Below are 257,818 nucleotides of genomic sequence, written 5' to 3'. Positions count from 1 at the left end.
CGTCCTTGGCCTAAGGAGGTGTAGCGTAGCTCCCTGGGTGCACTTAGAAGACCAGCTTTCTGGCAGGACAGCCACTCCGGCCCCCCATCAGTCCTCCAGGCTGCTGTGTAAGGTGACAACCACCCCAGTTCGCCCAGGACCGGAAAGTCCATTTCCCAGGAAACCCCTCAGTCCTGCCCAAATGGGGACAGTTGGTCACCCATTTCTGCGAGTGGCTCTGAAAGTTTGTTCTCACCCACTTGTGGTAGGTCGGGGGCAGCCTTGAACATGCCATCCGGTGCTCAGGGGATCGCCCGAGGATGAACGGTTTTGAGCGTTATGGAGAAGCTGCTTCCAATCGGCTGCCTTCTAAAGCAGGGATAAGAGCATCCCCGCTGGGGCACATCCCTGGGGAATCCACACACACATTCTAACCCGACCTCTAGTCACTTGGAGAGGCAGGCAGATCCCACCCACCCGTCGCTAGGACCAGGAGGCCAGGCGCCCTCCGCCACAGCCTCGCAGCTTTCCAAGGGAAGCAGCCACCGCTGGCTCCAGCTCTCCACCCCCAGACACCGCTCCTTCTGAACTTTTGCTGGGACGTGCCGAGGTCACCCCAGGCAGGAGGGTTGGCTAAATCCTAGCAGCTGCTCTCAGATACCTTCACATAGAAAATGTCGGGTTCCAAGAGACTTCACAGACCAGCAAAGTGTGCCCCCGCTCCCTTTTGCCACAGTCACTTGTCAGTCAGCATTGGGATGATCCGGGATGCTTCAGCCCTAGCTCTCTGTGCAGTCTCCAATCTGGGCGGACAGACGCACAGGTGCCTCTAAGGGACCAGGGGTAAAACCCAGGCCTAACCTAGCCACTGGGGACCATGCCATGAAGTCTGGACTAGGGAGATGGCACGGTGCGAGAACTTGGGGTCTGCTGTGCGGGAGCCTCCCCTAGCCCCTCACTGTGCTGTGTGCTCGAGGAGGTGGGGCAGAGAGTCGCACCTCATCCCCCCGCTGTCTGTAGCGTCCCTGCTCAAGCATGAGGACCCAAGCTGTGAGCTGCGGCAGGGGCTTGTGCCAACTGGCCTTTGCAGTCCATCTTTTCTAGAAAAAGCATCTCTGGCTCACAGTGCAACAACTGGTTTGCGGTGGGTGGGTGTTCTGTACGCAGGGCAGCTTCGCCTCGCCGGATCACACGCATCTGCAAGTGTCCCGGCATCAGAGCCCCTTTAAAGCAAAGAGGGGGCAGTGGTCCTGATGGCCTGGTGCTAACGAGGTGGACCCTCCTGCTGCTGCTGCTTTTACACTTAAAAAACGCCAACGGCGACAGGAAATGTATCGGTAATGATGAGAATTCTGTCCAGTGGGAAAGGCCCTGGTGTGTACTTGAAGGATCCACTGGCTTTCAGAGAAAAAGTTCAGGAGCCAGCTTCTTAGTTGGAAGTCTAGCCAGCTTCTTAGTTGGAAGTCTAGCCAGCTTTGGGACCTCCCTGGGAAGGGGTGGGGGGCTGACTTAGTGGAAGACAGTGGAGCAAGGAGAGTTTAGGACACCCCATCCCCCCAAACAGAGCAAAACTGAAGTTTACCCACAAATCCGCTCTTCCTGGAAAATCTGTAAAGAGGAAATAGCCCTTCTCAATTGTACTCTCATGATACAGGTCATTGAAATGAACCAAGAAATAAAATGAAGAAAATCCAACCATGGAGAAGGTGGTATTGGCTGGGCTTTGTTTGGTCCCCATGTCCCCACCCTTTCTAAAGATTCTAGACTGGTTTCGTCTCATGTGAACCTTGATGGCGGCTCCCAGTTTGGGCATAGGGGAAACCTCGGTGATTTCCCAGGGCACAATTTAAGAACCGAGTAGGAAGACCAGAGTAGGATGTTGGGTGGGAGGCCGTGGCAGGGCCTTAGAGGAGCCGGAATCTGCACCCACCCCTGTGTCAGGGTCTCCCTTCCCTCCAGACTCTCCCCTCCCCCTGCGCAGTTGGCGAAGGTGGAGGGGGGTTGTGGCGAGGGGAGGTAGTGACAAACTCGTGACCAGAAGACAGAGGGGCCCATGCCCACGGAAGAGCACCAAAGAAAAGCACTATGTGGAGATTGTTTTATTTTCTAATAATGATAATATGGCTGGAATGGCTTCTTAAGATGTATATATTTTTTAAAATGGCGGTCCCTCATTGCATCACCCACCTGTACGTACTTCCACCTCTGTATATGTTCTCCCAAACACCCTAGGATGCTTCCATCCGGGTCCCATGTATCTGGAATCTAATAAATAAGGAACGGCCTATCGGAGAGTTTCTTCACACATTATCGTTGCTGGCTGGCTGTCCCCTGGACAGCACTGCCCTCAAGTCTCAGGTTGATGCTAGAAGAGACCGTCAGGAGAACCACCTCAGCCTCAGAGTCCTCTGGGGATTCAAGTGAGCATTAAAATGTGTATTCAGCAGCAAAACTCAGGAACGTAACTTGAGCAGCGTGATACAGGTCTGAGAACCACTTCTGCTTCTTTTCAGACTTTTAGTATTAATGGTGAGGCCCTTTATTATTTTCATTAATGTCAGAGAAATGGAGCATCAAGTATATGTGAACCAAAAACATTTCATTGCCTTAGGATTTTGAAATGCATCTGTGTATGCATGCACATGACGCAGACAGTGCAGAAAGCCCACGTGTTGTACCAGGACACACTGAGGACCTGTGAGAGGCAGAAGGGAGGACCTGAAAGAAATCGAGAGGACTATATCAGGATTTTTTTTGTTGCAAGTTAAAGACACCAGAGCTTATAAGGCTTACGGGGCTTATTGCCTTGGATATATGTGAAGTCTAAAAGTGGATCAGGCTTCAGGCAGGGTTTGATCCAGAGGTTCACAAAATCAGTAGGGCTCTGGCTCTACATTTGTGATTCTCTCAGTTCTGCCCTCTTCTGTCTGTATGCTTTGTCCTCAAACTAGACTCTTTCACAGTAGCAAGAAGGCTGCCAGATTTTTATTTAGCATCATGGGGAGACAGAAAAAAATCTCTTCCTACAACCATGGAAAATATCTGAGAGATTCATTCTAAATCCCAGCGGCTTTTGTGCCTATCCGTTAATGGACCACTGTGACCACCTGGGGGTGGGACCAGTCCCACACATCAGTCTAGCTGCTGCACAAAAAGGGTTAGGTTGAAAGTCTAGGAGGTGACCAACCAATCATGATGCCCACAGAACCCACACACCTAGACACCTCAAGGTCTGGTCAACTTTCAGTGGGCTCTTTGTAGGTTTCCTGAAGCTCTTGGAAGAGAAGATCCACATGGCAGTCTTTGAACTCAATACCTGGCAAGTCTTGTGCATTTGATACGTAAACTGTTTGTGGGAATGAAAGTACCTGGTCTGTGGGTTATTTTAGGTAAATTCCCAATTCACCTACATCTGGTGCATGTGTACATGTGTGTACACAAACACACAGCTGGTATTCATGCTACTACCTTAAGAAAAAATAATTAGGAAAGAGTCAACCAGAGCATCATATAATGCAATCAGAATAGAAATTTTTATTGGACTCTCTATTTTAGGATTTTCTGTACCACGTCTTCGATTTGTCTAGATAATTGTGATCAGACTAGCTAATAGCTCATTTTTTCAAAGACTTAACCCTTATCCATTTCTTTATCTCTCTTTGTTCGTTCTCCAAATATTCCCCCCTTCATGTTAGCAAAAGAATTGAAGCTTCAAAGAAAGGGGAAAAAACACAACTGAGGGTCATTCATTCATTCAACAAATATTTACTGAGGGTCTGCCCTGTGCCAGGGCAGAGAGACTAGACTATATCAGTAAAGAGAACAAGCACAGTCTCTGTCTTCATGGACACACAGTCTAGTGGGAGAAAGAGAGAGACAATGAGCACAATAAATAACCAGATTATATAGTTTGTTAGAATGTGATAAGTTCCATGAGGGGAAAAAGCAGGATACGGGGGATCAAGAATGGGGGGGTTGGGATATAATTTTAAAAGGAGGGACTTCCCTGGTGGTCTAGTGGTTAAGACTCCATGCTCCCAATGCAGGGGGCCCCGGGCTCAATCCCTGGTCAGGGAACTAGATCCAGCATGCTGCAACTAAAGATTCCACAGCTAAGACCCAGCGCAGCCAAATAAATAAATTAATTAAAAAAACAATTTTTAGGGCTTCCCTGGTGGCGCAGTGGTTGAGAGGCCACCTGCCGATGCAGGGGACACGGGTTCGTGCCCCCGTCTGGGAGGATCCCACGTGCCGTGGAGCAGCTGGGCCCGTGAGCCATGGCCGCTGAGCCTGCACGTCCGGAGCCTGTGCTCCGCAACGGGAGAGGCCACAACAGTGAGAGGCCCGCGTACCGCAAAAACAAACAAACAAACACAAAAAAATTTTTTAAAGGAGTGGTCAGAGCAGCCTCAATGAGACTGTTTCATTGAACAGTAAGTTGAAAAAGTGAGGGTCATGTGAGTGTCTGGAGGAAAAGTTCTCCAAGTAGAGGGATCAGCCCGTACAAAGTCCCTGAGGTAGGAGTATGCCTGGTGCGTTCAGTGAACATCAAGGGAACAAGTGTGGCCGAAGTGGAATTGGTAACGTGAGGGGGAGTGGGGAAATCACAAGGGGGCTTGAGGCCACAGTAAGTGTGGCTTTCACTTTAAGTGGAAGATTTTGAATAAAGGAGTCCTATGATCTCATGTCTCAATGGGAGCCTTTGGCTGATGTGTTAATACCAGGCCATAGAAGGACAAGGATGGAAGCAGGGAGACCAATTAGGAGACCACAGGTAAGGTGACAGTGGGTTAGACCGGGGTCAGGGAAGAGCAGGGGTTAAGAAGTGCTTGAGTCCTGGATCAGTTTCGAAACCACCAGGATCTGCTGATAGATTGGATGTGGAATGTGAGGGAAAAAAGGAGACATAGGGGATTTCAAAGATTTTGGCCCCAACAACTGGTCTAGTGTTGTCATCCACTGAGGTGGGAAGACTCAGAGAAGGCAGCTCTGGGAGCCAGAGGGGGGGAATCAACTGTGTTACGTTTGAGAAGCTATTGAAAGTCCAGAGGAGACACCAAGAAGACAGCAGGTGTGGGGCCTGCTAAATGGGGGCCAGGGAATGAGAGCATCCCTAGAGAGCAGATGTTAGCACTGACCATCTTCAGCGGCTGTGGATTCCTTCTCACATCCAGCCAACAGCAGCCGTTGCTCTCTAAGCCAGTAAAGTAGATTCATCCTAGAAACACAGATTTTTGGAACAGAAGGGGCTTAGCAACTACCGTTTTATATCCCCATTTGACAGTTGTGAGAAATGAGCCTAAACTCTAACCTCACCCTTGATTCTCAAAAACAGTGCGGGGTGCTGGACTCAGGCATGCACAGCTGCTTGACTTGATTTAGACCAGAAGTTCTCAAATGGGGACGACTTTGTCCCCAGGGGTACACTGGCAACGTCTGGAGACATCTTTTGCTGTCACAAAGGGGGGCGCTACTGGCATCTAGTGGGTGGAGACCAGGCCCCACAACAAAGGATAATCTGACCTCAAATGCCAACAGCATTGAGGTTGAAAAACCCTAATTTACACACATTCTGGGCATTATCAAGGAAACCCCCCACTCTGAGTTCCAGGGAACAGAATTTGGGGGTGTCAACCCACCTTACCAAGCCCCTCCCACCACTAGATGCCACCTCTGCCTCACCTGGTCTCGCTCTGACCCCGACACATCTGTCGGGGGCAGACGTCCCACGCTCTACGTGAACGATTCCTACTTGGACTCAACCTAGCGGTACGAGGAGAGAGGGGTCCGGTACTGCAGTCAGGCCGATCTGGTTTCCTTTTACATGTAAACTTTTGGTTTGGGGAAGCAAGATCACACCTGTGGCTTCCTGTCTGGAAGAAGTGGAGAGCCTTGCTGGCAAACCCTGTGCTCCCTGTTTAAGGTGCTGAGAATGAAGGTGCCTCCACCTCCTCTAGGCCTCCAGTGGCCCTCCCATGACTGTCCCTACAAGTTCAGCTCCATCTGTGAGTTCTTTCTCATCATTTCCCTCGCTGGCCTGGGATGGGCAGGGAACCTGGGGCTTAGCCTTTCAAGATCCCGTGTCTGATGGTCAGATGCCAAGCCTTCTTCTCTACAGGAGACCTTTTTTTCCAATTTACTTTTTCCAGGAAGTTGGTCTCACTTCTGCAGTCATCCCCCCGTTCTCAGACCAAATGCCCAGCCCATCTGTGCAAAGATCCCATTGGCAGCTGTTTCAAGTCAAAACGAGGGCACTGTGGCTCTCAGTTGGGTACTGAAGAGTCTCCCCACCTCCCCTGCGGAGAAGAAGAAACACCAGAACCTCCCGTCACTTCCTCCCACACACGCACATGACAAGCCCTACAGTCAAGCTTGGAGCAAGGCTGGGACAGGGGCTGGCATAAAGGAGAGAAGACTCCGGAGCAACCCATGGGCCACACAGACTGCACTAGACCCCGTTCTCAAGGCCCCTCATTAAATACATGTTCCAGGTAAAGCCGCAATACCACATTCAATGCCCAGCTGGTCCCTTCCAAAGAAACAACAGTCCAGCAACCACAAAATAACTAAAAGTGACTGTAGTCTTACCCTTAGCATACGCTTAACACCACCAGTGGGATGTTAAATTATCAATGTACAGCAAAGCTCCATCAGGAACCTCTTTTTACATCTCTCTCCCAGGCAGCACCTGCTCCTGGAAATCTCTCTTGTGCATCTCCATACTGTCCCAGCTCCCCCTAACTCAGTCTTCTGGGCGCCCCTTCTCAGCTGCCCCATCCCTGATTCGGCTCTTTGCTACCTAGATCAGCTCAGCCTCCCCAGCTTCTCTCCACTCTTCTGCACAAGCTAAAGAGGAGTTAGAAGCTGATCCAGGAAGCAAAATCTCTTCTTGAGCAGAGGGTGTGTGGTGGGGGCAGTAGAAGAAGACTGAAAACCTCACCACCTCATATATTTTATTTTGCCTCTAATGCAAATTCACTTCACCCCCAAAGGAGCAGATGCTACCTGGAATCCCAGAGAGCTGTCCCTTACCTGCCCCGAGGCTCTGTCGTGCAGACTGCCACAGAACCAGGACGTGCCCATCCAGGAACCCACCTCCAGGCTCAAAGGCTGGCAGCTGTTTTAGGGAAACACCCAGAAAGACAAATCTTTTCTGATCCAGGATGTGCTGTCTCTTCCCAGTAAGCCCTCTTTTTCCTTGCTAATTCTAGTCACTTTGGCCTGCTCTCTTTACTCATACTTTCATCACCCGGCATGGGGCTAGATCTGGGGGTATGGTGAGGGCTCCTGATTTAGCAGAGAAGATAGACGGCGAACTAGCGGTTTATGAGGCCATCTTATCCAGGAGACTTTCAGCAACATATGGGCATGTGTAACAGGGCAACCAACCTGGTGTTTGGGGGAGTGGGGTTTGTGTAAGTAACCATCTTTTGGGAGCAGGTGGAGGCTGAGACCTGTAGGAGAGGAGGAAGCCAGGTGAGCCTTGGGGAGAGAATTTCCAGAATAGAGAGAGGAGAGACACACACACACAGAGGATGACGTGCTCCAGGCTTGCTCAAGAAACTGGAAGAAGACCATTTGATTGGTTGGTCGGTGGCAGAGGGGTGGAAGAGGAGAGAAGGCTGGAAGTCAGAGGGGCCAGACTGCGTAGGGATTGGTCAGCCTTGTTGAGGACATTGCTCTCTATCCCAGAACAAATGGGAAAGGCTGGCAGAGTTTTAAAGAGGGAAGGGACATAGTCAGATCCGTCTCTCCCACCTAGAGATAGTGGGTCAAGCTTTCTGTCCTCCATGGACTGGCTCCGGTCATGAAGCACAGGTTTTGGGTTCAGACCGGCCTAGGCTCAGAAGTCCCTGCTCTGCCCTCACTGGCCAAGGCCAGGCCCCTCCCTTTCCATCTGCACAATGGAGCTTACCATACCCTGTAAAGATGCTAACAAGTTACATATTCGCGGGACCCCAGCTACATCCCAGACACTTTACACGTATTATCCCATTCGTTCCTCATGATGCGTGTTTGACACGAATGCTGCTGTCTTCCTTTGATGGGTGACTAAAGCTCAGAAAGGTTAACCAACTTGCATAAGGTCACAGAGCTCAAATGTGAATCCAGATCTGTATGAGTTCAATTAAACTCTCTTCTCTTAACCACCACACCATATTTCAGACTAATTATTTAAGGGCCAGGCACATAGTAGGCACTCAGCAAGTGTCCGTTCCTTTCCCAGATCTCCTCCCACAGCAGGGGGCCACGTGGCCTCACAGGAGCCACCCCAAGCCACAGATGTCTGCTCCCACCCCTGCCAGGGCCAGCTCGCCGCCCATCCAGGTCAGCTCATGTGCACGACCGCAAAGGGGCCTCTGGAGGGGGTCTTGCTGTGCCAGTTAAGTGACTTTACCCAAAGTCATGCCACTTGCAGGTAGCTGGGGTGACGCCGCTGGCCTTCAGACCACATTACTGGGGACAAAATTCCAGGATCTCCATACCTTATTCTTACCCACTTGTCTTTGAAAAATTTCAGCCTTGCCTCATGGGCCAATATTGTGATGACATTTCTGTCATCATCTGAAAGGTCCCTGGATGGACTCATTAAGAGGAAAAGCCTCAGTTATATGCTACCAGAGGTCAGAGCTTAGATAGAAGGGATCCTCTGTCCCCATATAAAACACGGAGGATCGTAGGGTACCCTGGGAGGTGGAGGTAGACAGGGATGCCTGGCGCAGGTACTTTGTGTCCCTCAAACCATGTCTGGTAGGTGGTTGGTTCTGCCTAAGGTCACTTTCTTAGTCACAGGTCTCCTGCAGAGTGGACATGGGGAGGGGGTACAAGTGTCCAGCACAGAGGAGGGGATGGGCGATCCCTGCCTGTCCCTGGCCAGGTCCTACGCCCTCTTCATCCTACAGCACGTGTAACCCCCTGCTCCACACTGAGATCACTACCGTGAGGGTGGGGTGGGTGTGGGGAGTGAGTAGGAGGCCAGTAGAGGAGAGGGACCTGAGACAGATGTGAAAAGCTGGCCAACAGAAAAAGAGAGAGAGAGAATTTGACTCAGAGGCAATGTGCCTGGAAGGAGACAAAGCTTCCCCAGCTTCCTCTGGAAATTGCTTTGTTTAAAATGCAAAGTGCAGATGTGTTTAGATGACATCTTAGCATCCATCACCCTATGCAAATACAGACCCTGGGGAAGAGGAGGCCCTGTAAGTCACTCGGATCCCCTAATCGAGTGCGTGTGGTGACGGCAGGCCGCGGGAGCAGCACAAGGGTGGGTGACAGCTCACCACCCAGGAGAGGGGCTGGATAAGGGGGTGGGAGGAGGGAGCCCAGCCCTGGGCATGGGGTCGGGGTGTCGGTGGATCCCCAGCAGTAGGGATGAGCTTCGCCACCTGCGCACACCGCCCACCCCCCGCCCCAGGCGAGCTGCTCTTGGATGGGGATGCGGGGCGTGGGATGCTGCTGCAGGTGATAGAAGGACAGAGCTCTAAACAAGGAGCTGACAGGCTCAGGGACAGTGAATTAAATCCTTATGGGTGAGCGGGGAGGATGCCCCTTGCCTGAACACTCTGCCCCGGGAAAACTGGGGAAATCGAAGGCCTGGTTAGGGGTGGGGTGGAGCTCTTAAACTCAAACCCACCATCTGATATCTCAGCCAATCACCGTACCTGCTCTTCATCATGGTGTTCCAGGCTCAGCTTGTATAACTTCAGTGAAAAAACTTAGCCTGGCAGGATTACCAGGTAAAATCCTAGATGCTCAGTTAAATTTGAATTTCAGATAAATAAGGAATAATTTTCTAGTATAAGCATGCCCAAAATATTGCATGAGATTTTTGTCGTTTACCTGAAATTCAAATGTAACTCGGTGTCCTGTATTTTTACTTGTTAAATCTGGCAACCCTACAGCCTGGACGATCCATTCCATTTCTGCACATATCTAATCACTAAGTCATGGGTTGAGCCCACCTCTGCCTTCTTGTTATTTCTACACATCCCAGCCCATCCCGGTTCTTCCTTCCAGACCACATGCAACAACTTTACTTCCTTCCCTTTATCTTTCACAGGTTCCCCCCACTTCCCCCCACCCATAAACATCCTGCACTCCCAACCCCATCTTAGCCTCTGCCTGTGGTCCTCAACCCTGGGGAAAACCGCTCCGCTTTGCTGTGAGCTCCACTCCAAACACACTGTCTTCGATATTCATTCCTCTACTCAACAACTGTTTGTTGAGTTCATGCTATGAGTCTGACACATGGGTAGACACTGAGGATCCAGTAGTAAAAAAGACAATTGTGGTCTCTGCTTCACTGGGGCTTCCATGCTACTTGGGTTAGACAGATTTTTTAAAAAAGAAGCAGCAGCAGCTAATAAAGTAATTATAAGTGTGAGGGATAGAAAGGAATAAGGAAGCTGAGATGGAGAACTATGGGATGAGGAGGAAAGCTACTTTAGGTGGGATTATTGGGGAGGGTCACTCTGAAGAGATGACATTAAAGCCAAGCTCTGAAAGATGAGACAATGTTAACTGTGCAGAGTGAGTGGAAGTATGTTCTAAATAGTGAAAACAGCATGTGCAAAGGCCCTGGGGTAAGAATGAATCTCAGCAGTGGGGCTTAATGTTAGCCAACTCTTTCATTGCCCAGAACTTTTATTTTATATTTATATTTTTTATTTTATTTTTTTATTTTTTTTTGCGGTATGCGGGCCTCTCACTGTTGTGGCCTCTCCCGTTGCGGAGCACAGGCCCCGGATGCACAGGCCCAGAGGCCATGGCTCACGGGCCCAGCCACTCCGTGGCATGTGGGATCTTCCTGGACCAGGGCACAAACCCACGTCCCCTGCATCGGCAGGCGGACTCTCAACCACTGCGCCACCAGGGAAGCCCTATATTTTTATCTTCAGTGGATATTCTGACTTCCAGTATTCTTAAGATCCCAAGCCAATCTCATCCTTTAGCAGGTGACCTCACCTCCTGATTCACTAAGAAGATGGAGGCAACACACTTCCTTTTATCACCAAGTTTCCTCCCGTGGTCACACACCAATTTCTTCCTTTCCTTTGTTCTTGAAATCTGTTCTGACTTCCCTCCATAGCCAGCCCTCCCCCCAGCCCCTTTGGGGCCTTTGCTTCATCAATTATTTCCTCTGTCTTGTACTTTCAACCTTGCCCATTCCACTGGCTCCTCCTCTTTCACCTTCAAACTAGCTCAAACTTGATAGCTCCTCTTCCAGCTGTGACTTTCATCTCTTCCTTTGTGCTCTTAGCTGTTCTGTTCTGAAGATATTGATGTCTTCATTGTTTCCCTCCTGATTCACTCCTCACGCATGCCTTCTGTCTTCTGCCATCTTCCACCCAATGGCCTCTGCTCTTTGAAAGGCAATCAGTACCGCCTTTCCCAGACTTCCTAAACATGTGGTTCTTCTCCCTCACCCTCTGCACAGGTCTGTGTTCTGCTGCCTGGGACATCATGTTATTTCCTTGCTTGAATGCAAGGTCCTTGAAGTCAGGGACTTGTCTTATGTTCTACCACCCAAAGCCCCAAGCACATTACTCTGCCCAGAGGAATCGCTCAGTACATATTTATGAGTTGAATTCAATTGGGGTGTCTCTTGGGACACTTCTGGGAACAAATGTGAGAGAATTTCCTCTGGGGTAAATGTGAGAGGGCTCCCCTCAGTGGCAGAATGAGGAGGTTGGATTGGAGATGGGGGTGGGGAGAGAGAGGGAAGGAAGGGGGAACAGGCAGAGGGTGCCAGCTTTTATAAGAGGATGATCAATGATAGCAGCGCTGGGAACAAAACCAAACATCTTTCATGCTGTCAGAGCAATGAAGCCAACACATTCCAAGACGCGGGCACCTGGCAGTGCCTTGCTTTCGGAACAGGCACAGACTCTCAGTCCCCTTCTGCTCGTCTTCCTTGGGGTGTCTTCTGAAACTGGGGGGAGATGTGTATCCTGGGGTTGGTGAGATGGAAGGAAGTCAACCTGAGCCAGCTGTCCTCTTCAACGTCCCCTTCCCGGGCAGTAGTGGTCTCATGTGACCCTACTGGTCCTTTCCTTGCCTGGGGTCAACCAGATGGTGTTGGCTCCCATGCGTGTTGCAGGGCATTTGTCCCACCCTCTTTATGGAGCACTAAAATATTAAAGTAAAAATGCTCCAAGAATAAGCAAACTGAAACCACCTGCTGGGGGTGATGAGAAGATCCCAGAGACTTAACTGTGGCATATTTTCTTCCTTTGTCCACAGTAGGGTGTGAAGTGGAAGAAGTCGTGCTCTGACCGTCAAGAAACCTGCCTGGATTCGGGGTCTGGCTTTGCCATGGAAAAGTTATTTCACCTCTCTGAGTCTTGATTTCCTAATCCCTAACTTGTTGGGTTGAGTAAATGAACCCCGAGTTACCTTCCTATTTTCTTATTCTGTTATTCCTTGTGCAACTCAGCAGTGGGCATCTGTGGTGTTCTCAACCCATTTCTGTCTTTATGATAACAGCACCCCACTTCACCATTCCCTTTCCACATAGTCCCGGCCAGGCTGTCAACCATCCTGCCCTCCCCAACAAGGGGTGGGGCCAGGATCCAAACTCGGCCAATCAGACTCTGGGACAGGGTCACGTGTCGGCAGCCCCCCCAAGGGACCTGCCGTGGGTCCAGCTACCCAGCTGCCCCAGTTCCTGCCCTGCCTGAGGTCAGATTGTCCAGCTCTTCAGCTCTTCAAACTCTCCAGTGTTGCTCCAATAAAATCCCTTTTTCTCCAGGGTCAATGTCTGGTGTTTATAATCAGTGACCTTGATGATAAATTGTTAGAATCCTGAATCCAGGATCAGAAAGTGACTGGAGATGGCAGATTGAATTGTCAGTAAAGCTGTCTCTCAGCTGGGGAGAATTTTAATAGAGAAAGAGGGAGTAATCTTGTTAAGTTTTACTGTCTGCTCCTGAGAGAAAAGGGTGCCTATTCAGCAAGTGGGGATCCCTTGGAGAATTCTGAGAAAACGCTGAGGCTCCCTGAGAGAATGCCATATATGCCAGTGTCTTTTGGCATTTCCCACCGAGGGTATTCCTCTGTGCCTGAGCCCAGACATGGGTGCACCTGTGACCTGAATGATGCTTCCAACAGGCCAGTCCAGGTAAGTCAGCAGTTCACATAAGCTCAGCAACTGCCCCTGACCCAACACTGCCCAATAGCATTTAACAAGTCAACAAGGAAGGAGCCACTGAGTGCCCTCCATGGGCTTATAGAGCTGGCCTTACAAGAAGCCCTGAACAAGTGTGCTGTCGAACGTCTGAAACCTTAGGTAGCTGGAAGGAAAAGAACTGGAGCAAGAGTGGAGGTCAGGGACTTCATCTTTGCTAAATGGATTTGAGTATAAGAATGATGAAGGGGGCTTCCCTGGTGGCGCAGTGGTTGAGTCCGCCTGCGGATGCAGGGGACACGGGTTCGTGCCCCGGTCCGGGAAGATCCCACATGCCGCGGAGCAGCTGGGCTCGTGAGCCATGGCCGCTGAGCCTGCGCATCCGGAGCCTGTGCTCCGCAATGGGAGAGGCCACAACAGTGAGAGGCCCGCGTACCGCAAAAAAAAAAAAAAAAAAAAAAAAGAATGATGAAGGGAGATCACCCGGCCACCTAGGGAGCAGACCTGAAAAGGAACTCTATTTTGGACTTTCTAGTTCTTCCCTACAGGACAGTGTTTCTCAAAGTGTGATTATGAAACATTTTCTCATGGCGCTTGGACATTTAAAACATCTTTATTGGGACTTCCCTGGCTGTCCAGTGGTTAAGACTCTGCACTTCCAATTCAGGGAACACGGGTTCGATCCCTGGTCAGGGAACAAAGATCCCACATGCCACATGGTGTGGCCAAAAAAGAAATTTTATTTTTAAACTTTGTTTTGCTTTATTTTATTTTAATGTGTATTAGACAAAATATTACTAACCTATCCAAATACGATCTACAGATATTTTGCTTAGGAAGAAGCTAAGGTAGGTCCATAAGGCTAGAAGTGAGTTCGTCTGAATAAAGATATCAAGTAGGTAACAGTATAAGTGGGATATGAATTTGGTGACCTTTGCGAAGGTGGAGCTGGAGTAACTGCAGTGGGGCAGCACTTGTGTAAGAGAAGCTCTGAGCCTCCCCCCACTTCCTGCCCCGCCCCCTCGCCACCTCCAGCCAACGTCTCTGCCTCTGCGTGGCTGGGTGAGGAACTATCTTGAGTCTGTGAGCTCCTCCAGGCACGGGCTAGGCTTCGTTCACATTGACTCCTCTGTGTCTAGTGCACAGCCAGCAAATAGGAAGTACTGACAGATGGAATAATAGTTTTATGCCCTGCCTTGCTCTAGAAAACAATTAAAGCAGACGACACAGAGTAGACGTGCACAGAAACAAAGCATGACACAAATTCTAGCCCTTTTTCACAGCACGCTTATCCTGTCCAACTGGTCAACCAATCCCAACCACTCGATAAGTAGCTTAAAACCACCCCTTCTGTCTACTGCCATCCATCCCCATTGCTACTGCCCGGGTCAGGCCACCAATATTTCTCACCTGCAATATTGTTTGTTGCTATCGCCTGACTACTGTCCCTGTCTCCAGTCTTACCACATCTAAGCCATTTTTTTCACCCAACAGCCAATGGATTGTTTCCAAAATGCAGCTCCACCCCCTGATGGCTTCCTGCTGCTCACAGGTTGAACTCACAGTCTTTAGAATAATAGACAAGGCCTTTCGTGACCTGGCCTCTGTCTAGCTCTCCAACATTATCTCTTACCAATTGCATTCCCTACCCCACTCCTCAGCCATATTGTAGTTTTCCCTGAAAGCACCATGCGTCTGGGCCTTTGCACACACCACTCCCTCTGCTTGAAATGCCCTTCCCTTTCTTCTTCTGCCTTACTCCTCCTCAATCCTCAGGATCCACTGAAGCTTCTCCTCCTTCAAGAAGCCAGCCCAGACTTTTCAATTTGGATTTCATGTTCCCACAGCACCTGCCCTTACTTATCCTAGTACTTACAATAATGAGTCCCAGTTGTTTGTTTGTCCACCTGACTCATAAATCCTCAAAGTCTTTGAAGGCAGGATCCATGGCTTATTCACCTTTTTCTAAAAATTTATTTATTTATTTTTGGCTGTGTTGGGTCTTTGTTGCTGTGCGCCGGCTTTCTCTAGTTGCGGCGAGCGGGGGCTACTCTTCGTTGCGGTGCACGGGCTTCTCATTGCGGTGGCTTCTCGTGTTGCGGATCACGGGCTGTAGGCGCGTGGGGTTCAGTAGTTGTGGCACGTGGGCTCAGTAGTTCTGGCTCACGGGCTCTAGAGCGCAGGCTCAGTAGTTGTGGCGCACAGGCTTAGTTGCTCCGCAGCATGTGGGATCTTCCCAGACCAGGGCTCAAACCTGTGTCCCCTGCATTGACAGGCAGATTCTTAACCACTGTGCCACCAGGGAAGCCCAGCTTATTCACTTTTATATCTCCAGAACCCAGCCCAATGATGGACTGAAAATAGGCCCTCAGCAAATATTTGACAACTGAGCAGCTGATGGCCACAGTCCTGGGAAAGCTCATGACAAAGGGGCTTGGAACCATGGAGCTTCTTAAACTCATTAGTGCTATCCACCAAGTAGTTCTAACTTCCCACCTGCTCAGCACACAGTAGGATTGCACTCCCTGGCCCCCCTGTAGCCCCCCACATGGTGGGGACCATGTGATTATTCTGGTCAATGAGTTATAAGCAGAATTACCAAGAGTCACTTTTAGGCTGAAGCATTTAATGCCAGAGCTCTCCCTCCCTCTGCTCTGAAAACCTGCAATGATCCAGATGGTGGCTTCTCCATCAGTCGGAATCCTAGAGTGCCTACAGTGCCAAGTAGAGCCCCCGCTGACCTGTGATTAACGTGTGGGATAAATGAGAATAAGCCTTTGTTACAGTAAGTTTCTGATTTTTTTTTGTTTAACCAGCATTACCTATCACAACTAACACAGCCATGTAGCCCCTGGGGCCCAAAGGACTTAATCTAAACTATATTCTATCCTTCTATCTTCATTCTGGTCTAGTTCACTGCTCATGCTGACCCTTGCCTAACCAGCCCCCTCTCACCCAGAAACAAGAAGGAAGGAAGGAAGGAAGGGGGGAGGGAAGGGAGGGAGGAAGGAAGGAAAGCCATCATACCATTAACCAGGAACCCAGCTGAATGGCCACTTGGGAGATATGGCCTCAAGCACTGTGAAGTCCAGGGCTTCCCTGGTGGCGCAGTGGTTGAGAGTCCGCCTGCCGATGCAGGGGACACAGGTTCGTGCCCCGGTCCGGGAAGATCCCACATGCCGTGGAGTGGCTGGGCCCGTGAGCCATGGCTGCTGAGCCTGCGCGTCCGGAGCCTGTGCTCCGCAACGGGAGAGGCCACAACAGTGAGAGGCCCGCGTACTGCCAAAAAAAAAAAAAAAAAAAAGAACTGTGAAGTCCATAGTAAGTTCACCGCCATGAAGACAGCCCAGCCCACCCTCAGACAGCAAAGGGGGAGCTGGGTAGTTTTCCTCTCTGTTCTCTATATAGCCAGTTATTTGGGGATCCTTAAAACTCACAGTGCGTTTACCCTCTAAATCTGACCCTCGTCCCGCTCCTAACTCATATGTACCCTGAGGCACCCTTTATAGGTAGGTATACACACCCTGAGGGGGGAGGAGGTCACAACTCACACAATATCACACCCATGCCACCTACCAGCTTGCCTTCAGCCAGTGTCCATACCACTCACAGCTCACAAAATGTCCCTCTGCTAGTTCCCACCCTGTTCTTTCTTTTGTAATATTTATTTATTTTGTCTGTGCCAGGTCTTAGTTGCAGCATGTGGGATCTTCACTGCAGCGTGCGTTATCTTTTAGTTGCAGCATGTGGACTTCTTAGTTGCGGCATTTGGGATCTAGTTCACCGACCAGGGATGGAACCTGGGCCCCTTGTATTGGGAGCGTGGAATCTTACCCACTGGACCACCAGGGAAATCCTGGGCTGTCTGTTCTTGAACACATTGGTATCATGGTTCCCCAGATACCAATGCCATCAGCCACACATGTAGGGAGTTATGGTTGGGCACCATCTTGTTCTAGCCTCTGAGTCCTGGGGTCCTGATGTGAGGTCCTGTGCTTCCCTGGCAGGGGGGTATGCACAGCATATAAAACCATGTATATGCTAGGCCTTCTCTCATACCCATTAAGCCCAATTAGAATGCCAATGCATAATCGTATTATTCTAATGCCCCATGTAATGATTAAGAATAATGGTGATTTCCACTTCCCTTCCCCTTTCTTCCCCTATCTCCTCTTCCTCTCCTCCCACAGAAAGGCTACATGTTTGCCTCTTTATGAATTTTCGCTTGACTTTCTTCTTTCCCCTGGGGACTGGGAAGATGTTGGCTGGGTGATGATGGTGATGCTCATCCCATTCTGGCATTTTCGTCACTGGCTTCTCAGTGCCAGTTACAGAACATGGCATCAAAGGTTGCTGATGGGGATGGGGACAGGACCGAGAGGAGGAGAGTGACGTTGACGGGGTGTACACATTGGGAGTTGCTCTCCTGGACATTTGCTCACTTAGTTTTCATGGCAACCAAGGGTAAATGATATTATAACTATCATGAGGACTGTCCAAGCTGGGGAACATTGGACCTGCAAGGTGGGTATGAGAGGGCAAAGCAGAGGAGAGAAAAGGGAGGAGAATGGAGCTGAATTGCTCTTCCCAGAGCCCTCCCCCTGCAGCATCACACACACACACACGCACACGCACACGCACACACAACCACCACGTGTAGAAAGTTCTTCCACCCAAGCCCTGATCGCTTGTTTGCACAGACTTACCCAGATTTGCTGGGTGAAAGTGGTAAACTCTTTGAGATCTGGGAGTCTGAAGATTCACTTCCTCAAATAGGTGGCTTCCTGTCTTCAAAATGTCCATCCTATATCCAGCCTGGAAATAGGATGATCCTGGAAAGTCCACTGTCAATGTAAGATGCACCTCCTTGGTGTGGGGTAAAGAACATGGACTCTGGAATCAGAAGGATCTGGGAAAGTCTCTTAGCCTCTCTGAGCCTCAGTTTTTCTATACTTAAAATGGGAATGATCATGCTTACCTCATCAGACTGATGGCTCACACAGAGTGCCTAGCACATAGTAGGTACTTAATAAAATATTAATTGGAGGTAAACTGAGTCTTTATTCATATGAAATGTATTACTTAACTTTAGTTTTTAAAAGATAGTTTCATTGGGTATAGATCTTAGGTTGACATTTTGAAGATAATATCATCACTGTCTTCTAGTTTCCATTAGTGCTATTGATAAGTGAGCCACCACCCAGTTGCAGTTCCTTTTTAAGTGATCTGTCTTTTCTCTCTGGCTTTTTTTTTTTTTTTTTGGCTGCATTGGGTCTTTGTTGCTGTGCACAGGCTTTCTCTAGTTGCGGCGAGGGGCCTACTCTTCGTTGTGGTGCGCGGGCTTCTCGTTGTGATGGCTTCTCTTGTTGCAGAGCACAGGCTCTAGGCACTCGGGCTTCAGTAATTGTGGCACGCGGGCTCAGTAGTTGTGGCTCACAGGCTCTAGAGCGCAGGCTCAGCAGTTGTGGCGCACGGGCTTAGTTGCTCCGCGGCATGTGGGATCTTCCCGGACCAGGGCTTGAACCCGTGTCCCCTGCATTGGCAGGCAGATCCTTAACCACTGCGCCACCAGGGAAGCCCTCTCTGGCTATTTTTTACATCCCTTTTTCTTTGATGTTTTGCAATTTTACTCTGATGTATTTGGAATGAATGTGTTTTGATTTATTATGCTTAGAGTTTATTGGACATCCAGGATGTGAGGATGTCTTTCAACAACTCCGGGAAATCCTCAGGCATTATTTCATCAAGCATTGGCTCTTCATTCTGCTTCTCTCCTTTTGGGACTCAAAACAGGCGTATCTTAGATCTTCTCACTCCACCCTCCATGCCTCTTTAACATCTCTTTCATATTTTACATGTCTTTGTCTCTTTGAACTAAATTCTGGAAAATGTTTAAATCTATCTTTCATATTATTAGTATTTTTCTCTTCAGTTGTGTCTAATTTTTTGTTTGATCCTTTCATTGACATTCTAAGTTTAATTATTATGTTCCCACTTCTACAAGTTCCTTTTGTTTTATTTCCAGCTATTTAAGTTGTTCTTTATATTCTCATACTCCTTGCTCTTACTTCAAACTTATTTCTCTAGATATATTTGTGGTAGGCAGAATAACGGCGTCCCAAAGATGCCCATGTCCTAATTCCTGGGGGGTTACGTTATATAACAAAGGAGAATTAAGGGTAGGCATGTTTATGGGAGGTCTGTTTCTGTTTTGTAAAAATTATGTTCTATTGATCCATGTGTCTATCCATCTGCCAAATTCCATACAGTTTTGATTACTGTAGAACTGCTGTTAATTCTTCTTTAAACATTTGATAGAACGCTCCAGTGAAGCTTTCTGGGCCAGGAGTCTCTAATATGGGAGTTTTTAAATTACAAATTCAATTTCTTCAAAAGTATAGGATTATTCAAATTACTTACTTCATATTGGGTGAGCTGTGGTAGTTGGTATTTTTTGAGGAATAAGTTCATTTCATCTAAGTTGTCAAATTTATGTGTAGAATTGTTTGTAGTATCCTTTTACTTAAAAAAAATATCTGCAGCGTCTATAGTGTTACCCCTTGTTTCATTTCTGATACTGGTAATTTGCATTTTCTCTTCTTATTCTTTGTCAGTCTTGCTAGAGGTTTGTCAATTTTATTGATATTTTTGAAGAACCAGCTCTGTTTTCCATTGATTTAAATTTTTTGCCTGTTTTTAATTTCACTGATTTGGGGTCTCATCTTTCTTATTTCCTTGCTTTGCATTTATTTTGATCTTATTTTTCTAAGATCTTGAGGTGGGAGCTTAGATTATTGATTTAAGACTCTTCCTCTTTTCTGGTATAAGCACTTAATGTTATAAATTTCCTTCTCAACATAGCTTTAGCTACAAAACCACAAGTTTTAACCACTTTCATTCAGTTTGATTTTTTTAAAATTTCCCTTTAGACTTTCCTCTTTGACCTATAGATTACATGGAATTGCATGGAATTGTAATGTTTCATTTCCAAATATTTGGAGATTTTTCTATTATATTTCTGTTATTGATTTCTAGTTTGATTCCATTTTGGTCAGATAAACCACCCTGAATGACTCCAGCTCTTTTCAATTTGTTGAGATTTAGTTTATGGCCCCAAATATGATCTGTCTTGATATATGTTCCATGGGCACTTGAAAAGAATGTGTATTCTGCTTTGTGGAGTGGAGTGGATTAGATTCTATTGGTTTATGGTGTTGTCAAATTTCTCTATACTCTTGCTGGTTTTCTGTTTAGTTCTATCAATTACTAAGAGAGGGGTATTGAAGTCTCCAACATTAATTATGGATTTCCCTATGTCTCCTTCCAGTTTTATCAACTTTTGCATTTTTATCAATATTTTGCAGCTCTGTTGTTTGGTGCATACACCTTTAGGATTGCTAGGTGTTCTTAGTGGATTGACACTTTTATCATTATGTAAAGTACTTCTTTGTCACCAATAGTTTTCTTTGCTCTGAAATTTACTTTGTCTGTTATTGATATAGACATTTCTCTTTTCTCCAGATTTGTATTTGCAAGACATATCTTTTCCATCCTTTTACTTTCAACCTACCTATATTGTTACATATAAAGTGAATATCTTGTAGATGGCATATAGTTGGTGTCATGGACTGAATGTTTGGGTCCCCCCTCCAAATTTATATGTCAAAACCCTATTCCAATGTGATGATATCTGGAGGTGGGGCTTTTTGGAGGTAATGAGGTTATGAATAAGATTAGGGCCTCTGTAAGAAGAGGCCAGAGAGCTAGCTAGCTCTCTCTGCCTTTTGAGGATAAAAGAAGTCAGATGTCTGCAACTCAGAAGAGGCAACCCAACCATGCTGGCACCCTGATCTTGGACGGCCAGCCTCCAAAACTGGAGAAATAAACTTCTGTTGTTTACGTCACCAAATTTATGGTATTTTGTTATAGTAGCTTGAGCTAAGACAGCTGGGTCATGTTATTTTATCCGCTCTTTTTTATTTTTTATTTTTTTTAATTTTATTTATTTATTTTTGGCTGAGCTGGGTCTTCGTCACTGTGCATGGGCTTTCTATAGTTGCGGTGAGCGGGTGCTACTCTTCATTGCGGTGCACAGGCTTCTCACTGTGGTGGATTCTCTTGTTGCAGAGTGCGGGCTCTAGGCACACGGGCATCAGTAGTTGTAGCACTCGGGCTCAGTAGTTGTGGCCTGCAGGCCCTAGAGTGCGTGGGCTTCAGTGGTTGTGGTACATGTGCTCTAGAGCACACAGACTTCAGTAGTTGTGGTGCACGGGCTCAGTAGTTGAGGTGCGTGGTAATTGCGGCTTGTGGGCTCTAGAGCACGGGCTCAGTAGTTGTGGCACATAGACTAGGGATTGAACCCGTGTCCCCTGCATTAGCAGGCAGATTCTTAACCACTGGACCACAGGGAAGTCCCCATTCTCTTTTAAGTAGTATCTTTGAGTCATTTATATTTAATATAATTATAGATATGCTAGAGGTTTTTTTCTTTGTGTTCTCTCTGTGTTTTGTTTCTGTATTTTCTTTTTCCTGACTTCCTCTGGGTTCCTTGAACAATTTTTAGAATTTCATTTTTATTCATCTACTTTTTGATTATTTCTCTTTGTATTGCTTTGTTAATGGTTGCTCTAGAGATTACATTATATGTACGAATCACAATCTACTGGTATCATCATTTTATAAGTTCAAATGAATTGTAGAAACTTTACTCCCCTTTATATTCCTTTACCCTCCTCTATTATGTAATTTTCTTAAATATTTCTTCTACACAATTTAGAGTCACATCAGACTGTGTTATAATTTTTCTTCAACTGTCAAATGTAATTTAGAAAAACTAAGAGAAGGAAGGTCTGTTGTATTTACCCAAATTTCTGCTTACTGTATTCTCTCTTTCTTCCTTGTGTTTCAAAGTTCCTTCTTTTATTCTTTCTGCTTAACTAAATTCCCTTAGTCATTCTTTCAAGGTTAGCTCTAATGGCAATGACGTATCTCAGCTTTCCTTCTTCTGGGAATGTCCTGATTTCCTCCTTTACTCCTGGAGGATATTTTTTCTGGTTATAGGATTCTTGGTTGATGGTGCTTTTCTTTGAGCACTTGAAAACTGTTGTGCCACCTCCTTCTGGCCCCATGGCTTCTAATGAAAAACCTGCTGCTATTTAAATTATTTTTCACCTATAAGTAAGGTGTCATTTCTCTTGTTGCTTTCAAGATTTTTTCTTTGTCATTAGTTTTCAAAAGTTTGACTATCATGTGTGTTGATGTGGATTTCTTTAGGTTCATCCTGTTTGTGATTTGCTTAACTTTTGAACCTGTAGGTTTATGTCTTTTGTCAAATTTGGGGAGTTTTCAGCATTATTTCGTTGAGTACTTTTCAACCACACCCTCCTTCTCTCCTTCTAGAACTCTGATGACACAAATGTTAGATCTTTTGTTATAGTCCAAAGATTCCTGTGACTGTTCATTTTTAAAGTCTATTGTTGTTCTATTTTCAAGTTTACTGATTCTTTCCTCTGCCCTCTCCACTCTGCTACTGAGCCCATCCATTGAATTTTGTCCTTTTTTTTAATTTTGGTTATTGAACTTTTCAGTTCTAAAATGTCCACTTTTTTAATTTATATTTTCTATTACTTTTCTGAGACTGTTTCTCTTTCATTTATTCCAAGCATGTTTGTTACTTATTGAAGCCTTTTAATGATAGCTGCTTTAAAATCTTTGTCATCTAATTCTAACATCTCTGTCATCTTGACACTGACATCTATTGATTGTCTTCTTCTTTTCAGTTTGAGATCTTCCTGAACCTTGGTATGATAATTTTTCATTAAAACTTGGTATTATATTATGAAACTCTGGATCTTATTTAAGCCTTCTCTTTTAGCTACTTTTCTTTTGACTCCACTCCAGCAGGGAGTGAGGGGGTGCAGCCTTGTACTGCTAGGTGAGGGTAGAAGACAGTGCTTCTTTTTTTTTTTTTTTTTTTCCTTGCAGTACGCGGGCCTCTCACTGTTGTGGCCTCTCCCGTTGAGGAGCACAGGCTCTGGAGGTGCAGGCTCAGCGGCCATGGCTCACGGGCCCAGCTGCTTGGCGGCATGTGGGATCTTCCCGGACCGGGGCACGAACCCGCATCCCCTGCACCGGCAGGCAGACTCTCAACCACTGCGCCACCAGGGAAGCCCGAAGACAGTGCTTCTTATTACTCCTGGGTGGGGGGGTGGGAGCTCTGGCTCCTCACCAGCCGTCCACTGACACCTCCCTGGCTGGGAGGAGTAGGAGTGCCTCGTTACTGCTCTCCATGTGGCCTCACTGACACCACAGAGTGAGGGAGTGGCCTCATTACCAACTGATGGGGTAAAATTCCCAGCTCCCTACATGGCCTTCTCCGACACTACCCTGAGGGGCAGGGTACCTCATCACAACCTGGCAAGGATGGAAACCTAGGCTTCGCACTTTGTCTTTGCTGCTGGGAGGGGATGTGGCCTCATTTTTTTCGGTGGTATTTGGCTAGAGTAGTTATCGTCTGTAAGTTTTCTGTCTTGCCTTTCCTGATCCTTTGGATGGGGAGAGCAGGCTTTTGTCTGGGCTTTTAAAAATCTCTGCTTATTGGTGTTTCATGTTGCGAGCTTCTTCAGCTTCAATTTGGGGGCTTATGAGGCAAAAAGAAAACACAGAGAATGCACCAGCATGTTGTTCCTTGGGCCTCGACATCCCTACCTGGTCTTCCATCTTCTCTTCACCTTTCAGAGCCTTTTACTGGTTGTTTTATACGGAATGTCCAGGGTTTCTAGTTTTACTTAGTGGAAGTAATAGGGGAAAGTATGTCTATTCCAGCTTCCCAGAGGCAAAAGTCCCACTGCATGACTTTTAAAATTAGAAAAAACAGTGAGTGTATACGGGTGTGTGTGTGCCTGTGTCAGTGTGTTTGGGAGTATTAGGATACAGACACATTGGCCCTCCCTGGCATCCAGTGGTTAAGACCTCACGCTTCCACTGCAGGGGCCAGGGGTTCACTCCCTGCTTGGTGAACTAAGATTCTGCCTGACACTTGGCGCAGCCAAAAAAAATTTTTTTTAATTAAAAAAAAAAAGACACAGGCACATCAAGGTTCATTGTCAGCCTCTTGGTTAGCTGCCAGGCACTGTACTGGCACTACAGGGACAGAACAAAATAAGGCACAACTCCAGCCTCAAGGAGCTCAGCCTGGAGGGTTGAAGCGAGCACATAGGTAAGTAAGTACAATACCTGTTACACTTGCTGTGATGGAAATAGGCCCAGGTAAAGAGATCTGGTCAAATTCTCCTGGGGCCTGGCTTCATGGAGGAGGAGATGCTTGAGCTGAGTCCCCTGGAGCTCCTGGCCCATCCCTAGAAATGGCCCTTTCTTGGCAGGTCAAGGTGGGGACATCAAAGCTGTGGGAGTGGGGAGCAGGTGAGAGCAAGGATAGCAAAATAGTTTAGAGCAGCACTTCTTAAATTTTCATGTGCATGTGAATCACCAGGGCATCTTGTTAAAATGCAGATTCTTATTCAGTAGGTCTGGAATAGGACCCAAGATTCTGCATTTCTAACAAGCTCTCAAGTGATGCCCGTGGTGCTACCAGTCCACGGACCACACTTTGAGTAACAAGGGTACAATATGGACTTTGGAGTCAGACAGTGTTCAAATACCAGCTCTGGCTCCAACTAACTAACTAGGCACGTCGCTAAACACCCCCCTCAGTTTCTGCATTTGTAAAATGAAGACAGCGTAGCTCCTGCCCTATCGGGTTATAGTAAGGACTGTATGAACAGTGCCTGGTACACAGTCAGCACACAGTGAAGTGGTGGGAACCAGGCTCTTCGGTTCTGCAGCCGTCCCCTGGCCCTGATCACTGGTTACACGAGGCTGCTGGGACTCTATGGGCCTGGTGATGGCACGTGCAGGGTTAATGCTCGGGCTCTTGCCCAGAGACAAATGTTTTGTGTTGCGGAGTTGCTGCTGGGAAGGAAAAGGAGGGGGGAAAGAAGGCCCCTTTTTTATTATTCTGAGGTGCATTTTAATTTGCACAAGCGGCGTTGTGTCTGTGATGGATGACACAGAGGGAAAAATTACAGCCCAGCAAGCCTGGCAAAGGGGGAAAAAAATAAAAGAGATCAAGCAAGGATTAAAAACAGCCCACTGTGATGCTGCAACCCCATCAGGGGCTGGGGGCTGGGGAGGCTAGAAAGGGAGGCTGGGGAGGCCAGAAGGGATGCCTGGGAAGGAAAGTGCCAGGCGGAGCCAGTCTTTGGCAAACTGAGAATTTGTGGGAAGTTTGCTTTTTGTGCCTCTGGCTTCCCCTTTCTGAATTTGATTCTCCCCTCCATGGCACTGCCACCATCTCTGGGTCATCCAACTAGGAACTTTGGGGGGAACCTCTTTGATCTCTTCTCCCATTAACAAAACGCAGGAACCTTGGAGCCTCCTTTCTTCTGCGGGTGTTATACATCATTGCAACACACAAGGGCAGAACCAGAGCAGCCAAGGGTTAGGGATCTAAATGAGGCAGCTCATGTCCTAATTGCTTAGAGCAGATCACTGATGGCTGCACTGAAAGGAGTTACAGACATTCTTCTCCTTGGCAACTGCAGGCAGTAGTTCAGAGCATGAGTTCTGGAATAGGATTCAGAGACCTGGGTTTGAAACCTGACTTTTCTACTTCATAGCTGTGTGACGTTGGGCAAGTTACTTAACGTCTCTGTGTGTCTGTTTCTTTAACTCTCGAATAGAGATAAAATTATACCTACCTCGTGAGGACTATTGTGAAGATCAAATAAAATAGTGAGATACTTCTGCCCTGGAAAAAAATCGGTCAAGCAAGATTCAGGGGGGGTGGGAATTCCCTGGAGGCCTGGTGGTTAGGACTCCGTGCTCTCACTGCCGAGGGCCTGGGTTCAATCCCTGGTCAGGGAACTAAGATCCTATAAGCCTCGAGGGACAGCCAAAAAAAAAAAAAAATTCTGGGGGGTGAGTAGAGTTAGGAAGGGCAGCGATCCTAGCAATAAAACTGGCTGTCCCCAGTGCAGACAGGCAGCCAACACTCACCTTCAAGACTCTCAGGAAGGAGACCTCGAAATACGCCTGATCCAATAACTAACCTACGTCTATCCTCACGTCAGGGCAGTTTCCTCTCTACAAGTTCTTGGAGGTGGGGGAGTATCTGGCCATTGTCTTCTGTCTAATATCCCCCGCTGAACTAAGGGAGGGTGCCTGCCCTCTTTCCTTTCAGGAGTGAAATTCAAGCAAATCTAAAACTTCTCTATGCAAGACAGCCACTCCACAGCCTGGTGCCTCTTCGCCAGGAGAGCTGCTGGGCAGGAAAACAGAGGTGATGTTTCTTACAGGCAGCTCACCTAACGTTGATGGTGCAAGAATAAGGACACCTTAGAAGTTGTAAGGGACCCTCACGGAACACCCCTCCTGCAAAGAGCAGCTCTACTCCAGGGCTAGATGCCTCTCACATCCTCACTCACTTATCAATGATCCAAATAGCTAACATTTGTTGAATACCTTCCCTGGTGGCGCAGAGGTTAAGAATCCACCTGCCAATGCAGGAGACACGGGTTCGAGCCCTGGCCCGGGAAGATCCCACATGTCGCGGAGCAACTAAGCCCGTGAGCCACAACTACTGAGCCCGCGTGCCACAACTACTGAAGCCCGTGCACCTAGAGCCCGTGCTCCGCAATAACAGAAGCCACTGCAATGAGAAGCCCGCACACCGCAACGAAGAGTAGCCCCTACTCGCCACAACTAGAGAAAGCCCGTGCACAGCAAGGAAGACTCAACACAGCCAAAAATAAAATAAATTAATTAATTTTTAAAAATCTCTAAAATAAATTTTAAAAATATAAGCACTATATATATACATATATGTATATATATTCAATTAATCCTCCAAACAATCTAAGAGGTATGTGTTGTTATTATCTGCCTTTTAAGGAAACAAGAGAAGTTGAGAATCTTGCCCAAGATCACAAAACCTAGACGCACCAGAGCGAGGATCCATACTCAGATAGTCTAGCTTCAGAGCCAAGCGTTCTGGACCTCTGCTATAACACACAAAGGCGCGCAGGACACCAGCAAACCCTCCTGGGCGTACGCGAGTGTTGTAAGTTATTTTTCTCTAGCTGAGGTGCATCTGTACTGTGAATACCAACATTGGAGAGTTGATCTGAGCGCTTTGGACGGTATGGGTTAGGGTGGGACACAAGTTGCTGGCACGAGTGCCCAGAGGGTGCAGCAGTTACCAAGAAAGATAATGCTTTCTGGAACACGTGAGAACTTTGCTTTGTGCATATATAAGAGGGCACAGACAGGGCAAAAATACTCAATCAAGTGACTGCAAAATCAATAATTGGATGCTTTTAGAGACTCTGAGACCTTTCTTCTCCTGTCTTCCTAGTCTAATGTGGGTCGCCATTATTATTATATGGTGTTCTTTTGACTTTTCTTCTACACTTGGCTCCAGGGGGCCCCATGCTTTCGTCCCATTCTGACTCAGCCCCCATGTGGAGTCTGGATTTGGGGGAAGGCTTAGGACCACAGGGAAGAGTCTCAAAGGAATGTGCTTTGAGTTGGAGCATAACGCCCCATTTGCAAACACTTTCCTGCCAGTGCCCTTTGTCACCTGTGGGACAGCAAGGGGGGAATCAGCTGGAGTTAGATGAGCCAGGTTAGAGTCTTGCTCTGCTGTGTGACCTCTTTGAGCCTCAATTTTCTGTGTGGGATAATACTTATTCCTTCTGCCTCAGAGATTATTAAAAGAGCTAAACAAGGTTAGTGATGATTGTTATTAGCTGTGGTCCTATCACCTTATGTCTAATTAGCCATGGAGGATGACCTCCTGTGGGGTATCAATGCTAAGGACCTCACCTAGAATCTCTCCACTGTAAACAACTTTGTGGAGTCTGAAATTCTACCATTAGTGATGTACTTGTTTGGATCTATCTTCATTCTTTATTAGTATGAATCCTTTGGGAGTGGTGATACCTTCAGTTTTATCAGGTTATCCCTTAGAGAAATGGTTCTTAATATTTCTGAAATTAAGACCAGACCTTCTTTGAGGGTCTGATGAAATCTATAGATGTTCTGTCCAGAAACATGCACAAATTTGGGGGGAGGCAGTGTCATAAATCAGCTTCCCTGCCTTGTCAGAGTACATTCTGTCAGGAGCTTGGCTACAATGGATATCTGCTCTTCATGCCTGCCCTGCATCCCCATCCTCTCTTTTTGGTAATAGCCTCTTACTTCCCCTTGGGGACCAATTGCAACAGAGAGTACCAATTTTCCCAAACACACTGGTGACTTCTCACTGTGAGCACTTGCCAGAGGGCTCTCTGTCCCCAGAAGCATGCTTAGCCCACGTGCACGGAGCAGGTAAGACGTGCTGGGGAGTTAATGTCCCCAGGAACAATCCTCAACTAAAGATAAATTGTGCAGTGGTGGGTAAATGCCCCACCTCCTCAGCCCTCGGGTGTGACAACTTCAAACCTGCTTCCACACAGTCTCCCAAGGGCCTCGGTGGAGCTGAGCCCCAGTTGCCCATCATGTAACCTGCCTGTTAATGCACTTCAATTGTTTCTCCCTGTCTCCGTTTCCCATGCCCCTAATGATGCTTTCTGGGACCACCTCCCAATTAAAACACCTGCACTCAGACCCTTGTCTCAGGGTCTTTGGGGGAACCCAGCCAAAGAATTCACTTGTTCACCATCCTTTGTTCATGCATTTCAGGTGGAGCTGACTCAAGGCAGGGGCTAGGGTCATCCCTGTGACTTCTGCTGATAGCGTATGGAAAAGGGGACAGCCTTTTTCACTGGGGTCACTGGCCACAAAGACCAGGAAGGCCTGCAGCTACCAGATTCAGCCTCATCACCAAGTAGAGAAAGACCAAGGCCAAGAAGGCTGAGAGAAGGTGGGAGGGATGAAAGCACCCAGGTCCCAGCTCCGCAAGAAAGCACACCTACCCGTGGACCTTTCCATGACATGAGCTGATAAAACCCTTAGTTTGCTTACAATGCTGTGCTTCTCATGACTCCAGCGGAGGTGACTGTCTTCAAAGGACACCGGGAGTTTCTTGTGCTGTCTCACTGGGTCTGCCGCTTCCAAGGTGGCCGAGTGCACAAAAACCGCGACAGCCCAGCAGCCCCTGGAGAGAGAAGCACATTCTTCCTCGTCACCACTGAACAGTGCATCTCTGATCAAGACAAGAGAGGGCTCACCTCCCTGGATTGTGATTCTGTGGCCCTGGGCTTGCTGTCCCCCCGGACCTGTCTGTCTCCTCCCCAGTGGGTCCCCAGCCTAGAGAGCAGGGCAACTCTCCTTGTCTGCAGGCCTAGCGGTGGGAGCTCTATGGAGACAAAGTGGAGGTACTGCGGCCCAGGGCACTGGGCCTGGCTAGTTCGGGGCTAACCTGTGTCGGATCTGCATTGGCTGCCTCCACCTCCACCCTAACCCTCCTTTCCATTAGGGTATGAAGATAAAGAACTTAGCACCGTGCCCCGAACATAACGAGGCTTTAATAAGTGGTAGCTATTACTGCTGTTACTACAATATTGCTACTACTATTGTTATTTTCACTGCCCCTCTTTGGGTCAGGTCCTTAGCACCTTTGGATTTTGGCAACAGCTTCCTAAATTTATCTTGTCACCCCGGTATTCCCTCCTTTTCACATACAAATTCTGTACTGGGAGCCTTTGTCCCTCCCTGACTGGGCCCTATTCTTCCTTTCTAGCACTTGTTTCCTCATCCATCTTTCCCTGAATACACTGGCCCCTCAACTCTTGCTCATGCAGTTCTGCCTGCCTGGACTGTCTCTCATATCTTCCTGTCAAAATTCTGCCAGTTCTTCCAGGTAACATCAATAATCTTCCCCTCTGTGTTAGTCAGGTTGGCCTCAGTAACAAATAGCCCCCAGATCTCGGTGACATGTGGGTTCATAGGAAAGGGTTCTTTCTCACGTACGTCGTATGTTCATCACAGAGAACGATAGCCTCTGCTCCACGTCACCCTCACAGGAGACGCTGGCTGCAAGGCTCCATCATCTTGAAGGTATAGTCACTGGGTGTCGCCCATTCCACCCAGCTGGTGAGTGGAAGCCATGCGACATGGTCTCAGCCCCTTGCCTGTGACTGATTCAGGGACAAGGCTGGGCTAATGTCAGCCAGTGAGATGTGGGGAGAGGCTTGCTTGGGGATCACGGGAAAAGAACTTCAGTCTCACCAGACGGCCACACAAAGCTAGTCTGTTCGAGAACAAAGCCACGCCGCTCCCTAGCGGGCATTGCATTCATTTCCTGAGACTTCTGTAACAAATGACCACAAACCGGTGGCTTAGAAAAAATAGAAATGTATTCTCTTACAGTTCAGAGGCCAGAAGTCCAACATCAAGGCACTGGCAGGATTGGAAGGCTCTAGGGGAGAATCCTCCTTGCCTCTTCCAGCTTCCGGTGGCTCCAGCCGTTCCTTGGCTTGTGGCTGAATAATTCAGTCTGTGCCTCTGTCTTCACGTGGCCTTCTCCTCTGTGCCTAAGTCCTCTTCTGTCTGCTACAAGGATAATTGTCATTGGATTTAGGACTCAGCAGGCCAATCCAGGATGATCTCATCCCAAGATCCCTAACTTAATTACATCTGAAAAGACCCTTTTTCCAAATAAGGTCATATTCACAGGTTCTGGGGCATAGACATATCTTTTGGGGGGCCACCATTCACCCCATCCCAGCCATTTTCCAATCTGGAGGAAAGCCAGCCTGAGGACAACACTAACATGTGGGAGAGGGCAGAGCCAACAAATGGCAAAGAAACAAAGCCAGAGCCCTGATCGCTCTGTGCCTGAAGCTAACCCTACCTCTCTACTTCCTCCATGTGAGATAAGTTTCTTTGTTGTTCAAGGCAGAGTTTCTATTACTTGCATCCCTTGCAGCTTCGACCACCTGTGTGTGTCCCCATCCCTCGGGGATCTTGCTAGACATTCATCTGGACTCAGATTTCTCCTGCTAGTGGACCTTGTTTCTTCAGGTCTTGGGCATCTGCTGCACAGCACACACTGTTTCCTGGGGGTAATTCTGTCCTTTTCATGTCTCTCGGGTTTCCCACCCTCCCCTGTTTGTGTCACTCTGGCTGAATTATACACGCAGCTTTAATTGATCAGCCAGTAACTTTTCCTTCATTGAGACCATCAATGTAATCAGGCACCCACTTCTGCTCAGCTCGCCTCCGCCAGCAGCAGCCCGGTCCTGGCCCCTCGCCCCTCCTGTTTGTGGCTCCCATTCATCACACCTTTGTTTATAGCCTTTCAGCGTAACCCCATCCCAGAGATGTTCCCTGTCCATGCCAATTTAAATTAATTTTGCCAGTCAGATTTCATGAGACACTGAATCAAAAGCTTTTCTAAAAATCAAAAAGCACTAAATCTTCAGTGGACACTCTTCCCACTAATATTACAAATTAGTTAGAATAAAAAAAGGGTTATGGTTTCCCGGCATGACTTCTGCGTAAACCTGCCAGCACAGTTTATGGCTCAGGCCTCTGTTGCCCTCCAGCTGCTTACTGGATTTTCTACTCATAAAACTTATCGTAAATTTTTAATCATAAAATTTGTTCTGTGGCTTGCCTACAAACGGAACTTACGGCTTCCCTGGGGGGGGGGGGGGAATTGCTGGAATCGGTTTTCTTCCTGTTTTTCAAGCCCAGTCCCATGTTCTTCCTCTCTACACCATCTCCCATGGTTCACTCTCTTTTTGAAAGTAAATGTCAAGAGTTCCTTAAGTTCATTAGCTAATTCTGGCCAGACCTTTAGTTTATGTGCTCTGATTTATGCATCTTCCTAGATTTAATTTTTCTAAGTGACCCTTTACCTGTTTTTTATTGTGACTTACTAATTGCACCCATTTCCTAACTTTATTTTTCTTATTAAAGACAGATTTTAGGGCTTCCCTGGTGGCTCAGTGGTTGAGAGTCCGCCTGCCGATGCAGGGGACACGGGTTCGTGCCCCGGTCCAGGAGGATCCCATGTGCCGCAGAGCGGCTAGGCCGGTGAGCCATGGCCGCTGAGTCTGTGCATCCGGAGCCTGTGCTCCGCAATGGGAGAGGCCACAGCAGTGAGAGGCCCGCGTACCGCAAAAAAAAGGACAGATTTTAATAGGTGGTTCATTTCTCAGTCACTTAAGGGTCCTGATTAATTTCACTCACCTCCCAGTCATTCAGGAAAGGATCACCTTTCTTGCTAATATTTCTTTGTCCCTGACGGGACAGGTCTGGAGTTTGTACTTAAGTGGCAAGTAGATGCCTGGGTACAGGCACGGGGGTCTGGTTCAAATTCTGCCTCCACCACTTCTAGGTTACAGGATGTTACTTGAATTCCTCGTGTCTAGTTTCCTCATCAATCAAAGGAGGACAGCGGAATCTACTCTAAAACCTCATGGTGGGACTCAGTGAGACAGTGCAAGTAGGCTAGTTCCTGGCACATAGTAAGTGCTTAGTAAACGCTAACTGTGCTTTTTGGGAGAGGCGCTTTTCCATCCAGATAGTCTCATCTAATTCATTCTTTTCTAAGCAACTTCTGTTTCTAGTATTCTGCCAGGTTGAAGAGGGGGTGGTTACAGAGCTAAATACTATGACCTTGCTTCCAATCCAGGTTCTTTTCTTGATAGCACGCTACTTACCTCCTAGCTCCCAAAGCCTTAGTTCTAAGCCTTCCAGCTGAGGAGAATTCCAGGACAAAGAGACAACTTTGAACTCTTGAGCCCATGGGAGCCCACCCACCCTATCCTTCATGGGCACCAAGCTGGTGTACATTCTTGAGTCCACTGACCCTCTAAGCCAGGGCTTCTCAACCTTGGCTGCACTCTAGAATCACCTGGGGAATTTAAAAGAATCCTGATGCTCAGAGCATATCCCAGACCCAAACAATCAGAATCTCTGGGTTGGGACCCAGGCCTTGGTATTTCTGAAAGCTTTCCGGGCAATGCCAACATGCAGCCACAGCTGAAAAACTCTCTCACACTAGTGCTCTCAAGCTCTGGAGTAAATCAGAATCACCTGGAAGACTTGTTAAACCTCAAATTGCCGGGTCCATCCCAGGTTTTCAGTAGTTCTGGAATGGGGCCCAAGGATTACATATCTAATGAGTTCCCAGGCGCTGCCCCTGCTGGACCACACTTTGAGAACCGATGCTCTAGCTGGCCTCACTCAAGTCTCACCCAATCATGCAGATACTACTGGGCGCCCAAAACACTGTGCATCTCCCTTCTGTGTCACCCCTCCCTCATGAGAGCCCTCCCCCCATAGCTCCATACAGATCCTGTACGTGCAGGAAGAGAGGACTTTAATAAAATAGGAGACATGAGGAAATTCGGCCTCAGATAAATAGGATTGATTATGAAATGAAAGGGCAGAGGGCAGAAGAGTTAATTAACTTGAATGTCTGTGTCACTTATTTAATATATCCCTTCAGTAGTAAGAGGTGATTTTCATCCTGTGACCGGCAGCTTTGGTCACAGCCGAGGGAGACAGGCCACTTTGGAAAAACCTGCTCTCAATCAGATCTGCCACTTCTGACTGTGGGATTGTGGCCAAGCTGCTAACGGCTCAGTTTCCCACTCTGAAAACAGGGCTATAATGATACTTGCTTCTGGTAGAGTCGTAAGGCTGAGATTAAGTAACATTTGAAAGCGCCTATTCAATAAATGGTAGCTATCATTATTACTGCTATTACTCCCATATGATTATTCTTGGCTTTGCTGCTGTCAGTGCCCCTTAGGTAAAGATTCTCAGCAACGAATTATGCTTACAGTTTAGTGTAGGGAACCTTTCTCTCGTCTGATTAGCCAGGGCACTTCTATTGGTTAACAACAGCTGCTGTGTTTACCAAGGAAACTCAGGACCCGATTCTGTGACGTTTTGACAATCGTCTTTGGACAAAGTTCTCTGGTATAAGTCTGTCACCCTTCTTTACTTACCTTGGTCTCATTCCTTACCACTAGCTAATTTTGTCTCCCCACTGGCTTCTCAGATCCCCCAAAAGAAGTCTTGCAATTCTCTGCTGTGTCTCACTGGATGGCCACTCAGTCATGTTTGATGGTGGATGGATGTGACATCTAAATGAATATGAATGACCTAAAGTCCTGCGGAGCAATGAGTGATTTAAAAGCAATAAATTATTAAATGCCCAGAAAACACAAGGAGTCTGGGTCTCACTGGACTCATCTGTGAGATGGAATCAATTCTACTTTAACTAACATCCGACAAGAACAGGAAAGTCAATAGTGAAGAGAATAGAACATAGGGAATCCTGAGTTCAAATTCTAGATCTACCAGTTCCCTCCTTTCTTTCTTTTTATTGGGCAGGGTCTTCAACCTCACTAAGCCTTGAGTTCCTCAGGTGTAAAGTGAAATTAATGATGTCTCCATTGCAGGCTGCTGTGGCAAGAGGATATGACACGTGTGGGTACACCTGGCATAGAGCCTTTCCCCTTGGCTGTTCAAGTACTCTTGACTCTACCCTGCCTTGTAAAGATTTAGTTCCAGCCGCCCTGCAGCTTCTACGGACCCAGGCCTGGTGGGGGCGGGGACGGGATGGGCCGCAGAGGGGAGGCAAGACACCACAGCATTTAAGGAGGCCCCGACTCTCAGGGTTATGCAAGTGCATGGTCAGCCCCTGAGAGTCAGCGCCTCCTTATATGTTGCTCCCTAGATGCTTTGCTTGCAGCAACTTAGTCTCCACCTGGGTCTCCTGCATGACTTTTTGTATCTCCGTACCCCATACACAATTTAATTTAAATGACCAACATGAAACTGGCTTGGAATCCCCTTTGGGGTTCTCAGAACTGCTGGAATCTGGGCTTCCCTGGTGGCGCAGTGGTTGAGAGTCCGCCTGCCGATGCAGGGGATACGGGTTCGTGCCCCAGTCCAGGAAGATCCCACATGCCTCGGAGCGGCTGGGCCCATGAGCCATGGACGCTGAGCCTGCGCGTCCACAACAGTGAGAGGCCCGTGTACCGCAAAAAAAAAAACCCCACAAAACCTGCTGGAATCTGTAGTTTTCAAATCTAATCAAAACAGATGGTGAAGCGCTGATGCTAGGTCAGTATGCAAAAGCCCTTGGGCGGTGGGGCTGGATCCCTGTCCCCGTGCAGCTGCTGGAGGACACATGCCGTGACTCCCAGACCCACCCGAACAGAGCTGGGCACCTTCCACAATCCATCCCCTACTTAGCTCATCAAGTCTGGACCTCTCTGACCTCCGTGAGGTAGGAAGGACAGTTAGGGTTCTCCCAGTTTAAGCAATTAGGAGGTGGGGGAATGAGTGATTCTCCTAAGGTGACAAAGCAGATTAGGTTCGAAGCACTGGCTAGACCAGTATTTCTCAAAGCAGAGTCCGAGGTCACCAGGGGTACTTGTCCAAGTCCAGATTTCTGGGCCTGGGCGATACCCTAGACCTCCCAATTCGGTCTCTGGAGGTGGGGTTGGAATGGGTAGAGAAGCTTGTGGAGGTCCTAACTCCTCTGACTTCTGTGTTTTGGTCCCATGTCAGCCATCACACCACATATCTGAGTGTCCAGGAGGGAGTGACGCTTCAACCCACGTGTAGCACGTGTGTGTGCCATGGTGCTGCTTGGTATAGAGTTAAGTTCGTTGCTCGTAGTAGCCAAGCATTCATTTTCACAGTATTGGGAAAAATATATAACTGTCACTTCAAGCACATAAGTTCATGAATTTTTGCTTAGGGTAAAGTTAAGTTTTGAAATCAATTTAAAGTTGATTTTAAGAAAAGACGGCACATGTGGTACTGCAATATGACAACAATCGTGAAAGTGATACAACAATGATTACAGTTTTGGAAACACAACTTTGGGCGATTCTATGTCAGGAGCAGAAGTGAAGCTGGGAGGCAGGACTGCTTCTACAGGGATTTTTAGCGCCCTGCACAGAGACTCTACCTCTGTGCGTCAAACACCGCCAGCAGCCCATAAACAGCATGATAACTATTTACAGCGACCATTGTCATCATGCCAGGTGCCCGGGGACTGTAAAGCTCTCCTCTTAGGGACAATCCATAACCCTTTCCAACAGGTGGTCGGAACCCTAGACTCAAACTCCACCCAGGTCTGAAGACCAGGAAGCAGGCAGAGGATGGTCCCCTATGGGGCAACTTCCAGAGGGCTGAGACCTGCATCCTTCTCACATCTTCCGCAGGCTTTCCCAGCGCCAGTGCTACCTGAGGCGGCTTTTCCCTCCCCTTCCCAAGGGACCACTGCAGAGGGCCTGGTCGGCAGGGGTTTGGGGTTTGGGGAGGGGCTTTGTGCAAGTAAGAGATGACAGAGAGAGGGGAAGAGAGCAAGAGAATGGGGGTGGGGAGGGGAGAGACTGGAGGAGAAAGAAGAAAGGAAAAGTGGGGGAAAAAAGGCATTTGTAAAATTAAATGGCAAGGCCCCATCAGATGGTGTTGGGCAAGGAAAGCATGTTACAGGCAGGAATAATTGGTAATCGGAGCTGATGTGAAGAAGGGATGATTTATGGGAGCATGCAGACAGGGGTGGAATAATTTTTGGAGCAGAACGGGGAACTTACTGAACGCCTGAAACTCAGCTACTTATCCGCTCGTTCTTGTGATGAATTAGCTCTTGTTTAAAGTAACCGTGGCTCCATTCTTCATCCTGATTACTACACTTGATATCTTTCTCTCCCTCTGTTTCCCGCTGACCACTGCCCCCTTACCAGGTTCTGGGTGCAGAGGCACTGGGTTTGTAGAAACTCGTCACCCCTCCTTCTTTTACCCCCACGCCACCCCCATAGCAATATTAACTCTAAATGGCCAAGTCTAAAATCCAGCCACTTGCAATATTACAGAGATTAGGAATGTGCAGAATTAGCAAAGACCTCAGATGCAAGGCTGGCCTGCTTGTGCGTCCTAAATGATGGCGATTCCTCTGCTATCTGATGTGGGAAGTCTCTCTCCTGGCCCGTCTACTGTCCTTAAAAGTGTGAAGTCCCGAGCACACTTCCCACCTGGCTGGAGCACTCCTTTTGGAGATGGAAAGTCTTTTGAGGACCCCGGCAAGCCTCATGAGAGACAAATCAAGACGAACAATGTCCTATACCATGTACCCTTCCTCGCCAACATTTTAAAAAATCAGTTTAGGGGCTTCCCTGGTGGCGCAGTGGTTAAGAATCCGCCTGCCCATGCAGGGGACACGGGTTCGAGCCCTGGTCCGGGAAGATCCCACATGCCGCGGAGCAACTAAGCCCGCGTGCCACAACTACAGAAGCCCATGTGCCTAGAGCCTCTCTCCGCAATAAGAGAAGCCACTGCAATGAGAAGACCGTGCACCGCAACAAAGAGTAGCCCCCGCTCACCACAACCAGAGAAAGCCCGTGCACAGCAACGAAGACCCAACGCAGCCAAAGATAAAAGTAATTAAAATAAATGCATTTATTTTTAAAAAAATCAGTTTAAAATTGATATTGTGCAGAAAGAAGCAGAAAAGAAGCAGTTCTAGGAACAGGTGTAGGTATACCAGTATCACGTTTTTATTATTTAAACTTTTTTTGTTCTTGAATAAATATACAACCCTTAAAGATTTAGCTTCCCATGTGGTCCAGGCTCAACACAAATTTCCATTGGAGAAAAAAGCCAGTCTGACAAAACAGTGATTCATACCAGTTAAATATTTATAGCAGTTGCTTGTGAAAATAACAAAGGGAAAATATTTATCTGATGCTCGGAAAACATTTCTAAGGTGCTCTTGACATCTTTTTCCCTCCGCAACTATCAACTCTACCCGAGAAGTTCTTGACGCTCCTGCGTGTGGCCCCAGGTCAGGTTGCTGCCACGCCCAAGCAGGCTATGCCAGGCAGTGGCCCAGCTCTCTGCTTCTCGTCACTGCCACCCAGCCCTCAAACGCGGCTGCCTCTATTTTCTCTCCCGTTAGTAACTGGACCCCCTCCTCCTCCTCACCACCGGGCCTCACCGTCCCCTCGGTCTCTGCCTTTACCTGCCGCTGGCACCTTTCTTGCCTTCCTTTGGTGGTTCTATCTCAAGTCTGTCGGGATCTTTCCTTTCCCAGCAGACCCCTGGTTCTGTCGGCTTCTGTTCCAAAGTGCCCTCAGCACCGGGGCCTCACAGCCGCTGTCTTCTCTGATTTCTTGACTCCTGCAGCACCTGGGCCCTCAGGTACCTGCACACTCCCTACCTCCAGTTGCCTTTTGGCTCCTGACTCTGGCTTCCATCTTTAAATCCAGCTTCCTGGGGCTCCCTGGAGCTCAAGTCTATGCCTGTTGGTTTGTTCGGCAATGTTTGCTCACATCCAGACTCCAGCTCTCCTGGCTCTGGGTTCCCTCCCCGCCTGGATGATTTCCCGCGGCCTTGGAGGGACACGGGATAGGAGAGGAGACCAGTGTGGCACAGTAGAGAAAAGCTTTGGGTTTGGAATTAGGACACTTAGCATCCAGTCCCAGCTCTGCCACTGATTCTAGGCAGTGGGTTTCCCTCTTTGGGGGATAAAGAAATGAAGTTTCCTCCTGTAGAAATAAAGAGATGGACTAGCTAGTCACGAAGGTCCTTTCCAGTGTCATGGTTAAGAGCATGTGGTCTAGAGTCAGGCTCAGGGTCAAACCCCATTTCTGCCCCTCACTGTTGATCTCTCTGAGCCTCTGTAAAACCGATTTCCTGGGGTTTTATGAGGATTAAATGAGAGACTGAATACAAAGTACTGATCACAGCACCTGGCACTCCGTGAACTCAGCGTTAGCTGCTGATATGATGACGTTAATAATGATGATGACTTACTATCACTCTGTCATTGAGCTAATCTCGGAAGGCTTTCCTTTTCACTTTGGTTTACACAATCAACTCTTTAGAGCGGCACCTCTGTCCTTATTCTGCTTCATCACACTTGTTGAATAAGACCCACTCTCAGACAGCAGCAACTCTCAATTCAGCCAGCAGGGATATCAGAATCGCACGAAGGGAAGAGGAAACAGCCCCCAATAGCAGCTGAGAATCACTCCTGCTTCCCCTATAAAAAAACATCCATCAGAAAGGAGCTGGTTCAGCCTGACGACTGAATCCTCAGCGTAGCCAAACAGGTCCGACACTCTGGGAGATGCCCAGGTTCATCCACCCTCCAGGCCAAGGGGTCCTTCCTGGGCTTTGGGAAGCAAGGTTGGGTGCAGGGCAGGGTGGGGCTGGTCCTGGCCAGCAGAGAATGGAATCAGGAAACTGGAAAGACAGCAAGCAGGGCTGACGCCCAAACTGAGAAGCAGTTAGATGGTCCCACCTGAGTTCAGGAGGCTGGCTAGAGAGATGGAGCCTGGAGAGCTGCTGGCTGGGCTTGTAGAGCATGACTGTGACAATATACCTCATCCCAGGCCTCCTCCAGTCCCCACCAGTGCCGCATTCCGGACCACCTCCCGGACTGAGTGGAAAGCTGGGCTCAGAGGGAGTACGTGCCCTGTGGTGACCTCCCCCCTTCTCCTCCAGCTGGTTGGTGGGGTCCCGGCATGTCTGGTCATTAGGCAGAAATTCCAGAAAGAAGACACTCATCTGGCTCCTTCAGCAGCAGTGGGGACTTGAGCACCCAGTTTCTATCCAGCAACAAAGGTCACTTTCCTTTTTGCTGGAGGTCATCTTACCTGGCTGGGGCTTGAAAATGGGCGGTTCCCCTGAGCTGAGCTCGCAGCCTTTGATTCCTAGAAAGCAGAGCTGATTGTACCCCTCGGGCCCAGTGCGACTCAGCAAGCTCGCACTTCCCCACCTGGGACTCAAAATTCACTTCAGTCCTCCAGGCATCCGTTCCACAGATGGTTACTGAGCACCGGTTATGTGTCAAGCACTTGATAGGAGCTGGAGCTGACTCAGATCCAGGGTTGGAAAGCCAGTGAGCTAACCTACCCTTGGAGACAAAAACCACCCAGAGCACTTGCTGCTCCCCTCTGGGGACAGTAAGCCAATTCCATTAGCTGTGAGCGCTGGAGAGCAGCAAAGGGGCCGTTCTGTTCATTACTGTCGAGTCAGCGATTAGCACAGTGCCTGGAAACGAGAAGGCACTCTGGAGGGGATGCTTCTTCCAAAAGGGTTTGTGGATAGATGGTCCCCAAGTGCCCCAAACCAGATGGCCCACATTTGCAGCTGTTCCTCTCCAGGGTCGCGTGTCAATTCACACGCGCCCATAGATGCCAAGCCAGTCCTGATGTGACCCTTTGTAACAGCGACCCCGAGAGTTTGGATGATGGTGATGATGGTGATGATGGTGATGATGATGATGATGGTGATGTTCCTACTCCAGCTGAGGAAATCGAGACTCAGAGAATTTAAATGACTTGCCCACCGTCAAACCCAGCTTCCAAAGGCTGTCTTCTCAACTGTCAACACAGGGGACGCTATTGAGGAGTTTGGGGTGAGGGTGTGGAGGTTGGAAAAGGAGAGGGAAGGGCAGGAGGAAGAGTTATTACCAGTTTGGGAACTCCACAGCAGGAGGCGGGGCTTCCAGCCTAGACTCAGGAAGAACCTTCGGTGTGTGTGTTTTTGAGAGGGGGCTTCAGGGTGAAGACCTCCGAGCCCTCATCCCTTCGCCGAACAGTCATTCAGCAACTCTGATTGGCTGCCAGCTGGCGCAATGGGGTGGAGGAGGGGTGGGGGTGGGCAAGGTGGAGCCGGGCACTAGCTCTGTGGATTTCCTCCCAGGTGACTGCAAACTGGTTGAGACGGGCTTACAGTAGAGTTCAGGTCCGCCAGGCGGGACCGAGGTGGGGCCACGGACCCATGCTGTGATTGTTCAGTAACCAAACTTCCCTCTTCCCCAGGAGTCCCTGCCTCTTGTAAGGTGAACTGCAGATCTTTAAGTTAATAATTAACTTGTCACAAGCTCATCAATGCCCCATCAAGGGAGTGGCAGAGAGAGAGGGAGGGGAGGCGGGGGAAGGGAAGGGAACCCAGCCCACACCCCAGCCAGCTGTAGCTCCTGTTCACCTGGCCCATAATAAATAGGATGAAAGGCGCTCCTGATAAATGCCCGTGTCAGGGAGAGATTTTACCTTCACTCAGAAACAATGTAATATCTTGGCTATTACCCCAAATAATTCATCAATGTGTAATAGCTTTGTGCAGACCTCAGATAGGAGGGGAGCTGCGCTATCAGAGATGGATGTAGCCTACCTTCGGCTTTTAATTTTTAATGCTCGCAGCCAGCTTTGCATTAAAGGCCAGGTGTCATATAAAGACTTAATGTAAGAGGAGAGTTCATGAATTCTAATCAAGGGAGGCGCACTCCCTGGCTGGCTGCTGTCACCTCCCGCTGTTCTTATTGATCTTGTGTTTTCTCGCCTCCAGTTCTTCTGGCTTTTCTGTCTCCCCTTCCCCCCCTCCACCTCACTCCACCCCATCCCTCTTCACCCTCCCCACCCTGCCGACCTTCCCCACCCCACCCTGGGCTTTCCCCTTCCCAAGTCTCAGCCTTTTCTCCCCCCAGATGAGGGGGCGTGTCTCGGGCTGGGCCAGGGCAGCGAAGATTCTATAATATCTGGACTAGCTCGCAGGATGGCAGAACTCTTTTCCCATTCATCCCATTTTTTATTTATTTATTCATTTCTTTTTCATTCAGTTATCCAAAAAGTAGTTTTGAATACCCACGAGGGGCCAACTCTATGCTTGGCCCCGTGGACAAGGTTAGAGACAAGCAAAGTGGTTTCTGCCCCTTAGAGGGGTGTATAACCTTGCTGGCAAGAGGCTCCCACTGCCAACGTACACGTGTACGTGAGACTTGAGACCGTTACGTGAGATTCAAAGGAAACGCTCAAACGTCGTATCCTCAGTGAGGCCTTCCCTGACCGTCTTTTAAAATTCGTGCACCTAAGCGTGCACACAGACACGCCTGTCCAGCATTCATCGTGCCCGTCTGCACTCTCCTCCAGCGCGCTAACCACCTTCCCCCGCGCTTTGTAAATTGCGTTTATTTTGCTTACGATCTTGTAGCAGGAAGACAAATCTGACTACAGGTTGGATCGGTTTCTTTTACTTTAACCTTTGCTTTCTGCTGCTTTTGTTCTCTAAAAGGATACTGTCTATACACAATGGCCTGCCTCGGGGAACCCTGCCCCTCTGCCGGAATGTAAAACCAAAGTGCCTTTGTTCAGGCAAACATCCCGACCCTGTCCACCAGTGGATGGCTATAAGAAAGAAGAAATGAACACATCCCCTCCCCGAGGCTGGCCGTTCCAGGGGATATTTGCAAAACTTCTGGCCTTTTTACTTTACTTCCTCATCTCCTTCCCCTCTCTGTGCTATAAAAGAAACTGGCCTCCAAGCCCTGATGAAATGGTTATTTTGAGACTTTAGTCGGCCATCTTCCCGAATAAAATCGTGATCCTTGCCTCAGCACCTCATCTCTGATTTGTTGACTTATTGGCCTGAGAGCAGAGCGAGCTTGGGCTTGTAACAATCTGTCTCCTCTTACAAGAGTGTAAGCTCCACGAGGACAGGAACTTTGGCTGTTTTGTTCACTGATATGTCCCTGGTGCATAGAACAGCGCCCGATAGAGAGTAGGTGCTCAGAAAATATTTACTGATGAATTAAGCGACCAAGAGTTGAGCTCAGAGAAGAAAAGTGGTGTCTGTGTGGTGGGAAGGGGAGGCTTCCAGCCCACGGTCACTCCAACTCTTCTGCCCAGTGCCTGTTCTCTGCCCTGGGGATCCTCCTTAAAATGCCCCTGTGGTTCCCCAGACAATCCGCCGCCCTTCCCGCCTGATCCCAGCCTGCCCCTTGGCTGGGCTCCTGGCCCTTCCCTCCGTGTGGCCCTCCACTGGCCCGACTCAGATGAAAGGTTGTCACAGGGTGGGGAGGGCATGGGCACCTGGCCGTGAGCTCCTCAAGGTGGGGGCCGGGCCTCTGCCTCTCTGAGCTCGGAGCACAGGTGCTGGCACGCAGCAGGTGCTCAATTCCAGGCAGGCCAGTTTTTAAGGAGAGATGCATTCCTGGAAAACCTCTCCTAATTTCAAACTCACAGAATTCAAGACCAATTTTCCTATAGAAATAAAGTTAAAAGCTGCATTATTTCAAATTTTGGACAAGCGAAACTTAACTCATATTGTTCGTATTGCCCAGTTTCCGATTTGCTTAAAATTGCAGCTGTGGGACTTCCCTGGTGGCGCAGTGGTTAAGAATCCGCCTGCCAACGCAGGGGACAAGGGTTCGAGCCCTGGTCCGGGAAGATCCCAAGTGCTGCGGAGCAACTAAGCCCATGCGCCACAACTACTGAGCCTGCGCTCTAGAGCCCACGCACCACAACTGCTGAGCCCACGCGCCACAACTACGGAAGCCTGCGAGCCTAGAGCTCGTACTCCGCAACGAGAAGCCACCGCAATGAGAAGCCCGTGTACCACAACGAAGAGTAGCCCCCGCTCGCCGCAACTAGAGAAAGCCGGCACACAGCAACAAAGACCCAACGCAGCCAAAAATAAATAAATAAATGTTCCTTTAAAAAAAAAATGCAGCTGTGTCGAATGTTAAGTCCAGAGGGGGCACATTCCTCCCCATTCTCATTTTGTTCCTGTTGCCTCTTGTGCCAAGGGGCCTCCTTCAACTGTTCCTATGGTCGAGGGTGCGGTTTCCTCCCTATAGTTCCCTTCTCATCCTCTAAGAAGACCCACTGCAAAAGTCTGCCTCCTCCACGAAGCCCTCAGGCACAGTGGGTCCCTCCCTCCTCCGAGCTCTCCAAGAATTTTGCTCCCGCCTTGTTGCCTTCTTCGCAGGCAGTTGAATTGTTAATGAGTTGCTAATGGGTCCTTCCCTACTAATCCTGAGTCAAGGCAGACCCTGTGTCTAAGCATCTCTTTAATCCTTGAATATGAATAAATGAATGATGAATGAATGAATGTGTGCACAGATATTCCCACAGATATTCCCCAAAGCTGAAGATGTAAACTTCCAAGATGAGTTCCTTAGAATCCTTTTTGGAGTTTCAAACAAACAAACAACAAACCACCCAGATTCCTGGACTCCACCCCAACCTTGCTTAGAAAGCCCCTGGGAGATTCTGATAGTCTGGCCGGTGGGAACCACCCACCTGTAACTGGACTCAAGTGGGGCACTTGTTAAAGGCACAGATCCTTGGGCCCCACCCTGAAATCTCTAGGGCGGGGCGTAAACGTTTAACAATCGCCTGCAGGGATTGGAGGACTCTCGGTGGCTAGGAAACACCTCCTGTGCTCTGACGCATCCCCCTCGAGGGCTTCAAAGTGAGACAACACTTCCTCCAGCCCTAGCCAGTCAGTGAGGCCCTTCAGAAGCCCCCAGTGATTTTCTGGTCCGGAAGGGACACTAGTGATCATTCTGTTCCAGGGTTTCTCAGCCTCGGTGCTATTGACGTCTGGGGTCGGATAATTCTCTGTTCCGAGGGTTCTCTTGTGTAGGGTAGGATGTTCAGCGGCATCCCTGACCTCTTCCCACTAGACGCCTGCAGCAACCCCTCCCTCCTCCAGATATGACAACCCCAAAATGTCTCCAAGACATTGCCAAATGTCCCCCGAGGGACAAAATCTTCCCTGGTTAGGAATCATTCCAGTTCTGCCTGGGGCTCAGAAAGGCTAAATTCTCTGCCAAAGAAAAGTGACACAGCTAAGATTTCAGAAAATCATCAGAGAGGCAAACTTTTACCTTACTCTCTAGGGGTCCTTTTGCCTGAGCATGAGAATTAAATTGACATAAGACTGATCAACAGAGAGAAAAGAATACAATGTTACTTAGTAAACATTTTATGTGACATGGGAGCCTTCATAAGGAAGGAAGACCCAAAGAAATGGCAAAACCTCCTTGCTTTTATATCAGGTTGAACAAAGAAGAAATATTTTAACAGGGTCTGGTTGTATAGAATTTTCTTGGTCTCAACTTTTTGTCCTCGGTGATAAGACTATTACTTTCCTTGGTAGAGGGAGAACATTTTTCATGTGGGAGTTTCATCTCCTGCTTTTAAGAAAAAGAAGGAAGGTCAAGAGTTTTCCTTATATTCGCTGTTTTTCAAGTGCTGTTAACTCAAAACAGTCAATATGCCAGAGAGGCATATTTTGGAATGGCATGTTCTGAGCTCCTTCCTAATCAAAAGTAAAAAGAGATTACGTGTAAGGGGAGGCATCACAACATTGTTTATAATGGCAAAAAGCTGGAAGCAGCCAAAGTGACTAAAAACCAGAGTGATTTTTTTCAAAATTTTTGGCACTTTGTAAGATGCAATATTAGGCAGCCATGAAAATACATAGAAAATGATTAAAGGTTAAATGAGAAAAATCAGTTTAAAGTGGGGTGAAGAGCGTGGTCTCAATATTATTTAAAATGTGAAAACAGAAGGACATAGTTTTTGTGCTATTTCACAATGGAAGCGTATTTAATTTTTTCCTGATAACACATTATTGTAGTAAAAAGTTAAAAGCATACAGAGAAAGTGAAAATTCTCCCTATACCCAAGCACAAGGCAAGACAAAAGCGTGAGGGCTCCCCAGGCCAAGTTAGAATTAATACAGGTTATGCTGGTAATCTTCAAGCACACCTTCAACAGAGATTCAGTGGGAATGAGGAGAAGCACGCTTACCGAACAACAACAAAATTTCTATATTTCTATTTCGAAATAAATCATTTATTGAAATGAAGAAAAATGTTTTGTTTTCAATTATGACATATTTGAAACATACAGAATATTATAGAAAACAATACAAATTCTTATGTACCTAATGTTAACTTATTTGCTTTAGAACTTTTAGTTTTTAAGGAATGTTGTAATGTTGTAGATATAGTATAAACCTTGCTCTCTTACCTTTTCTCTCCTACTTGTAGTCAAAAAAAATCAGTATATTGAAGGTGATGTAAATCACCCCTAAGCATGTCTTTACTATACATATGCAATAAACAATTTTGTCTTACAATTAAAAATTACAAATAGTATCAAATTGTTTTGATAGTCTCTTGCAACTTGCTTTTAAACCTTGTGTTTTTTTCATGTTTATAAATATATGGATTTTTTCATATTTATATATATATATGTGGATTCATTGATTTCATTAATTCATTGATTTCAACTGCTAACTAATATGACATTAAATCACTGAACTACAATTTATCTATTTTCCAACTGCTATTTCTGACAGCAACACATGAACTTCCTTATACAGATTTCCTTGTGTATTTGTGGGAGAGTTTTATTTCTAGGGGAGCACTTCTCAAACTTTTTGATCTCAGGAGTCCTTTAGAGTCTTAACAATTATTGAGGACCCTAAGAGCTTTTGTGTAAGAGTGTTATATCTATTAATAAGTATCAGAGCTACCAGTTTAGAAATTAAAACTGAGAATTTAAAAAATAGGTACTCATTAATTAATTTAAAACAATAGTAAACCATTACATGTTAATATAGATAACATATTTTTATGGGAAATAATGTTTTTCAAAATAAATATAGTAAGATGAGTAGCACTGTTTTTCTTTTTTTACAAGTCTAATATCTGTTGCACTACATGGTTTTGGTTGAAGTCTATAAAGGAAATTTGGCCTCGCATATATACATAGTTACAGAAAAGGGAGGAGTAATTTAGTAGCCTTTTCAGATAATTGTGGATACTGTTTGAAAATACACTAAAACTCAACAAACATCATTTCTTAAGGTCAGTTGCAATGTGAAATCTGAAACCGTATCAGTTAACTTTTTGTACATTAAAAGGCAATGATCTATCTTGTACTCTGAGTAGACCTTTTACTCGTGATTTTTGTAGCATAATATGTTGATCATTTGGAAAATATTGGTTCACCAAGTCCTGTAGATCTTCCAGATGTTGACACTTCGTCATACAATAGCAAGAATCTGTTAATATCACCTCTGATCTTATCACAAAAGTCTTTAAGTGTGGGAAGCTGTCACACTCATGGTGACAGACATAAGTTTCCTAAAATTTAAAAGTTCAAATCTTGACATTGGCAATAAATTTAAAGGTTCAAAAATTTATCCTTAATGTGAGAAGCTCACTTTATTTCTGAGAAAATATCTACCAAATAGCCAAGCCTGAATAAACATAGTTTTTTTGTTTGTTTTTGTTTTTTGGGGCCACGCCACGCAGCTTGCAGGGTCTTAGTTCCCCAACCAGGGATTGAACCCAGGGCCTGAGCAGTGAAAACAGTGAGTCCTAACCACTGGACCGCCAGGGGATTCCCCAAGTAACTGTAGTGTGTGAGTTGTGCTTTAAAGGAAAAATAGTGTTCCATGAAAAAACTGGCTAGCTCATCTTTCGACTCAAGATAGTTGCAGGTGTGATTTTCCTCCAGACGTCTGTACTTGTGTATTCAGCAGAAGGGCTTTATGTGCAATTCCCATTTCATCACACAGAATTTTAAAAAGACAAGGACTCTGGGGTCAAGGTTTTTAAAAATTAAAATTTTTACTGCTCTAAGTAGAACATTCTTCAGTGAAACTCTTTTCCCCCTACAAAGTGCATGGCAGTGCAGAATGCAATGATAGCTGGTGTACTTTGGGGCCACTGCGTTGATTCATGCTAAGGTACCAGCAGTCTCATCCACCATGGCTTTTGTACCATCAGCGCAAATGTTAACACAGCAAAAGAGACCAATAACATCTTAATATTATTCTGAAAAAAGTTTTGACCTTGCAGATCCCCTGGCAGCAGCTCAAAGATCCCTAGAGGTCTGGGATTATACTTAGAGAATTGCTACTTTAGGGTATCTAACCAGAAGCTGAATTGCTAGGTGGTTGGATGTACGCATCTCACCTTTACTTGTCACTCTCAAATCGCTCTTCGAGGTGGGTTTATTAACTTTACTCCCACCAGCAATGTGTAAGCATTCTCAGCTCTCCATATCTTGGTCATCACTTAGTGTAATCCAATTTATATTTCGCCAATCCAATGGGTATGAAATAGTATCTCATTTTTGCATTAACCACATCATGGCATTTCAAAGATATTTGGAATGTTTTTTCAAATCAGTTTTTTAATCACTCATACTTAGATGGTGTTTATTGCACTCACTAATAATTGAGGTAATTGACATGGATATAGATATAAAATATAAAGTCTCTTTCAACACACGTTTAAGAGGGTTTTTTTCTCGTTTTCATGTTGGCAAATATTTCCCACTTCTCTTCAATTTCCTTTTGCAATTTCCAAATGAGAGAGCTTCTGGGGAATGCTCATCTAGGGTTTTTAATCATTTATTTCCTGTAAACATTGCCAGCACATATGTGATTTGGTTTCAGAATTGCAGTTGATTACACTGCAGATTTGAGCCCACAGGTCTCAGGGCTGGTGATGCTGCCTATAGTAGTTCCTTGCACCTTACATGTATAAATGTTGAAACGCTCATCATGGGTTTGTAGATGCTGGTAAACTGACTGCGCTAGACTTAGTGAGAAATAGATCAATCTCTGACATAACAACTTTCAGGGGACCTTCCAGGATAAGTTTGACTGTATGTGATTTTTCCTTTACATGTTGATTTCACAAGCTAACCCACATGGAAGAAGCAAGGCCATTCTAAGCAGTCCTGTGTGGGAGCCTGAATTAACAGGCATCAAGTTTCTCGTCTATTTCAGTAAATTCTTTGGTTTGGGTTCTCAGCATTTGTTCATCTAAACTGTGCGTTGGCAAACTTCTCCATAAAAATCCAGATATTAGATATCTTAGGCTGTGTGAGCCACAGAGTCTCTGTTGCGACTACCCCACTCTGTGGAGTAGGGCAAAACAGCCACAGATGATAGGTAAACCGATGGTGTGGCTGTGTTCCAATAAAACTTTATTTACAAAGAGCAGGATAAAACTGTAGCTTGCTGACTCCTGGTCTAGACTGCCTCTTCATCTGGTTCTCTGGACAAAACTTTTGCTAATCCTTTAGTGTCTATGCTTCTCGTATGACAGTCTGTAGTTTACTTTTCATATAAGTGTGCCTGTGTATGTTGTTGAATCTTTAATTTAAAAAAAAAAGTAAATACAACAAGTTGAAAATGAAAAGAACGTGGATAATAAATAAGAACATAAATAGTCTGAGAGAACTTAAAAAACAAAAACCAAACCCATCCAGAGTTTCAAGGCTAATCTCTCTCTCCCTCTCTCTCTCTCTCTCTCTCTTTTATTTTCTTTCCACACCACATGGCATGTGGGATCTTAGCTTCCCGACCAGGGATCTAACCCATGCCCCCTGCAGTGGAAGCGTGGAGTCTTAACCACTGGAGCACCAGGGAATTCCCAAGGCTAATCTCTCTTAAAGTCAACTGATTATGGAGTTTAATCACATCTACACAATATCATCACAGCAAAGCCTACATTAGAGTTCTATGGAGTAACTTGGGACTATAGCCTAGCCAAGTTGACACATCAGAAAAAACATCACAGATACCAAACCCCAAGGCTTCCCGTGGAGCCTGACGTTATTTGCTTCAGACCACATGGCCATGAGCATCTGTGCACACAAGCAGGGAAGATCATCTTGAGTTTGGTTCCTTAAGTTCAGACAGGCTGGACAGACAACTTAGCTTATAGATCAATGCATAGTGAGTTGGCTTGAAAGAAACCTTGGAGGCCTTCAGGGCCTAGAAGAGGGAGTGTGCCCTGCTCAGCTAGGACAAGCCCTTGGGGCCCCTGAGGCTCTGCTTTGGATTCACTAGTGCTTTCCAAACTGTGGGTCACAACCCACGTGTGGACCATAAAATCAATCCAGGGGTGGTTGATCCACACTTTTTTTTTTTTTAAATGAAAAGGAATAAAATAGATGATGGTAGAGTGCATCACACATAATAAAGATAAGTGTTCCAGGGGTGTGTGTGTGTGTGTGTGTGTGTGTGTGTGTCTTTTCCCATAGCACTGACATACTGACAGGCATAAAATGTCATGTATTATATGATTCTTTTTATATGAAATATACAGAACAGGCAAATCTATGGAATCAGAAAGTAAATTTGTGGCTGCCAGGGGCTGGGGGAAGGGGAGAATGGGGAGTGATTACTTAAAGGATAAGATGTCCTTCTGGGGTGATGAGCGTTTCGTAGCTGGAATGAGGTGGTAGTTGCACCACACTGAATGCACTACATGCTGCTGGATTGTACATTTTAAAATGGTCAGTTGTATGTGATATGAATGTCACCTCAATTACTAATAAAAAAAGAAAGAAAGAATCTTAAGTGATACTTGGGGAGGGGAGAGGGAGGCTTCTGTCCTTCCCATGTGCCCTAGGGCTTCCCCCCGCTGACCAAAGACTCCATCCTTGAAGAGTCCTGACTCCACTCCAGCCAAAATGCGACAATAGAAGGTCCTGTTTGCAGAGAAAGAGAACAGGCTTCACCCCCCTCTCGCAGCTCCTGGCACCCTGGGCCTCTGGTCTGGCTGTGTGCCAGCCAGAGCCCTCTGCCCCCATGGGTGGGTGGTACAGCCCTAGAGTGGTTGATAGGCTGCATAGCCCTGAGCTCAGCAAAGGTCCCCGAGGTTCCTCTGATCTCCTTCCGAGGTCAGGCCCCCAGGGGAGGCGCCTCCCGGGTCCCCGCTGGTGACCAGTGGTCTCAGCTCCTCTATTCAGGGTCTCTGGCTGTTGAGTCTGTGGCTAACACGGTGATTCTAAGTGCCGTGTACTACAAATTAATTCATTCCTTTAGGCCTTGCTGTTCTGTAACTGGCTGTCACAGCGATCGCCCCGGGAGCTAATTGAGAGTTGCGATCCGTGGCAGTATTTCCATTAGGGGCATAATGACAGAAGCCGCCGTGCACACACAGATACACATGGAAGCAAAAAACATAGGTACACGTACACTCATGGAAGCTAAACACACACACACACACACACACACAGAGCTGATTAGCCCCAGTTCATTAGCACAGGGACCACTGGGCTGCCCATATTTTAGGAGCCTCTGGGTGAGGATCAAGCCCCTATGACCATGGGACACTGTGGGTGGACCCAAGGCCACTGCCAAGAACACAAGGGCCCTGCTCCACGGCACCGCCCCTCTGCTGTGTCCCGTGTCAAGGCTCCCCAGTGGGCCACGGGGACCTGGGCTCCTCGTTGGCTTCCTCTGACCAGGGGGAGGGGCCGGCAGTGACCACGGCAGACACTCTGAGTGTGTGTGCACAGGCACGTGGTGGCGGTTGGGGTGGATGGACGACGGGATCAATGGTTCTCACTCCAACCAAAGTTCACTGGCGGCCTCTTCGTGGCAGGGAGTGCAGATGCGTGAATGCATGGATTCCTTCAAAAAGTCCTTATTTGGCTGTGAGCCAGGCACCATCCTGGGCACTCAGGGGTTGTCCTAGGTTGGATCTAGGCCCCTCCCCACCCCCCAAGCAGAGCCTAAGATGTGAGCAAGGGGGTTTTGGGGACACAATCCCAGGAAGCCCCGTTGGGGAGTGGGGAGTGAAACTAGGAAGGGAAGGGAGGGGATTTGAGAGCAGCAATGAGCAACTCACCACTGCATGGCTGGGATTGGAGAGAGTATGCACAGTTGTTCCAGGAGCCCCGCATTTACCCTCAGCTCCCAGTGATCAAAAGCGAGGGCTGAGGGGTGCCCCCAGGGGCCTTAGCTCCCTGGCGCTCCCAGTCTAACCCTTGAGCAGACCAAGCGTGCTTCCCTGCCAAGCAAGTCCTCAGGGTCACAGGTACTTGCAGTGAGTACCTGCAGGGTGAGTACATACAGGGCGAGTGCAGACGGGGTGCAGGGGAGAGGGATGAGTGCAGAGGGGACAGCTGAGTGCAGAAAGGAGGGGTGAGTACGGAGGGGAGATTATTAGTGCAGACGGGAGGTGAGTGCAGAGGAAATGTGGGCCACAGCAGTAGTCTTTTTTCTCAGTGGTGCGCAAGGCAGACCCAGTCCCTTTGTTTTTTTTTTGTTTTTTTTTGCCTCTCACAGTTGTGGCCTCTTCCGTTGCGGAGCACAGGCTTCGGACGCGCAGGCTCAGCGGCCGTGGCTCTCGGGCCCAGCCGCTCCACGGCACGTGGGATCCTCCCAGACCGGGGCACAAACCCGCGCCCCCTGCATCTGCAGGCGGACTCCCAACCACTGCGCCACCAGGGAAGCCCTAAGGAGCTTATTTCTAATGAACAAGACCAGGAAGTCAAGTTCAGGAGTCAGGACTCAGTGGCTCAGAGCTGAGCTCTGGCACCCAGTGGAGGAGGGTAGAGGATGTTCTAGCCGTGAGCTCTTCCTCCTGCTGGTGCTCCTCACGGCTCCACCCAGGGGCCTCTATTTCTTACCCTATATCATCTCCTTCAGCCAATCCCCTGCACCCAAAGCTTCAGTTGCCCTGGTAGGCAAGTGACCCCCCCACCTCAGATAACTCTAGTCTGGCCTCTCCTCCAAGTCCCAGTGCTGTGTGTCCAGCTCCCTATCTGACATCTCCACTTGGAAGTTGTGAGGGCACGATACACTAAAGAAGGATAAGACCAGCTCATCATCTCCCCTCCTTCTCAGACACTGGTCACCTTTAATGTTCCCCATTCAGAGTGTGGCAGCCATTGCATTTCTCAGGCTAGAAGCCTAGGATCCAGTCTGGACACCTCCTTTCCCGCATCACTGATGGCCAATCAACACCAAGTCCTATGGATTTTTCCCTCCCGATGCCACCTGTTCTATCTCCACTGCCACCACCTTAATCTAAGCCACTCCCCAGGGAACACAAGATGGGCACTCAGAAAAATCTGCTGATGGAGGCAGGATGCAGACGGGCTTGCACTTCTACGAAGGCTCTCGAGACTATCTACTCTGCCAGGGTGCTGCAGTGACACTCTGGGAGCGTGCCATCCGCTTCTGAATCTGCATGGTTCCAAAGATAAATAAAAAGAAATATTTTCCAAAACTAGATAAATTATAAAACCCAGGCAAGGAGTCTGATAGATCCATTCTATTTTTTTTTTTTAAGATTTTTTGATGTGGTCCATTTTTTTTTTAAGTCTTTAGTGAATTTGTTACAATACTGCTTCTGTTCTTTTTATGTTTTGGTTTTTTGGCCCCGAGGCATGTGGGACCTTAACTCCCTGACCAGGGATTGAACCCGCACCCCCCGCATTGGAAGGCGAAGTCTCAACCACTGGACCGCCAGTGAAGTCCCTGATAGACCCATTCTAGATTAATTGCAATTAATATCCTTCCTTTACTAGCGAGAGAAAATATGACCCAAACTCATGACTTAAGCAAGGGGGAGAGGTGGTGGTGGATTTAATGGCTCAGATAACTAAAAAGGCCAGTAGTAGAGCTTCAGGCGCAGCTTGATCTGGGCACTATTGATACCATCAGAACCCAATTTCTCTCTGCTCGTCTCTTGACTCCACTTTTTCTATATTAGTTCCATTCTTGGAGAAGTCCTGACCTCACATGGCAAAATGGCTGCCAGAGGTCCAGTCCATAGCCTTGTGGGTTCCAAACCAGAAGAAAGAATTCTCCCTTCCTGTACGAGTTCTGGGAATCACTGTAATTGCATTAATTTGGAAAATGTGCCCATCCTGAACCAACCTTTGAGACCAGAGGTATTTAATATGCTGATTGACCAGGCTCTGAAGTCTTGGACAGGGCCCTGTATACCCTGAGAGTAAGGGAGATGGATCCCCAAAAGTGAATCTGAGTGCTGTTTACTCAAAGAAGGGGAATGGAAGCCAAGGGCAGAGGCCACAGACAACAAATCCTCACTATTAATACACACCCAGAATAAGAGGATGTGTTGCCCAGGGCCAGGAGGACCCTTGGATGGAAGGTTGGGGAGGTCAGTCACCGTGAGCCACTAACTATGTGCAGCAGCCACTTGACCAGAGCTCTGGGTCTGCCTCGCTTGATCCAGAGTCCACTGCACAGGTAAGGCCACACCCTGCAGGTATGTGATGCAGGTGTAAGGGTGGGGGTGGGGGAAGCAGAGATTTGGGTCCTTCTTCTTTCTCCAGGATCCCGTTTACGGATCATAGTGCCTCTCACTTGGTGCTCTGGGTTGAACAATGTCTCCCAAAATGCATATCCACCTGGAACCTCAGAATGTGATCTTATTTGGAAATAGGGTCTCTCCATATGTAATTAATTAAAATGAAGTCATACTAGATTAGGGGTACCCTAGATCCAGTGTGACTGGTATCCTTATGAGAAGAAGAGAGGACACACAGACAAACAGACACACAGACACACAGAGAAGAAAAGCCATACAATGATGGAAGCAGATTGGAGTGGTGCATCTACCAGCCAGGGAACACCCAGGGTTGCTGGCAGCCATCAGAAATGAGGAAGCACGGGAAGATTCTTCCCTAGAGCCTTTGGAAAGAACACGACCCCGCTGACACCTTGCTTTCAGACTTCTAGCCTCCAGAACCGTGTGAGAATACATTTCTGTTGATCTAAGCCACCCAGTTTGTGATGTTTTCCCACAGCAGCCTTAGGAATCTAATACACTTGGGCTGACCTTGTTCCATACAACTCCATTCCTTAATACCCACCCTTGCAAGAAACAGATGAAACCCATCATGGACACAAGACATTTGTGTGTGTAGCAAACATTATTGAAAGTTTGGAGGAGTTTTTATTTGGTCACATCAGTGACCTGTGACCTTAAGACACTGGGATGCCCTTTTCCCCAATGTCTTTCCTCCGCCTTCTCCTAGAAAATCAACTTCCTCACTTCATTATGCAGAACAATCTAGTCCCCGTGTCGTCCTCTCCTCTGGGTTCACCTGACCCTCCAAAGCCCACTGCCCTGCTCTGCAAAGACAATTTACTGCAGGACTTGTCTTCAGCAACAGGAAACATGGCAGGTCTTTGGACCTTTCTGTCTTTCTCTTCTCTTTCTCTCACACGTGTCAGCTAGAGGAAGAAAGCAGTAGAGAGATTTATTTCTGTACTCATTTGAATTATTCTTTCTTCCTTGGGAAGCAGAAACAGTACTCTTTTGGTTTTAAGTAGCATTTTTCATCACCAAGCCTGGAAAGGCCATGTCTTCTGCCCATGGTGTATGGGCCACAGTTGACCTTTAATTAGCTTTGGTGACTCTTTATCCAGGTGGACCCACTGCCTTGGTTCAAAATCCCGCCCAGTTTCCAACTGCCACAGATGTGGGCCATCTTCCCAGCTCCTGCTGGAGGCTCTCCTCCCCCATCCATGGCCATTTTGATGGTCAGAACTGACGGACATGTTGAGGGACCTCAGAGTCCATCTAGTGTGGAAACAGAGACCTAAAGAGGAAAGGGACCTGCCTGGGTCACCCAGCAGGTGGTGGAGGAGCTGAGACTAGAGCTGGGTCTCTTGCCTCTTCCAGCCAGTCTGCAGCGGCTGAGGCAGCGAGGCAGGCACTGCTTACCGCCCACAAAGCGCTGCTTGCTAGCTGAGGCTTTCTCCAAATTCCATTTAAACTTGATCTCAAATTCTCTCCATAGGGCCCTGGTTAGAAGGAACATACGCTGCCTCCAAAGTAGCATATACTCAGCATGTGGCAGTAAAATGATAATAGACCATTGCAAGGATGCTATCTTATGTGGTATACAATATACACAATGGAATATTACTCAGCCATCAGAAAGAACGAAAGCATGTCATTTGCAGCAACATGGATGGACCTAGAGATTATCATATTAAATGACGTAAGTCAGACAAAGACAAATATCATACATCACTTATATGTGGAATCTAAAAAAATAATACAAATGAACTTATTTACAAAACAGGAACAGACTCACAGACGTAGAAAGCAAACTTATGATTACCAAAGGGGACAGTGGGGTGGGGCCCGGGCTGGGTAGACAGATTAGGAGTTTGGGATTAACATATACACATCACTATATATAAAATAGGTAAACAGCAAGGTCCTACTGTATAGCACAGGGAACTATACTCAATATCGTATAATAACCTATAATGGAAAAGAATCTGAAAAAGAATATATATTTATATATGTATCACTGAATCACTTTGCTGTACACTTAAAACTAACACAACATTGTAAATTAACTATACTTCAAAAAGATAATACAGTGTGTCCTAAAAAAATGACTTTCCCTGGAAAAAAAGGAATGACATCTTACACATTTAGGTTTACAGAGTCCTTTCCCATAGATCTCAACCAAGGACTATTTTATCCCTCAGAGGACATTCGGCAATGTCTGGAAACATTTTTGGTTTCACAACTGGGAGTTACCATCTACTGGCTAGAGGCCTTAGACACTGATAAACATGCTACAAAGTACAGAACAATACCCACAACAAAGAACGATCTAGTGCAGTGGTTGAGAAGCACTGCCATGGGTCATATCATTATCCTCCTGACAACCTTCTAAGGCAGAACTTCCCAACTCGGGTCCAGGGCTATAAGCATGTTACACACAGCAGATCCTCCTCTTCACCCTTGAGGCATCCAGGTAGGGCTGGGGAGCTCCCCAGTCCCCACTAGCCTCTGGCTGCCTACAGCCTCCTGCTGGGCCCTTGCAAACATGGCCAGAGCTGAGCATAAAAGTGCTTAGCAAGCATTCCTTTAGTCTCCAAAATAGGCAATAGTATCCTTATTACAAAGGTAAGCAAACTGAGACTCAGGAAGCCTGTCAGTTTCAAAGTCACACAATTAGGTGCGGGTTCCAGGACTAGGGAAAAATTAAAGCACAGTTTTTGATGCTCACCATGTAATGTAGGGAATTCATGTCAATTAATTCCTAAAATTCCTGTAAGTAGAACTGGATTCAAACTCAAGCCAGTCCTATTCCAAAGCTTGTGCCTATTTTCCATCATATAATACCCCCTTCCAGGTGTCTCTTCTCGAGATGAGTGGTAGGTCTTATTCCTCTTGTGGCTGAGTTCGGCACAACACCCAGTACACCGTCGGAACTCAAAAAATGCTTATAAATCACTCCTTCCATCATTGGCTTAGGTACCCAGATTCAGGACTACTAGAAACTCCTGAGTTTATTGACATTTCCCAACTGCTCCTCTTGCTAGAACTCTGCCCCCAGCAAGGCTTGTCCTTCCTTTCATTTCAGGCTCCACTCACATCTCTCCTCTTTCAGGACAGCTCCACAAATGAACTCTAGTTACTCATTTTCTCGTCTACCTTGAGCATGTAAGCAGGTGGAGGTTGATAGGTAGAATGGAAAGAGCATGAGGCTGCATGCCAGGAGACCTCTTGGGACCTCTGTTTCTTTTTTATGTTAAGAAAGTTGAAAAGATTATTTATAAGATCCTTTCTGTGGGACAGTGAATAACGGCACCACAAAGATGTCCATATCCTAATCTCCAGGGAATGACCAATTCCTCTAACAGCTAGTTGTTGAGCACTCACCATAGCTGGCCCTGATCTAGATGCAGGAGGAGCAGTGGTGAGCAAGATAAACCCCTGCCCTCGGGGAGCTTGTACCCTAGTTTGGGAGCAGCATTGGTCCTGCTGATGACGATGCTAACACAGAGACATCTGAACAAGGCTTCATGGTCTTCGGGTCTCCTCAATAACCACGTGTGGCAGGCTGTCCCACCTCCTGGGTAGGACGCTGAGGTCCAGGCAGGGAAACCACCAATTTTCTTGCTGGACCCCATGGGTCAGGTCCCCCTCTAGAGGGATACATCATCTAACCAATCAACAGAGTATTTCCGCACAAAAAACCTACCCGAAAATGAGCTCCCAATCCAAAATTACAAAGCACATGGGGAAATAATCCACTATGACTGAAAGTTAGCAGACAGAACAGATGAAATCAGATCCTCAAGAAATTCAGATAAAAAGACTATAGGCACAACTCTGGGCATATACTAAAATCCACTGAACTGTCCTCTTTAAAAGGGTGCATTTTATAGCATGTGAATTATATATCAGTAAACTGTTATTAAAGGAAAAGACCACAGGGTGGAGACCACAATATACATATGTTTAAAATGATTAAAGTCATATTATCTTCCTGTGGGATTATTTAAGAATTAGAGAAAATGTATAATTGGCATAAAACAGTAAGGAGTATTAATTATAGTTATTCAGTGATTATTAATTTATCCTCATTTCCACATTTCCTAAGCTCCTTATCATTAAGTGTACCTGCGATGTGTCCCATTCTACTAGAGCCTTAATACCATATTCCCTCAATTCTAAAATGCCATCAATTGTAACACACATCAATTCAATAAAAGTGTTTTTTTAATAAAGCAATCTATCAAATGTACTTACCGACTGTAAGTTGCACTCTGATTTTGGAAATGTAAAAAAATGTGAAAAACACATTTAAATTTATAGTACCTGATAAAATTATTTGTGGTAATGTGATAATGGATGCTACTGAGTAACTGACTTCATGCTTTATGACTCTAAATCCTAGAGTATCTGAAGGCTGGCAGCTAGAGATTGGCAATGTTAGAGGATGGAGCATAAGACTGTCACAGCCGAGTATGTTTGCCCCCAAGGCAGTGGAGCCCATGGGTCTGAAACAGGAAGGGAAGGACAACGCAGAGGCTCCAAGAGGGAAATTGCTTCCGTAGCAGGTAGGCATGACCTGGCCCAGTGCTGTATCTTCCTACCAAGGACCCTATACGACTCAGTGTTTGGTGTCATCAGTCTTCCTGGAGCTTTTCCTCGCTCCTGGGCCTCAATTTCCCTAACTGTAAAATGGAAATGAACCACATTTTCCAATGGACCACTACCAGTCAAGGTTTACTTGGCTCAAAGTTCGGCAGGATGGAGCTCTGTTTCTTCTTCGCCCCCTCTGTTTCTCCCAGTGAGAGGGGATCTACTCTTCAGGAGAGAGCACTGTGGCTAAGGGTGGTGCCTGTTAAGAAGATATCAGGGATCCACTATTGTCCAGGATTACAAGGCTGGGACTTGTAGGGAGGGCAGAAGGAGAAGAAGGCAAGGGTCAGGGAGACAAAGGAAGAAGGGATTTGCAGATGTCCATCCATGGCTGATTTGGACCTCCCTGAAAGACCATCTAACGGTAGTGATTTAACAGTGGGATTTAATGGTGCACGGAATAAAGCACTGCCACAGAAGTAAGTGTGAAGTTCAAGCCCTTTCACGAAAGATGATGAAGCTGGAAAGCCTAGGCCGTCAAGGCAAGGGTCTTAGTATATGCCAGTGTCTCTCAAACTTCAGAAAACCCACAAACCACCTGAGAAGATTGTTAAAATGCAGATTCGAATTCAGCAGATCAGGGCGGTGCTTGAGATTCTACATTCCTGACAAGCTCCCAGGGAATGCAGATGCTGCTCGTGGTCTAGGAACCACACTTTAGTAACAGTGGCATAGGAGGTACTGCACCAATTGTCATTCATTCACTCATTCATTCAAGCATCCAGCAAATATTTATTGAACACTTACTATATGCCAGGCAATGTTCTAAGTGTGGAGATACCAAGTAGAAAAAAAAAAAAAGACAAAAATCAAAACATAGAGCTTCGATTCTAAATGAACAAATATATGATTGAATCAGTTAATGAGTGGTGGAAACTTGTGGTTTAGTGCAAAATAGTAATGAAGATGCAACAAAACAAAATCTCCCCTGTGATAATTTATCTTGCAAACCCAGGCTCCACTATTTATTCATTAAAGAAGGGGTGGGAGGAGAGAGGGAATCCTGGGCCACTCACCAGCAGAGTGACCTTGGGTGTGTTCCTTAACTTCTCTGGCCTTTTGATTCTTGTAAAGGAGGAGCCTCTTGCAACTTTCCATGATCACTGTGAGGATTAAATCAGAAAATGTACCCAAATGAACCTGGTCCAAAAGCCTGGCACATGGCAGGCACTTGATATATGGTGACTGCTATCATTTTATTATTACTGACCAAAGTGTGAAAGTGCAACTGCCTGGGCCCATGTTTCTCCCCAGTGCCCCACCTGGAGTTCTCCCTCCCCCATCACCCTTGCCTCAGGGAGCCACAAGGCTACCGTGATGAGCTGTGCAGCTTACTGTGAAATGCGTTGCATTTTCTCCCCAGCTGCCTCCTGATTGCAGTATTTACTTTTAATCTCCTGTGCCTCAATGCCCGATAAAAACTTTGTCACATTAGATGGTGACAGATGGGGGAGAGAAGGGGGGTAGCCCTGTGAGGGAGCGCCCAGGCCGCTCAACAATCCTTCACCACGCCAATTACGTCCTTCGGTGCTCCCTGGCGTGGGCACCCATGTCAGAGCAGAGGGAAATGGAAAAGCATAAATAAAGACAAAACCAGGCTCGGCGAGGCTTTAATCTGCAGAATAACATTTCTCATTTGTGTGAAATATCACTGGATTCTCTCCCTATGCTCCGGGGGCACACATGAGTGCACACACACACCAGGAGGGAGACGGGTTCCCAAGCCCCAGTGGTAAGTTAACTGTGTGCAGCGCGCCTCCTCAGAGCTGGGTTAACCCACCCCGTGTCCCTAACTGGGCTGTCAGGGACATCGCTTCTTCATGTTTGCAGGGTGTAGTGGAAGAAGAGAGACGGGAACTGACAGAAAGAGGAATGAAAGTGGTTAAGAAATTATCAGATGAGCGTGGAAGGGAGAAGAAGGGCCAGACAATCAGAATTGGTTCTGCTCTTACAATAATGTATAATTATCTCATAATAATCTATGGGATTGGTGCTTAACACTTTCTAAACCTCTTTCTTTCACGGGTAAACTTCCTGATCCTCAACAATTCTGTGAAGCAATTAAAAATCCTCACATATGTGGAGAGCTTTTCCTATTATGTCTGTTCTCTCTCTCTTTAGGGATGTGTAGCGTTTTGAAGAGTGTGTTAGTGTACCAGAGCAGCTGTGACAAAGTATCACAAACTAGGCGGCTTAAAACAATGGAAATGGGGCTTCCCTGGTGGCGCAGTGGTTGAGGGTCCGCCTGCCAATGCAGGTGACGCGGGTTCGTGCCCCGGTCCGGAAGGGTCCCACATGCCGTGGAGCGGCTGGGCCCGTGAGCCATGGCCGCTGAGCCTGCGCGTCCGGAGCCTGTGCTCTGCAACGGGAGGGGCCACAACAGTGAGAGGCCTGCGTACTGCAAAAAAAAACCAAAAATAACAATAGAAATGTCTTCTCTCATCGTTCTGGAGCCCAGAAGTCTGCAAGCAAGATGTTGGCAGGGCCAGGCTCCATCTGAAGGGCCCAGGGGAGGATACTTCCTTGCCTCTCCCAGCTTCTGGAAGCCACAGACAGTCCTTGGCTTGTGGCAACATAATTCTAATTTCTGCCACCCTCTTCACATGGCCGTCTCTCTGTGTCTGTGTCCAAATTTCCCTCTAAGAGCACCAGTCATATTGGAGTTAGGGCCCACCTTAATGACCTCATCGCAACTTGATTACATCTGCAAAAAAAAAAAAAGTCATATTCCCAGGTGCAGGGTTTAGGACTTAAATGTATCTTTTTAGGGGACAGGATTTGACCCATAACATAGAGGTACAGTGATGGAAAGGCATGTGTTTTGAAAGCAGACAAGCTTGTGATTGACATCAGCCTTAGAGACAGCTGCTGTGTCTTCTGCTGTAAGAGGGGAGAGTCCCCGGGGCCACACTCTTCCACCTGAGACAGTGAGGTCCACTAAAGCCCTCCCGCCCCGCGGCACATGGAAGGCTTCGCGGAGCTGCTCGTGCGCACGCTCAGGAGTCTCCACCTGCCTGCCCATCTCGCACACATTCGCAGCACACATCTGCAGCATCAGGGGGCGAGGGGAGGGGCCTGAGCGCTACTGAAGGAGTTGACAGAGTCCAGAGAGGAAGGCAGAGGCTGTGTCTGAGAGACCCCGTGATGGAAGCCGCAGGGGCAGGGACTGAGGGCTCTTTGAGTATAGTTATGAGTCCCTGGGGCCCGAAATGACCCACTGTACCAGGACATGGTGAGCTGCTGCTGCCCTAGACAACACTTGAAGTAGAACTGGGCGACTGAGAGCTGGACACGAGGAAATCAAACACAAGTACACTGCTAGACACTCCTGGCTATAGGTGTCACCAAAACCCTAGCAGGACAGCTTTGTCAGCTAACCCCTGAACCGCCTGGCTTCATTCTCAACTGCACTGAATGGACACTGGCTCAAGGAGAAGGAAAGGGGGCTGCTGAGGCCTGGCCACTGAAAGGGCAGGAGTGGGCAGCAGGGAACAGGGGATTACAGAGAGCCTGGTGGAGAAAGCCTTATGAGAGAAAGCCCAGGAAGCAGAATTCTAGCAATACCCTAAGGCAAGAAGTGGAGGGGAAAGTCGCAGATGGGGTTATCCCCAAATTGTAAAGCAAGTCTTTTTTTTTTTTTTTTTTGAAGGAAACACACTCTCCTTATGACTTTTGACTGGTTTGTTCTCCTTTTTTTTTTTAAATTAATTAATTTATTTATGGCTGTGTTGGATCTTCATTTCTGTGCGAGGGCTTTCTCTAGTTGCGGCAAGTGGGGGCCACTCTTCATCGCGGTGCGCGGGCCTCTCACTATCGTGGGCTCTCTTGTTGCGGAGCACAGGCTCCAGACGCGCAGGCTCCGCAATTGTGGCTCACGGGCCTACTTGCTCCGCGGCATGTGGGATCCTCCCAGACCAGGGCTCGAACCCGTGTCCCCTGCATCAGCAGGCAGATTCTCAACCACTGCGCCACCAGGGAAGCCCTAAAGCAAGTCTTTGAGAAGATGATTGTCTCACAGATGGAGGATGGGGGTGCGGAGAGGCTGCCGAACGGCACTGTGACAAGAGGAAGATCTCATGCAATGTAATCTTTTTTAAAAATTGAGGTGAAATACACCTAACATAAAACTAACCATTTGAAAGTGTACAATTCCGTGGCTGTTAGTACATTTGCAGGGTTGGGCAACCATCCCCTCTATCTATCCAAATATTTTCATTACCCCCAAAGGAGACTCCACCCCCATTAAGAAGCCACTCAGCATTGCTCCCCGCTCCTCCCCTGGCACCCACTAATCTGGTTTCTCTCTGCATGGGTATTTCGTATAAATGGAACTTCGCAATAGGTGACCTTTGGTGTGGGCTTCTTTCACTTAGCATCTTGAGGTTCATCCACATTGTAGCATGTATCAGTCCTCCGTTCCTTTATACAGCTAAATAATATTCCATTGTGTGGATACACGTTTTGTTTATCCATCATTCCTTGATGGGCATTTGAGTTGTTTCCATCTTTTAGTTACTGGGCATACAATGTAATTTTGATAGGAATTTTGTTAAAGTAGCTGTTTATTCCGGCCAAGTGAATGTTGAAAGAACAGTTACTATGGTTATTATGATTATATTCCAAGTGGGCGTTTACAGTGGTTATTGTATGGAGTAAAATGGAATGAAGGACTTCTAGAGAAATCTCCCTCCCTCCCTCTCACTTCCTCGCTCCCAAAGGTAGGAAAGGAAACAATGAGAACGATCCCTCTCTCAATCTTTCTCACCCTCTTCTTCTCTCCCCTTCTCCTTCTCCTCCCTCTCTGCTCTCATCCATTCATTAATTCAACAAATATTTCTGGGGATCCTGGGCAGCATTGCTAACTCCCAGCTCCAGGTCCCAGGGAATCATGGCCCCAAACTACAGATGCCACTCCGGCTTCTGGTGGCAACTTCCCATTTGCCCTTCAGAGCAGAGAGAGAATGGCTGGCACCTGGACTGGGCTTCCATCCAAAGGGCAGAAAGGGCTCAGTTCAAAAGTTAAAGAGACCTGGGGAACTTCCAAAGGCCCAATTGCTAACACGCACAAGTACCCCAGTGAAGACAGGGTACTTGTCCCCTGGAGGGGCTCCCAAGAGCACCTTGGCCCTGACGCATCCACGGGAGCAATGAAGCCTTCACTCCTTCTGAGGCTGGGGCTGGGGTGGAGGGGAGCAACGGATGGTTCCCTGGACTGGGCCCCTCTTTGTTCTCCATACCTTGGGTGTCTGCATGAGAAGCTGAGAGACAGATATGGAAAGAGACAGAGACAGAGACAGAGACACAGAGAGAGAACCTGATTGACTATTTAGTAAGTTGACAGGGCCTCCAGTGAGAACATAAACCATAAAAAAGGGGGACTCCATAATATTGTTAAACCATATATTTTTATGTTTAACAAAACTACCCACAGTTTATTCTCATGTAGATTCAAGTCTTCTGAAACACTCCTTCTATCGCCTTCATAAGATCCTGCATAAAAGCCACCTTCAGGCTTGGTGTTTGAGCCCACACTTGTGGGGTTCAGTATGAGAGTCCAGACCAAAAACACCCAGGCAGTGTTTCTCCAAGTGTTACCAGTGGAACATGCAATACAATACATGCAAGCTGGGGTGCTTGGGTAAATTTTGGATTCCTGGGTCTCCCGTGAGAAGAGTGCCTCTTTCTTAATGGTGTCCTCCCACCAAAGTCCAAGAATTGGGTCTCCTTGGTTCCAGTTTTTCGGGCTTAAGTCATGTTCCATCCTAAATCAATCGCTATGGACAGAGGTGAGGGTAGGAATGGAACACTCTCTCAGCCAGGACAAGTGGAGAACAAGGGAGGGTGTTTGCAGAGAGACAGATTTTGAGCCCAAGAGGAAACCCTTTCCAACAATGAGAGCTGACCAGTATCTGCTAGGCTATGACTTAAGGAGTGAGCTCCCGCTTACAGGAAGTCCTCGAGCAGAGGCTGATGACCATAAATCAGGTTTGCTACAGAGGGGTTTCTGTATCAGGTAAAAAGCTGGAATAAATGAGGGTCTCGCATTAGTTCTCCACGGCTGCTATAACACATTGCCACGAACTTAGTGGCTTAAAACAACACAGAGGTATTATTTGACAGTTCTATAGGTTAGAAATCTAACATGAATCTCACTAGACTAAAATCCAAATGTCAGCAGGGCTGTGTTCCTTTCTGCAGGCTCCAGAGAGAATCTGTTGTCTTGCCCTTTCCAACTTCTAGGGGCCACCTGCATTCGTTGACTTGTGGTCCCCTTCCTCCATCTTCGAGCAACAGTGGGTTGAGTCCTTCTCCCATCACATCACTCTGACCTCCTCTTCTGCCTCCCTCTTCCACAGTTAAGGACCCTAGTGATTATATTGGGCCCATCCAGATAATCCAGGATAATCTTTGTATTTTAAAGTTGGCTGACTTTTGTAAGTCAGCCTTACTTCATTCCACCAGCAGCCTTACTTCCCTTTTGCCACGTAAGATAATGTATTTCCAGGTTCGTGGGATTAGGACATGGACACTTTTGGGGGCCACTGTTCTGCTTACCGTAGGACCTCTGTGTCCCTTCCCAGCCAGAGATTCGGGGGTCCTATAACTGATTGGATCACTGGGTCTTTTCAAGCAGGACAGAGACTCGGACACAATCGGGCACAACATTAATGCTCTTCAGATCCCTCCAAGAGCACATCACGTGTTGATTGTTTGCTTTGAAACCAGAAGGCGGGTTACACAGTAATTACCTCTTTGTCTATTAGCAGCAATTACACTCCAGTCTGTAGGAGGTCTAGAATGACCGTGGACTCAGCCTCTTTCTCAGAAAATCTATTAACTGTCTAACTAAAGAGCCATTACAGAGCACTTGAAATTACAGAGTTACCTGCCTTAGAAAAGTCCCTGCCATCTTCCAGAGAGGGCAGAGAGGATGAAGCAGCAGGTAGACAGTGGGGGAGGGAGTCTTCTTCCCTTGAATTCTCATGGTCCCATGAAAGTTGGAGCATTCTGAGCCTTGACCCAAAGGCAGTGATATAAAATAAGAGTGGCTCTTCATTGCTACTTCCTGGGTGACAGGCATGGAGCTGGGGCTTTACACACCCCAGAGGCAAGTTCCTGAGGGATGCTACTCCTTCAGGGCCTTCCCAGGCTGAGAGGAACACGCTGAAAACGTGTTTCAAGGACAGAGGGGCATAGGCCTCCAGGGGTCTGAGTGTTAGCTGGGAAAGGCATTCAGGCCTCAGCCTTCCAGAACCATCCCGAGCCAGCCTGCGCCCTTAACAAAGGCAAGGGGGTAGAAACAGCACTGAGCAAGAAAGAAGCTTATTTTTTAAAGCATGCAGTTTGGAACAGAAGAGTGAGGCTGACTGTGGGCTGAAGCCAGGCTCTGGAGCGTCTTGCCTTCTAGGTTAAAATGTTTACTCCATCACCATCAGGAACCATTGAAAGGGTGGGTCAGGACATGGTTGTACCCTTTAGACAGACCTTTCTGTCGACTGTCAGCAAACTTTGTCTGCAGAGGACCAGATAGTAAATATTTTAGGCTTTGCTGGCCATCTGCTCTCTGTCACAACAACTCAGCTCTGCTGTTATAGTGCAAAAACAGCCCGAAACAGTATATAATCAAATGAACTTGGCTCTGTTCCAATAAAACTTTATTTACAAAAGCAGGCTGGGGGTCGGATTTTCCTACGGGCCACAATTTCTCAACCCCTGGTCTAGATGATGGATTTGAAGAATATGTGTATTCTGTGTCCTATAACTCAGGATTCCCACCCACTCTTCTTTTATTCATTGGCATATTTAAATGGATTGTTGGACTGGCTCAAATAACAACAGTGATAGCAATTTATCATATTAATATAACTTTTTACAGTTTACAGATCTCTCTCATATAAACAGTTTCACATGATCCTTACATAAGTTGAGGACATGAAGACTCAGGAAAGTTAAGTGACTTGCTCAGATTTTTAATCTGTTTGAGGCATTTTTAATTCTGTTTGAGATCAGTTTTTTGTTGTTGTTTTTTGTTTTCTTTTCTTTTTTGGTCGCAACGCATGGCATGCGGGATCTTAGTTCCCAGACCAGGGATCGAACCCAGCCCCCTACAGTGGAAGCGCTGTGTCTTAACCACTGGACTGCCAGGGAAGTCCCTGAGATCAGTTTTGCCAAGGGTCACATCTGTCTCCCATTTCCGTATGTTCCTCTTATTAGTAAGAAAATATGAAGGCTGTGGAAGGGAGGGAGATGCAAGAGGGAAGAGATATGGGAACATATGTATATGTATAACTGATTCACTTTGTTATAAAGCAGAAACTAACACACCATTGTAAAGCAATTATACTCCAATAAAAATTTAAAAATAAATAAATAAATTTATTAAAAAAAATAAAAAAAGAAAATATGAAGGCTGATTGAGCAGTTCATACTTTGAGGGTGTATTATGATGGTAGGAACTCCTACCCAAATTCCAAGTTCCAGAGAGCTACCTGAAGAGCAGGATGTGGTGCAGACCCTGGTCTCAAGCATGGGGCTGGGCTGCACGACAGGGAAGGTCTTTGGGACTGTGGCTAGGTCTCATCTCTCCCTCTGCACCAAGCTGAGAGGATGACTCCTTTCTCAGGAGGACAGCAGCTGTATCCAGGAATTCAACTCCTGGCACTGGCTTCAGAAGGCTCATTCACAAGGATGATGTTGACACGGACCAGTTAAAGGAATACCGAATTGAGGAAAGATATGCAGGGAGTGGGAATTTGAGCCATTTCCTGGAGTGTAAGGAATAAGGGAAGCTTGGCATTACAGGCCCAAATTCAAGACAATAACTCCTGCCTAGAGGTTAGAAACCCAGTTCATGATAATGGCTTTTAGTGTGCAAGGGGGAGGGGTCGGCTATTCCAATAATTGGGCTTCCTAACTGACATTTAGTGGGTGTGTCCAGGGAGACTGGCATCCAAAAGCACACAGGATAATCCTGCACAATAAAGATTGTCTCCTACCTCATGTGAATTTTAAAAACTCTACTGGACATTCATGTAATTGAAAAACCTGATTTGAATGATCTGAATCTGAACCTGACACTTTTTTTTAACATGTAAACACAAAGCAATCTTTTGCAAAGTTTTAACATGACCAACCTTTCCAGCAATTCAACTCTTGTAAATCAAGGTGAAATTGGACTCTGTTTTGTTCAGGACTTGCCATGAATTGTTCACTATTTCAGAAAATGAAATCAGAAAATGGGGACACCACTCATAGTATTTCACTCATTTGTAGCATGTATTGGTCTATACTTCCGAATTCACAGTGAATCTACAAATAGGTGCAAGGTTCCAACTCCTCTGTAAAACTCTTAGCTCATATTTTGAAACGATTACAGACTCCCAAAAAGCTGCAAAGATAGTACAGAGAGGTGCCCGATACCCATCACCCAGCTTCCCCCAATGGAAACATTTTACCTAACTATAGTTCAGCAGCAAATTCAGGAAATTGATTGGCACAATACAATTAACTAGACTATACACCTTACTCAGATTTCTCCAACTGACTCTTCCTTTGTGTCATCTAGTGTCATTGTGCGTGGTCATTAATAGATTAAAATACAAATGGTTTTGTTATAAATTATTTATATATTTTTCTATATATGATGCTTAAAGTCACATTATTTTCTTAAATAAACTACTTTTATTTGATTTCTTCCTTGTTCTACACTTAGAACTTATTATTCTTAAAATATGCATTTATATAGGTTATATTATTTGTGGATTGCATTTTACAGTGGTAAAAGAGGCACGAAAACATCTGGCAGAAGAGAGGGATGGGGTTGAAGAATTGAAAGGTTAATGCCATCCAGAGCTCCCTAACCGTCCCTGTCCCCTTGCACTGCTGGGTACCTCATCAATGTGCTTGCTTGGGTATTAACCATTTTTGTGCAAGAGAATTTTAGCCCTTTGCTTCTCCCTCTCTGCCTTAGTCAGCTCAGGCTGCTAGAACAAATACCATAGACTGGGTGGCTTGAATGACAGTTACTTATCTCTCATGGTTCTGAAGGGTGGAAGTCCAAGATGAGGATGCTAGTCTGGGTTCTGATGAGGGTCCCCTTCCTGGCTTGTAGACTGCCTTCTTGCTGTGTCCTCACATGTCAGACAGACAGCTCTGGTCCCTTCCTCTTCTTATATGGGTACTAATCCCATCATGGGAGCTCCAGCCTCATGACCTCTTCTAAACCTAATTACCTCCCAAAGGCCCCAGCTTCTAATACCATTGCACTGGGGATGAGGGCTTCAACATACGAATGGGGATGGGGGGACACAAACATTCAGTCCATAGCACTTTCCTACACTGGTTTAGATTAATTTATCCAACAAACAGGGGAGTCACATTCATTGTAAGACAGGGTGGTATAACTTCCTACAGGGAACACAGAAATGATTAAGTAGGGTTCCTGTTCTCTAGGGATTCACAGCTCGCTGGGGTGTTCAAAGACCCACTCCCTCCCAACCCCAGGATCTGAAGATGAAAATGCAGCAGCACCAACAGGAAGGAGAGTACTTCTCCGGCTCTCCTCCACACCCCTTATCAGCCAAAGGCCATCCAGGTGTTTTCTGGGAGTTCCTAACAGACGTGTCCTGTGGTCTCATTACCAAGCCCTCTGGCCAGCAGGTGGCAAAACCCTTCTGCTTCCACAGCTGGGTGCCGCCCAGGTACCCCCGAGAGCACTTACCCTCACCACCATTGCCTCTGTGGCTTCTGCAAGGGGGCTACGTGGGCACAGACACCAATACTGCTGCTTTTGACCGAACCTACCCTTACAGAGGCTGGCGTAGGCGGTGGGCATCATCCAGGTCTCCCAAAGAACCCGGCACCTTCCAACACCAGGAGCTCCCACCACAGCTACTGCCGCCACATCCTACACCACAGGCCCCCTCCTGTCATGGGCACAGCTGACACAATGTGCCCTGGGGACTCCCAAGTGCCAGAGCCATCTCTGCTGCATGGAGGGGGAAGAATTCCTCTTAGCATCCCCCTACCCCCCAACAGTGCTGGCGTGTGCACCCAATTGCCCAAGGAGATTTGGAGTAAAAACTGTTTTTTGGTGGGGGAGGTGACGGCAGACTTAGAGTCAGAATGCTTGCTTTTGTATCCACATCTGCCCTCTACTGCATGACCTTGGGCAAGAAATTTTCTGAGCCTCAGTTTCCACATCAGAAACACAGGCAAGACAATAGTAACTATGTCATAGGTTTTGTATGAAGATGCATGATAATAATGACTTAAAGAGCATTTCACATGAAACAAGAACTATTCTAAGAGATTGAATCCTCACACCAACTATTATCATTCCCCTTTTACAGATGGGGGAACGAAGACACACAGTAATTAACTTCAGTTGCCAGCAGTCACAGAGCTAACTAACGGCATAGCCAGCATTTGAACCCAGACCTTCCAGTTCCAGAGGTCATGTGCTTAACCTCTGTGCCGCACTGTCCCTCATGGGGGGCCCTGTTCTCAGTGCTTTGCTTGAAAGAACTCACATCTCCTCCCACAATCCTAGGACATAAGAACTGTTATTATGCCCATTTTACAGAGGTGGCAACTGCGGCAAAGAGAGAATAAGCAGGCAGGATACAGGAGATAATGCACTTAAAAGTGTGCAGCACTAATTATATGTTAGCCTACTGTTCTCAGGACTCAGACGTGCCTCCAGGGAGCTGGGTTCGGGAGGCTCTCTGAGGTCTGGGACCTCCCCTGTGCCTCAAACAGCTGAGACAGGCCAAGCATGGTTAGTACTTAGAACACCATCAAGTTCTCATTTATTGATAATTTTCAGATCTCCAACAGGTTTTTGGGGATCCTCTAGAGCCCAAGGGCCTTTGTTTAAACCCTAGTTCTGTCATTTAGTCTTAGTCATGCACACGAAGTATGACCTTTTTGAAATTCCATTTCCACATCAGCTGTGTAGGTAAAACAACACCTGCTACTCAAAGTGTGGTCCATGGACCCGCAGCAACAGTATCACCTGGGAGCTGGACAGAGATGAAGCATCTCAGACTTCACCTCAGATCTGCTGAGTCAGAAAGTCACTTTAGCAAGATGCCTGGGGATTCACGCGCATTGCCACACCCATCCCATAGCACTGTTAGGAGGACGGTGGTAACGATGAATCCCAAATATTTAGACGGGGTAACAGACTCTGAGCAGGTAACAGCTAAGCTTGTCAAAGTGCTTACCATATGCTAAAGTCTTAACATACATTGTTCCACTTAATTCACATGATGTCCCATGAGGTGGTTTTTATAATCTCTGTTTTGCAAAAGAGGAAACCAAGCACAGGAAGGTCATGTGGTTTTCCCACAATCTTATAGCAAGTAAGCGGAGGAGGCAGGTTCCTCCAGAGTCTGCAATATGAACCACAAGGCTGGATGTTTCCAAAGCACTGTCATTAAGTCTCCTAACAATGCTTCCATTAATATAATAATAGTCACTTCCACTAATTGAATCCTTACTACGTGTCAGAGAGTGGGCTCTGTGCATTCATAGGCTATCTGACTCTCAAAAGTCCTGTGAGGAAACAATTTTCATCCCCATCCTAAAACCAAGACACTTAGACCAGAGAGGTTAAATAACATGCCAGTAGTTGCACAGCCAGAAAGTGGTAGAGTCAGGATTCCAACCAGGCAGTCCTGCTTCAAAGCCCAGCTTCTCCACCCACAAACTATGCCGTCTCCTCCTGGCTTCAACCTGTCCTCCTCTGGTTTTAAATTCTGTTTCCACCATAATCTCACGAGATCTGCCCTTACACCCAGGCAATGGGGTCCCTGTCCCCGTACAGTCACTCTTCTCCAGCTGTGCTCCTCCCCATGGGACAAGGAGTCTGGAGCCAAGCCTGTGCCCCTTTGTAGACCATATTCCCCATCCACTTGGCCCTAAATGGCTTCCAGCATCTATGTGGGCCTCTTTCCTGGGTCCACCCTTAGGAGGTGGGTCAAGCTTCCAACGTGCTCACCCCATGCCTGATGGATGGTCAAGAGGCAGCTGTGTGGCACAGAGCCAAAGCTTGGGGTGCCGGCTGGGGTGTCCTTGGGGAGGAGAAGTGGGAGAGCCCTGTACGCTCTCGTTCCAGCCACACAGGGGGGAGCGGGTGGGCTCTCAGGCCTTGCCCTCTGGTTGTGTGCTGCCTATAGTTTCCATCTCCACGCTTTGGTCTTAAGTTCCTGGTTGAGAAGCACTTTGACTTAAACTCCTCTCGACCACCCGGGGCCTAAGCAGGGTGCCGTACCCTCTTTAAGTGCATTGGGCAAACATGAAGCCAAGGGGTCTTGTTGATCTAGCCCCAGTTTCAATTCTGGTTACTAACAGGGTGGGAGACAAGGGGATCCCCAACTGGCCACAGGCCGCCAGTCCCAGCAGATGGGCCACCGGGCAGAGACCCCCCTCAGCCCTCCCAGGCCCTGCCCAGGCAGGAGGAGAGGCAGACGAGGGCACAGCTTGTCAGGATGTGTGAACAATGCAGGGTGGGCATGGGGTGCTTCTCAGAAAGATTATCTCACAGTTCAAACTCGTTAATGAAAGAAATAAATTAACCAAGCTCATTTTTCAGGGAATTCTTGTGTAAACTGGAAATTTTCCAGTCTGTGAGCCCTGTGTCAGGCCCTCCCATAAATCACAGCAAGTAGGCTGTCGGCTTGGCAGAGGGGGAAGGGGCGAGGGGGAGAGCAGCGGAGCAGAGGGGAAGCCAGAGGCTGCCAGGGCAGCCGCGCTGGAAGGACCGTGCTCTCCTGGCACCTTCTCTCTCCACGAAGCGCTGGGAAAAGAAAAAGGAAAAGAAAGGGCAGCACCAACCACAGGGCTTCTGCCAACCCGTCTGCAAACACTCCTAGGTCCCCACACCTCTAACCTGGGAGAGACCCCGAAACAGGTCATTTTTTAATTGAATACGATATTAATTACCGCGTGCACCATTAACAGTTTGTGGGATTTGACTAATTAATGTAATAGTTTTTGAGTCACGCTCATTAAATATGAAAATTACGCTGGTGAAAGGTATTGGTTTCATTATCAATCTTGTATGGACAGGATGGGGGCAGGGACTGCAGACGGGATGGACCCCTGTCTGCCTCTTCTGGCTGTGAAGAGCTGTATTGTGGTTCCACGATTGAGGGGAGCCTGCAAGGGGGCCTAGTGGAGGAGGGAGGGAAGTTGAGCCTGAGGGAAAGTTGGGAGCAAAGTCTCATCAGGCCTGACCCCTGATGAGGTAGTGAAAACCAGATCCCTGCATTCCTTTCCAGCCCAGACTTGTCCAGGTGAAAACCTTCTTAGATTCATTCATTCACTGGGGTACGGTGTGGTGGACACTGGTGGCTCACTGTCTAATACAACGTCCATCCCAACCCCCGCTCTCTTAGCCTGCCTCCATCTCGGGCTAAAAAAGGGAATACTTAGATTCAGAGCCTCCTTTGCAGCTGAGGATGGTCATGTGACACCATGTGGCCAATAAGATTTAAGGGGGAGCAAGATTGAAAGGACGGTTCTGGTGTCACTGTTCCTTGTCTTGTGTTTTTTGAACATGAGGGGAAAGCCAAGAGACATGCAGAGATGCTGGTCCTGATGCTGTTGAGCCCGTGAAGCATCCCCAGAATCATCTACTCTTTGTTCTGGGAGACAAAAATAACCCTCTGTTTACTGAAAACACTGATAATCGTTTTTTCTGTTATTTGCATCTAAAAGTGTTCCTAATGGATACACGTGATACAGGCACTAGGCTGGGTGCTGTGAGAAATTCAAGCAAGCTTACAGTTTAGTCACCATGAAGGGCAAAAGGATAAAAAATTTTAAAATACCTGCCATTCGAGGCAGCCAAGGCCAAGTGCCGGTTGAGTGGCCTCCAAGGGTTGCTCTTCATCTGGGGAGCCCCACTGAGCCTTACTATTACTTACAGCTGGGGCACATCCTGACCCTCCAGTGCCCTGGTTCTCACACATTTAGATCATCACCTGTGGGTACAGCCGCCTGAGGTTTTCAAAGGAAGATGGGTCGCATTGTCCGGGAAACCTCTGTGTATGGTCAGGACAGGAGGTGACTTGGGCTTTGAAGGATGGATGGGATTTCCAACAGCAGAAGTGGGAGAGGGGAGGAGAGGGCTGCCTCCCACGGTGGGTGAGGAAGAGACAGCAAGCAAGGCCCAGAGGTGGGAAAACGAAAGTCCATCTCAAGGGTTGAAAAGTAGCCCCAGTAGGTTACAATGGAAGGAAGAGAGTGTGGGATCCCCACTCTCTGCCCTGATGCAGAGACCAGCAAGGACCTGGAAAAAACCTGATAGTGACTGTGCTCATTTCCTATTATTGCTACAACAAACTACCACAAGCTTAGTGGCTTAAAACAACACGTGTTGGTCATCTCACTGTTCTGGAGGTCAGAAGACCCAAAGGGGCCTTATCAGGCTAAAATCAAGATGTCAGCAAGGCCATGTTCTAGAGGAGAACGCGTTTTCTTGACCTTTCCAGCTTCTAGAGGCTGCCGGCGTTCCTCGGCACGTTCCTTAGAAGAGCTCATGGCCCCTCCCATCTTCAAAGCCAGAAATAACCAGTCAAGTCTTTAGCACATGGAATCACTCCGACACTCACTCTTCTGCTTCTCTCTTCCATAATTTAAGGAACTATGTGATCACCGTGATGGTTAATTTTATGTGTCAGCTTGGCCAGCCCATTTCTTTGGTCAAACACCAGTGCAGACGTTGCTGTGAAAATATTTTTTAGATGTGATTAACATTTAAATCAGCAGACTTGGAGTGGAGCAAGTTACTCTCCATAATGTGGGTGGGCCTCATCCAATCAGTTGAAGACCTTAAAAGCAAAGATGGAGGGCTTCCCTGGTGGCGCAGTGGTTGGGAGTCCGCCTGCCGATGCAGGGGATGTGGGTTCGTGCCCCGGTCTGGGAAGATCCCACATGCCGCGGAGCGGCTGGGCCCGTGAGCCATGGCCATTGGGCCTGCGCGTCCGGAGCCTGTGCTCTGCAACAGGAGAGGCCACAGCAGTGGGAGGCCTGCGTACCGCAAAAAAAAAAAAAAAAAAAAAAACCCTGCCTGGGTTTCCATCCTGCAGATTTCTGACTCAAGACCGCAACATCCACTCTTCCCTGAATCTCCAGCCTGCTGGCCTGCTCTTACATTTCAAACTTGCCTGCCCTCACCACCCTGTGAGCCAATTCCATATATATATTTCCTATACAGTTCTGTTTCTCTGAAGAATCCTGACTGATACGATTACACTGGGTCCACCCAGATAATCCAGGATAATCTTCCTATTTTATTAATTTTATATTTTTAAATTTTGGCCACGCCTCACGGTTCAGCATGTGGGATCTTAATTCCCTAACCAAGGATCGAATCTGCGCCCCCTGCCGTGGAAGCTCGGTGTCTTGACCACTGGACCGTAATCTCCCTATTTTAAAGTCAGCTAATTAGCAACCTAACTCCATCTGCTACCTTTACTCCTTGTTGCCATATAACCTACCATTTTCACAGGTTCTGGGAATGAAGGCATGAACATTTCTGGGGGGGTGGAAGAATTTATTCTGCCTATAGTCAAAATGTAAATAAATAGAGCTTTATTTTCCTCCCATAATAATATGTCTGGAAGTGGAAGTTGAGGCTTGGGGGCATTGCTCTATGACTCAGGCTCTTTATAGCCTTCCATATGTTGGCTTTGGTCATTAAGCTCGCCACCTCATGCTCACAAAACAGCTGCCTCAGCCCCCAACATTATATCCTCATAGCACTATGCCAAGCAGAAAGAGAATAGGCACTACGCCACCTCATGCTCACAAAACAGCTGCCTCAGCCCCCAACATTATATCCTCATAGCACTATGCCAAGCAGGAAGGAAGAGAATAGGCCTTTCGTCCAAGGCAACAAACCTTTCCTGCAGCTTTCCACAAACTCCTTTTTGCATGTACTGATGGGACCCGAGTTACATGGCCATTTCTAACTGCAAAAGACACTGGGAAAGTATGTGACTTTGTATCCTGTATGGAGAGAGGCAGGGGAAACACAGGGGGCTTTGAAATGGCTTTGGGTATCCGTACTGTGATGTCTGCCACACAAGTTCACGCACAGCTTTGCATAGCAGACCTGGGACTGGGCAGGGTCCTGCAGGGGGCTCGTGGCCACTACTCTTCTTCATGATCCTGTCTTAACAAGCAGATTGTCTGCACAAATCAGGGGAGCCTTGTGGTAGGAGCGTGGCTCTCACTGCTGTTTGAACTCGGTCACTTCTTCATCAGTGAAGCAGAGTTGCTCTGAGGATGAATGAGATAAGCTGTGTAGATTTGTTAGGTAGCAGAGCAAGTTACTTTTACCCAGAAATCACAGCCTGGGGGGGCCAGAGGAGATGCAAGAGGAAGACAGGAGACCCAACCCTGGGGCCCCAGCCCACCCATCACAGAATGTGCAGCCCTCCATTTCCAAAATGCTGTCTCCACCGCTTGCAAGTTCTTTATTGGTACTATTGATTATTCTTGTTCATTAATTAGTGTTTGCTGAGTGAAGGAGAGAGACCCATTGGGCCAAAACCTCTTTCAAGCTGCCAGGGGACCCAGAGCAGGGCAGGAGAGATTTCAGCAGGAACAGGAAGGCAAAGGCCCTCGGAGGAAAATCAAAATCCCCTTCACCCAGGGCTCTCTCCTCCCAAGCACCGTGAAGGGAGCTGGGGACCCTGGGCCTGCTGGTGACAGTGACTAACTGCGGGGCAAGCCCGGGGGAGGGGCCAGGCCAGCTCCATTACGTTTGTGGTCCTGGCTTGGCGGGCGGGTTCCCGGGTGAGCTCAGGGGGTGGCTGTGTGCCAGGTGGGGGGCTGGGGGAAGCAGCACCCATGGGGTTGGGTGGGGAGTGTGGGGAGGGAAGGAGGGAGGAGCCAGCGTGTTATAAAACACTAAACCCTGGTTGAAAGGTTGTTTCCTTAATTTTAAAAAAAGAATTAAGGGATGTTGCTTGAGAAAAACAGAGAGGGGGAACTGAAAAAAAGGCGAAGACAGAAGGACAAGGAAGGACAGGAGGGAACAGGAGAGGGGACCAGGAATTAACGAGGCTGGCACCAGATACGGGCGGAAGGTGGGGGGCTGCTCCTCAGAGGTGGGGAAACTTGCTCGGGTCTCAAAGGATGGCTTTGAATTTGGCCTCTCTGACCCCAAAGGCCAAGCTTTTCACCAGGCCACAGGCTGTGGAGGTGGAGGTGGAGAGGGAGGCTCTGGGGACGAAGGGGCCCAGGTGTAACTCACCTGAGTGGGGGAGGAGCTTGGTAGCCCCACGGTGGCCCTCAGGATCACCCTGATCAAATGCCCTTCGTGGGTTGTCTATGATCTGTGGTGACAGCTGCCATCCCTGGTGGAACTGGGGTGCCTCCCCTGCGTCCTTGAGGTATGGCATTGCCTGGAGTTTAAGGGCTGTGACTCTAGAGCCAGACGGCTTGGATCCAAATCCTGGCTCTGCCATTTGAGAAAACTACTTAAATCCTTATGCCTCAGTTTCCTCTTATGGAAAATAAGGGTAATAATGGTTTCCATCTAATAGGGTTGTTATGGGTGTTCAGTGATGTATGTAGTGTGCTCAGAACCAGCATCAAATAAGTACTCAACAAGTTTAGCTGTCATTAGATACTTCTTTACTAACAAAATCCTTATGTTGTTGAGGATGGCAATGTGCCCAGCTAAAAAACTACATTTCCCAGCTTCCCTCACAGTTAGGATACCCCATGAGATGTTAGAGGAGGTCATTGTGCGGGTCTTCCAGGAAACCTCTTTAAAAGGGACTGACTCTTCTGGCAAGCTCATCCTTTCCCCCCTTCTTCATGCCAGGAAGGTGGGTATGATGACCTGAGCTGCAGCAGCCATTCTGCAACCCTGAGGTCCCCTTGAGATAGAAGCCATGCTGTAAGGGTGGTGGAGCAGAAAGGTAAAGGAGCCAGAGACACTGACCACGTCGAGGGACTGGACCTCCTGTCTCCATAAGCCCTTTGCCTGAGAGAAAAACAAACCCTTAACTTGTTTAAACTACTGTAGCTTCAGGTTTCTGTTAATTGCTGCCCCCAAAATCCAAGCTGATACAGATTGAAAAGTTAAATAGATTCTAGAAGAGTTAGAGAAATTTAAACTGATAAATCCAAAATGAGTGATTTGTGGAAAGTGGGTGTGGTTGGGGACATGTCTGGGAGGTTTCAAATAACCTCAGAGGTCCCATGACCTGTCCCTTGCACTAGAGTATCTGTGAGTCCAAGTCAGGGAGTGATTGTCTTATTATTGTCTTTACCAAAGCAATGAGAAAAAAGGTTTTCTAGAAACCAGTGCAGAGCACAAGCTCCTAGACATCAACATCCCATTGTCAGGAAGGGAGGGAAGCCCCCAGAAGACCACCAGAAACAGGACTGTTCAGCAACCTGAGGTCATAGGGGCAGCTACTGATGTTACCCGTCTGCACGGCTCGCTTCGTGCTTCTGAGGATGACATACACTCTAAGCCTTAGAAAGTCTCAAAAGGCCACTGTTGTGTTGGGATGGGGTGAAGGAGGGCCCTAGGATAATTCTCATCTCTAAACCTCTGCAGTTCTCCTATGGGTCCGTGTGCAGCGGGCGTTCCATGTCTGGAATGTCTCATGATCCTTGGGACACAGTGTGTACCACGTTGCATGTGCAGCCCCAGGTGAGATCGGGGGTTCTCGGCTCCTCGGGTCCTGGTCCTCGGGTTGGATGGTGGCCACTTCTTGCAGGAAATAAGGAAGGACTATATCTTCCCAGGGGAGTAGGGGTGGGTTGCTCCCTGCACCACTTCCCCAATCTCAGCTCTTTGAAATGAATGAGAAGAGAAGGCCAAGGGGCCAGGAGAGGCCCCAAACAGGTGTTCCCCGCTCAGACACCTGTGAGGGTGGGCTGAGGAGAAGCTGCATGCGTTGATGTGGTTGTTTGAAAAAAGGACCCCAGATTAGAAAGACGGTAGCACTGAGGTTCCCCATTGGGGCCTGAGGCCAAGGGGCAAGGAGAGGCCAGCACTGGGTGGAGGGCAGCAGTGAAGACCTCCAGAAGCCGGTCAGGGAGGCTCAGGGCTCCCTGTGAGTGTACGCGAAGACTTTGTGGGTCCTGGGCTTCCACGTGCGTTCTGCAGGTCTCTACACATGAGCGTGCTTTCTCATCAGTGAATTTCTTAGTTGACATGGAGTCAAGCGTGTTTGCAAATGTGGGGAAAGTATCTGATTCTCTCGTGGAATCTTGGCTTAGAAGTGGGGTGGAGCCCCAGGGCTAAGGGAGGAGGGGGAACCCCACCGCCACGGAACCGGGAGCCTCCCACACTAGGGCAGAACAGAGATGGTTCATCTCCGCAGAGAACGCCAAGTAGAGATCAAAACCAAGTAGGCTCAGGATGAAGCTATAGGCCAAACTTCCTTGGAGGTATGGGATTTCAGGGGTGGAGGACTCCATGCCTGGAAGAGCCCCCTGAAGCTACTTTCACACAGGACAGCATTCTGAGGACTGCAGTGTCAGGGTGGCTAGAGCCACATCCAGCCCACTCAAGGTTTGTCTCCTCACCAGGAAAGGCTTCTGGGGTCTCTCATTCATTCGTTTAGCCATTCACTTATTCTGTCTACAATTCCTTTGCGGGGCCGTGCACATAATAAATAGTTCACTCTAAGTCATATCTCTCGATTCCTCTGGTGCTCAATTCTAAATTCACTGCCTCCCTTCTTTTGCTGGGGGTCTCTGATCCAGCTTGCTCTGCTGCTTGTTGAACTGCATCCCGGAGGCGCAAGGGCAGCACAGAGCTAGCTAGAGTCAGCCCCTTTGCCTTGCTTCAAAGTCATGGATGCCACCCAGTCCTGGCTACAAAAGTATCATTGAACAAGAGGTCCATTTCTGCCATTTTGGCTCAGGGTCCCAGAATTTCTGCTACACTATTAGGATCTCCTCAAGGGTCTGAAGTTGACCCAAAGTTGTTGAGAGCCTTCATTCCTCTAACACCTACTTTTTAAGTGCTTCCTGAATACCAAGTACTTCACCAGGCATACCTCGGGGACACTGGGGGTTCAGTTCCGGACCACCGCGATAAAGCAAACATAGCAATAAAGTGAGTCAGATGGCTTTTTCGGTTTCCCGGTGCATATAAAAGTTATGTTTACACTATACTGTAGTTCTAGTAAGCGTGCAATAGCATTATGTCTAAAAAACTATGTGCATACCTTTTTTTTTTTTTTTTTTTTGCGGTACGCGGGCCTCTCACTGCCGTGGCCTCTCCCGTTGCGGTGCTCCGGACGCGCAGGCCCAGCGGCCATGGCTCACGGGCCCAGCCGCCCCGCAGCACGCGGGATCCTCCCGGACCGGGGCACGAACCCACGTACCCTGCATCGGCAGGCGGACTCTCAACCACTGCGCCACCAGGGAAGCCCTGTGCATACCTTAATTTTATTTATTTATTTTTTTTTGCTGCTTTTCCAACTTTATTTAGAAAAGCAAATCCAGGTCCCAGTGCCCCAGTGCCCTCCTCCAGCCCAGCCATAATTTAAATAACTTAGAGACAGAGGTGGGGTCAGGTGGGGAGTGGGTGGGAGAGGGAGGGAGGAGAGCCCACTACAGCCGCTGCAGCGCCCGCTTCTTGTCCATCTTTTTCTTGCCTGCCAGCTTCTTATCATGCTCACCCGCGTGCTTCTTGGCCATCGGCCCCTCGGCCCCTCCCCGGGCGTCCAGGAGCCGTGGCGTCGGCGGTGGTGGCCGCAGCCCCGCTGGCCGGGGACCGCCGGCCCCGGCCCTCCCGCCGCTGGGCCCGCCTGCGCCCCGGGGATCTCTGTGAGCAGGCGCGCGCGCCGCCCGCCTCCTCCTTGAGGGCAGACGCGGGGTTAGGGTGGATCAGCAGGCACCTGATGGTCAGCAGCACGTGCCAGATGCCCGGCTCAGCTGTCCAGCCCGTCTTGAGCACGTTGACGCAGATCTCACCGTTGGCGCCCACATTTGGGTGGAAGATCTTGGTCAGGAAGTAGCCCTTGTGTGGGGAGGCAGGGAAGTCCTTCCCCAGCAGGAGTTTCATGCGGAATAGGTCTGCGGTGTATGGGGTCCCCTCAGGGCCCTCGATAGTGACCTGCAGGTCAGTGAGGCCCTCCTCGTTGGGAAAGACCTTGATGCCATCAGGTGGCTCAGCTGTCAGTGTCGTTGCCTCCTTGTACACCAGGCGGATGATGTGGGCGGGGCAGGTTCACGACTGCTGCCGGCCAGGGGCGGGTCCCACTGGCCCCCTTTCTGCGCCCTCCGGCCGCCGGCCGGGGTGGGGGTGGGGTGGGCGCCCAACCGCTGCCGCTGTGGCCCTAGCGGGGCGCCGGTGGCCCTGCTCTGCTTCCCGCTCCCTCCGAGGCCCGCAGTGACCCTTGCCGTCTGCAGCTCCTCCCACCAGCCGCCCACTGGTGCCCGCACTAAGGTACACACCTTAATTTAAAAATACTTTATTGCTAAAATATGCTAGCCATCCTCCGAGCCTTCAGCAAGTCGTAATTTTTTTTGCCGTAGTAACATCAGTGATCACTGATCCCAGATATAATATAATAATGATGAAACAGTTTGAAATATTGTGATAATCACCAAAATGTGACACAAAGACATGAAGTGAGCAAATACTGTTGGAAAAAAATGGTGCCTATAGAGTTGCTCAATACAGGGTTGCCACAAACCTTCAATTTGTTTGAAAAACAAAAGCCACAGTACCTGCCTACAAAGCGCAATAAAGCGAGGTATGCCTGTACATGTAGCTTTTCCTGCTGGGACTTAAGCACCAGAAAATCCACAAGAATGGCTGTATTTCTGAGATACACACGTGGGCAAGGTCTTCAAAATAAAAACAGAACCATGGCACCAAGGTCAGGCTAGGTTTGAATTTTCGTAAGCTCTCCTGGGGAAATAGATGGAGGAACCAGGATGGAAAGCCAAAAAATCCATAGCCAACCTCTACAACAAAATTGGCAAGGAGAAATCCCATGAACACCCAGATATGAGCGGGCGAGGACGAGCACCCGGTAGCATTAGGCCTGTGTAGTATCAGCAACTGTGCCAGAGGGAGCGCAGGCAAGACCAAGTTGCTTCTGATGGCTGGAGCAGCTAGAGACCCTTCAAACCACCAGCAGGTGCTGGCCTGAAAGCGTGACAGGCCAACTTGAAGGAGCAGTGATGCTGGGCGGGGTCTCAGCAGGCCCTGAATAGCAGGGGAGGGTGCCCTGGAGCAGTCTAGACCTCACAACTGTTGAAACTCACAAATGAGAGTTCCTTTTCAGGGCAGAACTGCACACAGAGGAGGGACTACTGGTTGGAGTCTTCAAACTGAGGAGGACTGTGACAGCGGGGGCAAAAGAGAGATAAAGTCTAGAATTCTGCGTGGCTCAAGATGGAAGCCGCTATCCATATATGGCTTTTGACATTTAAGCTAAATAACTTTAAATATTTAGTTCTTTTGTTGCATTTGTCATGTTTCAAATTCTTTGTTTATTTATTTTTAATTAATTTTTTAAAATTTTTATCCAGTTTTTAAAGGTTACTTTCTATTTATAGTTATTCTAAAATGTTGGCTATGTTGTACCCTACATTCTTGAGGCTGTCTTACAGCCAGTAGTTTGTACCAACCCCTCCTCCACCCTATATTACCCTTCCCCCACCACTAGTTTGTTCTCTATATCTGTGAGTCTGCTTCTTCTTTGTTATATTCACTAGTTTGTTCTATTTTTAGATTCCACATATAAGTGATACCATACAGTATTTGTCTTTTCCTGTCTGACTTATTTCACTTAGCATAATGCCCTCAAGTCCATCCACATTCCTGCAAATGGCATAATTTTGTTCTTTTTTATGGCTGAGTAGTATTCCATTGTGTATATATAGATCAACCACGTCTTTTTTATCCATTCATCTGTTGATGGACACAGGTTGTTTCCATATCTTGGCAACTGTAAATAATCCTGCTACGAACGTTGGGGTGCATGTATCTTTTTGAATTCACGTTTTTGGTTTTGGTTTTGGTTTGGATATATACCCAGGAGTGGAATTACAGGGTCGTATGGTCGTATACGTATGGTAGTCCCATTTTTAGTTTTTTGGGTCGTATGGTAGTTCCATTTTTAGTTTTTTGAGAAACCTCCACACTGTTTTCCACAGTGACTGCACCAATTTCCATTCCTACCAACCATGTGCAAGGGTTCCATCATGTTCCTAATTCTTACAGCCACCTGTGGCTGGTGGCTTCCATTTTATGGTTACTGTATAGGACAGCACAGACATAGAACATTTCCATCATCATAGAGAGTTCTACTGGACAGCACTGGAGATAAAAGTCGGGGAGGGAAGCAGAGGTCTCAGAAAGAAAGAGGTCATCTTTTTTTCATTTCAAGAAAACAACCAAAGAGCAAGTTCTTGAGCAGAAAGCTACAAAAGCTATCTTTCCCATATCCCCTTCCTAACAGTTCAGGAACACACAGCTCCCTTAGACAAGGGCAAAGGAAAAGGACTGCAGTCAAATGCCCCCCCAAAGGCCAAGTCACTTATAAGGGAAAGAAAATCAAATTGTCATCAGACTTTCCAACAGCGATACTTTGTGCCAAAAAATTTTTTTAAATAGATCAATATATTAAAGCTATGCCAGGAAAGTAAAAGTGAGTGAAGGATGTTCTACCCAGACAAACTGATAGTCAAGTATAAAGACTGCAGACAAACTTTTGAACATCCAAGAAATCCCCATGAACCCCTCCTAAGGACTTTACTAAAAATGAACTAAGACAATAAAAATGATTGGAGTAATATTGACTAAGGCTGGAGATGAGCATTAAAAATGTAAATATATTTAATATATAGAAACATATGCTTAATATACAAACGTAATTTTATGTTTATATAAATGTATATAAATACAGTCAAATTATCAAAAAAGAGGGAAGAATGTGAAGAGCATTTGAAAACCATAATAAGATATCTGATTACCGTAAAGGTCTTAATCGGGAGTAAAAAGCCATTGCAAAGGGCTTCCCTGGTGGCGCAGTGGATGAGAGTCCGCCTGCCAATGCAGGGGATACGGGTTCGTGCCCCGGTCCAGGAGGATCCCACATGCCGCAGAGCGGCTGGGCCCATGAGCCATGGCCGCTGAGCCTGTGCGTCCGGAGCCTGTGCTCCGCAACGGGAGAGGCCACAACAGTGAGAGGCCCGCATACTGGAAAAAAAAAAAAAAAAAAGCCATTGCAAGGAAAGAATAGTGAGTGGGTCATTCTGCCCTCCCGAATATGTCACCTGGGTGCTGTAACTTCTTTTTTGATGTTCAGTTATCCCAACTGGAAGATGGAGGGAAATAAAACCTTCCTTGCCTAACCTGTAGGGTATGAAAAAGTGGTTGACATTCTGTAAACATCAAATTTTATTAACCTACGACCTGGAAAAAAAAAAATGCATTTACGAGCTGAAGAGACTGGAGGTTTTAGCCAAAATGTGTGAGCGGGAGGAGATGAGGATGCAGCTGAGCTACTCAAGCCTTTTGCTTCTCTCTGGAAGACGCGAGCCCTGGCCACTCATTAGGCTGCTCTGGGTTGCACCAGAAATGCGGAGCCACACCCTAGGGAAGTAAGCCCCCCAGGGACCTTGGAGGAAGCATGCTGCTCTGGAAGGACAGAAAACAAGGCAAGCTGGGGGACAAGGATGGGTGGAAGAGAAAGCCTAAGTCAGAAGATTAGAGACCCAGCTGGCAGGCTTCACTCCTGAGACTGGAAAATCTCGGCTGGAAGGAGAAAATCAAATAGGGGGTAGTCATTTGTTGGGGGCATACATGGGAGTCCCAAGGGTAAGTAGTCCCCACAGACACAGAGGAGGCAACTCTAGCTTTGTGCTGGTTTCAAAGACACACCCCTCCTCCTTCCCTAGCAGGTGGGGACGGATGACCCTCACATGCACCAGCCGAGTCACATCCGCCAAATGCACACCCAAGACATCCAGAGAAATTTGAACTCTGGGTCCCAACCCTCAGGGACCTAGTGATTCTGGGAGCCTCTGAGGCTGAGCTGGTCCCTGACACTTGGTCAAATAAAGTTTGCCCATGGTCCCGTCACTGCTGCTGTGTCCCTGACTCCCTCTCCAAGGAACCCTGCTCTCCATTTGTCAATTTTAAGTGATAATTTCTATTCAATCTGATACATATTATAAGAATATAAACAAATGCCTCTCCCCCTATCGGCACCATAATCACTTTCTTTTATAGCTATCATTTATTACAGGACGACAGATGGCCAGTTCACAGAATTCCAAAGAGGCAACCTGCCGGCCAGTCACCTGGGAACACAGGCACATTTACATTTCTCCAAAACAGATGGGAAAGGGTGGGGGGAAGGAGGCAGATTCCTGTCAAAACTTTGGCGCTTTCCAAAATGTGTTTCTTTTGCTTCTCCCTCTTTCCCTCTGCCTTTCTCGCAGATGGTACATATATCCTCTCGCCCCTTCCAAACCTCCTCACACACCCCATTCATTCTTTTCCCATCAGCGGCAACTGAAACCACCAATATGGCGGCCTTGAGGGGCTGGAGACAGGGTGGGCTCTTGGCAGACCACTTTCTGGGGACTTCCAGGGCCTGCAGCGCAGTATTCCAGCATTCCTTCCTGGCTTGTTATTTGGGATTGAGGCTGAGGTCAGAGGCCAGAGGAGGGTGAGAAGTGGGTCTGCTTCACAGAGGGCAGATGCTGGAGGCTGCCTTCTTCACAGACTACAGAGCAGTGGTTCTTGGCCCTGACAGCACATAAAATCACCTGGAGAGCTTCTAAAAAACATGAAAGCCAGAGCCCCACCCAGAATGATTAAATCAGAAAGCCTGGAGTAGGGGCTTGGCAAGGTGTACAGGTATGGCTGAGAACCCAGTGCTGCAGAGGCAAAGACAAAACAGGAGGTAAGAAGCCATAGAGAAGAGAGACAGCTGTGCGCCAGGCATTGAAAGAGCTGCAAATTTGGAACTTGGTGAAAGGAAGGTCCCTGCTCCTGGCCCAGTGGGATGAATGTAAATAAACTGCTCACTGCAACAGAGAAGGGGAAGAGCTGTGAAGGAGGTGCGTTCAGCATGAGATGGGAGAGAACCCACTGGTGGGAGCCTAGGGACATCTTCCTACAAGTAGCAAATAGAGGAAATAAGAGAATATCTGTATGCCCCCGACGGAGGGAATGATTTCTTAAGACACAGGAGTAAAAATCATAAAGGAAATGATTGTTAGATTTGCCTACATTAAAATCAAGATCTTTTGTTCACCAAAAGATACCATAATGAGAATGAAAAGACAAGCCACCATATGACCCAGCAATCCCACCACTGGGCATATACCCTGAGGAAACCATAATTCAAAAAGAGTCACGTACCACAATGTTCACTGCAGCTCTATTTACAATAGTCCGGAGATGGAAACAACCTAAGTGTCCATCATGGGATGAATGGATAAAGAAGATGTGGCACATATATACAATGGAATATTACTCAGCCATAAAAGGAAACGAAATTGAGCTATTTGCAATGAGGTGGATAGACTAGAGTCTGTCATACAGAGTGAAGTAAGTCGTAAAGAGAAAGACAAATACCATATGCTAACACATATATATGGAATTTAAGAAAAGAAAATGTCATGAAGAACCTAGGGGTAAGACAGGAATAAAGACACAGACCTACTAGAGAATGGACTTGAGGATATGGGGAGGGGGAAGGGTGAGCTGTGACAAAGCGAGAGAGAGGCATGGACATATATACACTACCAAACGTAAGGTAGATAGCTAGTGGGAAGCAGCCGCATAGCACAGGGAGATCAGCTCGGTGCTTTGTGACCACCTAGAGGGGTGGGATAGGGAGACGCAAGAGGGAAGAGATATGGGAACATATGTATATGTATAACTGATTCACTTTGTTATAAAGCAGAAACTAACACACCATTGTAAAGCAATTATACCCCAATAAAGATGTTAAAAAAAAAAAAGAAAAGAAAAGCCACCAACTAGAAGGTATTTGTGACACAGGTCACTAATAGAGGATTAATATCTAGGATACATAAAGAAGGCATAGGACTCAATAGGAAACAACAACCCAAGAAATAATCTGGCAAAGGATATGAAAAGGAAACACACACTAAAGGAAAGAAGAAATGTTCTATAAGCATAAGAGAAAAAAATCACTCATAATCCACAAAATGCAAATTACAACCATAACAAGATACCATTTTACACTCATTAAATTGGCCAAAACTTAAGTCTGACAACAAGTGTTATGAGGATGTTGATGGCACTGGGTGTGTGAATTGGTACAACCACTTTGGAAAAGCCATTCAGTGATATTTACTAAGGCTGAACTCTACCATCCAGCATTCAACTCTCAGTACATCTGCTAAAGAAACTTGCACATGCGCCCCAGAGATGCACATAATGAGAATCTTCACAGCAACATTGACCATAATAGCAAAAACTGGAAACAATCCAAATGTTCATTGACAGAAACATGGGTAAATAAATGTTGGCATAAAGTGGAAAACCACACAACTGTGAAACTAAACAACAGCCATGCATCAACATGGTTGAAATTCAAACGCATAATGTTGACTGAAAACTGCAAATTGCAGAATACATAGAATATAGTTCTACTGGTATAAATATATTGTTCAGGAATGCTTACACACGTGGTAAAATTGTAAATAAAGGCAAGGAATGATTAACACAAACTTCCACGAGATGCGTGCTGTGGACTGAATGTTGGTTTCCCCTCAAAATCCCTGTGTAGAAATTCTAACCTGAAAAGTGATGGGGGCTTTCAGAAGATGTTTAGGTCATGAGGGCAGAGCCCTTGAGAATGGGATTAGTGTCCTCATAAAAGGGAGCCCAGAGAAATGCCTTGCTCCTTCCACCATGTGAGGACACGTGAAAAGATGGCTGTCTACAAACCAGGAAACAGGTTTGTTTTATTTTGTTTTTTGTTTGTTTGTTTGTTTGTTTTGCGATATACGGGCCTTTCCGTGTTGTGGCCTCTCCCGTTGCGGAGCACAGGCTCTGGACGCGCAGGCTCAGCGGCCATGGCTCACGGGCCCAGCCGCTCCGCGGCATGTGGGATCTTCCCGGACCGGGGCACGAACCCGTGTCCGCTGCAACGGCAGGTGGACTCTCAACCACTGCGCCACCAGGGAAGCCCCAGTTATTCTATTTCTTAAGGTGGGTACGTGGGTGTTCATTTTATTATTATTACTTTATACATACGATATATTTCATTTAAAAAATTTGTACTGAAAACAAAAGGAAAATCACATGTAAAACCTCATATTACAGTTGCCCCTCGGTATCCATAGGTGATTGGTTCCAGGACCCCTGTGGATACCAAACCCTAGAATGCTTATATAAAATGGAGAAGAACTGCTGGTTCTCCGTGGTGCCCCACATCTGCAACTATATAAATGTTATTCCTTGTCCCAAAGTTTATCTAAGAAAGTGGCCCAGTGTGACCATTTCTTCCCATAGGAAACATCCACCCCTTAGCTTACTGAAATAGCTTAATGGACCCGTATCAAACACTGGGTGGACATTGTGGCCAATTTCCAGCTGAGAGACAGGGGTCTGGGGTTTGGAAATGGCCCATGATCTGCAGGTCTTTTTAGACCCTCTCTGCATCAGTCAGTCCATAAGCAGCCACCCTCTGAAAACCCCTGGACTAGGTGCCCAGGGAGAGTTGATGGTCAAACCCCACCCCAGTGCATATTATCATCTAATAATGAGGCAGATCAAGTGACCAGTCAAAATAGCCATTAAAGTAAACACCAAGGAGTGACAAACATCGTGCTCTGCTTATTTGTGGGAGTGGGGATGGGGGTGGAGGTGGAGATGTGTACCTGCGCTGATGGTCTGGAAGTTGGAAAAAGTCCCAGGATGATGACTACAGGCACTATAGACAATATTCGTACTTCTCTGGGCCTCAATTTCCTCATGTGTCAAGTGAACAGAGTGGACAAGGGCTACCATTAATGTCCCTTCCAACTTCAGACATTTTGATCCTACATATTTGGGGCTAAATACCCCAATACATATTTAGCAAATCATTTGTTTACACCTAGGCTAGGAGTTCGATTCTCAAGCTAATTGCATAGCTATTTGCATGACTTTGATGCACAGAAATGTAAGGAGAAAGTCAACATGCCTCCATGTTTCCATCAGAGATGGATATTGACCAAGACTAGAACCTGACCTTGACGCCAGCATCTGGGCAAAGAAGAGATTATTGACAGTGGCAGAGTTTGAGGGGATGTGGAGGGATGAAATTCTCAAGAGAGGTCTGTGAAGTACCACAGATGTAGGAAATCTGTAGGGAAAGTGGGGTGTAGGTCTCCTTGCTGCCATTAGGGTATGAAGAAGGTTTGCCAAGGCAGGGATGGTGCAGTGTTTAGTAAACAGGAACCTCCCTGACCGGGGGGGGGGGGGGGGGGGGGGGGGGGTCTCTCACGTTCCTGGACAGGCCTTTGATTCCAGGAGTGTTTGTTGATCCACTAGTCACCAAAGGAGTATTTCTGAGAGAGGGGGCTGAGTCTTGAGGAAGATGATTCCTTCTGTCGTGGACAGGATAGAGCTGAATAGGGAAGGATAGAAGCATGGAAGTTGCAACAGGGGCCAGCTGGGGCAGCTGGCGTGGTGGGGATGGGGGAAGGGGGCCGATTTGAGAGCCACACAAAGAGGACCCCTCCGGGACAGAACCTGTGTATGTTCACCCCATACAAACGGCCCGAAGCCCGGCAGGTGGTCTGTGCTCAACAAATAGATATTGAAGGAGTGAAATCCTGATAATAGCTAACGTATACTGAGAGTTTACTCTTTGACACTGGGCTGAGCCCTTTGCACACATCACCCTGGCAACGGCCTGAGAGTTCAGTGCTGTTCTTATGACCATTTCACAGCGGAGGCTATTGAAGCACACAGTGTGGTTACAGGTGGAGCCGGTTGTGACCTTTTGTCTGATTTCAGAACCTGTGGTCCCTCAACCCCGCTGTTCTTGTTGGGATCTCCTGAGAAGATATTCTAATTACCTTTTTACCTTTTTTTTTTTTTTTTTTTTTTTTAACTTTTGGCTGTGTTGGGTCTTTGCTGTGCGCGGGCTTTCTCTAGTTGTGGCGAGCGGGGGCTATTCTTTGTTGCGGTGCGCGGGCTTCTCATTGTGGTGGCTTCTCGTTGCGGAGCACGGGCTCTAGGCACATGGGCTTCAGTAGTTGTGGTACGTGGGCTCAGTAGTTGTGGCTCGCGGGCTTTAGAGCGCAGGCTCAGAAGCTGTGGCACAGCTGTTGCTCCGTGGCATGTGGGATCTTCCCGGACCAGGGCTTGAACCCGTGTCCCCTGCATTGGCAGGTGGATTCTTAACCACTGCACAGCCCGGGAAGTCCCTCTAATTACCTTTTGACAGATGAAAAGGCTGAGGCACAAGCGGAGTGAGTGGCCTATGGCCATACAGCTACCTAATGACAGAGGGAAAGGCTACGCACGAGATGTTCGACTCCTCTTTTCCTGTTGCCCTGGGCTGCTGGGTGGGGGCACACAGCGTGGACTCAGGCATCTTGTCGGCAAGTTCGGAGCTACCTCATCCCAGGTCATTACCCTGATGGCATCTATAGTGAGAGAAGGAAAGGCATGGAACCAGCCCCGCAGCTCCTGCTCTGTGCTCCCGGGTGGGTTAGGCCCTGTACCTCTCATTTAAGACCTCCAGTAGCTTCAGAATTAATGAATTCTCGCATCTGTTCACAAAGAAGAACACGGACAGCGAGAGGCTCGCAGCTGGTTTGGGCACTGGCAGCTCTGCCCGCCTTCAGAGTCCACGTCCTCCGCGGCACAAGCCTCCTTCCGCAGGTTCAGGCTCAGTGTGGGACACAGGGCTGGGGAGCGGTCAGCCTGCAGACCTCTTTTGTAGACCTGCAGCATCCATTTGTTTTCCTGGTTTCACATGGTGCTCTTAATTTTAGACAAGTGTGACTTGGGGAGGAGGGGAGAGCAGGAGGGAGGCAGAACCTCTGGGCACAAGCATCCCAGTCCAGGGGTGTAGACTTGAGAAAAACCTGGCATTGTGCCCTCTGTGGACCTGGCCCTCCAGACAGTCCCTAGGGGGTTGAAGGTAAGAGATGAAAATTGCTCTGGGTGGGCTTCCCTGGTGGCGCAGTGGTTAAGAATCCACCTGCCAATGCAGGGACACGGGTTCAAGCCCTGGTCCGGGAAGATCCCACATGCCGCGGAGCAACTAAGCCTGTGAGCCACAGCTACTGAGCCTGCGTGGCATAACTACTGAAGCCCACGCGCCTAGAGCCGGTGCTCCACAAGAGAAGCCACCACAATGAGAAGCCCGTGCAGCACAATGAAGACCCAACACAACCAAAAATAAATAAATAAAATACATTTATTAAAAAAAAAAAATTGCCCTGGGTGCCACCTGACTCAGGGAACAGAGGCGGGGTAGTAGCACTGCTCTGGGAAAAACTGACTTCTTTGAACACTTTCTTCCAATTTTTCTAAGCCCATTCTCTTCCTCTGGCTGCATCTCTCTCATCCCTCCTGCTGACCTCAGGTTTGTCTTCCTGAACCATTTCATCCTGACTGGGATGTGATGATTGTTAATCTCCACATTGGTAAACTGAGGGGCTTCGAGCCCTGCCAGGCCCTGACATGCTCTGTCCCAGCCCAGGAACAGTGGGCAGGAGCCAGAGGCCTTGATCCAACGTTCACTTTTGTCCTGACTGGCTGTGTGGCCAGGATGAGTTACTCACAGCCCCAAACTCCAGCTTGCTTTTTATGAGAAGCACATACAGGCACTCCTCAGAGATGTTGTGGGTTTGGTTTCTGACCACCACAATAAAATGAATACTGCAATAAAGTGAGTCACATGAATTTTTTGGTTTCCCTGTAAATATACATAAAAGTTATGTTTACACTATACTGTAGTCTCTTAAGTGTGCAATAGCATTGCGTCTAAAAAACAATGTACGTACCTTCATTAGAAAACACTTTAATTGGGAGGGTAGCATTGACATATATACACCACCAAATGTAAAATAGATAGCTAGCGGGAAGCAGCCGCATAGAACAGGGAGATCAGCTCGGTGCTTTGTGACCACCTGGAGGGGTGGGATAGGGAGGGTGCAAGGGAGATGCAAAAAGGAGGGGATATGGGGATATATGTATATGTATAGCTGATTCACTTTGTTATACAGCAGCAACTAACACAACATTGTAAAGCAATTATACTCTAACAAAGATGTTAAAAAAAAAAAGGAAACACTTTATTGCTAAAAAATGCTAACCATCATCTGAGCCTTCAAAGGATCATGGGAGTAGCATCAAAGATCACTGATCCGGGCTTCCCTGGTGGCACAGTGGTTGAGAGTCCGCCTGCCGATGCAGGGGACATGGGTTTGTGCCCCAGTCCGGGAAGATCCCACGTGCCGCGGAGCAGCTGGGTCCGTGAGCCGTGGCCGCTGAGCCTGCGCGTCCGGAGCCTGTGCTCCGCAACGGGAGAGGCCACAACAGTGAGCGGCCTGCGTACCGCAAAAAAAAAAAAAAAGATCATCGATCCCAGATCATCATAACAAATATAATAATAATGAAACCATTTGAAATATTGTGAGAATTACCAAAATGTGACACAGAGACAGGAAGTGAGCAAATGCTGTTGGAAAAATGGTGCCGATAGACTTGCTTGATGAAGGGCTGGCACAAACCTTCAACTTGGAAAGAACACAGTGTCTGCAGAGTGCAGTAAAGTGAAGAGCAATAAAAAGAGGTGTGCCTGCAATAATAGCACTTTCCTCTATGAAAGAGTGTGAGGGTGAACGACAGAGAACGGCACCCAGGGCTGGCAGAGCCTGTGTTCTCTAAATGCTGGTTAGTGCTGGTATAAGCCCTTGAACTAAAGGGTGAAACCTAAAGAGTGACTTCTTCCAGAGCTATTTAGACCAAAAGCTGGAATCTCTCACCAGAATTTCAGGCATCTGTAAGCAGGCAAGTAAGAGGCAAGGAGAGCTTTTTGGTGACAGTCAATTCACACTGGTTAGCAGCCCTGGCCTGGAGACGGGTAACTATGCGTAATAACAATGGTTAGCACTTAGAAGCACTTCCGCTATGCTGGCACTGTTCAAGGTCAAGGTTCAGCAAACTTCAGACCTGGGCACATGGGGCCCACCATCTGTTTCTGTAACCTTTAGCGAAACACAGTCACACCGTCACGCTTGTGTATTTACGTAGAGTCACAGCTGCTCTCCCACTACATTGGCAGAGTTGAGTAGCTGCGCTAGAGATCATCTGGGCTGCAAAGCCTAAAATAGGTACTATCTGGCCCTTCCCAGAAACAAAATATCTTACCCCTGTTCTAAGAATTTGGCACACTTAATTTAATTTAATCCTTATCATATGTCTAGAAATAGGTGATGGTTGTCCCCCTTTAAAAGATGAAAAACAGGTCAGAGAGACAAAATAACTAGCAATTCATTTCTGAATGTAGGCAACGCAGTGCCAGAATCTGGGATCCTAACACCTACAAGGGGTGGGGCTTCTCTCCCTGGTGGAGTCACCAAAGTTTAGCAAATAAAAATACAGGATACCTGTTCAATTTGAATTTCAGATAAACAACAAACACTTTTTTTAAAGTGTAAGTATAGCCCATGAGATATTTGGGATATACTTATATTAAAAAACTATTCGTTGTTTACCTGAAATCCACATTTAACTGGATTTCTGTATTTCAGCTGGCCATCCCACTGAGGACCCTTGGAGGAAGGAGAGCTCAGCCAGGCCTGGGAAGAAACCAGTGTCCCTGGGGTCTGTTCCTGGGAAGGTCTCTGCCCACAGCCAGATCTCTTCCTGGAAGGCTCAGGGATGGGTCCTCCCACGCATCTCAATCCCTTTGTCCCACAAAGGACAAACCTTTCACAAGGTTCTTGGGGTATCTCAGCGGGCATTGCCATGTTGCTTCAGACTCAAGCAGCCAGAAACAGAGAGAAAAGCTATGGGGGAAAGCATGAAGCCCCTCTCTCCAGTCCAAAGCCGAGCATCACCTCCCTTCCCTAGAAACCTCTGGAATCCTCCTCTCCTTTTCTCCTGTCCTTCTGGCCAAAGGCCCCGCCAGACCCTCTCTCCCCTTGAGATTGCATAGGAGTTTAAGAAAGAGAGAAAAAATATGGCAAGCCAGAGTGACAGCAATCCAAGGCCAGAGGGGGCCAGGGGTGGAGGCAGAAAGAGAGGGATGAGAGGTGGGGGATGGGAGAGGGCCATCTAATTTTTAATAGACGGAGACATAAATGCAACATGATTCACTTTGAACAGGCCACCTGGATTAGATGGAAGTTAATTAAAACAATCCCTCATTTCTCAGCGCTTAAAACTTCTTAAGTCTCACTTGGGGAAGGGTGCGGCAGGACTTTTTATTACTCTTAGATGGCGTTCAGGCCCATAAATACATCTCCTCTTCCTGTGATCCCATTAATCTTGCCGCCTCTCCTGCTCCTCTCTGCCAACAATCAGATCCCAGTAAACAACCTCAAGTGAAATTTGCAACTGTCAGATAAACATTAAAAATGCTTCTCTTGTCCTTTCCCATTGATAGTCCCATTAATATTGTAATGGAACAAAAAGTTATGAAAATGAATGCATGCTGGTTTTGGAAATAAATGATGCCAACCGCTGCTGGGATATAGACACACATGCATATGGATGGGCTCAGAAGATAGTGGATGCTATCCACATCCACAGCAGGGCTGTGTGCCGATAGGACAGGCAACACACTCACCGGGGACCAAGGACAGCCACGCACACCGCTGGGTACACACGTGTCCACACGTGTCAGGACATCTAAATGGAATAAAGGAATTCCACCCCAGAAACTATTGTAGATATATAACTCACCACCTGGCCTTATACAGAGTAAAATATTACGATTTCTCTTTTATCATTGCTTCTCCTCTCCCTTATCTGTTTGCAGTCAGGGGTTGGGATTCTCTCTAAAGATAATAAGATCCCCCGATTGATAAGACTCTCTTGACGTTTCTTCCTCATCTGTTTTCCATGCAGTGGCCTCTTTAATACACATGCATCCTCTCGTGTGTGTGTTTATCTATCTGACGAATGAGGCCTTAAAATCTGAAGGTAGAATACATGGAAACTTTATAAGAAGAAACTTCTTAAAGGAGTATTTAGGTCAAAGATTTATATTTGACGGAGGAGGTGAGTTTGAGTTTTATGTGTATTTAAGTTCACTAGGAGAGTACACAAGAAAGCAACGAAACCAACACACAAAACCCTTGCACCAAGATCTTTTGTTTTGGGTTTTTTTTTTTTTTTTTTTTTTTTTTTTGTGGTACGCGGGCCTCTCACTGTTGTAGCCTCTCCCGTTGCGGAGCACAGGCTCCGGACGCGCAGGCTCAGCGGCCATGGCTCACGGGCCCAGCCGCTCCGCAGCATGTGGGATCTTCCCGGACCGGGGCATGAACCCGTGTCCCCTGCATCGGCAGGCGGACTCTCAACCACTGTGCCACCAGGGAAGCCCCCAGCCATGCTTTTAACCACACACCTCAGCCTAGTGAATTTTTATCCTTCTTCAGGTCCATTCGGGGAAGCCCTCTTGGCCCCTTTGAGTGAGATAAGTCTCTTCACTACGACTCCCCAGAGTGCCTTTCTCTGTTCTTTGCCAACAGCCGACGTGGGTTTCCTCCAGGCTATGAGCTCCACGGTGGTAGGAGCCTGACTCAGAGCACAAGCTCAATAAATATTTGTTGATTGACTAATGGAGTAGTTATTTTAAAAGGAGTTACATAAACTCTCTATCCTGACCTGTAAGTACTTAACTTATGTCATTTGCAGTGAGGAGTAGGGAGACCACTGGCATGTTAAAACACAGACCAAATCTTGGCCATATGCCTGATTCGTAGTGAGACCTAGAGGAGGCCAGCTAAGCTCTCTGGGCCTCAGTTTCCTTATCTGTGTCAGTAAAACAGCATCACATAATGTAACTGCAAAGCAGAGGAAACCAAATGAGATATCCAAACTACTCAACATTCAATAGGATATTATATTAATACACATGAGCTGTATATATGAAAGAGCTAGGAAGGATATAAAAATAATGCAGAATTTCATTAAGTTCTTACTTAGAAAAGAAAACATATACAAAATTGAGAGACAAAGGGGGGAAAAAAAGGAAGATGCCCTCTCTACCACCTAATTGGGAGTTGCTGGCTTTCTGGAATGCGCGTAATATGGATATATGGGTAGCGGACTTCACCACTACCCCCTTTGAGTTGTGGTGGCATTGACATTATAGCAACCGTAAATAAGATTTAGTGCATCCCAAAAGGGGCATGGATCGGAATCCAGGTAGAATCCTGGCGAAATCTCAATCATCAATAACCTCAGCTAACGGGATGTCACTGCTTTCCAAGGGACACACCTTGTTCAACTCCAGGAAAATCTGTAGTTAAGTAAGGAAACGTTTAAGGAAATGAGAATTATATTTTAATATATTTGCATTAGGGAATCTTCAAAAATTTAATATCCTATCTATTTGCAAAATTTAAGGAATTTTTGCCTTTGGGGTGACAACTTTCTACTCCAATTTAAAATGTGTGATTACATAATTGATTTAAGACTTGGGATTTTACATTGTGAAAAATGTAATATTTTACATTTTTGAGTGTTGGAACATTTAAGAGGAGCTATACTCATTTTATTAGTTGAATTTCATAGGTTTTTGGGTTTTCTGAGTACTTGGGAAGGTTTTGTTTGTTAAGTGAGGAAATGGAAGTACTTAAGAAGGAAATAAAATATTACATTTACAAATGCAGTTTTAAATACTCAGAAGTATTTAACAAACTAGGTTTTGAAATGGGGTAAAATCGAATTCAAGAGCCCCTTAAAATGGTTGCTAAAATAAGAATAACAAGATTTGTAAAATGACTTACAAATAAAATAATAAAATGTGTAAACTGATCTTAAAAGACTGCGGAAAAAATCTTGTTACACGTTACAACACGGATGAACCTTGAGGACGTGATGGTAAGTGAAGTAGGCCAGTCACAAAAAGACAAAAATTGTGTGATTCCTCTTATATGAGGTGCCTATAGCAGTCAAATTTATGGAAGCAGAAAATAGATGGGTGGTTACCGGGGGCTGGGAGGAGATGGGAATGGGGAGCCGTTTAATGAGTACAAAGTTTCAGATTTGCAAGATGAAAAAAGTCTGGAGGTCTGTTTTACAACAATGTGAATATACGTAATACTAATAAACTGTACACTTTAAAATGGTGAAGAGGGTAAATTTCATGTTATGTATTTTTTTAAATCACAATAAAAGCAATGGGAAAACACGTATGGAAGAATTGGGGCTTTTAACATATAATTTTAGTTTATTGCACATTAATGTGTAAAACCCTAAATAACTATTTCCTTTATACAAAAGCCACCCTCAAAGGCATAAAAACTTCACACTAACAATCTGTATAATGCAGATAATCATGTATGACAAAATCGCTGTGAGGGTTAGTGGAGATAACATTCAGAACACAGGCCAAAAGAGGTTCTTGTTTTTAGAGGTTGCTACAAACCAAATCAAACGAACAAAAATGAGTCTCTTGGAAGAAACTGAGTCACATGCCCACCCCTGAGCCAGTCACTGTGGTTGGTAGGTCGGCTGATGACCAGTGGTAATTCAGTCACATCTCCTTCCACTGGGGCTGGGGTGGGGTGGGGTAGTTTCCCAGAGGAAAATCAGGGAGTTGTTACAGACGAATGGAGGAAGTTTGCAGGGAAGGCAAGTGCAGCTGACCCCGTGACAACGCCCTTCTCTACCCCTCTGTCCTCATCCTTTATAATGCAGGATTCATCAGAACTCCTAGAGCACCTCCTTTGTATCTTTTAAGTAACTCCTGCTTTTCTTCCCCACTAGAACCCTCTCCAGCTTCACATACATGAAAAAAGGAAGTGAAAGGTACATTTATTGGGGAGTGAACACTTACAAAACACCTACAGGATCGGCAACGTCGTGCCTCAGCTAGCAGGCTATTAATTTACCACCTTCACTATTGAGGCAAAGATATTCTGAGCATATGTGACCTTCCAAGACCAACTGAGCAAATATTTCCATATCCACAAATTTTTGTTTATAAATATATATTTATTGCCTATTTGAACAATTGAGCAAATAAAAGATTGTAGCCCAGAGAAAGGAAATGCTCTTTATTTGAGCATCCTGGAGCATGGAGGAAGGGAGAAGTACCCAGGCAATTCTAGCAGGAATCAGGGCAATTAAGACTGACTGGCTAACACTTGTAATGTACCAGTTACTATTCTAAGCGCTTTACATGTAGGAATCTACTTAATCCTCATGACCACGCTTTGAGTTTTATTATCCCCATTTTATAGATGAGAAGACCTAGTCTCAGACGGCTTAAGGGATGTGATCAGTTACATAATTTGTAGGTGGTAAAGCAACCTGACTCCAGGATCCACACACACACTCTCACCTACTGGGCTAGAAAATTGCAATGATCCTCTGTGTGATGCTAAAAGTACAGTTTAGAGAGATTAAGTGACTGGACTGGCCTACACAGCGGACAAATAAAAACGCTGAGACTTCAGCCCTGGACCCCTCATGATAAGCTCTTGGGCAAGAATGCAAACCCAAGAGTATTGGGTTCTTCAGGGAGGACCAACCATAAAGATGGCTTCTTTTTGCTCATTCTCGATTTGCAAGTCACTCTGCTCCACTCATGAACCCCTATTTTGCCACTTGGTTCAGTTTTGGCCAATTTTCAGAACCCACAGTGACAAAAAGAAAACCACATTACTATTTAATGCAGTGGTTTTTAGCAAGGGCTACTCTCAGAATCACCCGGGGTGATTTATGAATTATTGATGCCAAAGTTCCACCTTAGACCAATAGATCAGAATATCTGGAGCTGGGGGCAGGGGCATCAGTATTTCTTAAAAGCCAACCAGGTGAACTTAATGTGTAGTTAGGGCAGAAAACTACTGATTTAGCCAAACCCAAACACACAGGGGACCCAGAGGATGCTGCAGAACATGTCTTCACTTTCTGCATTAGCTTGCCTTTCCTCCCAAGCAAACTCTGCCCTAGACGGACACCTTGGAGTCTCTTATTCCCAGCTTGTGTCTTTGTTCTCTTCTCTTACCCACCCCGCCTCAACACTCCCCGCCCCCCCCACCCTCCAACCCCCGCCCCCACCGTCAGAGTCCCCGGCTCCATTCTCCGGGGCTAAAGTGCATCTTTACAGAAGGAGATGAATTCACCTTTTAGAGTCTTCAGTGTGAAGCAGCTGTAAGACAGAAAAGCCTTTCTCTTACTAATCCTGACAGATGAGGATGGGCAGGGATGAAGAGGGTAAAGGAGGCAGAGACCGCCATCCTGCTACAATTACAACTGAGAAGTACTGTGAAGGAAAAGTGGAGAACATCGTGAGCAGGACAGCAGGACCACTTGGGGCTGAAAGGCCTTCAGCTCTCTTCTTGGTTCATATTTCTACCTATTAAACCAGACTGTGACACCTAGTCACATATTGTAACTTGGTGGACACTACTGAAGTCACTGGAAACTCTATCAGCTCCTTTTCTCTGTCCCATCCGTTCATATGCTCTTCACCATGTGTTGATGCTGGTTCCCCCTGCCTCCCCCAAATGTGGAGCAGTTTCCATACTATCTATAAAGGGCTATAATTTGAGGGAAAAGTTTTAGAACACTTTCGTCTTTAAGATGAGGTAGGCAAGAATTACACCACAAGGGTGGGACCTTTGGGAGAGATGTAGAAAATAATTCAATGTGCATTTTCTAAGCTTTTACTTGGGGTCAGGCTCTACGATGGAAAGAAGACTCTGGGTCTGTGTCCCTGAATATATCCTATAGAGCAGTCATTCTCAAATACTGTCTTGGGGGTTGCCAGTGATCCAGAAGGGTCTTCCAGATAGACTAATCCTCTGAAGTAGCAAGGACTATGAAATGAGAGTACCTACACTTCTGTTTCTGAAATGGCTGATAACATTGCACTTCATGGGATTCAGTGCCTTTCTTCCCATCTCTCCTTCTAAGCTCCTTTAGCTGTCACTGAAAATATGGATAAAGTAGACAAATGGGGCATATAGCCTCTTGTCAAATAAAGTAGTGTGGGCCCTGAAGAAGTTGGAGAGACATTTCTGCATTATATCCTCAAGCTAGGGCCTTCACAGGTCCTCCTGAAAACTACAGTGATTTCTGCCACATTGCCAGTTTTCTCACTTCCAGTCCCTCAAGAGGTGAAGCTGAAGAAGATGCAGGCTGACCTTGGATAGCTTTAGGAAGTCAGGAGGTTAAATAAGGAGGATTCATATTGTGATTGTTTGTAGAGAGGTTTCTAAGCTTCACAACAACTCTCTGAGATCACTATTCCCATTTTACAGATGTGGAAGAGGCAGGCTCAGTGACCTTAATGACCACGATGAAGTTGTCCTCTGTGAAAAACTGCTAAAAAACTTTAAAAATATATGAAATGGCTGATTTCAGACTTCAGATAACAGGTATCACAGAACCAAGGAAGGAAACAACCACTCTACTTTTCTGCCTGGAAGTATTTTCCAGACCACAGTTCAAAGAGGGAAAACCCAAGCAGAGAACAACGATCTTGTTGAATTGAGGAAACTGAGATTGGAGTTGGAGAAGGTTGAAGTGGCTGGAATTTGAAGGGCAGAGTACCAAAGATAAAGGAGTTATACAGAGAAAGAGCTCCAGATATTTGAGGGTCCTCCTTGAGACTGCTGATCAAAAAGGGCAGGGAGGTGTCCAATTAACATCAGAGACATTCAGTAAAGACCCCAGAAGGGTAACAGCTTAATAATATAGCTAATAGAATAATGGCTACTTTAGATCCATCCTAACAAAGCTTAAAAACAAGTCTAGAAAAAACAAGTTGATCCACAAGTAACTTAAACATCTACCAATAGGGCTTAACTGGTGGCGCAGTGGTTGAGAGTCTGCCTGCCGATGCAGGAGACACAGCGTCGTGCCCTGGTCTGGGAAGATCCCACATGCCACAGAGCGGCTGGGCCCACGAGTCATGGCCGCTGAGACTGCGCGTCTGGAGCCTGTGCTCTGCAATGGGAGAGGCCACAACAGGGAGAGGCCCGCATACCGCAAAAAAACCCAAAAACCCAAAAAACCACAAATCTACCAATACAAACTTCTCTTCTCTTTAAAGGAAGACAATAAAATCCAGACATTAAACAATGTAACATCCAAAGCATCCAGTACCCATTCAGAAATTACTAGGCATTCAAAGAAGCAAGGATGTGACCCATAACCAAGAAAAAGAAAAAAGCCAATAGAAACAGACACAGAAATGAAGAGATGATGGGTTTTAAAAGACTTTAAAATAGCTATTATAGGGGCTTCCCTGGTGGCACAGTTGTTGAGAATCTGCCTCCCAGTGCAGGGGACAGGGGTTCGAGCCCTGGTCTGGGAAGATCCCACATGCCACGGAGCAACTAGGCCTGTGAGCCACAACTGCTGAGCCTGCACGTCTGGAACCTGTGCTGCACAACAAGAGAGGCCGCAATAGTGAGAGGCCTGCGCACCGCGATGAAGAGTGGCCCCCGCTTGCCACAACTAGAGAAAGCCCTCGCACAGAAATGAAGACCCAACACAGCCAAAAATTAATTAATTAATTAAAAAAAAACTCAGAAAAAAATAGCTATTATAAATATCCTCAAATATTTAAAAAGAAAACACGAATATGGAGAGGGAAATGGAAGATATGAAAATGAACTAAATGGAACCTCTAGAACTAAGCAATATATTTGAAATAAAAAATCCATTGGGTGGCCTGTTTAGCAGATTAGATACTTCAGAAGAAAAAAAGGTTATAAAATATAGCAATTAAAGAATTAAAGATTTAAAGATATAGGAGTAGAAACTATATACCCTGAAGCACAGAAAGAAAAAAGTTATATATATACACACATACAGAGCCTTAGTGACCTGTGGGAAAATATCATTTGCAGTCAAATATGTATGCAATTGAAATTCCAAAAGTGGGAAGAGGGAGAAAATGTATTTGAAGAAACAGGGGTCAAAATTTCTCCAAATTTGATGGAAATTATACCTCCACTAATCCAAGAAGCTCAGTGTCTTAGTCAGCTTAGGCCACTATAACAGAATATCACAGACTGGGTGGCTTAAACAATAAACTTTATTTCTCACAGTTCTGGAGGCTGAAAAGTCCAAAATCAAGATGTTGGCAGCCTCAATTCTTGGTGAGGACCCTCTTCCTTGTTTGAAGACAGCTGCCTTCTTGCTGTGTGTTCATATAGCCTTTCCTTGTTGTGTGTGTATGGAGAAAGAAGATCTGGTGTCTTTTCCTCCTCTTACAAGGGTGCTAATTCCATCACTGGGGCTCCATCCTCATGACCTCATCTAAACTTAATTATTTCCCAAAGGCCCCACTCCCTAATTCTATCATATTGGGGGTTAGGGCTTCAACATATGAATCAGGGGAGACACAAGCATTCAGCCTATAACACTCAGTAATCCCCAAGCAGGAGAAACACAATAAATAGCACACTGGGACACCTGTAAGCAACTTTCTGAACATCAGCTATAAAGAGAAAATCTTAAAAGTAGTCAGACAAGAGAGATCTATTACACACAGGGGTATAGAGACAAGAATGACTATAGACTTCTTGTCAGAAACACTAAAAGTCAGAAGGCAATGGTACGACATATTTAAAATGTTGAACAAAAATTGTCAATCTGTAATTTAAATTATATATTCAGTGAAAATATCCTTCAAAAATGAAGAAAAAAATGCTTTTTCACCCAAATAAACACTGATCTATACTGCAAGAAAAGTCAAATGAATTTGTACAGGCCAAAGGAAAATGATATCAGATGAAAACTCAAGAACTATGTGGAAAAAAGAAAATTGCTGGAGGTGGTAAATATTTAGGTAAACATAGAACTCTGTTTTATCTAGTTTTATTTATTTAAAAGATAACTGATTGTTCAGAGAAAGAATAATTCCTTCTTGGGAAATAAAGAAAATAGGAAAGATTGCAAATACAAACAGTTTAATTATCTTTTATTCTTGTCACATTACCTTCTGCTTACCATAGTCTATCCACAATGGATGTGACCAACAGATTATTTTCCTGAAGCCCAGCCCTTAGCATGACACTCCAACCTCAAGCACTATTCAGTCTTTATTACCTCCCCATTAGAAATGTGACAAAGTCTGTAATACTTAACCTAACATTCAAAGCCTTCTGTAATCTGGACTAAAACTGTCCATCCTTGTCTACTGCCTCTGCCCCCCACAAATAATGTGAGTCTTCTCACCTCCCACTCACCAGATACCCCTCCCAGATTCTCATCTTTAAGCCTCTACTGACTTTCTTTTGTCCCTAGCATGTTTCCTGCATGACCCTTCCCACACACACATAATTTTTTCTAACCTATCCCTCCTTTAAGACCAAGCTTAAGTCTGGCATCCCTTCCCACTTTGCCTCACCCTTAGAGTAGCCCTCTGGAAGTGACCTCTCTCTTTCCCAAGGTCATTATTGTCTACAGAAAGACCGTGTGATTTGGAGTCAGATGAACATGAATTCCAGTCCCAACGCCACCACTAAATGGGTGAGACACCTTGAGAACTGGTTTACTTCAATTTCTCCATCTGCAAAATGAGTGGTAATTGTCTTATTGAGGTGTTGTCAGGATTAAAATGAAATGATGGGTGTTAAGTGCCAAACACTTGTAGTAAATATCTAATTATTAATTCATACCCCCGCTTCTCTTTTAAAATACGGGATTCAGAAGTGAATATAGCATCCCAGGAACAGTCAGAATGGCACAGTAGATCAAATGACCCTTGTTTCCTTTATCCTGGATGTTATTTCTATCAGTGCAGGTTAAGATCCCAATGGCTTCATACTGAGCTGACAACCACCTTAATCTTTTTTTCATATTTGCTGCAGCTAAGTCACAGTTTTTCCAGTTCTGCTTGCTCAGTTGATTTTGTTGAAGCCAAGAACTAATTTGTGCCCAATTTCAAGTCATACATGGAATTCCCTCTTGCCTATCCTTTGTCTCTGAGCTCAGACAAGGGAGGCTGCCTGCTGACTTGCAGGGGCGGGGGGGTGGTGGTAAAGGCACTGTCTTGTCTGGGTGTGATCGGTGGTCTTTGCCAAAGGTCTCTGCTATTCTCAAATGTCTCCCCTGCCCAAAGAACCCCTATCTGCTTGGGGTTCTAACCACTGGAGATTTGGGTGTTAGTTGACACAGTAGGTCTTCAGTCCACTTTTCAGATGTAGAGTTTCGAATTTAGAGATGGAAAGAGCCACAGAAGTAATCTAGCTTAACCTTCTCGTTTTACACATAAGGAAACTGACGCCAGTCATGTGCATGGTCTAAGCAGTGGGATTCCTGATTCCAAGTGAGTGGGCTTCTCACTTGGTCAGGGATGACACAAAAGTTTATTCCAGACCGCAGGACTGTCTGTGTTGTTCACCAAAATATATCCAGCACCTGGCACCAATCTTGGCCCTAATAGGCACGTAAACACTTATTGAATGGATAAATGAATATTCCCAACTCTGATCAGTCGGACTGCTAAATTCTGAGGCCACTCACTCACAGGCTTAGCAGAAAAGTGTGTTGTGACCTCTTGGTGATGTCTGTCATCATGCAGCAGGGGGAATTATTACACCCTAGTAATAATTAGTTTACAAGCCATAAAGAGTTCATTTACATCCCAAGGCTCTGAGAGAAAAGCACACAAGCTAGGCACCCTGAAATTTTGGGTTCATGTTTGGGAACCAGGTGTTCCAGCAGTCACGATGAGGGTTGTGCCAGGTAAGCTTGGACCAAGGTTACACTGAGCATCAGTTGCATGTGCGCTGTGTGACCCCAAGAAGTACCACCCATCACCCCTCTTTGCGATTATCTGCAAAGGAGAGATGGTGGCCTGAAGAGCATTTTCTGCATTTTAACTGGGATCAAAACCTTAAGCTGAAGAAGCTTCAGCCAACAAGTCAAAGAGATTCACGTTCAGTCAAGCTTTTGCAAGTACATTAGTTTCCTAGAACTTCCAGAACAAACGACCACCCATGGACTGGCTCAAAACATAACAAATTTATTGTCTCACAGTTCTACAGTCTAGAAGTCCAAAAGCAAAGTGTCATCAGGGCCATGCTCCCTCTGACACTTCCAGGGAAGCCTCCTTCCTTGTCCCTTCCAGCTTCTTGTAGCCCCAGACATTCCTTGGCCGGAGGCAGCATCACTCCAGTTTCTGCCTCCTCCTCACATAGTCATCGTCTCTGTGTGTCCGTGTCTGTGACCCTTCTTCTCTTATCATAAAGGCACCAGCCACATTGGATTAGGGCTCATCCTAATGCAGTATGACCTCACCTTGATAACATCTGCAAAGACCTCATCTCCAAATGAAGTCTCATTTAGAGGTTCTGGGGGTTGGGGACTTCAACATATGTTTCTGTGGGGCACACTTCAATCCGTAACACCAACCCTTCTTGGCCCCGGGACAACTTGGAAGACAGGGAGAAAAGTGCTTGTCAGCTGAGGCAAAGCCCTGCACCTGCACCTGCCTCGACCTCCTTCCAAGTTCTCCAGATAAGGTCCTTTCCAACAGGACCAGTGCCAGGATGTCACAGCTCCTCCCAAGACCTGAAGTCATCGTGATGAGACAGAAGCAGCCCCTGACCCCAAAGCGTTCACCCAGATCCGAGGCTCTCAGACTCTGAAACCTTGGACGAGTGACACAGCATCTCTGACTCAGCTTCTTCCACTGGAAAAGGGGACCTCGGCGTGTTGTTACAGAATTCAATGAAAAGCTGCATTTAAGCTGTTCAGCACAGAGCCTGGAACACAGTAGGTGTGTTTATTGTTTCTAATAGAGTCAGGTTGAGGCTGTGGGCCCAGCCGCCTGCTTCTTCAGCACCACATAAAGAATCCAGAGATGGAAAAGACCTCTGAGGTGATGTGCCCAATTTCATCCCCACAACTAGGGAAAAAAAGGGAGACAAATAAAATGGCCATGTTAACTTATATCCTCGGCATTAATTTTCACAGTTAACTGCTGAACTGACTAAATTCTTTTCTTTTCTTAAGGACTTTTATAAATTCAGACATTAATAAAATCATTAATAAAATCAGACATTCAATTAACAGGAAACTCCAATTGGTAACTGATCGTCTCCTCGATACCTTTCTCTCCCCTCCCACTTTGCAGACTCGCTGGCTCGTCCTGGGCTTGGTCCTGCTGATGTGCTGTTTCCCATTTTCCCCTCTTGTTCCCCCCATGCCTGTCAGTGGCCCCAACAAAAGGCAAAGAAGAACACGGGCTGATTCCATTAACCTCTGTCATTGCTTAAATCTCTTTCTTAATTAACATGAGTTAATATGATTAATCAAAATAATGAGACAAACCTATTAAATTAGGGGGGTTTAAATGACAGAACTTGCAGGAGAAGTAAAAGCAAGAGGAGACATCAGAAGGGCCGGCGGGGAGCGGGGAGTCCAGAGGTGAAGTGGGCAGCAAGCTGACTGTTGGTCCTGTCCAGCCCAGTCCAGCCTCGGGCTGCGGGGAGGGGAAGGTGGAGGACAGGGGAGGAGGCCTGGAGAAATTGCTTTGGGGGAACATGTTCAGTGTTTGCATCCATCTCAGTTAATTATAACCAGTCCCCACACTTTTCTGGGGCCTATCCAGCTCCTTCTTAGCCTCCCCCAGCTTCTGAGTTCTTGGTGTTCCTTCTTGGTGTTAACTCTCCCTGAAATCTCTATCCTCTCTCTCCTGAGGCCAGGCTCTTAGTCAGAATTTCCAAAACCCTAGCTCTGCCTCTCATAGGGTATGAGACTTGGGGAGAGTTATTTTACCTCTCTGAGGCCCAGTGAACCCAGCTACAAGGATAGGAATAATATTCCTGAGCTGGGATTACTGCCGTAAGAATTCAGAGAGAGGCTATGTGACAATGTCTGGCCTGGTGCCAGGCCCACAGAAGACCCGCCCCCCCCCCCCCCCACCGCCCAGGACAAGTTCTTTCTTCCTTCTTCCCCTGTTATAACTGTGAAAATACCTTGAGATTCTGTAGTGCTTTTAAATTCTAAACTTATTTCCATATATAGCATTCTACCAAAAATCTAGGAGATGAGCATTACAGGTGTGAGTTTACAGATCAGTGAGCTTGTGCCAGCATTACTGAGCACCAATTGTGTGTCAGCCCCTGTGCAAGGTCACTCAGATCCAATAAGGGGAAAGGACTCACCTGGGACTTCTTCTAGAACCAGGGTCTCCTAACCCCCAGGCCAATGGGACTTCCATTGCCCCTAAGTGCAAGGGACCAGGGTACCCAGAGCGCCCCCAGAGCTCCTTTATCTCCCGGCCAACCCCGTGCCTCAGGAGAGTCTACCACAGGCCTGCGGCTCTGTGGCCTCCAGCTGGCTCTCCAACGTGGGACATCTGACCTCTGACAGATGATTTGGGCTCATCATCGGAATTTCTTATTCCAGTGAAATTGAGCCCCTGGAACCCCTTCTGTGCTGTCTTCAGTGGTCGATCCTCATGATTCAAAGACAGAAAACTACACACAGACAAGGAAGTTTTCCATGAAGAATCCAGACACCCCTAAAACCTTTAGCCCCACACAGTGATGTGTTAGTAACCCCCCCGCTAAGTCCTTCAAAGGCAGAGGCTGTGTGTGCGTGTGTGTGTGTCCCCTTCCCTGGTCATCCCCTCCCCCAGAGCATCTACTCTATGTCCTGTACAAATGCTCCCAAAACACCAGTGACTGGAACTGTGAGTAGTTGTGTGGTACAAATCCCCAAGCTTGGGTCCCCGGGTGCTGAGTATTCCACAGACATACAAATAAAGGTCCTACAAATTTCACTGAGATTGTCTTCACTGGCATGCCAAAGTCATTCCCATGCCTCCCCTATGATCCCCTTGCTGCCTTCCACTACAGAGTCTGGAAAGCCAGGCACTATGTTTCCCAGTTTCTCTGGCAGCTAGAGGTGGCCATGTGATCAAGTTTTGGCTGTTGAGATGGGTGAACTGCTAGAGGGATCTTAGAGAAACTAACTTTCTTCATCAGAGATAGATGGGTCTGGAGCTGCCTCTTCCTGATTATCTTGGACGTGAATGACCACAGCATCTATTTCATGACCTTGATGCAACACACATCAGGCTAAAAAGCCAACATTCTTGGATGGTAAAGGTAGAAGAACCTGGATGTTTGGTGTCATTTTGAGATTGCAGACCAATCTGAAGTCTGTCTGCATTAGGACTTCTTAATAAGTAAGCCATAAATATCCAAGGTTTACGCCACTTTTGGTTCTCAATTACCTGCAGCTACAAGCATTCCCATCGAACACAAATTCTTAAATTTGTGCTTTAACTTCCATGATTATCTAAGAATTAATGTAAGCATATCCTGGGTCGTCCACCTTATATAAGTGAATACTGTCATGATAGTTTAGTTCTCACGTTTATATTAATCAACAATTTTTTGGTACCAAATAGTACAGGTATCCTTTGCTACCCAAATACTTGCCATTTGAACTCAGGAATTGAATAAAATCCAAAATTTTAAGAATGGGGTTAATATCCTTTGCTCTCTGAACCCTTGGTATTTCTTATCCAAAACTCAGAAACCAAAGAGCTTTGGATAATTCAGCATCACTTACTATATAAAATCTCACTATGTGGATTTTGAAACTGAATAGATTTGGACTGTGAGGAATACTTGCATTTTGTCTTGGGTTGAAGAAAAAAGAATAATGACTAATTTAATATGTAAATGATACATTCATCTAAGTAAAGATCAACTTGTGTTAATTCACTGGGCCTGAACAAACACGGCGTTCGTAGGAATTAGAATAGGAAAGGGATGGAGCGACTGAGTTATTACAGCACAAAAAGAAAAGTAGGCACGTGAGTTCAAAAGAACCTAGAGAGCAACGGTGTGCTGGAACCAGCCTGTTGTGGCTCACGAGAGCCAATTGTTAAATTTTCAGGTATTTTGTGAGCCAGTTGTTAAACACAATGATTATGATGGCATCCAGAGTAAGAATATTTACACCATGGAAATCAGCAAACACCATGAAACAGGCTTTCTTTTCTTGTGGAAGCCAATTTATCAGCACATCACTCTCAGTAACAGTCAATTTCATATTTGCCTTGTGAGCGGCAATTTAGTTTCAGCAAACATCATTATCTAGTCCACTAACTTAATGTGGAATTTTATTGGTTTTACGCCTTTTTGTAGTTCATTTGTAAACTGGGTTTACTTTCACGATTCATATAAAAGACATACACGTAAGGAGTGTACACTTAGTTTTATGTCTGTATATATTTAGGTACTATTATATTAATAAGTTTTAAGTCAAAACTAGGTAGTAGCAAGAAGTTTTTTATTCACTCAAGTGTGAAAAACACTGATCAAAGCCCATTAAAGCTAATAATCCCAGCCTGGCACACAAGGCCCTCTAGGATCTGATCCCAACCTGACTTTCTCCATCTTGAGCTCCCTGCTGCAGCCAAACTGGTCTCTCCTGGTCCCTTCAGTACGTTTCTCAGGGATGTGGCATTTAACTGAGATAATAGAAATGAAAGTACAGCACCGACACTCTACCCCTCTGGCCTCTACACCAACTCCATATGCACTGACTCAGAGTCCTCCTCGCCTATGGAGACGCCTCTCTGATTACTCCAAGGGGAGGTGATTCCTCTCTTCTCTGCACATACCACCAGGTGTGCTTGATTTTGTCAAATGATGCCACTCACCTCCTTGACTAGAGGGGAAGCAGTTGCAGACAGTAAAGTTCTAAGGGTCCTTACAGATCCTTCTGTCAACTCACCTGCACCTCCAAATTTGCTCATCATCTCATACTTCTTTCCCTTCTGTAACATAAGGCAGAAGTTTGCTTATTTCTTTCCAACCAGCTCTTCCGCCAACAGTCCTGAGCACAACGATTCCCACTTCTCCCATCAATTCTCCTTTCTCTGTTTTCGGTCTTTAACTTCTTTCTTTTCTCTGAAAGTTCTCCCTTTATGTTGAGTTTCTGCCAACCCTAAAATAAAATAAAATCCGGTGATATCCATCATTGATGCTTTCAGCACCATTATAGAAAACTCAACTAAAATGGTTGAAACAATCATAAAATGTATTATCTCACATTAATGAGAGGTCTGCATGTAGGACAGTCTCCAGGTATCACTAAGATCAGAGTTCAGCTCTCTGTCCTCAGACTGGCTTCTCTTAAGGTGGTTATATGGTTGCTGGTAGCAGGCATGGCCATTCCTTGATCAGTCTGATTGGACCACAAAGTCAAGTGCCCATCCCTGGACAATAAATAACAGTGGTCAAGGGAATGCCTTGCACTGATGGACTTAAGCTTATGTTCTTGAGCCTATCAATGGCAGAGAGGAATGAGATTACTGTGATTGGCTTAGATTAATCAGTATCCATCCCTGAGACTTTGAGTCAAAAAGGTTGCATCGGGGAAGGATGGAAGCCTTAACAAAGTTGGGGTTCTCTCAGAAAGCAAGAAGTGGGGGAACAGAAGCTTGGAAGACAACCGACAGGTCCATTGTTCCATTTTTCTCACTCCCAGCTACTGCTTTCTCTCTCTTTTTTCTCCTAATCTCCTTTAAGAAGACATTACAGGGCTTCCCTGGTGGTGCAGTGGTTGAGAGTCCGCCTGCCGATGCAGGGAACACGGGTTCGTGCCCTGGTCCGGGAAGATCCCACATGCCGCGGAGCGGCTGGGCCCGTGAGCCACGGCCGCTGAGCCTGCGCGTCCGGAGCCTGTGCTCTGCAGCGGGAGAAGCCACAACAGTGAGAGGCCCGCGTACCGCAAAAAAAAAAAAAGAAGACATTACATTTGCTGTCTTCACTACTCAATGCACTGCAATTCAGTTTCCAATCCGGCCACTCTGCTACAATCTCTCTTGTAAAAGTCACTGGTGTCCTAATTTGGCTGCTCTTTAGGCTTTGACACCTCCACCAACTCCCTTCTTTACCCTCTTTCACCCATCACCCGACTCATAACCTTCAGATGATCAATCCATCCTCTCCCACAACATGCTCCTCATGACTCAGCAATGGTTATTCCACAAACATTTTTTGAGCACCTACCCTATGCCAGTTCAGTATATCCAGCTCATAACACTTTGCAAATTAGTCCTGAATGCATGGTTAAGTCTCCACATTTTTCACCTCCACAACTGCGATAACTTCCCAACTGGTCCCTCCACCTCCCATCTCTCCCCATCAGCAGTCTGTCCTTCTCGCTCACACGTGTGATCTCACCAAATGCAAGGCTGATCATCATAGCCTCCTGCTTCCAGTTCTCCTGCAGGAGAAAGCCTCAAAAACCCAGAATGGCTTTCAAAGCTATGGTAATCGGTCCCACCAACCTCTCCTAGTCTGTAGCCCATCCGTTCCCCTCTTATATTTTAAGCTCTAGGCAGAATGAACTACCCTTTTCCAAACACATGAGCTTTCTTAATTTGGAAGTTTGCTCATGTTCATTTTTTAACTAAAATGTCCTCTTCTACTTTTTCTGCAAGGAAAAACCCTACTCATTTTTCAAGATCCATGTTCCACGTTACATCCACAATGAAGTCTTCTCCAAGGCCAAGTCAAGCACATCCTTTGTGGCCCCAGAGCACTTTGTCTATATCAATAATAAGCCATCCTCAGAGTGTGTTACAGTTAGGTTAATACTCTCGCCGGAAGGGCTGGGTCTAAATCATCATTCTGTACTAAGCACAGGCACCTGGCAATACATGTGCAATATATGCTTGAAGAATTAAACTGAACTAATTATTTCAACCTCTTTATTTTACAGATGGGGAAACTGAGGGGTAGAGAGGAAGTGATTTGCAATAGTCATTCTGTGTATTTAATCACTGTCCTTTTGCTGCAAGTAGAAAAAAAAAGGGAATTTTTTTGGCTCACTGAAATGAAAACTCTCTCTTCAACTTCTGTCTAAAGACTCAAAAAGTATCATAAGACCTGTTTTTTTTAAGCTCTGTTTCCCTCTCTGCTGCCTTCATTCTCTGGTTCTACATGAGAACAAAGTGGCTGCCAACAGTTCCAGCCTAGACTGCTCCACGCCCAACTTTATATCAGTAGAAGAAAGAATGTCTTTTGATGGTCATTTAAGCAAAAGTCCCGACACTTGTTCTGATTATGACTTGAGTCACATGTAATACCACGACTGGTGAGTTGTAGGTCACACGTTCATCCGTGGAGCTGTGGAAAGAACCAATTCCACCAAAGCCTGTGGACGGTGAATGAGAGAGGAGTAATTCCCTCCAGGACAACATTACCCAACAGAGTTTTCAGTGGTGATGAAAATATTCCTATCTGTGCTGTCCAGTGTGGCAGCCACTAACCACATGTGGCTACTGAGCATTTCTAATGTGGCTAGTGTAAGTGAAAAACTGAATTTTTAACTTTAATTTTAATTAATTTAGATTTAAATGTAAATAGCAACATGTACCAAGTGGCTACTGTATTGTACAGCACAGCTGTAGGAGAGAGAAGGGCTGGAATTCCACACTGTCCTATATGGAAGTCTCTAGCCACATACAGCTATTAATTCACAAGGAATATGTACACCCTGGTTACTGTAAATATGAAGTTCTCAAAAGCCCTTCGAGGATGGGCTGCTTAAGAATAGCCTAGGTGTTTGTTTTTAATCCAGATTTCCAAATTTACTCCAGTCTCAGGTGTTCTGATTATCAGTAGACCAAAAGTAGGAGCTGGGAATTTTTATCTTAAGTCTCCCTAAGTGATTGAGGTGCACAGCCAAGTTTAAGACTCAAAGCTATTAGGGATGGGAGTTTATGGAGGGCAATGGGTGGCATCTCTGTGGCCAGTCTCAGAGTTCCCAAAGCTACAGAGTACTGAACTCTTCCTTCCTTTCTTCCTTCCATCAGCCATACCTTGAACATCTCCCAGGTGTAATTTGCTATGCTAGATACCTTACATCATTGTTTCATTCATTCATACATTCACTAAATATCTTCTATGTGCCAAGTGCTCGGCTCCAGAAATTTAAAAGTTGAACAAGAAAGACAGGGTCCCTTCCCCATCTGGAAAGTAAGACAACATTGATGAACTATTTACCCAAACCATGGGTGTTTGGAAAGGAAGAGTACAAAGCAGGGGCTCCAACACATCTAGAGGAAGCCTTGCTGACCTTAGGTTGAGCCCGGAGGATGAGGTGTCACCTGCCCAGATCTGCATTTTCAAAAGATCCCTGTGGAAATTTTGAACCAGGTAGCCCAGCTTCCTTTCACAAGTGGCCATCCATTGCTCCCAAACCCCAGCTCTGTCTACATTTCATATCCTTACTCCCCAAAAGATATTATGATTGGGTCAGTTTATCACAATCCAACACAGAGCTTCCAGGGGCAGTCATATGCCAGGCGACTCATGGCCTCCCCTGTGATTGCTGCATCCCAAGGACCATCTTTTCCTTGGGCACTGGTTCCTGCTCTCAAGGAGCAGGACAAGACATGGTCACTTGATGCAGACTGATTGGGACCTAGGGTTTCAGGTGTCTCCAGGACCGCCACTGGAACTAAGCAGAGATGGCCGAGGATGGAGGACAGTTGCTTTTAGAGATTCTCTCAAGTCCCTGACCAGGCAAAGAACAAGAACCAGAACTCTCCACACCCACTCTAGCTTTGCTTTCTGATGAGAGGGAAGGAAAGTCTTCCAGAAGAGCAAAGTTAGAGGATTAACACCATCTGATTTCAAGACTCATCACAAAGCTACAGTAACCAGGACAGTGTGATATTGGCATCAATATACAAAAATAGATCAATGAAACAGAAGAGAGAATCCATAAATAGATCCACACACAAGAACAACTGATTTTTGAAAAGGGTATAAATGTAATTCGGTGACGAGAATATGGTCTTTTCAACAAACGATGCTGGAACAATTGAATATTCACATGGAAAAAAACTGAACTTCAGTCCATACCTCACATCATATCCAAAAATTAACTCAAAATAGATCATAGACCTAAAGGTAAAACCTAAATCTATTAAACTTCTAAAAGAAAAAATATGAGAAAAACCTTTGCAATCTTGAGTTGGCAAAGGTTTTTTTTAGATACTACCGAAAAACAAAAGATACGTTAGACTTTATCAAAATAAAAGATTTCTGGTCTTTGAAAGACTGTTAAGAGAAAGAAAAGGCAAGCCACAAACTAGGAGAAAATATTTGTATTCATATGTCTAATAAAGGAAATGTGTCCAGAATAAAGACCTTTCAAAACTCAATAATAGGAAAACAAAAAACACAGTAAAAAAAAATTAGCCAAAGATTTGAACAGACACTTTGGCAAAGAAGATATACAGATGGCAAATAAGCACATGAAAAGATTTTCAACTATCTTTAGTTGAAAACTAAACTATCATTAGTCACTAAGGATAATTAATGAAGTCTAAACCATCGTTAGTCATTAGGAAAATGCAAGTTAAAACCACACACCTATTAGAATATCTAAATTTAAACTGAAAGGAATGACCATATCAAATGTTGGCAAGAATGTGTAGCAAATGGAACTCTCAACCAGTTTGGAAAACAGCTTGGCACTTTCTAAAACAAAAACCAACCAAACAATAACAAGAGAAATGAAATCATATGTTTACGCAAAGACTCGTACATGAAGGTTCATAGAATATTTATGAAACAACCCAATGTCATCAACATGTGAATGGATAAACAAATTCTGGTATATCCATACAATGGACTACTCCCCCACAGGAAAAGAAATGGACTTTTCATGTGTATTTCAATGAATCACAAAATAATTATGCCGAGTGAAAGAGTACAAAAAAGAATGTGTATTGTATGTTTCCGTTTACGTAGAATTCTGGAAAATGCAAACTAATCTGTAGTAACAAAAAGCAGATCTGTGGTTGCCTGGAGACAGAGTGAGGAGGACAGGGCCAGGAGCGGGTGATTACAAAAGGGCATAAGGAAAGTTTGGTAGAGTGGACAGTGGATATGCTCATTATCTTGTTTGTGGTGATGGATTCATGTTGAAACATCAAATTGCACACTTTAAGCATGTGTCCTTTTTTATACCTCAATAAAATTATTTGTCTTTGTCTGACTTGCATGCGGAATCTAAAAATTACAACAAATGAATGACTGTAACGAAACAGAAACAGACTCAAGAGATATAGAGGATAGACTACTGGTTACCAGCGGGAAGAAGGAAGTGGGGAGGGACAAAGTAGGGGTAGGAGATTAAGAGGTACAAACAGCTATGTATGAAGTAAATAAGCTACAAGGATGTATTGTACAGCACAGGGAGTATAGCCAATGTTTTATAGTGTCTTTTTTTTTTTTTTTTTTTTTTGCGGTACACGGGCCTCTCCCGTTGTGCAGCACAGGCTCCAGACGCGCAGGCTCAGCGGCCATGGCTCACGGGCCCAACCGCTCCGTGGCATGTGGGATCTTCCCAGACCAGGGCACGAACCCGTGTTCCCTGCATCGGCAGGCGGACTCTCAACCACTGCGCCACCAGGGAAGCCCTATAGTGACTTTTAACAGAGTATAATCTATAAAAATATTGAATCACTATGTTGTACACCTGAAACTAATATTGTGAATCAACTAAACTTCAATTTGAAAAAAGTAAAATAAAGTAACATAAAATTAATTTTAAAAAGAAGAATCCAGGAAAAAACAAAACCAAACAGGGCCTTTCTCCCCTGTGTGCTGTCACTCTCCCCATTCATCACAGAGCTTACTTGCGACTGAAGAGTGGGAGCCGTGTTTTCTGCCCCCACTGCCAATCACTTACAATTAATTATAAGGGATAAGCCTGGGTGGGGAGAGAAAGAAGACGGGCAAAGGTTTCTTCATCAAAGTCAAGCCAATTCCTTAGCAAAGCCTCTGGAATCCAACGGACCTGGGTGTAAATTCTGGCTCCGAGACTTAGCAGTTTTTTAATCCCTAACCTCTCCAAACCTCTGCTTCTTTACCTGCAAAACGGGATCATAATACCACACAAAGAACGCAGGGAAGATTAAGTGAGAGTCTCTTTATAAAGAGACATACATCAGGCCTGGTACGGAGTAAATGATTTCTCCATCCAGGGAGACAGCATCTAGAAAGGAGAAGGGCCCGGAATTCGAAACCGAAAAATGTGGGCTCTAGTCCTAACAGCCGCCAACCCCTTCCAAGACCTTGCTGACGGTCTGTGAAACCCTTCTGCACTGGCTGGAGAGGGAAGAACAATGGACAGATCCTATCAGTTCACTCCGCCAAGCTCTCCAAGCCCTGGTGGAGGATTCAGTTAGATCAGGAGTCAGCAAAGGACAGCCCACAGGCCAAATCCAGCCCACTACCTCTTTCTGTACAGCCCACGAGCTAAAACTGGTGTTTACATTTTAAATGGTTGAAAAAGTGTAAAAAAAGAATAATATTGTGTAACATGTGAAAATAATATGAAATTCAAATTTCATTGTCCAGTAATTAAGCTTGGCTGCTTCAAGATACAAAGTGGGAACAGAGTAATAGCAATTCTGAGCACCTGGGCCAGCACTCTTTACTACCTGTCCTTTTCACAGAAAAAGTGTGCAGACTCCTGAGTTAGATCTTTAGAAACAACCTGCTTGTCTTGCTACTTGCTCAGCTCCCCACAGAAAAGTATTCAGTGTGTTGAGATTTAATGTTATACCCTAAGCTTTTGCAGGGTTCATAAGAAACAGCCATTTGAACGGAATTTCTGCGTCTTTTGCAATAAATATTTTCTTGAATATTATGGCAGGGAAGAAGTTTGTCTTCAATTGGCCTAAAATACGTCATTATATTACCCCAGTGTAGCTGGCATATTAAGCGGTAGACAGAAAACTTGTAGATCATTTTAAATGATATCCCAGACAATTCTTCATTTTAATGATTACGCATTTATGTATGTGTTTACCCTCTTTGTGGTCAGTGATGGTGGTTTTCCATTTATGAAAATATCAAATTTTCTTTTTAATTTAATTAAATGAAACAATTGTAATGATTTTTTAAATGTCAAGTAAGTAACAATTTGGGTAGATCTACAAGAAAAAAGTGATGGCAGTTCAAGAATGAAAGAAGTTTGGGAGGTACCATATTGGACAATAGGAACAACATGTTTTCCTTTTTACCATGGTGGCTGGGAAGCTCAGGATTAAAGGTAGTGCCCATTTGCAGTAATATCCAGGGTTCTGTAACCTATCTCATCTTACTCTTTTGCATCTACCTTTATTAGAGCATTGACCACACCATATAGTCTCTGTTAGCTCAATATGTCTGTCTTCCAAGAGAAATGGGAACTTTGTATCTCATCCTGTCTGTATACCCAATTCTTTAATAGCTCTTGTCAGACACACAGAAAGGGGTGTGAAATTAACAAACAAAGGACTGAAAGGATGCAGGAATGGTAGTATTTATTTCCCTGTTCTTTTTAACAACTAACTGAGAGGGATTCCAGACAGGAAGTGGGAGAGAGAGTGAGGGATTCAGCGCACCCTGGGGAGAGGATGTTTGTGAAATTCTGGCTGCCTGTCTTCTCTGAGCTCTCAAGAGCAGGTTCACCAACTGACTGAGGGAAATGGGGCAGTGGAGGTCGGGGGTGGAGCTAGTGTCTAATAAGAGTGATTAGTATATCCCAGACTTAGTGCCTGCCTGCAGTATCTCAATTAATCTATATAACGATTCTGTCCAAGTACATATTGTTATTATCCCCGCTTGGTGATGAAACTCAGGCTTAGAGACTTTGGGGTTTCATGGATCAATAAGATATCCCCCAAATCAGGGAGGGCACCCATACAGGTGTTGCAAACATCTATTTTCCTTGGTAAGGTCAGTAGGCAAAACTACCATCTACCGTCACCCTTATTTCATAAAAGAATGGACATGTTAACAATTAAAAGAAGGTTGAGAGGAAAGAGCCTCTGAATAAAGAACAATTTTTTTTTTTAAGAACACTTCTTTGTTTTGTTTTGTTTTGCAGTACGCGGGCCTCTCACTGTTGTGGCCTCTCCCGTTGCGGAGCACAGGTTCCGGACGCGCAGGCTCAGCGACCATGGCTCACCGGCCCAACTGCTCTGCGGCATATGGGATCCTCCCAGACCGGGACACGAACCCGTGTCCCCTGCATCGGCAGGCGGACTCTCAACCACTGCGCCATCAGGGAAGCCCTGTTTTGTTTTGTTGCAGTACGCGGGCCTCTCGCTGTTGTGGCCTCTCCCGCAGCGGAGCACAGGCTCTGGACGCGCAGGCTCAGCGACCATGGCTCACCGGCCCAACTGCTCTGCGGCATATGGGATCCTCCCAGACCGGGACACGAACCCGTGTCCCCTGCATCGGCAGGCGGACTCTCAACCACTGCGCCATCAGGGAAGCCCTGTTTTGTTTTGTTGCAGTACGCGGGCCTCTCGCTGTTGTGGCCTCTCCCGCAGCGGAGCACAGGCTCTGGACGCGCAGGCTCAGCGGCCATGGCTCACGGGCCCAGCCGCTCCGCTGTACGTGGGATCTTCCCGACAGGGGCACGAACCCGTGTCCCCCGCATCGGCAGGCGGACTCTCAACCACTGCGCCACCAGGGAAGCCCAAGAACACTTCTTTATGTTAAAAAAAAGTTAGCTTTAAAAGAAACCATCACGTTGTCCTTAATTTCCTCATTTCCCCAGCAATCAAAGAAAAATTTAACATGAAATGGAGTAGGATGGGTTTAGGGAGCCCCTACGGTAGACTACAGGGAAAGGAACTCAGGAATACCGAGCAAAGCTTCGGTGGGGGGCAGAGGTGGGCATGCCTGCCATGGAGAGCCCCAAGCCCCCGCCCCCAGTACACACCTGGGCCAGCACTCAGGACAGAACCTGGGGAGGCCTTCAAACAAGATACCGGAGATGTCAGATGCTTGTATCCACAAGGCATCTGCCCAGGCATCCTAGAGAAATAGGATTTCAAACCTAGAACGTACCTGTGAGATCATGCTGCCCAACCCCTGACGTTGCTGAGAAAGAAATTCCGTCTCAGAGAAGTTAAACAGTTTCACAGAACCATGAGGCTGCCAGTCGCAAAGCCAGAATTCTAACTCCATCCTCCCAACTAGCACATTTTCCACCACATCACGGGTACCTGCCAGAGGACAAAACTCTGCAGAAAGGAAGCTACACTCTATCTCTGAGGGCATCTCCCTGTAAAGGTGGGGTATGGTGGTTTACCTTCTCCAAGGTCCTGGAAGGACACACTCCTGGGAAAAGAGACCCCCCCCCACCCCACTTCCACAAACATGCATGAACAATCGCCAGATCTCGAAGGTGCTGAGGACCTACGTGGTGAGAAGAACAAACGCCCCACCCAGGAGCCCCAGGAGTTGTCCCAGCACGGGGCAGTAGCCCATGGAGTTGGCACTCTGGGTTGAGGAGAGACTGCATGTTCCCCGAGCTCTGTCCCTGAGACCAGCCCTCACTGGACATGCCAGTCAGAACTCAGGGGACACAGTGGGTTGACCTGTTCCATTTCCTGTCTTCCTAGTCCCCTTGAACCCGATGACATGTGACTCCCACTACTTGCCTAAAACTAATCCCACAGAGGTCATCAGTTACCTTCAAATGGCCAAAGGCAAAGACCCCCTTTCAGTCCTCAATCGTCAGGACCTCTGCTCAGCACCCGAGCACCTTTACATATGTGATTACATCTTGTAAGCGGATGGCATCCCATCCACCCAAGAGCACGAGCCAAACAGTTCCGTCATCCTCGACTCCTTGCTCTGCCCTACGCTTCCTGTCCAGTCCCATCCTTTCTTCCACTGAAGCACCTCCTAACATTCCCGGCCCCTCTGGGAGCCCCACGGCCCTCACCCAGACCTTCTCATCGCTCCCGTGGACCTGGCCTCAGCTCCACTCTCTCCACTTTTACCTTCCCGGTCCCGCTCTCCAGGGCTGCTGGTCACTCTCTAAACAGGAGCCGACAGACTGCAGTCAGACAAGGTGGGCCAGGCCCACCCATCACCTGCTCTTACATTTTTTAATGGTTATACAATGGTTATGCAGATTTCTGGACCCCACTAGCTAAACATTCTGGTTCAGTGGATCTGGGATCGAGCCTGGAATCTGCATTGAACAAACATCCACTGCACACAGCCCAGGGGTTCTCATGTAGGTTCTGATCTCATTGTAGGTCAAGGTCCACACCTCATGAAATTCTGCTCTAATAACCATGGGGCGAACCTGAAGTTCCTGAGCCACTCCAGACGTTGCCGTGCCTCTGCTCTCACATTTCTGTCTGCCTGGGGAGCCTTGACAAATGCTCTCTCCCTCAAGGCTCTGCATGAAGGCCACATCTTCCAGACCCCTGACCCCTACACCAGACAAGAAGAGTCACCCCCTTCTCTGTCCTGCTCCATGAAGCACCTGTCCCTCTACCACACAGATGACGTACATGCATGTCCATCTCAGTAGCCACACGTAAGCTCTTCACGGGAGGCACTACTTCACTGTGCCCCCAGCCGCGGCAGAGAAGTCACTTGATCGGTATTCGATGAGTCAATGAATGAACAGACGGACTTGCTCCAAATTGCCACATGACACAGTGCAACGTCAGGACTGGAGTCCCAACCCCAGACACCCCGCCGGGTGACCTTTCTTGCCCATCCATCAGCTTCGAGAACAGAGTGGTTCAGAGCAAGGGCTGGCCTGGGTGAGAATCCAGCTCCAGAACTTGCTAGCTCTGCGACCTTGGGCAACTTGTGCAAGCTCTCCGAGCTTCGTTACATCATCTCTAAAATGAGAAAGGTGACACTAATAACACCTACCTCATAGAGGTGCTCTGAGGCTTAAATGAAATAATCCACGGAAAGCTCTGCAGCACATCGGAAGCATTCAGTACCTGTTAATTATGGTTGTTGTTATTCCATCATCTTCCTTTGTCCACGACAGGCAAGTGCCCAAGGGGACAGGAAGTCTCGGCCTTCAGCCTTCGACTAGGGAGGGAACAGCAGGGACTGTTCAGACTTGACTCTCAGGGCTGTCACTGGAATCCCACAGGAAATCACCAACCAAGGAAGCCCTGTCAAGTGACCCAGTACCCTAGGAAGAGGCAGACCCTGGAACTCCTAAAGTTCAGGGCCCCAGCTCCCAGGCCAACTCAAGAAATCCATCCCAAAGGTTGCAGCTAGAGATTATTATACTAAGTGAACTAAGTCAGAAAGAGAAAGATGAATACCATATTATATCACTTATATGTGGAATCTAAACTATGCCACAAATGAACCTATCTATGAAACAGAAGTAGACTCACAGACATAGAGAACAGACTTGTGGTTGCCAAAGGGTAGTGGGGAGGGATGGACTGGGAGTTTAGGGTCAGCAGATGCAAACTATTACATATAGAATGGATAAACAACAAGGTCCTACTGTATAGCACAGGGAACTGTAGTCAATCTCCTGGGATAAACCATAATGGAAAAGAATATAAAAAAGAATGTATATATGTGTACAACTGAGTCACTTTGCTGTACAGCAGAAATTAACACAACATTGTCAATCAACCAGACTTCAATTAAAAAGAAAAAAAAATCCATTCGGCAACCACCCCATTCCCTGGAAGGTTACGGCAGTTGTTTCAAGAGACAGAGGACACAGTGGGTGGAGAAAGTGGCAAGGGCTGGGACACACAGAGGATGCTGGCCGCAGGCGTCCAGGGCAGCAATGGACAGCACTGCACTTTTGTTGAGCCCTCGTCCCTGAGCTGACACCAGGCAGATGCCAGCAGCCCCAGGGAGAGGGTTTGATGGAGATGCCGCGGGTGCCCACAGCGTGGACCTGCCATGCACAGAGAGCAACGTGGCACATCCTTATGTGGCAAATCCAGGATGACCTCTGGGGACTCAGAGACCAGATTACAGGTGACCGGGACCCCGTCTTACAGCCCACAGGGCTACAGAATCAGAAAGACTTGAGTAGTGTTTGGCCTAAACACTCTTTTTAAGCCATTCTTCAGTTGCATGAACCAGAAACCTAGGAGTTGACCTTGACAGCTCTCTCTCCCATAATCTCCCCAACCTGACCCTCCATCATAGAACGCCACCATTTGTTTTTCCTTCCGCTGCACTGAGTCTTCGTTGCTGTGTGCGGGCTTTCTCTAGTTGCGGAGAGCGGGGGCTACTCTTCGTTGTGGTGCGCAGGCTTCTCATTGCGGTGGCTTCTCTTGTTGCGGAGCACGGGCTCTAGAGCGCAGGCTCAGTAGTTGTGGCACATGGGGTCAGTAGTTGTGGCTCACGGGCTCTAGAGCACAGGCTTAGTAGTTGTGGTGCACGGGCTTAGTTGCTCTGTGGCATGTGGGATCTTCCCGGACCAGGGCTCGAACCCGTGTCCCTTGCACTGGCAGGAGGATTCTTAACCACTGCGCCACCAGGGAAGCCCAACGCCACCATTTTTATCTCCCAAGAATCTCTGCTGCCAACTACCCCCAGCCCCAATCTCCCTACGCTGTTTGATTTGTTTTTGTTTTCCCATTGCACATAATGCTCCCCAGCGTACTAGCTTATGTGTTATTATGTTTACTGTCTGCCTCTCCCTCACTAAAATGTCAGCTCTGTGAGGACAGGGATCTTTGCCTGTTTTGTTCACTGAAAAGTACCTGGCACAGAGTAGGTGCTCAGAAAATATTCATGGACTGCTTCTCCATGACCACCATCTCCCATCTGAACAACTACACTAGGCTCCCGTTGGGCCCACCGCTGCCCACTCTGGTCCATTTCCAGGCACCCCCCAGAGTGACGTCTTCTCAAAATGCAAAGCTGATCATATGCCTGCTCTGTGCTGCTGCCACCTGCATGCACAGGCTTCAGACACATCCATGGCTTCCCACAGCTCTTGGGTTGAAGTCGAATCCCCCTGACACGGTCCCCCCTGCGTGGCCTCTTTGCTCCTCTCCCTCCTCCCTCTCCCTGCTCCAGCCCCGCTGGCCTCCCTTCAGCTCCACCCATTTGCCCCAGTGGCTCCCAGCACAGGGCCTGAGCCCAAGAAGATTCCCGTGCTCAGAACGGTCCTCCCTTTCTCCTTCAGCCCTCCTCGCTCATCCTTCAGCTCTCCTCTGACACGGCTCTCCATCCTTCACGGGGTGAGGATCCCCTCAACGTAGGACCATCAAGCTGTCCCCTCCATGGCTCCTGTCACAGTTGCATTTTTATACCGGTCCATGGGTTCCGGTGGCATCTTTCTTCTTGACTGTAGTGTCAGCTCCAGGAGGGCAGGACATCTTCAGTGCTCACTATTTTATCGCCAGTGCCGAGCGGTGTGCAAGCACCTAAAAGGCTCTCAATAAACATTTGTTGAATGAATAAATGAAGTGAGGAAACCAAGGCCCAAAGAACAGAAGTGACTTCCTCACAGTGAGACAACCTGGAGACGACCGCGCTGAGCTAGGAACACAAACCTCAAGGTTCTGCCCAGAATTCATTCCCCTTCTGTTTGGCAGAGGAGTGACAATGGCACCCCAGCAAGCAGACCGTGGCCACCCAGCACAACCAGACAGGGGGATGGTACTCGGGCCTTCCTGAGGCCCTTTCTGGAAAAATAGCTCCAGGCAGTCAAGACAGAAGGTCAGTATTTTGGAGAATATTTCACATTAAATTCCCTTCTTGGAGATTACAATTCACGTCTGCATACCGAAGGCTCTGAAAATTCCCCAGGTCACAAAGAAACGGTTAACAACAAGCAGAGAGAAACATTTCTGCACATGACCAGTCCACAGGTCCTGAAAGCAGGCCCCCTTGAAGGTCAGCTCCAGGCACAAACCAAGTGGACATTCATTCTTCCAAAAACCATTTACCAAAGACTCAGTGCCTGGTATGAGCCAGGCTCCAAGGCAACCACAGAGGGAGAGACAAGCAAGGCCCCTGCCCTCAGGGAGCTTATGTTCTAGGATGGAAGATGCCAAGTACAAAACCAATTAAACAATAAAATCATCCTTGACCACAGATTGAAATCACAGTAAGTGCAATAAAACGGAGGACGGGTTGACTGCCAGGGCAGAGCTCTGAGGAGGTGACCACAGAGCTGACAGCTTGAGGCCCTGGGGCCAGTTTGACCGGAAGACCAGAGTCAAACCTTCCAAGCTCCTACTGATCCTGTCCTTTTGCTGTGAGTCCACTTGAGGCAAATTCTAGCGCCCCTGACGCATTTCCACATGCCCCTTCGGCCGTCACCCAAGTGAGAAACCACAAGTCTCTCTCCAGATTGTGACTTAAGAAGAGTGACGGGGGCGGGGGGGGGGGGGCGGCTCAGTGTTGCCGCATTCCAAAATCATTACTCCTGGTTGGAAAGCCACACGCAGAAAGGAGTGTGCCCCTTCCCAGGCATGATCTCGAAAACCCAGCAAGATGAATGTCTAACACCTCCCTGAATGTGCTCGAATGCTTCTGGAGAGCAAAAGAATTTCTTAAATAGAAAATAATTGTTGAGGGGCCATTATTACTAATTCAAGATGTGTCAAATGACATTGAGGTGTTCCAGTTAATGTTCTGTCATTACTCTCATCTTTTAGAGAGTATAAAAATGAGCGTTCATCAGATGACCTGGAGGCCCACACCTATTTCCCTCATAATCTCTCACGACCATCCTCCCGGAATTCTCCAACCTTGAGTTTGCAAGAGCATAGCCCTCGGGCTGAGGAGTCAACATCCAGGGCCTGGAATGGTCCGAGGCTACTGAAACGTTAAGTGACCTTCTCCAGGGGGTTGGCAGAGGGAGCCGTGCCATCCGAGAGCTGCCCTCACAGGCACTCATTGCGTGCAATCCCTCTGTCTTGCACGGAACAATGAGGGGAGAACTGGCTGCTGCGTCCAGGATCCCAGCCCGGAAGCTTGCCCTGGTTGACCCTCACAGTGGAGTGTGAAATGTTTCCCAAAATTTAGAGGAAACACCGGGTGTTGCAGAAAACAGCAGCGGGAAAATAAGGTTTGCCTGACCCCTTGTGGTGTGTGGCTCTCAAAGTCCGCTCTTGGCTGTCCAGAGAGGACGGGCAGAAGACTGGGTTCAGTGTGAATGCGGTGGGATGACTAGTGCACGCCCCAAAGATACGTTCCCCCAGTGTGACCGTATTTGGAAAAAGGGTCTTTTCAGATGGATTAGAGATTTTAAGATGAGAGCATCTTGGATGACCTGGGCTGTGCCCTAAATCCAATGGACAAGTGCCCTTATAACAGACAGGAGAAGACACAGACACACAGAGGAGACGGCCGTGTGAAGATGGAGCCAGAGATTGGGTTACATGGCTATGAGCCAAGGAACACCAAGCATGGCCAACAGCCACCAGACGCTGGGAGAGAGTCTCACTCAGAGCCTCCAGAAAGAACCAACCTTAATTTCAGACTTCTGACTTCCAGAACTGCGAGAGAATAAATTTCTGTTGTCTGAAGCCACCAAGTGTGGAGTAACTTGTTATAGCAGTCCTGGGACATGAATACAGTGCCTTTTATGTTCAAGATGGGGTTGAGGGTTAGGAGGCCTCCAAGTCGGTGGTTTCCAAACGCTGGGTTTTGGAGAGAGCGCATCAGAACCACCTGGGGCTCTCGTTAAAACAGATTCCTGGTTCTGGTTAGATCCCTGTGGTGGAGGCTCTGGAATCTGTACATTTAACAAGCGGTCCCCAGTCAATCCTCCTGCACAACCTGTTCTGGGAGCTGCTGCTCGGAACAGCTCAGGGATAACCTTGGTGGTCGTTTATTAGCGCTGTTCACTGAATATTTCTAGCTCTTTACCTTCCAAACACAGGACAGGATTGCACTTCCTGCCCCCCACCCCACCCCCATGAGTCACTTCCAGGCTGAACATTTCACTGCCAGTGCAAGACCCTGTGGAGCTCTTTTCCTGCGGTGTTTGGAACGGGGGCAGCTCCATCAGCTGGGCCCCCGCGTGGCTGAGCAGAGCCCCCTGCCTACGTGTAATGCCAACATACATCTCGGGTTTTCAGGCCACTGAATCGTCAGGTTGTTTGTCACTGCAGCATAGCCTGGCCCGCCCTGACTGATCTCAACACGGGAATGTTTAATTTCAACTTCAAGTCACTCACCCTAAGGCATAACTTGGATACAGATACATTTTTTGAGCTTTGGGAACAATTTGCTTAACATGCCTCAGGCTCATCATAGCGAACACTTCTCGTATTTTGGGGGACACTGAACTGAACTAACTCAGTATTAACTCCTGAACAAACTCCAGAGCTTGTTTTTCCTGCTATTTTCTTAATTCTCTAAAACTAGGAATTTTCTAGCCAGTATCAAACTTTACTGGGCACGTGAGTCACCTCAGGATCTTGTTAAAATACAGTATTAAAATTCAGTTGTCCAGGATGAGTTACATAGTTCTAACCAACTCTCAGGTGATGCCAGTTCTGCTGGTCTATGGAGTAGCAAGAATTTAGGTAAAGTGTTTCTGCAAAATTAACTACTGAACTAACAGTTAAATTAATTTCATGACATCCATAATTATAATAGCCTATATCCGTAAAGCCATCCATAGTTTCACACGTGTCCAATTTCAGCCTCGTGATAGCCCTGTCTGTAAGGGAGACCAAGCAGATATTCTTACACCCATTTTGCAGACGAGAAAAATAAAAGCTAAGAGACATTAAGAAACATCCTTGGGGTCATGTAGCTAGGGAATGCCAAAAGTCCGACTAGAGCACAAATCGTGTTTATGCTCTACCACTGCCTATTAATAGTCCTCAAGATTTCATCAGCATTTGAATGCTCAGCAAGATTCTAAACAGTGTGTGTGTGTGTGTGTGGTTGGAAATCACTTCAAATTCAAATTCTTTGGCCACTTCAACCTAACCCCTGAGTTAACACACCACTTTGGCTTTGGGATGTCCCCTTTCACGGGGAAAACACTGCCATCTGGTGGAACTTTAGAGCATTAATTTTTAGGACACAAGTCTGGGTTACATGCTTGCAATTTGGACTTCATAGCTCCAGTTCTTTGAGTCAACACGAAAGCTAGACTCTGTGTAAGAGATCCAGACATGGCTTAAGCTGTGGTCCTCACCTTCTAGGAGCTCTGGAGGCAGATTCAGAGACATAACTTTCTACCTGAAACAACTTGTTCATAGTGCAAAGCCTGTGATCAGAAGATACGGGTAAGTTTTAACCTCTGTCAGCTGTGTGGCCGTGAGCACGGCACTTGACTTCTGGGATCCTTAGTGTCCTTATCTATAAAAAGAGGATAAAAACGGGCTTGCCTTTCTGGATCACTGGGATGAAGATCCGAGATTTGTTTGGAGAGCCAACAGGACTTGAGAATGGAGATGCTACAGGAATGGAGAAGGTCACGATTCCATGATGGAGCCACGATGCTGAGCTCGGTGCACAGGGGTAATGGCAGTGCCACCGGCAGAGGGGCGAGCTGACAGCTGATTTAAGGGAGAAGATGACAACTTCAGATTTACTTATGAGTCTGAAAAGACACCAGGACGCTATGTGGCAACACCCAGAGCAGCTGGAAAGAGATGCAAAGTGAAGATACAGATTTGGAAAGGCAGGGGAATGCAGGGGTCAGGGGCACAGGTCTGGAGCCAACATCCTAGTTTTAACTCTCAAGTCCACTACTTCCTAGCTGCGATCCCAGCAGGCTATTGAACTTCTCAGTGTCTCAGCCAGGGCACCTATAAAATGAAAATAGTGGCTGCTGTGAGAATGCAAAGAGTCTGTGCAGGTACATGGGTTATAACATCTATTCAGTGCTTTCTGTTCCCTGGAATATAAACCTCCATGAGGTCAGGACTTTGCATTTATTTCTGTCCCCCGGTGTGGAATAGGCATTCAGTAGTCACTGAATAAGTGAGTGAATAAATGAATGAATGAAGTAATTGCCACAGGATGGTGAACAGAGGATCTGTTTGAGGGAGAGTCTGAAAGGGAAACCAGGAGGTTGGGCTCAGTTGTTGCCCAGATTTAGGGGCTGAAGGCCACCCTCTAACTGTGTTCTTTTTAGAAGTGTACCATGGAGGTTTTTCCCTGTCAAGGACTAGATTAGTGGTTCTCAACAGGGGTAATGTCTAGAAGGAGACATTTTTGGTTTTTGAAATTGGTGGGAGTGGGGAAAGCGTGACTGCTATCCAGTGGATGAGGTCCAGGATGCTGCTAAACATCCTGCAGTGCATGGGACAACCCCACAGTGAAGAGTAACCTGCCCCCCAAATGTCAACAGTGCAGATGTCGAGACGCCCTCAGCTAGATTTAGGAGTCTAAAAGACGATTCCGACCCCAAATGTGTTTCTCACTAGCTCTGTAGCTGTATCAGTCAAATCCTTGATCTCCCTGAGTTCACTTCTTTATCTGTAAAATGGGAACATTAATACCAACTGAGGGTTGTGATGAGGAACAGAACGGTGTGTTCACAGCCCCTGGCACACAGCAGGGCTGTGTTGAATCTATCAATACCGCTGTGATTAGTAATTACTCTCACGCAAAGGGATGCATAACACAGATAAAGGCTCCTCTCTTGGGTGAATGACTGAGGCCGAATCCTGCTTATAGAGCTCGATCCGTGTCACTTTGAAGGTCAAATTCACTCACTCTGAGCCCCCACCATTTACACAGAGAGCAATCATACTCATACTGGCCTGGTTCCTCCCTCCATCGGCACTGAGGATGAGAAAAGCAGTGCAGAGTCCAAATGACCCCAGACTTGCCACCAGAGCGAAAACAAGCTGAGGCTCCTCTCTCTACAGTCAGCTCATACCCAGCTTGTAACCTTGACCCAGGCCTGATCCAGGCAAAAGTTAGCCAGACTGAGTTCCCCATCTCGACGGTCTGCCCAACAGAGCAGCTTCCGGAAGAGGCATGACTTGCATACCACAAAAATTGCCAAACATAACTAAAAACATAGAAGATCTGTCTCCATGGTAAAAAGGAAAAAAAAGAAATCTGTGTAGATTCTCGGGAAGACCACACGTTCGTTACACGTTGCTGTTAATGAGTGTGCAGGTAGCTGGCCTGGTGTGTGAGTTACATACATGGACCTTCCTGCTTCCCTGAACACACTCACATAGCCTCCCTAACACTCAGAGTCCAAATCCTGGCCGCCCTTTCTCTGCCTGCTTCACTGCGGTTTACTGGTGACTCTGGCCCGACCGACCTCACCTGAGGACAGAGACCCAAGCATCAGTTCTTTCCTCTGCCCTGAAGATCTCATGAAAGATGGAAGGGTGCGGGATAGGGGATAGGAGTTTGGACAGGAACACAGAAAGAGAGTGGGGAAGAAATAAGGAATAGGTATGAATAAAATAAGAGAAAAATAAAATAAGAATTAGGTAATAGGATTGCCGAGAAAGAATAGAGCTCCTCAGTGGATAATAATAGCTACCATTTCCTGAGCACTTACTTTATACCAGGCACTGTGTGCGCGTTCATTGTTCAATCCTCCAACACTCCTGTGAGTTCAGTTTAAGGATGCCCATTTTACAGAGGTCTAGTAAAGTGTGCTCTGAAAATTACGTTGCCTCAGATCAGCTCAATCCCGGCCTAATCAATAAATATGACCCTGGGGTAGGATGTGAAGTGGTTTCAAAGGAAGACCTGCCTTACAGGAAATCCTCCCCACCAGGCACTTGTGTGTGTGTATGTGTGTGATGGGGGAGAGGATGCGGAAGACAGGTTTTTTCTTCCACTTGGATGACTGGGGATGGGGAACCCCTCTGGTATTTACTGGGCAAGCCAAAACTGCTAAACACCCTATGTTGTAAAGACAAGACTCTGGCTGAGAAACAGTGGAACTTTCTGACCCTCAGCTGCTCCACCTCTACAGTGTAAACAATATCACCTGCGTTATCACGTTACAAGGAGGATTAAATGACCATGACATCTGGAAGGCACCAGCTCCCACAGTGCAGCAGACGCTGTCAGAGCTCCAGCCACACCCTTGGGCTACGTCCCATTTCTGAGCTGGCTGGCTTCACCTCCACCTGCCAGCATCTGCATCTTTCTTTAGGAGAACCGTGAAAGCACCCTCTACCCTTCCTGGACAAGGCAAGCTTGAGGCACACCATGCCCTCAACCAGTGACCGGCACGAGCTGGTGTTTAAATGCCCCGGCTACCTCACCCCTCAGAGGGAGAAGTCTGAGGCTGGAGCTCTGCACAGTTTCCGGAGTTCTCCAGTAGGACTAACGTCCGGTTCCCTGCAGTGGTGACGGCATCCTTTCCTCCTCTGTCTTACAACACCCCCAGGCTTCCTGAGACCACCTCCCAACTAATTCATTTGCTCTCAAATCGTTGTCTCTGGTTGCTCCTTGGGGAAACACTACCTAAGACACACACCGAAGAGTTAAGTATTAGTCCCTTTCCTCTGTGCCCTTGTTGGTTTACATGACTTTTCAGCCTAAAGCTCCCATCTTGAGAGGGTGCGTGTCTTCTTGCGTGGGTCCTGTTCACGCTAGTAACTGTGTCCTGTGAATTATGTTAGTTCCTCTCTCTGGCTCATTAGCAACATTATTAAAAATCGAGTGGGGAGGGTGGCCCATTAAACCCCACACACTGAAAATAATTCTTTCCCAGACAATGTGAGCACTGCTTCGGGACTAATTTCTGAGAACCCCCCAGCCAGGAGAAGAGCGGGCCCGGGCACCTGCAAGGGTTGTGTCTGGGGAGGTATCCACTGCCCCCGCGTTCAGGACAACCTGCGCTGGCCAAGCGGTCCCTCCGGAACACAGCAGTGCTAGAGGCTGGCCGAGGGGACACACGGGAGGAAGGTGAGCGACCCTGCCCTCAGGAAAGGAGACAAAGCTCAGGCCAAAGGGACACCAAGCAACAACGCAATCCCAAAGCCACCAGTTCTCGGTGAGTTCCAAGCGGGTAGCACAAGCTGCAGTAAAGAAGTGCTGGTTTTGCAGCTGGTCCTTCGTCCCTTGAATTTACGCCTACCTTGCTTTCATTTCCTCCCCAGGACCATTCTATTTCCTCCGAGTTGATGTCCCTCATGGGGAAGTGAAGTCACATCCAGAAGGTTTGGAAAATGTTCTGAAGAAATACATATTTTCCACGTCACTTGCCTTTCTCTCATGCCGATGGCAAGACCTCATCACTGCAACGCCACCCCCGGGGACCTCTCAGCCCTTGTTGCCTACCGTGATAGGCCACGGAGGGTGGTTGCTCAGGGCCAAAGCTGGCATCCTGCATTGACATATTTTGCTAGTTAACCCCTGGGGGCTTTAGCCTTGCCTCTGTGTGTCCATGAGTAAGGCACTTGGGCTGTCTGTCTCAGATTCCACGACTGCAAAGTAGTTATAACAATAACCACTTCAGCGCCGAGACGTGAGGATTAAATGAGATCATGCAATGGAAGGAGCCGACACAAGTTCCTGGTAAGCAGCATGCAATTAATAACTCTCAGCCAGGAATCGGAAACAGTAGTTATAGCAGGAGAACAGTGGGTGGTGGGGAGCTTGGGCTCCAACGTCGCCTGCACTTCCCTAGCAGCTGCGCAAAGCTCTTCACATAGCGCATGCTCAAAACATATTTGCATGAAATAACCAGGAAACCAAGCCAGGCCAAAGATACTGTTTAAAGCTGCTGTCTATTGAGCACTTATCAGATTCCAGTTCCTGTGCCGAGCACGTCATACAGATTTCCTAATTTGTTCCGTTTATATTTTTCCCTGTTTCTGAGGTTTCCGTCTGGGTGGAGCTAGCTCCACCCACAGAAACACTGAGGCTCTCTCCAGCCCCTCACTCCTTTAGGGCGCGTCTCATCTGATTGGCGAGTTGGAAGGAGAAACTGGGCATGCGCCAAAGACCCTCTTCCCACCAACCTCCGTCGTTTTGGGGGGTCGCTCCTTGGCTCTTCCATCCTTTGAGTTTAACTGGGGCTGAACAGGTCCATGGATGCTGGGGGCCAGATAAAGTTGTCAGTTCTGGGGCTCAGTGTGAGGAAATCCTCTGGCCTTGTAAACACAAGCTACGTGTTACCTGGCCTTTATCAGTAATAAAGGGGATTTGGGGCCGCCCTATAAGGACTCTTTTGTTTTCTTCAGGAGTTGGTTCAGACCCATGTGGAGACTCTCTGTTCAACCTTAACATAATCCCTGCACCAACGCCGTGATGTAGATGCAGGTAACATTATCCTTTTTTTTTTTTAATAGAGGGGTTAAGTCACTTGCCCAAGGTCACACATCTAGATGAGCTAGGATTCAGACTCGGGTGTTTTTGACTCCAAAGAATGGCTCTTACCTATGCTGTACCCCTCAGCGGAAAGTTTCTGTGCCCCCCATCACTAGCAGAAAAATGGATTTTGAGACTCATGAGAAGAGAGAAAAGAGGACCATTAGGGTTCTCTCCACAGGGGACCCTGACCCGGACTTGCCAGACCAGCTTACCAAGGTAGGCCTTGCTGACCCACCATGTCTGTTGGCTTGGCCCACCGGCATGTAGCTTCCCTCTCACCCTCAGGAGTTTTGCCCATCTTCATATTTGCTTCTCTCCACTTTTTCATTGTTTGGCAAAAATATCCCAAGCCCTCAAGGACATGTAGTTCCAAGACAGTCCTCCATGAGCATGTTTGTTTCTCCTGGTTGGCTCTGTTACCGTTTCCTTCATTTATTCCTGAATGCTCTCAGGATGACTGGAATTTCAGAACCCATTCACTTTCCGAATGACTTGTTGGCACTGCTGTGTGGCACCACGATCAGGAACAGAATGTGCTCTCATCTCCTTCCTGTGCGAGCTCTCCTTTGGTGCACTGGCAGCTCTTCTCCCATGCTCCCATTCTGCTGGGTGTCTCCAGAGGCAAGGAATTTAGCATCTGGAAGGGACTCTGCCTCTTCCTCATTTCCCTCTACTTCTTTCTCAAATAACAGCTTAGTTTCCTGCATCTGAAAAATAGTGCCTAGTTGTAAACTCCAAGGACTTGGAACTGAAAGCCCTACTGCTCTCATATTATAGATGAGGAATTAAGGCACAGAGAGGTTAAGGGAGTTGCCTAAGGTCACACAGCAAACAAGTAGCTGAGCTGAGCCAGACTAACTCTCAGTCTCACGATTCTCCATCCAGTTCCCATGCCGGCATGCCATTTGGTTGAATTGATCCATGGGCTTAAGGACCACATAATTGAATGAAGCCGTTACATCCCATTCCCCACCTTACTGAAAGCTGAGTTCTGTTGGATCTGTCCATTAGGGTCAGAGCCCACCTCCTGCCTCTCTGCCTCACTTTTCAGGCTCACTTTTCTTACTATCGTGCAAAGTCAGTTCCTGCCCTCAGATGGAATACTCTTCCCAGCTCTTTGCATAGCTCCTCAGATCACTCAGGTCTCTGCTCTAAAGTCCCATCTTACCTAGACTTGTCCCTTCTTTCCTGTTCCTTCCTATGCCTCCTACCCCTCTCTCCGTTTTTCAGAGCACTGATTGATTACTCTCTGAAACATCGTCCGTGCTTGTTGTCTTGTTTTTGTCCACCTCCCACACAGAAATGTGAATTCTGTGAACGCAGGGACTTTGCCTTGCTGTATCCCCAGCATCTGGCACTCAGTAGATGATCAATAGATAATGAATTTGTCTGTTATTACTATATTATTGATTAGTAGTCTTTAGAACCAAAATATAGCACCAAGCATAGGGTAGCAGGCAACCAGGTGGCTGCCGTGAGACACAGGAGCACGGCGGTGCTTTCCTGAGTATACCTAGATTCCAACACTCTGTAGAGCACAGTACATCTGGCTCCTGAGTGGGGAGGAACCTCCACAGAGCAGGGCCACATCTCCTCCAATGCCAGGTCAATGAGCTAAAACACAGGAACGCGGCCAGAACTTCAAGCTGCCCAGGAAGGATTAAGGTGCTCTTTCCTACACCCTATTTTTACCAGATAACAGATTCTCTCCATGATGAGATGCCCACTGCCTGGGACCCCACCCCTCACTAGGGCCCCACGCCCCACCAGACCACATGGCTGCCCTTAGAAATGCATATCATTGATGGTCACTCCGTCTTCCATCTGCAAAGATAAGAAGGTAACTGGCATCTTTAGGTGAGGGGCCTGGTTAACCCAGGAGTCAGCAGAGAAGAACGATCTGCCTCTGATCATGGAATTTGGAATATCAGCGCTAAGTGCGGGTAGGGGGGTATCTTCAGGCCTAGCGGTCCCTTTCTGTGACATGTGACATCACGAACCACTGGGAGCCACAGAAATCCTTCTCCCACCTCAGGAACCCCTCAGTCAAGTGAGGAGGGAGTCACCACACCAAGGTGGCCTCACGTTTTCCCTTCTTACACTCTCATTGAGATGCTCAGTGGCAGCCCAGTTTTTTTCCTGCCCTTGGCCCAAGCCGGGAACATCTCTGTATGTGAAGAGACTGCGTTTACTCTACAGGGTGACCCGAGTACCCTAAAATGCCCTTGGAGCTGCCCAATTCTGCTTAAAGATGGCTTCAGTATTCATGCTTTATTACATATTATTATTTTAATCAGTGGCTAGCATTAATAATATTATATGCTAGGCACTGTTTTAAGTATATTACTTGTATTAATTAATTTAATTGTCACAAGGCCCTATGAGATAAGCAGGATTATTACACCCATTTTCAGGTATGGAAATTGAGGCACAAAACGATTAATTTGCACAAGATTCTGCAGCTACTAAGTGGTAGAAAAGGGATTTTCAACAAGCCATCTGGCTCTATAGCTGCATACTCTTAAGTTTTTAAGGCTATGAATTTTCTTCTTATTTCAGCTTTAGCTATATTCCTCACTTCAGTTTGTACATTTTTCATTGTAATAATTTTCTAAATGTTATAAAACTTCAGTTTTGACTTTATTGTTAACCTAATAGTAGTTTAGAAAAGAGTTTTAGGTTTTTCAAGTGATTTAAGGTTTTTTTCTCTTTGTTTGTTCTTATGAGTTAGAAGTCTCTGATTGCAAGGAAAAACCTCCAGCTGACTTAGTAAAGGAGAAGTTTTTCTAAGGATATAAGGCTTGGTGTACTCCAAGGGCAAGAGTGCAAGTGAAACGTTTTAACAGACACAAACCAGTGAGCGGGAAGTCATCAGGAGCCTCTCTCCATGTCTAATCTCTACTTCCTCCTGTGCATCTATTTCATTCTCTTTTTTGCCAACCTATTTCTTCTGTCTTAAATTCACATGGCAGCTCATGATCACTCAGATTCTCAAATCTGTTTATTACAGGTCCAGCCACTTGAGAGATGATATTCCCCTCTCTGTGCCTCAATTACAAATTCTCAAGAATTCTGGCTCAGCTGGCTCAGGTGTCCAAAAATCAATCAATCAATCAATCAAAGCCTGTGAGGTAGGGTTAAATTGCAATAAGTGGTTGTTGGAAGCCCAAAGCTGGGAGACATAGTTTTGGGAAATGGGGGAAGAGTAGTTGTGACCAGATTGGACACACAAAAAGGTATTCACTACTGTTTATTTTCTTATTTCTTTCTGGGTTTACTACATTGTGGACAGAAAATATATTCTGTCTTATTTCTGTCTTTAGCAATTTATAGAAATTTTCTCAATTATGGCTTTTTTCTTATTTACTTTTATAGAAGGAAATGTAGTAAAGTTTCCTACTGATACTGTGTCTGTCCATTTTTTACTATATTTTAATGCTATATTGTTTGACACATAAAGTTTCAGATACATTGCATTCAGTTTAAGGAGTATATTCTTCTTCTCTTGGATGCTTAGAAGTCATAGACTCTCAGGGTTGGAAGAGAGCTTAAATGTCATTTAGATCATTCCTCCTTCAGAAACTTGACTGCTCTTTCTAACATTCCCCCAAGTGGCCATTCAGCCATGTCCTCTCTCCCAGACCAGGAAGCCCACTCCGCTATTGGTCTGCTCTGACAACCAGAAAGTTCCTTCTCAATGAACTGGACTCTACCTTCTTGGTCTCAATTCGAACATTGAGCATCCTGTCCCATACAGCATCTCTTCACATTTTTCAGATCAGTTTCTAGAAACACAAAACCAGATCCTTCTTTCTGGATGTCTTTTCTGATAGCTTCAAATGTACTAAACATATCACAAATTCTGAAATGCTCATTGGGAAAGAAATACTTGAAACCTAAAAATCTTCTTTTTTCTGCCCCTCACTTTATGAGGGATCCTTTAAAAAGTTAGACTATGTTTTCTTTGCTTTAGTTTCCCCTCACTACTCACTAGAGACACAGAACCCTAGATTAGAACTACATCACAAGTTAGCTGTCACACAAGGCCAGTGGCCCAGGTGACTGAGCTCAGGGTTTGGAGATGACTCTGGAGGCTATTCACTTGAGTCCAGCCTGGTTCTGAGGACACAGAAGCCCTTATGGTTTCTCTGAGAATACCCAGGATGGGCAGATGGCTATTCTGCCTGCCTCTCCATAGGCTGAGGGTTCCAATTTCATGAGACACTCCAGGACCAGAGGGAGACCCAGATCTCAGCTCTAATCTTCACAGTTTGGAGAGTCTGAACCTTATGAAGGGTCATGGACCTCTTTGACAATTTGATTAAATCTTAGAATGCTCTCCCTAGAAAAAATCTCACAGGTGTGTACATAGCTGCTGGCATGCTGTAAAGCCCGTCCATAGTCACCAGGCTAAGAATCCCTGGTGTAGAGAGTGAACCTTCTGATTGGAAGGAATAAATCAGACTTAAGGCCTAAGGAAAAAGTCACAGCCACACAGAAGTCACTTTATTTTTGAATCATCTCATGTGATTCGAAAGCTGATATCTTTGTTTGAAGGGAAGGGGTCTGAGAGAGAGAGTGAAGGGTGACATTTAAAAGACACCTGCATACAGTTCTCAACCAGCTACTTTATTTTCTTTACATCTGTCTCATGATATGGAGAATCTAACAGTATTTCCATTTCCTTGGTAATTTAGAAGTTCATTCTAAAACACAGATCCTCAGAACAATATTGGTCTGCAAACAGCAAGAAATGTCCCCTCTCTCCAATGATGGTCTTCCTTGCCTTTCAGCAAGTCCTGGGTTGCCCCTCCCATATATCTGGCAACCACATTTTCTGATCCACGTACACTGAGATAAACTATCCGAAATCAGAGGCAGCCAGAGGTGTTGGAAGTCCATGGGCAGGGTAGGCAGGGTATCCCACCCAGCACTGCAATGCCAAGTTTTGGATATCACAAGATTGAACTCTGAGAAATTTTACATTTTTCTATTGGATTGGTGGATCTTCATCCTTTGGTGGTCACTAATGCTTCTGAAAATCTGATAAAGCTACACACCCCCTCATAACAAATATACAGTGTACACAGAAACAAACATTTGTAACCATTTTCAAGGGATTCACAACTCCCCTAAAGCTTATCCATGAATGCTCTAGAGCTGCACCATCCAAGATGGTAGCCACAAGCCCCATGTGGCTACTGAGCCCTTGAAGTGTGGCTAGTTGGAATTGAGATACACCAGAGTATAAAACGCATACTGATATTCAAAGACTTAGAATGAAAAAAAGAATGTAAATTATCTCATTAATAATTTTATATGATTGCAAATTGAAATGATGTTTTGATATATTAAGTTAAATAAAGTACATTATTAAAGATAATTTCACCTGTTTCACAGCCTTAGGAGATTCTGGATTCCCAAATTACAGATATTTGCTTTAGCTTCTGCCCCACCATATTCCCTACTGCCCCGTTTCCTGATGTCGTCAAGGTGGCTGTGCTAGGCAGGGCTCCCTAGGCCATACCTCTACCCTTTCCCTTCCTCATCAACCTCGCCCAGGGCTGAAAGGAGGCTTGAGAACAGGTAGGGACCTTCCTAAGGGAGAAGGCCCCTGATCAGGCACTAGGAAGATGTCACAGCCTCTTGGCAGACACAGAGCACTGAGCCTCCAGATGTGGCCAGGGACCTTTCAGCATGAGAAATGCGCCAGGGCCAAAGTTTTGCACTTCCTGCCAGTCCACCAGCCTCAGATGAAAATCCTGAAGCCTAGGTTCTAGGGGCCACAGCTCCTAAAGACCTGGGCCCAGCTGGCCATATAAAGAATGATGCTTCCATGTTCCCCGGTATACATGAAGACCATGCAGTGGTTTCCACCACAGCCTTTGGACGTATTCTAGTTCCGGGCAATGTCAGCTACTAAGACCCAGAAATGCCATCTAGTCCAACGCCTCATCTTACAGATGGAGAAACTAAGACTCAGACGGGTTGAGTGACTTGCCTAGCCACACCACTGCTCAGTAATATCTGCAGGGTCTAGCACAGAGCCTGGCTCAGTAAATACATGCACCATGAATGAGGAAACAATTGCTCTGGGGAAGGAAACAGACGTCTCGCTGCACAGGTCAGTGCGCATTTTGTTACCCCACTGACATCCTACCCTCACCCCTCTTTGGAAAATAGAGAATTTGTTTACCCTGTTGATGACCACAGGGAAAGTATGCAGGAGAAAAACATAAGAAGCTGAACAGGATTTGAAAGGAGAGATTTGACCTGTGACTGATCACTGGCTCCAATCATCCTTCCCTCCTCCACAGGGATTTCAGGGTCTCTGTAAACCCTAGGTACTCTCACCTCCAGACACCCCATCCCACTGCTTACCAAACATATTCAAATGCTCCCATAGCCTACTCAAAATTTATACCTGACTATCTGAGTTGATATGCAATTAGTTATTGACATATGTTATGATTTATAGACATTTAATTAAAACATTATTAACTTTAATATTTGGGTGTGTTGTCATTGTTGTTATTGTTAAGTCTCAAACATTTTCATAGGACTTCGCGAAACTCAGACCCCAAAGGCAGGGCAGCTATTCACCTGGTGACTCCAGTACAGCTGTACTGTTGTTCACCTCTGGTACACTTCTAATTGGCCAGTTCCCATGCCTGCCAGATGTTAAGTCTTTGAACATTACCTGTGCTCAAGGATAAAATAACCCTGTGTTCCATGAGCTTACTTTGTCATTGGATAAGCAATAAACTTAATTAACAGTCTCAGTTTGTTCTTTCGCAGAAGGAAAGAACAAGTCATATGGGTCTTAAAGAGTAACAACCGATTCCCAAAATCAGAGGTCCACGTGGGCCCCACCCTCACTTAGGATGACTCACCTGCCAGAAGCAGGATCCCACAGCCATTGACCACACTAATGCTGACGCTGCTCACTAAAAATGATAATCAACGAACACATACACAGCACTTCAGAGGTTGTAATTTCACATACCTATTTTTGCTAATAGGGTGGTGGAGAACATGATGGTGCACATGCTCTCCCACCACTCAGAAACTGGAGTCCTAGTGCATCTGGGCCCCTCCTCAGCTGCCAGGAAGACCACGTAATCCCACATCTGGTTCATCTGAGGCATGGGGCTGTGGAGGGGAGGTGTGCCCTGAGGCCATGTAGACTCCATTCCCAGCAGCATGGACATCTTCTGAAAGATCATTAGAAATGCAAAATCCCAGGCCCCACCCCAAATCTACTGAATCAGAATCTGAAGCCCAGGTGATTCATTCATACTTTAAAAATTTGAGAAACACTTCTCTGATAGATATAGTGGTGGGCTTGAGGTCTGGAGAACTGGGTTTGCATCCCAGCTCAGCCACTTTCTAGCTGCATCACCTTGGAAAATTTACTTATATCTGAGCTTCAGCATCCTCAGCTAAACAACTGAAAACAATGATAATGCCCTTCTCCAATCTCTTACGAGGATTATTGGAGCATGTACGTAGAAGTGTTTTGTAATGTATTAGGTGCCAGATAAATGCAACGTTCCATTTCTTTCCACTGTACGCATTTTTTCAAGTAACTCCAATGCTCTAGGGCCAAGAGGACAGCACCCTATTTCCCTTTTGACGTGAGGCTAGAGCACAGTCACATTGAAATGATAGCAGCTGCACCCATAGCTGCTCCTCCTTGGACACAGTCCTTGTCACTGTTTCCCATGGTCCCACGTGGACTTACTAAGACTAGGCAGCCTCAATGTGAGGGGAAGCCAAGCTGTTCATACAATTCCTGGGAGATCTGCCAGATTAACATTTATTAAGCCATAAAGAGGGAATATTGCAAAGAATATGGGCTTCCGAGACTAACAGATATGGCTTTAAATCCTGATTCTGCCAGTTCCTAGCTGTGACCTTGAACAAGCCAGCTCAACTTCTGAGCCTCAATTTCTTCATTTGTACAATGAAAATAATAACACAGACTTTTTTTTTGAGATAATGTATGTAAGGCATCTAATATAGCACCTGGCACATAGGTGCTCAATAAATGGTGCTGGTAGCAATAGTTACTGTTATAACCAATAAGAATTATTATAACGCTCGTTATAGAGGTCTGGTTTCCCAATGACCGTGAGGAGCTTGTCCTAGGCAAATCTTTTGGGCCTAGAATAGCTTAGGAGAAATATTCAGTAACTGACTCATTATTCAAGCACTTATTAAGCTCCAGCTGTATGCAGGGAAGATTTGTGTGGCAACAAGAGCATAGACTCTGCTGTCAGAAGAGCCCGGTTTGCATCTCCAAGGCTCCTTCCTGCTCTAGCATTCCAGAATGTGTCAACTTGCAGTGTAAGGAAGGAGAAAAGGGTACCCTAGAGCAGGAGCAATTCTGAGTGTCATAAACCAGGTAGGATTGTTCCTTTGCTGAGGGGAAAAGATATGACCGGGGGCAACAGGGATGAAAGGGGAGGGCATAGCAGAGAGCCCCACTTCACAGGGAGTCAGAGATAATCCGACCTCCAGAACAGAGCCCATAGGGTAGTCCCCCAACCTAAACCAGAGGAATGTTTGATTTTTTATTCTTTGAGCAGCTTGGAACATACTGGAAGTTAATGCTGTACAGCAGCAATTCTCAAACTTACATGTGCCTCAGTGTCACCCAGAGAGCTTGTTAAATATATAGATTAGTGGGCTATGGCCCCAGAAAATCTGATTCAGTAGGGCTTGGCATCCACACATTTAACAGATGTTTCTGATGCAGGTGAAAGAAATTCTGCCTTAGGGACTGAAACACACTTCTTCTGACTCTAAATTCTGTTCTTTTTCTATCATCCTAAGCTCCCCTGGAAGGATGGGTAGACACATGGATGGATGGAAGGACAGATGGACAAAGTGAATGACAGTTTCCCCCACATAGGTCCACAAGGCTGTGGGTGCATAACAGAAACTGGGGCCCTAAACTTGTTTGTCATTACTGTCTCCTTAGCATGGTTCTGGGAAGAACCACTGAGCTCTGGAGCGCTGGCCAGAGGATTCTGGGACACTGATCAAAGCCAACTTGTGTGATAGAAAGGGTGTGAGCTATGGAGTTAGAATACGTGTCCAAGTAAGTCTAAGCCCTTGTACTCCCTGGTGTATGATCACATGGAATTCACACCTTTACTGAACCTTGATTTTCTCATTTATAAAAAGACGATAAAAGTGCCCAACCCACAAGAGTGTTAACTACTAAAGTATAATAAATGCTAGCTAATTTATCCAGGTAAGGACACAACTGCCAGTCTTCACTTCTTTTTCCTACCTGATCTGAAATCCTTAAGGGGGATCTAATTACCTCTCACGTTTATGTACACACCACTTTCAGGTCCTATTTGAGTCCCGCAACAGCGTGTGGCTCTTGTGAGGTGGTTGCTGGTTGTAATTCCCAACTGAGAGATAGTTGAGGCAATCAGAATGCAGAGAAGTCAAGCCACTTATCCAAGGTTACCCTGGCAACGGTTGGAGAACTACAGATCTCAAGCGCGTCTTTGGGTTCGAAGTCCAGTGGCTTTTAACTACTCCCCAGTGCCTCCTCCAGAAGAGGGTGCTCTCACATGAAACCTGAAAATCGCCTTTGACATGGCTTGGGAGTATGGCGGGGTCACAGCTAAAATTAAGTTGGTCCCTTACATTTATTACTAAATTATAATTGGAAGTATTTGAATATTCAACTCCTGTGTGTCTACATCTTGCTGTCTAAGACTGGTTGGGCTGGGAGAGTTCCTGGGAACTCTCTTGAAATCCTTTCTTCAAGTCTGTTTCGTGGACTCTTTGCCCCTCTGGCCTTCAGAAGGCATTTGCATCCTGGTTTCTGAGAGAGGAGGCTCTGTGAGGGGACAGAGTCTATTTATTCTAACTTGCTCTGTCGCCTCTAATGTACTGTCACACAAGTGACTTGCTGTGCAATGCTAGAAACAATAAAATGCACGATTAAGAGTGTGGCTAATGCCTCCCAGGGAGTCGGACTCTCTGGAGGTCACATTTCCCTGTGAATTCATCGTCCATGGACAGTTTCCCCACGGCCTTCAGAGGGGCTCTGCTGTGGGGTGCCTATCTTGCCCTTTTTTCCTCTTTTCCATATGGAGTTGGGGGTTAGGTGGAAAGTGGGGAGGGGAGAATAGAGAAGGTAGAGGGACCCACTCCACCCAGTGACCCTCTAGGTGAGAATGGACCTGTCTCACCCTTTCCGTGGGGTTGTCTCTCCTCATCCTGAGTTCAACCCTTGCTTCAAAGAGGCAAGCTCTGGCTTTTATGACTCAAATGACCTAGAACAAATAGATCCCACTGTGCTGTTATTGCTCTGATCTTTTTAGTAAGTCCAAGTCTTCCTGGTTCTTTCCTTTTTTGGAGAGACTAAAGGATTCAGGTCTTCTTGGATTCTTTTAACAAACACAATTGACTTAACAAGAATGTCACTTCCCTCCAACCACACAGTCCCAGGTATTAGGGCAATATTACCCCCCTATTGTCAAGAGATGGGGGTGGCAGGGACCCAGGAGAAAACTACAAGAAGGGAACCAGCATGCATTGCACATAATCACGTGCTGGGCATTTATATGGCTATCTCCAACCTCACCCAGCCAGATGGGTGGTGGAGCCCCGGTCTGGCTGACTCTAAAGCAGTTTTCTTCCCACTGTACCTGCCCTTGGATGACCCTAAGTGGCCTTCTCTGAGGAGACCCATCAGGTAAGAGAAAGTCCAACAGCACCATTGGCAACAGGAGTGTGGGACACAGCCCTGCTGGGGACTGTAATCGGGAAACTAGATCTTGCTCAAGAAGCTGCATCGAAGTACCTGCCCAGGTGTCCCTGCCCTGACTCTTGGAGGAGCCCCTACACAGAATCCCAAGTCAAGGGCACATAAGGAAAAATCAGGTACTGGGTAAACTGTGAAGAGAAAGTTGGTTTTTAGTTCTTCTGTTCTCTCGAGGCTGGTTGTCTCATGCTCCCTCCTGCCTCACGTGTACCCTGTTGACACACCTGTCCTGATCCTCAGGACACCAGGTACCACATAGTCCATCTGATAAACTTACCTGAGGTCCTGGGGGTCAGCAGGAGAGCCAGGCAAGCAGCGTTAACTGGGGCCTTCTGGAGCTGAGATCAGCGTCTGGCATGCACCCTCACTGTCCCCTACTTGGGAACTTCAAGACAAGGGGAAACCAGCCCACAGGGAGAAGGGGCTCTTTGGCACCCTTCACATCACATCCTGGCAGCTCAGGGAATGCCACTTCCAGCTCCTGTGACTCCTACCTGTCGGCTTATGCCCTAAGGGATTCCCTTACTGTCTCTCGGCCTCTGACACAGGCTCCTCTGAGGTTTGAACAGAGTGCTGGGGTCTCTATCTCCACCGACAGCCAGCGACAGCTGTGCAGGATGCTGGGGCAATCACCTCCAAGATTCTCTGTCTTCTGTGGACTCCCCTTCTCTCTCATCCACAGCCCTTGCTACTCCCAACCATATCCAGCCCTGGGGAGAAGGGGTGCAAACTCAGCCCTGCCCATCTCCCGCCCTCCCAGCCAAGGAAGGTCTCCTTCAGGAGCTCATCTGGCCCCAATCCTTGAACGCTGGGTTGTAAAGGGGGCCCATCCCTGAGGAGGGCTGATTTTGAGCAAAGCCAAGCCCAGCCCACTTGCAGGATGAAAGAGGCTTGGATCTGGGGGTAAAAAGAATTCCAGCCGAGCAGCTGCTCAGCCCTGGGCTGGAGAAGCGGTCAGAAGGAGGGGGCAGGGCTTCAGAACGGAGGCACAGTCCCCCTGGATGTTGCAGCTATCCCGTGCTTTCAGAGAGATCAGTTAGGGGCTGTCTTACTCATAATAAAAAGAAACTGCACTTGATAAAAGAAAAAAAAGGAAAGAGTGACCACAGGGTTCTCTGAGTAGCGACTACCCGCACTCTTTCCAGACCCGCCTCCAGTGAAAGCAAACTCAAGTTTGGGGTCAGTTCTCTCGGCCTTGTTTCCGGGCCCACGCCTATGGCATTGGTGCACCCACACTGCTGGGGCTCCCAGGAATCCGAAGACACCCAGAAGGTTTCAGGGCAAACCAGGCTGGGTGGATTTCAAGACACCAGCTCTACGAAACAAACCCAGAAGGCGCTTTCCGGAGGTGACGGCAGAAATGCCACAATGCAAATTGTGAAAAATCAGACTAGCGAGTGTAAGACAAGGCACAGCGTATTATTCTCCCCTTTATGTGCTTAATTTTGGGGCATCTCAGTCAGCGCTGGGTGGGCTGGAGCGGAGCAGGGTTACGGGGAGATGGACTCATGGCTCAGAGCAGAAGGTAGAAAGGCCAGAGAAAGAAGCAGAAGAAACAGCCAGGGGGAAACACAAAAGCAGGGGGGACTCCATGGGGCTTGCCGCTGCAGAGCCAAACTTGCAGCTCCGGCAAAGCTGACTTTAAGCCGACCTTCAGCAGCGCTTCTTAGCAATGTACACCCGGCAATCGCTGGTAAATCTTTATTAATTTTAATTGGCGGTACCCATTTATAAGAACCATTAAAAAGGATAAATTGAGCCCATCCGGTGTAATGTCTTTTGTTAATTAGTTTGTCAGCACTGTTTTAATAGCCCCTAATGACTTCATATTTCAGACCTGACATTAAAGGAGACGCTGTGAGAAAGGAAATGGTCTTATCACCGTGTACTGTAACGTTTTTCTTTTTTGAACAAAAAGTGTCCTTCCAAATGCTGACCAAGGTTAGATGTCATGTAATTCTCAAAGGTAGGTGCCCGAGGACTTCTGAGGCCCCCAAGTCCTGCCACCCAATCATTTCTCAACTTGCCTCTTTCCTCCAACCATCTCCCATAGGCATTCCCCAAACACCCATTCATTTCTTCCTTCCTCTTTTCATTTATTCAACAAACAGTTATTGAGCCTCTCAGAATCAAGGAGTATTTGGGGATGAAGTCAAGTGAGACACAGATACTTTCTAGGAAAAAAGACTTAAACGCTTTGCATTCTCCATCCCACTGAAGGGCTTTACTCTCAAGTTCAAGTCCATCATTTTGGGGGGGCAAGAAACAAAATACGGGAGGGAAGAGAAAGAAAGACACATACTTCAGATGGGCCTTGACTCCTGGTTCCAAAGAGTTTTGCTCTAAAATCAAAACTCACACACAGGTAATCTCCCAAGGAAGGAGCACGGGGAGAGAGAGAGAGAGAGAGAACTACGTTTGGGTCTTAGCACATTTTGCTGTGGGGTTCAAAGGAGAGGGTATAGGATGAAGCACTGAAATGTTGGAAGCTTTTAGAATTATTTACACATTTCTAAAATCTAAACCAAAAAATAGGAAATTAAGCTTTGCTAATGTGTAGTGAAAGTTTCACACCTTCACTCTGCCTTGGTCTGCATGTCCAAGGGCCCCTGTGACTCAGAGTAAGGGGTGAGGGAGGAAAGTCAGCAGCTGTGTCCACTCGGCTTTCTGTGTGTTGCCCGCTCAGTTTACCTTTGCCTCGTTCAGTGAAGTTACGGGAATATAATCCAGGTTTACCTGAATTACTCTCACAAAAACCACAATGAGAAACTGTAGCTTAAACTGCAAGTTGACATGAAAAATGACAGAGCTGAAACTTCTCCCGGTCCCAGTACAAGCTCTTTGTCAACCATATTATGAGGTAAAAATAATGTTGCCCTAATCACATTTGACAAGCAATTGGCCAAAAAAAAAATGTGTGAAAAATTATCAGGAAGACTATTTGAAGTGTGGATTTACATCCACTATTATTCACAGTAAACTTTGCCCTGGGCGTATTCTGTGCCTTGAGATATTAACTAATTAGTCCCATAAATGGGACTAATTTATGTTTTATGGATAAATAAATAGACATCAGTGGAGGTGCATGCAGGTTCAAAAACATTCTTACTGGTAGGGTATGCAACCATAAAAGTCTGGAGACCACCCAAGTGTGGGACTCCCGGCAAGTACTTAACCTCCTGGATCCTCAGTTTTCTCATCTGTAACCTTGTAGGTTGTTCTAATGACTAGAGATAAAGCATTTAAAGTGCCCATCCCAGAGCCTGGCACTGGGTGGAGCTTTCATCCTCATCCTCTTCATCACATCAACCAGCAATAAGTTACGATCCCTTCCAACAGAGTCTACAGCAATTATGGAATCACTGAAGATTAGAAACAAACAAACAAAACCAAAGTCTCCTTAAAAGAGACAATAAGAGTTTCTTGCAGGGCTTAAAGCTCTCTGGATGCACTTTCTCAGAACTTTCTCCTCTCTCCTACATTGTATGGATGCTGTAGAGCCGGACCTCAGCGGCTCCAGCAGACAGGTCATGCACAGGGATGAAGAGGGCCTCGGGTGGACCACTTGTCTAGAGGAGTGGCTACTTCTCAGCGCCCTGCAGTAGTAGCCTTGTAGGAAGGTGGGAAGATCAGAAAGGCAGCTACCCTTAGGTGAAATCTTTCCATGTTTTAATCTTGTATCTGTCTGTTATAGTGCCTAAAATAGCACTTTGGAGGTGCATTTTTGGGGTTCTTGCAGGGTTTTCAACTTAAGGTGTCCCCTATTGAAAAACAAGTATTCATGAGTGCATTTGGTCTCAACTAACATCTAAAAAGAGATTTACAAGTCAGTCTTTTGAGAGTGAAATCAAAGCCAAGAGGGGGAGTGGGGAGTAGGGATAGAGTGGGAGAGGAAGAGGAAAAAGGGCTAAAAGACAAAGTGGGGGACCCTGAGAGTGTTTAACATTACCCACACCCCCGCTTTGCTGAGGCTGACCCTTAGTCTTGGAGAGGGGATTATTTGCTTTTGAATATCTACACCTCCTTTTCCTCCCTATATCTTCTCACTTCCCAACCCTATCCAATCTCCTCTCCCCCAAACACACACACACACACACACACACACACACACACACACACACACACCCCTCAAAGCTTCTAGACCTCCAAATTTAAAAAAGCAAAAAGCAAAAAAGAAAAGGTTATGATGTAATAAACAAGATTTGAAAAACCACTAGATTCGAATACAGGACAAATTTGAAAGGAAAAACATTGTGTGTACATGTATGCATGTGATGTGTACTGTTTACAACTTTCAGCAACAACTAATCCTCTCATTCTCCAAAAACAAACCTCTATTAGCTCACACTATGAACTAGACCTCATGCTAAGTGCCAAAGGTACTATGACAAATAAATAATAATCCTTGTCCTCAAGGAGCTCACCATTTAGGTAGCAACGTCAACAAGCACATTATGACAGAAAAATCGTCACACGTTTTAACAGAGGTAAATCTATAGGAAACATAGATAAGAAGGGTCCCCACCTGTTCCACTGGGGAAGTTGGTTTGGGGAAGGCCTCATAATAGGAGTGTCCCATAAAATAGATCATTCCTAAAACTTTTTTTTTACTGTGTGATGCATCATAGAGAAATGAATATAAATGATGCACATGTTCCTTTTAAAAATAATAAATGAACATCTGTGAACCTATGCCCCAGCCTAAGAAATAGAACAGCTTCCATACCTTTGAAGTCCCTCTGCGTGCCCCTTTCTGATATAATACTTATGTTTTATTAATCAGTCCTTTGTTTTTACTTATAATTTTACCACATATATCTCTCACTAAACTATATACTTTTTTGGTTTGCTTGGTTTTGAATTTGATATAAATGAAGTGATGCAGTATTATGAGTTTTTTAATTCAACCTCTTGTGGGTTTTTTGAGAATTATCTACATTCATATATGTAGCTACAGTTAATTAGTTTTTACTGAGGTATAGTAGTCTGCTGTATGAACAATACCCTAATTTATTGATCCATTTCACCATTAGTAACTATTGATATTTGGTTGTTTCCAGTTTTTTGCTATTATAAACAAGGACACTATGAACATTCTTCTATAAGTCCCCTGGTACATATGTCCTCTGCAAGAGGAACTATTACGTTGTCACTGGTATGTACGAATGCAGTTGGCTTAAACTTTGATTTTATATCCAATAACTTTGCTAGATGTTCTCATTAATTAGAGAATTTTACCTGTAAATTATTTGGTATTTTTTTATAGACAACTATATCATCTGAAAATGATGTTTGTTTCTTTCTTTCAAATTCTTATATATATTCTTTCTTATTTTACTACAATTGTTAAGACTTCTAATATGAACTTGTATGGAAGTGATGATAGCTGACATCTATGTCTAGCTCCTGATCTTAAAGAGAATGCTTTCAACATTTTACAATTAATTATGCTATTGTAGGTTTTAAAGAATACATTATTAAGATTCCTTTATTAGGTTAAAGAATATTTCTTCTATTCATAATTTGCTAAGAGGTTTTTTTTTATCATGATTGAATTTTTAATTTGCCAAAAGTTCCTCTGCTTAAAAAAAAAGTTGTATGATTTTTTCACCTTGAATCTGTTAATTCCTTAAGGTGAATTACCTTATTCAGTTGTCTAACATTAAACCAACCTTGCATTCATAGGAAAAACCCAATAGTTATTATCTATGTTAATGTATGTAGCTACAATTAATCAGTTTTTATTAATGTAGAGTATTGTGAACTTAGTGCCTTTTAGTTCTAGCTGGCAGTGCTTTTGCCAATAAAACTCTCATAAAGACTTTGTGGGTTTCCAGTTTATTTGATTCTGGTTTGCTTCATGCCATAGAGCTACATTCACAATTCTTTTTTAGATAGGGCTCTCCCTATTTTTGGAAAATTAAAACCTTTTTGTCTAGCTGAGCTGGTCTAATAAAATCATCATAAACTTCAGAAGTCTTATCTAAGGGTCCTATAGCCACACTCTTGACTCAATCTTTACCCTGAAGCCATTACTTTGAAAATAATTTACTGGCTTCAGGGACTGGAATTAAGATGTAGTTTTGGTTCCCAGCCCATTAAGTCCTGGCTTCTCTATAGTCACTCTAAACTCTTCTTGCAAACTGAATAATTCTTTCTTCAGCTTATCTCCCTCTTCTCATACCTTATCATAGGCAACCAAAAGAAACTAATCAAGACTGTCCACATTCTGCCTGGAAATCATCTTATCAAAGTCCACTTTCTCTGCATCCTCACCAGCTTTTGATATTGTCACTAGTTTGTATTTCAGCTGTTCTGATACATGTGCAAAAGTTTCTCATTGTGGTTTTAATTTACAGTTCCTTGTGGTTAGTGCTATTGAATATCTTTTCATGTACTTATTTTCCATCTGTATATAATTATCAGTGGAATGTCTCTTTGTGTATTTAGCCCATTTTCTAATTGAACTGTTGGCTTTTCTACTGTTGAGTTTTGAGATATATATATATATATATATATATATATATATATATATATATATATATATATATATTTTATCCTCATGAAGTCTAGCTTATTGACTATTTCTTTTATGGGTTATGCTTTTGGTGTCATATGTAAGAACCCTGACCAAGCCCTAGGTCCCAAAGATTTTCTCCCATGTTATCTTCTAAAAGTTTTGTGACTTTACATTAAAATATATGACCCATTTTGAATTAATTATGTAAGTTATGAAACAAGGTGAGCTTCATTTTTTGGCCTATGGATGTCCAATTGCTCCAGCATCATTTTTTTTTTAATGTTAAGAGACTCTGAATCTTGCACACTATTATATACAGAATGGATAAACAACAAGGTTCTACTGTATAGCACAGGGAACTATATTCAATATCCTGTAATAAGTCATAATGGAAAAGATATCAAAAAATATATACATGTATAACTGAATCACTTTGCTGTGCACCAGAAACTAACACTAACTAAACTAACATTAATATTGTAAATCAACTATACTTCAATAAAATAAATTTAAAGAGAAAAGAGAGACTCTAAATCGTATTTAACTCCTCTGTTTTTGAAGGCAATGCTCCAGTGGGGAAAAAGGGGTACTACCTCAATACTGCCAGGTGTGAGTGGAAGTTTGGATTTCTCACTCTGCTTCCATTGACATCTGGGGTACCCTGGGAAACAGCAGGAATCAGCCCCCAGTGTAAAGAGCAGAGTAATAGATCACAGAGCTTGTGGGCCCAAGATCAGTTCAAGAAAATGCTTAGAAATATTAATGCCTTGTACAAATGTTAGCTATGATACATGGATATGTGGTGTGAGGTGCACATTCACCACCCCTTAAGAGATCATCCATTCTAAAATCCCTGTTTTACAGATGAGCCCACTGAGGCTCAGAGAGAGACTCAAATGAATGCCAGATATACTCATAAAACCTCAAAAAAATTTAAAGTATGCAGTTATGACTAGAATTATTGCAGGGAGGAACAAGGTGTAATGGTAACTGAGCCAATCACTGGTGAACAGTGTGATTCTGAAACTGGGGTCTTAAAAGACATTGGGATTCCCTTCTTGTTTTCTCTCTCAGTTCACTCACTCTGAGAGAAACCAGATACCATGTTGTGAAGATACATCAGATGGCCGTGAGGAGAGGCCCACATGGCCAGGAACTGAAGTATCCTACCAACAGCCAGCAAGGAACAGAGACTTCCAGTCAATGGCCCTGAGTGAACCATCTTGGAAGCAGCTCCTCCCTCCCCGTTCAGGCCTTCAGACAATACAGCCCCACTTGACATCTTGACCACAGCCTCATGAGACACCATAAGCCAAAGCCACCCAGCTAAGTGGATGGTTCCTCCCCCACAGAATCTAAGGTAATAAATATTTGCTGTCTTCAATCACTAAGTTTTGGATACAATTTGTTGTGCATCACTAGATAATAGCACAGTGAATTATTATCATAAGGCCTTTTAAAACCTGTTCCCATTTCCATTTCTTGCCACCCCAGCGATCATGGCTGCCCCAGTCCATCCCAACCCGTGTCAAAATCTCAAAGTAAAGAGGGCTGAGTCTTGATCCCTTCCTTTCCAACTTTGCCACGTCTCAGGCAGCAACTGCTAAGCTCCACCCACCAATGCATACATGGGAGTGGCAGTAGGGTCCCACACCTTCACAGCTGGACCTCAGGAACTGACAGCTACCTTCCAGTAACAGAAGACTGCCTGCAAATTTTAGAGATCAGCTCTCCGATTTCAAAAACTAAAAAATTTTTTGGAAGAAGTGTTTCTATTAGGTCACACTTGTGAAAATGTTTCCATTGAACTACCCCCTCAGTAACAGAGCAGAAAGTTTTAACTGGCCCTTCTGAGAGATGACCAATTTACACATCCACTGCTCCCCGACCCAACACACAGACACACAGAAGTAACAGGTAATGCACCACTTGCCACTAAATAATGGGGCATCTGCCATGGGTATCTGATAGTTATTCTTGGGGGAAGCCAGGCTCACCTCCCACCATGGAAGCTGGAATGAGGACGTGCGACCTAATCTCTGGCGCGTGAGGATACAGAGAAGTCAGAACCATGGAGATCCTGCCTTGGTGGCAACATCCAGTTTCCAGGGCCACCAGACGGCCATGCCCACAGCCCCACACCCGTGTCTGGCACTGGGGCGCCCAGTGTTTAACAGTGGTGGTGACAGCTCTGTCATCATTGGGCTTGTCCATGGTGCTATCTCTGCGCTTCTGGGTGCCTGGTCTCCATATACGCCCAAAATGACTGCCCAGCCTTCCCAGACAGCCAGGGGGTTCCCAACATCCCTTCCAAAAGAGCCACTTTCTGTAGCTTGCAACTAAAACCTCAGATGAGAATACATTTCTTCCCTAAATCAGACCAAGAAAACTTTGATGTAAATTCAGTGCTGAGTAAGTGAATTCAGGAAAACCAAAAAACCTAAATTAACTGTCATCATCACCAATTAATAGTTGTTTTCCATGAACTGCGTATTGTTTTAGGCAACGCATTACCCTAGAAATGACTTTTTTTTTTTAAGTGTAACCTTCTTTTTCAGAAGAAAAAAAAAAAGGTACATGGGTGACGACTTGGGAAGACAAAATCCAGAAAACCAAAGCAAAAAATGACACATGATTTATGAACTTGAGTACATAAAAGGCACAGAAAAACAGTCTTCAAAGATAGTGCAAGAAAGAGGAGAATAAAGGAAAATGTTGCTTCTTTATTAGATGGGGACAGAGAGGAATGAGTAGCAGATGATAGGAAAAAAATATGAAATAATATTTTGATCTGGTATGAGCTTGATCCATATCAAAAAAAAATGATAAGGTGCAGAAAAGCAGAGTTAACACAGGGACTTGGAGAAAGGAAGGACAAAGTTGCAGGCTTGAAGCTAGGTCAGAAGCTAAGAAAATTCATTTGAATGAGCTGAGACATGAATCTTAGGAAACTAAGTGAAGTCGTTGCCGGCAACTGCAAACTCAACAAACATGTATGGATTACTACTATTATGTTTGCCGTGCTGGCAACTGCAGACATATTCCACTCACAACAATGTTTTCCAGTAAAAATTCTTATCCCTTAATCTGCAGGTAAAGAAACTGGGTCCAAAAGTCATGTGATAGGAGTGGTATGGTCCTAGTGCATCTTTCCCACAGCTGCCTTCCTAGGTGGGGAGATGAGGAAAGGGACAAAGACCCCAGAAGAACCAGCCTAGACCCTGGGCCAGATTCAGGGTAGCAGGTATTGGAGGTAGGTAGTGTGCTAACTGTTGGCAGAGACAGAGAAACCAAAAGTGCCCTGGAGATCAGCTCTAGAGCCTGCCTACTAGCTGTGTGACCTCGGGAAAGTTAATCTCCTGTTCTGGGCCTCAGTTTCCTAGTGAAATGAGGAGACGGGTCCGAGGGATCTTTGCCGTTGCTTCATATTCAAAGTCTATGATCCTGGCTAGGATTCGAAAATTCATAGAGGGATTCTAGGAAAGCTCGTGAAGCCTAAGAAAGACTATAGTTTTCCATTTACAGAGCACATATATATTTCTCTGGATTTCTGCTGCGTTACCAACACCGCTTGTGTCCTGAGTTTAGCACCCTGCTCCTACCCCCCTGTCTTTCCTTTGATGCATTATTGTTCCCACATTCCATGGAATTCTGATGGGGCTGCCAATCACAGTAGTGACCCCACCCCTGGCCTAAGTGATTGGCCCAAAGGTTGGGCACATGACTCAAGAAAACCAATCAGAATCTTTCCCTGAATGTTTATGGGTGGATACAGGGGGAAGAAATGAACTGACTCCTGGGGTTGTAGGACTGAGAAATATATACTGGAAATATTCTCTCATCACCCTCATCCCTACTACCACCACCCTTCCATATAGATATTTCCTCAATTTTCCACCTCACTGAGGAGGTTTATCTAGGGTAGAAGAGAAGCAGAGGCAGGAGGTAATGGGAGGAAGGGAGAACAGGCACTGTGGGACCACATTGCATGAGGACCTTAAAGTCAGCTCCACTCAAGGCTTCTTAGCATGGGAAGCCCCAAAGTCTACATATTTGGGGGTATCATCTTCCTATGGCTGCTATAACAAATTACCACAAACTTAATGGTTTAAAACAACTGAAATTTATTCTCTCATAATTCAGTAGTCCCAAAGTTTGAAATCAGTATCACTGGACCAAAATCAGGCTGTCAACAGGGCAGTGCTCCCACCAGAGGCTCCAGGGGAGAGTCTGCTCCTTGCTGCTTCTAGCTTCTGATGGCTGCTGGCATTCCTTGGCTGGTGGTAACATCACTCCAATCTCAGCCTCTGTGCTCACATTGCCCCCTCTTCAGCCTGCATCAAATCTCCCCCTGCCTTCCTCTTAGAAGGCCACTTGTGATAACAACTAGAACCCACCTGGATAATCCAGGATAATCTCCCCATCACAACATCCTTAATTCACTAGCACCTGCAAAGGCCCTTTTCCCAAATAAGTAATGTTTACAGGTTCTAGGGATCAGGACCTGATATCTTTGGGTGGCCATTATTCAGTCCATTATGGGGTGTTGTTAACCAGCTGGAATTCCATTTCTACTATTTGCTGCAGAAAGTGTTGTAACATAATGTTGATTGCGTAAAATGAGGGAAATAACAGATATAAAGAAGAAAATTAAATCCCACCCCATTTAATCATTCAACTATTAACGAATGCCTAATATAGAACAAGGTGCTGGTTAACAGGAACAAAAGTGGCCTGATTTCTAACCACTGGGGCCTCATAGTCTGATGAAAGAAAAAGAAATAAGTAAACAAGCAAATATAAACTGCTCTGATGGAAACTATGACAATGTTTTATTGCCTTCCATTATTTTCCTATGCACATTTTTTGCTATTGCTATATGCAGTTTTATTATCTCACTTTCTTCACTTGATTTTATATATGTAAGTAGCATTGCCCATGTAATTAGGCATTCTCCTAAAGCAAAATTCTTATATTGAAATATTCCTTTATCTGAACATGCTGTGGTATGTTTAGTCATTCTCTAATACTGTTTTAAATTCTTTTTACTCTCACAAACAATATAATGAACATCTTCACTGGAATGACTAATTGCTTCCTTAGAAAACATTCTGAGAAATGGAGGGAGTTACTAGGTCGGAAACCATTTTTTAAATAGCTCTGGATGAATACTGCCAGGAGTCTCTCCAGAAAGAACAGCAGTTCACACTCCTACAAAATTGTTTCACAGCGTCTTTCTCTACATTTCATTTTTTATTTTTAAAAATTTATTTAGTTAATTTATTTATTATTTTTGGCTGCGTTGGACTTCGTTGCTGCGCGCGGGCTTTCTTTAGTTGTGGCAAGCGGGGCTACTCTTCGTTGCAGTGCGCAGGCTCCTCATTGTGATGGCTTCTCTTTTTGCAGAGCACGGGCTCTAGGCACTTGGGCTTCAGTAGTTGTGGCACGCAGGCTCAGTAGTTGTGGCTTGCAGGCTCTAGAGCACAGGCTCAGTAGTTGTGGCGCATGGGCTTAGTTGCTCCATGGCATGTGGGATCTTCCTGGACCAGGGCTCAAACCCGTGTCCCCTGAATTGGCAGGTGGATTCTTAACCACTGCGCTACCCAGGAAGCCTGTCTACACTGTATTTTAAATTTCTGTCAAGTTGATGGATAAAAATTGTCTTTTTTAAATATGTATTTTTCTGATTATTAGAGTGAATCTTTTTTTAATCTCAGCAATCAACTTTATTCCTTCTATGAATTTTTTTCATGTCCTTTGCCATTTTTGCCCTTAGATTATTAGGTTTTTTTTTTCATGAATTGGTAACCAAAGTGTCATGTCTGTGGCAAATAGTTTTTTTCTGGTTTGCCAACAACCTTTTTATTCTGTTTGTGATACTGATTTCAGACTTGTGGCATCCAGAATTATGAGAGGCCACCAAGTTTGTGGTAATTTGTTACAAGGGTCACAGGAAATGAATACCCCCCAAAGGGGACCCCAAATGTGAACTTTTTAGCTGAAAGAGGTCTGGCTTTGCCTCTGGAGTTACCTCCATGCCTGACAGTGGGCTTACTGTGAGGAGAGGGTCAGCACTCCAGAGGTCTCGATTCAGTCTCACAAAACACAGAACTGAAATGTGACAATGTTCTTTTGGAGACAAAAATGCAAATTGCTCTTTGGACTGGCCTTCACCTTCATTTTACGATTTATCTGTTTTTGGTACACATATGGTTCATTCTCAAGATTTACAAGGTCTAAAAACCAGTTTTGTAAAAAAATTCCCATAAGTACAGTAAGTTCTCCTCTGAGTTGACACACTTCTGACAAACCTACCCCACATGATGAGAAAGATCTTGCCAGTTGGAGTGCAAGGCCCAGCTGGGAGCATGCATAGATATAGGACAGTATGTCGCTACTCTCCATCCCCACCCCTGGAAGAGCATGAGGGTTTTGTCATCACTATTGCTGTTCATCTGCCTTTCTGTGTGTTTTGGAAATCATTTAATATGACACATGTCTGAGTGTACAAAGACAGTCAAAGGGTACCCAACGGCACCCAAGCTGAGAGCCGGAGTTCAATTGCTCAGGATAAGAAAAAAGAGTTGAGAGGCCATAAAAGCATCAAGAGAGAAAGAGAGGAAACAGGTGCCTGGCACCTGGAAGGAAACTGAAGAAGGAATGGAGATGTTTAAAAGGAGATTTCATGAGTTTTATCACGAGGAATGTGACGCAAGCCTTCTTCCTTCAAGGAAATATATGCACTCCACAGGTGCACTTGGAATGGAGCCATCGGGTGAGAAGTGAAATGGTGAGAGCAGCCTTGAACTGGATGCTGGTTGAGCACCAAGATGGAGGGAGAGGGCCAGCCAAGCCCGGATCACAGAGGCCTGGGGCACTCGCTGGCAGAGGGACGGTCACTCTCCGTGATGCGGTCCAGGGGAAGGCAGCACTCTGGCTCATCAGCTCACACTGGGCTGGTTGGCAGGATGACACTTTTTGTGCCTCTTTTGGCTACACTGACCAGAGTAAGCTCATGCCTCCATCCCTTCCCACCTGGAAATTCCCAGCAGCCTCTCACCTGTCCCGCCCCCAGCCACCAGTGTGATCTCTCTAAGTCACAGGTCTGATGCATTTCTCCTGGATTATAACCTTTGATGACTCCCACTTGCCAGCCCTCTCCTGTGCACGCAAAGGCTGGAGACATCGTCCCATCCAACTTTCCATCCTCGTCCCCTCTTCCCTGTGCACAGAGCCTCTGTTTCACCACGCACGCACGCTCCAACCTCCACACTCTGACATGTGCCCTTCCCCACCTGAATGCCATCCGGACTCCTAGGTTGCTCTGACAGATTTATGCACCCCCTTCTCTGGGCTCTCAAAGCACATCAAACCTACATGGATTCTTGTAAAAAACAAGTTAATCCTCCGAGTACCTATTACACACCAGAACTTCTGCTAGTACTTTACTGTATTAGCTCACTGACCCTACAACCTTGTGAGCTCAGTCCTACGGTTAACTCATCTGAGGAAACTGAGGCCCAGAGAGGTTACATGCCTTGACCAAGGGTATATAGCTAGTGAGTAGCAGTTCTGACGTTTAAGCCCTGGCCTCTTAACCATCACTTTATATGGCTCGAAGCACTTCCCATATTGTATTTTAATTGTGTGTCTACAACAGGAGCGCCCAACCCTGGCTAGCCTCAGGATAACTTACTCTTAGCCTAATGAATTGGAATGTCTTGGGGTAGGGCCCAGGAGTCTGTCATTTTTTAAAACCTGTCCAGGTGGTACGGGTGCTCAGCCGGGCTTAGGAGTAGAGTGACCAACCATCCTGATCTGCCTGGCACTAGGAAGCTTCCCAGGGTGTGGGAAAGTCCTGGGCAAACTGGGACGAGTTGACCACCCACTCGGAAGGTAAGTTGTGCCCTTCAGTCTCCTCTCAAGGACTGTGGGCTCCCTGTGGCTGAGAACCACGTGTTACTCACCCTGTATCACTTTGGCACCCAGCAGTGTCTGGCTCAGAACAGGAGTTTGATAAATGGAGAGACATGTGTCATGTGTCTAGAACTTATCAACAAGCCAGAACAATTAGCTTCAGGCTCTGCTGGAAAATCATCTTCAGGGGCCCTGAGCAGGGTGGGAGGTCAAGTCAGAGACAGTCACCCGGGTACAGCCCTCGTCTTGTTCACGCCACACTGCCCCACTTTACCTTCCCGTGAGAAGCCACTCTGGCTTGGGGATAACCAGGTGGCAGGGGTCAACTGGAAGACTATCCCCAGGAGACCTCAAAGGGATTCCTGCTTTTCCAAGCCATGTGTGAGCAACATGGGGCTCCCAGGAAGACTCAGAGAGTGAAGGCAGAGGCCTTGGTGAACGCTGGCCCAATCCCCTGCGTCACAGATGAGGAAACCGAGTCCCATCCTAGTGGATTTGTGTGTGCTCTTTGTGAAAGAAGGAAACTAGCTCTTTGCCCACGATATATTTGCAAGTGTATTTCCTCAGTTTGCCCCTGGTCTTTGAGGTATGTTTATGGTATTTTTTTCCCAGAGTGATGTTTTTTAATTTTTATGTAATCATGTACTATTAATGTCTTTCCTTTATGGCTTTGGGGTTTTATGCCCTACTGAGAATGGCTCCCCTACTACTTACTTTCTTCTAGAACGTTTATAAAATATTTTGAGTGTGAAGACTGTTAGGGATCCAGCATTTTCCCCCAAAATTAAACCCAGACAGGAGAAATAACTCTTTCAAAAATCACAAAGTGGGTCTGAGGTCTGCTGATTAGGGTGTCCCATTCTGAGCTCACCACACCGTCATTATCCCCAAATTGCATAGAGATCTTGTCTTTATCCCCAAATTGCATAGAGATCTTGTCTTTAACCACTCTTTCTGTGGTTAAAGAGAAGCCCCAAGAGAATAACTTTTCACAACTTGTTTTCATTGTATTCTGTCTTGAATTATAGTCATTTGTGAGTTTGGATTTCCTCATACTCATTTTGTAACTACATTCTGTTCATCTGTGGCTCCCACCAACCCTCAATACCTTGCCCAGTGCTTCGCGTAAATAATTGGGAATTAAACTGAGTTGTATGCTGCAACTGGCTGTGTGAAGTGAAGGGCCCTGGGATCTCCTCAATGCAGAAACAAGGGAGTTGGTTGGGTCACTGACCTGTAGACCCTTCTATTCCTAAGGCTCCATGACCTTGGCAGGGGTTGCCAAAGAAAGAGATGCACCCAAGTGTGACCTCTGTCTTCCCTTCCCATTTGTCATGATCGGGAGCCTGCCTGCCAGAGGGCTCTGGGGCAGTTGCTGGGTTCACAGGATAAAGGGGCTTGATCTATGGGGAAACACAAAGAAGGGATTAGACAGGAAGAGAAACTGCAGCTCCTCTGCCTGATCTTCGGTCTTCTCTTGTCAGCCCACCTCTCAGATGTGCGTGTTTCTTAGACCACAAGGGACAGAATGGCAGAAATTGAAGAAAAGTGAGAACTGAATAGGCAAGAGGGTGCTCTCTGTTTCTCGAGCCTTCAGAAACTAGAATCTGCCCAGTGTCCTTTGTGGTCAGCATATCCCACAATTCAAGGCCAATACAAGCATGTCCCAATTCTTTAGAATGCTCAAGGAACGCAGTGTCCTGACATGTTGCAGACCCTTATGCGTAGAATGGCCACCATTACTGAAGGTGCCTTGTTCACTTACCCACTCAACAGTTACAGGACGCCTGCTGGGTGCCTGACTCCATGCGCTGTTCTAGGTGCTGGGAGACAGCACTGAAAGAGAGAGAGAGTTGCCTGTTCTCATGGAACTTACTTTTCAGTAGAAGGAGACAGAGAGCAAACAAGTAGACCCAAAATGCACAAGAAAATATCAGATACTGATAAATGTTACTGGGAAATGCTATGCCAGGCAGTGTGTTAGTGGGGAGTCAGGAAAGGAGGGGTCATGTCACCTGAGGCCTGAGTGATGAGAAGGACCCACCCACCTTGTAAAGACAGAGAGGAAGAGTATTTCAGGCAAAGGCACAAGTGGAGATCCTGAGGCAGGACCTAGTGAACTGGAAGAAGGCCAGCTGGAGCATGGTGAGTGGGGAGGAGACGGGACAAAATCGAGAGTACTAGATAACAATAAAGTACACTTCGCGTGCACTGACAATGGCTGAACTTGTCAACAGTGATTCCGAAAGATCTTTATCACCTATGCCTAGAGGGACTTCCCATGTCACAGGTGACAGGGTCTTCAGCCAGCCTCTGGTCCAGTGTGTCTCAAACTCAGGAACTCTCTCTGACAAAGGAGAATAACAGCATATCCCCAGAGTTTCTAGAAGTTTTGCTTTTTGAAGATGTGTGTTCTAGCTTTGAAACAAAAGCAGATTTTGCATTCAATTCCCCGAGATATCCATATTTGCTTTCATGTTTAAAATGACGTTCCGAATAATCACATGAAATGAATGCTCCAAAAGGTTGGCCATGGATGTGCTCTGTGGCCTTACGGATCCCCTGGCATGCCATCAGGTACCCCAGTTTGAGAAACACCAATCACTTGGCAGATGAGAGAATAAAAGCCCAGAAGGACAGGATGAGGTGATTTTCCCAAGTTCACCCAAGTTGTTGGAGAAACATAAAGTGCTGGTGTCTTGTGCTTTCTGAATATTAGGATTCTAATGGACAGCTGTTTCCTGCTCATTCGAATATATTTTGAGAGCTTGTTTTATTTCTTTTTTAATTTTAATTGGAGTACAGTTGATGTACAATGTTGTGTTAGCTTCAGGTGGACAGCAAAGTGGATCAGTTACACATATACATATATTCACTCTTTTTTTAGATTCTTTTCCCATTTAGGTCATTACAGAGTATTGAGTAGAGTTCCCTGTGCTATACAGTAGTTCCTTATTAGTTATCTATCTTAGATATAGTAGTTGTATATGTCAATCCCAAGCTTCCAATTTATCCTTCTCCCCTTTCCTCCCTGGTAACCATAAATTTGTTTTCTACATCTGTGACTCTATTTCTGTTTTGTAAATAAGTTCATTGGTACTATTTTTTTTTTTGAGATTTTCTTTTCTTTTTTTAAAACTCTTTATTTTATATTGGAGCATAGTTGATTAACAGTGTTGTGTTAGTTTCAGGTGTACAGCAAAGTGATTCAGTTATACATATACATGTATCTATTCTTTTTCAAATTATTTTCCCATTTAGGTTATTACAGAATATTGAACAGAGTTCCCTGTGCTATACAGTAGGTCCTTGTTGGTTATCTATTTTAAATACAGTAGTGTGTACATGTCAATCCCAAACTCCCAATCTATGCCTCCCCCCAACCCTTCCCCCCATAACTTCATTCCCTAAGTCTGTGAGTCTGTTTTGTAAATAAGTTCATTTGTATCATTTTTTCAGATTCTGCTTATAAGCAATATCATATGATATTTGTCTTTCTCTGTCTGACTTACTTCACTTAGTATGATAATCTCCAGGTCCATCCATGTTGCTGCAAATGTCATTATTTCATTCTTTTTTATGGCTGAGTAATATTCCATTGTATATATGTACCACATCTTCTTTATCCATTCCTCTGTTGATGAGCATTTAGGTTGTTTCCATGTCTTGGTTATTGTAAACAGTGCTGCAACGAATATTGGGGTGCATGTATCCTTTCGAATTAAGGTTTTCTCCAGATATGCGCCCAGGAGTGGGATTGCTGGATCGTATGGTAGCTTTATTTTTAGTTTTTCAAGGAACCTCCATACCATTCTCCACAGTGGCTGCACAAATTTACATTCCCACTAACAGTGTACAAGGATTCCCTTTTCTCCACTCCCTCTCCAGCAAGAGCTTGTGTTATACCCGGCTTGACAGGCTCCTCTCTGTTCCCAAGCTAGTCCTATTGGCTTCATCCTAGTCACTGCATTGTCCTTTCAGGCTGTGGGAGATGAAGGGCATGCCAGCCCTGTGAAGGGGATGCTGGGGGCCAGAGACACTCCTTGTGCAAAGCTGCCTTCCCAGGATCAGCTTCCCCCACGGACCAAGGGAAGCATCCTCAAAATTCTTCTGGGCCCCCACTCACGAGGTAAGAGAAGCCATCTCTCCAGCAAAGATGAAACTGTCTTCCCATGGCTTTAAAATCCTTGCACTGGCCGCATGCAATGTATTGTGCCACTGTTTAGCATGAGACTTACAAAGAGGTTGATGTAAAGGGAGAAAAACTTATGTTTTAACGCTAGTTAAAGCAACAGGTGACAAAATTAAATATGCAGGGTAAACTCAACTAAACTTGCGGGGGAAAGCATAGGAAAAAGGAAAGACTAGAAAGAATTAGGCCAAAAGGTTAACAATAGTAGTCACAGGAAAATGAGATTGTGGAGAATGTGGGGATGTGGGATTTGGGCTATTTTTATGATTTTTACATTTTCCAAATTTTCTCTGTGTGTGATGGGGTGGAGAGGATTGAACAGAAGATATCTTTCTCAAATTCCCAGCTCAAGAAAATATCAATATGAACATAGAATATTTTTTAAGTCTTGAAGGTGAGTATTCAATGTGTTTATAGAGAAAGCCGTGTGGAACTTACTGGGCTATTGTAGCTGCCAATTAATTAATGGTGATAAAATAGATACAAATAATTTATGATCAGCAAGTTGATTGTTCTGAAAAGAGTGCTTCCAAAATTCTGGAACTACTTTCAAATGGACTAAACATTTTCCATATAATCCTGTTCATATTCCTTACCATTTGGGGAAATCCTTTGATAGTTTAAAAGGAAAAGCAGCTTAACCCTTACCTAAGTTATCACAAATTCATGGAACCCATGTACTACGATTCCAGGGCACATCTGGCTTGACCTGTCCACCCCAGCCTGTGGCAGAGGGGAGAGTGCCCTGGAGAAAATGGCCAGGAGGCTCTCACCCCTGCTGTCCCGGTTCCCTGGGACCTCGTAAGGGGTCAGCCCCCATCCGTCCCCCCTGGACTGAATTTCTTGACCTGTAAGATGAGGAGCATGGCCCAGGCATATCAAATGTCTCTCCAAGTTATTCATTTATTCACTTTTACTTATTGAGCACCCACAGGGGCCAGGCATGTCTCCAGGCACTGGGGACAGCATTGAATGAAGCAAAATCCCCATTTTCTTGGCATTTCACCTTCTTCCCAAACATGTGGAGCTCTGACCTTCTCTAACACCTGTTATAGACAGGGCTGCTTTCTGCACGTAACCACACACCGCCTGTCATGTGAGTTTAACTGACCTGCCAATGAAATATGGAAGAACCTTTTGTATTCTATTACAGGTTAATCACTAAAGGGATGTTGCTTATAAGCTTAAATTATACATAATGGCCCATCTCTGGAAACCCTGCCTTTCAGGCAATGAGCATTAAGCTAAAACACCTTTGTTCAGTTCACAGGAAACATCCAGACCAGGCTCACCTGTGAACGACTGCAGGGAGGAAGAAATTAATACATGGCCTCTGGAGGCTGACCGGAACCGGGAAATGTTTGACTTTACTCCCTTTCCTTTTAGTATAGAAGAAGCCTGGATTCTAACTCAGGCAAGATGGTCCTTTGGGGCACGAGTCCACCATCTTCTCAGGCTGCTGGCTTTCCGAATAAAGTCGCTACTCCTTGCCCCACCCACTCATCTCTCCATTTACTGGCCTGTCGTGAGGCGAGCAGTACGAAGCTCGGGAATGCCAACTCGATTATAAACCCCAGGGGAGCAGAGACCAGGATCTCTTTCACTGTGTTTCCACAGTCCTTAACACAACCCCAGCACCCTAATTTTTCAATTAGGAAAGCACAGTATCTGCACACTGTAAGGACTTGATGAATGTTTGTTGGGTGAATAATAAGGATCATACAACATGTTGGACATTTACAGACATTAGCTCCTACAGTCCTCATGAAAGCCCTAAAAGGTGCAATTTGTGATGGGGAAAGAGAGGTTAAGTGACTTGTTAAGACACACAGTAGGTGGTGGATCCTGGAAACAAGCCCAGGTCTCAACCTTCATAAAATAAAATGTAACACGAAACAAGACAGTTTCTGAAACATATCACATGCATAGTGGGAACAGTAAGTTCTTCAGAGAAGGGAAGGATTTGTGAGGCCAGAATGGGCAGGGAAGAAATTATGGCAGAAGTGGGGCTTTGGCTGGACTTTGAAGGATGGAGGAGGGGAGAAGGATGGCAAAAGTGACAGTGCATGAATCCATGAGGTCCAGAGCACCCAGGCAAAGACCTGAGATTGGCCTCACCTGACTCAGGGCACCTTAGCCAACTGAAGGGTCTGGTGCACGTTTCTCTAACAGCTGGAAAGTGATGAGAAAATAATTGTTCAATATGTGCAAAAGATCACTAGCCTAACTAAGCATGTGGATGAGCTTGAAATGAAGCCAGACACCCTCCCCGCTGTGAACACCAGGCTGCAGAGCAGACCTGTTGCTGCTGCAGCACCTGAGCCTGACCCTGAGCAAAGCAGTGGGGGCTGGGAGCAGGTGCCCCTACAAGGCCTTCAGTAAGGTAATGGGGGCCCTTCATACACTGCTTGTTTCTGCAGAGCCTTGACCTCTGCCATATGCACTCTGACTCAGTGACCTCTCAGGAAGAGGTTATTTCACACCCACAAGATGCACTCGCAGGCCTTCCAAAATGATGCAGGGAAAGCACCCTGGCCTTTGATCCTGGTGACCAGAGTTCTTGACCTAGCTCTGCCATTTCTGGGTATGTGACTTTGAACAATTCATGACAAGACTTGTGGTCTCTGAATAGTAGTACGGGACAGTACAGTGACTTCCTCACATCGTGTGGCACCCTCAAACCAGTTGAGATTAATATAGTGCATCAAGACCAGGACTCCTTAGAATGATATGAAATGGAATAGCATCAAAAACTCAACATGCCCAAAGATGACACGCAGGTGGACAATGGGCACATGAAAAGATGCTCAACAACGTTAATCATCAGGGAAATGCAAATCAAAATCACAATGAGATATCACCTCACACCTGTCAGAATGGCTGTCATCCAAAAGAACATAAATAACAAACGTTGGCAAGGATGTGGAAAAAGGGAACCCTTGTACACTGTTGGTGGAAATGCAAATGGGTGCAGCCACTGTGGAAAACAGTATAGAGGTTTCTCAAAAAACTAAAAATAGAACTACCATATGACCCAGCAATTCCACTCCTGGATATATATCCGAAAAAAACAAAAACACTAATTCGAAAAGATACATGCACCCCAATGTTCATAGCAGCATTACTACAATTGCCAAGATATGGAAGCAACCTAAGTGTCCATCAACAGATAAATGGATAAAGATGTAGTGTATATATACAATGGAATACTGCTCAACCATTAAAAAAAATGAAATTTTGCCATTTCCTGCAACATGGATGGACTTGGAGAGTATTATGCTAAGTGAAATGTCAGACAAAGACAAGTTCTGTATGATACCACTTATATGTGGAATCTAAAAATAAAACAAATGTCCCTATTGGCATGTATGTCTTCTTTGCAGAAATGTCTATTTAGGTCTTCTGCCCATTTTTTGATTGGGTTGTTTGTTTATTTGTTATTGAATTATATGACCTGTTTGTATATTTTGGAAGTTAAGCCCTCATCAGTTGCATTGTTTGCAAATATTTTCTCCCAGTCCATAGGTTGTCTTTTTGTTCTGTTTATGGTTTCCTTTGCTGTGTAAAAGCTTATGTTTGATTAGGTCCCATTTGTTTATTTTTGCTTTTATTTCTATTGCCTTGAGAGACTGACCTAAGAATACGTTGGTATGATTTATGTCGGAGAACGTTTTGGCTATGTTTTCTTCTGGGAGTTTTATGGTGTCATGTTTTATATTTAAGAGTTTAAGCCTTTTTAAGTTTATTCTTGTGTATGGTGTGCGTGTTCTAACTTCATTGATTTACATGTGGCTGTCCAGCTTTACCAACACCATTTGTTGAAGAACCTGTCTTTTCCCCATTATATATTCTTGTCTCCTTTGTTGAAAATTAATTGACCATAGGCATGTGGGTTTATTTCTGGGCTCACTATTCTGTTCCATTGATCCATATGTCTGTTTTTGTGCCAATACCACACTGTTTTGATTACTGTAACTCTGTAGTACTGTCTGAAGTCTGGGAGGTTATGTCTCCAGCTTTGTTCTTTTTCCTCAGGATTGCTTTGGCAATTCTGGGTCTTTTACGGTTCCATAGACATTTTAGGATTATTTATTCCAGTTTTGTGAAAAATGTCATGGGTAATTTGATAGGGATAACATTAAACCTATAGATTGCTTTGGGTAGTATGGCCATTTTAACAATATTAATTCTTCCAATCCAAGAGCATTGGGATATCTTTCCATCTCCTTGAATCATCTACAATTTCCTTCTTTTTTTTTTTTTTGGTTTTTTTTTTTTTTTGGCCTCACCACACGGCTTGTGGGATTTTAGTTCCCTGACCAGGGATTGAACCTGGGCCCTTGGCAGTGAGAGCATGGAGTCCTAACCACTGGACCACCAGGGAATTCCCTACAACTTCCTTTATCAATTTTTTATAGTTCTCAGCATACAAGTCTTTCACCTCCTTGGTCAGGTTTATTCCTAAGTATTTTTTGGATGCTATTTTAAAAGGGATTGTTTTTTATTTTCCCTTTCTGATACTTCATTGTTAGTGTAAAGAAGTGCAGGACTTCCCTGGTGGTCCAGTGGTTAAGACTCTGCACTTCCATTGCACGGGGCACAGGTTCGATCCCTGGTCAGGGAAGTAAGATCCCACATGCTGCGCAGTGTGGCCAAAAAGAAAAATAATTGTAAATCAAGTACACTTCAATTAAAAAACAAAACACCAAAAACAAAACAAAACTGATTTCTGCATGTTAATCTTCTATCCTGCTACCTTGCTGAATTTGTTTATCAGTTCTAGTAGTTTTTGTGCAGAGTCTTTAGGGTTTCCTATATATAGCATCATGTCATCTGCATATAATGACAATTTTACCTCTTCTCTTCCAACTTGGATACCTTTTATTTCTTTTTCTTGTCTGATTGCTGTGGCTAGTACTTCCAATATTATGTTGAATAGAAGTGGTGAGAGTGGGTATCCTTGTCTTGTTCCAGATTTTAGTGAGAAGGCTTTCAGCTTTTCACCATTGAGTATTATGTTGGCTGTGGGTTTGTCATAAATAGTTTTTATTACGTTGAGATATGTTCCCTCTATACCCACTTTGGTAAAAGTTTTGATCATGAATGGATGTTGAATTTTATCAAATGCTTTTTCTGCATCTATTGAGATGATCATGGACATTACATCAAAAAAAAAAGAGCATAATACACAGTCTTTTCAGATGCACATGGAATATTCTCTAGGATTAACCACATACTAGGACACAAAACAAGCCTCAACAAATTTAAGAGGATAGAAATTATTTCAAGCTTCTTTTCTGACCACAACAGCATAAAACTAGAAATCAGCCACAGAAAGAGAAATGAGAAAAAAAACAATTATATGGAGCCTAAATAACTTGCTACTGTTGTACATCAACTACACTTTAATAATAAAAAAAAAATGTGCATCTCATGTTTGGTGAAACTTATATTCATAGAAGGTGATCACCTTAAAATGATTCCCATTGTGCACCATGCTCAGAAAAGTCTGAAAGCCCCTGGCCTAGTGGCTGAGGGTGAAGGGTGTGGAGTCAGATGGCCTCAGTTTGAATTGGGCTCTGCCACTTGCTAGCTGTGTGATTTGGGGGCAAGTTATTTCACCTCTCGGTTTCAACATCTATAAAATCTGGAAGATAATATTACTAACCTCATAATGTTGTTGAGAGAATTCAATCATTCAATCAATAAATCAATATATATAAAGTCCCTAGGACCACACCTGGCATTCAGTAAGGAATCTGCTGCTGCTGTTTCCATGTTGGTTGTTGAGGCAGCTGGACCAGAAACAACTGAAGTCCAGGAGGTCTCAAAACTAACTCAAGATCCCTTGGTTTTCGCTCAGTTCAAAGAGCCCAGTATCATTTTTCTGAAGCTTTAGCTTGGGTCCAGGCAGGCAGGCCTGGGGGCCAGTGACAGAGCAGGGCATGGAGAGGGCCCTGGTTCCCTCTGCCCAGGCCCTGAGATTCCCCCCGGAACTGTCCTTCACTCAGAGGCAAGAAGCACCAGAATACTCCGACAGCAAGCATGTCTTGGAGCTCCAAAATGAACGCACCAAACTGCAACAGAAACTGCAAAGACACCCCTCACCCCCTTCACACACACCCCAGGGCCGGGAGAGCCAATGTCAGTAAGAGAGACAGCTGGCAAACTGGTTTTGCTTTTGCTTGTTTGTTCCTGCAAAGTAACTCACAATTTGACAGAAAAATAAGATAGAGGTCACAGTCTGTTAACGGTCTTAGAGCATGTGCTAAACATTGTTAAATTGTTCTCCTCAAGGATAACACTGAGTTACAATATGAACAGTTATATACATACATATAGTCAGCACATACATGATACAACAATAATGTGTAAGTATTGTGAGTAAACCTATTTCCTCACAGCTTTCCAGCATTGGATTTTACTACTTTATATTTGCAAATTTAATAAGTATATAGGGACACCTATTCTAACTTACTTATCTTTAAATAATGAGGCTGACCTTTTTTTCCAGGTGTTCACTTCCTACATCATTTTTTCCTAACATGTAACCCCCGGTCTTTCAGTCAGCAATGTGTATTATGTAATTGCTAGGGGTTGAGTTTTACATTAGGTGGTAGAAAAGCAATGTTTAAAAAAGCTTCAGATAAACTTCCTGTTCTCAAGGACATGGCTCCGGAATGGTCATGACAAGAACCAGCTTCACTACAACTGTACGTGCTGGCGAATGTCACTTCTAACAAGGTCCAAGCCAGCCTACTGCCAAATGCAGTTTTATAACAATCACTTTGCCTATGATTCTTCCTGCTATCCAGAACTGAACATCTCTGTCTATAAGTCAAGCCTCTGGGTCATACATGCAACTGAAGAAGCCAGAGGTGACACCATCCCAGCCAAAATCAATACATGCAACTGAAGAAGCCAGAGGTGACACCATCCCAGCCAAAATCAATGAGACCATTTTCTAACCATCCCTGTTCTGGGAAAACAACCTGCGGCCAGCAATGCCTTCATGATATGTGGTGTGCTGTCTATGACCAGGATGGTGTCCACCAAAACTGAAGAAATAGTCTAAGTATATGCCACCGAAACCCAAAAGGAACAGTACATCACCTCCAGTTCCAAAAGAAGTGGTGAAATGTGACCAACCTGCACTATGGTCCAACTGTCCAAAAACTGTACATGGGCAGTGATGGCTACTGGACCCACTACCATGTTGATTTTTATCATGTGTGAGGAAGACAACAGGAGGGTCAGGCCATGCCAGAGGATAAAACCTCTGGGGCTGGAGATAGAAAAACTAGACACATTTGTATTTATTGGTTGGTTTGCTGCATGTGTGTTTGCTTGTGTCTTCCTTACACAGGAGGCTTTCCTCAAATGTTTGGTGACCTTGGCTGTCTGTTCCCATTTAGGAGCAAGACATTAAAAGTCAGTTAGTACCCTGAAACCTAGAAACTCCACTCCACAGACCTGCACACAAACATGCATCAAAAGATACATATGAGAATGTCCATACCAATTCTATTTGCAATAACCTGAAGTCTGAAACTACCCAGAAGTCCAAAGAGTAGAAAGGATAAATAAGTTGTGGCATGTCAACATAATGGGATAAAATGCCTCAATGAGAATGAACAATCTATAACTATGTGCAAAAATATAGATGAATCTTACAAACATAATTCCAAGTTAAAAAAAAAAACAGAAACCAAAAGGCTCACATGCTATATGAGTCCATTTATTTAAGAACAGAACAGGGAAAATTATTAATCTATGGTGTCAAAAGTAAAGATGGCAGTTATTCTTGGATGGGGATAGTGAATGTTCCTCCTATGTAAAGCAGAAAAGAAAAATGGAGAGAAATACACTGTAGGGAGAATTTAACACACCATTCTCAGTATAAGACAGATCAAACGGACAAAAATTGAGCAAAGACATAGAAATCTAAACAACCTAATCAACAATGTAGGCCTTTAAAACCATTTAATCCTGATTTGAGCACACACATGTGCACACAAACACACACATATTGGCATTCTGATTAGAAGGGCATTAAACTTATATATTAATTTTAGAAGGAGTTATATTTTTATAATAAGCTGTTTCATCTATGAGTATGGAGCGAATCTCTCCCTTTGTTAATATAGAGAATAGCTACGGATTTTTGTATATTTATCTTGTATATAGCCCCCTTTCAAAATTCTATTGGTAATTTTAATAGTTATTCATTTTAATCATTTGCTATGAGACTAGGTTTGCAATCTGGCCTGACAAAAAGATAATTTTCCCTTCTTTAATAATGTTCATATGGACTATTTCATTTCCTGTCTTATTTCATTAGTGAAAATCTCTAAAACTGTTCATCATTAGCAGTGATAACAGGCAACCTTGTCCTGTTACTGATATTACATGGACGACTCTCTCAGGCACTGCTCAGAATCAGAAGGAACCTGTGTCCTGTAGCCCCCTACCCAGGAGGTTACCAAGGTCCTGATGCAATAGAGAAGGACAAATCTGACTCCATATTGGATGTTTCTTTTACTTTAACCTTTGTATTCTATTGCTTTTGCTACAAGTTAAGAATGTTGCCTGTAGCCTGAAATATATAGGATAGCCATTCTCAAGACTCTGACCTATAAAGGTATAACACTTTTCCATTCACATAGAGATAAAAAGTTACAGAACAGAGAATAATAATTGTCTTGTTGGAGGTGTATAGGAACACTGTGACCAGACCTACATAGACAGCTGCAAGAACGAAGGATTCAGCACCAAGAAGCTTGCAACAATCAACCGCACCCCCTCCCCTTTTAGTATAAAAGAAGCTTGAATTCTTTTTTTTTTAACATCTTTATTGGAGTATAATTGCTTTACAATGGTGTGTTAGTTTCTGCTTTATAACAAAGTGAATCAACTACACATATACATATATCCCCATATCTCCTCCCTCTTGCGTCTCCCTCCCACCCTTCCTATCCCTCCCCTCTAGGTGGTCACAAAGCACCTGGCTGATCTCCCTGTGCTATGCAGCTGCTTCCCACTAGCTATCTATTTTACATTTGGTAGTGTATATATGTCCATGCCACTCTCTCACTTCGTGCCAGCTTACCCTTCCCCCTCCCCTTGTCCTCAAGTCCATTCTCTATGTCTGCGTCTTTATTCCTGTCCTGCCCCTAGGTTTTTCAGAACCATTTTTTTTTTAGATTCCATATATATGTGTTAGCATATGGTATTTATTTTTCCTACAAACAACTCAATTTCGCTTCTTTTTATGGCTGAGTAATATTCCATTGTATATATGCGCCACATCTTCTTTATCCATTCATAAAAAGCCTGAATTCTTAACTCAGGTAAGATGGTTCTTTGGGACAGTAGTCCTCCATCTTCTCAGTCTGCTGGCTTTCCAAATAAAGTCACTATTTCTTGCCCCGACAACTCGTCTCTCGATTTATTGGCCCATCAGGCAGCGAGCAGTACCAGCTTAGACTCAGTAACGCTGACCATCACAACCCTTCACTCCAGGAGCCTACAATAGCCCGGAGCTGCAGTCCCTGGGGAGGCCTCTCTCCACTCCTTTCTCTTCTATGTCCCTAGCTCAGGCCCCCGTGACCTTGTTCCCAGGCTATTACAGTGGCCTCCCAATTGGCTTCCCTTCCTCTCCTCCTTCCCCTCCTGTGCCCTCCTGCAGTCTGTCCAGCACACTACAGCCAGCGTGAGCTTTCAAAATGCAAATCTGATCATGCCCTTCTTCTTCATCCCATTCTTCTGAGGATAAAGTGGTACAAGCCTGTGTGAGCACTGCACCCCCTCCAGCTTCATCTCCTCCACTCTCCCACCCCCTCAGGAAGAACCTACTGTCTTTCAGTTCCCTGAATGCACCCTGCCCCTTCCTGTGTCACCACCTTACACCTGCTTTTATTACTTCCTGTACCACTCACACACACACACACACACACTCTCCCTAACTCACACATATCACCAGTGTCATCAGCTCCACAGATGTATACATACATCCATTCAATGTCTTCACCTCTAGACCATAAATTCCACCACAGTAGAGACTGTGCGTTTCTGCCACCCTTAACCCCAGGACCCAGTACAGGGTTTGGCCCCTAGGAAATGTCCAATAATTATTTTAAATTAATAATTAGTAGGCCAGTGGTTATTAGCCTTTCATATTTCATAACCCACCGATTCCTGTTTTATCCCCCTAAGAGATAGGTAGACATAAAAGCATCTTTTATCCTTATTTTAAAAAATAGTTTTGGGGGGCTTCCCTGGTGGCGCAGTGGTTGAGAGTCCGCCTGCCAATGCAGGGGACACGGGTTCGTGCCCCGGTCCGGGAAGATCCCACATGCCGTGAAGCGGCTGGGCCCGTGAGCCATGGCCGCTGAGCCTGAGCGTCCAGAGCCTGTGCTCCACAACGGGAGAGGCCACAACAGTGAGAGGCCTGAGTACCACAAAAAAAAAAAAAAATAGTTTTTGGGAATTCCCCGGCGGTCCACTGGTTAGGACTTGGCGCTCTCACTGCCGTGGCCCGGGTTCAATCCCTGGTGGGGGAACTAAGATCCCACAAACCAGGCAGCGTGGCCAAAAAATAAATAAATTGGGGCCAGGCACATGATATTATATAGGCTGGTTTCTTTCGAGTCTCAAGGAAGGGTACCACAACTCCAGTTTCCCCTGCCGAACCTTGGTCATGCCGTGCAGTTTCTTTACCAACCAGGAATGGATTATCTGTTGAGATTTCATCCCTCTGTGATTCACCACAAGGCCCCGAGCAGGGACACACGAAGGAGGTATAACTCTCAAGAACCCACAGAATGTGTGTTTGTTCCGCAGTCACTGCACACACTCACCTCCAGCACCCGGCCGCTTCTTCCACTGAAACCCAGCTCTCAGTGCTACTCCCCAGCTCAGACCTCTTCCATGCCCAGGGCCTCTGCCCAGAGTTTTGTTCTTTGTTATGTCGATGGGCAGGGGGAGAGCTCCGACAGTCCCACTTTTTTTTTTTTTTTTTTTTTGCGGTACGCGGGCCTCTCACTGTTGTGGCCTCTCCCGTTGCGGAGCACAGGCTCCGGACGCGCAGGCTCAGTGTCCATGGCTCACAGGCCCAGCCGCTCCGCGGCATGTGGCATCCTCCCGGACCGGGGCACGAACCCGTGTCCGCTGCCTCGGCAGGCGGACAGTCCCACTTTTAAAGGTATGCTGTAGGAAGGAACTCCAGCTGGCGTCCCTCCCTGGAAGCTGAAGCCTTGCGGCACAGACAGAATCTTACGGAAACTTATAATTTCGGCTTCCTGTTGGTCTGCTGCAAATGCACCCTGAGGGCATGCCTGAGCCTGAAGGCAGAGTTTTGGAGCACTTAACTATGAACGCAAGAGACCTCCCCTCCCATGTGGTCAGCCAAACCGCAAGTGTATTCCCTTCACTCATTATAATGTAGCTAAGACAGTTAAGTATGGTGACTGTGGCACAATTAAAACTCATGTAATTAAGGAAAGTGGGGGTGAGAAAAAAAGGACTGGTTCTGAAAGCTCAGCCCAAGGGTTGAGAAAGAGACCAATATTTATTTTCGCCACTAGATGGCAGGCTTCCTGCTTTATTCCCCAGCTAGTCCAATTAAATTGAGAAATGATCCGCAATCAGCCCTGCCACAAAACAATCCTCCAAAGTACCCTCATAGAGACTCAGAATGTTACGGGCCGACAGTTTGGTGAGGTTTTTTTAGCCAGACCTTACATTAACAGAAGAAGAGAGAGCCCAAGAGATCAGTAGATCCCAGGTTTACAAATTCTCCCGGGCCACCCTGCCTCTTGACAAAAGCCATCCAAAAATTGACTTAAAAAGAGATATGATATGGATATGCTCAGTTTCTGAAAAATTCGTAGAGCCGTGTTATGATTTGTGCACTTTTCTGTGTGTACGTAATACTGACAGAGAGAGAGAGAGTAACTCTTCCACAAATGGAGTGGGATGTTTGCCTAGATTTGGTCTTGTTTATTTGTGAGCTTGGCTAGCCCTTGGCTGGTGAGCAACTTGAAGTCTGGGATCCTTTATGCAGCTCTGTGCTCCCACAAGCCTTATGCAACAACTGACAAAAGGACAGATGAGGCATCTGAATTGTTTGGAATAAATTAAAGTGACTGCAACCAGCTGGGTGACTTTAGCCAAGGGACTTGCTCCTCGGGACCTCAATTTCAAAAATTCAGTGCTGAATTACACTATCATCTAATCTCTGAGTACAGAATAAATCCGAGAAATACCTTGTAGAGTGCTGCAAATGTTATAAGATAGTGTTTCTCAAAGTGTGGTCCAAGGACCCCTAAGGGTTCCCCTTCCCTTTCCCAACCCTTTAGGAAAAGGGCTGTTTGTAAGAATAGCAGTAACGCCAAGGAAAATGATAACTTTCCATCGTGGCTGTAGCTATTCAACCATGTAAACTTTTTTTTTTTTTTCTCTTCAAAAGACATCCTTAAGGAATCCTAAGTATTTAGCTGGAATCTTGTGCTGGTGGCCAATTTTCTCCTTGTGTGTGTTTGGGAGAATAAAAGGAAATGAACTGGTTTTCTTTCAACACTGTCCTCACAGATCCTCATGGATTTTTGCTGCTGGCGGTAGATAAAACAATCAGGGTGGGAGGATGGTTTTCTTCATATACTTCCATCAAAACAATATATCACAAGACATTCAATGCAGAAGTGGATATGAGAATGTATAAACTAAAATTAAAGAGATTTGCAAAAATGTAAAACAATGTCATTTTTATAAATTTCTTTAATTTGGAAAAATATATTGTTCATAAAAATTATGTAATTTATGTTAACATGCGATGGAGTCTTATTGTTATTTTAAAATATATTAAGTATTTAGATTTTTCTCAGTTATAATTTATAATAAAGTATGGGAAATATCAGAATATAGAAACAAAAGCTGTTTGGGGTTCTCAATTGCTTTTACGAGTGTAAAGGGGCCCTGAGAACAAAAGATTTGAGAACTGCTGTTGTAGGAGCTTAATTAATCCCTTTATTAGCTCTCGGTTATTTATGTTTCATTCTTCAAAAACAGAAAGTTATATCTCACAATGTTAATTTCAGCATTATCAACACTAGCAAAGAAAAAGAAAAAAGACAAGCTGAATGTCTAATATGATAACATATGCTCCATTAAGGCAATGGAATTATATCATATAGTATTGCACAATAAAATGATTATATGACATCATGTTAAGAGTGTAAAAACATAAATCGGTATTGCCACTAACTGTAAAAATATGAGATTGGAATCTGATATATAAAATGAAAACAGTAAACACCTATTATATTATGTTGGGATGTTGAGACTATAGGTGCTGTCTTTCTTTAATTAAACTATTGGCTATTAGCATTTCACTGCATATTTTTTAAAACAGCATTTTTAAGTGAGCACTTTAAGACCTGGCTTCCCCAGGTCTCCCACACTAGGGCCAAAGAGGCCATCGCCTCTTTCCATTTAACAAGCCAAAAAGGTTCCTGATTTTGAAAAGCCAACTTCCTCCAGCGGACCCCCAACAAAAGTCCTTGTCTCGCAGGCCTCTGGGAACAACCTCTGACGAATGGCAAATCTGTACAAAACACAACTGCCCTGGCCGTAGCAACACTTGAAGAGAACCAGTACTGAATGGGAAGTGGTCTGGCGTTCAGCGGGTCAGCAAGCAAACAGGAGTCTTTGTGAAGGGAACAAAACTGCATCTGCCCCTCACCAAGAGGGTCTCCGGCACCCCTCCTCTCCTGCGCTGCCACCCCCACACACTCACAGTGAGCATTTATGTTTTGCTTCATAGGCATACTATAAACTCCGTCTTAAGCCAACTGCTTCTGAGGTTTTGAAGTGAAAAACATGGCCAGAAGGAGGATGCATGCTTCAAGGAACCCTTACCTCCAGTCCATTAACTGGGTGCTGTTCACATCTTTCCCAAGACCAGCTGGGGTTATTCCCCTTCCTAACTCCAAATGTGCTTATGGTTCTATTTCAGACTCCCAGGATGGGCAGCACAGTGTGAAAGAAATACACTGGATAATTAAAGAGATGATCTTATTCAGGCTCTAGCAAGAGGGAGGTCATTCATTAATGCAGAATATCTCCGAGAAAAGGCAGGAGGGGTTTTACAGAGGCAAGAGAGTGGGGAGGAGAGTGGACAGCAGGTCTCATCTGAAGGCTGGAATGGATCTCATCTGTAGTGGGGTGGGTCTCATCTGAAGAGTGGGATGGGAATAAGCTGAATACGTGAGGGCAGGGTTGTCCTTTGCAGTTTCTCCACTGTCCCAGCTCCCCGGCTCTCTGGGAGCACGGGGCTCAGATAAACTTCAACATGGTCAACAGATTACTAAAAATCTGGACTCGCTTGTAGCAGAGAGGGGAGGAGGTAAGTGGTGAGAGTGAGGTCCCAGATGCCTCCGGGGAGGTGGTGAGGGGAGAGACGGAAGGGCGGGAGAAGCGGACACCCCTCTAGACAGTCTCTGGGCAGCTGAAATTTTGTTCCTCAGATTCAGAAAGCTTCTCCTTTTCCCCTCCTGTTCCTCTCTCCCTCTTTCTTTCTCAGGTGCCAGGTGAGTGAGGACAGTGTTGAAAGAAAACCAGTTCGTTTCCTTTTATTCTCCCAAGCACACACATGGAGACAATTGGCCACCAGCACAAGATTCCAGCTAAATACTTAGGGTTCCTCAAGGATGTCTTCTGAAGAAAAAAAAAAAAAGTTTACATGGTTGAATAGCTACAGCCACGATGGAAAGTTATCATTTTCCTTGGCGTTACTGCTATTCTTAACAAACAGCCCTTTTCCTAACATCTTCTTTGATGAAAGCAAGCCCTACCCTGCTTCTTTGCCCTAAAGCCCCTCTTTTCAACCACTCCAGCCAGATGTGTGATTTTTTCCATTCACACAGCACAGGGTTTAAGGATGGAAGAAGGGATGAGCTGTTTCCCTCATTAGTGGCTCTTTCCACCCCTACAGAGACTGTCTGTGGAGGATTTGTGTTGCTGGCTGTAGATAAAACAATCAGGGTAGGGGCCGCTTTGGAAATAGGGGGAGGGATGGGGATTTTTCCATCTGGAATCACAAGGCTGTCGGTGGCAGGGCCAGATGGAACCACAGTCTGTCTGTGGAAACAAAGCTTCTCTATAAACTGGTCATGCAAACAAGAATATGAGGTTTTTGACAACACGATGGCCAAGAGATAGGAAACTGAGACTGGTTATGAAATGCCAAGGACAGATCCCTCCAACTTTGGTGAATTAAGCCCTGGATGTAATTCAGCAAGGAGCTTCCTTGGGCTGATGAAAGCAAGGACTGTAAAGCTTTGAATTCAAACTGGGACACTAGAAGAACAACTCACGGTCAGCCAGTCTCCATCCTCTGAATTTAAGTCATCTTTCAGCTGGGAGCGAACATGCTTCCTTAACGCACCAGAACAATGTTGGGACTTAGATTACTGTAAAGAATTTTATAAATGCTGAGTGTCCCTGTCAGCACTATTAATGAACATCCTCTAAGCTGCACTTGAGCCAAATTCCAAGGTATAATTAGGGGTTCTAAGCAATGATAGAACATAGATGGCAAGTTTGAAGCTCCCAACATCCAATTAGAGGGATGGGAGCAGATTTCCCAGAGCACAGGAGATGAAAACCACCTGTTTCAGCCTGCTTCCTAAGTCCTTCCTTCCAGGAGAGTTCTTTGTGTCACCTAATAATGCCAAAAGGAACGCTTCTTGGCCCTCAAACCCCATCTTGCAACCAGAGGTCAATTAACAAGCTGTGTGCCCTAGAGCAGGTCACTTACCCCCTTTGAGCCTTAATTCTGTCTTCTACAAAAATGCAGCCGTTGGACAAGGATCCGTGTTTTCAAACTTTTTAAAGCAGTGGAACCTTTCGTTTTTCCCCTGAGGAAACCTTTATGATGGAACTCAATTTGTAAATATCCTATGTCACTTGGAGGAACTATAGTCAATATGTCACGTATCAGAATGATGAAGGGAAATAGCTCAAGTCTTTGTAACTTAAATCTCCAGATAGACTATCAGTTCCAATGTATTCAATCACTCCTTGCAAATATTAAGTGCTTTATAAATATTGCGTAGGGAAAAAAATGTGCTTCAGTGGAAAACTATTCATCATTTAGAGCATGCACTTCCAGGTTACCTGAATGTGATGCTACAGGGACCCTTTCACTGTCTTTGAGCTATTTTACAACTCTGTAAATTGTAGATAAGTGATAGCAATGCAAATAATTCTTGTTTATAGACATACAAATAAATTCTGTCCTATGGAAATGCCATTGACTTCCCTCCCAATCCCCCAAGGGAAAAGCCATTTTTCATCTATTTGTAAATGTATTTCAACATTCCTTTACTCCATATACATTGAGGCTTCTTTAACTTCTCATTTGAACTGGTTGTAACATCTCACTAGCTCTCATTAATAACGAGCTAAATAAAGACTTTAACATGTGTTCATTTATATTTGTATGAGTGTCATGATTTTTAGCTTTATTTGAAAATTACCATATTTTGAAAATTTTCTAATGTTATATCACAATTCTTACCAATCCTGATCAAATGTGTAACCTCCACATTGAAAGAGCCACCCAAAGCCAGTCTTCAAAGTCTCAGTAAATCCTCCAACTTGGCCCTCCCTCTATGGCTGTGGTTCTCCCCATCACCGTGAGCAATAAACTCAGCCTTTCCCTATCAACAGCTTGTTTCGGTGATTTTGGGGAGATGGCATTTGAGAGAAGGGAAAATATATGTGGAGGCAATTGTGTACTAGGCCTAAATCCCTCAGGAGGGCTTCTGCCCGGGCCAAGTTCAGTGGGATGGTGGCATTTGTTTTCCCATGTGGATACAAAATCTAGAGTTTAGGGGGCTGGAAGGAATCCAGGGGATGAGCTCATCCCTTCCTTCCTTCCTTTATGGATGAGGTCACTGGGACCCACAGAAATAGGTCAGCTAGGGGCTGGGATATGAATTCAACCCTGCAACTCCAGGCCAGGTGCCCTGCATTCATTTATTCTCTCACTCGTTCGTTTTTTCAACAACCATTTCCTGAAGGCTGGGCACTGTGCCATCTGATGAACGGTCGGAAGTGGGGTCCCATTTCTGAGATATCTGCCCCCGTGGCCCTCTGTCCCTTTTAGGCAAATCTTGGACTCCATGTTCTTTTTCTCAAGAAAGTAGTGAGAGGGGAGGAAGCTGAGAACTGCCTCTGTGAGAACATTCAGATTCCAATCCCCGAAGTCTAAACACTTGGGAAGAACAGAGAAGCCTATAGGTAACGACTGAAAAGTCCAGTAAAGGTTTTCCCTGAGCTAGTATCAGAGGGGAGAAGAAAGGAGTGGCTGTGCCCTGGTCTGGGGCAAAGCCCCAGGGATGCCCACAGCAGAGCCGCAGGAGGGAGTGCCTGTGTGGACAGGGCCCCAAGGAGGGCTCCGAGTCTCTGCGACACAAAGCGGTGGAGAGCCCCACCCTCCCCAAGGCCATGCGGACAAGACTGAGGGACAGCTCAGGAGTGACCTGGGGAACCAATACCAGGACTGGATGACCTGGCACCATTAGGGTCTTGGCTCCATTAAGACTCTGAAATTTAAAAAAAAGGGGGGGGAAGGGGGAGTTGGTGTTGCAGACAGAGGGATGGGCGCTCAGAGCCAAGGAGGCTCCAGGATTTCTCCCCAGATCCGAGTCAAGAGGACAGTGTTTCCTCACTCTCCGCCCAGACTAATCAAACTCCCAACCAGCACTGGGGGTGGCCACTCCCGAAGTGGGGGCCACCCACCCTCCAACCCACTCTGGTCATAGGAGAAAGAAAAAAATTCTTCCTGAGTTGAGGTTGTAAGGAACTCCTCAACAAAGAGGAATCCTGGGCAGAACGATGCTGGGATGGTGGACACTGTCAGTGCTTTTATGTCAGTGTTTGCTGACTGTTGCCACAGCCAGGAATTGGGACCAGAGGGGATCAGGGGGGAGGCGCAAGGAAGCACACACAGCCTCACTTCCTCTCTTCCCACGCAGCAGCGGATGGGACCCCGGTGTGACCCCCCCGGTGCTCCCCTCTCCCCTGCTGGCCTCCAGCCAGATCCCAGATTCCAGTCCTTTCCAGTGCCCAAGAGGACCCAACTTTCAAAAGGGGGAAGGAAGGAAGGAAAGAAGGGGAGGGGAAGAAGGGCTCATAAGAGAATGGAGGGTTTAGGCGAGGAGGAAAGCAGGCATTGGTGGGGAAGGGGAAATCAGACAGGAGGAAACAAAATGAGTAACTAATTGTGAAATGGTGGCACCTGAGGCCTTGGGCCCTTTTGGTCAACTCTCGCCCAGGGTCCTATCACAGGGAGCTCAGGAGGGCTGTTTCCGGGGTCGCTCATTCATGTAGTAGCTCAAATTTAGATTTACAAAGACCTCCAAATGAAATACTGAGAAGCACAGACCTGCGTTTTAAGAAGATGCTGCTCAACCTTCAGCTTGAAGCTTGTCTTCATCCTGGTCACCCCAGATGCCGTGTGCCATGAGTCAGTACTGCTAACCGATACAATGGTCCTCCTGTCCAGTTTCACTGCAATGTTTTCTTTGTATTTAACGGACTAATCTGTTGAAGGCAAACATTTAAAATAAATCGCAAATTTTATAATGCTGTTAGGGTTCTGCTCTTTGTTTTTTAATTTACAGGGAGGCTTTAAAACCAGAAGTGATCCAAGTCTCCCTCAGTCCCTGAGAGGCTGTGGTACCACCTCTCACAGCCTTAAGCCTCTATGGGGCCTGAGTTTCCCCTGGAGGTCGCCCACGAGAACAAGGACAGCCCCTCCAAACGCTCAGGAAGGAAGCAGTCAGGGCACCATAACTGTTGAAGAAAAAATTATTCTGACACCTGTTAAATGGGAAGGAGTGTTTTATTTAGGACTATCATAGTAGGTGTCAAGACTATTGCAAGAGGGAAGAGCGATTGGGCTCAACTCCTAATACAACAAGAACAAGTGGGGATTTATAGCCAAGGAGCCGGGAGGGGGAGGGGGTATCAGTGGATGGAGAATTACTAAGAGGAGACATGGGGTGCTGATCAGGAATTCTTGCTAAACCAACTTAAACAGGATTCTTGCTCAAGGCAGCCAGAGTGATAGGCCCTCAAGGGTGGCGGTATTCTCCCTAAACTGACTTAGCAGGATCCTTGCTACTGCAACTGGGCTCTGCAGGCCCAGCAAGGACAGGCTGAGGTCGAGGCATAGTTGTGAAGTGGGCTCAGAGGAGCCTGACTCAAGTTTGGTCAAGGAGTCTTTGTCAGTCACAGCCTCTTTATCCCAGAGGGTCCCACAGCTATTGTGACACCACGTGAATTAGTTCTTCATGAGAGACTAAGAGGAGGGGAGAAAAGACATTCTCTGGGATGCCAACTCAGAGAAGATTTGAGCCCTGACAAACTGCCCCCATTTGTTGGTGACCCACACAACAGCCTTTCCCTGACTCCCTCCTCTCATAGGAGGAGTTGCAAACACCAAAGACTCACTTTCCCAGCCTCCTTGGTAGCTAGAAGGAGCCTTGCAACCCAGTTCTGGGCAAAAAGGGAGAAGGGAAATTCTCCTGAGTGGCTTTTAGGAAATATTTTCCTCTCTGAATGAGGGAGTGGGAAGATAACACGCCTGGTGCTGGGGCAAGCATCCCCCATGGCGAGATGCAAGCCCAAGGATGTAGTGTCCTTGGAGCGTGCTGAAGATGGAGGGAAAAAGGAGCTTGGGTCCTTGGTGACATTGCTGAGCTGTTGCACCAACCCCTACTTGTCTATGCCCAGACTTCTAATTATGGGAGATTTAACTAAGCAGCTTTTTGATTTAAGCTACTCTTATGCTGGTGTTCTATAACTTGCAGCCAAAAGTACTGCCAACCCCCAGGGCTGTGCTAGGATTTGTAAAGGACACAGAGACATCCAAACATCAGTCTCTTCCTTCTATTCTAGAAGTTTACGGTCAAGGTGGGGAAACTAGACATATGTACACATGTACCATGTCCTTAAAAATTAAACAATTTAGAATATAATCAAGATTTAAACTGAAGTCACAGCAATTCCACTCCCAGGAATTTTTCCCCCGAAGTATATTAAAAGATATCCACTGAACTTTAACATATAATAGAGAAAATATGGACATACCCTAAATGTTCAACAATAGAGGTTGAAATTACAGCCCATACATAATATCATTAAAGATGATGATGTTGATCTATACTTAATTATAGGCATTCTCCAAACAAAAATTGGGTAAAAAAAAAACCAGGTTATTAACTGTGCATTAAATAAATCCACTCTTGTGCAGAAAAACATCTCTGAGTCTAGGTTAAATGTGAAGCTGTCAGCAGTGCTTATTGTTATATAGTGCAATTATGATTGAGCTTTATTTTCTTTATGCCTTTCTGTACCTTTTGCTTTCGTTGCAATAAACACATATTTATTTTATAATAAGTCCACTCAGAATGTTTAGAAATGCAACTGATTAGTAAGTCTCTATATACTAATAGAACACCACGGAGAGCTTTACAAAATCTACCAACTATTTGCAGAACAATATGGTATATGAGGAGGGAGGTTTAGAATAACAAAGATGATTCACAGACACAGTTCATGGCTTTAAAGAACCAGGTCCCAACTTGGGGGCACTAAGGACCCAACCTTGGGTTCACTCACCCATATGCAGTAAAGACGATCTACTGACACCAGGTGGTGGTAAAGAAAAGTAGAGTATTTACTGCAGGGCTCCAAACAAGGAGAATGGGCAGCTCATGCTCAAAGGAGCAGAACTCCCCAATGGCTTTCAGGGAAAGGATTTGAAAGGCAGTGTGAGGGAGGGGTTGCAGGGTGTGGGATCAGCTCATGAACAATTCTCCGACTGGTTGGCATCAATGTGGTTCCAAGTATCATCAACCTTCTGGCTTCAGCTGGTCTAGGGTCTATGTGCTTGCCGTCAGCAGTTTTCATATGGTAGGGGTTGGCTTCCTGTAAAAACAACTTAGGAGTGTGGGTCAGGCCTGTATATCTATATCCTTCAGGGAACTGGGAGTTCAGTGATTCTGCTGTGTGGCAGATTTATTGTCTAAATACCAGTTTCCCAGCCCAGGAGCTATTCTTTGTTTCTACATCTTTACATTTCCTAATTATTAACTCTTGAGTCACCCTTTTGAGACTCATGGGAGGCCTGGGAGACTAAAGCCTTTTACTTCAAAAGACAGGGACATGGGATTGTATATGGTTTCAGACAGTTTCTGAAATGGTTCTGTCCAGTTCTATGAGCTGTAGAATATTCATCACACATCTCACCCTCCCCAATGATAGGATATATACTGAAGCAAAACACTGAGTGGTAACTATTTGACATTGTGGAAAATAACTCTAAACAAAACTTTTTGTATTGTACGTGGTATAGACAGAGTATGTAATTCAGGCATTGTGAATAACTTCTAGGAAATGCTTTCAGGCTCTTTTCCAGGCTTTTGCCTGGGAATTGTTTGAAAAGTCTGATTTAACATTCCGTCTATAATATAGAAACCTAGTTCCCACCAAAACACTTTGTATTTCTCAGAGGCACAAATACATCAAAGGCTCTCTCGATACCTAAAATACTTTCAAATCATAGAAAGTGTTATCAGTTGAAACTCTGTGATATTCTGATTGGCTTATTGCTCACTTGGTGTGACTCTGATGCTGCCCGCGGCACAACTTAATTCCGGAGGTTGACCTTCTTTCCCTATTTCCCAGTATATTCTAGCAACATAGGTAGCATTCCATCACTCCTTAGACAGCGTTAAAATAATTGTGATTGCATTTAACATTTGAGTACAGAAAAAGATGGTGAAAGGTGGCAGAATGTGTCACCTCAAAATACGCCACATTGTGGCACAGTGGTTGAGAGTCTGCCTGCCGATGCAGGAGACGTGGGTTCGTGCCCTGGTCCAGGAGGATCCCACATGCCGCGAAACGGCTGGGCCCGTGAGCCGTGGCCGCTGAGCCTGCGTGTCCGGAGCCTGTGCTCCGCAACGGGAGAGGCCACAACAGTGAGAGGCCTGCGTACCGCAAAAAAAAAAAAAAAAAAATGCCACCTTGGCATAAGGGCTATTTTGAGCTAAAGAACAGCAGATGCAAGAATGTCATTCTGACCTCCCTTTTTTCCCTGAAGGCAGGAGTTAATACTCCCATGTGAAAGATGCCCTCCTGTAACAGAGAAGAATAAACCTGCCCCCATATTGGATCTATTCCTTTAGCTCTAACCTTTGTGCTCTGTTGCCTATGCTTAGTCATGCTGGCTCTGCAGCTTTTGTAAAAGAATGTTGCCTATAGACAGAAATAAACAGGATATACACAGGATAGCCCATTCTCAAGGCTCTGACCTTTAAATGTATAACACTCTTCCATTCACAGAGAGATAAAATGTTGCAGAACAGGGAATAATATTTGTCTTATTGGAGGTTTATAGGAACATTGTGACCAGACCTACATAGACAGCTGCAAGAAAGAAGGATTCAGCACCAAGAAGTTTGCAACAATCGGCCACACTCCTGCCCCTTTTAGTGTAAAAGAAGTCTGAATTCTAACTTGGGTAAGATAAATTGTTGGGACACTAGTCCACCATCTTCTCAGTCTGCTGGCTTTCTGAATAAAGTCACTATTCCTCGCCCCACCAACTCATCTCTCAATTTATTGGCCTGTCTTGCAGCAAGCAGTATGAGTTTGGACTTGGTAACACTCCCTATACCAGGAGGAAAGAAATATTATCATCACCAGAGATGGGGAGTCAAAGCAGAGAGAAATCCATACAAACAGACCTTGTTAGGATTACTCTTATCTCCTTTTAGTATCCCCATATATTTTAGTAAACTTTTCCACAATTGCTACTCTTTGTTCAACCTAGTATATGAGCACTTGGGCCTATCAGCGTTTTTGGGTCTTCCTTTTCCTCTGGCAGCTCCCATGTACATGCAAAAATCTATATGCTTGTCTCCTCTTATTCTGTATTATGTCAATTTAATTCTCAGGACCAGCAGAGACCCTAGAAGGGTAGAGATAAAGTTATGCCTCCCCTACAATGATCTACGTTTATTTACCAAACCGAGCCACCCAAGATTTGGGTGACATTCATCCATCCCACGTTCTTGTGGTCACTCGCCTCTGGGATGCTTCAGCTGCGTTACTTGACTTTCGGAATAATCTGGCTGCCCTGTTCATATTGCCAGTGCCCTGCATACCACTGACCCAGGCACTGGACTTGCTGGGACTCATAACAGGCTGCCCCAAGACATGCCACATTGATTATTTTGAGTTAAAGTTACTTAAGAAACAGCCCGTGGGAAAAATGATATAAAAACACACAATGGCACCCCCTCCTTCCCCTTGAAAGTAGGAAATAAATCTCCCATGTAAAAGTAACCTCCCTACATCAGGAGGGTAGAAAGTATCCTCATCACCCGAGTTAGGGAATTCAAGGCTGAGAAAACTGTATAAACAAACGTTGTTACTTCTTCATTAGTCTGCTATCCCAAGCACAAGGCCCTTTGTTAAATCTTCACACAAAAAATTGTTTCCTTGTCGAAAAATGATATAGAAACAGCCTGCTTTGGTCGCTTCAAGGGTCCTATTTCTATGAGACCTCCATGCATACAAATTAAATTGGTTTTGTTCTCCTGTTAATCTGTCTTGTGTCCATTTAATTATATGACCAGGCCAAAGAACTGCAAGAGGGGTAAGGGAGAAATTTCCCCCTCCCACATACTCAAACTACTTTCCCAGTTTGGGGTGTGTGTGCGTGTGTTGAAGGCTCTACTAAAAATCAGTGCATGTGTCACATGTATAATTCCTTTTTCATTTTGATTTGTAGAATAGCTTTACAGTAGAAACACCAGCAAACAACTTTTAGACTATTAAAAGGCTTTCTTCCCTTCCTAAATGTTTTAATTGTGCCAAGAAGCTTTTTATGGACCTTGCAACTTTGTTGCTAGCTTCAGGTTGATTATTGTGATTGTATTGTTCACTGTGCGTAGAAATAGTATGAATACGATTTACATAGATTGTTCAGTTTTTAATATCAGCCATAGAACTGGTTAGTATCTCAGTAGTTCAATGAAACGTTTCCTGTATTCTCATCTATTTTGAGAAATTCTGTGGGGTTTTTTTTAATTGTGTCTTATGGTTCAAGTTTGTAGATTTTAATAAGCAAAAATGTTTAAAGATGTGGTAATCTTCCAACTAATACTTATCTGTCTTTCATGACCGCACAAACTGCATCTTTAAATCCATAAATAAGTTTCCTTAAGTATCATACTTTTCTGGTCTTTCATGCTTAGTGATAAGGGGGAAGCACAAGAAAAATTTCAGTAGAATACAGTTTTTATTTTGTAAACACTAATGTATTAAACTTGCTATACATTGAAGCAAATAATATCTATTTTTATTTGAATCGTATATATGAATTGGATGTTATAACTAGTTGATTTTTTTCATTGTGTTAGAGGTATTTTCACTGAGCAAGGTCAATTGGTTACCTCAGTATTACAACCAATATAGTCCAAGGGACCATTTCAAAATAAATAAATAAATAAATAAATAAATAAATAAATAAATAAATGAAAATAAATCAGTGCATGGCCTCTTGCTTCCTCTTTCCTCCCACCCCCCAGATACAGGAAGTGGTTTGTCTCTCTTTTGTTGCTTACTGGCCAGGGCCTTCAGCATCTCACCTTCTTTATTCAGTCAGTCAATAAATATTTATTGAAGGCCTGCTACGTGCCAGGCACTGTGCTAGGTGCTGGGGGAGAGGCAGTCACGTAGCTTAACTTCAGAGAGCTTACTGCCTCATGTCAAAGACAAACCTTATTCAAAGAATCACACAATCAAATATAGTTCCCTAAGTGCTTTCTTCTTAACTTCTTATTCTGAAATAATTTTAGATTCACCTAGAAATACTATAGAATTCCTGTGGACCCTTTGCTCAGCTTGCTTCAATGACAGTACCCTATGTAATCACAGTACAATGATCAAAACCAAGAAATTAACATGGATACAATACTAAGCTACGGCCCTTATTGGATTTCTCTAAGGGCTTTTTATTACATTAATTCTTTAGTAATTATAACAATCTTGGGAAGTAAATATTGAGTTGGCCAAAAGGTTCATTTGGATTTTTCCCTAAGATGTTATGGAAAATCCTGAACTAACTTTTTGGCCAACCCAATATTACCATCACCCTCCATTTTATAGATGCAGAAACTGAGTTTCAGAACAATTACATAACTTGGGCAAGATTCCAGCTTGAAAGTGGCACAGTGAGGACTGCAGACCCAGGCAGCCTGGCTGTGAGGGGTCTGCTCCCCACCACTGAACTACACCTCCTCTTAACATCAGCCAAGCAAGTTTCCTTGTTCAAACTCAAAGAACCTTACTGTCACAGCACTACAATAAACGGCTGGGGAGTTATTAGAACGAGTTGTAACTCTTGGATGCCATCTTTAAAGTCAAAATATTTGCTTCCAAAATCAAAGTTTGTTTCAATGGCAAAGGCTTCCCAAAGGAAATTACTATTTCAATCACTATGGATGAAACAATGTTCTTTGGGCTAACAAAGGCTGAGCTCTCAAACATTTCCCTCTGGTTGAAAATAACTTTAGTTGAAACATTTTGACTCTCAAAAGGAAGTTTCTTTGTAAGAAACTGCAAGAAATCCAGGTGCAGTTAAGGCTCACCCCAAACGGAAGCCTTCGGAAAAGCCAGCTTCCTCTCAAAATCATACCGTTTCCAACTATCTCACCCCTGCATGACTCAAAGCCAAAGGAAATCTGCAAGAATAGAGGTATGTTGATCTGCTTTGCATAGGAGAATATCAATCCCAAAATGGGAGCGAGGGGGAGATCAAAAAAAAACTGAACAAGGAAAAATACCTTTCTTGCTTAACTATGCATCTGTGGAGTTTGTACTTGTTACCAAAATGCAGAAGTTACTTAAATGACCGCAGGGTTCCACTTCTCCCTTCTCCAGCGCTGAGATGCAGTACTACTGAGCATGTCCCAAAGGCAGTTCAGTTACTATAAAGAGGAGTCTCTTTTTTAAGATATCGCTGTTAACAGTAACATCTCGTGATTCCGTCTATAACAGATTATAGCTCAGGTTTGCTCTCCGCTATTTTGTCCTTCCTCTGATTTCGAGCCCGTCGCCAGGCCCTTTGGAATGGCTTACTTTCTGGATTTTGTTGAGCAGAAAGCAAGGAAGCTACAAATCAATGACTCCTTTACATTTTTGGGAGGTGGGGGGTTGGGGAGGGGAGAGACAAGAGCTAAGGAAATGTAGTGAAGAGGTGTGTCCTCAGAGTGGAGTAAGAGTAGCAAGAGAGAATCTTCCAGCCTGCACTGGGGAGCCATGCATTGCTTTCCAGCAAGATCTGAAGGGATAGCCAGCTATCTGGTGCAGCTAGGGGTGCTGAGCCCCAGACACCAAGGCTTCAAGTCTTCTCAAGAGTCCCTTGCCCCAAATGTGGCACAGACACAGCAAGGGCCTAAAGGAACATGCACCAGGGACATAGGGGTCCCAGAGTAGCCAGTGGGACTCAGGACAAGCAGAGTATTTCAGATGAGGCTTTAGAGCTTAAGGTTTCAAGGTCTTCGTGTAACCTGGAGAAGGTGGGACACTGTGGGGAAGACCCAGTTATCACTGAAACTTAACTTCCCACCAGTTCAACACGTGGGATAAACCCAAGATGACTTAATACAAAGAAGTTTAATATTTTTGAACATCTGAGTTTGTGAGCTGACATTCACACCAACTATACATTCATTTATACATCTATACATACATTCAACTATACATTTGTTCATCTGAAAAACACATCATACACTGAGATGGGACCTGAGGACATGGTGGTTCCCCAGGCTCCCGTGATCAACAGTCAGACGTGTCCATCCTAAAGCAAGGAGAGGCTGCTACACGGTCACTAACGGTAAGATAAAGTCCTGGGGTGACTTACAGGCGTCATTATAACCTTCCAGGGACTTTAAAGCATCCCCATTGGACACAGCCTGGCATCCACAGCACTGCTGGTCTAGCCCAGCAGGATGGCTTCCTGCTATAACCAACCAACAAGACAGAACCTCTGGTTTTCAGAAAACGTCACTCTCCTGCTTACCAAAGAGAATGGGTCCACGCCCTGTCCTTCACCCACAAAGATGACACCACCAATGCACACTGGCTTTATTTCTCCAGGGGTGGAGATGGTTAGCCATGTTCTAGCCACACTCTCTGACCCGGTCTGACAAGCACATAGGCAAAGAGGGCAGGCTTTGGTAACTCTGGAATGGCACTGACCAGCACTTTTAGAGTTTCACTCGTGGCACCAACGTGTCATAAACCGGTGATGTTTGCCCAACTGTGAAGTTTGTCAAGAGGTTCGATTTTACAAAGACAGCCTTTCAAGTATGGATTTAATTTATACATTCACATATTTATTTTTGTGTTTGATATATATGGATTAAGCATCTCCTCAGTGCCAGGCACTGTTTTAGGAGCAGGAGACATGGTGGTGAACAAGACAGACACTGGCCCTGTTCTCATGTTGCTGGAAGGAGAGACACTGAACAAGGGTTCAGAGGGCTTTGAAGAGGGAGAAGTAATGGGTGCATTGTGTGTGTGACAAGGAGGCTGCACCCAGTCTAAGGAGGCAAAGATCCATGCTCCCCAAAGAGCCAGAGTTTAAACCCAAACATGGAAGGTAAGTAGGAGTTGGCCAAAAAGGGCGGGGGGTGGGGGGCGGATCAGGAGGAAGAAGAATGCGTCAGGCAGAAGGATGTGCTAATGGCCAGAACCTAGGACTGCAGTCTGTGCGTAGCTAAGGAACTGAAGGCGTCCGAAAGGGTTGGTGAGTATGGACGAAAGTCAAGCTGGAAAGGCAGGCAGGGGCCAGAATGTGAAGGGTTATTTTAAGTCCAGTTAAGAAACTGAGGCTGTCCTTACTCCAATGGGAAAGCATCACAGAGTTTTAAGCAAAGGGGTGCTTTGCTCCCAGGTGGAGAATGGATTGCCTGAATCTCCAGTAGTGGCCCTGAGTCATGAGTGATGGTTGTTGTGTAGCATAAACCCTATGGAAAGGCTTACTGCAGCCTGGTTTAGACAACTGAAAGGAAGCAGAGATGCCCACCGGGACTTCTATGCTTCCCACACTCCCCATCACAGCTTTCAGAACCATACAAACAAGGACATCTTAAAACAAAATGGAGTAGAGGCAGGAATGCCACACTGTCCTAAGCACTACAGACTTATCATACCTCTGATCCTGCTGGCATACATCTTCCAGCTTTCTTTTTTTTTTTGCTCCAGACGCGCAGCCTCAGCGGCCACAGCTCACGGGCCCAGCCGCTCCACATGTGGGATCTTCCCGGACCGGGGCACGAACCCGTGTCCCCTGCATCGGCAGGCGGACTCTCAACCACTGCGCCACCAGGGAAGCCCTCCAGCTTTCTTTTTCTTCTTCAAGATTATCTTTACTCTTCTTGGCCATTTGAATTTCCATAAGAATTTTAGAATCAGCGTGTCTATTTCCACAATGTAAAACCTGCTAGTATATCGATTGGGATTGCATTGAATCTAAAGATGAATTTGGAAAGAACTGACCTCTTTGAAGTATTAAGCCTTCCAATCTATGAACATGGTCTAGCCCTCCATTTATTTAGGTTTTCTGTAATTTCTTTCAATAATGATATGATGTGTCCAGTGACGAGGTCTTGCATATGTTTTGTTAGATCTATTCCTAGATAGGCGACGTTTTAGGTGATTGTAATGGGCAAATATTAGAGATGCTAATTAAAGGAAGTAATGTCTGGGGAAAGTACTTTGCAAAATGTAAAACTTTATACAAATCCAAGATATTCTTTCTCACCAACACTACTGAGCACATCACTTTGGAAAGCCAGTCTACACACCCATAAGGCATCTTTCCCAGTAGCTATGGATTAACCAAGACGCTAAGGCTCTAGAACCAGGAACTGCCAAAAAGTGACATCAGAGGCCAAAGAAGAGAATTACTGGCCTGGAATAAACTCTTAGAAAAAAACAACTTCTCAGTCTGAGTCTGAATTTTACCCAACAGCCATCAGATGGCCTCAGGGGGGGAAAGAGCTCAAAAAGCACATCCTTCATTCAAAACTCAGGGACTTGATACAAGATCTTATTCAGTCTATGAGCTCCTGACACTGTTGCTAAAAATTAGCATAGACCAGCCCTCAGTGGGAGCTGAGGTCCTGCTTCAGCTTCTCATCTTCACAGGAATTCTGCGCAGAACCAACGAAGGGCAGATCTAGCTTCTTCCTGGGCACAGTCCCTGGCAATGCTGACGCTCTCACTTTCAGCTGCCTCTGAGTCTGAACTAGTGACTCACAGCCGCTTCTCTGAGCCCAGCCTCACAGGCACCCTCCCCCTCCTGCCAAGCGCTGCCTGCCACAGACACAGCTCGGGTTCTCACCTCCTTCCTCCTTCCCCCAGTCTGGAGGAGACAGTGGCCAAGCATGAAATCTTCAGGATATTAAGAGTACTTATAAAATACAAAAAGGAGACAGACTTTGCCGTTATTTACCCCCAAATCATTCCATTCCAGTTTCTCGGACTCCTCTCTCCATTCATCAGTGTAGCAATAATCATTATTCACTGAATCAACAAATATTTTTTGAGCATGTGCCACATGCCAGGCAGTATTTTAAGCACCCGAGATACAGCAGTGAACAGCACAACTAAAGTCCCTTCCTTCGTGCAGATTATACCACTGCGGGAAGGGGTGACCGCGTCCCCAGGGAAGGAGGAGAGGGGCAGGGAACAGGGCCATCAGTTGCAAATCGAAAGGATTTTAGAAGCCCGAGGTCTTAGTTTGGGTTCCCCCCAAAGCAGACGCTAAGATAAGGATGTGAGAGCAGGTTGCTTATTGAGGGAGTGATCCCAGGAAGTATAGGTGAGCGAATGGGGAAGTGACAGGAAAGAAGGAAAGCCATAGTTTGTTAATGAGGGGGGTAAAGCTGTGGGCGACTGAGGCCCAGTCCCGGGTGTCCCTCGTAGAGGTATAAAATGTGCCTCAAAAGTATCCCTCTGCAGGACAAGGAAGCTCAGGGGTCTATCCACCAACTCCCACCCTTGATTAGCCGAGGGTCACTCCTAGGATCTCAACTCCCTGGCATCTCAGGCAGAGAGAGGCTGGAGGCCACGAGCATGTACAGGAGCTGTCTGCAGGTCACCTCTGAGATGCGCTCCGGGGATGTGGGTGGCACCGTTGGCATCCGCTACTCCCAGTCATCTTGTTCCATGACATGCCCAGCACCTAGTGTGGTTTCAGGTGCACGGCAGGCACTCAATAAACATATGTGGAGTAACTGGGTGTTTTATCACCTGAAGATGCCTTTAAAGCTGTCCCAGAGTCAGCAGGAGAAAGGGCCCTGAACGTGAACTTGTCAACAGTGGGCTCCAAGCACATTAAGCTAATGATCTTGGGCAAGTCCCTCACCCTTTCCAATCTCAATCTTCACAGCCATAAAAAGGAGACTCTAGCAACTTCCTTGCCTGCCTCATTGGACTGTGATGAGACGCCAATAAAAGAAATGCAGTGAAAGTGCTTTGGAACACCAGAACATGCTAGAACTATCTTTCTTGTGGAAAAAGCCTGGAATATGGAATGTGTTCTGAAAAAGTAGATTCTTGGTCAAGTCAATTGTGTGTGTGTTTCCTCAATTATAAAACAGGCACAATGATAATCAGGCCACGACACGTCTCAGAGTGCTGTGATGGGGCTCACGAGGCAAGATAATGGATGTAGCGTGCGCCACTTCCTTCTGAAACTCTACAAAAATGACAAAAAGGGATGTGGATTTTTAAAGGGGGGGGGGCATCATAAACCCATGATGACATGGCAACAGGAGAGGAAACGATAGCAACAAAACTCTGGAAGCCGGAAAGTAAACGGCCAATTAGCAAATGGCTTAGCCAGCAGAGCAAATTAAATACTAAAATAGTGCTAGGGAATGAAGGAACGTAGCTCGCCCCAAACTTTAGGCACAGACACCTCTGGCAGTGAGGGTGAAGGTGGGGCAAAGAACAGGAAGATTGGCCGAAAGTCTTTTTAAGAAGTCAGAGCTTCAAACCCCTCCTCAACCCTGGCAGAAACTCTGGGGGCGGCCCCCAGCCAGCTGTTTCTACAAGCCCTGCAAATGATCGAGGGGCTCGCTGGAGATTGTCTAATCCCACAAGGGTGCACATTGCATTTACAGCTGTCTTTCTATGGCCTTGGCTAGTTTACAACCCTGTAAGGATAAAAGTTTACTTGTAGAAAAACTGAGAGCAATGCAAATGTTTCTTGGCCATAGAAATGCAAATTAATTTTTTCCAGTAGAGATACATTGGTTTTTAGAAAAAAATAACCCCATTCCAGTTCATTGCCCTATAGCATATTAACTAGATTTACATCCACTGGCAAATTCGTTTCAGTATTACTGATTATATAGTTCTGTTCAAATTTTCCCCTTAACTGGTTTTAACAACTTCCTAGTTCTCTCATTAATTAAATAAATAAATCTTTAACACAAATTCATTTTACACATGTATGAGAGCTACTTTCAGCTTTTTGAAAAGTATACTTTAGCACAGGGATTCTCAGAGTGAAGTCCTGGACCACTGGGGCGTCACCTGGGAACTCGATGCAGATTCTCAGACCTCACCCAGACCTGCTGAATCAGAAACTCTGGGGGTGGGGGCCAGCCACTTGTGCTGTTAGGAGCCCTCAGGTTCTAATGCACACTCAAGTGTGAGAAGCACTGCTTTAGCACTTCCATCAAACGCTACCAAGATGCTACCTTAGTCCTGACTCAGTTGAAACCTTGGAACTTGACAGTCTACGTGGTCTCTAACATAGCTCTGCCCGTGACAGATGAGAACAGGCCAGGCCCTCCTTCTCTCTCATCTCCAGGGATGCCTCAGCTGTCCCGTCACTCACTCCCTGTCTCCTTGCAGCACCAAGAGATGGAACAAGGGTCCTTCGTGAGCTGGACAGAACATAAAATTCAAGATTCCTTGAGAGGATTCGTTTAGGGCCCGTTGGCACCTGCTGGTCTGACTCTGTGGGACTAAAACCCTCAAGCTTCGGAACTAATGGTCCCAAAGGGACCATTACCCCAAAGAGAAGGGATGAGCATGAAGGAAAAAACTACCTCAGAACCCAGCCCCAAATGTTGTGTTTATGTATTCTCTGCCTCCTGCAATAATAATAGAGTGTTATTTCATTGCTGACAGATGCAAAATAACAAGCCCGTTGTGTGCTGATCTGGAGCACATATGCCACCCATTTGTCTTGCAGCCTGACCGGGCGCTCTGCCCTGTTCACAGGCAGCCCTCCCTGACAGCCAAATGCCATACAAGCCCGATAATTGCCCTTCACTGGGGGGAGGATCCCCTTCATCTGCACAACTGATGCTAACGTGTAGCTGGGCTTGAGAACCATGGTTGTAATCTGGTCAGACCAGTGAAGTGAGCTGCTTGAGATAACCTGAAAACCTGAATCAGCATGGGTCTGACCTCCATTCTGGGCTTGTATGGGGAAGGGCATTCTAGCCACTCCTCACTACCACAGCCCCAACTCTGCCACTTAGCAGAGGGGTCAACTTGGACACGTTTTTTTTCCCCTCTTCTAGCCTCTGTTCCCCTGGTAGAATGCAAATAATAGAAACACCTTCCTCTAGGGGTGCTGTGAGGACTAAATGAACTGAGGATTATAACGCCCTTAACACAGAGCCACTTCCCAAATAAGTGTGGGTGTTTGTACTTGGTGGTGGGGTGTGATGATGAAATAGATTCCCTGACAGCCCCTTGGAAGGGGAGTAGGGGCCATAGGAAGAAAAACAGGCTGAACTAACTGAGGCCAGGAAGGAGCTGGTTCTAGAGGACCCGCTCCATCAATGAGAAGCCCCCAGCCTGCACTGAGGTCCCGTGGCAACTTCTTGTGACTGTCCTTTGCCTTGTATACGACAGAGTGAGCCGCAGGGCCAGTGGGAAGAGGGAAATCTGAGTGGATGCTCTTTGTCAAGCAGGAAAACACTAATTAAATGATTTTTTTCCTCCTTTCTTCATTGCCAAAATACTTGTCTTAACAAGATCCTCCTAGGTCCAGGTGGAAGGCCACTGCTTACCTAAAACCAGTGGTTCCCAACTGGCAGTGATTGTCACCAGTGGGAACTTGCTACTAGCTTCTAGCGGGTAGAGGCCTTGGATGTTGCTAAACATCCTACAGTGCACAGGACAGCTCTTCACAATAAAGAATGGTCTGGCCCCAAGCGCCAACAGTACCTAAACAAACATGGTTGCCCATATTAAGCGAATCTCTCCCTCCTCTATGCTCTTCAGACACCTCGTTTGAGCCTGTGCTGGGGCACTGGCCTGACTCTGCCAGGTGTGGTGGTTAGCTGGTGGCCTCCTGGAACAGCAGAAAGGGCAGAGGCTCTGAAACCTGGCTCAGCCACCCACTGGCTAGGACCCAGAAACAGTCATTTAGCTTCTCTGAGGCCATTTTCTCATCTGAAAATGGAACTTAGAATCCTAATTTGCAAGGTTATGGTCAAGATTAGATAAAATACTCTGTGTAGAGCACCTGGCACATGGTAAGTACTCAGTAAGTTATAGGGTCACATCTTCCTAGATACAACCCAGAGGGCCACAGTGATGTCTTGCGTATCTTTACATCGCCTACAGCATCTCAGGCTATGCCATGCACACGGTAGGTGCTCAGAAACTGTTGAACTAAAGTGAAGTCTTGCCTGGAAGCCAAGGCTCAAGAAATAAACCTAGCCCACCTCATGGACCTATAGTCCTGCCACTTGTAAATGGTTTTAATTCAGTCCTCAGGATGCACCCGTACCTCAGAACAGGATCTGTTTCTCCCTGTCACCAAGTCCTGGGTCCTTCCAGTGAGCAGGGAGGCTGAGCTTGGCCTTTGATTCTTTCAGGGACAGCCAGAGCCTTGGCCACTGGGGAGCAACTACCACAGTCCAGCCATTCCCAGCTGACCAACTCGATAACCTGCCAGTAGCCAAATACCTGCCACAGTACCTGGAGAAATAAGTCCAAGGAAATGCCAGTTTCCTAGCAAAGGAGGGACGCAAGTCTGGATGAGTATGATTTGCTTGGAAAATGAGAGGGGCCATCACCCAGTCCTCCAGATTGAACGGAGCCTTCCTAAATACACACCCTGCCCACACCCACCCGCTGACACACACAGCTCGGCCAGAGCGGGAAGCAAATGTGAGAAGACCATCTCTATCCCTTTCCACTGAAAAGCTTTCAAGGGTTCATCTACCACCAGCTTCTCCCCTGCTAGAGAAGACATCAGGGAAGGCATATTGGACCAGGGGGGAGACCTGAATGCAGGTGTGATCCCTGCCAATAGCATGTTGTGTCATTTTGAACAAGTCCTGTCACCTCTCTGAGCCTCAGTTTCCCAACTATGAAATGAAACCTGGACAAGAAGGGCCCTTCCGGCTGTGATATCCTATGCTCTTTCTACGGCCAGTCGTGGCTTCGCTCCCACATAGACCTGCTGAATGCCACGCAGACAAACGCTGATCCATTCCGAGTCCAGCCCTTGCTGCTCTCCAAGGCCTGGATCTCCTATTACTTTACCAGGTGGCCCCCAGCGAACGGCAGGGGAGCCCTATCTCCCCCTCTGTTAGAGTTCTTTGGAATGGACACAATAGTCCTGCCCCTCCTCAGCACCCCACCCCCACCCCGGAGGCCAGGCCAGGCTGCCCAGGAAGTATCAGGCAGGGACTCAGATTGCAAAGATACACGGTGACACAGACACTCTGCCAACCTCCAGGAATCCTGGCCAAGAACAGGTAATGCTGACACCAAGCAGGCACCGTAATTGCTAGGTGTCTAAGAGCTAACTGCTCCAGGTGTAACATCGCTCTAGGCTGCTTTCTCCAAATCCCTGGATAAAAGGACTCTAGGCACAACCATCAACAAAAATGAGAACTCCACTCCAAATCCCCTCTCCTGTGCTATTCCTGAATCTTCTTCCCTCCAGGCTTAGTACCCTCTCTGAGTACAGTGCCTAGGTCCCATTAGCTCAGGGGCTTCCCCTGACACACAAAGGACTGCATCTCACCTGCACAAAGCTTTCTTTCCTATGGGGATGCAGAGCAGTACACAACTGTCTGCCAGCTGCCCTGCACACTTGGTTACGGGGTAGGCTCAGGGTGGGGAAGCGGAAAGGACACCAACTCCGGAGTGGGAATCCCAGCTGTGCCAAGTAGGACAATTTATAATCCTCAGTCTTTTTGCATCTTAGTTTGCAGATCTGTAAACTGATATTAGCAAAACCTACCTTACAAGAGTGTCCTGGGGATTAAATGAACTGACCTACCCTAGGTGCTCGGGAAAGGGCGCTATTTTTATAAGGGGTTTCACCAACTTGGCTGAGCGATACAGTTCCAGGCACAAAACACTCAAAACAATTTGTAAAAGAAGCATTTGAAAACCAGAGTTCTATTGGCACTTTATTGGAAGTGAATCGGATTCCCTTTGGACTAAGGAAGAGCAGACTTCTTCTTCTCTAAGAATTGTTCATTCAATTCAGACAGATGCCAGATGCATGGAGGACTTTGATTCTGTTGTAAGAAGCCCAGAATGGAGGTCATGGGACCCATGCTGATTCAGGTTTTCAGGTTATCTCAAGCAGCTCACTTCACTGGTCTGACCAGATTACAATGGTTCTCAAGCCCAGCTACACGTTAGCATCAGCCCAGGAGCTGTTCCAACCTATGGGTGTGCAAGCCCCATCCCAAAGCAATTTCACCAGAATCTCTGCCAGGTAGGGTGAGGTATCAGTACTTTAAAGAGCTCCCTGGATGCTTCTCATGTGAGATCCACTGGACCAAGAGATCTCCATGATCCCTCCCAGGCATCCTGGTGTGTACAATAACGTATGATTCAGAGTAGACATTTAGTATACGTTTATTGAATAAATGGATGAAGATTCTGACTCATCTTTTTTGCTATTTCCATATTCACCAAAAAAAAAGAAGAAAATAAAAAGAGCTGAATTCCAAGTAAGAATCCTAGAGCAGTACTGTCTAGTAGAAATTTCAGCAATGATGGAAATGTTCTATAATCTGTGCTGCTCAGTACAGTAGCCACAAATGGTATGTGGCTACTGAGTACTTGAAATGTGGCTAGTGTGACTGAGGAACTGAACTTTAAATTTTATTTAATGCTGATTAAATTTAAATAGCCACATGACTTCTGGCTACCACACTGGACAGTGCAAACGAAGAGTATGTACCTTTCATGAACACATCTACAGCTGTGTGCTTCCACGTCCCTCTTTTACCAACAGCACCCCATTTTCATTTAGGGCAGCCCCCTGTCACCACCACCTGCAGTCTTTTGGGGACAGCTAATGAAGTTGCCCTGCCCTTCTCCAGCCAAGGGGTGAGCCCAGGACACAAGCTACATCAACCTCTCCAGAAATTTTACTCTAGCTTCAGTGTCACAAGAATAGTAAATGATGGGCTTCCCTGGTGGCGCAGTGGTTGAGAGTCCGCCTGCCGATGCAGGGGATACGGGTTCGTGCCCCGGTCTGGGAAGATCCCACATGCCGCAGAGCGGCTGGGCCCGTGAGCCATGGCCGCTGAGTCTGCGCGTCCGGAGCCTGTGCTCCACAATAGGAGAGGCCACAACAATGAGAGGCCCGCGTGCCGGAAAAAAAAAAAAAGAATAGAAAATGAGTTAGAGTAGATAAATACCAATGTTAGTAGTGGCATTAAGACACTGTGTATCGGTTTCCAGAACATTAGTCCAGAGTTTGACGATCACAACAGTGACATATGAGATGGGCTAGGCATTATCATCACCATCCTTGTCATCATCAAAGTCCCTGGTACCTAGAAGATCTGATGTGCCAGCTTCTGAACTAAGTACTTAAGTTGCCTAGCTTCCCTGTGCATCATTTCTTCATCTGTAAATTGGGAATTAACTCCTCCTAACCTCTTCCAGCGTTTTTGTGAAGACAGATCAGGTCCATAAGAGCTTTGAGCCAAATAAGGAGTTACCCAAGGTTTCCCTCTCTGGGCATTAGTGTGGGGGAATCATGAGAGGATTTGATGCAGGACACAGTACCTAGGCCCAGTTTACAAGCTGTGTGACACCAGGCAAGACACTTGTCTTTTCTGGGCTTTCAGTTAAAATGAGATTGAGTTAGACAACTCCCTTTCCAGTTTCTCCATTTTCTAACTTATTTGCATGCCCCTCCCACCTGGACTGACACCTATCCCTTCCCACTTCTAAGAACACCCCCCAGAAAACTCTCTAGCCAAGACCATGCTGGCCTTTTGGCCAACTCATTTCTTCTTTCCCCGACACCCACCTGACCAGAAAGTTGCCCGGGGTAAGCACTCCCGTACCTTCCTGTACTAAGCGTCTGGCAAAGCACTTTACTGGAAACATGTTTAAACATCTCCTCTACTAGTAGACCATAGCCCTACTAGGGCAAAGACCATGTCCCTCTTATTCACCACTGTATCCCCAGTGCCTAGTACAGGGTCAGGCACATAAAAGGTGCTCAGTAAGTACTTACTGTTTGAATGAATACCCCAAATCTATCTATTTCATTATTTATCATTGCAGGAAACCCACAGTATTCATTATCTAATGCTGTGTAACAAAGTATCTCAAAACCTACCGGCTTAAAAACAACAACGATCACTTCTTATCTCCCAATTTCTGTGGGAGAGAGATTCAGACAGGGTACGGTGGGGTTGGCTTGTCTCTGCTCCTTATCTGGTACGTTGGCTGAAAGACTCAAAGGCTGGGGGCCGGAACTGTCTCAGTTCACCACCTAGCTGGTGGTTAAGGCAGGCTGTTGCCTGAGAGCCCAGCTGGAGATATCGCCCAGACCACTTCATGTCACCTCTCCCATGTGGCTTGGGCTTCCTCACAACATGGTGGCTGCGTTCCAAGGGTGGGTGTCCTGAGACAGTAAGAAAGAGACAGGAGGAATGTCTCCTTTTTATGACCTAGGTTTGAGAGGTACATCCTATCGCTTCCACCACCTTCTATTCATTAGAAGCCAGACACTAAATCCAGCCCACATTAAAAAGGAAGGGGAGGGCTTCCCTGGTGGCGCAGTGGTTGAGAGTCCGCCTGCCAATGCAGGGGACGCGGGTTTGTGCCCCGGTCCGGGGGGATCCCACATGCCGCGGAGCGGCTGGGCTCGTGAGCCACGGCTGCTGAGCCTGCGCGTCTGGAGCCTGTGCTCCGCAACGCGAGAGGCCACAGCGGTGAGAGGCCCGCGTACCGCAAAAAAAAAAAAAAAAAAAAAAAGGAAGGGGATTAGACTCCATCTTTTGAGAGAAGTGGTAAAGAACTTGCAAACATATTTTAAAACCATTACATGGTGAAAGCTAAGTGTCTGAAGAAGCAGGAATTCAGGTCAAATTATTAGCTGTGTGAACGTGAGGAAATGACTCTCTGAGACTGGGTTTCCCTATCTAAACAATCAGTAGGTTGCAGTTATTGGTCCCTGGTGGTATTTACATGCTTGGAGTCTTCTTGCCTCAGTCATCTTAAAAGGATTCCCTCGTAACTTTCTTGACATCCACTGACCCTTCCCATCATTGATCACCCTTGGTTTCTGACAGTGGAGGCAGCAAGAGTTTGCTACTGGAGCTAGGGGACCTAGGATTCAGACACCAGGGGCAACTTTAAGGAACAGACGTTGAACCATTGAGGACCTCGGGATTCTCCAAGGTCTTCTCAGTCCCAGCCCAGGAGAGGTGAGAAACGCAGCAGTCACAGACCTGAGGAATCTGAATCTGCCTGCCGGGGCCCAGGGATCTGCATTTACTTTTTCACACTAACTGCTGCTGGGGGGAGGGGAGGAGTCTTAAAGCACGTACCCCGGCTGTCTCACTTTAGTCAAGTTCCTTGCTTTTGCTCCCAGTTCGAGGCTTTTCCGCTCCACCACTCTGTGAAAGGGGGAAGGGGAGGGTGCCTTGAGTCTCCGCAGTCCTGGGCCCCGCATACAACAGTGAGCCGTACTTTCGCCTTTTTCTGGGCCGGCTGACCCTCCCCAGCCACCGCCTCGCGTGGGTCATGGTCCTAAGACTCGGGCGCAGCATCCCCCTGCCGTGTGCGCCCGGCGCCCAGAGCCGGGTCCTGGGAGGCCCACAGGGGCGAAGTCAGCACACCCCGCTATCACTGGTGCAGGTTATGGGGTGGAAATGGGTGACTTTTAACTCTTTCATTTTCAAGGGGTAGTGACCCTGACCCCTTGATAGCCTCCTTTAAGGAACACGCGCGCCGGGAGATCTCTGTGCTCACCCAGTGTGAAGACCTCGGCTGACAGATGGGGAAACCGAGGCCCATAGAAGGCAGTGATCTGTTGCATGTCCCACACGATCTAGAACCCTGGATTTTCAAACCATAGTCTGGTTTCTACACCCTGAGGGAAATTCAGTCAGGCAGTCCCCTTAGGAAATTCCCGACCGCGGGCCTTCCGAGCCCGGAATCTCCGTGGAGTTTGAGCTCAGTTTGGCACGTTGCGAACTTCGCCTGCAGCTCTGCACCGGCTTCGCGGCGTCCTGAGAGAGGGGTGAGAGGGGAGCGCAAGCCCACCGGCATCCTAGAGGTAACTGGGGGCAGAGGAATGGCTGAGGGAGACGGAGGCCCCGGCGGGAACGCACTGGCCCTTTAAGGGGGGGACGGAGCGCATGCGCGGCGCGGGCCGGAGTCGCGCCGGGTGGGCGGCGGGCCGGCAGTGGACCCCGCCGGCAGCTGCTGGGTCCTGAGGAGGCGGGGGTGGCGGTGGCCTGATCTTCGCCGAGCCGCGGAGAAGCGACCTGCGCGTGGACCCCGCGCTCGGCGGGCTGCTCTCCGGGGACTAGCGCAGCCCGCGCTCGCCGAGGCTTTGTCACTCGCCTCTAGCTTCATCCGCGGCCGTGGCTGCGCGAGCCTCCGGGCTTGCTCTCCCCGCCCAGCTGTCCTGCCTCCAGCCCTTAGCTGGGGGCGTGGGGTACGCAGCTGGAGCCCGAGCTAACAGCCGCGGAGCATCCTTCGCCCGTCCCGGCCGCGCCACCGCCCATGCTGCAGCCAGTCCAGGGCGGCGACCCTGTGGCCGCAGCCCGCCGCTCGGTGACCCTGCGCCCCGCCCGAGCCTTCCCCGCTGAGCCCCGGGCCCGGGAGCGGGACCCGCGCCCCGTGATGGCTCGGCTGGCGCAGGTTGGCGCCGGGTGCCCGCCATCCGCCCGCTGAGACGCGCCCGGCTGGGTACCGACGGGGCCTTGGCGCTCCCCGCTTCTCTTCCCCGCCGCGCCCTTCCCCCTTCTGGGGGCTCCGCCGCTCCTTCCCGGGGGCGAGGGCACAGGGGGCCGAGACAAAGCCCACTTTGTGCGGGGAGTTGGCTGCGGGCGTGGAATGTGCGCGTCGGCGCGCGCCCCCTCCCCGCGCCCCGCCAGCTGCGAGTCTTGGCTCCCAGACTCCTCTCGTCGGAGAAATCGCGCCCCCTCACCGCCTTCCGGTCCGGGGGTCCCGGCTCGGAGCTGACGCGGCCTGGAGTCGGGTCGGTCCCCCACCCCGGAGCGCGCGCAGGTGTGAGAGTGCGATATTTTGTAGTGGAATTTGCTTGCCTTCAAAACTGGGAGCTGGGGCGCCCAGTCGGCGTGGGCACCCGTGCCTTGACCCTTTCGTGGCCGCAGATCTGAGCTGCCTGGCCTCAGTTTCCGTCTGACTTTCCTCTGCCAGCCCAGACTGCTGTCCGTCATTGTTCTCGCCGTCAAATGGGGGTGCTTTGTGAAAGCTGCCAAGTTGGGAAGTATTCTCTAGATCCCGTTTTTCATAAAGAACAAGGCCTCTAAGGCTCATCCGGGACAACCAACCCCCTCTGCCCCGCACTTCATGTTGAGGCACTGATTTTTTTTCCCCCCATCAAGTAGTATTTTATTGTACGGGAGCCACGCCCTGGTTTCTTAAAGGCGCCTTGCACTCTGTTTGGCCATGTGTTATCTCTGCAGCTGGTGTGTGGGAGGCCTCCTGTGAACCACCTTTCTTACCCCTGTCCGCTGAGACCTCCTCCCACCCCCGTCAAGGATTTGGGGATGCCAGGGGGGAAGAAGGTGGTCGGGGGCGGCAGCAGCGGTGCTGCCCCCACTGCTGCTGCTGTCCCCTCTGGGGCCAGGCGTTTGGAGACCAGCGAAGGAGCCTCAGCCCAGAGAGATGATGAGCCAGAAGAAGAAGGGGAAGAGGACCTGCGAGATGGAGGCATCCCCTTCTTTATCAACCGGGGTGGGCTGCCTGTGGACGAGGCCACCTGGGAGAGGATGTGGAAGCACGTGGCTAAGATCCACCCCGATGGAGAGAAGGTGGCTCAGCGGATCCGTGGGGCCATGGACCTGCCCAAGGTGAGGGGTTTGTGTGTGGGAGGGGAGCGGAGAGCTAAGATCTTAGTGACCTTGGGGCTTCCAGAGCAAAGGGACACTTTCTGTGTTGGGGTGGGGAACTACTGGCATGGTAATATGTTAAAAATATAGGTAGGTTGAACCTGTCCAGAAGAATTTTCTCTCAGTTGCCATTGAGGTTGTTCTGTGAGGTCCACATGCCCTGTTTCCAGGAGGCCCTCCTCTGTCTCTTCTAAAAAGCCCATGTTTTGTGGGCAGAGCAGCAAATTAACTAACGAGTACACTAAAGTGGCCTGACATCTTATTTGCTAAGTCAGAGAACTGTGGGCAGAGAGAGAATGAATGACTAAGGAGGCTCCAGGGCTTAAGATGTTGAGAAAATATTTTCATGTGTTGTTTTGCTGAATTCTCCAACAGCCTTGTGCATTAAGTGCAGTTTGGGGACCCATTTTACAGACAAGAATGCTGAAAACTCAAGTAGGAACTAGGGGTCCCACAGCCAGTAAGTGGCAGAGCTTGGGTCTCACCCCCAGGTCTTCCGGTTCCAGGGCCTTTGCTTGGGGGGACACGAGGTTCAAGGGCAGTTAGAAGAGGGCCTGTGGAGAGGGGCAAAGTTCAGTCATTTATCTGTGTACGCCTGGAACTTCTCCATGACAGCTCTCCTTCAGTTGTGTCACCGTGGAGGCTGAGGCTGTCTCAGTCATCTTTGTCTTTCCAAGACCTCCTGTGTGCTTGGTACAGAACAGGCACTTGTAAGTGTTTGCTGAATGAAAGGGTTCTTGAGACTTTCTGTGCCCTATAGTGCTAGGTGGAAAAACATGCCTGATTTTTTTTTTTTCCCCAACGTTATGGTTAAGACTAAGAAAGCACTCTCCCAAATGCAGAGTCCTGAAATCCCCCAAGAAAAGCCAATTGGACAGAGGTCAGAGCCCCAGGCTCAGGTCCTGCCTGCTCAGGTGAGAAGGAGGGGGCCAGGGAGAGCAACAGTTAATGTGGATTAGACATGGAGACAGGTGGCCTATTTTGTTTTCTTTTTACCAAGTTATTGGTAGAACCATCAGAGACTATCTTCTGGGACAGGCTGAATTCAGAGGTTGAAGATTGAGGAACTGCCATATATTTCCAGGGGAAATCAAATGTGGTTTGATTTTGAAGGCTACCTCATCGCCTTCTGTACTAATTTAGAATTTAGCTAATTCCCTGTGTCTGGACATTGTTTCCGATAATTTACTCTTAAAGTGAACACTGTGTTGCACATTCTAAAACATGAGTTTGGGTGTCCATCTCTGATTATTTCCTTGGGATAAATGCCTGGAAAAGGAAGTGTGACGTCAAAGGATATGGACATCTGTTCTGATCACCCACCTAGCTATGAACTCAAGCAGACCCCTTCAACCTGTTTGAGCCACAGTTTTCTCATCTGTAGAATGGGGTTGATTGTAGTGAAGCTTAAATGAGAGAATATGTTTTAAAGCATTTAAGAAACTGTAAAGCCTCAAACCAGTACTGGTTACTGGATGTTCATTACCTCTGTTCACATCCTTCATCAGGAGAGGAGGCTAGATCTCACTCAGCATTTGTTCCAGTGAAGCTAGAGCCACATGCTTCTCCCACGTGAGCAAGTTGGGGATTAGCAGATGGCTATCCAGCCGTCCTGCTGGTGTCTAAATCAGGCTACGAGAGAGTGTGAATGGACCCCTGCAGAACTGTCACAACTCCTGGGGGCTGAAAAAAAAACGGACAACCTCATTAGCAACTGATTTGGTAATGTCATCTTGTCATCTTCAAGCTTCGTGCATAGGAAAGATACTGATGAAGGAATGAAGCTATTGTCTGTCGGGGGGTGTCATGACTGACAGGCGTGTGCAGGTCCTGAAGGAATTTTGTGAGAGGATTGGGAAAATGGAAACTTCTCCTCCTCAAACCACAGGGAAAGTGTTCCTCCTCCAAAGGAGGGTTCCTCCTCCACCTCGGCCCAGAGTAGGAAGGAGCCCCAGAGTCTGGGCAGGGTGGAGGAGGCCGGGAGGCAGCAGGGTCACGTCCCAGAGTGCCAGCAGTATGCACCCGGTGCTGGGCTGGCCCCTCCCTGAGTGGTCATGCCCTTGGAGTTGACACAGAGGCATTCACAGAAGAGATTACACTGTGGTGAGACTAAGAGTTTGGGGATGGCATAATGGTTTTTTTTTTTTTGGTTATTTTGTGTTGTTGGGTTTTTTTTTGGCTGCGTTGGGTCTTCATTGCTGCGCACTGGCTTTCTCTAGTTGCGGCGAGCAGGAGCTACTCTTTGTTGCGGTGTGCGGGCTTCTCATCGCAGTGGCTTCTCTTGTTGCAGAGCATGGGCTCTAGGAGCGCGGGCTTCAGTAGTTGTGGCACGCAGGCTCAGTAGTTGTGGCTCGCAGGCTCTAAAGTGCAGGCTCAGTAGTTGTGGTGCACGGGCTTAGTTGCTCCGCGGCATGTGGGATCTTCCCGGACCAGGGATCAAACCCGTGTTCCCTGCATTGGCAGGCGGATTCTCAACCACTGTGCCACCAGGGAAGCCCTGGCATAATGTTTTAAAAGGCCACTTGAGCCAAAATTTAAAATAGGGAGATTTCACATTCAAGGTCCAGATTTTTGGCATCTTTTCAGAAAATGAGAAGATCTGGAAACAGAGAATCTGTGACCCCACATGGCAGCAGGCAGCTGGAGGTGAGGGCTGGTTCCACTCCCCCAGGTGGCCACGGTCCCCACCACTCACTCTCAGCCTGCTTTCCCTGTGGTTACCTGTACGGCCCCTGCAGGTGGTTGAGTCTGGGGCCCCTGCAGTGTAGTGTGATAAAACATCACATCCACCATGTTCAAATCCTGGTTCTTCCGTAACTACTTGTAGGTGGAAGGTATGCAAACTCCTTGTGCCTCAGTTTCCTCAGCTGTGAAATATAAAATGGGCATAATAGCAATACCCACTTTTGAGGGGTTATTGGGAGGAACTGATGAAGTAAAGCATGTGAAATGGGTGAGCATGTAATACGTACCCAGCAAATGGAGCAAGGAGGTGAGGGTGCAGCAGACCACCCCACAGGCGCTTTGGGGAAACGTCCTTTAAAAGGATGATGCCAGTATGTTAAAGGGCAGCAGTTTCTAGAAGGATCACAGATCCAGGAGCAGTTTGTGCCCCTTTGTATGAATGTCTCCTTGATGTTTCAAGCTGCCACTGCCTTTTTTTTTTTAATAAATTTATTTATTTCATTTATTTATCTTTGGCTGCGTTGGGTCTTCATTGCCGCGTGTGGGCTTTCTGTGGTTGCAGTGAGCAGGGGCTACTCTTCATTGCGGTGCGCGGGCTTCTCATTGCCGTGGCTTCTCTTGTTGCGGATCACGGGCTCTAGGCACACGGGCTTCAGGAGTCGTGGCTCACGGGCTCTAGAGCGCAGGCTCAGTAGTTGTGGCGCACGGGCTTAGTTGCTCCGCGGCATGTGGGACCTTCCCGGACCAGGACTCAAACCCGTGTCCCCTGCGTTGGCAGGCTGATTCTTAACCACTGAGCCACCAGGGAAGCCCCTGCCACCACCTTTGTGAAAACTCAGTGGCCACTGGCGGGGCTCTGGACACCGAGCTCCTGCAAAATGCGAATTTGGACATCTCCCCCAAAAAAGCCAGCATTGCCAGGGTCCTCATGGGCTGGCACGCACAGGAATAACAGTGACCTTGGGCAGGACCCGAGCCTCTGCTGTGTACAGAGGACTGTGTGCAGGGCCTTAGGCCCTGTCCTGAGGCCTGGACATGCAGTGTCTCATCTAGGCTCTGAGGCTGGTTCTGTTATGGAACCCACTAGGATCCTGCTGCCAGGCAGTGAACGGCAGGCTTGGGATTTAGACAGAGATGGACCGGTTCCAGATCCAGCTCCATCAGCCTTTAGGCCATCGTACATCTTGTCCACACACTCAGCTGCAGGCTGCCCCACCTCCCCCAAGCCTCCTTTCTGTTCTAGTCTGAGATGGACTCCGCCGGGGGAGAATGTCTTAACAGAACTCAGGACTTTAGGGGGTTCCTAGAGCAAAGGTAACCCTTGGCCTTGGTAGTGGAGGAGGAGTCATCCCTGAATTGATCTGGGCCAATATCACTTACCTCCACTGTGACCCCACTTAACCCCACAGCTCAACAGCGAGGGCGCATTTCCTGGCTTCTGGTTTGGGGTTGGGGGCTGTGGGCAAACCCAGGCTGCCAGCCCTCCACTAGGCCCGATCATTTGGATGTACAGAATCTTGCCTGTTTGCTTTGAATGAATGAGTGTATGCTTGTGTGCACATTCAGAAGAAAGGTGCCGGCCTGTTGGCAATGGTTAATGTGAGTTAATGTGTCACTGAGCCGCTGGACAGCTCCCTCCAGCTAAGCCTCAGTGATGGTGGCCTTTAAGCCCCTGCTCATGGATCCCAGGTCTTTTTTAACTTTTTCGGAGCCGTTTAGTTTTTGCAGAGCCGCCAGTTCCTGGGTCCTCTGTCTGGGTGGCAGGGGATGCCCTCGTGGGTACCGCCCGGCCCTGGCCCAGGGCTGGCTCCTGTGAGCTTAGTCTAAGGACTCTTGGACCACAGTGCCCTCCTTGTTTGGAGTGTCTCCCGGGAGGGTGTACTTACAGTCCCTACCCAGGCTCCTCGAAGTCACTGGATGCCCTCACGGGAAGTGGGAACGACGTGCCTGGGATCGATCTTCCACCTGAAGAAGCCACGTGCCATGCTGTTTATAGTAAATTGTGCAGTAATTCCTCTCCCACCCCATATCCTTGACACGGGGAGGCCAGCCAGGCCCTCAGAGAGTTCTGGAGCCCGTCTGGCACAGGGTGGTCAGGCAGGCAGGGGGAGAACCCACCGTCCGGGGCTCTTATCCCCCTGCTGATTGTAAGTGGTGGCGACAGTTTGGGCAGTAGGGGGTGGTGTGAAAGGGAAAGTAGCTTCCTCCAGATGAGGTGTCAGTGGCTTGGGACTGCCCAGACCGGAAGGAGGGGACGGGCACAGACCGGAAGGAGGGGACGGGCAGGGAAGGGGAGGAAGTTCACGCAGAGCTGCCTCCTGGACCTGGCCTTCCTTCTGTGCCTCGGCCCCTTGGGGCAAGTAGGTGTCTGTTAGAGGCTGTGCTGTGTCCCCCTGCCATCTGTGATCACTGGTGTCACTTCCCTTCATATCAGAGCCCCAGCCGCTGTAGCCACGTTATTTAAAAGGCTGTGCCTTCACCGCACCACGGGGAGCACCTCCCCCAGCCCAGCCCTACCTGTGGGCTCCTGCTTTGCCCTTTCCCTTCGCTACCTGTGCACACTGACACTCTCAGCAGCCCCTGCCTGCTGGGGGGCTGGGCAGAGGCCTGGGGGGAAGAGCGTGGGACCTTTTCGTGTGAGGAGCCTGAGGCTACCTCACAGCTGGCAGTGCTGGTAACCAAGGGGGACCCCAGAGGGGTGGGCCTTGGCCCTGGAAATCTGGTTCTTCTACCCAGTGAAGGCCGTTCTGTAACCCCGAGGACCCGGTTGATGCTTCCCTTGGCTTCTGAGGCCTCACTGACTTGTGGCAGCCAAACCGCCAGCCATCGGGCTCCCCTGGCCAGAGAGGGTGGCCTGGGGGTGCACACCTGGTGGTGGCCTCTTTCCTGGCAACGGCTTGGTTGCCGAGGGACAGCCCTGGGGGTCCACAGCTCCTAACCTGACTCCCAGCATCCAGGCAGCCCAGGCTGGCGGTTCCCAGCCCTCAGGAGGCCCCTGCCCGACACCCCACCTCTCCCCTTCCTGGGTCTGGCTCTGGAAAGTCTCTTCTGGTGAGGAGGACTGTACAGTTCCCTGGTTACCTGTGCTGGTTACAGGTGTGGAGCTGGTAGGACAGGGGGCTATTGAAGGGGAACCGGAGTTCCTGTGCTGCCGTGGAACCCCTTCAAAGTGGCTACTCCATGGCAAGACCTGTCCCAGACCACGTGCCCCCTGCACTTACTCCTGGACAGCTTAGCTTGGAGCTGGAAGGCCTGGTCGCTGTGCCGTAATACGGGGGGGGGTGCGTGACACCACCTGCCGAGGGTGGGTCCGCCTCTCACGGAGCGCTCCCCCAGCCCAGGACAGGGACACCCGATAAACCGATTTTGATCCGGCCCTTGAACCAGAGTGAACACCACCCCAATACTGACATGCCTGTTAGGCCTTGAAGTTAATGAAATTTAAAATTCAAACACCTGTGAGTCAGGTGAGTCAACCTGTGTTTTTCTGAAATCATTAAAGAAGCATAAAATTGGCACATGGACGTAAGCTCCAAATTAGAAATGCTGTCCAGTGCCAGGAGGGAGAGGAAGGGCTGTGGTGGGGGCCTGACGGGAGCCTCTGGAAGGGGCTGCCGAGGAGAGAGGCTCGGCCGAGGAGAGAACCGGGGTGGCCCTCTGTGGGATGTGGCTTCTCTGGGGGCTAATCTGAGTGTTGGGTGGGCTGGAAGCTCCACGGTGAGCGTCCCTCTGTGACCAGAGCTCTTTCTCCGTCCCCAGATTCCCATACCGAGTGTGCCTACGTTCCAGCCCTCTACTCCTGTCCCTGAGCGCCTGGAAGCCGTGCAGCGCTACATCAGGGAGCTGCAGTATCCTCCCTGGTCAGGGTCATGGCCACCGTCCAGCTGGTCCAAAGGCCAAGTGGGGCTTGTTTTCGGACAGGGCCAGAGAGGGCCCGGCAGAGCAGCCTCACTCCACAACTCCAGGGGCGCCGTTCCCATGGCATCTCTGTGCCCCGGAGTCGTGTAAGCACAGCCTGTGTCCACCCGGGTGTTGGAGGTAGTTTGATGAATGCCAGATGCACTCCAGCCTCTCTGCCACCTGCTTCCTCCTCTGTGTGATGGGGTAAATGTCTCCTGAGCAACCTGCTGGTGGAAGCCTAGTCCAGGTCCGCCAGGCCAGACCTCTGCTGACCATCCAGCGCCAGCAGAGGGAGAGAGGGGAGTTTCCCTTGGGGCTGTTTAAAAACTGGTCTAAAATGGGGATGTGGTGGGAGGGCGGCAGGTAGATGGAGAAAAAGGATTTTATGCTTCGGGAGGTAACTTCCCCATCTTGGAAGTTTCTCCCATTTCTTCACCTTTTTCTTCCCTGGCAGGAGGCCAGTTGCCCAGCATGGGAAGAGCCTCCCCTGAGCGCAGGATTCCCCAGTGTCCCTGAGTTGGGCCCCTCTACCCCTGTGCCCTGCCTGGAGCTATGCGACCTAGGCTCTCCCCCGCCCTCCTAGCTGCAGATTCGGTCAGAGATGGCAGGACCAGGCACCAGGCGCGGGTCCTGAGCAGAAGAAAAGCCAGGCTGGTGACTGAAAACTGGGTCCAGCCCTTCCTTTGCCGTGGGTTGGGGGGGGCGTTGGGGCCCAGAGAGGGAGGCGGTTGGCTTGGGAGCGGCACTCAGCAACGCAGTCGTGCAGGAATCCCACCCCAGCCTTCTCCCAGTTCACGCTGCTTCTCACTGGTTGGACTATGAAGTACTGCAGAGAGCTGCCCAGGGCTCAGCCTCTTTCCCAGCCCTGGCTGCCTGTCCCATGGCTCCCTCCCTAGGAGAGCAAGGGTGGCAGCAGAGGATGAGAGGGAAGGACGCAGAGGGGCCCTGTGGGGCAAGGAGAAGCAGCGTGCTGCGTCCCCTTCTCCCTTCCGACAGTCAGGTCTTGAGCATCCTCCCAGGTGCCTTACAGAAGCATTTTGTGGGGTCCTTACCCAGCCTGCACCCCTGGGAGTGCTGGACCCCCAGGTTCTGGATGAGGGCAGAGGGACACACCTCTTCCAGGTCAAGCCAGGAAGCCCTTAACCGGCACCCACAGGTACAATCACACAGGGACGCAGTTCTTTGAAATTAAGAAGAGCAGACCTCTGACAGGGTAAGTGTGGGGAGTGCCTCGTCCCCCTGCACCAAGGTAACAGCGCCTGGTCCAGTTGGAGCCCCTCGGGCACCTGTGGGTGGAAGCTTATGAGGCAGGCAGGGACTCTTCCCAGGGGAGCCCGCCAGCAGGACAAGTACCACCGTGGGGCCCTCCTTAGGACATCCTAAAGAGGGGACTCTGGCCAAGACGGGCAGCTGGGGCTCCCTTGAGGATAAGGAACCCTGACATCCACGCTGAGCCAGGAAGGTGATGGCAGCCCCCCAGCTTGGTGATGACAGAGGGCAGTCCCAGGTAGATGTCTGGGTGTGAGCCTCGCTTCTTTTTAAGAGAGGTGGGCCTCGTAGGAGAGAGCCCTCCACCTCTCTCCATTCCCTGGAGCTGCCTGTGCACTCCCCACGGCAGGGACCTGCATGTCACCCCAGTGGCCTTACTGGACTCTCTTCTGGTCATTTAATACAAGGCCCAGTTTCTGAGCAACAGGGACCCCACTGGAGAGAACACTGCATCTCTCACTTCCCATTCTACACTCCAAGTGTTGACCCCTGACTGGATCCACCCCGAAGAAACCCTTAGGGCAGATCAGAATGGAGACTGAATGCCACAGCTGGGTCTGGGGGCCCAGCCCAAAGCTGTCCAGGCGTCTAAAACCCTATGCTTATAAAATTAATGTGAATTTTATGTCTTGCTCCACATATAATCTGTCCATGTTCACTGCCGTGTAAAAAATGCTTTAAATGGCCTATTAGCTAATTACTTAATTACCCCCTTTCCAAGCCCCCGGGTGGAATGCAGCCTTGCTCACCCCAAAGCTTTGCTCTTGTTGTCCTGTGGCCGCTGTGTGTGTGGGCCCAGCTCCAGCCTCATGGGATGGAGGAATCCAGCACCCTCCCCAGCAAAGCCAGTGGCCAGGCTGCATTCCGAGGCCCAGAGGGCAGCATTCGGTGAGGAGGGAGGAACCAGGCTTCAGGGATAGTCTGTGTTAAAGTGGCCTGAATTCCAAGTTCAAGAAGCAGGCAGGGGAGTCACTGGGCAGCTAACTTCCTGAGATCCCATGTCCAGGCCCCAGGCAGCTGGCCAGCTGCGGGGCAGCAGTTACAATCAATTACAAACTCTTCAGAGAAGTCAGAGTTGGGTCAGGGGTGTCCACTGTGCTGTGAAGAGACAAGATCAAGATCAAGGCCAATGTCTCCAGCACCCTTGGCATGCTTTCCCATGGGCCCCCCAAACACCACCTTCACAGAGGGCCCCTAGCCCAGTGGCTGTCAAAGATCTGCCTACCACTGCATGCCCCCCATTCACCCTCCCCGCCAGAGGTCTTGGAGCAGAGCCTGAGGGGAGGGGGAAGAGGCCTCTTTCCTTAACTTCAGTGGTTGCCTCTTCTCCCATCCCCTTAGGCTCAGGAAGGATGTGAGGGGAAGGAGAGGGAGGTGCTGGGCCTGAGCTGAGGCAGCTTGGAAGGGAGGGGAGCCTCTGTCCATCTAGCATCTCTAGTCCACCTCGTGATACTCCTTCACTGGAAGGAGCCTCTGTCCTTATGACTCTTGCCTCCCTTCCCCCCAGGCTGATGGACCTGGCCAAGGAAATGACCAAAGAGGCTCTGCCAATCAAATGCCTGGAAGCCGTGATCCTGGGAATGTATCCTTCCTCTGAGAGGCCTGGGTGGGGGTAGGCACGTGCTCAGCACCTCTGGGCCAGCTTCGTCCTCTGGAAGAGGAGGGCTGAGTGAGCTCCAGGGCCCTCCCAGCTCCCTCTCCCAGCAGTCATGAACTTGGCCCAATGTGAACGAGCTTGACGGGGACTCAGTCCCTTGCATCTGTTGCTAACTTCCGAGGCTTACTGGGCAGCTTTTTTTGAGTCGTGGACGCGGTGACCCTGTTCTCAGAACCACAGATCAGGGCACATTGTTTCATAAGGCTGTTGTGCTATTTCCCAGAACCAGAGTCTGGAAGAAGCAGGTTGGATGCCCAGATGTTGGCATTTCCAGGACATGTTAATTTGTGGAGATAATGGATGGGATCTTTGATATAAAACTGCCTATTAAAAAAAAAGCAAACAGGGTTTCTCAGTCTCCCCCACCCAAAGGGTAGAACTGGGACCTATGGCTGGGTTACAAGAGTAGCTAAGTGGGACATATAAGCCCCCCAATATCCCCAGTTAGAGCAAAGTAAGGAGACAGGTGTTTATGGCCAGTCCTCTGTCATAAGTGGACCCTGCCTGAGCCCTACCCTGTTTTGTTTTTTTGCAGAAAATCTTAACCTTGTAGAAGCATAGATTAATATAATGGAACCCATGTGCCCATCACTCAGTTGTACCAATTGAAGGCCAATCTCGATCCATCTCTGCCCACCACCCCTCACATCACCCTCTTTCCTGCACCTACCAAGGCTTTTAAATATTCTGTTTGCCACCCCTGGTGCAGGCACCTGGCTCTGTGCTGAGCAGGGCAAGGTGGCAGGTGCCTAATGGGACGGAGGAGTCCACTCGCTAGGGCAGGTCCCGGAGGAGAAGACAACGGTCAAAGGCCAGGAGCACAGCTTCTTTGAGGAGGACTGTGATCTGAGGGGGACACTCCCCACCCCCGTAGGCATACCTGCCTTAAACTATGTGAAGACACTGAAGGGGTGCCCCCCGGTCCCCCTCCCTGAGGGGTCCTCAGAGCTAAGCCTACTGTGGCAGTCCTCTATGGACCAAAGAGCCCCACGAGCATGGCCCTGTCCAAAGGGTTCTTTGCTGGGACGAGTGTGAGGCCAGCCCAAGAACTCCAGGCTGCTGCCAGCAACCCCTTCAGAGCCACACACCAAAGTGGAGGTTCCCACCCCATCGTAAGAGGGAGACTCAGTTCCCCTTCCCCTGAGCACACAGAGAAGCTGGTCCAGACGGGATCACGTGGTCCTGCAGGCTTTTCAGGGGTTACCTGCTGGCTCGTATGTAGGCGGGAAGAAAACAGGAGCAGCCCTCATCTGGGGGGACCCCTCCCCACTGTCCCCACAGGACCACCACGGGTCCCTCCTACACACGTGGTGAGCACTGTATTGGGTTTGTCCCTGGGCCTCATCCTCGCTGCACACTGAGCCTGCGCCTTGCTCATCTGTGTCCCCAGTCACTCGCTTGCAAGGAGTCGGGCTCCGTAAGCATCGTGGTGACTGAGAGAACAGACTTCGGGGTCAGGCCAACCTGGACCTGAATCCTAGCTCTGCCGCGTCCTCACTGTGTGACGCCGAACAAGTTCCTTAACATCTCTGAGCCTCGGAGTCCTCCTCTGCAGAAGGGGACGATGGCAATCCCACCCTGCAAGTTTGTTAGGACAGTTGAATGAGCGGGTGCGTGTAGGACGCTGGATGCAGTGTCTCCGTGGTCTCTCCTCCAAGCTTTTATCCTGTTTATCTCATTCTACCCGTTTGTTCAAGAAGAGTTTTGAGTGACCATTATGTGCCCACCTCTGTGCTGGGCCCCAGAGATACAGCAAAGAACGTGACAGACAAGGTCCCCATTCTCAGAAGATTACATTCTAGTCGGGGAGACAAAAAATAAGCAAGTAAACCAAGAAGTAAGAAAAATAATTACAGATTGTGGTGATGTGCTGTGGGGAAAATACGTAGCGCAGACTTGCTTTAGAAAGGGAGGTCAGCGGTGCTGGCCAAGCCTGAGGCCTGAGGACGAGCTGGCAGCTGCAGCGGGGGGTGGAGGGGCAGCTAGAGGAAACAGCTGGCACAGAAGGTCCCCCGTGGAGGTTGCAGTGGGCCACTGGACCAGGCTCTCGGCCTCCCAGGCCACAGGGGCAAGCTTGGTTTTATTTGAAGAGCAATAGGCAGTATGTCTGTGCGTAGGGGGTGGAGAGAGAGAGAGAGAACAGGATTGTCAGTGCATCTGTGAGGAAGTGTGTGTGAGAGAAAGACGGTGTGAGAGGCAAGGTAGAGGTGAGGAGGGCTGTGTGACTGACAGGAGGAGAGAGGGAGACGGGGTGGTGGGCAGAGGGCCCTCTTACCCTTCCTTCAGCCCAGGACTCTGGAGGGCCCTGTGGTTTGGAGTGCCGGCCTCACTCTTAAGGTGTTATTTGGTGAGCCCTGCTTGAGGTCATAGCAGCAGCTGGTAATCACTGAGTGCCCTGACCCATAGAGATTGAGTTTATTGAGCACCTACTTATGCCAGGCCCAACCCTGACGACAGGAAGTGGAGGTGAGCAAGACCTGCTGCCAGCACTCAGGAGCTGGGGTGCGGGGCCGCTCACTTAGCCTCTCCCAGGTTGGGGTGGAGGCCGTCCCCGTCCCGCCCCTGCGCGCTGGCCCTCGGGCCTCTCCCTGGCTGTTTCCTTAGCTGGGGCGGCGCGGCCAGTTACCTCACCAACAGCATGCCTACCCTGGAACGCTTCCCCATCAGCTTCAAGACCTACTTCTCAGGGAACTACTTCCGCCACATCGTGCTGGGGGTGAACTTCGGCGGCCGCTACGGGGCGCTGGGCATGAGCCGGCGCGAGGACCTGATGTACAAGCCGCCGGCCTTCCGCACCCTCAGCGAGCTCGTGCTGGACTACGAGGCCGCCTACAGCCGCTGCTGGCACGTGTTAAAGAAGGTGAAGCTGGGCCAGTGCGTGTCCCACGACCCGCACAGCGTGGAGCAGATCGAGTGGAAGCACTCGGTCCTGGACGTGGAGAGGCTGGGCCGCGAGGACTTCCGCAAGGAGCTGGAGCGGCACGCCCGCGACATGCGGCTCAAGGTCCGTGTGAGCGGCCGCCCTGCCCGCGAGCGTCCAGGGGTGTGAGCATCCAGGGGCCGACAGGGGTGGAGACGGAAGGGCTTCCGCTTCCTAGGGGGTCGCTCTTCCAGGGAAGCCCCCTCCCTCCTCCCCTGTCCCCCGCCCCCGCCCCAGCAGAGGTGGTGCCAGGATTAAGGGAGATGAGGGGGAGAAGTTTCCGGGCTTTGCTCAAAGGTCGTCATCCATGAGACAGTCCCCTCCGGTGAGCAGGCCAGGGGAGGCTCTGGAGGGGGCAGCAGACGAGCCGGGTCTGAGCACGTAGAGGAGGGCAGGGGTGCCACAGGCCAGGTGGAGGGGGCTGTGCGTAAGGACTGGAGGGAAATCATAGCCTGTCTGGAGGGAGTGGTCGTGTGGGGTGGGCAGCAGCAGCCATGACCCCCGTGTATCCTGACTCTTGACCCCTAGCCCCAGTGAAGGGCTAGGAGGAAGTCAGAAAAAAGAGGAGGTTCAGACTGTGGGGACACAAGGCGGGGTGGTCCCTTCTCCCGCTTTCCCACACCCACTGAGCAGGGGTCTTGGAGGAGGGGGAGGGGCTGCTGGACCCAGAAGTAGTCGGGCTGAGCTGCTGAGGAGTTGGTCCCCAGAGCCTTACAGGTGAGCAAAATCTTGGCCTCTCCCTGGTTTCCCGTGGATGGGGGTGCCTCCTCTGGGGCCTGCCAGCCCCTCCCCATTGCCCAGTCATGCAGCCCTGTGCGCTGCCCCTCCGGGTAGCCTGGGGCCGCAGCCATGACTGTGGCACTTTTGCATCCACTGCTGCTCCCCAAAACGCCGGGAGGGCAGCGGGCAGCGGTGGGTGCTCCCTTTTCAGGGTAAGGAAGTGAGGTGCGGGCAGCCCAGAGACTTGCTCGCGGGCTGTGGGAGGCAGATGGGACTGGGGCTCAGTGTCCGGATGGCGAACCCAGGCACATCACAGGTGCTTTCAGGTGTCCCAGCGGGGATGCGACAGAGCTAAGGCAGCCCTGCCCCGCCAGCCAGCCCCTAGGCCAAGACTGTGGGGCAACAGTGCCTTCCCCAGGGCAGAAGCGGGCTGTAGTTGACCCTGCCGCTTTCAGGGGCTGCCCTCTTCCCCTGCAGAGCTCTGGGTGCCCAGCTGCTGGAGTGTTACTGCGTCTTCAGGGGAGCAGGTTGGATCTAGAGTTGGAGGCACTATTACCTAGTTTTTCGTGCTGTGTTTCCCAATCTGTTTGGTGCTGTGCATTTCCCATGTTATTTGCCCCCTTCCAGTACCACTCCCGTATACCCCAAGTTTTGAAGATTCAGGTCAAACGGACAGTGCTGCATAAATTCACTTGCTTTTCTCATTTTTTTCCTTAATCAGAGATATAGCTGCTAGTCTGAACTTCTGATTGACTCGAGATAACCAGTGTCACCCTTGGGTCTGGTAGGATCCCAGCCCATAGCTCAGACATGGGCTGTTTCCCCAGCTGGCCCATCTACCTGGCATGGGTAAATGGCCCTTTTCTCAAGGGCCACCATGAACCCTCAGTAACTTCCACCCACATCCTTGCTATTTCAGGGGCCAACAGAGATTAGGCAGCCCTGCTGTGGAACCACTGCCCTGGCAGTTGTAGTGCCTGGGAAACAGGTTTGGGAAGACCCTGGGACGGCAGAGCATGGCTCGAGGCTTCCTGGGCCCTGCCCAGGGCAGCTTTGGGGCTTGTGGCTCCTGCCGGGCAGGACGGGCTCTGGGGCAGTCCTGGAATGAGTGTTTGTTTCTTCCTCCCCACCAAGATTGGCAAAGGGACCGGCCCTCCCTCCCCCACCAAGGACCGCAAGAAGGATGTGTCCTCCCCACAGCGGGGCCAGTCTAGCCCCCACCGCAGGAACAGCCGCAGTGAAAGGCGGTGAGAAAAGGGTTTCGCCTTGGGTGGGGGGCTGGGGAGACAGCAAAAGGCGTTTTCCTTCCCTCTCATCTTCCAGATCCCTCTGTTCTTCCCCCCACCTCTTCTCTTTCTCACCTTTCTCTTTTTTGCCTCTGCTGGAGGGAACTTAGGATGGTGTGTTTGTTTGTGTGTTGATATGGAGGCAATGCGATCCCATTTCTCGAGAGAAGACATTGCTGGCCCACTGGTCATCCTATGCGGGGCCCAGATGCCAAGCCGGAGACCCACAGGGAAGGCTGGAGGCCAGCTGCAGAATGGGCTCTGTGGGAGGGAGGGTAGAAGGGGCGGGGCCCTGCCTACAGTGAATCCTTCCAGGAATATCACTGGAGAAGGTTTGACGTCAGATGGCAGCTGGTGGCTGGCTTTGAAGGAAACTTTTGCCCCTGTGAGTCTGTGGTTTCTGCAGAAACATCCCGTTAAGACACCAGGCTTCCTCATCAGATTTGTCTCCTACACGTCGGCCTGGCTCTTGCTTTAAATGTCGTTGTCATTCTGGAAGCACCTCTCTGGTGTAAGGGCCGCCAAGCTGGCCTCCAATATCCAGCATCCTTCACTTTGACCTAGGAGGGTTTCAGAGAGAACAGATCCCCCTCACAGAGACGGACGCATTACACTATTACTTTCTTACTTAACTGCAGCCGGAATTGCTGACCTCCGTGAAAAGCAGTACCCTGCAAGGGAGTGCAGGGACCACACTCAGGACAGCAAGGCGTGTGGGCGCTCCAGGAGCACACTTCCACAGGGGCTCTACAGATTCCTTTGGGACACCTTGGAGACTGGGGAGGTGGGGAGCCAGCAGGGGCAGCCACCCCTTGCTCCCTGCTCCCGCACCTCCCTGACGGGCCACTCACCCCTTCCCCCTCCTCTGCTCTCTCCTCCCTGCAGGCCTTCTGGTGAGAAGAAGCCTTCGGAGCCCAAAGCCATGCCAGACCTCAATGGGTACCAGATCCGGGTGTGAGGCAGGCGGCAGTGCCCCAGCCGCACCCACTTCTGGGGGCCGGCATCTACCTGCCAGAACCGGCCTCGCTCCTGGGGAAGTTGGGGCTGATGGTGGGGCAGGGTGAGGGGCAGCGGGAAGAGCGTGTCCCAGCTCAGCCACCCAAGATGCTGCCCCTCCCGCTGGGCCAAGCCCCCTCACTTTGGACCACGAGGCAGTGAAGAGTTTAATTTTGAGTTTTTAACTCAACAACTGAAATTTAAGGTATTTGGGAAAAAACTTAAAACTAATGGATCTGCCAGTGGCTGGAAGGCCAGTGCTTAGAGGATCTAAGCGCCACAGGGCTGGGTGAGGAGGGGTTGCTGTCTCTGCTGGTACCCCTGCCCCAAGGTCTCTCTGGGATTTGGGTCCATTCCATCTATGGGAAACCTCCCAGCTCTGCTAGGCCTGTGGCAGGATGGAGGGAGGGGTGTTTCTCCGGTCCTGTCTGCCCTGGCAGATCTTCACCCAGGGAAAGGAACGCAGGGTAGGAACCACCCTGAGAAAGAGCTGTATGGCCCGTATCAGGAGCTCAGCACAGGCCACATCTGCCCCGAGAGCCAGAGCCTGTGGCTCAGAGGGTCCTCGGGCCCTTGCAGCCCCATGGACAGTGTTTTGTGGGCTGACATTGCCTCGTGGCAGGGCCCGTGCTGGGATGGGCAGGACGAGAGCCCAGGAGAGAACCACTGGGGGAAGGGTTCCCGGACCCCTACCTGGCCTCCTTGCTCAGCCCAGCTCTGCCTGTTGCTGAAGCCGGGGCCTCCCTGCAGAGGGGCTGGGCTGTGCCAAGGGCCCAGATATGCACTGGGCTCAGCATGACTGTGGGGACTGAATAGACCTGGTGGGTCCAGGAACCGTGGCTGGGGATGGGGTGGGCCACTCAGGCCTAGGTCTGTCCCCCTGGTAGGTAGTCCCCAGGGACTGCTCCCCCTTCCTGTTACCTTAGCCCTTGCTGGGGAAATGAAGACCAGATCAGGCTGCCTGTGTCCCAGCCCTACCTCCCCTCATTCAGCAGCCTGGGTAGGTGTGGAGGGCCCAGTGATGATCAGGCCTGTTGTGTGAGGCAGCTCATCAGGGAAGAAGCTGAGCTGCTGGCGTCTGCACAGCCTGCCTGGCAGGTGTGAGATACCTGGCGGGCAGGTGAGAGGTTGTGGAGAGAGGTTGGAGGGCCTGCGGGAAGGTTCTGGAGGCCCAAGTAACAAAGAGGTGTAGGTCAAGGGGGCAGTGCGGCCACTGAGGAGAGGCAGGGCCCGAGAACTGGGGAATGTAAGTGAGAAAAGAATGTGGGGGAGAGTTTAGAATCAGGCGGCTTTGGGGAGTAGTGAGTTCCCTATTGCTGGAGGTATTCAAGCAAAGACTAGATGGCTGCTTGTCATCTTGAAAGCTATAGAAAGGATTTAGGTTACGGAAGGATAACTGGATGAGATGACCATTAAGGTTTCTTAATACTGAGAGGCTAGGATTCAGCCAGGGGCAGCTGGCAGTAAGGCTGCAGCGGGGCTGGGGGCCTGGAAGAGGGAGGACCAGAGCCAGAGTTGTAAACTCAAATGCCTGCGGGGCCAGGCAGATGACTAAAAGGAGGGCTGCAGGGCTGGGTGGGGATTGTGGCCAATTAATGAAGACATACCCCATTAAAGCAGCCGCTGTTGCTCAGCCATTCTGAGCGCAGGCCCTGCAGTATCAGATTGCCTGATTTTTTTTGTTGTTGAGAGGCCAGAACTCTGAATTTTTATGTGAAATATGCTGATTTTTAAATGTTGGCAGTCAGTTCAGAAAATTGTAAAGCCCAACGTGAAAAAGAATGCTGGTTTGTGATCTCTGAAGTAGAGAGGGCTTGGGCTGGGGAGAGGTCCACCAAGGTACTTTGAGGTGGAAAGCGTGAAAAGTTGTAGGCCTCTCAGAGCAGGCCGGGCCAGGGCAGCGTCCTCGCTGCTGACGCTGCTCAGAGTGGGCAGCTACCCCACGTTCATGTTCGCTCTCCCTGCAGACCAGAGACATACCAGGAACTCCCTGTGGTTGCTGAGACACCAGAGGGGGTGGAGTGGAATTGAAATAGTGCAATTCTCAGCCTGCCAGGGAGATGGATTGTGCCTGAGAAGCAAAGAAAGGGAGAGGGGGAGACAGGATGTGTTTGCTGACGCAAGTGCCCGCCAGGGAAGGCACCAGGCTGGCAGCTCTTAACACCAGCAGCTCTTGGCCCAGAGCCAGGCCCAACAGGGAAGCCGGCTGCTCAGTCCCCTGGGTTTCTCATGGGTCACTGGGCCCTGGGGAGGTGCCTAACCTGTCCCCCGGACTACACCCCAGCCAGACCAATCCGAGGGCCACTGTGAGCTCTAACTCACCATCCCATCCCATCCCAGTTTTCAGGGAGAGGGGTGGTGGGTCCCCACGTTCACACATTCGCCTGAGGCAGAGATGGATCCGTTTGGGAGGCGTGAGGCTGAAAGTGAGGACTTTTGTGGGTCTGGATGTGGGTGCCTCGTGCAGGCTGCTCGTCGGCAGACACCCCAGATGCCCCTGTGGACCACAGGGCTTGAGGGTGAGATGTGAGGGAGCCGCTCCTGGTAAGGGAGCCCAGCAGGGTGCTCTGACCCTCTGGCTCCTTCCTGAGCCCTTTGGGGAGAAGGAAGCAGGACGAAGCCCCAACCCCTACTGCTGTCTTCCAGGGAGGGAGCCGACCACCCACAGCTGATAACCCCCTAGCACTCCCCCTTCCTCGCTCAGACCTCGGGCCTGTGGACACCCACAGGATACAGCGGTGCTTTTTAATTTAACTGTTTCACAGATGTAGCAACCCCTCCTCCCCTCCTGGGCGTGTTTACACAGGCTCTGCTCCCCAGGGCTGGCCTGGCTGCAGAGTTTCTGGGGAGGCAGAGGCAGGGACTTCAGGGCCTTAGTCACCATCCTCAGTATCACCTCATCTCAATTCCTGTGAGGGACCAGGCCTCGCTCCTCCCGACTCAGGACTGCCTTCCAGCTCTCAGCGTGGGTTCCTCAGGGGTAGGGGCTGCTGGCTGGGGAGGGGTCAAGGGAAGGGCAGAGAAAGCTGCTTGATGAAGGGGGCTCGGCAAGGGCGGGCAGTGATTGCTCCCCAAGGCCTGGCTGCTCGTGCTCTGTGCTGGGTGCCGGGTCAGAACACTGGGACACTGGGTTTCAAGCCTTCCCACCCACCTACCTGCCAGTCCTCTCCCTCCCGTGGCCTCAGTACGGTCATGGTCCCCTCGCCCATCTCGCCAGCCAACCCATCCTTCCTGGGCGTGGCCAAGTGGGGAGAGCAGCGCCCCCGGCCCCCAGGTGCCATGATGAAGCCTAGGGCCAAGGTTCTGAGCAGCAGAAAGAGCCTGGAGGTTGGCCGTATCTGGTTTCTGGCCCACTCTGTCATCTTATGCCCCCCGCTTACGCCCCCATCTTATGCCAACGCTTCCAGCTCGGACTGGACTTCCCGGCCCAGGGACGGGGTCTAATTCTGGCTGGTGGCACCCAGAGGCCTGTGTGCCTGTGCGTGCCTCGGTCTCCTGCCTGGGTGGTTTCCAGCTTAGCTACAGTGGCTTCCCCAGGCACCGCCCCCCGGCCTCTGAGTATAGGGAGGTGTGAGCTGGGCCCAGCATATCGACCACGTTCTGTGTGCCAGAAGTGGGCTGTGTTGAAATCCCCACTTCCCTTGCTCCACTGAGAAACCAGTGGGAAGGGCAGGGAGATCCTCTGGGGGAGCGTGGGGTGGGAGGTGAGGTCTGCCCCCGGCCAGGCAGGGCTGCTGCGGTGCTAGCTCCAAGTCCATCAGTATTGACCCGCTCGCCCCATCTTGGTGCTCCAGAGTCCCAAGTTCCCCTTTTTCTTCAAGTCTGATGAGAGAAGAAATCGGGTGCGCTTGGCCTGGGGCCTAGTGATGGTGCACGGCCCCTCCCTCGAGCTCTGTGTTGGCTGCCATGTTGTACTGGACTTTGTTCCCCCTCTTCTCGTATCAGTGTTGGCCGTCCCCCTTTGACTTTTACACTTCGTCTCATTCCTGTTCTCACTTTTTCCTTGAAATGAATAAAGTCTCCCCAGCTCAGCTCTGTGGGCTGGGAGGAAGCCCCAGTTTGTAAACCTTGTCTTCTTCTCTCTGGGAGCTGAGGCTGGAGCTGCCCCACCCACCAGTGTCAGCCTCGGCAGCTCCGGAGAGAACCTTCCCCAGAGGTGAGGAGAGCCCCAAACAAGCCAACAGGACACCTCACAGCCCCTGCAGTCATGATAAAGCTTCTGGGGTCCCAGGCTGTCACCCTCCGCCTGCTGAAGCCGCTCAGCTCTTGCTAATCCTAATCTGGGAGATCTTTCCTGCTGGCTGTAAATGAATGCATTCTCCCTCACACAGCCAGTTCAGCCCCCAGAGGCGCAGGATGCATTCCAGAGCCCTGCTCTTCCTGTCCTAGTCCCCAGCAGTCCATCAGGAACAGGAGAGGAAGGCTGTCCATCAGGAACAGCAGTCCATCAGGAACAGCAGTCCATCAGGAACAGGAGAGGAAGCCTCATCTCCTGGGACATGAGGCTATTTCAGGAAACCATAGCAACAGGGATCTGCAGTCCCTTCTCATCACAGTTGCCAGTGCAGAATCTATGGTGGTTAAAGCCACAGCTTTGGAAAACACCGCTGGTTCCACCCTTCTTCCTCTACACTGTCCCTCCAGCTCTGGACCTCTTCCCAATGCTTTAAGGCAAGTCCAAACAATTACAACCAGACCTGCACAGAAATATCTTTGAGACCCCACAGCATTTTTCACCTTTAACCCTTCCTCCCTGTTTCTCTGGTCTCCTTTCATTCAGCTTGGGAGTAAAACCTAGACTTATAAGAGGAGGGAGTATATTTCCTACTTCTTATCGCAGCCAATCCCCATGAGGTCCTAACTAGAAGTGTTGTTTAGCACAGCAAGAGTCCCTCACTTTCAGTAGCGTGGTGGTGAGGCATGGCCACTGGGAAGAGGAGGGGTGGGCCGGTGGAATCCATGAACATCTTAGACTGTACGCCATTAAAAAGAGGCAGTTATGTTAATTACAGGTTCATTTAAATCCAGCTTAAACGATAACGAAAAAGAGCCTTTCAATAAACCAGAGTTTGTGAATAACTCGGATTATACACCTTTACACAAAGGCAGTCTTGAAATTTACACATTCAAGTCCAGCTAAAGTACCAAGTAAAGGGCCTTGTGGGTGGACTGCAATGAGATGGGCTCATACACAGTAGGCCCCTGGAGTGCTCTCGTGAAAGGAGGGCTGGGTTAAGTGCGGTGAGTCTGTATGAGTCAACCAGGCTCACCGTGGACACTGCCTGGCCACTTTCTTAGAATTGACGCAGAGGTAAGTGCCAATTGTGGACTCCCAAGAGGACCAGAACGCAGCTTGCTGGGGGCATTACCGCACTTCCTTCTGCTCCCTTTCTTTCAAGCTCACGGCATGTGCCTGCCTAGTTTAGGCACATGACTAGAGTGGGTCGGGCCTTTAAACGCAGGTGGCACTTCTCAGAGCCCTGGACGCGAAGAGATTGAAGCTCTGCACCCACATCTGCCAGGATCTGACATCTTGACCACGACTGTGGAGGGCAGTGGTGACAGGAAGTGCTGGTCATACGAAAGACCAAGCCGACTGGGCCACGTGCAGGCTGCCTGGTAACCCTTACAGTGTTTGCCAAGGGGGTGAGGGGCCCGCTGAGGCCTGGCAGGTGGTTGGAGATGGGCCACCTCAGGTGGGCTGAGGGACAGCGCTCTGAGCAGCCCACGTGGGAATGTGCACTCCCTCCAACCCCCAGCCAGAAAGGACCTGGTCACGGGAAAGACAGAACCTCCAAGAATGTTAAATGTGGAGACTCCACTCTTCTTTCCGCAGCTGTGTGAGGCCTCTGGCCTTATGGGCACAGGAACTGACTAGGGATGGGGCAGAAGGCAGAGTTCCCAATTAAGGTCACGTTCTCCTAACCTGGGAGAGATCACCCTACCAGGTTCTCATCTGGCTGGCTGGCCCTTGCCTGGGATAGTTCTGTTTTGCTCTCTCTCCCCGGGGGGAAACTAGAGGAGGTGGGCCCCTGCTGCTCCCAGAAGACGGGAAGCCATGCTGTGCCTTATGTAACCAATCAGAAAACAATCCTCTAGTCCAGCAGCTACACCAGGGCAAGAACTGGGGAGAAAAACCAGGGTTTAAAAACAAGCCAGCAGAGGACTGGTTGGTCATTTCCCTTCTCCCAGCCCCAGCCCCACGTATCTGCCTTAGAAGACAACCTGTCTCCTCTACTCCCAAGAAAGGCTGTGTTCTGAGGAGTTGGGTGGCAAGAAATAAAGGAGGTTCTCAGTTTACCTCTTTGGGATCTCTGTTTCCTTGGATATAAAGGTAAGATATGCACACCTGAACTGCCACCTTGTAGTGCAACTGTCTACTGATCATGGAAGTGGAAGCACTCGAAACTGAATCAAAGTGCCGTGCAGATGCTACATGACTCACCTCAACCAGGGGGAAGCCCTCCAGGCCAGGAAAGGGGTCTCTGGGAACATACCTCAAAGCTTAGGAGCTATAAAATAATTCCAAGCCCCCAGGGCCAACTGTCCAGGCTGACTAGGGAGAACTACCCACCCTCAATTCCTATTGTAACCAGTAATTACCAATTATTGTAATTACCAATAATACTCTGGGATTTTTAGCATCCCTTCAAATAACGTAATTTCAGATCTGAAAATTCCTCACACGTGGAAAAGAATATTACTTTTAATTTCTCTTTCACCAAGATATGTGCAACATAGGGAGGGGTTAACTTACCCACAATCACCAAGTGACCAGGCCAAGATGACAAGTGGTGTTCCTAATCCCTGGCTAAATCCCAGCCCAGGCGGTTCAACTGGTACCCAGGTAGCTTTAAATAACCCAGCTTCTCAGGTACTGATTCAGAGGTGTGGGGTCTGGGATTCTGTTCAGGTAAGGCAGAAAACCACACCTGTCTCAGGGCTTCTTCCCACGGGCACAGGGGCTGGTGGACCTGCTGCACAGGAAGGCCGGAGGAAGAAGTCCCAGCACAGTGAGGCCCAGGAAAGATGAGAAACCTTGCCAGCAACAGGTGGCTCACAGCTCAGCCCTGGCTCCTGAACACAGAAGAGATGATCAAAAATAGAAGCGCGGCAAGAGGCATCTGCCACGTGCATCGTGCCTCACGCAGCTGCCATAGCTTTGACCAGGAAAACACTTCTCATCCTGCTTTCGCCACAGATCCTCCTCTGCTTGGACTAGGCGGAGGTATGGCAGGTACAGGGGCAGCAGATGGAATAAGAATGAGAGCAGCTGAAAGCAGTATTCTCCTCTAGCTTGGCGAGGATGGAGAAGAGAGCTGCACCCCACGAAAGTCCGGGCAGGAGGCTGCGCTCAAGCCGTTCCTCCCAGGCCTCAGAGTAGTGGGCATCTGCTCAGTTACCAGAGGGAGATGATAACCCTTTTCTCTGGTCTAGATCTCAGGTTTGAGGCCCCACCCCAGGATCAGTCTCTTCTTCTCTGCCCACCTCATTCCCCAGGCCTTCCCTCCCCCATGCCTTTCAGGATCCTAATAAAATAACCAACAGTAGGGGGGAAAGGTAAACCTTTATTTGGAAAAGAGAGTTCAAATGACCATTTAAAACCCCCTTTCATTTCCAAAACAGAAAATAAGAAAACAAGGAAAAGATCATCTATCAAGCTCCTGCCCTCTGCCATCTTTAGCCATTTTTAAACTACGTTTCCTGGCAGAAAAAAACAGTGATGGGCCCTAGTCCTACAAACCAATAGGGCACTGTCTTGAGACCATCTCAGGAGATGCCCAGGGAGAGACAAACAGAGTGGATGGTGGAGTGTGGACAGATAGGCCTGGGGCTCAGACAGGCACATGCCCAGTACCCAGGAAACAATGTTTAAAAATATACATGAATAGATAAATTCCCCAGAACCCAGGCATGGAAAGCTTATAACCATGAACGCAGCAGCAGAATTATTCAAGCTGGGTCTTCGGCTCTCAAAAAAAAGAAAGGAGAAAACATTAACCTCTAGCTAACTGTCCCGAACTCCAGCCTCTCAGCTATATCCTCCAGTCCCATTCTGGAGGCCAAGTGGGCCAACAGCAAGTCAAGTCTGCAGGGCCAGCAGCTACACCCAGCGATGCAGGATTCAGGCATGCAGGTGACTCATGTGGGCAAGGGAGCACCCCCTGGAGGCCCCAGGGTGCTCCTGCACCAGGAGAGGGAAAGCAGAGGCCATGAGCCGCCTTGCCGGAGGTGGGGCACCGCCACCTCCAGTTTGCCCAGGGCCACCTTTCTGCTGAGAAGGTCTGGCCTGAGCTAAATACCAGGCTTTTCTAGTGGAAAAAAGGAAGGGGATGGGGGAGGCAGCAAAGAGTAAAAAGCAGTGGGAGGAGAGGACCAGAGAGCTGCAGCTTAGCTGTGCAGAGGGAAGGGAACAAGTCCCTGAGGTCTTGCGTCCCAGCTGAGGCAGCTGCAGAACCTGCCGGCTCTCTCCCCGCTGGGACTCCCGCCCTCGCTGCAGTCCTCCAGTGAGATAGGAGCTCCCTGACAGTTCTTCCTCCTCATGCTTAAAGAGTTTGGCACCTCAGTCCACTACCCCTGCCCACCGACCCCACACAAGGGTTCAAACTTTGGCCTCCCACAGGGCAGCCTGGGGAAAGGGATGAGCCCTGGAGGAAGCATGCCAGGCCTGTGGGGAGCTCTGGGTCAAGGGCATCCCTGAATCCACTGCTCCAGCTCGTGGGGCCCACTTGTTACCAGAGCCCGGACGATGAGGATGCTCTGGTTGGCAGGATGGACACCTAACGAAACACAGATGATAAAAGGAGAGACAGGCCCACGCTCCTGCCGCTGGCAGCCAGGTGCCCATGTGCCTGGCAGCACACAGCTACCCGGTCACGCCCTCCACCTGCCCCTAGGCTGACAGCCCCAGTGTGGAAAGTGGGCTAGTCAGAGACAGGCATGACTACGCAGAGCAGTCCCACCCCGAGAGGATGCACACACAACACACATCTCACGCGTGTGTGTCTGGCAAGAGGGCTGGGCCCAGGGGTCTCAGGCAGGGAGAAGGTCAGGTCAGAAGGCACCCCACCAAGAAACGGCCTGAATACAAATAACCAATGAGATCAATAGCTCCCGCAACCCTGGTAATTAAAAATCAAGGGGGAGCGCTGGATACATGGAAGGAAGGGGAACCCCCCCTTCTGCCTCTCCCAGGGCCACCCAGTATGTGGCACAGGTTTAGGAAGAGGCTGGGGCGGGGCAGGGACCACAGGCAGAGAATGTGGACAGGCCTGGAGGAAATCTAGCCATGGGAGAAAGGGAACGAGGAGGGGAGGGGAGGGGAGGGGACGTAAGTTTCTTGGAGCTAAGTTTCCAGAAGCATGGGATATTTCCACAGTCTCTGATCCAGGTGGCTCTTCTGGAAGAGAAGCTCTCTTCCCCTGGGAGACCGTCATAGGGCGGTGACTTCCATCTCGAAGCTGGCCAGTAGGCAGAGGTGGTCTGAAGAGCAGAAGGGGTTGGGTAAGCCATTGGCAGCCCAGAGGATCTCTTCAGAGAGGAGCGAGAGCCGGCCCAGGAGCTTGAGAGTTCCATCGTGACAAAGCCTGCGATCTGGAGCACAAAGCGGAGGCCGGTGGGTAAGGCAGCCGCAGCCAAGCTGCATGGGGTGGGGGGCCCCGTGGGAGCCACACCTCAGGAGGCTGCGTCTCCTAGGCGGCCCTATCCTCCCTCACCTCCTGCCGCCTCTGGCAGAGGGCTCATTTTCTCAGATATGCCATGATATGTCAATGAAAGAAGCCAGGTGGCTTCGGTGGGACTGCAGCAAACTAGAGTGCACGTCCAAGCCCAGCATTACAAGATCTTCTGATTTTCCAAGAGAAGCCGAAGTCCAGATTTGCTATGTAAAATTTGATTTCTCAACAGAAAATCCAAACATTTTAAAAGACATGCTTTAAACAAAACAGGCATGGGGCTGATAGACTGCTATACTGTGACTATTGTGAGAGGTGAGAAGACAGGAAATAGGGTTTCTAACCTAACCAAGTCCCTTACTAACCAGCTGCCACTGAACAAATCCAATAGAGCACTTCCTGGTGCTCTATTTTCATCTTTAAAACGGAGGGACGGGGCTTCCCTGGTGGCGCAGTGGTTGAGAGTCCGCCTGCCGATGCAGGGGACATGGGTTCGTGCCCCGGTCCGGGAAGATCCCACATGCCGCGGAGCGGCTAGGCCCATGAGCCATGGCCGCTGAGCCTGCGCTCCGCAACGGGAGAGGCCACAACAGTGAGAGGCCCGCGTACCGCAAAAAACAAAAAACAAAAAACAAAAAACGGAGGGATGGCTTGTTCTGCCCACATCTCTCTAATGCTACAAGGATAAAAGAGAAGGCGGGCAAATGGCCTAAGGGAAGTATGATGAGGATGACCAGTGTCAGGTAGGTATGAGATCTGCTCCTTTGCTGGTCAGGTCCCAGCAGCCCAAGCCATGTGATCAAATGCCTGACCTACCATCAGTTCCCAGGGACTCTTGGGGGTGGCTTCTAGGAATCCAGGATCCACCAAGCTTACCAGTTCTGTTCCCATTCTTGCAGGACTCAGCTGAGAAGAAGATGTAATCTACTGTCATTCCAAGACCCAAGGGCATTGTGGTGACCTCTGGGCGGCCATGCTGGGGCAGGAAATGAGTATATACCGAGGTCAGGTGGAGGCAGTGCTGGATGGTGCCTACAGTCCTTCAGGGATGGAGGGGAAGATGTCAGTCAACAAACATTACTGAACTTTTCCCAAGGTCACTTCTCTGTGGGTTTTATCAAGTTTTTTAAGGGATGATCCCAAATAACTCAACCTCAGCAAATGCCTTCCCATGCTAATTAAGAGGCTGAGAGTCTTAGCTAAAATTAGCCTAGAAACAGACACATTTATATACAGTCCTGCTGACATTTCTCACCCCCCACTCTCCTCTTGCTACCTGGTGAAGTATACCTAATGTACCCTTGTCCATGGGTCAGCAAGCTCTTCTGTGAGGCCTTACTCCCAAAGGAAAAGGGCAGGGGCTTTGCATCTGCAAGAACCTAGGTGGGTCACCTCTGGCCTCTGCACGCCAGTATGTTCCTCCATAAACTTAGCACACACAAGGGGAAGAGAGAGCTCAGCAAATGTGTTCGCCCAAATCAGCCCCAGGAAAGCCAACAGGGGGCTAATACACCTCGATGGGGCTGGAATGCAAGCAGAAGGGAACTGGAAGAAGATTACCTGGGGAAGTCAGGCTCAGGCTCAGATATGTCTTCCTCAATGACAGGCTCGGCCCAGCCAGCAGGTCGCTCTGTAGAAGACCGGAGACAAAGGGTTTTATCAATCACAGACAGTGAAGCAGGGTTAGAACCTTGCACCCTGAAATCCCACTCAGATCCTTGACTGGATTGTTCCAGAAGGGAAAAGGGAAAGAGAAAAGGTGAGGAGAGGAAGAAAACAATGGACCAAAGTCAAGAACCTCAGGAAGCAGACAGACAGAGGTCTCTAACACAGACATCTCTTCCCTGGCTCAGCAACTTCTTAAAAAATTTAAATTCATTCTTTAGGTAACACAGTCACATGGTACAAAAATCAAAATGTAGAGAAAAATATCAGTGAAAAGGCTCCCTCCCACTCTGGGACCTTGCCACTCAATTCCTCTCTCCGGAGGCAACCAATGTTAACAAATTCCTGGTGTATTCCTCCAGAGGTTTTCTATCACCCACCATCCATTGTGTGCATATATGTATCTGTGTATGTATGCGTATACATATGTAAGCACACACATGTATCCATACTTATACACACCTATACATGTACACACACATACACAAAGAAAAAAGACACACATTACCAATATCAGGAGAGAAAGAGGGAATATTATTACAGATCTTACTGACATTAATAGGTATTATGAACTGAATGTTTGTCTCTCCCCAAAATATGTTGAAATCTTAACCCCCAGTGTGATGGCATTAGGAGGTGGGGCCTTTAGGAGGTAATTTGGCCTTGAGGGTGAAGCCCTCATGAACAGGATTAATGCCCTTATAAAAGGGATCCCAGAGAGCTGTCCTTTCTGCCATGTATGGATGCAACAGTAAGTTGGCAATCAGCAACCCAGAGGAGGGTCCTCACTGAAAATGCACCATGCTGGCACCCTGACCTTGAACTTCCAGCCTCCAGAACTGTAAGAAATAAATTTCTGTTGTTTATAAACTACTCAGGCTGTAGTGTTTTGGTATAACAACCCAAACTAAGAAAAGGATAACAAGGATCAACAAAATTGACAAACCCTTAGCTAGACTGACCAAGAAAAAAAGAGAAAACTCAAATTACTAAAACCAGGAGTGAAAGAGGGGGCCATCACAACCAACCTTAAGAAATAAAAAAATTATAGGGATACAATAAACAATTGTATACCAACAAATTAGATGACTTAGGTAAAATGGACAAATTCCTAAAAAGACAAAAACTACACAAACTGACTCAAGAAAAAGAAGAAAATCTGAATAGTTCTATAACAATTAAAGAGACTGAATTAGCAATTTAAAAATTCTCACAAAAAGCCCAGGCTCAGATAGCTTTACTAGTGAATTCTGCTAAGCATTAAAAAAGTAATATGAATCCTTCACAAATACTTCCAAAATATAAAAGAGGGAACACTTCCCACCTCATGCTATGAGGTATTATTCTGGTATCAAAACTAGACAAAAAAATCACAAAGAATGAAAACTATAGACTAATATCGCCTATGAATGTAGATGCAAAATGCCTCAACAATTACAGTTCTGTGATTTATAAGAAATGTATATTTGGTCATTCAGATGACCAAATATATATTTCTCATATATAGTCAGTCTTCATATACAGTCTTAGTCCACAGTTGCTGGATCAAAGCTCCCCAAACCCTTAGAATTTCCTGAGTGTTGAGAGTGAGCAAGGTGCCTTTTGTTATGTTCATGAGGCAATTTTGGAAAATACCTAAGGTTGGGGGCTGGTTGTCAATGGAACCAACCATGTGATTAGAGGAACTTTCAGTCCCACCCTATGACCTCTAGGGAGCGGAGAGAGGTTGGAGGTGGAATCAATCACCAATGACTAAGGATTTAATAAATCATGCCCATGTAATGAAGCCTTCATAAAACCCAGAAAGGACAGGGTTTGGAAAGCTTCCAGGTTGGTGAACTTATGGAGATTCGAGGGAGAATGGTGCACCCAGAGAGGGCGTGGAAGCTCCACATCCCTTCCTACATACCTTGCCCTATGCATCTCTTCTGTACAGCTGTTCCTGAGTTATATCCTTTTATAATAAACCGATGATCTAGCAAGTGAAATGTTTCTCTAAGTTCTGTGAACCACTCTAGCAAATTAATCTAACCCAAGGAAGGAGGGGATAGTGGGAACCTCTGATTTATAGCCAGTCGGTCAGAAGAAGCACAGGGAACAACCTGGTCTTTTGACAGGCACCTGAAGTGTTGGAGGGGTGGGTCTTGTAGAACTGAGCCCTTAAGCTGTGGAATCGGATGCTATCGCTGGGGAGATAGTGTCAGAATTGAGTTGAATTATTTGTTGGCGTTGGGGGAAACTCCTCCTCTCCCATGTTGGAAAACGAGTCTCAGAACAATATACTGGCAAACTAAATCCAGCAAAATAGAAAAATGACTATATACTATGACCAAATACGAGTTATCCTAAAAATGTAAGGTTGGTTTAACATCCGAAAATCAATTAATATAATACATCATATTAACAGAATACTGAAGAACAAAAACCACGTGATTATCTGAATAGTCACAGAAAAAATATCTGACAAAATCCACTCCTTTATGACCAAAAAACAAACCCACAACACTTAAAAAACTAGGAATAAAAGAGAACTTCCTCAATCTGGTGAAGGGAATCCACAAAACACAAATAAATAAAAAGCAAACAAAAAAAACCTCATGGCTAACATCATACTCAATGCTGAAAGACTGAAAACTTTACCCCTAAGATCAGGAATAAGACAAGAATATTCGCTGTCACCACTCAACACTGTAATGAGAGTTCTAACCAGGACAATTATGGAAGAAATAAAATGCATCCAAATTGGAATGGAAAAAAGTAATACTATTTCTATTTGCAAGGTGACATGATCTTATATATAGAAAATCCTAAGAAATGCACTAAAAAACTATTAGAACTAATAAATGAGTTTGAGGGACTTCCCTGGTGGTGCAGTGGTTAAGAATCTGCCTGCCAATGCAGGGGACACGGGTTCGAGCCCTGGTCGGGGAAGATCCCACATGCTGCGAAGCAACTAAGCCCATGTGCCACAACTACTGAGCCTGCGCTCTACAGCCCGAGAGCTGCAACTACGGAGCCCACGTGCCACAACTACTGAGCCCACGTGCCACAGGTACTGAGCCCACGAGCCACAACTACTAAAGCCCGTGCGCCTAGAGCCCCTGCTCCACACAAGAGAAGCCACCGCAATGAGAAGCCTGTGCACCACAAAGAAGAGTAATCCCTGCTCATCGCAACTAGAGAAAGCCCACGTGCAGCAATGGAGACCCAACGCAGCCAAAAATAAATAAATTTATTCATTTAAAAAAAATTGAGTTTGAAAGATTGCAAGATACAAGACTGATATACAAAAATTGCATCTCTATACACTAGCAATGAACAATCCAAAAATGAAATTCAGAAAATATTTCCATTTATAAAAGTAACAAAAGGAATTTTAAGTAGTTACAAATAAATTTTACAAAAGAAGTATAAGACACACTGAAAGCTATAAAACATGGAAAGAAATTAAAGATCTAAATAAATGGGAAAACTTCCATGTTCACTGATCGTAAGATAATACTGTTAAAATGGCAACACTTCCCAAACTGATCTACAGATCTGTAAATCCCTACCAAAATCCCAACTAACTTTTTTGCACAAATTGACGTGGTGATCCTAAAATCCACATAGAAATGTATAAGAGACCCAGAATAGCCAAAATAATCTTGAAAAACAACAATGAAGTTACAAGATTTACACTTCTCTATTTCAAACGTATACAAAGCTAAAATAATCAAGGCAGAGTGGTACCGGCATAAGGCTAGGCATATAGATGAATGGAGTAGAACTGAGAGTCCAGAAACCCATAGGTCCACTGTTGATTTTTTACAAGGGGAAGGGTAAAGGGAAAATAACTGCTAATGAATATGGGATTCCTTTTGGGGGTGATGAAAATGTTGTAAAATTATATTGTGATGATGGTTCCACAACTCTGAATATACTAAAAGCCACTGATTTGTACACTTTAAATGGGTGAATGGTATGTGAATTCCACCTCAATAAAGTTATTTTTAAAAAAAGGTAAGAGAATGTTATGGACAACTTCATGCCAATAAATTTGTTAATTTATATGAAATGAAATATTCCTACATTTTCCCTGTTAAATTGTTTTCTTTTTGTTGCTATTATAAATAGGGTCTTCTTAAAATTACATCTTATAACAAATATATCATTATTTTATTATATGAATACTATTGATTTCTGTATATTAATATTCTGCCCAGACACTTTCCAGAATTAATGCTAATAATAGTTGTTAGGTGATTCTCTTGGATAACCAGTTATATAACCATATTAACAGCAAGTAATAGTTTACCCTCTCCTTTCCATTGTTTACTTCTATTTTCTTGTCTATATTTCTATGTTCTATTTCTAATTCTGTGGCTGGTGTCTCTCACAGTTGAATGACAGTAGTCATCCCTATCTTGTTCCCCACTTTGACAGGAATGCTACTAGACTGTCTTCTTTAAGCAAGATGCTCATTTTTGGATTGAGATGAATGCTTTTGTTTTTTTTTCTTTTTCAGGCATCTGGCGGCTCCACGCCCCTTCCTCCATGGTGCACCAAAGCGCTGACTGACCAAGATAAATGTATTTTAAGGGTATAAGGAATTATCTATTTTTTCCTTAAGAAGGTTCTTTTTAAAAGAATCCGGAATAGATGTTGAATTTTAACAAATGTCTCTGACATCTACAGGATGACATGCATTTCTATTTTTTAATAGATTTCATATATTTATTAGCATGATAAATACATTAATAGATTTCCCAATACTGAACTACCTTCATATTTCTGATAAACTCTATTTGGGCATAGTATATTGCTCTTGAAATGTGATGTTAGATTCTGTTTCCTGATCTTCTATGTACATTTTTTGCATCAATATTCGTAAGTGGAGAATATTAAGGTCTGTAGTTTTCTTTTCCTGTGTAACTGTTGTCAGGTGTTGGTGTCAAATACTTCTTTTGTAAAAATAACTTGGCCCCCTTCTGCTGTGCTCTTTAACAATTTAAACAGTAATGGAATTACAAGTTCTTTAAAGGTTTGATGATGTTCTCCTATCAACATGAACATGGTGTTTTTGTGGGACTGTATCTCTGAGAACTTTCACTATTTTTTCACCCTGTGGTAATCTATTTATGTTATGTCTCTCTTTCACAATCAGTTTTAGTAAATTACATTTTCTAAAATTAACATAGGCCATCTAAGTTTCCAATTTCTTTTGCACTCAGTTGAGAAAAGAACCCCCTTATAATCCTCTAAATTCTTCTGCATCTGAATACTTTTACTTGCTCCTCCCCTGCCCCCTTAAATAGGTTAGCTAATCTGACAGCTGTTTTTCACCCAAAAAACCGATTTTTAGAGCTTATTAGTCCTACTGTTTTTCTGTTCTCTAAATTATTTTCATTTTCATCTTCTGCTTTCTTTCAGCTTGTTCTCTTTTCTAACTTGGGGGATACTTAATTTACTTACTTTAATTTTTTCTTACCAATATAATTCTCTGATTCAAGATATTCTATATAATTCTATGAATTTTTCACTGAACGCTATTTTAGCTATATACCACAAATATATGGTATTTTCATTATTGTTATTTTCTACACACTCTGCAGTTTGTTTAAATTTCATCTTTGACCCAAAAGTTGTTTGAAATTTTTTAAATGTCCAGATGATAGCATCCTTTTAACTTCTATTTTTAATGCATGTGTGATCACGGAAAGTTGGCTATACTATTTCTACTGTTTGAAATTTACTGATTTTTTTTGTGGTAGTCTAATATATGGCCAATTCTCAGGAATTTCCTGTGGATATTTTAAAAGATGTCTTTGCTCTGCTTTCAGTGCTCAGAGTTTGATATGTATCCATCAGATTTACCATACAACATGTTATTTAAGTCTTCTATATTCTCAGTTATTTTTTATCTACTTTAACTATTGTGAACTGAGAAAGATGAATTAAAATCTTCAACCATTAGTTATTTTCTGACTATTATTCCTGTTAAATACTGCAGTTTCACTTTGTGATGACTGATGTGATGTTATTTGGAACATAAATGTTCCTAACACTAATATCTTCATTTTGAATCAGAAAAATCACAGTGACCAGCAGGATATTGAAAATGGTTTTCTCTTCAGCAAGAGGCAAGCTAATTTAGGCTTCTGAATCATGTAAGAGGTCAGGAATCAGAGGTACCATTACTCCAGAAAAGAGGTGGGAGGTGAAAATCAAAACTGGCACAATGAACTCACCAGTCAATTAGAACCATCCCTTACACAGAGCCATTACGTTTTCATGTCTCATTCCTAAATGTGAATGGACACCTGATGGAATCTTTGGGAACAAACAGTGGGGTAGGAAGAAACTAACTCTTAATTAAAAGAACCTTGGGGAAAAAAAAAAAAAAAAGAACCTTGGAAGGAACAGATGGAATATTAAAAATTATCATCCTCAGTAGTAGAAAGGCAATATTGCATTCATTAAAAAAAAAAACAAAAAACAATGGTATAAAAAAAGAAGGAACTTTTAAAAGGAGATTTGGAAATTAAAAATATAATGGCAGGGCTTCCCTGGTGGCACAGTGGTTGAGAATCTGCCTGCCAATGCAGGGGACACGGGTTCGAGCCCTGGTCTGGGAAGGTCCCACATGCCACGGAGCAACTAGGCCCCTGAGCCACACTACTGAGCCTGCACGTCTGGAGCTTGTGCTCTGCAACGAGAGGCCGCAACAGTGAGAGGCCCGCGCACCGCGATGAAGAGTGGCCCCCGCTCGCCGCAACTAGAGAAAGCCCTCGCACAGAAATGAAGACCCAACACAGCCAAAAATAAATATATATATATATAAAATGGCAGAAATTTAAAATCACTAGAAGGAATGAACAAGCTGAGAGCATCTCACAGATGGTAGATTCTAATATCCAATTAACAGTAATTCCAAAAAGAGAAAGCAGAAGATAGGAAATTATTGAAGAAATATTACCAGCAAAATTATGTGATTCGAAATAAATTAGTTTCCATTTGAAAGGGCCGTGGAGTATACAAAATAATGAATGAAACCAACACCCTGAGTAGGGTAAACCATCATGAGATTTCAGAAATCAAGGGATTAGAGATAAGAACCAGAAAGTCTCAGAGAGGCAACATACGTGATATACAAAGAAAGGATCAAGAATCAAAATGGCAGCAGACTTCTCATTAGCAATGCTGGAACCTGCAAGACAATGGACTGATTTCCAAACTAGACATTTACACTTGGCAAATTTTCATATTAGTGTGAGGATAAAAAAAATCAAGTCTTTTTTTAGTACATGAAAAGAAAAACAAAAAAGAAAGAAAGAAAACTGCTTCTCTCAACACCAGGTTCTACCCATGCAGCACTATGTACAAACGGCACTGCTCCAGCAGTTCCATGGGACTCAAGGCCTCTGCCTGTCCCACCAGGCCACATGAGCACATGGGCCACAACTGCCTCTACCTGAGCTGCAACATCTTCCTGGACCATTCAGCACTGGCAGCAGCCAAGCAAGTAAGTTCTTCTGCAAGTGTACTTGGGAAGAGGATAATAAGTTGTGCAGGGATGGGCCAGTGGAGGAGCTGGATTCAGAACTTTCCTGGTTCAAAAACTGATCAGACAGCCTTTCCTCTGTGGCCATCTGGTCAGTTTGTTAATAATAGTTTATGGAAGTCATTTATTAGCAACTGTTTTTTCCTAGAATGCACTTAATTGGGCACATGGTTTATTTTTACATGTTAAAAGACCTGAAGCTCTGGAGATAAATGGAAATGTGCAAGTGCTCATGAAAAAGAAAACAGAGTAACCCCTTTCAGTGTCTTTAAGAACCATACTGGAAAGAATAAACCACTAATAATTAAAAATATTTACAAGAGGGGGACTTAAAATTTAGATTCCCATCTTATGAATTATTCCTTCACAAAGGGAGTTGGGGAGAGTGAGAATCACAATTTTTTTTTTTATTATACAACTTGTGTGATGTAGAACACTCCAGCACAATGCAACGTCAACTTGTTGGAAAGTTAGACCATCACTCCCCAGCACTGTAGCTACTTTGGCAATTCAGATGCTTCCCATTAAAGTCAGTGTCACAGTCAACTTGGCAAGTTTGAATGTCTACAGTTGAGTTGGATGACTCTGGTATTGGACTGGAAATATTATTTGTTAGCACATCTAAACAAATCCTCTAGAAAAAAAGATCACACACTATGATCTCCTTGTACTGCACCTGAAGTCTTTCTACTCATGGTCTAAAACTGGTGGTAGGTTTTTAGATTTGGAGTCCTTAAAAGAGATTCATCAGGACCCTATTCGGCCCTGGGTGGGGATACTAAACAAACGGAAGGGTACGTTCACAGTATGTGGAGGATGGGTGTGTTTACCCAAATTTAATCTCAATTTTGAAAATACTGCTATTATTGGGTACTGTTAGTGAACTGGATATTTTCCCCCATATAATGATTCTACTTACAAAGTGATTGTCAGTGTATTTTAAGGTTCTTATTTTGTTATTAAATTGAAATGCTTATTTTATGTTTCAAGTACAGTACTGATTTTTTTTAAATAACCTATTCTTAACATGGAATTACCTATGTGGGATCCTACTACTGTTTAACTTTAGGATTTTGTATTCTTTTTTTTTTTTTGGCGGTACGTGGGCCTGTCACTGTTGTGGCCTCTCCTGTTGCGGGACGCGCAGGCTCAGCGGCCATGGCTCACGGGCCCAGCCGCTCCACAGCATGTGAGATCTTCCCAGACCAGGGCACGAACCCCTGTCCCCTGCATCAGCAGGCGGACTCTCAACCACTGTGCCACCAGGGAAGCCCAGGATTTTGTATTCTTAAAACATTGAGCTACTGCTTCCCTGCCTGAGCCCAAGTGATCCAAGCACTTATCCCAGTTCCTAGCACACGCCAGTCGCTCTATGCATGGTGGCTACCACTATTATTATTGCTATCACCACAGTTGTAATAATACACTAGCTTTGCAATTAAAAAAAAACAACAAAAAAAAACCAAGCCATTGAAATGTTCACTGCTCTTTGCAAAATGCCAATTCAAGTTAAATTCCTTCAAGAAAAAAATGAATTCATTGCTTACCACCAGTCCTTTTACTATAGTTTTTTCAGTCATTGCTTGGTTGTCTTAAGTTTCTTGGTTGTCTAGCAGTTTCTTCATGAAAGGCTTTGGGTTGAGTATAAAATTTTTGACCATACCGTCTTTCTTTGAAACCTTGCTCTCCTGTGTTCCAGAGTCGAATGTTAATGTTAAGAAATCTGAAGCCTACCTGATTATTTTTACCTTTAAAAATAGCCCAATTTTTTTGGTTCTGCCCAAACGATTCTTTTATCTTTGACTTCTGTTAACTTCACTAAGATGTCTTACTGTTGACTCTCCTATGTCATTTTTTACTGAGACATGGTATATCCTTCTCAATGTGGAGTCAGATCTCTTGATTTTGGGAAAATCTTCCCTGAACCATACCTTTAAATATTCCCTTTGTGCTATTATACTGGATTTCTTCTTTGTGAACTCGAACTATGTGTATGTTGAATCTCTTTAACTTCCACTACTGTTATTTTCTTTCTAGTGCTTTTTATCCTTCCTGGCCTCTGCCTCTTGCCTTGTTTTCAGCAGTGCCTATTCTCTCTTGGACTGCTTCTAATTTTGTATTCATTATGTGATTCTTAAATTTTTTATTCCACTTTTTTCCTGAGCTCTGCAGTTTACATTTCATCTACTGATGTCTTGCCATGTGCTTGAACTTATTTTATAAAAGCAATTATTTTATTTTTGCACTCTTATGTTATAAAGACAATTGCTTAATTTTTTTTATTCATGGGAAAATAATCATAATGTTTATATGCTCCATGGCAACAATTTTTATCTTCGAAGTATTCTTTATCTGCCTTTTACTTTTCCTGCTCTTCCACCTCTTTTTCTTATAGTATTTTAGTACAGATCTCACGCTGGCTCCTTTTGGGCAGCCCAGCTTGGAATTAGTTGAGGTTTTTATGTACAAGCTATTGGTACAAAGCTTATACAAGCGAAGACCTGGGTACGCATTCCAAGTAACAGGCATCTTTCCTTATGACGCAGGGTTGTGTGTGAGTCCTGTTCATCTTTACTTCCCCCTAGCCAAAAGAAATATGCAGTTTAAGTGTTACACCTCCCCCCACCACTTAAACAGACTGCTTCGTGCAAATTTGGCTTGATTCCTTGATCTGTCTTTCCTCTACTGCCTCTTTGGACCAAAAGAGGTTCAGACAATATCCTTTCACAACCTGTGCATCTTATTCTTGTTGATGAAACAAGGGATTTTGACTTCGTGCCTCGGGGTACGCTCCTCACCTTGGAGAAAGGCACACTGCTGGTTCTTTTGGAGATCCATATGGCCCCACAGACCAGTCTCTCCATACCTGCTCCAGCACCCCTGCATGACCTCCAGTGCTTCTTGCAACCATTCCACCTGTGCTGTGGTTCATGATTTCAAATATCTTCAGGTCTCCTAGCTTTCTCAAAGATGGAGTTTGCATTTCTCCTTTTCATTCTCCTTGTTGCTTTGGAGTGTTTTCAGAGACAAGAAGGGGAGAACATCAAGCATACTCTGCTACTTACAATCTGGAAGTTCTCAGTAGGAGTAACTTGTTATCACACCCAGGAGTACTGTCACCTTATGATTTTCAAAGCCATCAAGTGTATTTTCTCTCTTAAACATGCTGTATACATGCTAGTTATTAGAAACTTAATACTAAAAAGCTTGTGGCTTACTCAAGGTCTCAGAGCTAGTTAGAACCCAGGTCTCTTGATTCCTGGTCCATGTTCTGAACACATTGCACATGGCCGGTGAACTCCACTGACCTTCCTCCTAAGCATACTTATTACCAGAAGCTGATCTCTAAGAATGATACCTAGAAAAGACTAAGAAACCACATAACTGACAAATATCAGAGGTGCAGAGGAAAGAGGACCAAGCTTAGTTGGAACAAGTTAGGGAACAAGCTTAGTTCCCATTACCTGGCTTAGTATCTGTCACTCCTTCCATAAGAACCAGTCCTACAGGTCGCTGACAGGCGATGCTGCAGAAGCGGAAACGTAGCAGGAAGTCTCGGCTATACTTACGTTTCTCTGTAAACCAGGAAAAGCCATACAGTGAAAGACAGGAAGAGGAGCCACATGCTGAGACTTCCTTAATACCAAGAAGTTTACAAGTAGGGACACAGAGGAAGTCTGGCTCTGAAGACAAGGAGATTTTCCAATGGCTATGATTTAAAGTTGTCCATTTCACTGGGTGACCATGAGGAGGACAATGAAAACAACAAAGGAACGTGCTAAGAGAATTGAGGGAATTACACTTTCTCTTGTCACTGAGGTGCCAGCTTTCTCCCAAAATGGGCATGGAGGGACAACCAACCAAGAATGTGGCATGTGCTCACCTGATCTCTTGGGGTGACAGGAGGTGACATACTGACAGCAATCAGTGATGCCCAGGGAGCTGGGCCATAGTGGGGCCTGCAGCTTCCTCTGATAAAGCTGATGGGAGAAGTCTTCCTGTCCAGATACCTACAAGGAAAGAGCAGATGGGAATAAGGAATCTGAGATGGAAAAAGGAAATAGCCCATGTTTTGGGACATGCAGACAAACATACACACACACACACACACACACACACACACACACAGTCACATACTAGGTACGTAACACAAGCAAAACACATAAGTCTCAGGGGAAAGTTAAAAATAAGGAGCTATTTAAAACCATTGTTTTATTTTTTTTACTAGAAACACTGAAATATCTATGAGACAGGAATAAGGGGTTAAGAGAGTGAGGTATGTGAGTCAAAGAGAACAGAACTATATGAACATATGGTCCCCTAAATTTCAGCTCAGAAAAATCTACACTACTCTGCCCAGGGAATGTCAACTTTCAGGGGCTTTAATTTGCAGTGGGAAAAGGTTTATCCTGATCTTTGGATCTTCTGGATCAAAGTCTAGCATCTTAAGCCTATTAGTGGGAAACCACGGGGTCAAACCAAATGGGAAATTCACCAAAGCACTTTACCGTATCTACGTCACCATCCTCGGTCAAAGCCAATGAGCAGCCTGGGAACGGACAGAACGTAGTAGGGGAAACATTCGGCAACATCAGTCATCTGCGTATCTCCAACGTGTGTAGCAAAACCCCCTTTATTTCATTTAACAACAACAAATATTTGAATGCCAACTATGTGCAAAACACTAGCTAAGTGCTGGGGAGAGAGCAGTGACAGACACAATCTCTCTGCCCCTCGAGGACACACATTTTCAGAATGCCATCAGAAGTAAAACACACCTTCAATTTAATGGCCATTTACTAACTGTGTGACTTTGGGCAAGTTAGTTAACTCTCTTGGGTTCAACATGCCCTACTATTGAATGGGATAATAATACCACATACAATTAAGAATCCTGGTAACCATAACTACTACCAGTTACTGACTGCTTCCTTTGAAGCAGAAACTGGAAAACACTGTGTGCATTATTTTATGTAATCCACCAAAGAAAACCCTCTGAAGTAGGTCCCATTATATCCCCAGTGTATGACGAGGCAAATGGGGCTTACGGAAGTGAAGTAACTTGCCCAAGGTGGCAGAGCAGGCATCTGAACGCAGGACTATCTGGCTTCAAGATGGTGCTCTTAATCACTATGCTTAACGGCAGCTGTCACGTGGTAGGCACTTAGTAAATTCTTCTTCCCATGCCCTGAGCCCCTTGATAACAGCAGCTTCCTGGCAGGATAATGCCTTTCTCTGCGCATGTAGCAACCAGGACATCGCTGGCACTTGAGTAACCTCATTAAAATAAAAGCCCAAAGTGCTCAACAATAATTCAGTCATTTTATGTCTTTTCTCTCCTGTGCCTTGCCAAAAGTTAAGCAACAAATTGGATCAGCAGGGGCAAAAGAGAGGAACAAGGAGATTAAGTGACATGTAAAGAAATCAGCACAAGCTGAGTGCTCCTCAGTAGGGCTAAATAAACTACAATAAAACTATAAGATACCTAGGTTATAAACATTCAGCAGTTAAAAGGAATGAGACAGACACATATGTACATTGTTGAGTGAAAAAAAACAAGCTACAAAATGAAATATACATAATATAGCCCATTTATAAACACACACAGTACATTATATACCAGCTGTTAGAAGCAATCACAGCATAGTATCGGAGGGCAAGAGCTCTGGGGCCAGACTACCTGGTTACAAATCCTGGCTCCACCACTCACTACCTGCAAAAACTAGAGTAAGCAAATTGCCTAACTTCTCTACACCTTAGCTTTTTCATTTATAAAATGGAAGGAATGACAGAAATTGTGAAAATTAATGAGTTAACACATGTAAAGTGCTTAAAATAGCACCTGGCACACAGTAAGTGCTTAATAAATGTAGATTATAATTACATCATCACAACAGCTTAGATACTACTGCAAATGCATAGAAAATGACCTGGAGGAACACCACCAAACATTGAACAGTTATTACTTGACTCTAAGTGGAGACGTGGAAAATGTAGGTAATAAAAGGGGCTTTGGTCTTATTTTAAAATGTCTGAATCCTTAAAGGGATGCACTTGTGTACTTACATGCACTTACATATATACTTATGTACTTGTAAATTAAACATAATGATAAAAACTGAAAGGATTCCAATATACCAAAGGCACTCACGAGCTCCTAACTTCCAGGCTTGGGTACCAGATATCAATAGAACAAGAAAAAGCCAGAGGAAGCCAGAACAGGTGTAACTGAGGTCCCTGCCACAGAAGCAACACCAGATGCCAACACCAAAATCTCTCCCTAAGCCAACCCCACAGCGGCCTCTCCCATTTCACCTTCCAGGCCGGCATCCCATGGTACTGGAGTTCTCCATCCCTGATGAAGTTGTAAAGAGGTGAATCAGGGACAGAATTCAGGTCCCCACACAAGATGATGGGGCAGTGGCTGCCATCTGACAACCTGGCCACCTTGTCCACTTCAGCCAAGAAAATGGCCATCTGGGCTAGCTTGACATCGCCCCGACGTGGGTTGTACAGGACGTGAGTATTTGCCACACATAAGGGGGCCACTGAGACTTGCCCCAGGCCTTCTGGGACTAGTGGCTGCAGCAGCAACACTAAGCCCACATTGTCCCGATTGAGGAGCTCCAAGCCAGGCCGAAAGTACTCCACAGGGCTGGCGCAGAGCAGACGGAATCGCGTGGGCTTGTAGCAGACAGCACAGCCATCTGTCTTACACCCGGTCCTCCTCTTGTAGAAACAGGTAAAGCCTGCAAGGAACACCCCACCAAGGAGATGGGTCAGAGTCCTTGAAGATGGGTTAGGGTCCCTCTACCCAGTGGCAGTAGCCCAGGCATGGGTGCCTAATGCACTGCTCCTGCAGTTCAATAAGGGGAGTCCTTGCCCTTGCCAATTCCTTGGTTCTGCAGAGGCTCCCTTACAGTTGTAACCACATGACTGAGTGGCTAGAAGGGGAAGAAGGGACAGAAGGGTATGAAGCAATAACCTGACAGGAAAAGCATGGACTCTAGGGTCAGACAAGCTGGAGTCCAGGCTCCACAACCTATGAGCTTCATATTTATAGCTTTGTGACCTTGAGCTAGTCACACAAATTTTCTGAACCTCAGTTTCCGCACTGTAAAATGGGGATAATGATATTCAGCCTCTCAGGGTTGGTTACTTCAAGGATTAAATGGAAATATATGTCAGAATTGCTTTAAAACTTCAGGACTCTCCTCACCCACACAAAGAAGCTAGCTCACAGATGAGACTGAGGGTTTACTGAGATGAAAGAAAGATACAGTGCATTCAGGAGAGAGCAGACAGGGCTGCAGGAAGAAAGACTGGCAAACGTGCCAGGGAGCGGCATTACCCATCATTCTCAGAGAGGGCTCCAGCTGCTGCCAGTAATGGTCTTCCTGGACTTCCTGGAGACACAAGATCTGGGAAATGACAAGGAATCCAATCACTCCAGAGTAATGGAGGGCCCTGGAGTACGACTCCCACCCCAGGAGCAGGCACTGAAGCCACATGGGAAGCTGCTGTGGGTCTCAGGCTGGGTCACACTGAAACTTCCCCTGGTGCTGACTCTTCCCTGATAGCCACTACCAGCAACAACAGGCCCAGAGTTAAGCTGAGATCAGATACATGCGCTGGATCTTCCTGCTCCTTGAATCCCTCACGTCTCCCTGCCTGCACAAAGGTGCTAGAAAGTGTGCACCCACGGACAGTCTTCTTAGCATCTGCCCCAAACTCATTACACCAGGCAGGCAAGCGCCAGTCCTAGGCAGGAGGCCAATCATATGAACAGCTGTGGGGTTCAATTCATTTTCTAAGAGCATTGGGACAGCCAGGGTCCAGGGCAAATGCAGGATGGCACATCTCCCCATCTTCACTCACATCGGGGTCCCAGTGCTGGAATTCCTGCATGAGGTTCGCAAAGCGGTAGTTCCAGCTGAGGATGTCTGGATGGCAATGCAGATAGAGCTCTGAGCTCTGCTGCATCAGGTCCTGAGCCAGGATGTTATAGGACATCAGAGTGAACTGGAACTGAGGGCCATCCCCCGCCTCCAGGCCCTGAGCATCTGGCTGAGTGGAGAAATCCTCCCATTCTCGCCACAAGATTTCTGCAAAGGTGTCGGGAAGAAGAGGTCCATGGTAAGTCCATGTTATTCACAGGGCCCACCATCTCCACTCCTGACTCCATGATACTGCGACGAGTTCCTTTTTTCATTTTCCCTGTCATTCATCCCTTTCTGTGGTGATTTGAACAACACTCTAAGGACATTCTCAGACGAGACAATAAACTCCACAAAGCCTAAGATAATCTTGGCCTGTTCATCACTGTATCCCTAGTACCTAGCATAGTACCTGGCACCTAGTACAAGTTCACTAAATATGGCCAACAATTTCTCACTTCTGATAAATCCATGGGTCTCTGGGGAATCACTCAGATGAATGTGCTTAACAGTCATCTGAGATTAAAGACATTTCTAGAGTAATCTCAGCCTTGGGTGTTTTCTGACCTCTAAACCTGAAAATGCCTACAGAGCCAGAAACCATAATGTGTCTCCCATGTGCCCTCGAGCAGGGAGCTGCAGAGTGGAGTTCAAACCTATGTGAGCCACAGCACTCGCTCTCCAAAGTCTAATGGAAGCCTGACATATAACACAGATAAAAATGGAGTCATCCTGGTCGAGGCAGAGAGTGGAGCCCTGAGCGCTCTCCACCGCAACCCAGGTCACCTCCAGAGAACCAATAATGTAGAGAATCAGAGCTATGGTCTGCTTTCAGTTCTGCCACTACCTAGCTATGTGACTTTAGGCATGTCCTGCTACCTCTCTGTGCCGTGATCACTTCATCTGAAAGGCCACGGGGCTGGATGAAATGCTCTCTAAGGCCCCTCTGGATCTGCCACTGCAGGAGTCTCAGAAAAACACAATGCAGCAGCAGAGCTCCACACAAGAGAACTTTAGCAGTGACTGTGTGCACATCCGAGACAACCTGCTGCCCCGGCTCACCCAGCCGGTTGTCAGACTCACCATGATATGGGATTTCCACTGGGGGAGGCTGCAACTGCCCCAGGCCCTCAAAGGACCAGATGGGAGCCTCTTCCTGGGGCACAGGCTCCGGTGCTATGCTCCAGGCCACAACTGCGGGGTCCTCCTCCCACTGCTCTGCAGCCAGGGCACCCACTGGGAGGACAGCACAGTCTGCATACTGGGGGCCAGTCTGCACCGGGACTTCTGCCCACATTGGGCCCTCGACCTCTGGCAGTGGCTCCTCTCCTAGCACCTCAGGGAAAGACTCCTCCAGGTTCTCTGCTGCCCACAGGTCACTCAGCTGCCTGCTGGACCACTTGTCTTCTGAAGCAGCATCCTGTTCTCCAGGATTATCCATCAGGTGCGCCAGGCTGCTCTCGGCTACTCCCTTATCTACAAGCAGACCCTCGCTCACAGTTGAGAGTGCCTGGCTTGACCCTTCTTCTTGCCACTGCTGCAGCAGGCCCTCACACTCCTCCTGGTCGGGGCCCCGAGGGGCCATGGCAAAGTCGCCGTCTACCTGGGGGGACGAGCTCTTCGCCAGGAAGGCATTTTTTCGACATGTGAAGAAAGCATCTAAGAAGAAAGCCAAGATACCATGTTATAAGATGACAGCATCACCCAACCCATGCTCTTCTCCCAACTTCTAGTAAGTCTCATACAAGCAAGAATCATGTCCACCTTGCTCATCACTGTACCATCACTGAGCCTGCCCATTTTAGTGCCTGGAACATCCTCATCATCAGAGCAAAGTGCTTACTATGTGCCAGGCACTGTTCTAAATGCTCTACAAGTATCAACTAATTCATATAGTAGGGATCTGATAAATATTCATGTGTGAATGAAAGAATGGCTATCCCGCATAATCTAGGACAGAGATGGTCACATACAACCACACTCCTTTTATCTGGAGGTTAAGATTCCTATTAACGTCAACTCTCTGGTTCTAAGAGCCGCATTACACTGGAACCAGCACTTGACCATGAGTCAGAACTGTGGGTTATGGCCTAGCACTGAAATTAACAAAGCTATGTGACCTTGGACAATGGCCCTAGTGAGATGGACTCACTCTTGACTGTAAAATGAGGACAAGGGAAGTTTGAACTAGATAATCCCCAAGAGCTTTTCTAGTTCTATAAGTCCACTAATCTATGAATGCATTCTAAAAGAAAAAGGCCTAAAGTAGACAAAAAGGGTGTCTCAAAATCTGTACAATCTCTCTCTTAGCAAAGGCCCTGGGTCCTCTTCTCAAATCTATTTATTCTACTCATAAATCTTCACAGACTTCATTATCATCTTTCCCATTCCATAGTACTCTAGCGGCTGTAAATCGGAAGGTGCCAACAACTGACAGCAAGAGACAGCTGCCACCTCTCTGCTACGGCAGCCACCGTGACAGCCAACAGGCAAAAAGCAGGTGGGAAAAACTATAAAACTGGAGCCCCCAAAATCCAAGCACAGTATTTTGGTGCAAACAAAACCTCCGCCCACCAACACACACTAAGTCACTTATTTTTAGCATAGGACAAGTGACATGTATGATGATGACCCTCAATCACCAGAGATTTATTTTATCAGCTCTTTTTTTTAAAAGGCAAGAAAAACTTCAAAATGGTTCAAACGTTGAAAGACACTATCTTATTTAGGGTCTATGTGGATTTACGTCCCTCAAACTCGTGGTTTTTCAACCAGGGGTGATTTTGCCCTCAGGGAACATTTCTGCATTGTCTGGAGACAGTGGTCGTCACAACTGTGGGGATGCTACACTGGCATCTAGTGGTTATAGGATGAAGATACTGCTGAATATCCTAACAGTGCAAGAGACACCTCCACAACGAACTACCCAGGCCCAGACGTCAACAGTACTGAGATTGGGAAACCCTGCTCTAAACCCATGGGCTGGGTTGCTGGCCTTAGTCTCAGGAACTTATTAATTCCCTGCCCTTTGAAACATCCTCTATGTGTATCGCATGGCAGAAGTTCTTTGATTTATATGTGTGAGGTTATTAGTTTTCAAACTCAGCAGGTTTTGGTTGGTGGTGGTGGTTTGTTTTTCAGCAGCAGAATTCTTTTATTAAAAGAAAATCTGTAGAAACCAAATGTACAAATACAAATGGGACTACTTTAATAGCTGTGTGCAAGTGGGTGGGGGGAGGCGGCCCTTCCTCTGACATACCTAAAACTCTGACTACTGGTCTAGAAACCTCTGGACTAGTATATGTCACTATGGCTGCCATTATGGACACTGGCAGAGCTCCAGAAATGACAGCAACATGGTTAGAAGAATATGCCTTAGTTCTCTGAAAACAATGACTTCTGTGGAGTTCCTCATTTCTGAGAAGTATGTACACACAAGACATTCCCGAACTGAGTGCCTACTGCATTCTGGGCAGTATGCTAGCACTAGATACAGTGAGCAAAACAGACATGGCCCTGCCCTCCTGGAGCCCGCATTCTAGTGGCAGATACAAACATACACATACATACATTAAATGTTTTATATGAAATATATAGGAACAGAAATTACAAACACACACACACATATTGTGTAAAGTTCCAGAAAGGAAAAGCACAGAATGCACACAGTTGGACATCTTATTTCTAAAAGTCCTTCTTGGTCTGTCCTGCCCCCTAAAATGCCAGAGAAAAGTCTGGGGGTTCTGTGGGATCTCCCAGAGTAACTGATGGTCTCATAAGAGCCCAGGAGTGGGGAGTGCAGGCAGATCATGGCAAAGTTAAACAATAACTCTTCTCTAAGTACCCGCTGGGCACTGCCTCCACCCCACCACATCTCTAAACGCACGGGACATTGCTTCAAAGCCGAAGTTTCAATGTGCCTCTGGATTCTGAGCATCCGTTTTTTCAACCAGACTCCGCTGAGAGGCGGCTGGGAAACGTGAGTGTGGAGTTGACCCAGGGGAAAAACAGGTACGTCTAGGTCTTCAGTCCACAGATCCGCCCCCAGGGCCGACTGGCCCCTGTCCACAGAGAATTCGGACATTAGCCTAGGCCCCGAGCGGCCAACCCTCCCCGACCCCCAGGGCAGTGACTCAGCGGGACCGGAACCTCTCCGCAACCCCGGGGCCAGAGAAGGGCAGCTCTGGCCCCTCCCCAAGCCGCCTCACGTTAACTGTGGCCCGACACCTCCAGGTCACAGGGGTGAGGAGGGGCCCGCCCACGACGCTCGCCGGCCAGGCCCGGGCCTCGTTTAGTCCAGGACAGGCACGGCGGGGCCGAGGGCCGCCTCCCCACACCTTGGCACTGCCGGGGGAAAGTGGTCGTGAGGCCGCCCGCGACGCACGCCGCCCCAGGCCCCGCGGGGCCCCGCCGAGGCACGCCCGGGCCTGGCACCCGCCCGTCAGGACACAGGGCCGGTACCTGAGAGGGCGCGGAAAAGGCGCGCGGCCGGCAGCAGCAGGTAACACAGGCACGACGCTATCATGGCCGGCCGCCTGCGCCCGCTCCCGCGCCCGCTCCAGTGCCCGCCTCCCTTCCTCGCCGCCGCCCGCCAGGTCGCCCTCCGTTCGGCCCCGCCCCCGCCCCCGGCTCGCCCCACCCCCGGCTCCGCCCCCGGGACGGCTCACATGGTACCACTGAGCTTCAACAACAACTTTATTAGGAGCTCAGGGTCAAGCGGGCGCCCGCTGGGCGGGGAAGCCAGTTCCCAAGGCAACGGAGCATAGTGGGCCGGGCCTGGCTCTCAGCTGCGGCAGAAGCGCCGGGATTTGAAATTAAACCCCTCCTGGAGGCACCATAGTATTATTTAAAGTCCACAGTTTTATTCCCGCTTCTGCCGCCTCACTACGGCTCCACCTTGGGTCCACCACATAACGTCTCCGCCCCTCAGTTCCCTCATCTGTAAAATGAGGTGCTGGACCTTGTCTAAGGCCTCACCCAGCTCTGACTTCTATGATCTTGACCGGCTTAGCCCAGACTGGAGAGAGCCAGCTCTTTCCCATTTTTCTCCTTTTCCTAACTCTCTTCCCCAGCTCAGATTTAGGTCAAACATTGAGTCCACACCTTGCTTCAGCACATAAGATTTTATCTCCTCATCCTGTTCCAAATGGGCCCTTTTTCCCCTAATCTGGAAAAAAGGGGTGTCCCATTGATAAGGGGGCCAAGAAGGGGAGGGGGTGAACCCTCCACAAGGGCAACGGGACCAAGTCTGGTTGGTTGGTTGGCTTTCCTTGAGGTATCTCTTCTCTCCAGTGTCTATGACAGTGTCAGGCACATAGTAGGGACCAAATAAACCTTTGTTGACTGAACAAAATATATGTCACTAAAAGAAGGCCAGTTCTTCCATCAGCTCTGTGCTACCCAGACCTCTTTAATTCTCTCCTTCCCTTTCCCACTCTCAATCTTCTGCCGCTGTAAAGAAGGAGGGACCACTTAATACTCTCAGTTTCAGTACCCAGTGTATGAGCTGTGTGATTTCCAATTTGTGGCTGGAGCCTCGGTTGTTCGGGGAAGCCCTCTGCGGAGTCACCAGATCTGGGACCATCTGGATACATCATAACACTGAAAGGCGGAAAGGAGGAAGAAGGAGAGAGTCAGTATTGTGGCCTTCCCACTCTGTCCCCTTAGCTCTAGAGGCAGTGTATGCCTTCAGGCAACAGCGCTCTTGCCCTTGCCAGAGATGAGGCAGAGGCTCCAGGGGCAATCTGAAGGTTGGGAAGCCTCTTAGAAACTAGCACACAAATGTTAACTCTACCTAAGGAGGCTCCAAAGTCAGATCACTTCCTTGATATGGCTTAAATAAACCTTCCTTGTATGCCCTTCCATGTTGTCCCAATAAGTACCCAGAAGTCCAAGTTCCAAATCAGATCCTAAATCAAGGCACTTATCTAGAGACTAGGTTTTGTAAAATGATGGTTCCCTTAACACTTGCAAATGTTTTTACTTATTTTTTTAATTTATTTTTTTATACAGCAGGTTCTTATTAGTCATTCATTTTATACACATCAGTGTATACATGTCAATCCCAATTGCCCAATTCATCACACCACCACCACCACCCACCGCCGCTTTCCCCACTCGGTGTCCATACGTTTGTTCTCTACATCTGTGTCTCACTTTCTGCCCTGCAAACCGGTTCATCTGTACCATTTTTCTATGTTCCACATATATGTGTTAATATACGATATTTTTCTCTTTCTGACTTACTTCACTCTGTACGACAGTCTATAGATCCATCCACGTCTCCACAAATGACCCAATTTTGTTCCTTCTTGTGGCTGAGTAATACTCCATTGTATATATGTACCACATCTTCTTTATCTATTCATCTGTCGATGGGCATTTAGGTTGCTTCCGTAACCTGGCTATTGTAAATAGTGCTGCAATGAACATTGGGGTGCATGTGTCTTTTTGAATTATGGTTTTCTCTGGGTATATGCCCAGTAGTGGGATTGCTGGATCATATGGTAATTCTATTTTTAGTTTTTTAAGGAACCTCCATACTGTTCTCCATAGTGGCTGTATCAATTTACATTCCCACCAACAGTGCAAGAGGGTTCCCTTTTCTCCACACCCTCTCCAGCATTTGTTGTTTGTAGATTTTCTGATGATGCCCATTCTAACTGGTGTGAGGTGATACCTAATTGTAGTTTTGATTTGCATTTCTCTAATAATTAGTGATGTTGAGCAGCTTTTCATGTGCTTCTTGGCCATCTGTATGTCTTCTTCAGAGAAATGTCTATTTAGGTCTTCTGCCCATATTTGGATTGGGTTGTTTGTTTTTTTGATATTGAGTTGCATGAACTGTTTATATATTTTGGAGATTAATCCTTTGTCCGTTGATTCATTTGCAAATATTTTCTCCCATTCTGAGGGTTGTCTTTTCATCTTGTTTATGGTTTCCTTTGCTGTGCAAAAGCTTTTAAGTTTCATTAGGTCCCATTTGTTTATTTTTGTTTTTATTTCCATTATTCTAGGAGATGGATCAAAAAAGATCTTGCTGTGATTTATGTCAAAGAGTGTTCTTCCTATGTTTTCCCCTAACAGTTTTATAGTGTCCGGTCTTACATTTAGGTCTCTAATCCATTTTGAGATTTATTTTTGTGTATGTTGTTAGGGACTGTTCTAATTTCATTCTTTTACATGTAGCTGTCCAGTTTTCCCAGCACCACCTATTGAAGAGACTGTCTTTTCTCCATTGTATATCCTTGCCTCCTTTGTCATAGGTTAGTTGACCATAGGTGCATGGGTTTATCTCTGGGCTTTCTATCTTGTTCCATTGATCTTTATTTCTGTTTTTGTGCCAGTACCATATTGTCTTGATTACTGGAGCTTTGTAGTATAGTCTGAAGTCAGGGAGTCTGATTCCTCCAGCTCTGTATTTTTCCCTCAAGACTGCTTTGGCTATTCGGGGTCTTTTGTGTCTCCATACAAATTTTAAGATTTTTTGTTCTAGTTCTGTAAAAAATGCCATTGGTAATTTGATAGGGATTGCATTGGATCTGTAAATTGCTTTGGGTAGTATAGTCATATTCACAATATTGATTCTTCCAATCCAAGAACATGGTATATCTCTCCATCTGTTGGTATCATCTTTAATTTCTTTCATCAGTGTCTTATAGTTTTCTGCATACAGGTCTTTTGTCTCCCTAGGTAGGTTTATTCCTAGGTGTTTTATTATTTTTGTTGCAGTGGTAAATGGGAGTGTTTCTTTAATTTCTCTTTCAGATTTTTCATCATTAGGGTATAGGAATGCAAGAGATTTCTGTGCATTAATTTTGTATCCTGCAACTTTACCAAATCCATTGATTAGCTCTAGTAGTTTTCTGGTGGCATCTTTAGGATTCTCTATGTATAGTATCATGTCATCTGCAAACAGTGACAGTTTTACTTCTTCTTTTCCAATTTGTATTCCTTTTATTTCTTTTTCTTCTCTGATTGCTGTGGCTAGGACTTCCAAAACTGTGTTGAATAATAGTGGTGAGAGTGGACATCCTTGTCTTGTTCCTGATATTAGAGGAAATGCTTTCAGTTTTTCACCATTGAGAATGATGTTTGCTGTGGGTTTGTCGTATATGGCCCTTATTATGTTGAGATAGGTTCCTTCTGTGCCCACTTTCTGGAGAGTTTTTATCATAAATGGGTGTTGAATTTTGGCAAAAGTTTTTTCTGCATCTATTGAGATGATCATATGGTTTTTATTCTTCAGTTTGTTAATATGGTGTATCATATTGATTTGTGTATATTGAAGAATACTTGCATCCCTGGCATAAATCCCACTTGATCATGGTGTGTGATCCTTTTAATGTGTTGTTGGATTCTGTCTGCTAGTATTTTGTTGAGGATTTTTGCATCTATATTCATTGGTGATACTGGTCTGCAATTTTCTTTTTTTTGTAGTATCTTTGTCTGGTTTGGGTATCAAGGTGATGGTTGCCTCATAGAATGAGTTTGGGAGCATTCCTTCGTCTGCAATTTTTTGGAAGAGTTTGAGGAGGATGGGTGTTAGCTCTGCTCTAAATGTTTGATAGAATTCGCCTGTGAAGCCATCTGTCCTGGGTTTTTGTTTGTTGGAAGATTTTTTTTTTTTTTTTAAAGAAGATGTTAGGGGTAGGAGTTTATTAATTAATTAATTTATTTTTGCTGTGTTGGGTCTTCGTTTCTGTGTGAGGGCTTTCTCTAGTTGTGGCAAGTGGGGGCCACTCTTCATCGCGGTGCGCGGGCCTCTCACTATCGCGGCCTCTCTTGTTGTGTAGCACAGGCTCCAGACGCGCAGGCTCAGTAGTTGTGGCTCACGGGCCTAGTTGTTCCATGGCATGTGGGATCCTCCTAGACCAGGGCTCAAACCTGTGTCCCCCGCATTAGCAGGCAGATTCTCAACCACTGCACCACCAGGGAAGCCCTGTTGGAAGATTTTTAATCACAGTTTCAATTTCATTACTTGTGACTGGTCTGTTCATATTTTCTATTTCTTCCTGGTTCAGTCTTGGAAGGTTATACCTTTCTAAGAATTTGTCCATTTCTTCCATGTTGTCCATTTTATTGGCATAGAGTTGCTTGTAGTAGTCTCTTAGGATGCTATGCATTTCTGTGGTGTCTGTTGTAACTTTTCATTTCTAATTTTATTGATTTGAATCCTCTCCCTCTTTTTCTTGATGAGTCTGGCTAATGGTTTATCAATTTTGTTTATCTTCTCAAAGAACCAGCTTTTAGTTTTATTGATCTTTGCTATTGTTTTCTTTGTTTCTATTTCATTTATTTCTGCTCTGATCTTTATGATTTCTTTCCTTCTGCTAACTTTGGGTTTTGTTTGTTCTTCTTTGTCTAGTTTCTTTAGGTGTAAGTTTAGATTGTTTATTTGAGATTTTTCTTGTTTCTTGAGGTAGGCTTGTATAGCTATAAACTTCCCTCTTAGACCTGCTTTTGCTGCATCCCATAGGTTTTGGATCATCGTGTTTTCATTGTCATTTGTCTCTAGGTATGTTTTGATTTCCTCTTTGATTTATTCAGTGATCTCTTGGTTATTTAGTATCATATTGTTTAGCCACCATGTGTTTGTGTTTTTTCCTTTTTTTTCCCCTGTAATTGATTTCTAATCTCATAGTGTTGTGGTCAGAAAAGATGCTTGATATGATTTCAATTTTCTTAAATTTACTGAGGCTTGATTTATGACCCAAGATGTGATCTATCCTGGAGAATGTTCCGTGCACACTTGAGAAGCAAGTGTAATCTGCTGGTTTTGGATGGAATGTCCTATAAATATCAATTAAATCTATCTGGTCTATTGTGTCATTTAAAGCTTGTGCTTCCTTATTAATTTTCTGTTTGGATGATCTGTCCATTGGTGTAAATGTGGTGTTAAATTCCCCCACTATTATTGTGTTACTGTCGATTTCCTCTTTTATAGCTGTTAGCAGTTGCCTTATGTATTGAGGTGGTCCTGTGTTGGGTGCATATATATTTATAATTGTTATATCTTCTTCTTGGATTGATCCCTTGATCATTATGTAGTGTCCTTCTTTGTCTCTTGTAATAGTCTTTGTTTTAAAGTTTATTTTGTCTGATATGAGAATTGCTACTCCAGCTTTCTTTTGATTTCCATTTGCATGGAACATCTTTTTCCATCCCCTCACTTTCAGTCTGTATGCGTCCCTAGGTCTGAAGTGGGTCTCTTGTAGACAGCATATATATGGGTCTTGTTTTTGTATCCATTCAGCCAATCTATGTCTTTTGGTTGGAGCATTTAATCCATTTACATTTAAGGTAATTATCGATATGTATGTTCCTATTACCATTTTGTTAATTGTTCTGGGTTTGTTTTTGTAGGTCCTTTTCTTCTCTTGTGTTTCCCACTTAGAGAAGTTCCTTTAGCATTTGTTGTAGAGCTGGTTTGGTGGTGCTGAATTCTCTTAGCTTTTGCTTGTCTGTAAAGTTTTTGATTTCTCTATCGAATCTGAATGAGATCCTTGCCGGGTACAGTAATCTTGGTTGTATGTTCTTCCCTTTCATCACTTTAAGTATATCATTGCCACTCTCTTCTGGCTTGTAGAGTTTCTGCTGAGAAATCAGCTGTTAACCTTATGGGAGTTTCCTTGTATGTTATTTGTCGTTTTTCCCTTGCTGCTTTCAATAATTTTTCTTTGTCTTTAATTTTTGCCAATTTGATTACTATGTGTCTCAGCGTGTTTCTCCTTGGGTTTATCCTGTATGGGACTCTCTGCGCTTCCTGGACTTGGGTGGCTATTTCCTTTCCCATGTTAGGGAAGTTTTCGACTATAATCTCTTCAAATATTTTCTTGGGTCCTTTCTCTCTCTCTTCTCCTTCTGGCACCCCTATAATGCAAATGTTATTGCATTTAATGTTGTCCCAGAGGTCTCTTAGGCTGTCTTCATTTCTTTTCATTCTTTTTTCTTTATTCTGTTCTGCAGCAGTGAATTCCACCATTCTGTCTTCCAGGTCACTTATCTGTTCTTCTGCCTCAGTTATTCTGCTATTGATTCCTCCTAGTGTATTTTTCATTTCAGTTATTGTATTGTTCATCTCTGTTTGTTTGTTCTTTAATTATTCTAGGTCTTTGTTAAACATTTCTTGCATCTTCTCAATCTTTGCCTCCATTCTTTTTCTGAGGTCCTGGATCACCTTCACTATCATTATTCTGAATTCTTTTTCTGGAAGTTTGCCTATCTCCACTTCATTTAGTTGTTTTTCTGTTTTGTTTTTGTTTGTTTGTTTGTTTGGCTATTATTAGGTCTTCGTTGCTGCGTGTGGGCTTTCTCTAGTTGTGGCGAGCAGGGGCTACTCTTCATTACAGTGTACGGGCTTCTCACTGTGGGGGCTTCTCTTGTTGCGGAGCATGGGCTCTAGGAGCATGGGTTTCAGTAGTTGTAGCATGCAGGTTCAGGAGTTGTGGCTCGTGAGCTCTAGAGCGCAGGCTCAGTAGTTGGGGCACATGGGCTTAGTTGCTCCGCGGCATGTGGGATCTTCCCGGACCAGGGCCCAGACCCATGTCCCCTGCATTGGCAGGTGGATTCTTAACCACTGTGCCACCAGGGAAGCCCATTTTTCTGGGGTTTTATCTTGTTCCTTCATCTGGTTCATAGCCCTCTGCCTTTTCATCTTGTCTATCTTTCTGTGAATGTGGTTTTTGTTCCACAGGCTGCAGGACTGTAGTTCTTCTTGCTTCTGCTGTCTGCCCTCTGCTGCCAATGTTTTTAAAATACAACTTCCTAGGCATTGTCCCAGGGTTCTGATTTAACAGGTCAGGGATGGGGCCCTTAAACACTCACCAAGTTATCCTGATATACAGTCCTCTACTAAAGGACCTACCCTCAGCTGGGCTGTTCAATGAACATGTGGGCAAAATATGTCAGGCCAACTGATACCATGTTCTTTCAGAGCCTTTTCCTGAGGCCAATTAAGCAAGGCTGGCTTCTTTTTGTTTCCTGATCCATTATCAGCTATGCTAGAAAGGATCACAAGCTTTGGAGTTAGACCACCTGGGTTCAGGTCCTGACGCTGCCACTTCCTAGCTTAGGAATTACCTAACCTCTTGGAGCTTCCTCACCTTGCCCAACACAGGGTAAGCTCTCAGTGTTTACTATGACATTTTTTTAATTTAGGCCCAAAACAACACTGGCTACTGCTAATGTAGGGTCATCTTCCACAATTCTGGGCAGAAATAAGGGCCTTCCAAACTGTAATGTGGCACTGCTAAGCAAGCCATAACAGCAGATCCAAGGAAACTTGTTCAGGAGAAGTGCAGCCTCATGAATCCCCAGTCAAAGGAAAATTACGAGTATAATCTGCACCATCTGCAGCCTCATCATGTCAGAAATATTCCGAGAAGAGGGACCACATGAGCCCCTCAATTCATCCCAACTGTGACCACAGCGCAGGCAATGATAAACATCTGCCTCCACCACTGAGCGTTTTCAAGGAGCCAGAACCTACCTAATGGGGCAGGTGGGAGGTTTTTCAATACTTTCAGGGGTTTAAAATGATCTTTTAGAGGGAAATTTCCTGTATATAGGATAAGCCCTCAACTATTCATATTTTGCTTATGCTAACAGATATGTATGGAAGTTCAACATGGTGGCTGCTTTTATTAATTTATTGGTTGACCTGTGCAATATACAGGATGGCATGACGCTTCCTTCAGGGTTGCAGAGGCTACTGACCAAAGCCTAGAGCAGTGCTGCCCAAGACAATTATCATGTCACCCACAGATGTGCTTTAACATTTTCCAA

At 46.7% G+C, this 257,818-nt stretch overlaps 2 protein-coding genes, 1 long non-coding RNA gene and 1 pseudogene across 6 annotated transcripts; 1 reads left to right on the top strand and 3 right to left on the bottom strand.

The window, feature by feature from the left end:
* Positions 1-80,222: 80,222 nt before the first annotated feature.
* On the bottom strand, positions 80,223-80,847 carry LOC109548103 (ubiquitin-conjugating enzyme E2 S pseudogene; annotated as a pseudogene).
* A 24,798-nt stretch (positions 80,848-105,645) lies between these two features.
* Positions 105,646-201,000, bottom strand: LOC109548126 (uncharacterized). 2 transcript variants are annotated; one of them, XR_012329888.1, is made up of 7 exons: positions 200,667-201,000; positions 200,243-200,311; positions 199,027-199,314; positions 179,740-179,897; positions 109,861-110,026; positions 109,543-109,755; positions 105,646-105,691 (listed from the first exon to the last, which is right to left on the bottom strand). It is a non-coding gene; the product is annotated as an uncharacterized lncRNA (long non-coding RNA). The 2 variants fall into 2 exon arrangements; XR_002174141.3 differs by lacking the exon at positions 109,861-110,026.
* Positions 200,845-225,860, top strand: VASH1 (vasohibin 1). Of its 2 annotated transcripts, none has more exons than XM_073800204.1 (8): positions 200,845-200,973; positions 202,355-202,741; positions 209,225-209,313; positions 210,522-210,578; positions 212,142-212,216; positions 214,914-215,295; positions 217,066-217,178; positions 218,103-225,860. In XM_073800204.1, the coding sequence occupies exons 2-8, from the start codon at positions 202,439-202,441 to the stop codon at positions 218,173-218,175; spliced, it is 1,092 nt and encodes a 363-aa protein (XP_073656305.1). In that variant the 5' UTR covers positions 200,845-200,973; positions 202,355-202,438; the 3' UTR covers positions 218,176-225,860. The 2 variants fall into 2 exon arrangements, with proteins under 2 accessions (XP_073656305.1, XP_019776137.1); XM_019920578.3 differs by lacking the exon at positions 200,845-200,973 and adding an exon at positions 201,115-201,932.
* On the bottom strand, positions 225,762-249,635 carry ANGEL1 (angel homolog 1). 2 transcript variants are annotated; one of them, XM_004317254.4, is made up of 10 exons: positions 249,494-249,635; positions 246,116-246,691; positions 244,974-245,200; positions 244,447-244,516; positions 243,411-243,844; positions 240,979-241,105; positions 240,560-240,670; positions 229,448-229,517; positions 228,764-228,927; positions 225,762-227,807 (listed from the first exon to the last, which is right to left on the bottom strand). In XM_004317254.4, exons 1-10 carry the CDS (start codon positions 249,555-249,557, stop codon positions 227,647-227,649), a joined length of 2,004 nt encoding a protein of 667 aa, XP_004317302.1. In that variant the 5' UTR covers positions 249,558-249,635; the 3' UTR covers positions 225,762-227,646. The 2 variants fall into 2 exon arrangements, with proteins under 2 accessions (XP_004317302.1, XP_019776121.1); XM_019920562.3 differs by lacking the exon at positions 240,560-240,670.
* Positions 249,636-257,818: the final 8,183 nt, after the last annotated feature.

Source organism: Tursiops truncatus, chromosome 2 (genome assembly GCF_011762595.2).
Source record: "Tursiops truncatus isolate mTurTru1 chromosome 2, mTurTru1.mat.Y, whole genome shotgun sequence".
NCBI classification, from domain to species: Eukaryota; Metazoa; Chordata; class Mammalia; order Artiodactyla; family Delphinidae; genus Tursiops; species Tursiops truncatus.
This window is presented reverse-complemented; position numbering and strand designations above follow the sequence as displayed.

What these genes read in the sequence shown, in the direction of transcription:
- ANGEL1 (XM_004317254.4), bottom strand. Translation starts at nt 249,557, where the DNA reads ATGATAGCGTCGTGCCTGTGTTACCTGCTGCTGCCGGCCGCGCGCCTT. An exon ending in CCTGAGCCTGACTTCCCCAG is followed by an intron (nt 228,928 to 229,447) that starts GTAATCTTCTTC and finishes CCATCCCTGAAG; the next exon opens with GACTGTAGGCACCATCCAGC. An exon ending in CAAGAATGGGAACAGAACTG is followed by an intron (nt 227,808 to 228,763) that starts GTAAGCTTGGTG and finishes TTTGTGCTCCAG; the next exon opens with ATCGCAGGCTTTGTCACGAT.
- VASH1 (XM_073800204.1), top strand. Translation starts at nt 202,439, where the DNA reads ATGCCAGGGGGGAAGAAGGTGGTCGGGGGCGGCAGCAGCGGTGCTGCC. An exon ending in CCCGCGACATGCGGCTCAAG is followed by an intron (nt 215,296 to 217,065) that starts GTCCGTGTGAGC and finishes CTCCCCACCAAG; the next exon opens with ATTGGCAAAGGGACCGGCCC. An exon ending in AACAGCCGCAGTGAAAGGCG is followed by an intron (nt 217,179 to 218,102) that starts GTGAGAAAAGGG and finishes TCCTCCCTGCAG; the next exon opens with GCCTTCTGGTGAGAAGAAGC.